This window comes from Taudactylus pleione, unplaced genomic scaffold (assembly GCF_031769625.1).
Source record: "Taudactylus pleione unplaced genomic scaffold, aTauple2 ptg001138l, whole genome shotgun sequence".
Classification (NCBI taxonomy): domain Eukaryota; kingdom Metazoa; phylum Chordata; class Amphibia; order Anura; family Myobatrachidae; genus Taudactylus; species Taudactylus pleione.
The window spans coordinates 65,147-353,504 of record NW_028285539.1 but is presented as its reverse complement, the minus strand read 5'-3'; the positions used below and the strand labels follow the sequence as shown (position 1 = coordinate 353,504).

The 288,358-nt window shown below is 44.5% G+C and overlaps 2 protein-coding genes and 1 long non-coding RNA gene across 5 annotated transcripts; 2 read left to right on the top strand and 1 right to left on the bottom strand.

Annotated features, from left to right (window-relative positions):
- Positions 1-19,972: 19,972 nt before the first annotated feature.
- LOC148453500 (uncharacterized) lies at positions 19,973-39,273 on the top strand. The gene is made up of 4 exons (XR_015874936.1): positions 19,973-20,271; positions 32,350-32,576; positions 35,644-35,728; positions 35,807-39,273. It is a non-coding gene; the product is annotated as an uncharacterized LOC148453500 (long non-coding RNA).
- A 60,739-nt stretch (positions 39,274-100,012) lies between these two features.
- NUSAP1 (nucleolar and spindle associated protein 1) lies at positions 100,013-228,772 on the top strand. Of its 2 annotated transcripts, none has more exons than XM_088462044.1 (11): positions 100,013-100,228; positions 130,202-130,270; positions 137,400-137,606; positions 145,998-146,121; positions 160,900-160,995; positions 161,082-161,194; positions 161,530-161,702; positions 185,079-185,230; positions 200,715-200,825; positions 202,708-202,810; positions 228,384-228,772. In XM_088462044.1, the coding sequence occupies exons 1-11, from the start codon at positions 100,136-100,138 to the stop codon at positions 228,469-228,471; spliced, it is 1,329 nt and encodes a 442-aa protein (XP_088318170.1). In that variant the 5' UTR covers positions 100,013-100,135; the 3' UTR covers positions 228,472-228,772. The 2 variants fall into 2 exon arrangements, with proteins under 2 accessions (XP_088318170.1, XP_088318171.1); XM_088462045.1 differs by having other exon boundaries at positions 100,014-100,228; positions 161,082-161,167.
- Positions 228,773-236,193: 7,421 nt separating this feature from the next.
- LOC148453498 (complex I intermediate-associated protein 30, mitochondrial-like) lies at positions 236,194-280,111 on the bottom strand. 2 transcript variants are annotated; one of them, XM_088462046.1, is made up of 5 exons: positions 280,034-280,111; positions 276,958-277,573; positions 264,314-264,499; positions 251,113-251,187; positions 236,194-237,453 (listed from the first exon to the last, which is right to left on the bottom strand). In XM_088462046.1, the coding sequence occupies exons 2-5, from the start codon at positions 277,465-277,467 to the stop codon at positions 237,316-237,318; spliced, it is 909 nt and encodes a 302-aa protein (XP_088318172.1). In that variant the 5' UTR covers positions 277,468-277,573; positions 280,034-280,111; the 3' UTR covers positions 236,194-237,315. The 2 variants fall into 2 exon arrangements, with proteins under 2 accessions (XP_088318172.1, XP_088318173.1); XM_088462047.1 differs by lacking the exon at positions 280,034-280,111 and adding an exon at positions 279,870-279,928.
- Positions 280,112-288,358: the final 8,247 nt, after the last annotated feature.

Genomic DNA, 288,358 nt, shown 5'->3' with positions numbered 1-288,358 from the left:
GCCGACCTCCCTTCCTGCCGGAACATCAGGATCCTCCACCTCTGGCACAACATCAGCCAATCCTCCAAATGTGCCTAGCCCTGTGCCTAGTCCAGAGGCCACAACATCTGCCTCTGGACAGGCCAGCCCGATGGCATCCCGGACCCGGTCTGGCGCCCACCCTCCCCCATCCAAACGGGCGAAAAAACGGTGACAGCAATGGCGACTTTTCCCACACTCCTTCTGTGCTTGGCTCATATTCCTTTCTGGTCAAAATTTCCCTCTCCTTTCTTGTGAAATGTTTTTAAGTTATTTTTGTACGTTTATGTTATCAGTTATTGATTATTTATTTTTGAGAAAAAGTATCTTTGGCATAAAAAAAAAAAAAAAAAAATTATGCCAATTGGTTTGTGTTTAAACAATAAATTTATGTTAAAAATCTGACATTGTATTGTGACATTATTGTACAAATGGGTTACATTTAATCCTGGCCATAAAGGCAAAAAAGGACACAAAAAACCATTTCATTTGTATAAAAAAAAGGCCTCTTGAAGGAACGTTTAAAAATTCACATAACGATGCAAATTCCACATTAAAAAAAAAAAGGGAGCTAATTAAAACATGATGACATTATTGTCACAATAGGCCAGAAACAACAAATTGAGGTAAAAAAAAAACACAAAAAATGTACGCCAATTGATTGTGTAATCCTGACATTAGCAGGTATGATTTCCACCTGCGTACGGTTTTGTGCTATCCCAATAAACTGCTTTCCAAACACATACCAAGCCGGTTTTCAATACAACACTAATTGTTTTTGTGACCACCCGCGATTAATCGCTGCAACATCATGGAGTCCCGGGACGGAGGAGAAGGCCATCGCCAATGTGGCCGAGTAATCCAGACCCTAAACTGTGCGAGCATTTTGAAGGGAAAGAGGATGTTCCAGTGACGTATGTGACGGTCCGAACACATTTGACGTTCGCATCTGCTAATGTATGTACGCCCCAAATACGCCTCGCCACGCCTGCGTTTTTCCATCTCCACCCCTGTCAACACCCAAAAACGCCCTGTTCTGTCAATCACATTTGACATGCCACTTCCTGTACGCTTTTTTAGGAACGAGAGAAAAAAAGCTCGCAATCTGCCGTACGCACATGCGCAGTGTAACACCGACGCATGCGCGGTTAGTCAACATCGGAACGCAACGAGCGTACTGCTGTTTGCGAGTGGCTCTGAATGAGGGCCCAAGTTTTATACATTACAAATGCTGTGAAATAAAGACTATTTTGGTATCTAAGGTTTAATACGTGATAAGTAAGCCGTGTTTGGTATTGTACTGATCTGCATTTTCTCAACAGCTTTCCAGTACCATCGGTGAAAAGATCGCAACATGCATTTGCAACTTATGGACCGTAGAGACTTAAAGCACCAGAATGTACATTGTAAAACCAACAGCCAAGATTTGCATGAGGCGGAGAACCGGAGGCAGCAAGCTGTTAGAGGCTGTTCTGTGTCCATTTGAATCAACCTGTTAAATGCCCTGTAACACCACGATGGAGAACCAATGGGATCAGCAACAAACTTCTCTATTGTGTTGTCTGTTTCTGTAAGGGTATAAAGGTGTGTGCTGTGACCCCAGTCTGGAGTCTTTTTGCTGATTGCTGATTGATGGAGGTTTCTTGCTCATGCCGGTATCTGGTCCAGAGCGCGTGCGTAATGTATAACTGTATCTTTGGTCTGTATAATTCTTTGCACTAAATTGTACTTAGATCACAGCCTGTAACTGACTGTACTTTACTTGAACAACACTTTGTGCTTTGGAAACACATGTTCAAGGTCTAAAGTCTTTATTTTACTGTATGACTGCGCACGCAAATAGCGTCAATTTTAGAGGTTTATAGGCAGGGTTTAGAAGGTATAGGTAGGTGTGTATAGAGGTTGAAATCCAGTATCCTTATGGATTTCATAGATATACCGATCACGATTTAACATCCAGAATTTCACCGATCCTGCAACGGATCGCGGAACATCGATGGCCACCGGTCAGCATTTCCGACCGGCGGATCAGTGCTTCCGATCCCATCGCTACATCGCGACGATCCGTCGCAGATGTTTGATGACCTTTACAACTGAAAGTAATGTCAGGCATGGGGCTTGAACACACTTACAAATAAGATTCTGTGGTGGGGTATAAGATTTATTATTTTTTTTTTTTATTTATTACCAGTTATTTATATAGCGCACACATATTCCACAGCGCTTTATAGGAAATATTTGGCCATTCACATCAGTTCTTGCCCCAATGGAGCGTACAATCTATGTTCCCTATCACACTGGGGTTAATTTTTTGTGGGGAGCCAAATAACCTACCAGTATATTTTTGGATTGTGGGACAAAACCGGAGTACCTGAAGGAAACCCACGCAAGCACAGGGAGAATATACAAACTCCACACAGTTAGGGCCGTAGTGGGAATCGAACCTACGACCTCAGTGCTGTGAGGCAGTAACGCTAACCATTACACCGTCTGTGCTGCCCTGATATATTTATTACAAAATTGATAAAATAAACATAAAATTTATAAAATAAACATAAGAGACATAATTAATACACATAAAAGCTGCACAGCCTAAAAACGCCAGCTTGAAAGCATTTACTTATAAAGTTTGATTCCCTTGTGTATGAAAAGTAACTTAAAGTTGTAGCATAGTAGCAGATGTAATTAAGAATTAACCACAGCTGTGGGATAATCCAGTACAAAGTTAGTTGTTACTTTCTTTTGTTGAATATTTAAACAAGCAAATCATGAACAACAAGAGATCATGAAAAATAAAAGTCAATTGTGTTTGACATTAAAAAAATATAAAAAAAATATATATAAAAAAAGCCTGCATTTGTTTGTTTAAGCAGGGCTACTGTGAGTAATGGTAATTACCTCCGATGTGTCCAGCTGCTAATTAGCCCAGAACTTAGGTGCCGAATACCAGTTCTTCAGTATGTCCGGCTATTAATTAGCCTAGGTTTTAGGTGCCATATATCTGTGTTGTGCACCCCAACGACTAAGGCAGCTGGCACACCCAAAGCACCGATGCCGAGAAGCGCCGTTCTTTGTCAGGGGTCTCATTCGGCTTTAGATAAGATCCTCTCCTCACGGTCACAAGCTGGGGCTTGAACAGAAACTACTGTAAATCCAGTCAGGCGTAGGGTTTTTACCATTGGCCACATGTAATTTATTACTGCAGGTCAGAGACAAAGTCAAGACTGTATAATTTAAAAACTGCTTCAGGTTTGCCAGAAACGGGCTGTAATTTAAATGGCCGCCTAATGGGAGAGTGCAGAGAAATTTTGTGAGTAGAGCCCGCCAAAAGAGTAGGGGAGGAGATAAACAAGAGATGGCTCACGCCTATGCCCATCCCCAAGGACTTACAATTATGTCTCTAGTGGTCCAGAGGGTGAGCGGAGAGAACCGGGTTCCCACTGCGCAATCCCCTCCAGTGGCCTCCCTCACTGGAGAGGGATAGCCGCTGTGTTCAAGCTCCTAGGAGTGCGGGGAGCCTCTTACCTGCCCCTGTTGCTCCACCCGCGACTGTAGCCCCCATTGGACCTGGCTGGTGTCACTGACCCAGTTGCCAGTGCACCAGCCACCTGGAGCAGGGTGATGGAGCAGCCGGCATGAGCTCTGCCCCTGCAGCGGCTTCGCCGGCTGCCCAACTGAAAGTAAAAATAAAGTAAATTAAAGTAAAAGTAAAAAACCTTAACCAGCTGCAGAGGTAGCTGAAAAAAATGTGCCCAGCTTCGTTGGGCACCAAAAAGAACTGGCTGCAGAATGCTGAGGGTGAGGTATAGGGAAGGAAGAGGCTGTGCTGCTTCTGGCACCTCCAGCTCCACCTATATCCATGGTTCCTGTGTCCCCATGGAAGGAAGAGAATTGGGGGGGGAATGGCCTGAAGTCCAATAAGTAGCACTAGGCTGAATCATCTGGGTCAGCTGACACTATAGGTACAGACAGTGTGGGGTCCCCCTGCAATAATGGTAACCAGTTTTTGACTGGTCAGCCCAGCGCTGAAATCCCTAGGGAAGTGACACCCCCCTACCAAGGACAACCAACCCTGGACTCTTCTCCGCACTCCCAAGGCATCTAGGTGTGTAGATAATAGCAGAAATAAAGTTAAAATAATATTGTACAGGTGCACTACAGGTCTCAGCAACCCTAACTGGCATGATGCCACTTGTCAAACCGCAAGTACCGGGATGCCTGGACATCAAAGGCCCACTGGCTCCTATACTCCACATGTAAGCAAAATATTAAACAAAAGACAGAACGCAATTTTTTTAATATTTTTAGTGAAGTAAACACATCCAGACACAACATGCACTTTGTTACTCACAATATGAAGGAGTTCACATGCTCTTTGTTCCCTGTAACTTGATTCTTTGCAAAACAAAAAACACCATTACTGCTCCTCCAGGAGCCCTGTTGAGAGTTCACTCAAGGACACTCTATGAATGGAGTCGCCCTGACTTGCCAGAGTGTGGGTACTGTCGCAAACTGACCACTCTTTCCGTGAAATGGGCGTTTCTGGGACGTAACTGGGCAGCGACCACATAGACACATGGTACTGTTCCATCAAGTGGGAGAGCTTGGGCGTATCACAGGTGTGTAAGCCAACTTCAGTAGTGTGTGGATACTTTTGCAGCCAGCGTTGAGTAAACTGGGAAAAGAAAGGCGGTAAGAAACAAAATATAAAACATAAGGAATGCAATTTTGCATTTCACCATGAAGCTTTCTCATGGGTTGACAAAGCCTTCGGTTAAGAATCAGCTTGATAAGGTCAGAGGGAGGCCACACAGTGTGAAGTTAGAGAGGAGCTTACGATTATTTCCTATACAGCCTACACCTAGTAATGTTCACAGAACTCACATCTGATCTGACTTACTGGGGCAGTGGCTTAACTATAAATTTTGCTCCCCTATGCCAAAAAAGTTTCAGGCGCCCCCCCCCACCCCACCCCCGCCCAAAGATCAAACACACCCAAAGCCTACTTTTAAGGTGTGGTTACATGATACAGCAATGTGCCTTACACATTATGACACACTAAGTATTGCCACTTATAACACAGTGTGCCACACCGGAATGCCCCTTACAACACATTATGCCACACCGGAGTGCCCCTTACAACACATTATGCCACACAGCACTGCCCCTTACACATCCCACACAATATGTGCCACATATAACACATAATGACATACAGTAAAGTGCTTATAACACATTTATGCCATGCTGTAATGCCCCTATTTCACATTATGCCACACTGTAATGCCACATACAACACATTATGCCACACAGTAATGCCCCTTACACATTATGCCACACAGTAATGCCCCTAATAGCACATTGTGCACACAGTAATGCCAAATACACGTTATGCCAAACAGTAATGCCCATTACATCCCACCCTGAAAGATCTACTTCACCAACCCTCCTTTCTGCTCCTGCCAGTCCGTCACCTCAGCTCAAGACAGGTTGCACAGTTTTTATGTCCGTGTAGAACCAGATTATTGGGAACATAGTTTATAACCTGTAAACTGTGTATCAAATTAGTGCCCCTTATACAGTGCCCCCTGTAGTTGTGCCCCAAAATGCAATGCCCCCTATACTAGTGCCCCTTATGCAATGCCCCCTGTAGTAGTGCCCCTTATGCAATGCCCCCTGTAGTAGTGCCCATTATGCAATGTCCCCTGTAGTAGTGCCGCCTGCCCATTATGCAATGCCCCATGTAGTAGTGCCCCTTATGCAATGTCCCCTGTAGTAGTGCCCATTATGCAATGCCCCCTGTAGTAGTGCCCCTTATGCAATGCCCCCTGTAGTAGTGCCCCTTATGCAATGCCACCTATAGTTGTGCCCATTATGCAGGGCCCCCTGTAGTAGTGCCCATTATGCAGGGCCCCCTGTAGTAGTGCCCATTAAAGTAGTGCCCCCTGTAGTAGTGCCCATTATGCAGGGCCCCCTGTAGTTAGCCGCCTGTAGTTAGCCCCCTGTAGTTATCCGCCTGTAGTTAGCCACCTGTAGTTAGCCCCCTGTAGTTAGCCGCCTGTAATTAGCCCCCTGTAGTTAGCCGCCTGTAGTTAGCCGCCTGTAGTTGCTCCCCCCCTCCGCGCGCACACAAACACACTCACACAAAAGAAAAAAACACAAACACTTACCTTTATCCCCACTCCAGTGCTGCTGCCGTCCATACCCCGGCGTCCGCTCCTCGGCACTATGGGAGTGACATCATTACGTCACTCCCATAGTGCTCTGCGGGACCCGGAAGACGGAGCTCACTCCTGAGCTCCGTCCCCGGCGTCCACTCCTCGGCACTATGGGAGTGACGTCATTACGTCACTCCCATAGTGCCCTGCGGGACCCAGAAGATGGAGGGAGCTCTGTCCTCTGGCTGCCGCCTGGGGTTTGAATAGGAGCCGGGCGCCCGCTGGTAACACACTCAGCGGGTGCCCGGCAGATGGAGGTGCAGGGGGTGCGACCGCACCCCCTGCACCCTCCGTAGTTACTACTACTGCCCCCGTCGCCCCCAAGCTACCCAGCGCCTCCAAGCCACCGCAGGGGCTGCGGGGGCAGTAGTTACGCCACTGTACAGGGGGTATATTTACTAAAGTGAGAGTTTTTAAAAATGGAGATGTTGCCCATAGCAACCAATCAGATTCTACTTAACATTTAACTAGCACCTTCTAGAAGATAATAGCTAGAATCTGATTGGTTGCTATGGGCACATCTTTATTTCTAAAAACTCTCACAAATTTACAAATTTACCCCACAGGGAGGACAGCGATTGCAGTAAACGCTGTCCTTGTCAGTCACATCCCGGTCATATTGTAGAAGTCTTTCACAGGTGACAGACTTCTCCTGTGGAAGCAGAACCTGCGCATGCGCTCAGCATCAGCTTCCGGAGCCAGCTGGAGACTGCAGGAGAGAGATCGGAAGATCTCCCTCCTGCCCCTGGAGCTGTCATAGGCTTAAAGCCGTTTACACCATCCGAAGATGATGTAAACTATCAAAGCCAAACTCCAAACACAATGTTGTGTGGCACCGGCCAGCTGAGTGAGCTCAGCTTATGCAGATTAGCCAGCTTGCGAAACCAGAAATCCTGCGTCCACGGACACAGACCATGACCTCGTCCCTCCTAGAAAACGGGGGTAACAAGCTCTCGTTTCCAGGAACTCAGGGCCTGATTCAGAGTCGCTCATAAGCGTCCGCTCGTTCGCTCCGAGCGATGTTCGTACATCTGCACATGCATATGGGTCGTAATGCGCATGCACCAACCAGTCATTGTGGTCGGAAATTGTGCGCTCGCAAAATAGCGAGTGCCTGCTAATTTGAGTGACAGGATGAGGCGTTTGTGGGTGGTAACAGGGGAAGGTGCTTTAAAACGGGGAGTGGAGATCCGAACGCAGGCGTGCCAAACGGTCAAAACGGGTGTTTTAAGGGTGTGCATAATTAACAAAGCAGCGTCATCGGCCACTTCACTTGGTTGTCTCTTTGCCTGAACTGTTCACATGATTGCGGTAGGAAAATCCAACCACAAGCACTGCGAGCAGTTCAGACGCCTTTCGATGTACTCGATTAATCTAATAAATAGCGGAGATGACGTATGATGCGAAAGGCCAGGGGGCGTCTTTACAAAATAGCGAGCGCATGTTTCGTTCACTCGCTGAGACAGAGGCATCAACAGACCGCAATGAGCGAGCGCTCAATTTAAATAGCCGGCCCCTTTTTCTAAACGACCGTTCGCAAATAGCGTCCGGCTCTGAATCAGGCCCACAGTACGTCCATGTCCTGCACATGCCTCTGCCCATCAATCAGGCAGAGGCATAGGAGGGCCTGCGTGTAATCTCGCAGGACCCATTCTGCACATGCAATGAATGGGTCCTGGGTATGTGCAGTTTCCCAGTAATTGGGAATCTGCGTGAGGATACCAGTCTGCGTCCTCTGCAGAATCAGTCCCCTTAGGAGCACGTAACCTCTGAACAATATCCTATTTAGACCTTTCGCTACTGTCCTATAGACAGTCAGTAAGTTACTGTATCTATGCTATATGAATGGGACAGGTGTTTTAAAGATTGCAGGTGAGTGAGAGATGTATTTTGAAGTTTTTGTACCTGTCTCACATCAGTTAACCCATTTTCCGGCACTTTGCACTTTTTTACCCCAAAAATTAAATGTCATTATTGGCCAAATTAAGCTAATTAAAAAACTATTTTTGCATAATTTGTTCTGAATCAAGTCCTGACATTATTACCTTGAAATAGGAATATTCCACAACTTTTCACCTGCTCAGGAGGTGGTGAAAACTTAGTCGCGAAAACGACATGTTAAGGATTCTGCCTTTGAACCTCTTTATACCCCTGCCTATACCTTCTAATATCCTTCCTTTAAACCTCTAAGGATGACGCTAATTTGCATACGCAGTCATCCAATAAATAAAGACTCCAGACCTAGAACATGTGGTTCCAAAGCACAAAGTATTATTCAAGTAAAGTACAGCAGTTACACGCTATGATCCTCATATAATCTTAGCGCAAAGAGATTATACAGACCCAAGCACAATTATACATACGCAGCGCTCTCTGGTCCAGATGTTAGGCAACAGCAAGAAACCCCTTGTCAATCAGCTTTCAGCACAAAGACTAGGAACCCAGGGTCAGAGCATATTTATACCCCCCAGAAATAAACAACACAATAGAGAAGTTTGTTGCTAATACATTGGTCCTAAAGAAGAGGGCATATGTTACAAGGCATTTAACAGGTTGATTCAAATAGACACAACCCAGCCTCTAACAACTGGGGGTCTCTGGTTTCCTGCCTCATGCAATCATCCTAACAGTTGTTCATATAATGTACATTTTGTTGCTTGAAGTCTCTGCGGTCCATGAGTTGAGAATGCATGATGCGATCTCCACACCGATGGTACCGGAATACTGTTGATAGAGTACGCATCAGTACAATACCAATCGCGGCTTACTTATCATGTATAAAACCTTAGTTACCAAATAATCTTTATTTCACAGCATTTATGCTAAATGAACAAACTTAATCTTATACTTTAAAACTTATTAAACCTTTTATGTGAATATGTAATGTGTAAGTATGCGGGGTGTGATGTAAAGACGCTAGTTAACTTGGGGCAGATGCGTGCGCATGAAGCTAATAAACAGCGTTTTCATACAGGATCTTATGCATTTGCTAATATGTGACTAGTTAACAGTCCAATTGTGCGTATTAATGTGTGTATGAGAAATGGTGCACTTAAATCTCACTTAAACTAAGTGAACAGTCCTTTGTTCTCCCAGGTTCTTGTGTAAATGCAAATTAGCACAGCTACAAGACCCAAACCTCAGATAACACTCTTGGCTTTGAAGGTATTTTATTGTAGGAAGCCTGCTAATGTAAGGTGCTACAAACGACCCTCTTGCTGTATTCGAGCAGGGCCACCTGGAGTGAGAGCAGACGTTATGTCCATGAAGCTTGTCTTCACAGACTAGTTGTCACGTGGCCATTTGCTCTGTTTAGCTAATGCAATCCAATTTTGACATACTGTACAGCCATTTCTGAAATATATCCTTTAGGGGAATTATAATAATATACACCCAAACTACGTAAAGTCATGAAATGGGCTTTTGGTGAATCGCCGTAACTTATGGCGATGGTCACAGATGCAATCGCATGATGCTAATAGTAATATCACCACATGTACTAAAGTGTGAGTTTATCTAAAATGGTGCTTAGGCGGCCATTCGCAAAATGGCGTCTTGCGATCTCATTTCCAAGATGGCGTCTTGCGGCCAGTCGCAAGATGGTGTCGCTGCGATTCAATTTTAAACTGATCTTGTCTCAGCCAATAATCCAGCTTCGACAAAGTCTAAAATCGCAACCGTGAAAACTGTGGCTAACAGAATAGCTCGATAAGTATAAATTTGCACCAAAACCAGCTTACCATTGGTAGATTGTGTCCTCATACAACTAGCTTCCTTGTACGTTAAACAGCCCTTCTAATCGCGCCATGCCGTGACTCGGTAGCGCCAAGCAACTTTTTACCTTCAAATGCGTCTTATTCACACAGTGATGCATGAATAGCTAGCACAAGCAGCTTCTGCTGATTAAAATGATATGCAGCATGCATATGGTCTCTGTGCGTCGGGTGTATCTGCTTGTAAAATGCTACGTTACAGCCGCTTACACTGTAACATAGCATTTCACACGCAGGATACACCCGCAGAAGCACAGAGAACATAGGCATGCTGCATATCATTTTAATTAGCAGAAGCTGCTTGTGCTAGCTATTCGCATCACTGTGTCAATAAGATGCATTTGAAGGTAAAAAGTTGCACGAAAGACAATCAGCGCTACAGAGGCACATGGAGCTCCCGCATGTGGCGTGACTTGTAGTCATGGAGGAGAGATGTATATGGACACATCTGTAGTACACGTATGCTAGAAACATATGTGTGGAGATGTAGTCAGCATACGGTGTAAATACTGGCGCCGGAATCAGCGTCGGGATCCTGGCTCCAGAATCCCGACAGCCGGCATCCCGAAGGTAAGTCGGGGGGGTTAGACACTAGGGGAAGGGTTAGGCACTAAAGGAAGAGGGCTAGTTTTAGTGTGCGCAGAGGTGAAGGTAAGTTTAGGCACTAGGATGGGAGGTTAAGTTCAGGCACCGGGGAGGGAGGACAAGTGGTAAGGGTTAGGTGTAGGGAACTTACCTTCCAGTTTTGGGATTGTGACTGTCGGTATTCTGACAGCCGGGATCCCATACCCAACCTGTGTCGAGAATCAGAGGAATATTACTAGGTAATGCACACTGCCAGGCTATTGGATAACAGAAATTCATATTGGCAAATGGCAGTTCTGGAATTAGACACACACTACAGGCTGTTAACAATTCATATTACGCAGGATATCTGACTACCCGCTGGGGCTAGTTACTTGGGCTCAGAAAAACTGGCGTTTCCAAACTGGTTTTCCACATCACTTAGTAATCTCCATATGTGTGAATATATTGGAGTTATGTGCTGCAGTCTCTTGGTAGAGCAGACCGCACACTGACAGGGTATCCGGATGGAAAAGCAACAGTAATTAGATGAACAGTAAATAGGTCGACATGGTCTAAAGTAACAAAGGTCGACTGAGAAATTGTCGACAGGGTTAAAAGGTCGACGTGTTCAAATGGTCGACACAAAAAATGGTTGACATGATTTTTATTTATTTTTTATGGTTTTTCAAAAATGTTAAGGTTAGGCACTTGGAGGGGGTTAGGCTGCCAGAAGGGATGGTTAGCTAATAGGGGAAGGGTTGCGGTTAAGCTGGGTACACACTTAACACTGTGTGTACCCAGCGATACGACGCTCAACATATCGGGCAGCTGGTACACATTACTCTATCCAGCGCCCGACCACCCGATATATTTTGCACTATAGATGCGTCAGCATTTCAACCTGGCACCAGATATGTCTCTGCATATTAGACTGACAAAAAGACTTGGATATACATATTAAACTTGGCATCAGAAATGGCTCTTCATATTCAAGTATCAGTTACAGTCAGGTGCATAAATATTGGGACATTGACAGAATTTTCATATTTTGGCCTCTATTCACCACCACAATGGCTTTGAAATGAAACAAACAAGATGTGCTTTAACTGCAGACGTTCAGATTTAATTTGAGGGTAATTACATCCAAATCAGGTGAACGGTGTAGGAATTACAACGGTTTCTATATGTGCCTCCCACTTTTTAAGGGGTCAAAAGTAATGGGACAAACTAAACAATGCTAAATCTAACTTTCACTTTTTAATACTTTGTTGCAAATCCTTTGCAGGCAATTACAGCCTGAAGTCTGGAACGCACAGACATCACCAGATGCTGGGTTTCATCCCTGGTGATGCTCTGCAAGGCCTCTACTGCAAATGTCTTCAGTTCCTGCTTCTTCTTGGGGCATTTTCCCTTCAGTTTTGTCTTCATCAAGTGAAATGCATGCTCAATCGGATTCAGGTCAGGGGATTGACTTGGCCATTGCATAACATTCCACTTTTTAGCCTTAAAAAACTCTTTGGTTGCTTTTGCAGTATGCTTCGGGTCATTGCCCATCTGCACTGTGAAGCGCCGTCCAATGAGTTCTGAAGCATTTGACTGAATATGAGCATATAATATTGCCTGAAACACTTCAGAATTCATTCTGCTGCTTTTGTCAGCAGTCACATCATCAATACAAGGGAACCAGGGCCTGATTCAGACCCGCTCGCGAGCGCTCGCAAGCGGGTCGATGGTGCCCTAGTGCGCATGCGCACGACGGAGGGAGCTCCAATGGACAGTCTGAAGCTGCAACTCAAAAATAGTAAAAAAATAAAAAATAAATTAAAACTAAAAAGTAAGCTTAGGGGCTGTCCAGCAGCCCCCCTGTGTTAGGGTGACCCGACTCCAGCCAGGCACCAACTAAAACTGAGGTTCCTGTGGCTGGGTATATAGAAGGATGGACCCAGTGCATCCTGGGAGCAGCAAAGCTTTAACTGCGTGGTGCCCGTGGATCAAGATCCAGCTATACCCCAAGGTCAACCCTGTGGACCCCCCATGGAACCTGAAGTAGAAATTGTCGATATCATCCGGCAGTTTATGAAGGATTCTTACAGCTTGCTGGAGAAACAAGTCCTCCTGTGCAGTGTGCTGCTGCTGTCTTCCCTGTTTTTTTTGGGGTGGTACAGATGAAGATGATGGTCCTGGTAGAATGGGTGTGGCCACTGTGGTCAAATTATCCCCTTCGCTGTCTCAGAGCAAACTTTGGTCTGGCATTGAGGACATAACAGGCTCTTGGGTGGGAGTCTATATAAGAAAAAAAAAAGAAAAACAATATTATAGTCATGTTTTAACACATTTTTTACTATTTTTCCTGTTTCCTAACACTGTGGAGGAGTATCGCTGAAGCGTTTGACCAATGTTGAAATTTTCCTAACTGCGGAGGAGCCATCGATCGAAAACACATCCGCATCAACCCACCTGCCAACACCGGATCATGTTACAACTATAAAGGCTTCTTCAGCATCGTTCTCATGGCAGTGGTAAATGCCAACTACGAATTTTTGTTTGTGGATGTCGGCAAGAATGGCCGTGCTTCAGATGGTGGGTACTTCAAACAGACGGCTTTCTACCAGAGACTCACCAACAAAACCCTCAACTTGCCGTCACTGGATGAGACAAAGCACGGCCTAAAGTACGTTTTCGTTGCAGACGAGGCTTTTGCATTACTTTAACATATCATAAAGCCATTTACACAGAAGGTCCTCACCAGAGAGAAGAGGATCTACAATTATCGTCTATCATGGGCACGGCGCTTTGTGGAAAATGTGTTTGGAATACTCAGCCACCGGTTCCGCATTTTCCACACCACCATAAACCTACGCGTGGAGAAGATAGACTGGGTCGTGATGGCGTGCTGTGTGCTGCATAACTTTCTGCAAAGGAAAACTACACAGCGAGGACCAATCACAGCTAGACCAAAAGATGTAGGACCTCCGGAGGACATTGCCCAGTTTACATCTTTGTCTGCACCATCGACAGCACGTGCCAAAGAAGTGAGGGATGAGTTTATGTCCTATTTCAATGGACCAGGTGCGGTGCCATGGCAGGAGGACTGTCTGTGAGATAAATGACTATATTGGACAATTGGGATCGAACTACAAAAACAATAAAAGGTTTTGGTTTATGAACTGTGTCTCTACTTACCAAAACTTCCTCAGATGGTCCACTCACTTCTGCCGCCTCCTCTTCTCCCTCCCGCTCGGCCATCAGGACAACTGACTGGCGTTGCGGCTCCTGTTCACTAATGAAGCTGATCAGGTGATAGTACCAGAGTGTTGGTTGGTACAAGTCGTAGGTGCCTGCTCTAGACCTTTTTGAATCGTCCACTTTTTTCTTTTCTTTTATGTAGACGGTACGCAGGTTCTGGATTTTGTGTCTGACTGTTTTTAGGTCAGCATCCGCAATGAACTTTTGGGTGTAGTGGAACAACACCCCAAAAGCTGCCAATTTCTGCAATTTGTTGTGGTATTTTCGACAGGATATCCGGCATAGACACTCCTTTCATTGGAGGATCTCTAGGAATCCCGTAACAAACTCCTGTTCACTATCGATAGACATAGCTAGGAAGAAAAAAAACAAACACATTTTATTAATCTAGAAATGTGAATTGTTTTGTAAATTTTGAATGTATATTTCTACAGTTTTCCAGATTTTTTTGGTAAGTAATGTAATATGTTTGTTTTCTGTTTTTTAATGTTTTTTGTCGTATTTTAATATGTTTTTTTACAGGAATGTAATGTGTTTCTAAAAGTATTTTAATATGTTTTTTTCTGGTTTTTAATGTTTTTTAATATGTTTTTTTACAGGAATGTAATGTGTTTTTAAAAATATTGTAATATGTTTTTTATTTTATTGGTGCAATGTATTTATGTTGTTGATATACATTTGTTTATAGTGGTATATTTAACCATCACAAGAACAAATTTAATATATGTATTGATATTGTTGTAATGTTTTATTTTTTGTTGTTGAACTAAATATGTTTTGGCCATTTTCTTAAATTTTTAGTTTGCTGATTTTGAAGGTATTTTTAGGTTGACATTGGTGGCCAGTGATTGGCTAGGTGGGTGGCAAACATTGGTGGGCAGTGGGAGGTTGATGCATGACCCAGCCACCGCCCACATCATTCCAGCGGGCAGTGGCTGGGTCATGCATTTATAGGTGGGTGGCACACATTGGTTGGTAGGTGGGTGGCACACATTGGTGGGCAGTGGGGTTGCATTTAATACAGTACCAGTGCTTACCAAAGTGCTGAAATCCAGACTTCTTGTGCAGGCTCCTGATTGTGCTTCCTTCTTCTTGCAATCACGATGCTGCACAAGATGGCGGATGGGCGTGTGCAGGCTCCTGTCTGTCAAATTCTGGGATGTACGATGAATTGTACGATTAATCGTGACTACAAAAGAACTCACGATCGGCACATCTGAAGATGCGAGATACGACGAGCGGGGACGCACGTCGGCATCGTGATCAAGAGTGGATGCTCACGATTTGTCCATATTATACACGATTCGTCAAAATTGCCCAAATTGATTAAAAAATCGCTGTGTGTGTGGCAAGCTTGAGGGCGATTTGATTTAGGTGCAGGTTCAACATCCTCTATAACTAGTATGGACATGACCGCCAGCACCAAGGCAGGGGTAATAAAACTTGATGTATGGTGCATACCATGGGCAGAACTATGGGAGACAATGGAGGCGCCTGCCGCCGGGCTCCAGCACTGAAGGGGGGCACCTCCTCCATTGCCCATTTAGGGCTGTAACTGTGTACCCAGAGTGTACAGTCACGGCCGCCCAATACATGGCTCCCATTCCCGGCACCTGAGAAGCCACCATACACTAGTGGAGAGCTCTGTGTCAGACCATCAGGTGCCGCCTCCGTCTATCTATATTTTATCCCTCCTACTCATTGGTGTTGCAGCTTCTTATGTCAGTGTGACATGTACGGCGCCCCCATCACCCATAACTTCCCGTCCCACTCCTCCCTGGTGACAGCCCAAGGCTCAGACCCGTGCAGCAGTGTCCTGAGTGGCTGGCCCGAGGATAAGGGCGGCAGCAGATCTTCCAGCAGTTGGAGGTCAACAAGGATGTATCGAACGGAGCAATAGAGATTGGGAGGTAGTGGCCTTGGGCACCAATGACTGAGTCTGGGGGGCAGATCTTTGGTGGAGCAACTTCCCGGCATGTGATGCAGTCGGCAGTAGACTGGGCAGTTTGTGATTTGTAGTCCCACCGCAGTGGCAGTCTTACAGTATTTTCACTTATACTCGGTCCTCAAAGCTACCACATCAGGTGGCTTTCCCCTCCATCAGGGGTATCAGGAGGGCTCCCCACTCCACATCAGGTGGTTTTCTCCTCCATCAGGGGTATCAGGAGGGCTCCCCACTCCACATCAGGTGGTTTTACCCTCCATCAGGGGGGCTCCCCACTCCACATCAGGTGGTTTTCCCCTCCATCAGGGGTATCAGGGAGGCTCCCCACTCCACATCAGGTGGCTATCACCAGGAGGACTCTGAGCCTCATGCTAACTGCACCATACAGGTCACTATATTATCTGTGACTAATGCATACAGATGTGCCCACATACATCTATCCTCCGTGCGACACATAACGCATGAGCGCAGGGTGACTCGGTAGCGTTTGTGCTAATTTTTCACTTCAAATGCGTCTTACAGTGATGTGAATAGGACGCACGAGCAGATTCTGCCAAGGGGGGCACCAAATTATAACTTACCTCCGGGCGTCTGGGATGAACTTACGCCACTGGTGCATACACAAGGTCAGATATGTCAGATGAACGATCTGAACGATTTACCAACGATTTGAACAATTGAACGGTTTTTGCCTGTATTTAAATCAATGGAATCATCCAAATCTGACTGCAAACACATCAGATGTCAGATATCGTTATCTGACAAACGGGAACGCGCATCGTTCATCTGACAAACATGTCAGATTTTCCTTCAGATATGAACGATTTTTAAAATCGTTATTGTACAGATCTGAAGGAAAATCTGACCATGTGTATGCACCATTAGGCTCTCCTTCGTGTGAAAGGGATAGGAGTCCGATACATCATCCAGTGCACCCTTGGCTGGATGTGTTAGACAGTAGTGCAGACAGGGAAGTAAGCACAGGGCATTTATTACGCCATCTTGTGTTTCTTAGAAATGACATCCACCCAGGGTGGCTGTTGTGTTAACCCCTGCAAGGGAAATGACAGACCGTTGTGGTACCTGAGGGAATTTTAAAAACCCCGGTAGGGAGCGATAGACTGTGTTACAGGGGTAAAAAGCAAGAACTGCAAGATACCGAGAGGGAAGGGTAGCATGTTGTAGCAACCCCAAGTGGGTTACAACTACAGAGGCCTCCAGGCGATCCGCAATGGAGGCCAGGTCTTGAGAAACAAACCGCCCAAGGGGGATCCTGTAAGGGGTGTCAAGGGTGATTTGAGTCAAATCCTCCATACTCACACCTGCAGCACATGACTTGCAGGGTAGCAAAAAAGGGTGCATTATCGTGCTCTATTTCCTGGTCAGACATATCAACCATCGTGGAAATATCAAGCAGCGCTATACTGGTCCTGACTGACTCTAAGATTAGCTGCAGGGACCCATTATCAGCGTATGCAACACACAGTTCCATCTAAGATATGGCAACGTGCAGAACACAACAGTATGTGACAAACCTCACAGATATTGACAAGTATATAATATGTGAGGACTCAGAACCACCCTAGGTACACCCGTATCAGGGCAGATTATAAAGAAAAGGGATAGATATACATTGACAGGTGAGAGAATAAAGCACAGACAGTCAGCGCTAGCATAAGTCACATACAATGCAGAAATATATATACATAAACATTACATACAATATACTGCAAATGGCACTACATTCAACTGCCCAGATTCAGTGTCTGGGAAGGCTATAGCGCTGTGTACACTGACCTAAATGATGAGGTACGCAGGGGGACTGGACTCACTGTCATCCTAGGAGATCTGCGCTGCACCATAGAGGAAATGGCCGCCTGGAGACAACAGAGGAAGCGTGGCCCACGGAGGAAGCAGCTCAGGAACGCCAGACCACACGCAGGAAAAGAGCTGAGGGAGGAGCCGCTTGACAGGGAAGACTGCCTCCCCTGGTTAGCAATTAACCCCCGGGACGCCTGTTCCCGCTGCCGGCATTACTCCCTGGTGGTCTAGCGGTCACGTGGAGTATACCTCCGCAGAAGAGGAGCCCGCCGCCGCTGCTAGCGCCTCCGGTCTGTCCCCAGAGACCGGAGGCAGGAGACTGCATGCACTCGCGGGTCAACACAAGCGGCGACCTGCGACTTACCTGATCCCCAGCGATCAGGCTGCAGCCTTGGGATACCTCCAGAGCCCGACTAGTACAGACTCTGGGGTCCCGCCGTGATCCCCAGATCTGTAATTGCGTCGCGGTGTCAGCGGGGTGTAGGAGCGGCAGCTTGGACATCCAATGGACAGTCTGCTGCTGCTGCTCAGAAGAGTTAAAAAATAAAATTACAACTCTTAAAATAAAAAGTAGCTTAGGGGCTGCTAATCAGGCCCCCCTGCGCTAACGGTGACCCGACTCCGGCCAGGCACCAACTTAAACTGAGGTACCCCTAGCATGGGGGCAGGGTTATAGGGAGAGTGGACCCAGTGCATCCTGGGGGCTGAAAGCTTTAACTGCGTGGTGCCCGGATTTGGTTCCCAACCTATACCCCAAGGATAATGTCTAAATGCCCTTCACGGAGAGGACCCTGACGTCATCAGCCAGTGTCGAGCGTCATTCTCTGCCATCCAAGTGGGCATAGAGGGGGAATATAACCATGTGGCGAGCGTAGTGAGCCACCGTGCCCGAAATGTGGCGAGCGCATCGAGCCAATGAGGGGACACCAAACTTGTTTAAGTGGGGACAAAGGTCTTCTATAGCTGGCTGTCATGGGCAGGAACTGCACTTCCGCCCTCACCCACGTCACTTCCGGGTCCCTAGCGCGAAGGGGAAATAAGCTCAAGGTAAAGACTAGTTCCACTTCAGTTATTGTATGTGGAAGTGACGTGCACTGAGGGCGGAAGTGTAGTTTCCTGACCACACAGTGCACCAAAAACAGAAAGTTAACCCCTCGCAGGCTCGCTTCGGGCACGTTGGCTCGCTAAACTCGCTACATGGTTATATTCCCCCGCTATGCACACTTGAATTGTAGGGAATGACGTGGGACACTGCTGATGACGTCATGATCTACGGAAGGGGATCTAGCTGTTACCATAAGGGGGCTCAACCATACCCCAAGGTCAACCCCCTATGGACCCTGAAGAAGAAACAGGAACTATGGTATACACTACAAGGTAACATGCTGAACAACAATAGGTTATATCATATGCTGCAGTGGCAAACGCAGGATTTCTAGAGGGGGGTTTCCAAATGCTTGATTTTAAAGTGAGTGTGGCCAGTCCATGAAGAGGACATAATTAGTACTTATCCAACTTTAATATGCGTCATACAATGTGTATTGTGTCATAATTCCAGCATATACAGGATCACAATAAGTCATTAGATGCGGCAGTAGGGCCATCCTGCCTGAGCTGAATGTTTTTATTTTAGATGTGGGCACCATTCCAGAGCATTGGAACAAGTCCGGGATCCTGGAGGAGCAGCAGAAGAACCTAGCACTTCCCTGGACATATATGTACATACTGGTCTCTATAGCAGTGCATCTCTAACAGTGCATGTTTTCCAGATCTCCTAGTTGGTGCACAGGTTATTTATTACTGGCTGATACATGTTAAAGAAGAACCTGTAGCACTATTAAAATTCTATTATATTACTATTTCTACTGTGGTCATGGTATGTGCTGGGGAGGGGGGGTTTCCAGGCAGACGGAAAACCCCCCTGCGTTTGCCTATGTGCTGTGCAGTCATTTAAATATGAATAACCATTTTACCACTATAATCTCATCTATTTTAATGGGAAGATGAAGTGTAGGCTAACATTGCTAAATTATAGGGTAGGAACAGCTGGACCTTTTCATTTATCAGAAGTGTTGTACCTCTACTCTACAGCTACTATAGTTTAATTGCCCCCTGAGCCCAACGTAGGAGCCAGGCAGCTACTTCACAACCAGCAGCAATACAATACACAGACTCTGAGGTGTAATAACCCCTGTACATCATCGCCGCCCCCATACACAACCAGCTTTGGCCAATCTGGCAGATCAATGAAACACCGGTAGTGCACCACTCTCTATGGGGAAACACGGGAGAGGCACATAGTGATGCGTACCGCAAGGCCTACGTTATTTCCGTAATGGCGTACGCAAGACCTACGTTATTTCCGTAATGGCCCGCATGACGCAACAGCGATACTTCCGCTGCATGGTAGTGCCGCAGAGAGTGGCACTGGCAAAGCTCTGCGGCTGCGGAGGTCAGGAGCGCTGCACACAGAACTTGGAGCAGTACGCCTTCCCGGGAGATGGGGAGGCGGCCTTGTAACGGGGAGATACCACGGTGTCTGTGCATCAGCAGCCGTGCTCGTACGTGGTCGCGCCTGGATCGGTGCTGTCGCGGTGCACTGCACGGTAGACGCCGGCTGTAGAGTGTGATAAGGAGTCTGAAGCCCGGCCTGGATGGTGTCCCAAGACCTAATACGGAGCAGGTTAGTCTCCGAGCTCTCCCGCATTGCGGTCACCGCATTCTCTACTATGTCCTGTGTGTGTGCTCCGTACTAAAATCCCGCAGTGTCTGGCCCCACAGAGTGTGTTTGCCAGGCTGAGTCCAGGGGTCACACAATGTGAAAGGGGGTGACAGATCTGCCCCTGGCTGAGTGACACCTTCACCCTTTCCACACTGCCCCCTTGCCGAGTGACACCTTCACTCTCTCTGGCTGAGTGACGCCTTCACCCTCTCCACTTTGCCACCTGGCTGAGTATCACCTCCACCCTCTCTACGCTGCCCCCCAGGGGCGTATCTACCCATTGGCCAGGATGGCACTCGCCAGGGGCGCCAACCAAAGGGAGGGAGGGGGGCCGTCGCCGCCCGACAGTGCCACCAGTAGCCAAGGGGTGGACGACTCCATCAGCCCCACAAGTGTAGGGCAGACCGCAGTGAGAGCGGTCTGCCCTACACAGTTTACAAACAGACAGCCGCCAGCGGCAGCTGTGTGTTTGTAATAGCAGCAAGCTAATGAGAGTCATACAGACACTCTCATTAGCTGCTGCCTCGTCCGCGGAGGGAGCCGGCTGGAGCTCACTCATGAGCTCCATGTTCCGGCTCCCCCACAGCCATACGTCATGAGGTCTCTCCCATGCAGGAGAAGAGTGGGCCGGGACTAGGACAGCGGCGGTCGCGTCAGGAGCGGGGACCAGGTAAGTTGAATTTTTTTGTTCTTTGTGTGCGTGTGTGTTTGTAAGCGTGGCACTACAGGGGGGGGGGAGCACTGAAATAGGGGGTGTACGCTACTGGGGCACTTTATGGGGGGGTGCCCGCTACTGTCTTGGGGTGGCCACTACTGGGGGCAATTTATGGGGGGTGGCCACTAGTGGGGGCAATTTATGGGGGGTGGCTACTACTGGGAGCACTGTATAGGGGTGGCCACTACTGGGAGCACTGTATAGGGGGTCTTCAACTGGGGGCACTGTATAGGGGACTACTACTGGGGGCACTGTTTAGGGGGGCTACTACTGGGGCAATGTATAGGGGGGACTACGACTGGGTACTATTACTGGTGGCACTGTATAGGGGGGACTACTACTGGGTACTATTACTGGGGGCACTGTATAGGGGACTACTACTGGGGTCTACTACTGTTGGCACTGTATAGGGGGGACTACTACTGGGGGCAATGCAGCATAGGGGGGATTACTACTGGGGGAAATGCAGCATAGGGGGGATTACTACTGGGGGCAATGCAGCATAGGGGGGATTACTACTGCGGGCACTGTTTAGGGGGGGCTACTACTGGGGGCAATGCAGCATAGGGGGGATTACTACTGGGGGCACTGCATAAGGGAGGTAGGGGGGCGCCAGTACATTACATTGCCAGGCGCACTTGGATCCCTAGATACACCCCTGCTGCCCCCTAACTGAGTGACACCTTCACCCTCTCCACTTTGCCCCCTTTGGCTGAGTGGTGCTTCACCCTCCACATAGCTCAGGCTAGTGTGAATACAGTCTAAATAATCTACAAGCTATTGATTTGATTATCAAATAAACTAGCAACTATGATGTAGGGATAGAGACGGAGGTGATTTAAAAAATGTACGATATTAAAATGATAAAATATGTGAAAGTGGTGTTGGGAATAGTTAAGAAAGGTAAAATAAAATTAAAAAAATACAAACTATGACTAGAAAGTTTTTTAAGTGGATAGTATTTAAAATGCCAGTTACTGCTTTTAGCTAAGAGTGGCCAGACGTTTGAAAGGAGAATAACCTTCAGTGTCATAGATGGAATCATGAGATATTCACAAGGGAATCGGTATGAAATACCAATGGACGGGATGCCGGCTGTCAGTACACTGACTGCGGCATCCCGTTGATCCAAATCCTGACAAGGGAGCCGATGGTTAATGTTCTCCTGTCCTATTTACCCCCTAGCCCTCCTCTCCTGCACCCTTATACAAACCCTCCCTACTCCGCACCCTAACCCTCCCGGTAAGTGTCTACCCATAACCCCTCCCCCATGATGGTGCCTGAACCTAACTCTAACCTTCCCCCTCCCACAGCCGAACCCGAAGTCCCCACGGGCTGCCTAAAACTAACTCTCCTCCATTTTCCCCCACGCGGCTGATACCTTTCCCCAGTCTCCTTACGATGCTGATGCCGTGATCTTTTACGGGATCACGGCATCAGCATCCCGAGTCATGACGGGATCTCGGCGCCGGTGTTTTTGTGTGCCCATGCTTTATTGCACATGTTGCACCTATCCTAAATATAGTTTAGCCATGTAAGTTGCTAAACCCGTCTAGAGCCCTGGTTAGTGCGCCCAAACTCCCAACTGGTCGCACATTTCTGCTCGCCACCTCAGGAGGGTGAGATGAGATTGGGTGATGGGGGGATATACTACAATGGAGCACTGCTCTAAACTAGTAGTAGCTGCACACTTAAAATAAAATAAAAAATAATAATTAGAATATTTTTTATTTTATTTTATTGAGGCATTACAGTTCAACATAGTATCATTGCAGTATTTTAAGGAATACAGGTAACGTACAAATTACATAATTGTGTATTGGACTGACAAAGAAAAATGTTCAAACATCCAGTAAACAAATTAGTTGTTATCACACTTACATTTGCTTTCATTTGGAAAACTCTACATACAGTATGGATATAGAATTATTTCTGGTATATTTGGTTGCATGATACTTAACATGGTTCTATGAGCTTTGGAGGGAGACTCCAAACAAATCTTAACTAATCGTTTCCTTGCAGTGCCAATTTTGTGAGGTACCAAGTAGTATTTTTAAGACTATAGCCCCGTACACAATGGACGATTTATATGAACGATAATGATATAGTTTAACGATATATCGTTTAAATCGTCCAGTGTGTATGAACTTAACGACGAACAAAGCGCGCTGCTGCAGGTCGTTAATGCTATCCCCAGTCGTCTGTACATGCAGCTCAATCTGGGGATATCGTTAACAATGCCATGCTGCCGAATGCAGCATGGCATCAAAGTGCAGTAATTTGATTTATGCCTTTCAAACTGGCATTTGTTGACCTCATTGTATCAATGTAGTAGCACTACCTCCTACCCTATGTAAGAGGTAATGGATTGCCGATTTAGTTAGAGCAGTACCTACCTCATGTCTTGTCTGCTGCTGCAGAGGAGTGGGAGAGAGTATTGTGCACATATTTAGTTAAGTACATTACATGGCCAGAAGTATGTAGACCAGGTTCGGCTCTAGGGGTGTTCGACCTGAGAGGTCGCACAGGGGCGCCACCCACAGAAGGCGCACCCCTCCCCAACATCCCGATTTCAGCGGGACATTACTGTCCTGCCATTCCACCCATGGGCCGAAGTGGCCTGCGGGTGGTTAAGTCGGGAGGTTGTGGACCCCCCACTGCCGCAGCTGTGCGCCGGTGCCGGACCCCGTAGACTTTGAATGGATGCTGTGCGCTTCCATTCAGTGACGGGAGAGGGCTGGGGGAAGCCCAGCTAGTGAGGCGCCCCCCCCCCCCCCCCCAGTCTGACGTTATTTGGAAGCAGACACGCCTCCTAATAACGGCAGGTATGGGGCGTGGCCTATGGTAATTAGGCCACGCCCCCATTTCCAAGGTAGGCCGCGCCGGAGTGGGCCGGCACAGGGTGCTCCGTCCCCTGGAGCCGGCCCTGATGTGGACATGCCTCCTAATTAGGGTGTTTGCCCATTTCAGCCACACACACTGCGAACAGGTGCATACAGCCATGCACTCTCCATAGTACTACATGAACAATACAATGAATCAAACTAAAGAGCTTAGTGACTTTAAAAGAGATGCTGTCAGGGGACGCCACCTTCCAACAAGTCAGTTTATCATATATTTGCCCAACTAGAGCTGTCCTGGTCACAGGTATGTACAGGTATTGTGCAGTCCAAATTTCTAGGAGCAACAATTACTCTGCTGTGTAGCTGTAGGTCCCCCAAGCTGACAGACAGGAGTGCAGATGTGCGCAGAGTGTAATCTATCATCTTTCCTCATTTGGTGCGTTGGTTGGTCCATACCAACATCCCTGTGGAGATTCATGGATTAGAATCTCCACAGCTGCCTCAGATCACTATGAGCAATACCAAATGTCACTTGGCACACAGCGCCATCTGACTGGAGCAGTGAAAATGTTCCCTGGAGTGACTAATCATGCTTCACCATCCAGCCCTGTGGAGCACGAATCCATGTTTTGCGCAAGCCAGGAGGATGCTTCCTGCCCACATATGTACTGACTGTTTGAAAGCTTGCTGCAAGAGGTATAATAGTGTATGGCTGTAGTTCATCATTAGGTCAGCATATAGTGACTTTCTAGAGAAATGCATGCTTCTAACTGTGGCTACAGTTTGGTCATGCTCCTCTCCTGTTTAAGCATGATTGTGCCCGTACACAAAGCAAGATCCATCAAGACATGGTTTGGTGTGGAAGAACTTGACCGGTCTGCACAGAGCCCTGACCTCAACCCCATCATTGTTTGGGATAAATTGCATTGTAGACTGACCTTATTGCACAACATCCGTGCCAAAACTCACTAATGGAGCCCATACACCAATTGCCTGATTCCCATATTTCTTATCCTTTGATCAGCAAAATCCAACATGTTGGAAATCCTAATTCGTCAGTCTCGATCATTTATTTTTTACACAACCTTCTGCAAATTGGCCTCATTGATTGTTGATGTATGGGCCCCTTACTGCCCTTGTAGCTGAAAGAGTATAAATCCACACAATCATGTTCCTAAAAACAGTGGAAGTCTTCCCAAAACAGCGGATTAACTTTGTATTAATTCCCATGGTTTGCAAAATGAGATTTTCAACAAGCACGTATTTGTGTAATGTTTGGGTGTCCACATACTTTTAGCCATTCAGTGTATAAAAACCAGTTATTTCATATATATTATTCAGCTCTGGAATACACAGCCCTTTCATACATAAGGTGATGTGAAATACTGGATTTACTTGCTGTATGATTAGAAACCTGCTATAGATAAGTACACGTACTTGTGGAAGCCTCCTGTGTTGCTCAAGGCCTGGCAGATCAGTGTGGCTTCCAATGAAGATAATTTGGCTATTACTTGAGGTGCATACACACACAACGATTTAGTTAATGAACGATTTTAGTAAACGATTTTCTCCCTTGAAAAAATGAACTAAAATCGTTTACTAAAGTTGTTCATTTACTATGTTCATTTAAATGTAATGAACAATTTTTTGGAACTACAAACGATTTTTGCATATTCCCTTACTGAAAATCGTTGAGTTGACAAGTCTGACTGAAGTACAAACGTGAACGCGCATGAACGAAAATCGTTCATCGTTTGACTCAGAAAGTTAACGATTTTTACAAACGATTATCGTTAAACGATATCGTTTAACGATAATCGTTCAAAAAATCATGTGTGTATGCAGCTTTACTGATCTAACCCCTTCCAGTACGTAATTCTTATCACAGTTTTACAGCTAACCATCTACATTTTTGTAATCCCAATAACTTGTCAAATTTACTCTGCAAAAGCCTTGTTTTATAGGTGCTTCCTGCTACTGCTCACTCCTAAGTGACTCCAGGTTATCAATAGTTGATGAAGAGTGGGAGGAGAGTATTTACTAAGCAGAATCTTACAAATTAAAAGGGCATTATATTTAATAGCAAAACATTCTGTGTATTGTGATTAAAGTCATCGCCCTTTTAAATTTTTGGCTTACGCTGGGTACACACTGATGGATATATCGTCTGGTCTATTGAATGGGCAATATATCTATAGTGCATCACTGGGTGTGTACAGCTGATAGGTGTTTGAACTACGTAGTTCACAGACATATCCGATCTGCTGTGGAGCACAGCGGATTGCCGATATATCTGAAGGACATATCTGTAATCTGCTGGTCTATACAGGTGACCCGCAGATAGCCCGTGCACATGCTGCAGACTCGGCGGTGATTGACAACTCAACTGGATGGCAATTTTAAATGCCCACCCAGTTGAGCTGTCAAGCCTGGCACATCGGGCAGACGATTGGTAAGTGTGAATTTGCACTGGACGGTAGTGCCGACTGCAAGTTTTCCCTTGCACCTCTATAGGGTTAGAAGATAAACTTGCGATACTGGCGGGCACAATATGCCCCCTCCCCTTAACACTTTAAAGAAAATGTTCCTGAAATATAACCTAAATTTATCTATTAAAATGTGTAATCTATTAATCTCTTAGGGTGGGGACACACCTGAACGACTTGTAATTGGACCGATTTTACATCCAATTTTCCTAGAGGCCAGAACATATGATATTGAGCGTACACATTGTCCAATATCGCATACGACCGAACGATATATTGTATCGTTTGATTGTATACGATTTATCGCTGCTCCCGTACACACTTCAACGATCACTGGCAACATTTGAAATTAGCAGTACATACTAAACGATTGGCCCCTAATCACGTGATATCTTCTGGTTGGTCGTGCAGCATAGCCGACTGGAAGATGTCGCAAACGACCCGCGGGAGCGCACAATAATGCGTACACACTAGCCCATATGCAACATTTGTTGTGCAGATATCGGCCAAGTGTGTAGCCGGCCTTACTGTTCTCTGGATTGCCAAATTCATCAATAATAGTGTAACTTCACATTCCTTGTTACTAATGGAGTAATTGCACATCTAATTTGTCATTGTCCCTAATGTATTTTTAGTTATTTTTAATCGGTTTACTAATTGAAACCATTTGCTCAGGTGTCTCATTTTATTCCTTTGCAATCATTAATGGTTTGTATCGTACAAAAATTAAAACCAACTATTGTAGTGTTTGGTTCAACTGATTGCCATTTAATATGCCTTTCCAGGAGCGTGGAATTTCCTCTGCTTTATAATAATATATTTTATACAGCAGATTATATTATACGTTTCTCCTCCTCATTTTAGAAATAGGCGCTTCAGTCTATTACATGCTCTTCCTCATTAGCATGCTGATGCTCCATAAAACAGATTACCGAGGCAGGTGCATCTGTCCATCATAATTTATCTCCAAATCCCATACACCTGAGGGAATTCCTTCACCAATCACCACTCTTTTTTTTTCTTTCTAAACGTCATGTGTAATACGTTTAGAAGGGGAGTGATTGGTGGAGGAACTTCATTTCATGCATGGTTATTACTGTGTGAGCAGTGCTTGCTGTCTCCTGCATGTCTGACAGCTCAGACATAGACCGACCACAGTAGGCCGCAATCTGATGTCTGCATGATAAGAAGGTAACTGGCATGCAGGGATTCCTGACCAGGAGGATGGAAAATGCATTAAAATGCACTTATTTACAGTAGCTAGCTCCAGACTCATTTGCATTTCTTCATGTGACCATCCCCACCTTCCATAGATCTTCCTTGCAAAACTCACAACTCAAATATATTTATTTACATTATTTAATTCCTTACTTGATTTTAATACGACAGATTAGATATACATTTACAATGCATACTGACAGATATGTTATTGGACTAATTGCAATAAAAATTACGTGACTCCAAACGTTTCGGCAGTTGTTGAATAAACTTCATCAACAATCATGCCATTGATTTACACACTGGTAACTGGTTAGCTCAGTGGTCCTCAAGGCACCCTAACAGTCCAGGTTTTAAAGCTATTCTTGATTGAGCACAGGAGTCTTTATTAGTACCTCAGTTAATTTGATTTAATCATCTGTGCTTAAGCATGGATATCTGTAAAACCTGGCTTTTTAGGGTGCCTTGAGCACTGAGTTTGGGAACCACTGGGTTAGCTGTTAACCTATACCTGCATACAATGCTTTCCTGTTATGTGCCAAACCATGATAGTTTGGGCTTAGAACCCATTTGTACATTGGTAGCTAGAGGTGCTTTGATTGTCCGAAAAGTAGAAATATAATCAAGTAATCAAATTCAGGTATTATAGTAACTATTTTAACTTATGACATGAAACGGACTACTGCATTAGTAGAGTACAAACACGTCTTCCTCTCCCTGGGTGCTAAGTAAAGCTGCATACACACACAACGATTTTTCGAACGATTATCGTTAAACGATATTGTTTACCGATAATCGTTTGAAAAATCGTTCACTTTCTGAGTCAAATGATGAACAATTATCGTTCATGCGCGTTCACGTTTGTAGTTGTCAGACTTGTCAACTCAACGATTTTCAGTAACGGACTATGCAAAAATCGTTTGTAGTTCTAAAAAATCGTTCATTACATTTAAATGAAGATAGTAAATGAACAACTTTAGTAAACGATTTTAGTTAATGTTTTCAAGGGAGAAAATCGTTTACTAAAATCGTTCATTAACTAAATCGTTGTGTGTGTATGCAGCTTTAGAGGTAGGCTGACACTCCATCTCCCTGGCATGTGCCTAACTTTTCCCCACTGCTATTATTAGGTGTGGATAAAGAGAGATTCTGTTTTTCCTCATCTTTAGACATCCTTGACTCTGGGCTATTCCCTCAATCAAAACCCTAAAATCTTTTCTATCCTTTTCAAACTACATCACAGTATCAACAAATGGGTTAATACATTTAGCCAGCTGAGAAAAAACACTTTGTTGTCTTCTTGCCGCTCAGCTGAGTGCGGGTGTAGTGAGTGGTGTTCTGTCTTCAAATGGATCGGCATTGCCATTCTCAATGCGTTCAGATGGTCACTGCAATGTACTTTGTGAGTGCAGGTAGGGATAGGGGTGGCTCCCTAGGATGCCAGTTGCTATTTCTAGGTAGCAAACATTTGGAGATTCAACCTTCTTCCTCTCTGATCCTGAAGGTCACCAATGCCTCTGTGCTGACAGCCAGGAAGGGGTGTGCATGCTGAAACTGTACTTTGCTGAGAAATTCAGCACCAAGGGGGTTCCCTGAACCTTGGAGGCTGAGCTCATCCACAAAAAGCCAAAGGGATGATAAGGATACAGAAGTTAAAACCGTATTTATTACAGAGCATTGAAGTGATGCTGAAAGTCATTCATCGTCATTGTGAAAGCTCTCTGGAGGGAATTTCTTTCTTATCGGGAAGTACAGTATGCCTATAGTAGCAGTCGCCAAAAGAGTTCTACGGTTGCAGACCCACAGTGACAGAAGTGTTAAACAACACTTAAATGTATTGGAGATTTGGGGGTTATATGGACACCATGATTTAATTGAGAAAAAAAAAGTAAAAAACACTGGATTCCCGATGCAGTAATTACTGTGTTATTGTACTTGGATAGGCTCCCAATCCTGCCATTTCTGCCTTTTGGTGGCTTGTTTACATGCTTTGTTCACCTGCTACCTGCCTTGTTTTTTATATTGCTTCCTCTATCCTAAATATGAGTATAGTTACAAACTAAAGAAAACAAGAAATCGTTGGATATCCTTTGCTGCACCTCAGGAAGCGGCGTCATTGGCAAACTAACTGCCTTTTCTTTCCTGTGGGGTGCAGGACTTATACAGACACATGGATACTCGCCACTCAATTTCAATGAGTTTGTGACTTCTATCAAACAAAGACTAAAGGTGCATACACACACAGAGATTTTTGTAACGATTATCGTTAACGATATCGTTTATCGTTCAATCGTTGAAAAAAATTGTTCACTTTCTGAGTTAAAACGAACGGCTATTGTTCATTTACGTTCACGTTTGTAGTTCAGTCAGACTGACCAACTCAACGATTTTCATTAAGTTAATATGCAAAAATCGTTTGTAGTTCAAAAAAATCGTTCATTACACTTTAAAAAATCTGACAGATAATCTGACATACAATCATTGTGTGTGTGTGTATGCAGCTTTAATGATAGAATTCCACTCTATACTCAGAGGGAATATTTTGGTTGGACTGGAGGCATTACAGAGCAGTTTATAGACTCTGGGAAACGGGCACAGGCTTTTATTCTAAGATTTTCTTGGTATAAAAAGTATTCTTTCTGTGAATTCTGAACAATTCTCGATCCAAGGAATTTGTCAGTTAATTTATGTAAGACCTAAAAAGTGTTACAGTAAGTAAAATCCCAGTTGCAATGGAAATACTGTAGATTGTACATCTGCGAGCAGGGCCCTCTTAACTCTCTGTGTGTTATTACCCAGTCTTGTTTTATTACTGTTCTATTACTATTTTGTTCTCAATTGTGAAGCTACATGGATTATGCTGGCACTATATAAGTAACTGTTAATAAATAAGATTACTAATCATGGGTTCTAGCAGAGCCGTAACTAGACTTTTTGGTGGGCTGTGCCAGAAAGAGCATTGGCGCCCCCATTTTTTAAATAGGGACATAATGTACCCAAACAAGGGGAATGGCCTCATGGGGAAGGACCAGGGTAGAGATAGGGGAGGCCAGGAGATGCTGGGGATGAAATAAGAGGAAGCTGCAAGTGAGAATGATAATAAACAGAAAATTGACAGGTTCAAACAGCACCTCCTGACCTGCGGTGCCCTGGCATCGGCCGCACTACCCTAGTTATGGCCCTGGGTTCCAGTTTACATGTATTAACATGCCAGTGAATATGTGGCCACCTTTGAACATTGAAAGGTGGGCAATCGGAGTGCTTCAGCTGGAAAAGTGCTAGTGTTCATATTTGGTTGCATAGTGGTAAACTCTAAAGCTGGCACACATCTAAAGATTATCTGTCCAACCAGCCAACTAGTTGATTGGTTGGAATGAAAATCTGGTAAGGAATACAAACAGCAATTTGCTCCCAAATGCTGAAAAATGGACCAAACTGTTGTTTGAACAATAGTTTAGATCAAACATTTAACAAACTTGTCTGAACGACCATTTTCATCTGTTTTCTGGCATTTAGGAGCAAATTGCTGATCATCAGTTACTCCCATACGTTACCAGATTTTCATTCCAACCAATCAACAAGTTGGCTGGTTGGATGTAAGTTGGTCTAGTGTGTGGCCAGCTTTACAGTTAATATTCGTCCATTATATCAGACCCTGCCCAACGGAGCTTGCAGTGTAAATTCCCTACTACATGAATATAAGGGCACATTTATGTCTGCAGCCAACTGACCAGTATATTTTTGGACTCTGGGAGGAAACCATAATACCTGATGGGGACCCAAACAAAAACAGGGGATGGGAACATACAAACTCCACACAGTGCCCTGGTGCGAATTTAGCCTAGTTCTGTGAGGCACCGATGTCATCCACTGTGCTACCCTGTGCTCAAATTGCTCCATGCCTAATGCTAACACATTGACACCACGGAGCAATTTCAGTGCTATTAATTCTTGCGCATTTCAAAACACCATTTGACACAGCCCCAGCATTGTTTAATGTCCATATGGCATATCGCCTCCCTGCCATTTGTCTGCAGGAACAGCTCTCTCCTGTCTCTCTCCTGTTTACATTGCTTTATGTAAACTGGATCAGCAAATGATAAAGAAGTGTTTATTTATTTTTTTTATATATATAGAACATACCATTTTGTAATCCGTTTTGTGTGATTGCTGTAAATAGATATAGTTTGTATTGTCGCACAGCTTCCAAGCCGATAGGCAAATCGAATCACGGCAGATTGTTTATTATCCATGTTAGCGTTCTGCAAGCAAAACCTTATTTTCAGACTGTTTTGGAACAGAAATGTTTTACTGTCATTTACATTTCGCATCCAGCTCTTTTTCTGCTCTGGGGATTTGTTAAGGAATGTGCTGGCAATAGATGTAATGAGGAGGCTTAAATGATTAAAAACCATATTATTTAGGGCAGTGTGGACATCTTTGCTGTACTGAGAGAGATATTTTCTTCTTGGTGCGCCCTTATTCGCGGCACACACTGGCCTAGAAGTAGAATACCTTTTTAGATTCTATTTACATTTTTTTGTAATAATATTTAGCCAATGGATCGATTAAGCATACATTATCTTACAGGTTGTTGTTGTTTTTGCTATGTTTAATGCTTAATTCAATTTAAATCGTGTACAATTATTGTAAAAGCATTCCTGGTCTATTTGTTTTTTTGCTTTTTTTTTTTTTGTTCCCGGATGCTTTAGTGTACAAACATATTGCTGATCAAGGTGCTCACAGTAGGCTAGACTGAATCTGTGTTTTCCTTCAGGCACCAATTAATAAGGAGCTTCCCCACCCACCCTATATAAGGAGCAGAGCAGCACAGGACGAAGTGTACAGCAAGGACCGCAGAGCTCCGCATGCATGGTGGACCTGACGGTGATTGATCCTGCAGAGGCTTGCTGCAGCATTCTGAAGGTCAAGGCAAGATCAGACAACTCTTAAGACCACACAGCTCTCCAGTGATTATTTTATGCTTGGATCAGTAACATAATGGTAAAGGCTTTTGTAGAAATGTTTAACTGTCACATCAAAATGCTTTTACATTAATTTTGTTTTAACTTTGCTTAAACCGTATATGGGAATTGTGTGATGTCTGATACTTCCCCTTTCTAACATTGGTTTTCCTCTGGCTGGTGCATTTTGCTACATATTGTATACATCCTTATGATGAGCCAGCTGCAGATATTGTATGGGTTCATCCTCATGTAACGGTTGGCGTACTTGGTTCACCACTTACTACCCACCTGGGATATAACCTAGTAAAAATTATATTTATATTAATTTTTTCTTAACGGTTTATTTATGTTGCATATAATGCTGCAAATGAGTTTACTCTACAAACTGTAAAAAGGGGTTTAAATGAATAAAGTTGTTAAACATACTAGGTTGAAAGAGGTGCAGATGTATTTATCTTTGTCAGTAACTTGGGGTTGAGTTTAATAGCTACATCTGAATTAGTGTCTAACTGATGCTGCAAATGGCACCTCCTTCTATAGTTTATACAGGTTGAGTCTCCCATATCCAAAAAGCTTGGGACCAGGGGTATTTTGTATAACGGAATATTCTGTATTTTGGAATAATTGCATATCATAATGAAATATCTTGTGAATGGGACCCAAATATACACACACAATTCATTTATGTGTTATATACACCTTCTACACACAGCCTGCAGGTCATTTTATACCATATTTTCAATAATTTTGTGGTTCAAGCAAAGTTTGTGTACAGAAATTAAATTAATTTATGTTTCATATACACCTTATACACACAGCCTGAAGGTAATTTTACTTTTTAATAATTTGTGCCTTAGACAAAGTTTGTGTACATTGAACCATAAAAAAAAATCAAAGGTTTCATTATCTCAGTCATGCCAAAATTATTCCGTATTTCGGAATATTTCGGAATATTTGGATATGGGATGCTCAACCTGTAATAAATTGAAAAAACATCCACAAAGATGGACTATTCTGTAACACAATACAGAAGTATTTTAGATCTTGAGGCCTCTGCCTGAAAAATTCAAACTGCTATGGGCTTGGCCATATGTGTCTGGAAGTGGCTCCTTACTGGGATGTGGGATAAGGCGTGGTGTCGTGAGGGTTTATCCTAATTTCCACAACCTCTTTCATAGCATAACATATAAAGCCTAGGCCTTCCAGTGAGCAAGGAGTCAAAGAGAAGTTTGTCATGTTAATCACTTTTGCTGGGAAAGGACTTGTACTAGGAGTACTGCAGGACTGTAAAGAAACAAACTTGTATTTCAATGATGATTGCAGAGCACAGAATGCAATGGGTATGTAATAATATTGCTTGTAGAGAAGGAGACCAGCTTCTTTATGTAATTATAGCTCTGTATAAGAGAATGGGTAAAGGTGTGATCACTTTCCATTAGGGCTGCATCTCACCAAGTAAGCTGGCCACTTACAATAGAAATCATCACTTTTCTAAGTCCTTTGCAACCACACGTGGATCAGGAGGTTGGAATTCAGTTTGCTATAACATCGGTTTATGTAGCCAACAGAGTGTGGGGACCTATCCATGGCTAAACCTAATGTTGTGCTATGTAATCACGGTGGGGCACTTGTAAAAATGCATAGAGATGTATTTTTGAGAGGGACATGTCCAAACTAAACTGCAGTGTAAAATAAACCTGTCCAGCATTGCTGTAGGATTCATGCAAAAAAAACCAAACCAGTATTTATTTTGCATGCAAAATAGTAATTTAGTCTCTCCCCCCTTCCCCCCACTTCCCTTGCATTGCAGCTGGCACAACGTTCCTGGCTGTTTTTTGTTTTGCTTCCAACTCAGGATCAGTAGTGTCACTTTTGCTATGTTTTGTTGTCTAGAAGGAACATTCTCCATCCTCTTGCTCATATGCCCTCTTTATGGATGATTTTGTATTAATAATGGAGTCATTTTGTTTTGTGTTGTGTGTTTCAGTAAACTATTTTGATATGCCAAATGCATAACTTCATAGATCAATTCTGTGATCTTTTAAATAGCGCCAATGTGTGAAAACTCTTTTTCTTGTACTTGAGGTTTTTTTCAGGCCTATTAATTTAGCACATTTTATTGTGTGTTCTGTGGATGTGACCGAAGAAGACAGCTTGTTCTCCTAGGAGGTTAGATTTAGCTGAATGTATTGCTCTTAGCCACAAGTGACATGACGAGCAGCCTTTACGATGTTCATTGGTAGAGTTTACTTTGAAATGATTGTATGTGTGTGTGTGTATAAATATATATATGTACATAGGCTTTGCGTAGGCATCGTTACTTTGTGCTATGTACAGTGTCATATATTACCTTTAGAAGAGGCTGTGTGTTGTCCTTTTGTTGTGATCTGTAGTCTGTTTGTCCACACTCTGTGGAATTTGACTTGCACAGAAAGTGTAGCTGGCTGTATTGTAGGGTGTTTTCAGAATTTAGAAAGGATGAGTAAGAGAAAAAACAACCTATGGTCCTTTGTACAGAGGAGTCTATTAGACTATAATGAAGCAGTGCTGCTCCCAGGTAATCCATCATCCCAGCACAAAGCTGTCGGCTCCTGCCCACTGCAGAGGATCATGCTGGAAATGCAGATATTTCGGCTTTTGAAGGACCGGCTCCTTTGTGTTTGAGATACAAAAGGAGTGTAAGACAGATGAACTCGGCCATGCCTATTGACTAACACTGATGCTAATTTAATTCAAATAATTTGCAATACAGGTCTGTGCATACGTTTGGCACAATAAAATTGTAACATCCCCTCCCGTTCCAGTATTTTATGAAATGGCAAAGTTGTGTTTTTTTTTAAATAGTACATGTTTTTCTGCATACACCATATCGGTGACTCAGCTGTACTGCGATATAAACGATCTATACAGAGATACATTTCCAGACTGCTGTACAATGCTTTAAAAAATAAGATTAGAATTTACAATACAATCTGTTTGGCTAGGAACCTGTTATCTTTTGTAGATGCCCTGCCGCAGACCTTTGTACCTTCGCTACATTTATACGCCTGTAGATGAACAGGCAACATTTAACCTTTTTTAACACTTAACCTCTTTTTTCATAGGTCTGTGTGGTGGAAGAAGACTCTTTAAAGAACAAGATACACTCCTCAATGAGTAATTATCATTCCTAAACATGGCTTCCATTAGGTATGTCTTAGACACATCCGGACACGTGTTCAGTTGCTGTGGAATGACCTTGTCTAACAATCCATCTGTTTCATGCAGAGTCTTCGCATTGCTGATTGTCCAGGCATCATCTCTTGCAAGCAAGACTAACCATGGTCGACTTGAGGATCAAACATCGAAAATGACAGTCCCTTAAACGTTGAGCCAGTAGATGTGCTGCTGATAGTTTTAGATCTTTTTGAGTTATCCTCTTACTAGCAGCTCAATGCCAGTCCTTTATTGAGAGACCTCTACGGCAAAATAGATTATCTGTAATGAAAGTGAATCTATTTACGCCAGTTGTGTGCCATGTCTGTTATGAAAGGAGAGAATTATGAAAGGAACAGCTGTATCCGAGACCTTGTATTACCCGTATCTCTGGAGGCGATCTAGCACATCTGATCAAAGCTTTTGGAGTACTGTAGTATTGTACAATTTTATTACAATGCTGTTATATATACTGTAAGTAGGTTTTTCTCATGTACACTCGCAAATTTTAGTTTTAGAATTCGTGAAAGAGCATCATTACAACCTTGAGGTAGAGAAAAGTACTTGGATTCATTAATTGTATTGAAAAATACAATAATAATCTGTTTCACATGACATCTGGAAGCTAGATTCACACCTGTACAATCATCAGGCCATTCTTTCGATCCTGACCACTTCATGCAATACTTTAGCGTGTGTACGCACCTTCGATCATGTTTTATCGGAAGAATACAGGTCACACCTGAAGTTCGGGTTTTATGTGCAGTTTGAATTTCATCAGATTTGATGGTACCATATCGGACAAAAAGTGAAGCGTGTTCGCACTGACGACCATTCTGTCCGATGCTTCTGCCATGTTCCACCAGCAGCAGTGCCACTGTTGTGTCTTCACAGCAGATATTTTAGACAGATGAGTTTCCCGGATCTCCAGTTAGATTGTAAAGATGTGCACATATGAATCTGCACCTTGAACGGGACTTCCGACACGTAAATGTAATCAAAAGTAAAATCACATTAAAAGTATGATTGTACAAGTGTGTACCTAGCTTTACTAAGCAGAGAGCAAGTTATTGAAACAAACTTGGATCATATTTGTTTACAGTATCCACTTTTTGATATGGATCTGATAACAAGGGGCCTATCGATAAAAAAACAAGAGGGGAATTCAATTAGCTGCAATAAAACGTTAAATTAACATGTTAACTTAACGCACTTATCGCCTGTTTGCACACTCCCATTTAACGCCCAATTCAATTCGAAAAGTCATCTTCCGGCATTTGGGCGATTAATTCTTGCAAGTGTTACACGCGTTTAGTAAAAGTAAAATGGGGAAATCAGCCTGTACCCCAAAAGAGTGCAAACTAATATAGAATAACAGTGTATAAGTCTGTTAGTGGGCCAAAACAAATGATTTGGGGCTCTTAAAGTGTGTCAAAATGTCTGTTATAAGCATTTTTCAATAAGTGAAAAAATCCTAGAAAGAGAGTGTTTTTCTGCAAATTAAATGCTGTAGTATAGTGAGGGGTAAATAAAAATGTCTGTCAGTTATTTTTGGGTCATTTTAAGCCACTGTTATAAACATTGAAGGTGGCAGTTACAGGTGTTTTTAACACCTGTCCCATCCATAAATCTTCCCCATATACCTGTCCCACATCTTTTAACCCATTATTCTGCACTTTGCAGAATTTCACCCCAAAAATAACATGCCACTATTGGCCAAATTAAGCTAATTAAAAATGTCTAAGTGCCTAATGAATCATTAGTGTGGGTGTCCCAAGTCCCAACATTTTTACCTTTAAAATAGGGATTTCCCCTAACTATTCACCTGCTCCAGCAGGTCACGATAAAGACAGGCAGGTCACGATAAAGACCCGTTAACCCCTATGCAGAATTAGTGCATGTTGACTGAGCGGCTAATTGAATAGGGCAAAAAAAAAAATTCACTCTTACACGCGAAAACGGCTTATCGCAGCTAATTGAATCCCTCCCTGACCCCCCACCCGCAATCTTCATTTTAGATGTCTGTCAAAAATAAGATTGCGCAGGCTTTTCATTAATAAATTAATATCTTAATTTTATGATATATAATTTTTTATTTCTATAGATTCCAATGAAAAGAATATGCTTAAACCCATCTCTATTCTGAAAGAAAATGAACAAAAAATGTTTCATTTCTTTTTGTAGAAAAATTATCTAAATTTAATATTGTCTTCTAGGAGCAGACAAGCCCATAGTGTCTGTGGCAGTTTGTGCCAGATAACCTAAGTCAGACCGTGGTTTGCATGCGTCGCAGGTTTCAGGCATCGGTTCGCAATAAATTTGTGCTTCACTGCTCAGGTTTTGCTCAAGTTTTTGGGTATTTTATTTTTCTGAATGATACCTTATTGGTGTAGTTCCTTTCAGGAACTATGAAAACCTAGCCCCACTATTTATTATCCCTTTTTTTTCTTCTCCTCTCTCGTCAGCAACAAACGTGAGAGCTGTTAACAGGTGGAGATCATATTTTTCTGCCGATGTTTGTGAGATCTGAGCTGGGACTCCGCCATTTAGAACTCTTACACTCCAAATGCCTAGGCTGTAAGAATTTGAGCAGTTAAAACATGTAGTCTGTCTTCTTTCTGGATAAGTTTTTTAAATATCCAAGTTAATGGGTCCCTCCGTGTCCAGACAAAGTGTGCATTTTATATGGTTTCTATAGGTCTTGCTGCAGAATGCTGTTAATTCCCACATTTGGTTTAAATATGTTGTTTAAACCATTAGTTTCCTGGCATTTTCGAAACTCAGAAGATTATGTAGAACGCAGTGATTGGGAAACAGGAGGTCATGGACTTCTTCAGGCCCTCAAAAGCTGCCCTCCTGAGCCTCTGTCTAGAGTCTTGATGTCTGGAAGCGAATTCCACAGTCCGTGCAGTGGGTTACACCATGGTGTTGGTGATGAGCACTCCCCAGCTGGACAACTCAGCCATAAGTTAACCTACTGCTTGGGCTGTGTGACACTATGTCGTCTTATGTCATCATGTGAGCAATGCTTTCCTGTAAAGGTTACATCCCTTATGTTGATTATGGTTGCCACAGTCCTACCTTCTTAAATGGATTTGTTTGCACAACTGGAAAAAAAATAATTTTAAATATGAAAACCTCTGCTTGCTTACTGGTGTGTTACACGGTTAAAGTTCTCCAGAGTAATAGCAGCTGATATGACACCAGTTCATGAACCAACCAAAGCAAAAACCTTCACAAAGAGTGCCAAAGCACACACCACAAGCTTAGCAATGTGTGTCTACTTCACTTTAAACAAAGCCTAATGGGGTGGTTCAGTGCATCATCACATGATGTGTGGTGCATGCACCACCTGTACATACATGTCCAACATCAGGTATTCTCCTGCGCACCCATATGGGGGGGGGCAAAATGTGTGATGTTGGATCTACTTTGTGCCTGCATTATCGGTATTTGTGGCTGTTCCGACGGCACATTACGTGAATCGCCCCCTAAGACACAATGGGGCTGATGCAGAGATGAACACACACTTAGGGCCACAGAGGATGGATAGGGGAGTGACAGGGCAGTCTTACATAGGTAGTGTCCATGCGAATGTGGCCCATAAGGTGTTGCATGTCAGCATATATAGGTCTGCACTTACAGCAGGGGTATGTACCCTGATGAGCTGAGGACTAGTAGTAACCCAGACACTTATGCTGCCCATCTCACAGCGTCCATAGCTCCAGATGTCTCCACCTCTGCCAGTGTGTGACCGTACTCTTCCTCATCACTTAGGTGTGGTCTGCATCAGCCCCAATATGTGAACTTTGTTTACTGTTACAGAGGGAATTTAATTAATCTTATTAGTTAAATGTGTAATATAGCTAATATTAAACCTGAGACATTAATAATAGTGTCAATGTTAGATAGTAATCACATTATTAATCCTTTGTTTTTGTTCTTTTCTTAACCTTTCTATTGATCCGTTTTGATAATGGGAAAAGTGCAATATGGGCGTATGTAATGTATATTTTACTACTTGTGGACAAAATGATGTTGTCTGAGAACAACAAAATCACCAATGTCTTCCATTTTGAGATGTGTATAGTTCCATAAAGCATTAGTGCTATGTAGCTAATTGTAGTGCCACTTTAGGGCCAGTGCATGCAATATAACTATCTTTTACTGTGTAAGAGTGACTAAGAAGTTAATCTGTATAGACTAAAACTGTTCCTTCACAAGGGTGCAGTAATCCTTCATGCTTTACACTGTGGTCAGTATAAATTTCCATCTGGTTACATAGGTAAAGAAGACTCCTATCTGGATCTATAATGCAACATGAACATTAATCCTAACCTTTACCATCTGTAAAATGGTTTTGCGTCCAGTAGTTAAATCTACCGTGGTACTCACCCATTGCGTAGGGACATTCCTTTATTGTCACAGCGCAAATTGGATATTTAACAGGAAGTTAGGACTTGATGTAGGAAGTGTTTAACCATTGATTTAAAGTTGGAAGCTCCCCGTTTGTTATTAAATACATGCATATATAACTGTATATGACAATCTCTGCATGCAACCGTAATATCAGTGCAAGAAGTTGGCCAGTAAAATGGAGATGATTCCCATAGTTGGTCTGTCTTTATCTCTGGTTATATTTGGACAATGTTTTTGTGGTAGCACCAATAAAACAAGAAATGTAGAATGCATGATCATTAATTAGTCAAAGAGCCAAATACTGCTGTTTTAAAGTAGATAGGACTAAAGTATGACAAAAATGAAAAGCTATATAAATTCTAGTAACCAGCGAGCACAAGGATTCTGCAGCTTGTGAAGGAACGTAACCTTGCATCCTTTTTATAAGGAACCCGTTCAGAAATGTGCACTATATATTGGGGGGTTTCTCTTTGCAGCAAGTGCATGCTTATACTGTAAATTAATCTGTATATATTAAGGAGTAAAGAGTGCTTAACAGACTATAGGAGACAGTTTAACAACACAGAGCAGTTGTTGAACTTGCGGATCTGCTGTTGGCTGGCAGGGATTCTCGTGAGTTATAATTGTGCAGCATCACGATGGGCCTGATGTGAAATTTGTCTAGCTGCATCCTCCAGGTATTTGTCATTATAATCTACTCCAATGGAGGAAGCAATAAGAGCTGAGCTTGGCTTTCTGTAGCATACGATATAAGATAAACATGAAATACCTCTGAAACTGGAATGCAAAATAGCACAGTGTTACTGTTGATGCAAACAAAGCCATACAATGCGTTAGATGTTTTGTAGCAATAACTATTTTGCATGATGCAGTATAGACTGTGTACAGTAGCGATCTGACACTGGTGTAGGGGGTCTTTTTTTTGGGGGGGGGGGGGGGGGTGGTATGTTTGTTTGTTTGTTTTTTTCAGAGCTCATGTGAAAGTTTTCTCAACAAAGTTTATTTTGTATCCTAAATAAGTTGACCTTGCTATAAATGTAATTCATTTTGGCAAAGGACAGGAGTAAATGCTCCTGTGTTTTAGCCTCTCCTACTCACATAGGATTATTTTTTTATGTAACTATCTTTTACTGATCTAAATGATGTATAATGTATATATGTGTTGTCAGCTTTTCCTGTTAGAAGAGGCAAGTTGGGCATGATCACAAGCTTGAAATTAGAATTTTAAATATATTTTTTCTTAAAATCTGGGGGTAAACAGATCTATTCAAGAGTTTGGTATAATGAGGAGCTACAGTAATAATACCCAACTGGCTGTACTAAGTCTGGCAACATCCAAGTGGGGTCACTGCACCTTGAGCTGCTGTTTTGGTCAATCTCAGGGCTCTGTGAACCTATTCTAGGTGCTGGCTACACTGTCACTTTCTGCGCCCACATATACCAGCCTAACTGTATCCGCTTTTATCTCGCAAATTGCAGGCAGAGAGCGTGCTGGGTTCCTGTCACTCGCTGTATGAAGGCTGCCTCAGTCAGAGCATATTTGTGCTTGTGTGACAAGAACCTGGCATTAACACTGCCTGCAATGTGCTACAATATGGCAGGTTCCTGCGGCTGACGTGCCAGTATGACATTACCCCTAATGCTATCTGATGCAGCACGGCCACCCATGTTCTTTTTAAAGTGCTAGTGTCTCTGTTCGTTAAGAAGCATCATCTCATTGTAATAGGACTATTAAATAGGAAATCCTATATACACACATTGTTTCAAACTTGCATGAGTATGTGTGTGTATGGACATCCATTTAAAACCTATCCCCCCAAATATCTTAACTTTTATTTATGACTAGAGGGGTAGATGTTTCAAGCTTTGGAGATAGATATTGTGGAAAAGTTGCCAAAAGCAACCAATCAGCTTCTGTCATTTCAAAAACCGCTATATAAATGACCTTTAGAAGCTGGTTACTTTAGGTAACTTATTGTGCTTTTTATCTTACAATACATGTAATTTTCCCCCCATGGTTAATGTAATCCCAATTTTGCTTTTTTTAAAGAAAAACAAACTAATTTTGTTTCTATTACAAGACAGCCCATCCTATAGTGGGCCAATGACTGTGACATATTTGTTGGCTATAAAATCATCACCTTGATTCAGTTTGGGGATTTCATGTGATCAGATATATTGTTTCATTTAATTTCCAGACTTTTTAGTTTCTTTTTCTTTTTAAGACCAGTCAGTAATAATCATGAAATAATAGTGAATATATATATATATTTGCTTGTCTGGTGATTCCAGCACTAATTACTGTTTGCGGCTATAAAAACCTACATCCTTACCTGAGGGCAGTACATAGACCTTTGTCTGCATGGGACTCCCCAAATCTGTGGTAGAAGGTTGTACTTGCTATCACATTATAATGAGATGGGGGAAGAGGTATTGGTCACCGGCAGATGGCATGTTCATTGCTGCAATAGCTGGGCATGTAACTATAATAATGGACATCAAACTATAATTATTAGTGTTTCTTTAAAAAGGCAAGGACCTTTACGCCTGTATACCCATGTTTCTACAGACACATTGTTGCAGAAAAAACTTAGTATTTACCTCTGTAATGTACAACTGTGCTTTTGCAATTGCAGCATTATCTAATTAAGAAAACATTTTGATTATTGGTTTGTTGCCGCACATCCTTTATTTGCATGTTTATCTCGTGGTAAAGGCATATGTCATGGCTACAATCGCAGATCTTACCCAAATTAATACAAACCATGAACCATAGGCATAATAAGTGTCATAAAACAATAAATATTATATAGATCTGTACTGTAAAATATTTGTTTTGCACAGTACAGGTGATGGAGCCAGTATCCTTCCTGACTGGGGCTTGAGGTTTTAACGTAATTTGTCTCTAACATCTACTAAATCAGTGGTTCTAAACTTCATTCTTCAAGTATCCCCAACAGGTCATGTTTTCAGGATTTCTGTCGAAATAGGTGGGATAATTACTGACCCAGCAAAATAGATACCCATCTGTGCATTATTAAAGATTGCTAGAAAACATGACCTGATGTGGGGGTACTTGAGGACTAGAGTTGAGAACCACTGCCCTAGATGATCCCTATGTGTCTCACACTTCCTCCTGATAATTCCAATCCCTCATTATTAAGCTGTTTAGCGGAGCTTCCCATAGACGCTGGGAAGAGACTCTGACCATGTTTTGTGTGTAGTATACAGTTGTTACCAGCTGCAATAGGTTATCTCTTTCTGGATTACAGATTCCCGCATAGAAAACCCCATGTTTGTATGAAAAAATGATCATAGTGGCAGGTTTCATTTACCTCCGGGAGCATTATAATTGTGACCTATGTTCAGAGAGCTCCAAAAATACACCTTTTCTTTTCGGGCAGGGCCTGAACCTTAAGCACTATGCTATATCAATGTGTTCATTTTAAAATGGAAAGTTCACTATTTGGATACATGAATATTTTATTATTTATGGCATATGTTCTCCTGTTCCCTCTGGGTTGTATACCTAGCTTGCTTTACATTAGCCTTTCATGCTGATTATTACTAAAGCTGTAACATTGATTGCCAAGGATTGACATTGTCATGGAAGTGGGTGAGTGGAGGTCTTGGACTTTACACCACTTTAGTGATTCTTCTATTCTATTGATGGACTAATGCAGTTTTAGTTCTGTATAATGTTGGTTAATTAGAGCAGTCAGTTACAAGTAGTTTCAGATATTGTTTTAATTCATCATTAATTTTCCATCTGTGTGTACATTTTATATTTCTACCATTATGTACAATAGCCTTCCTTTTAATCCTTTATTCTTTGTCAAGGGATCCTGACTATGTGGCTGCCACATCGGGGTGAGCTGCTGAACAGGAGGAAAACAAGGTATGTCAGCGGTTCCCAAACTGGGTGCCTCGGAGTACTTGCAAGGGAGCCTCAAGTTGGTAGTCCAGAACCAAATCAAAATATTTATTGTCATTGTGATCGTAAAAAAAACAGTGCTGGTGGCCATCAATCATAAAAATGTGGACAAACAGAGCACAACCCTTTCCACCACCACATAACTGAGCCTAAGAATAACAGGTAAACATAATTTCCGTATTTGAATAATTTTTGCTAAATTTCTCAATAAGAAACTTTTGGCCTTGGGGTGCCATGACAAAAATGCTGATACTCTAGGGCAGTGTTGGCTAACCTTGACTCTCCAGCTGTTGTGGAACTATATATCCCAGCATGCCCTGCCACAGTTTTAGCATGCCCTAATAGCAAAACTGTAGCAGTGCATGCTGGGTTATGTAGTTCCATAACAGCTGGAGTGTCAAGGTTAGCCAACACTGCTCTAGGGCGCCATGATTCAAGAAAGTTTGGGAACCACTGAGCTATGTTATACCTGCAATCTAGCTGGCGGTTGTTCCTATTAACACTCCCCAACCTCAACTACCTTCTAACACAGTATTTCACCAAAGATCTGTTTTATGCAACTAAACACAAGCAGTTATGGAAATATTTAGATCTAGAAGCATGTTCAAGTCACATTTGACCACGAATGTATTTGATGGAAAGTAATGTAAATTCATCACATTCTAGATTTATGTAAGTGCTTAAATATTATGGGAGGAAACATGTAAATAAACGAACAAATGTGTATGTATTGTAGCATTTCTAAACTATAGGTTGCATATATTCCAATACAAAATAAGTAGGGCTTCTGGGTGTTTGAGCAGCCGCCAACCGGGCTGAATGAGATCCAGTTATCGGTAGTACGGGCTGAATGAGATCCAGTTATCGGTAGTACGGGCTGAATGAGATCCAGTTATCGGTAGTACGGGCTGAATGAGATCCAGTTATCGGTAGTACGGGCTGAATGAGATCCAGTTATCGGTAGTACGGGCTGAATGAGATCCAGTTATCGGTAGTACGGGCTGAATGACATCCAGTTATCGGTAGTACGGGCTGAATGACATCCAGTTATCGGTAGTACGGGCTGAATGACATCCAGTTATCGGTAGTAGGTATGCAAGGAGGTCTGAAGGCTGCTATGTCCATTTTCCTTTAGCCCAAAGTGTATATTTTCCTCAGGAGTTCAGATTGAAATTCTCCCTAAATCATTGTTTCATTGAGTATCCTAAACTATTGGATGAATTACTGTGTTTGTATGTGGAGCCCGTACCTTTATCTCGTTGGTGAGTTTATCACTTTGAGAGCTAGAATCAGCTCCTTAACACACAGGCCGTAAACTGAGCCTGGTGATCCAAAGCCTGGGTGGTGATGAGCTTTTAGTGTAGGATCGTCTTGACATCAGTACCTAGTGTCCCTTTAGTAGTCCTTTACCTTGTCCCATGCCATCTTGCAAAAGGCCGTACATATCTGCATACAGGCATGTGGGATGCCAGAAATGTTAGTTCATACCACACAGCACCTGCATTGTGAATTTATTACTTTAGTGGGCAAGAGTCCATGCATACACCTCTACTATTCCTATATTTTATGCCCATCACTATTTTCTTTTCACTTCATGAATTTATATGTCCTTCCCCCAAATTTGTGTTTTATTGAATTTGTAAATAGATATTTGCGAAATTACAGTGAAACTTACCTGGTGCATGACTGTGTCCCTGGCTTATTCATCTTCTGCACTTGTCTATATTTATTCATTTAACCTTTTATTGGCAAAAATACTCTGCAAACCGCATGCAGCTTGACTTGACCTACCAAGCCATATAATCTCCACACCTTGCAGATACGTAAGAACAAGGAAAACTTAGTCTATTAATGGGAGCTTTTTATTTTTGCAACCTGTTTTTATTGAGAGTAATAGAAAAAAGTGTGCATAGAAATAAATACACGTATCCAATATAGACATAATGATCAGTAGCGTAACAAACAAATGGCGTGAATACACATACAGTAATACAAAGCCAAATAATTTACATTAGTCCAACAAACAATTTTGTATTGCCAATGTACAGTGCTGGGTAATATAAAAATAAATAAAAAAACAAACACAATAAAATAAGCAGAAAGTAAAGAATAGAAAAGAGAGAAAAAGTAATGTTCTCCCACCCTATTCTCCTCATTTTTGGCCTATCTTTTATACAGCAGAACTAGGAGACGTGCATCCGTTTGTATGTCATGTCACGGTTTAAAGGAACATTAACTTTAATTCTTCTTTGTGCCGTGCAGGAATGCAATTCTGAGTCTATGGTCTGTCCCTTTATCTATTTCTGCCTAAAAACATTTCTGGGGAGGGTAAGTTTGTTTCTGAAGAGCAAGCAACCACTAGTGGTCTTCAGAGGCTCTCCCTGTCCCTTGGCCTTCCCCTCTAAAGCAGTGTCTGATACTAAAGTACCTCATGCTGCAGTAAGGCAGGCTCGGGAATATTTAGTGCACACATGCGGTTTATAGCAGTACATGAAAGCCCTTCTTTATAATACATATTTATTGATATTTGATATGACCTCTGATCTGCAAATTTGCCTGTCACACTGTTGGAGCAGGGAACATGCATCAGGCAAACCTGTGAATTGGGATTTCTGCATTGTTGTGTTTTCCTTAGCTCTATACTGAAACACACTGTATGGGGGTTATGTTTCATAGGTTCTTAGTTTACGGAACCAGCATTTTTTTCTCAGCTAAATTTAAAGCAGCAATTGCTTGTAAGGCTAAGCTGGCCGTACACAGTAACTAATTACTGCTTTCCATTTAGCTGTGAACTCGCTGAAAACACATTGGTTCCATAAACTCTGGACCTATTACATAGCCCCAGGTGTGTTTTCCAGAACCAGCACCTCTGGGAAACGCCATGCACATGTGGATGTTTAGTCGTTTACTAATTAATATATCTGTTGTCTTGATTGAAAATCTTCTGAAGACAGATATGCACTATTGTTCAATAAAACTTTTTAAATAAGTTATTATCATAATTAAGAAAACAACAATAAAAAATATCTTTAAGATCTGAAAGTGTGTCTAGTATGATCCCATAGTGGGTTCAGCTTGAATCAGATAATTTTTGTCCTGTGAAGTGTTTTTTTTTTTAATTGAGATCTGGTCCATTATACACACATTCCAGTACCAGGCTGCACTTTTCTGTGTAGTGACGGACCAGAGCATTGGTGGGCACACAGCTGATCTGGTCCATTATACACACATTCCAGTACTAGGCTGCACTTTTCTGTGTAGTGGCGGACCAGAGCATTGGTGGGCACACAGCTGATCTGGTCCATTATACACACATTCCAGCACTAGGCTGCACTTTTCTGTGTAGTGGCGGACCAGAGCTTTGGTGGGCACACAGCTATGGCTAAATGCCAGAATATATGTACTCTTCATTTGTAGCTGAGCTATACTTTCACTTTAAGGAGGAATGGTATCAAAACTTCTAAAGAGTGGAAAAATAGACAGGTAGAGACCAATCGGCAATCTCCTACCATTTTATAGAATGTACTTGATAAATACTAGGTAGAAGCTGATTGGGTTACTAACTAGCATTTTCACGTATCCACTTTTCCACTCTTTAGAAGATTTTATACATTTCCCCCTTAATCCTGTTATGGTTGTCATTTTGGAACTCCTCTGGAAAAGCTGACATTGTTCTTGCTCAGAGACCTCTGTTCTGCTCATCCACTCAGACTTTTACAATTGGTCCTTTCACAATTGAAAATGTCAAAACACTAGTTTGTGAACCTAGATAATTAAGTGTCCGGGGTGAGCGTATCCTGAACTGTAGCAGTCCTGTCCAAGGGGCCCTTGGGGTTCCATTACTCTGGTCTAAGAGGGGCTGAGCATTTTGTATTAGGATTCCCCTTTTGAATGGGATTTAGAGTAAAGCAGGGTAAATCACTTTGGTTTAAGCAGTTTCTCTGACGCTATAAGCCTTGTAAGGTTGTGTAGCAGCTGACGAAACAGAAACCTTTACCTCTCTATATTTGTTGTAGTTAAATAGAAAGTGTGTATTACAAAGCTTATGCAGGTTTAGGATATGTTCACGTATCTGTTTGCTGTAGATGAGTGAGTGCTCTAGGTAATGTGCTTACTGCGGACATACTACATGAATGGAAGATTAGAATAGGTAGATGAGAGTTGATCCCTATGGCGGCCTCTTCTGCATTGTAGCATGCTTTAAATGTCACAGCGTTATAAACTCTATGTGGGCTCCTGTAAATATGAACAAGTCCCTAAGTCAGAGGTTCCCAAACTTTTTGAATCACAGAGCCCTAGACTGTCAGCATTGTTTACACAGCACCTCTAAGCCAAAACGTTTGTTGAGAAATTCTGAATTATTTTTGGTAAAGTGAAGTATATTGTGCTGACCTGTCATCCTTAGGCTCAGTTATGTGATGGGTAACAGGTTTGAGCTTCTGTTTGTCCACATATTTACATTACATTGACCATAAATAATTTGATTTGGTGCTGGACCACAACCTGAGGCACCCCAGGGTGCCACGGTGCACAGTTTGGGAGCCACTACCCTAAGCCTAAAGTGTTTCTGCAGAAACTAACTGTATTGTGTGAAGATTACTCGCTAGCTATCTGTGAGGGTACAGACACAAGAGTTGTTTTTTTTCTATGGCGTTGCGGACATAACTTCAGCATAGAGATCCTATGAGCTTTATGCCATGCTTTCTAGAAATCAGCAGTGTTGGTTGGATGTTGCCACAAGAACATTTTGTTACAGCAATACCCAAGCCTTGTAGTCGCTGCTGCCATGTGGACAGCTTAGGCTGAGTGTCACAAAGACCAATGCTATTTCCCCAGACTCCCCTTTGGAAAGTACTGGTATAGGGCTTAATTATCCGGAATTTGCGTGCGCAGGACCCATTCTGTGAGTGTGCAGAATGGGTATTGATCAATCGCACGCAACCCTTGAATGCCTTTGCCTGATTGACAAGCAGAGGCATTTAAGGGGGAGCGGGGGCAGTCGGCATTTCCCCGTTTCCTGGAAGTGGCCAGCCCAGAGACTGTGTGGACGTACGCAGTCTCCTGGGCTCGCAAGCTGGGCAGCCTGAGTAAGCTGAGGCTTACTCAGCTGTCTGGCCGTCCACCATCACCACCATTGACCATCGATGGTCGCAATGGTGATCCCAGCTGCACCTCCTGCTGCATTTGCATTATTTCAAGGATCGCAATTGCAAAGCTGCCTGCATGCAGCTTTGCAATTGTGATACTGGCTGATTTAGGCCCATAGTCCTGTGGTTCCCAAACTTTCATAAATCACAGCGCCCTGTAGTATCAGCATTTTTTCCATGGCACCCTTCGGCCAAAAGCTGCTTCTTTAGAAATTCAGCAAAAATTATGAAATTAAGTAAATTGCACTTGTCCTCCTTGGGGTCAGTTATGCGGTGGAGGGTTGTGTTTCAGTTTGTGCATATACTTTGATAGGCAAAACCAGTGCTGGCGGCTGCCAATCACATGGGAACCATTGGTATAGTCTGGGTCCCTCGTGTGTTTTGCAGTTTCTGTATGTTGTTATTACTGTGCAGTACTGACACAGCATAAAATACATCTCTGCAGACTATGGGGGAGATTCTGTTAGCTGCAAGGTGGCTGAAAATAGCTTAACGTGAGTTAAATACCCGCCACTGCAACTTTTTACTATTACAAATCCACATTATGGTAACATAGATCTCAGTGGGAGTTTTATTTAGGGGTCCAGGATGATTTCCCATCTCTTTCATGTACATCATGTAGGTCGTACGCTGCAGAAATAACGCACAACTTCCACATTTACCGCCTCTAACTGAATTGCTAGGGAAGCTGGCGCATTCTTCATGAACATATCCTGTAAAATGTGCGTAATCTCAATTCGCGAGCTCAGGGCACGGAGCCCACAGCTAATTGAATCTCCCCCTTAGGCTTTAAAGTGTCCAGAGGGGGATCTGAGTGTTGCTCAGGAAGCTAAGGTTTTATTTGTGAGTATGCATTGTATTCATTTCCACTAGCAGCAATAATTGTAAATATAAGGGCATCTCACTATCCAGCCCTGTGCTGTGCAGAACTTGTATTACACGGCATTGTGACACAACATAAGCATTACTACACCATGTATGTAACAATATATATAGAAATAGTCTAATTCCTCAATCACCATTACCTATAAATATTAATTGCTGTATTCTGCACATTGGCCACTGTACAATGGGAAGACCCCTTATTTGCATGCTTTGTAATGGTTGTCAGAGCCTCGAGTAAGTCACGGCTACACGCCGCACATAAGTTATCTCCGAACTCGGAGATCTTGGGGCTCCGTACAAAGATCCACGAGTCAGAGGTGAGGATAGGCCGCGAGGGGGGGCGAGTTACGGTGCCGTTGGTTACGTCTCCATGCCGTTACAATGGCAACTCGCGGCTAACTGAATGGACCTCTTAGATATATGAAACCTATAGATGACAGGTGGAGATGTTATCCTAGCATTCATTAAACTTCTAGCTATCATTTTATGGAATGTACTACATAAATGATAGCTAGAATCTTATTGGTTAGTAGGTTAGAACACATGTTGTGGGTCTCTGCCCCTGCATCTCCGTATAGTTTGTTTCCACTAGTAACTGCTCAATAAGCCGTGAGTAGGGAGAGGTGCCATTGCAGTGGTGTTGAAACAAAGGAACGGCACCTCATTTCACTCCCCGATCTAGCTTTAGACTTGCAGATTTTTGTATGCAGCCCTTTGCAAACAAAGATCAGCGAGTCCAGAGCTACTGTAAGTACTAGTCTAATTGAATCGACTCCTTATATTGTTTTTATTATGGTTTTGGTTTGGAGTTGGCACATCAGCCATTTTAATGTGGACATGTATATATCCAAGTATTTTGCTATTCATTGTTAGACCAGCAGTTATTCTGCATCAATGCATTTAGAAATGTGTACATATAAAACGATCAAGACGTTTATGTACAGTGTATATATAATTGTTTATTTTAACAAAAAAACAGGCTTATCCTTAGATATGTGAATAAAATGCTTAAGGTCTTAGTATAGAAAGTTTCAGCGAGTGAAGTTCCAAACCATGTCTGATTCTACCTGGCCCCAATATATAAAAGAAAACATCACCTACTTGTGTCTGTGCCTGTAACATTTACTCAGTGGCTATAAAGTATGTGGTTCCTCAAGCCTGATTATATGGTGGCCCCAAAGTTCTTTAGTGGCCCCAGCTGCTCTGAAGGCTTTTAATGTATGAGTTTTTGGAATTCGACTTTCAGGAGACGACAATAGAGATATAACAGGACATTAGCACTACTCTAAGCGTAGTGACGTACAGTACATAGCCTAAGACAGAAAGTAGCAACAGGTATATTTTGTGTTTCTTGCTATCCTAGCAACTTATTTATATGTAAAATGAACAATTTTCAGTCTCATAATCCACAGTATATATTCAGTCTTATACTAGTACACTTCTTACCAAAAGTATTTTTTGCACTACTTTTTCAGAGCAATAGTGGAAATTCTGTGTATGCCTACATGTATAAATGTTAATCTTTCAGTAAAGGCTTTGCTTACACAATATGTCAATTGAAATGAAACCCTGCTTATATAATAAGTATATTGAAACCTCAATAAGCAGAGTCTCTGTACATACGGGTGATCATAACCCAGTAGTCTATCGCCATCTAGTGATTACAAATGATATGCCACAATATAGCAACTTGATTAAAATCGTATCTAGTTTTTATTTTCAACTGCACTATTTCTTTAATATCACACACAATAGTAACCGAGTAATGAGTTCCCTTTTAAAATGTAGCAGGACACCTATAGTTTGCATGTAATAACTAGACCTTGCCTGCATAATCTAACATAGGCAGGTATTATAAGGGGAGGTGTCTATTGCAGGCTGCCCTATGTCACCTGCATGGTTAGGTATGAGAGTGGATGCTTTTCTGATATAGCATAACGAAATACAAATAATTCAAGTTTTCAGTAGTTCACTTTTAAACATACATTTGTAAATATTTTATAATTTACAATAATGACTCTTTGCTGTATTATTCCTTCCATTATTACTTATGTATGTTCCAAGAAAAATACAGAAAAATGGGCAGCTTGCTTAATATCTATTATATCTATGCATATTTGGTGACCTAGGAGATGTTAATGGGTATAAAGTTTGAAATACCACTACTGTAATGATTGTATATTCCTATGTTCTACTTGGCTGTGAAAGTTGTACATTTGTGTATCCTTTTAAAGCAATAAACAGACTGAAAATGCAAGACATGATCAAGAATTTTATTTTGCATCTATATACTTTAAGGTTTTGTTTTTCATGTTTTTGTTTTGCAAAGTAAATGCTTATTGATAAAAAAACAAAACGTGCAACCTAAAGCAAATCCCCAGCAGTTTGATGACCTTGTTTTAGTTTCTATTGTTTGCTTTTTTTTTTAAGTTTCTATTGTAGACCTCCTGTGATCATTGCATTGCATTTTTCTCAAACCTCAAATAAACACCTTACAGCTCTGGGAATATATGTGCTTCTGTTCATTTAACTTTATGGCATCAAAATGACAAGACTTTATGGGGCATATCCAATTGGGTGCAGGATTTTGGCCACCAAAAATTTCACTGGTTTTGTGACCGATTTTGAATTACAGCGGGTAAGCGTGCTCCAGATGCCCGCGGTACTCAATTAAAAAATGGTTGCAAAATTTTGTGGGGGGGGAGATGTGGCCACCTACACTCACCTGTGTTCCATGAAAAAATAAAAATGATGCACTGGATAGGATAGGAAAAAACCAAGAGCTGCATCATTTTTTAAAATTATTCCTGCAATTGCACATGCCCCTATATACGCAAAGTTTGCTTTGAATCTACACCTGGGCTATTGATAAGCCAGTGACGTCAGTACTAGCAGGAATCATTCCATTCAGTTCAATTAATAAAGTTTAGTACTTAAAAATCAATGTGCTTGATGTGTTCAGCAGGACTCTGTATATGAAGAGATTCATGCTGAAGACATGGAAAATGCTTATACTCTTTTTCAGAAGTTTGGCTCATGTTACCGTGAATGTGCATTTCCACATAGTGATGAATGGATATTACAGGCCTTGAATCAAAAGATGATGGTATCATAGGGGTTTATTTACTAAGCAAGCCGCCATTTCAGTGCTTCTCATTGCTAAAAGCCACCACTTCTCATTGCATTTAAGCCTGAAATTTAAAAGGACAATGCTTTTAATACCAAAACACCATTTGATTTGCTATTAAAAGCATTGCTCTTTTAAATTTCAGTCTTAGTTGCAATGAAAAGCAGCGGCTTTATACCAGACCACATAGTAAATAAGCCTTTAGTGTATCAGGCCTATAACCAACAATCTAACACTTATTAGTCACATTGTGCACTAGTAGAGGGGAAGTCTATATACGGTAGGAGTGTTGTATTCTATACAGCATGTGAAGAGAAGCCAGAAGGACTTAGTGTAGACTATAGTATGTGACAAATTACTTTGTGTTGGGGCAAATTGCAGGATTACATTTTGCGTAATGTTTTACAAAACAAGAAAGTGGAAGGTGTGAGGATACTAGCCTTATATACCCACTCAGCGCTATCTGCACAGCCTGGGGGCACACTTATGTATTGTACTGCTGAGTGCACCAGGTACCTCCTAGGAGTTTGGGATCATTTAGGAATACTAATGGCAAAGTACAGAAGATACATATTATACATATAGTCTTGTCAATATCAGAATGCTGACATGGTAGAAATGTTGATAGTGAACATGTCGATATGGTTATGTTGACATTGTAAATGTTACATAACAAGGTTAGGCTGCAGTTAGGTCTCACTCTAGAAAAACGCAATGTCAACGTGCACAGTGTCGATATTATGCATTTTGACATAACATACCTTACCCATTAACACAGACACAGGGTGTGCATTCAAGCCAGGAATACGGTGGTAAAGATAACACCATCCACATGACTAGATAATACAAGAGGTTAAGTATAATTTCCTACATACAGTCTCTCTCAAAAACACTGGCACCGAAACTATTTTTACAATAATACATTAGACACACTGTAATTAAAATAATAGGAATAAATTGATGTCTACTGAACATGCCTGGCAACATTTAAGAAAAGTGTAAATTGTAGCATAAAACACACCTAGAACAAATTCATTTTTAGCCTAAGCTATTTGGCAATGTATTATTATCCTTTATAAGGTGTCACAAGGGGTCCACAGCTGCTTACAGAGTACAGAAACTGTATGAACAAGACAACAAAGAAGTGACTTACATTACACTTACCGGGTTCGGTGGCGTTGGTCTCCCTGAGCTATGTCTCTACTGTGGTTGGGTCTCCAGCAGCACTAGGCGCTGTGACATGCAGGTGGCCAGTCCTTCCTCCCGCTGTGTATGTGCAGGCCAGCGCAGTTTCCATAGGAGCTCGTGCACCTGCCTGTTTAAAATTTAAAGAAGTGCACGCTAAAGGTGACTCTACATTCAGCGCCAAATTTAAACCTCCTTATAAAAGGGAGACTCTGAGCACAAACAAGTGCCAGAGTATTAGGTCTCATGCCGATCTCCAGCGCACTTGGTTTCTGGCTTTGCTTTAATCCTGTTCCTGACCCAACAATTCCACTTAACAGTTTGCCTGTTACTGTGCAGTTATTGTTCACATCTCCAGGTTCTTGTTCAGCTACCTATCAAGTGCTTACCATCTCTGTACTAGGGAACCCAGACAGAAGGTCGTGACCTGCATGTTGGATGCTGTGAAGTCCAAAATTCCTTGCGGGGGTCCCTGGAGAAAACACTCGGCATGTTAGACTCCATGCGTCTCTCCTAGGAATTAGTCAATCCACTAATATGGTTCAGCATCCACACCATCTATCCTTGCGTATGTGACCGTATACTCTGGCCAAAACGACATGGATGCCGCTGGTAAACCTTCACAGAGGAGCTTCTGGACCATCTCCTCACCAGAGTGATATTGTCCCCACTACGAATCCCTAACCCTGCAAATTTTTATGGGGACTCCAAAAGTTGGGGGTTACTAAATCAGTGCTCAATTCAGATTGAGGTACAGGCTTCCAGTTTCTCTTCTGAGAGAACCAAAGTAGCTTATGTAATTTCTTTATTATCTGGTCAGGCCTTGGCATGAGCCTTTCCCTTGTGGGAAAGAAATGATCCGTTAGTACATAATTGGACAAGCTTCCTGGAAGTTTTCAAAAAGGTCTTCAATGAACCTGAACAAGCAACATCTGCTGCATCAGTTATTCTGCATCTGAAACAAGGGACTAGTTGGACATTATGTTGTGCAATTCAGAACGCTTGATTCTGAACTTGAAATAATGAAGCCCTGGTAACTGCCTTCGGACAGGAGTTGTCGGAGTGAATTAAGGATGAATTGGCATCCAGAGAATTGCTATTTTTGGATTAGTTAATTTTTCTATGCGGCAAGGTGGATCTCCATCATAGAGAAAGCGCTCCGCAAAGAGAGCAGTCAATACTCCTTTAATTTCAAGTTGGCTTCTCGTTTCTTAGCTCCTGTTGAAATTCCAGAGGAATCCTTGTAGCTCGAGAAATCACATCTTCCAGCTGAGGAAAGGGAGAGGAGGCTGAAGAACAGGCTGTGTCCTATGTTGTGGGGATTCAGGTCACCTCCCCATTAACTGTTCCAAGCGTCTGGGAAATGTGAAGGCCTAACTAAAAGGGCAGATTAGATGGGCCAAGTGGTTCTTATCTGCTGTCAAATTCCATGTTTCTATGATCATAGAGTGGTCAGATTAGGTAAGATTCAACACACCCTGAAGGGAGAAAATTTATCTACGTTCACCACTGAAGTGTTCTGACTATTAAAAAAAAAAAAAAAAAAATCCAATAAATCGCTTGAGGCCTTTCTTAATTCAGGTTCAAATGGTAACTTCATTATGGCTGAGAAAGTTCAGGAATATGGGGTTCCGTGGGTGCTTCTGTGGATTATTCTCTGTGTAATTGAGGTGGATGGATGTAAGATTCATACATCTATTATTCGTTACCAGAGCCTAACCATGCAAATTGGTGATCTCCAGGGCCGGATTAAGGTCTGTGGGGGCCCCTGGGCAACAAACTTGACCGTGGGCCCTATCAGTGATCCAAATATATATATATACACACACACACACACACACATATATATACACACACACACATACATACATATACACACACCCACAACACATACACAGTGGGTGTATAATATATATATATATATATATATTTCATTTAATATTGTGCCTGCCCAACCCTGCAACCAGTAGCACCACCGCACATATAAAAAAAACATTATTTTACTCACCTTCCAGGCTCCACGCCGGGGCAATCACACAGCAGCAGACCCGGGCAGCAGCTGCAGGTCCTGTATTTTCACATCCGCGGTCTTCAGATGCAGCTGGCGTGGGGCTGCGCAGCGCGACCTTTGACGTCATGCCTGCAGTGCCGCACAGCCTCACCGCGCAGCCTGCCCGCTTTCCGAAGCAGCGCTGCGCTCTGATCCAAAGTGGTCAGTGATCGCTGCCCGCCTGCAGTCACCGGTGACTGCCGAGGAGGACATGGGCGGAGACAGCTAAATGCTGTACTCCGCCGGTCTTAGGATTGGAAGGGCAGTAGTGGCAGGGGACAGGGTTTGGGGGCCCCCTATGTGTGGGGGCCCCTGGACGACCGCCCCTGTCGCCCTGCCTTTAATCCAGCCCTGGTGATCTCCATACAGAACAGATTTCCTTTATGTACTTCCTACTGCTGAGAGTGCGATCATTCTGGGCCTTCCATAGTTACCCCTGCATGCTCCCACTTTGGTTTGGAACAAGCCTCAAATTTTGTCTTGGGGTCCTCACTGTCACCAAAAATGTCTACCCAAAATCAGTTCTGAGTAAAGCTGTCTTCAGTTCTTGCACAAGATACTTCTCTGCCAATTCAATACTTGGCCTTTCCCAATGTATTTAGTAAAAAGGCTGCAGAGTCCCTACCTGTCCATCAGGGATAGAACTGTCCCATCGATCTATTGTCTGGAAAAACACCTCCTCGTGGAAGAGTATTCCCTCTGTTAGTCACTACCAGAGACCCAGGCAGTTACTGAGTACATAAGTCCACGTTCTAGGTTCTTTTTTTATCAGAGAGTCCAAGTCTCCAGCAGGAATCGGGCTCTATTTCAACATTGAAATCGGGGGCTGAATAACAAATGATAATGATCCGCGCTGGGTATCTATGTAGAAATTGTATGATATCTAACATATATTATAGAGCCATATTATGAGGTCACACATATTTAATATCCAAAATTACTAAACCGTTAAATACACAGTGTTATCCGTAATCTAAAACTTATAGAATAAACATAGTATGAAAGGGAAGAAGGGTAGAAGAAAACATAAATGATACATATGTGAACAGTAAAATAAAAAGACTTAGAAGGCCTTCTAATATAAAAAAATTGTAGCAAATTGAAAGCTAAAAAAGAAATCAAAGATGTTGCAATACGTAGCAGTCAATTCTAATTGATACTTTTATACAGAAAAGTTCTTCAATGTGATCCCCACAATGAAGGATTCACTGTAGAAATATAGCAGTCAGCACATAGTCATAGAGTGTAGCCTGGGTAATCCTGAAAACATGCAGTGTATGCCAAAAAATGGATTATGCAAGCAGGACTTACTTGAATAGTTAATAGGGAAATTCCCAACAGTCAGTACCAAGGACTTGGTTATCCAATAGGAGTATGCTAGCATGCATATATATATATATTAGTCCCTCTTACGGTATAAACCGCTTGGTAAATGTGCCTGCTTCTAATGAAAATAAGGCAAGTGTGCATCACCTGGCGTTAGCCGTGTGCCTACTCACGTTACTGCCGTCTTGAAATGTCTGGACCCTACGTCCGAGCATCCTCAGACTCTGCAATAGAGGACCTCCTGATGAATGGTTGCTAGTTCCCGGCCGGGTGAAAGCCAATGGGAGAGTTAATGCCGCTTAGTTCTTGCCGTGATAAGATAAATTGATGTTGGATCCTTAACGTGTTTCGTCACAACCCAGGTGACTTTTTCAAAAGGTGTGATCCGACAGTGTCCAGGGAGCTTATTTAAGCTCAGGCCAGATTTAATCACAGGTGAAGTTGATAGACTAATCGTCATTAAAGGTAATCTTAATCAGCCACACTCTCTCTGTTGGACTGCTTTCAATAATATAAATAAAAAAGAACACTCTCTCATCAACTAGAGTATATTTCCTGCTTGATAGAGGAGACAAAGAAATCTGTATGTTAATAAAAAATATATGACTAAATATGAAAAAAAGAACAGGAGGAAATAAAAACAACCATATTATCATATAAATCTAAGAGCATAAATATATTCTAATCTGTTTTAACAATAACAAAAAATAAAGAAAACTTTAGGTTTATGTAGACATTATTTCATATGTATGTGAAGTGATATATACCTAGGCATAATATTATACACATGTACAATAGGCTCATGTTTATCAATGCACAGTGGTATAAATACAATTGAAAAAAAGATGATCATAATATGCATAAAGCATTGGATCATATAAAGTGCAAAGAAAATTGCACTATACAACCAATGTTTAGTATTTATATAACAAATAAAGGGGAATAATAAAATAATCATTCTGTTTAAGATGGTCTCCCATCCAAACATTGGCCAGGCCTGACCCTGCATAGCTTCCAGAGTAGGACAGGGTTAAACAAGTCTAGTGTGATGTGGTTGTGAATGTTAAACAGAACTATGCATATAGCCATAGGGATGCAAACTGCATACCTTCACATTGTATCTATTCATTAACTTTTATAGGACCATTGTTCAATTGGAACATAGATAACGATGGCATACGTGTGTATGTATATATATATATATATATATATATATATATATATATATACAGTCAGGTCCATAAATATTGGGACATTGACAGAATTTTCAGATTTTGGCCTCTATTCACCACCACAATGGTTTTGAAATGAAACAAACAAGATGTGCTTTAACTGCAGACTTTCAGATTTAATTTGAGGGTAATTACATCCAAATCGGGTGAACGGTGTAGGAATTACAACAGTTTCAATATGTGCCTCCCACTTTTTAAGGGGCCAAAAGTAATGGGACTATCAACTCAAAAGCTATTTCATGGACAGCTGTGGGCTATTCCCTCGTTATTTCATTATCAGTTAAGCAGGTAAAAGGTCTGGAGTTGATTCTAGATGTGACATTTGCATTTGGAATCAGTTGCTGTCAACTCTCAATATGAGATCCAAAGAGCTGTCACTATCAGTGAAGCAAGCCATCATTAGGCTGAAAAATCAAAACAAACCCATCAGAGAGATAGCAAAAACATTAGGTGTGGCCAAATCAACTATTTGGAACATTCTTAAAAAGAAAGAACGCACCGGAGAGCTCAGCAACACCAAAAGACCCGGAAGACCACGGAAAACAACTGTGGTGGATGACAAAATAATTATTTCCCTGGTGAAGAAAAACCCCTTCACAACAGTTGGCCAAATCAAGAACACTCTCCAGGAGGTAGATGTATATGTGTCAAAGTCAACAATCAAGAGAAGACTTCACAAGAGTGAATATAGAGGGTTCACCACAAGATGCAAACCATTGGTGAGCCACAAAAACAGGAACACCAGATTAGAGTTTGCCAAACAACATCTAAAAAAGCCATTACAGTTCTGGAACAACATCCTATTGACAGATGAGACGAAGATCAACTTGTACCAGAGTGATGGGAAGAGAAGAGAAGGAAAGGAACTGCTCATGATCCAAAACATACCACCTCATCAGTGAAGCATGGTGGTGGTAGTGTCATGGCGTGGGCATGTATGGCTGCCAATGGAACTGGTTCCCTTGTATTTATTGATGATGTGACTGCCGACAAAAGCAGCAGAATGAATTCTGAAGTGTTTTGGGCAATATTATTTGCTCATATTCAGTCAAATGCTTCAGAACTCATTGGACAGCACTTCACAGTGCAGATGGACAATGACCCGAAGCATACTGCAAAAGCAACCAAAGAGTTTTGTAAGGCTAAAAACTGGAATGTTATGCAATGGCCAAGTCAATCCTCTGACCTGAATCTGATTGAGCATGCATTTCACTTGATGAAGACAAAACTGAAGGGAAAATGCCCCAAGAACAAGCAGGAACTGAAGACATTTGCAGTAGAGGCCTGGCAGAGCATCACCAGGGATGAAAGCCAGTGTCTGGTGATGTCTATGCATTCCAGACTTCAGGCTGTAATTGCCTGCAAAGGATTTGCAACAAAATATTAAAAAGTGAAAGTTAGATTTAGGATTGTTTAGTTTGTCCCATTACTTTTGGCCCCTTAAAAAGTGTGAGGCACATATAGAAACCGTTGTAATTCCTACACCGTTCACCTGATTTGGATGTAATTACCCTCAAATTAAATCTGAAAGTCTGCAGTTAAATCATATCTTGTTTGTTTCATTTCAAAGCCATTGTGGTGGTGAATAGAGGACAAAATATGAAAATTCTGTCAATGTCCCAATATTTATGGACCTGACTGTATATATATATATATATATATATGTATTAAACTGGTCCCCACTGATGACCTTTTCATCTCCAACTCCCTGAATCTCCTAGCAATTACTGAAACCTGGATCTCACCCTCTGACACCACTTCTCCTGCTGCTCTATCCACTGGGGGCCTCACATTCTCCCACACCTCCCGGCCTTGGGGTCGCCATGATGGTGGTGTTGGGGTCCTTCTATCCACCAATTATTCCTACCAGCTAATACCCTCTGAACCATCCCTTACATTCCCAACATTTGAGGTTCATGCTATACGCCTCTTCCAACCAGTAAACATCAGAGTAGCTGTCATTTACTGTCCCCCTGGCTCGCCCTCCAAATTCCTTGACAACTTCGCTTCCTCACTTTCTCTGATTTTAATATTCCTATTGACATTCCCACAGAACCCTCTGCAGCTAAACTCCTTACCCTCACCTCATTTGGTCTCGCCCAATGGACCTCATCACCCTCCTATGTGAGTGGGCACTCACTTGATTTGGTCTTTACTCGCCGTTGTGATATTTCTGATTACTCCAATTCCCCCTCTCTGATCATAACCTTCTCTCTTTTAACCTATCTCCTTCCACTCATTTACCTCCTGAGGCCACCATTACTAAGTGGAACATTGAGGCTATTGACACTGTTGCTTTTTCCTCCCTGCTAGACTCTCTTCTCTCCCCTATCCTTTCTCTCTCCTGTCCTGAACTAGCTACTTCCCTGTACAATTCCTCCCTTACTTCTGCTCTTGACTCTGTTGCTCCGGCAACAACTACTCATCCTCGCAGGTCCACACTACAACACTGGCATTCCAAATGCACCAGGTACCTGCAAAAGTGTTCAAGAATTGCCGAGTGTCAGTGGAGAAAATAACGCTCTAAGGCTGACTTCCTCCATTTCAAATTTATTCTCTCATCCTACAGTGCTGCCCTGTCCATCTCCAAACAAACATATTTCAAGAACCTCATCTCCTTCTAATCCTCAAACCCCCGGAGTCTCTTTGTCACTTTTAACTCCCTCCTTTGCCCTTCCCCTCCTCGCCTCCCCTCCTCACTCTCCGCCCTTGACTTTGCCACCTACTTTACATCTAAAATTGACTCCATACGTAAGGGCATCATATCCCATCAGCACTCTGTTTCTGGAGAGGAAGTCATGGCCCTAATAAGGTCCTTCCACCTCCCCTCTTGACCCTATCCCTTCCCGTCTCCTCTGTTACCTGTCTCCTTCTGCCGGTTCCCATCTTGCTCACCTACTTAATCTCTCCCTATCATCTGGCACTGTCCCTTCTGCATTCAAACATGCCCTTGTCTCCCCCATTCTTAAAAAAACCTACCCTTGATCCTAACATACTTTCCAACTACCGACCCATCTCTTTTCTCCCTTTTGCTTCCAAACTACTTGAGTGTATTGTTTACAACTGCCTTACCACCTTTCTTTCTTCCCACTCCCTCCTTGACTCATTTCAATCTGGCTTCCGTTCTCTCCACTCCACTGAAACTGCCCTCACGAAAGTCAGCAATGACCTCCTTGCTGCCAAATCCAAGGGCCACTACTCTCTGCTCATTCTCCTTGACCTCTCTGCTGCATTTGACACTGTAGACGACTCCTGCAAATCCTTCACTCGGTTTACGTGGCACTGCCCTCTCCTGGCTTTCCTCCTACCTCCTTGATCGTTCCTTCTCTGTGTCCTCTCATGACTCCTCTTCCCCCCCACTTCCACTAACAGTAGGAGTTCCCCAAGGTTCTGTTCTTGGACCTCTCCTTTTCTCCCTATACACATCCTCTTTAGGTGAACTCATTAACTCCTTTGATCTCCAATATCATCTCTATGCTGATGATACCCAAATTTACCTTTCCACCCCCTGAGCTCTCCCCCTCACTCCTTACCCGTATCTCCAATTGTCTCTCTGCTGTCTCTTCATGGATGTCCCAGCGCTTTCTTAAACTTAACATGTCTAAGACTGAGCTGATCATCTTCCCACCCTCTTCCACTACCTCACTTCCCACAATTTAATTATCTATTGATGGCACAACTATCTCCTCTAGCCCCAAAGTGAGCTGCCTTGGAGTTATCCTAGACTCCTCCCTCTCATTTAAACCACACATTCAGCACCTCTCGCAGTCCTGCCGTCTCCACCTAAAACTATATCCAGGATTAGACCCTTCCTCACCCAGGATGCCACTAAAACCCTCATCCACTCACTGGTCAACTCCAGATTGGACTACTGCAACCTTCTAGCTGGCCTCCTAGTCTCTCACCTCTCTCCACTACAATCAGTTCTCAATGCTGCTGCTTGGCTCATCTTCCTCTCCAGACGTTCTACATCTGCTTCCCCTCTCCTTCAAGCCCTACACTGGCTCCCCTTCCCCTTCAGATGCCAATTCAAGGTTCTTTCACTCGCCTACAAAGCCCTCACCAAATCCTCTCCCACATACATTTCTGACCTTCTCTCCCCTCACACTCCCGCCTGTCCACTTCGCTCATCTAATGCATGCCACCTCTCTTGCCAACTGATTACTTCCTCCCACTCCTGCATCCAAGATTTTGCCTGTGCTGCTCCCTACCTTTGGAATGCTCTCCCTATCAGACTCTCCACCTCTCTACAAATCTTCAAACGGGCTCTCAAGACCCACTACTTCATCAAGGCCTTCCAGCTCTCATCCTAACCCACCTCATGCTCTTTCCTCACTATCTTCCCCTTCTGTGTCACGCCTGTCTGCCCTCCCCTTTAGTATGTAAGCTCTCATGAGCAGGGACCTCTTCCCTCATGTGCTTCTCTTTACATTTTCTTCTACTCTTTTCTCCCCATTAGGGCACCTAACACGGGACTGCCAACTCCCTGCTGCTTATTGTAAATGTCTAACTGCTATTGCAGCAATGTATATAAATTGTGTCCTTGTCCTGCACTGTAATGTACTGTAAGTTATTTGTTTCTTGTTCACTTGTTAGTTCTTTTTCTACTTCAGGGTCCATAGGGTATCCACAGGATACCTTGGGGGTATAGGTGTGACATCAGTCATCGGGCACCATAGAGTTAAGCTTTCAGCCTCCCAGGATGCACTAGGGTCCCCCTCCTATACCCTGCCCCCGAGCCAAGGCTCCTCAGTTTAGTTTGGTGCCCGGCCGGAGTCGGGTGCACCTGTTGGAGTGGGGGCTAAGAAGAGCCCCTGAAGCTTTTCTGCATGCAGCTGTGGCTGCACATCTGGTTGTACAGCATGGACAGTCAGTCTGAACGTCCATGCTGTCTTCCCTACACCCCCGCCGGTACCAGAACGCCGGTACCGATCCGGGGATGCTGGTGAGCATCTGGGGTCACAGCTAGCGGTGACCCCAGATGTTCCGGACCATGGCCGGATTCAAGGGGGACAGCAAGGTAAGCAGCGGGGTCCCACTGTGGGTCCCCGCTGTTACATGGTCCAGAGTCCCCAGGCAGGGGGCTCCCTGGGGACTGGCTGCTGCGTGGAGCCAGGTAAGAACCTGCGCTTCCACTATCCCCCTGGGACAGCGGACCGCAGCAGAGCGGTAGTGCTGCGGCGTCCCAGGGGTTAAATGCATGCCAGGGGAGCGCGCCTTCCCTGTCTCACAGCCGGCGTCTCCCCCGCTGCACACAGCCCTCTCTGCACACTGCCGACTGGCCCTGTGGCAGCGCTCCTCCCCCAGGCCAGCCTCCTCTCTGCTCCTTGGCGGCCATCTTCCTGAACGCATGGTGAACGCTGCTGGATGCCTGGAAGGAAGTCTCTTGGTCTGGGTCCCCCCGCATACCTCTCCTCCGCTTGTGGTCAGGTCTGTGTATGCAGCGCTGTGTCCTACCAGACCCTGTGTCTGCGTAGTTGAGTGATCAGCGCTGGTTAGTGCAGGAATTGATTTTCTTTGCATTGTATGTGACTGTGCTACCGCGGGCTGCGGAGCTAACTGGCCCACTAAGGTTGTAAGCGCCTGAGCGAAAAAAGCCCAGGGCGGCTCCTGTACTGGTGCTGTAACCGTAATAGGCCGTGCCATCGACAAACACTGCCGGCAGTGTTTGTCGATGGCGCGGCCTATTACGGTTACAGCACCAGTACAGGAGCCGCCCTGGGCTTGTTTCGCTCAGGCGCTTACGACCTTAGTGGGCCAGTTAGCTCCGCAGCCCGTGTTTACACAGATGGGTTTGTCCCAGCAGTCAGTGGTGTCGTCACCCATGCAGGGTTTCCCAAGATAAACAAGATAAATGGTGGTACCCCGCAGTCTCCCTATTTCCCCTCTCCCGGTTTCTCAGGAGCCGGCGTGGGTTAACTCCCTGACGAGTTCGGTACAGCACTTGTCGGATGTGTTGCAGGGGGAGACTGTGATGCGGCCACATAAACGGCCGGTGGCGTCTCTGTCGGCTCCTTATGAGGATGACGAAGGGACGTCTGATGATGGGGAGATTCTGGATCCTTACGATCAGGAACCTCTCCATACTAAGGAAGCAGACGCTAGGTCCAAGGTGTATATTCCTGGACTTATTCGAGCAGTCCGCACAGCCTTGGTGATTGAGGACGAAGTTCCCCCAGCGGCTAAATCCAAGTATGCTTTTTTTAAGGATGTGAAGGGTGACGCCACAGTCTTTCCTCTTTCGGGCCAGTTAATGGACCATTTAGAGGAGGCGTGGAAACAGTCTGGCAAGCGATACCAGCCGCAGAGGCGCCTGGCAGTGGCTTATCCGTTCGCGGATAATTATTTTGCTAAGTGGGAATCCCCTCCACAGGTGGATTCTCATGTGACACGTCTTGTCCGTAGTGCCACATTGCCAATGCCTTCCATGTCCTCCCTTAAGGATGCTACGGACCGCAAGGTGGAGATCTGCCTGAAGTCCGCTTATTCCCTTGCGGGGGGGGGCAGTGCAGCCGGCTATGGCCATTTGCTGGGTTGCCAGAGCGATGGAGCGCTGGGCGGATTCATTGGAGGCGTCCTTTGATTCCGACTGTCCGGCCGAACAAACGGAGTTGATTGGTATTCTCCGTGATTCGGCCACTTATATCAACGAGGCGGCCTTAGACATTAGTACACTGATGTCTCGAATTTCTTCAGCAGCGGTGGCTGCTCGTCGCACCTTGTGGTTGCGATCCTGGAAGGCGGACGCTGACTCCAAAAAGGGTTTGGAGGCGTTACCCTTTAACGGAGAAGTTCTCTTCGGTCCAGATCTGGACAAGATTGTGGCCACGCTGACGGCAGCCAAATTGGCATGTCTCCCGTCGGCCGTGGCTCCTTCTGGTTCAGGACCATCGTCCTTTCGGTCTTATAGGGCCCAGGGCAGGCCCAAACCACAGTCTTTTCCCCGACAGGCTGGTCCCAAAAAATCGGCCAAGCCCTGGAAGCAGGCATGGAGTACCAGACGTCCGGCCCCTAAGCCTGATGACAAGCCTGCGGCCTGACGATCCGGGCCTCCCGTTGGGGGATCCCAAAGTGGGAGGCCGCCTGCTGCAGTTCGCCCGGTGTTGGTCGGTCACCACGACAGACACTTGGGTTCTCGAGGTGGTCTCCCAGGGGTACGCCCTCTCGTTCCGGCACAGACCCCCGGCTAGATTCTTCACCACAAGGCCACGGAGCTGTGGAAAGTCTTGCACACTATGCTCCAGGCTGGAATTATAGTGCCTGTTCCATTCTCCCAGAGGGGCCAGGGTTTCTATTCAACTCTTTTTTTGGTGCAGAAACCCAATGGGTCGTATTGTCCGATTCTCAACCTCAAGGCTCTCAACAAGTCTTTGCGGGTGCTGAAGTTTCGGATGGAGACCCTACGGTCCATCATTCTGGCGCTGGAACCTGGGGACTACATGGTGTCATTGGACATACAGGACGCTTACCTGCATGTCCCTATTCTTTTACGCCATCAACATTTCCTCTGCGGATTGCAGGTTTGCAATCCGCAGCGACCATTTTCAGTTTCGGGCGTTACCTTTTGGCCTGGCGACAGCACCGCGTGTGTTCACCAAGGTGATGGCGGTCATGGCGGCTTCTCTGCGGCTGCAGGGAGTCCGCATGTTGCCGTACTTGGACGACCTGTTATTAGTGGCAGGATCTCCAGAGCTCCTTCTACGCCACTTGGACCTGACCATTGCACTGTTGCAACGGCACGGCTGGTTAATCAACTGGCAGAAGTCCACTCTAATCCCGTCTCGGCGGATTCTGCACCTCGGAGCCTTATTGGACTCGGGACAGCAAAGGGTCTTTGTGATGGAGGAAAAGATCTCTGCTTTACAGTCGAGGGTGCGCAGTTGTCTGCACAGCCGCCGGGTGTCTCTACACTCGGCGATGAGGTTACTGGGCTCCATGGTGTCGGTGTTCGACATGGTGGATTATGCCCAGTTTCACTCCAGACCTCTGCAGCACCTGATCCTGTCCAAGTGGAACAGGCTGCCTCAGTCTCTGAAGTCCCAGACGATAGTGATCACCCCGGAGGTTCGCCTGTCCCTTGCCTGGTGGTTGCAGACGACCCATCTCAGCAAGGGACGTCCGTTCTGGGTACCAAATTGGGTCCTGTTGACAACGGACGCCAGTTTTCGGGGCTGGGGAGCAGTTTTGGGTCCACACTTGTTCCAGGGCAGGTGGACACCGGCAGAAGCAGCACTTCCAATAAATATCTTGGAACTCCGTGCGGTCTTCAATGCTCTCCAGCAGGCACATTGGGTTCTCCAGGGTCGTCCGGTGCAGGTCCAGTCAGACAACGCTACCACCGTGGCCTACATAAACAGGCAAGGAGGAACCCGAAGTCGGGCGGCTCTCGTAGAGGTGTCTCGGATCCTGGTATGGGCGGAGCGCAATCTTCCGGCCATATCAGCGGTCTTCATCCCGGGAATGCTAAATTGGGAGGCGGACTTTCTAAGTCGCCAGGACGTTCATCCGGGGGAATGGTCCCTGCACCCGGACGTTTTTCAACTACTGGTGGACAGGTGGGGTCTTCCAGAGATCGACCTCATGGCGTCCCGGCACAACAAGTTGCCGGTGTACGGGTCTCGCACAAGAGACGTAGAGGCGTCTCTGGTGGATGCTCTGTCCGTCCAGTGGACGTTCCGGTTTGCATACCTGTTTCCTCCGGTTTCCCTTCTTCCACGGGTAATCCGGAAATTCAAACAGGAAGGAGGGACGCTCCTGTTGATAGCTCCCGCGTGGCCCAGATGGCACTGGTTCTCAGACCTGGCTCGGCTGTCTTTGACGGCGTGGCTGTTGAGACAGCCATGTTGAGGTCCAGGGGTTTTTCCAGCTCTGTGGTGCGTACCATGTTGCGAGCTCGGAAACAGTCGTCCGTGAGGATATACCATCGCGTGTGGCATACGTTCTTCCAATGGTGTCGACCGAGAGGTTATGCACCGCGGGAGTTTTGTCTGTCTAAGATACTTGCCTTCCTACAAGTGGGACTAGATCATGGGCTTCGCCTTGCCTCTTTGAAGGTACAGGTTTCGGCCCTGTCTGTCTGGTTTCACCGTAGGATTGCTACAATCCCGGATGTGCGCACCTTTATGCAAGGTGTTCTCCGCATTCAGCCACCCTTTGTTCCACCTGTGGCACCTTGGGATTTGGCTGTGGTCCTGAGGGCTCTTCAGGGACCGCCGTTTGAACCACTGGGCTCAGTGGATCTTAAATGGCTAACAGCTAAGACTGTTTTCCTTCTGGCCATAGCTTCGGCCAGACGTGTTTCTGATTTAGGGGCTCTCTCTTGTAGACCCCCTTTCTTGATTTTTCATGGGAACAGGGCAGTGCTCCGCACTCGGCCTGAATTTCTTCCCAAAGTTGTTTCCCAGTTTCATGTTAACGAGGAAATTGTTGTTCTGGCCTTTAACTCACCTGGTCTTTCAGTGGGTGAGGCCACTTTGGATGTTGTGCGGGCCTTAAGGACTTATGTTGACCGCACTTCTTCGTTTAGGAAGTCGGACGCCTTGTTTGTCCTCTATGGCTTCCGTAAAAAGGGTTGGCCTGCTTCAAAGCAAACTTTGGTAGCCTGGATCCGTATGGCTATTTCTGAAGCTTATCTTCATGAAAGTCTGCCGGTTCCTCCTTCTTTGAAGGCTCATTCCACTAGGTCTGTGGGTCCTTCATGGGCAGCTCGACGTGGTGCCTCTGCAGTCCAGATCTACAAGGCTGCTACGTGGTCCTCTGTCCATACCTTCGTGAAGTATTACAGGTTTGACACCTTCGCCTCTCAGGATGCTTCCTTTGGGCGGCGGATTCTCCTTTCAGCACAGGAGCGTCCCACCCTTAAAGGATACTGCTTTGGGACATCCCCAAGGTATCCTGTGGATACCCTATGGACCCTGAAGTAGAAAATATGAGATATGGTAAGAACTTACCTTTGTTATCTCTATTTCTACGAAGTCCATAGGGTTCCACAGGACTCCCGCCCTGTCGCACCTGTGCTGCAGATGGGCTTTGTTCTGGTCACCGGTTTTTCCGTCTCCCTCTGGTGAGAGTGTGATTCTTGTGTGTATCCAGATCTTCTTTCTCTCTTCCTTCTCCTCCTCCGGCCTATGGCTTGGTAACTAACTGAGGTGCCTTGGCTCGGGGGCGGGGTATAGGAGGGGGACCCTAGTGCATCCTGGGAGGCTGAAAGCTTAACTCTATGGTGCCCAATGACTGACGTCACACCTATACCCCCAAGGTATCCTGTGGAACCCTATGGACTTCGTAGAAATAGAGATAACAAAGGTAAGTTCTTACCATATCTCATATTTTTTTCATCAATAAATTTTTATTGAGTATAATACAAAATATTTATTGGGGTACAGAAAAAAGGGAAACATACATAAAATAAATTATAAGGGGGTGACATAAAGATGCCAACGATGCCATTTCACAGTAGGGGACGAAATAGCCATAGAGTAATCAACCTCCCTCATCTCCATTTCAAAATGGAATTGTGTTTTAGTTATAACTTTGGCAAATGGAGGAGGGGAAGGGGACCCAATGCTGAGCTATAGTGGCTTTAGCAGATATCAGAATGTGGCCTAGGACGTATCGGTCAGATTTGGGAACGGAATTGGATACTGGTGGAGAAGGGCGAGGGAGGGATCTAGAGTTAAAGTGAGACCTAGGACATCTTTAATAAGAGTGAATACTTCTTCCCAGAAGGGGCGTAATGAAAGACAATCCCAGAAGACATGGAAAATAGAGCCTTCAGAGTGACAGAGACACCAACAGAACTTTGAGACTGTGGGCCAGATTTTGTGTAATCTAGAAGGTGTCAAATTTAATCTGTTTAAAAGTTTTACATACATTTCAATGTGATTAGTACATTTAGACATGGAGAAGGTAGAGAGATAAATAGTCTCCCATTGGGAGAGGGTGAAAGTACGTTGAAGATCTGTTTCCCACCGGAGTTGGGCAGGGGATTTAACTGTCAGAGCTATAGGAGAGAGTAGGGAATACCAGAAAGATATAGCCCCACTAGAAGAGGGGTTATTAAATTTACTCAGAATTTGGTGTGGTGGAGTCTGGAATACAGTAGGGCCGGTGTTCATCAAAGCATACCAATGTGTAAATTGGTGATAGTAAAACCAGGCAGGGGTTCCCAATGAATACTTAGTGCAGAGGTCTGATACGAGAGAATAGAGGACGAGGAAAAAAAGTCTGCTAAGGACACAATACCCAAAGTCATCCAGTAGGACATATTAAGACTAGGTAAAACCTTGTTCAACACCTGAAGAGAAATATTTCTGGTGGGCAGGGTAAAATCAAAATGGGCCAGGAGATTATAATCCCAAACTTTTAAAGTATCCAAGATTGTTGTAGGGAATAGGGGGATTTGTGCGCGCAGTCTATGGGGTATCCATAAAAGGTTAGGAAGGGGAAATTGCCGGAGGAGAGCAGGAGAGCATGTTCTATATCTACCCAAGGTTTAACAGAGGGGGGGGGGAAATCCAGTCGCATTTTTGAGAGAGAAGGGCCGCTTCATGATATCTGGTCAGGTCAGGGAGATTAAGGCCTCCCTGAGGTTTAGGACGAACCATACGACTATAAGCCATTCTATGTGCTTTACCCTTCCATACATAAGAAATCATCAAGCGGCGCATCTGTTGCAATAGTTTACCTAGGATAGCATACGGAATAGTACGGAATAGATACATCAATTTTGGTAATAGCATCATTTTGAACGCTGCTATACGGCCCAACCAGGCGATCTCGTGGCTCATCCAGGCAGTAGCTAGAGAAGACAATTGCATCAAAAGGGGAACATAATTTTCAGTAAAAACATCATTAATGGAGGATGGTATATTAATTCCCAGATAGGATAAGGAAGACTTCTTCCAAATAAAAGGGAAACGACTCTTTAATGAACGTAGGGATAAAGGTGGTATATTAATGGGAAAAGCTTCAGATTTTGTGACATTCAATTTATAGTAGGAAGCTGCACTATAATTGTCTAAAATGCTATGGAGCAATGGCAACGAAATCTCCGGGTCGGTGACAAACAACAAAACATCATCTGCAAACAGACATCATTTATGAGAGGTGTCAAAGATAGAGAGCCCTGGAAACTTTTTTGAGCAAGGAGTTCTATGGCCAGCACATATATTAGTGGGGGAAAGGGGGCACCCCTGTCTGGTGCCATTGGAAATTTAGAAGGGTGAAGAGATAAACCCATTACTAAAAACACGAGCAGAGGGATCAGAATAAAGGGCATTAATTGACCGAAGAATATCGCCCCGGAATCCATATCTATATAAAACCTGATGCATATATTCCCAGTGGAGCCGGTCGAACGCCTTCTCAGCGTCAAGAGATAAAAGGAGGCATTGTGATTTATTGAACGACACCCATTCAACCAAATCTAAAACTCCGGGTGTTATCGGGAGCCTGGCGTCCATGAACAAACCCCACCTGATCGGGGTGTATCAGCCGGGGAAGTAATGGGTTTAAGCCGTTAGCTATCAGTTTAGCAAAAATTTTCACATCCGTATTAAGGAGCGCAATGGGTCTATAATTTTTACTCTCAGAGGGATCTTTACCAGGTTTCGGAATGGTGACTATTTGTGCTTCTACCATTTCGGGAGGGAAAGATCCGATATCAGAGGCTTCTGTAAACAAATTTAAAAGAATTGGGGAAAGGGCTTCAGTAAATACAGAATAGAAAGAGTTTGAAAAACCTTCAGGGGCGGGGGCTTTGCCCTTGGGTAATTTCTGAATTACTTCCTGAATTTCCTTCAAAGGCCAAGGGGCATTCATTGAGGTCAGGCCATCCGCATCTAGAGAAGGAAAAGATAAATTATCTAAAAAAGAGGAAATAACATTAGTCGAAGGTTGGGGGATTGAAGGATCCTCACGTAAATTATATAATTTCGCACAATAGTCCGAGAATAGATTATCAATGTCAAGGGGATAAATGCATTTTGAACCAGAGGGGGTTAAAAGACATATAATTCTGTTGCGAGCTTGATGACCACATAGCTTACGTGCTAAAAGACGGGAGGCTTTGTTACTGGCCGTATAAAATTTATGTCAAAGACGAGTAAAAGCCGCCTGCATACGTGACATAAAAAGTTTTTGCAGCTGCGCTCGCACTTCTTGAAGTTATTTACGCAATACTTTGGTGGGGCGAATTTGATTCTGGGACTCTAAAGACCATAGGGTGGATTCCAGACTATTCTGTAGTTCACGAGATCGAGCCTTAAATTGAGCTCCTTTTTGGATGGAGGTACCACGGAGAACTGCTTTCAAGGCACACCAATGTGTGAAAATAGAAGTATCAGTAGGAGAATTAGTCTGTATATATAGTTTAAGAGAATCAGTAAGGGCCAGTAGAGTCTCAGGATCTTTTAATTGGTACTCAGGAAGACGCCAGGGACGCCTAGTAGAAAATTGATGGGCTATATCCCAGATTGATAAAACAGGCGCATGGTCAGACCAAGTAATAGGGAGGATTTTAACCCTTTTAGTAGAGTGTAGAATTCCCTTATCCAAAAGGACAAAATCAATTCTAGAGTAACTATTATGAACTGAGGAAAAAAATGTATAATCTCTCTCATCTGGTAGGTAAGTACGCCAAGCGTCATACAAATCGTACTCCGCCAATAATTTCTTAAAGGCCAATGAAGGGCCCATATAGTGAGGGGAAGAAAAATGGCCCTGGGGAGAGGATCTGTCTAATTTAGGGTCGAGAACTAAATTAAAGTCACCCAGCAAAATAAGTGCTCCTTGGCGAACTTTAGATATTTCCTCAAAAGTATCTCGTAAAAAGGTGACTTGTCGGGAATTGGGGGCATAGAGAGAAACCAAAGTGACAAGAGTCTCCTCAACCTTCCTAATAAGAATGAGGAACCTGCCGTTCCCATCCTCTATTTTTCTATGTAACACAAATGGGGTATTGTCATGAAACAGTATAGCAACCCCATTACATTTGAGAGGGCTATTAGCAGTATAGCATACAGGGTATCTATGGTCCTTAAATATGGGGGGTGCTGAGGATGAGAAATGCGTCTCCTGGAGAGCTACAATATTAGCCTTATGATGATGGAAAGTAGAAAGCCAAGCGTCTCTTTTGTGGGGAGTTAAGTCCCTTGACATTTAGCGAGAGGACTTTAACCATTGGATAATGTAAAACAGTGGAAAATTGAGAATGTCCTAAATGTACGTGTCACACAACAACAAAAAAAAGAAAAAAGGTTACACATAAAAATAGGGAAAAGGGGAAAAAGTAAAAAACAAAGGCAAAAAAGGGAAATAGAAAACCCAAAAGGACCGGTATATCGGGCCACAGCAGTTGCCGTGAAAAAACAGTACTGTAAAATGGTTAACATGTGGGGCGGGCTGTGTCATTCCCCATCTCTGAGACCTATTATAAAACAAATTATAAACATGAAGTAATATATCACATTTACCATCCCTTCTCCAACCTAACAACAAAGAAATAATCTCAATACATACTACGATGAGGAAAACCACTTACATTATATGGAACAATAAACAGAAATTGCAAGGATACAACAGACCTTACCCTGGAAGTGCTTGTATTTAAGAGGTACAGCATGGAGCGTCCACAAAGGAAATCCAGATCTATAGGTATGGAAGAAACAAAGGCCCTGATTCAGACCCACTCGCGAGCGGCTGTCCGCTCGCAAGTGGGTCGATGTTCTGCACTGAGCATGCGCACGACGGAGGGAGCTCCGTTGTGCGCATGCGCCAGACGCGACGAGCGAAGGAAAGTCCTTCGCTCGTTGTGTCTGATCAAAGGGGGCGTGCTGTCGATGTTGATTGACAGCACGCCCCCTTTGGTGGGCGTGCCGGGGGCGTGCCTCCCTGACGGGGGCGTTCCCATGGGAACGCCTCCCGTCAGAAGCTGGCCCACTGACATCACTAGTGATGTCAGTGGGAGTGATTTTGGCTCTGATAGAGCCAAAATCACTCCGGAGCTTGCGGTTGAAAACCTCAACCGCAGGCTCCAGCTCGCAGTTTCGACCATCGCGGCCATCAAAATGCACGCTCGTATAGGCTGTGGGTGGTGACCCACAGCTATACGAGCGTCCAGGAGGACGCTCCATTTTTATGGAGGGCGGCCCTCATTCAGAGCGTGCGCTCTGCTCAGCGTACGGCTCTGAATGAGGGGAAAAGTTCTTATAGAAGGACCTTGATTGTAGTGAATAGCTGAAGAATACTGAGATGGTTCGCAATAGTCCGTTGCTTAACAGATCTAGATGTATCCAATAGAAAACCAGGAGATTTCAAAAAAGTCCAAAAAGGCAGCATAAATCGGCTTCATCCCACTCGAGACCACTCCGATTAGAGAAGAGGAGCTTGTGAAGATGTAGGAATAGAGACAAAAATTTCCTACTCTGCTAACAATTTGGCACCAGCTTCCAGTGAAGAGATAATAAATGTTGAACCATCTTTTCGCACCAAAAGCTTCACTGGAAAACCCCATCTATATTGGATGTCGTTATCCCGAAGTGCTTTCGTGAGAGGTTGGAATGTTCTCCGTGTATTAATGGTGTGGATCGAGAAGTCGGGAAACAACTGGAGATTATTAAGAATTTCCGCGTCTCCCGACTCTCGTGCCGCCCTCAATATTTCTTCTTTGATATGAAAGAAGTGAAGTCGCAGGAGGACACCTCTGGGAGAGCCTGCCGGAGCTGAGCGGGGTTTAGGTAGACGGTGGATGCGATCGTTCAGTAAGTCGCGAACCTCTGCAGATGGCAATAACTTCTGGAAGATGTTCAAAGCAAAGTCCTGGAGTTCTACATTTGATACCGATTCCGGGACGCCTCTGATTTTAACATTGTTCCTCCTGGATCTATCTTCCAAATCCGCCAATTTGTTTTTGACAGCCGCCAACTCCGTGAGTTATGAGGTTAAAAGATCATTGTGCGAGGAAACTAGTTCTTGCAATAGTCTCCAAGTTGTTCGTACGGTCCCCAATACCAGTCACTTCATTGGTGAGTTGTTTAATAGATACTTGGAAGTCAGAGGTAAGGTCCGTCCAGAATGCCTGAAGCATTTGATGGAGAGTGAGGACAGTAAGCGGAGCATCAGCAGAAAGATCAAGATTGACATCAGGGCTAGGAGAAGGGACAACCTTGGTTGTTAGTGGAGATTTCCCAGCAGAGGATGAATTGGTGGTTTTCTGTGCTACAAATTTGATGGGAGGTGCGAGAGTAGACCACTTGCTTCTTTTGTTAGGTATACTGTCTTCTTCGTTTAACAAATATAAACAGATATAAAAAGTCAAGTGGTTTCTGTTGCGGTCAATGCAATATTAAGTAAATATGGGCTGTGGAGGTCTCATAGGGATGAGTGATGGATATCACTGAAAAAACATAGCAGCAATGGATGCTACTACCCTGCTATTAGGGAGATGTTGAGGAGTGAAATATTCATCCACTAGCAGGAGTGTAATGTTGAGATAGATAGGCCATGTATATTTAATTGCAGGGTGTTAGGGACAGAGCAAGCTGCAAGGAGATATCTTGTGGGTATGGGGCCCAAACCCAAAATGGCGCCTGTGGCTTCCCCAGAGGTGTTACAACAAACCTGGTGGTCAGCAGTCCTGGAGAGGGAGAGGTCCGGATCAGCAGGGGCCAGGATCGATGATGACGTGCACAGAATCTGGATGCGCCAAGCGGTACCCGCGGCAGTGACGTCAAGCGGGCCCCCGCCGGAGCTCCAAACTCAAGCTCGCGGCTCCTGGAAGGTGAGTAGGCCGCAGGGCTCCGCAAGTACTGGGACCTCAGGAGGGCTTCACGGGAGGGCGTCAGGCACCACCAGGCGAATTGGGGATGAGGTAGCAACCACGGCGGACAAATCTCATGGGTCCCCGTCCGTGCTCCAATTCGAGGCCGCGGCTTCCAAGTGGGAGGTAGGCCGGAGAGCACCGGAGGCCACTAGAAGCTCAGGGGGTGCAGGTAACTGAGCGGAGGAGAGGCAGACACCTTTAGGGAGTTGATGGAGGGTAACAGGCCCCCAATGTGCAGCAAAATAAGCTCCTTATTTGCATATGTGGCAGGAGCTCCACTAAAGCACGTCCGTGCTAGCAGACAGTCAGGCCACGTCCCCGTTCACTTGTTAGTTCTATGTACTATGTAAGGCACTGTGGAACACATGTGGCGCCATATAATGGATAATATACACACATAAGAATAAGAGCAAAGCACAAGCAGAAAAAAATACATACAATTTCTACATAGATACCCAGCGCGGATCATTATCATTTGTTATTATTTGTACCTTTAAACCTGCACAGGTTTCTTGGATCTGCTGCAGGGTCTCTTGGACCTGACAGGTGCTTAGATTGCTCCTTGGGAAGCGCCTTGGATTTAATTTATCTATCGGGGGCTGAATGTCATCACCATCAAGGACCGATACCCCTTACCCTTACCTTTAATTTCGGAACTCTTTGATCAAATCAAAGGTGTAGAAATCTATATAGAAAATCAGAATTGTTGCAATGGTGCTTCACATTAACAGCAAATGATATCCTAAAAATATTGTTATCCTATTGTATGCCGCTGCAGGGGGTGTGACAAGTGCCATAGCAGTGTGACTGGTAATGTGGGGTCATGACCAGTGTGGTGTGGTTGTGGTTTACATAGGGGTGTGGCCAGTGCAGCGTTCTCTCAGGACGCTCCGGGCAGTGCTGCATTTTCAGGTGCTGGCGGCCTCAGTACCTCTATGCAATGGCATGACGTTTATGAACAGGGCACTCCGGAGCCAGCCCTGCTATGCCTCTTACAGTGCATGTGTAGGCCGACACTCCTGTGCAAAGTAAAGTGCTATGGCGTCTGGTGCCCTCCTAATTACCTCTGCCTGTGGAGGGAACCATGTAGCAGTCGAATGGGCGGCACTCTGGACGGCTTGTATAAAACACATTAAAATCCATTTAAGTTATCAACATTTCAGAACTTGTATTCGTCCTTTCAGTAATCCTGACGAAAGAATTAATACAAGTTCTGAAGCATTGATAACTTAAACTGAGTTTTAGTGTGTTTTATACAAGCATCCAGAGTGCCGCCCATTTGACTGCTATATATATATATATATATATATATGTATGTGGGTGTGTACATACATTCACACCCACATACAAGTACAGGGGCTTGAGGCACACTTAAAGGGACCGAAGCAGGTGTAGTGTGATATGTTGACAGTCATGAAAATGTCAACATTAGGGTTAGGCTACATGGGGGGTTAGGCACTAGGGGAAGGTTAGGGTTAGGCTATGGGGGGGAAGATAGGGTTAGGCACTAGGGGAAGGTTAGGGTTAGGCTACAGGGGGGGAGATAGGGTTAGGCACTAGGGGAAGGTTAGGGTTAGGCTACAGGGGGAGGAAGATAGGGTTAGGTACTAGGGGAAGGTTAGGGTTAGGCTACGGGGGGGAAGATAGGGTTAGGCTACGGGGGGGAAGGGTAGGGTTAGGCACTAGGGGAAGGTTAGGGTTAGGCTACGGGGGGGAGGAAGATAGGGTTAGGCACTAGGGGAAGGTTAGGGTTAGGCTACGGGGGGGGAAGATAGGGTTAGGCACTAGGGGAAGGTTAGGCTACGGGGGGGAGGAAGATAGGGTTAGGCACTAGGGGAAGGTTAGGGTTAGGCTACGGGGGGGGAAGATAGGGTTAGGCACTAGGGGAAGGTTAGGCTACAGGGGGGGGAGATAGGGTTAGGCACTAGGGGAAGGTTAGGGTTAGGCTACGGGGGAAGAAGATAGGGTTAGGCACTAGGGGAAGGTTAGGGTTAGGCTACAGGGGGAGATAGGGTTAGGCACTAGGGGGAGGTTAGGGTTAGGCTACGGGGGGAAGATAGGGTTAGGCACTAGGGGGAGGTTACAGTTAGACTGCGAGGGGAGGAGGTTAGGGTAAGGCACTATAAAGGTAGTGGCTGGCATTAGAGTTAGGGGGGACTACTCACTGGAAGGCAGGAGCAGCAGAGGTCATGACCACTGGGACCCGGAAGCCGTGCTGGAGTCACTGTAGCCATCAGGAGCAGCTCAGTGAGCGCTGGGCCAACAGGGATGTTATGTCGACATTTCATCACTGTCTACATGAATGTCGACATGGACAACTTCAACATTATGCCTGTGTTGACATTCTACTATCCACATGATGAATGTTTACATATCATTCCACACCTGCTTCAGTCCCCTTAAGTGTTTCTGAAGCTCCTGTACCATCCCTATTTTCCACCGTGTGTGTGTGTGTGTGTGTGTGTGTGTGTGTGTGTGTGTGTGTGTGTGTGTGTGTGTGTGTGTGTGTGTGTGTGTGTGTGTGTGTATGTATGTATATATATATATTTATATTGTGACACAGTCATGATAGGGGTCTGTCTCCTGGGGTAGATGGACTCCCTCTTTACACACACAGCAGCTGTAGAAACAGGACACAAGTCTGGGGTTCTCGTACAAACTGGTTGGCGCCAGTCTTTATTGTGCCAAATGAATATAAACATAAACAAAACATAAGTCCTAGCCCGGCAGGGCACTAGCTACACAGCAGATTCCCTCTCTATAATAATGGTAGGGCCTATTGCCCTCACCAACGAAACACAAGCACAGTACTTACAAGGAAAGTAACCAAGTGTCTCGGAACAGGCTAGTCGGTCTGCTCTCCCAGGTGTGAGACACTCAGCCACAAACAAACCCAGCTGCAAGCCCTAATGAGCCTGTTACCAGGCTGAAAAGCCCAAAACCTGGACCCATTCCGGCTTTTCTCTAAAGCCGACATTTTTCCCAAACAGACTTCTCCTGGGGGTTTCAGAACCCATATGACAGGAATCTGGGACATATATAGCAGCCATTCCACACTTCTCCAGTGCTTCTATCACAATATATATATATATATAGACACACGTACGTATATACATACATATACACAACATACTTGCCTACTCTCCCGGGACTGTCGGGAGCCTCCCAAAAATCGGGTGCTGCTCCCGACACCCCGCAAGAGGAGGCAAGTCTCCCGCATTGTCCGCCGCCCCCCGCGACCGCATGTAAAAGTGGGCGGTTTGGGTGACGACACGAGTTGCGCTAAATCGCGTCATCGTAACCCCACCCCCTGCTTTGTAATGCCGGTAATATCGATATTATAAAGCGGGGGGCGGGGCCACAATGACACGAAAGCACGAACACGCCCCCGCTCCGCCCATTACAGCCGCCTCACCCTCCCTGCTGGACCAACCTGGCAGCCCCCTCCCGGAAAGAAAGTCGGTAAGTATCATATACAAACACACACACAAGTACGTGCATATATATATATTAGGGGTGTGCACCGGACACTTTTCGTGTTTTGTGTTTTGGTTTTGGATCTGGATCTTTCTTCGTGTTTTGGATCTGGATTGGTTTTGCCAAAACCACCCTTCCGTGTTTTGGGTTCTGGGTTTTGTGTTTTGGATCTGGATTTTTTCTTAAAAAATAAAAAAAAAACGCTAAAATCACATAAATGGGCCTTTTTTTGTTCCTACGCTATTAATAACCCCAATAACATTAATTTCCACTCATTTCCACTCTATTCTGAACACCTCACACCTCACAATATTGTTTTTAGGCCAAAAGGTTGTACCGAGGAAGCTGGATGACTATGCTAAGCGACACAAGGGGGCGGCACAAACACGTGGCCCATCTAGGAGTGGCACTGCAGTGGCAGACAGGAAGCCAATCAGCGTTATGGTGCCCATTTGCATGTAGCACGAACCCGGGAGATCCGTGCTACATGCATCTGTGTGATTGGCACAGAGCAATGACAGGTCCGTGAGACCCGTCTGTGCTGCTGTGGTAAAAAAAAAAAAAAAAAACCTGTGTAAAAAAAGAAAAAAATGGCGTGCACCCCCCCAAAAAAGAGCAACCAGCCCCGGGCATTAGTAACCCAGTGCTGGGTGTGCTTAAATACAGGGGACAAACGACGTAGGGGTCCCCTGTACTTAAGCACAACCAGCACCGGGCTAGTCAGAACCAGCGCTGGTTGCCAAAATACGGGGGACAAACGACGTAGGGGTCCCCTGTATTCTGCGCAACCAGCTCTGGGCTCTGATCCGGTCCTGGTTCTGGAAATATAGGGGACAAAAAATGAGTAGGGTTCCCCTGTATGTTCCAGAACCAGCACTGGACTTTTTCTAGCGGGGGGCTGATGCCACAGCCAGGGGAGCCCTTTCACCGGGCCCCCCAGCCGCAGCATCAACCCTGACCGCTAGTCAGCCCAGGCCGGGGATCCCTGGAGAGCTGGGGACCCCCCCAATAAAGGGGTCACCCTCTCCAGGGCACCCCAGGCCCAGGCTGATAGCCCGGGGCTATCCCCGCCACCCCTGGTGGCGGTGGGTGGCGGGTTGATTGTGTGGTGTGGTGTAAATAAAGAATATCAAACATTGTCTTTACAAGTAGAACTGCAAGTCCCAGCTAGCCTGCCCCGCATGCTGGTACTTGGAGAACCACAAGTACCAGCATGCAGGGCATTAAGGGCCCACTAGTACCTGTAGTTCACCTGTAAAAAAAATGTTTAAAAAAACACAGGACACACACACCGTGACAGTATAAGTTTATTAAACATACATACACACACACACATGTACACATACTCACCTATGTAACCTGTAGCATCGGTCCACTTGTCCGGTAAAGTATCCCTAGGGGACCTGTGAAAAAAAACATACTCACCATCTCCTATGCGAGGTTCTGTCCTCTTCGTTCCAAAGTAGGCATCCCCGGACTTGGCAAAAAAAAAAAACGAAAACGCGATCCACGAACTTAGTACCGTTCTATAGAACGGTACTTCCCGAATGAGAGCTTAGCGGCGGGGTATCACCATGGAAACCCCGCTGCTAAGCGTTCATTGGCTGAGAGAGGTCATCTCCCGTCTCTCAGCCAATGAACGGCTCCCTCCATTGTAGTCAATGGTGGGAACCGCAGGGTAAACTTTAATAACCTTGCGGCTCCCAGCATTGACTACAATGGAGGGAGCCGTTCATTGGCTGAGAGAGACGGGAGATGGCCTCTCTCAGCCAATGAACGCTTAGCAGCGGGGTTTCCATGGTGATACCCCGCCGCTAAGCTCTCATTCGGGAAGTACCGCTATAGAACGGTACTAAGTTCGTGGATCGCGTTTTCGTTTTTTTTTTTTTGCCAAGTCCGGGGATGCCTACTTTGGAACGAAGAGGACAGAACCTCGCATAGGAGATGGTGAGTATGTTTTTTTTCACAGGTCCCCTATGGATACTTTACCGGACAAGTGGACCGATGCTACAGGGTTACATAGGTGAGTATGTGTACATGTGTGTGTGTGTGTGTGTGTGTGTATGTATGTTTAATAAACTTATACTGTCACGGTGTGTGTGTCCTGTGTTTTTTTTAAACATTTTTTTACAGGTGAACTACAGGTACTAGTGGGCCCTTAATGCCCTGCATGCTGGTACTTGTGGTTCTCCAAGTACCAGCATGCGGGGCAGGCTTGCTGGGACTTGCAGTTCTACTTGTAAAGACAATGTTTGATATTCTTTATTTACACCACACCACACAATCAACCCGCCACCCACCGCCACCAGGGGTGGCGGGGATAGCCCCGGGCTATCAGCATGGGCCTGGGGAGCCCTGGAGAGGGTGACCCCTTTATTGGGGGGGTCCCCAGCTCTCCAGGGATCCCCGGCCTGGGCTGACTAGCGGTCAGGGCTGATGCTGCGGCTGGGGGGCCCGGTGAAAGGGCTCCCCTGGCTGTGGCATCAGCCCCCCGCTAGAAAAAGTCCAGTGCTGGTTCTGGAACATACAGGGGAACCCTACTCATTTTTTTCCCCTGTATTTCCAGAACCAGGACCGGATCAGAGCCCAGAGCTGGTTGCGCAGAATACGGGGGACCCCTACGTCGTTTGTCCCCCGTATTTTGGCAACCAGCTCTGGTTCTGACTAGCCCGGTGCTGGTTGTGTTTAAGTACAGGGGACCCCTATGTCGTTTGTCCCCTGTATTTAAGCACACCCAGCACTGGGTCACTAATGCCCGGGGCTGGTTGCTCTTTTTTTGGGGGGGGGCACGCCATTTTTTTCTCTTTTTACACAGGTTTTTTTTTTTTTATTTACCACAGCAGCACAGACGGGTCTCACGGACCCGTTAGTGCTCTGTGTCAATGACACAGATGCAAGTAGCACGGATCTCCTGGTCCGTGCGTGCATCTGTGTCATTGAAATACACAGCAGCACAGACGGGTCTCACTGACCCATCTGTGCTCTGTGTCACTGTCAATCACACAGATGCATGTAGCACGGATCTCACGAGTCCGTGCTACATGCAAATGAGCACCATAATGCTGATTGGCTGAGAGCCGTGACAGACGGCTCTGTCAGCCAATCAGCACTTTGCCCATTAAAGGCAAAGGCATTTTTTTTAAAATGGCCGCTCGAGGCAAAACCTCGAGATCCGACAGCAGATCTCGAGGTTTTGCCTCGGGAGAGGGATCCGGGGCAGACAGGGAGATCCGAGCTTGGGCTCGGATCGCCCCGGATCCCCGAAGTTCGGGTGGGTTCGGTTCTCAGGGAACCGAACCCGCTCATCCCTAATATATATATATATATATATATATATATACACACACGTGTGTGTGTGTGTATATATACATACATATACACACATACATATATATATACACACACACACACATATATAAACACACGTGTGTGTGGGTATATACATACATATAAACACACACACACATATATATATATATATATATAAAATGCATATGGTCCGGCAGTCCTTGTAATTGGTTAATTAGCTGGTTGCCTGCACACGATCAATCACATGTATCTCTCACAGATGCGGCACACCATGCAAGAAAAAAAAACAATGTAGTCAAGGCTGTAGTGTCAACGTTTCATGTTTAGTGCTACAAGTCGCATAAGAAATAATTGCTTTCCAATCCAATTGTGGTTCCAAAGCACAAAAAGTTATATTATTCAATGAAAAGTATAACGCGCTGTGATCTAGACAATTATCATAAAAAGCAAGTAAATACAAAAGGTACAAGCCGATACATACGCGTCCGCACTGGTCCCAGTATACAGTCGTCTCTCCAGAAGCCTGTGGTCATCCAAGAAGAATGGCTGTATACTATAACCAGTACCCGGGCTATATACCTTATAGAACAAAGAGACTAGTTAACAGATTTCCATTGGGTCTTGCTCCTGGACATTCTGGTATGATGCAGGTAATTGGACAGTTCATACAGCGTCACTAGGGGTATGTCCCAGTTCCTCAGATGTTGCTTTGTGTGGTTTTCCTGCCGAAGAACAGGTCTAAACTAGTCAAAAGACACTACATACAGATATACATTCTAACCACTAATTTCCTATGATTCATAACTTGCAAACGCATGATGCGATCTCCTTGCCGATAGAACCGGAGATCTGCAAATAAACAGTGATTTAGAATGGTACCAAACATGACTTGTCTCCTAGTCTCTATACCTTAAACATCGTATACTTTATTTTTCACAACATAAGTACTAGCTAATAAAACCTCTAATATTAAGCTTAATGCTTGGGAACCTTTTTATAAGAGATTGCATGTGTGCGAGTGAGAATATTGTGTAAAGTCGCTAGTATGCGCTGTGCGTCTATGTGTTTTGTGCTTATCTGTGCTTTGATAAACAGCACAACTGTGCATTGTGCGTCTTGTATATTTTATATGTATTATTTAATGTGCGTATAGGTTTTGATAGGACTTTCAACATTATGCGGTAGCAAAACAGATGCACGACGCTAATAATCAAATATAGCATCGTACACAATGGTATCGTACTGAGGACGCAAAATATTAATTTAAGATTTGGTCTCAGCCAATCATCCGGCTTCGGCAACTTCAACAGACTTTAACTTTTCCTCTTTAGCAGAAAATACACTTGCAACTTCACTTTTGCTATACACTTCAATACTTCTGTTTCTGGCAAACTTTGCCTCTCCCATTAGCCAACAATTCTCCAGCAACTTGTGTAACACTTATTACTCTTCCTTTCAAGGAAAAGTTCACACTTGCAGACAATTTTGTTTTTTAAACAACACTTCACAAAAGACTTCTCTTCACTCACCACCTTGACGAGCATTCCATCATGCAGGTGCAGTGAGCCTCCTTTAGCTTTCTAAGTGAGTCCAATTATGTAGTGCAATAAGCATCTATATTTCCATTTGTACTCCACATTTTCTGTACCTGCTGTAATCCACTTTTGCACAGACTTTTCTTGCGTAGAATCTTTATGCCCGCATTCTCCACCACATGTGACAACTTGGGGTAATTAGCTCGGTAGAGTGGTGTCAGTGGTGCAGTGATTAGGTGTAGAATTAGTCCACACATGGCATTCCAGTAAAATAAATGAAAATGGTGCTTTACTTCCAGCATGGTAATCAGGAAACAGAAAATAACAAACAACCTAGCCCTCTCTTAGGGCACTAGCTCACTTCTTGAACCCTCTCTATCAAAGTGAAGCTAGTCTGCCAATAAAGTCTCTGCCTGCTTCTCTGCAGGTCAATTGCCATCTCCAGCCTGGCTTGGCTTACACAGCTATACAAACACCATCAGTCTTGGTGGCCTTCCCTGTAACCTCCAGGTATACAGTAGGCACTGGTTTCCTCAGCCTGCAGCCCAGCTGCTTCAATGTCACACAGTCAGAGAGGTTTATGGTCCCCCCCTTGCCTCCTGCAAGGTCCAGACACAGGCCTCCTGGCCCCCAATGGCTCACTTAGCTACACTGGGCTCTCTTGCTGCCACAGTCCCACATAGACTGTTTCCAACAACAGCCTGACTGGTCTGCCTTCTCATCAGCCCACACTTGAGCTCTCTCCACAAGGCACCCACAAGTGTATCACAACTCAGTTTTAATAACCTGTGCGGGAGGATCTCTCCAACCCCACACAGAATCTGCTGCTCACCAACACCATCTCTGGTGACACTGCCACAATATATATATATATATAGTGACACAGTTAGGATAGGGGGTCCCTCTCCTGGGAAGAGGACTCCTTCCTTACACACACACACACACACAGCAGCAGGGAAGCAGCACACCAGTCTGGATGCAAGTACAAGCTGGTCGGTGCCAGTCTTTATTGTACAATGACAGAAATATAAAGAAAACAAATGTAAATCCTAGCCCTGTCGGGGCACTAACTTCACAGGTAGTTCCCTCACTACCAGAACCTGGCAGGGCCTAATGCCCTCGCCAGCAACAAAGCACAGCACAGTACTCACAGATAGGTTTTCCAAGTGTCTCTGAGCAAACTCCCTGTCTGCTCTCCCAGGTGAGATAATCAGCCCTCAACACACTAGGCTTATATTGGCCATCCTCAGGTGGGAACCCAATCAAGCCTGTTACCAGGCTAAGAGAACCAAAACCTGGAGTGGCCGTGGGTGGAGCCCTCCCTCTCCTCTCACCCACAACCCCCAGGTCCCAAACCGGCTTTTCAAAAAGCCGAAACTCAAGCCTGCTACACTGCAGACTTTCTCCTGGGGGTTTAAAACACAAAAGACAGGAATCTGGGACAAATGTACCTGCCACAGACCACTTTACCAGTGACCCTATCACATATCCCCCCCCCTTTATTTCGACCTGTGAGGCGGAACTGAAGCCCCCAAACAATGAACGCGTGACAATGCGTCAGCATTGGCCAGCTGGCTTCCTGGCCTGTGTTCCACTGAAAATTTTAAAGTTTGTAACGCCAAGAACCATGTTGTAATTCTCGCATTACTGTCCTTATTTTCAGACATCCACTTCAGAGGGGCATGGTCAGTGATCAATTTGAACTTTCTTCCGACCAAGTAGTACCTGAGAGCCTCTAACGCCCACTTTATGGCCAACGCCTCCTTCTCCACTGTGGCATAGTTTCTCTCATGTATATTCAACTTTCTGCTAAGATAGAAAATAGGGTGTTCCTCACCCTCCTTGTTCTGGGACAGGACCGCTCCTATACCTACTTCTGATGCATCGGTTTGTACTATGAATTCCCTTTCACAATTAGGAGTCATCAGGACTGGTAGGGAACACAACGCTACTTTCAACTCCTGAAAAGCTTTCTCTACCTCAGGACTCCATTCTACCATGACTTTTTGTTTGCCTTTGGTCAGGTCAGTCAGTGGGACTGCCATGGTGGCAAAGTTGGGTATAAACCTCCTGTAGTACCCCGTAATTCCCAAGAAGGCTCTCACCTGCTTCTTATTCAGAGGCCGTGGCCAGTTTTATATGGCATCAACTTTATTGAGCTGAGGCTTTATCAGGCCTCTGCCAATGGTGTATCCCAGATATTTTACTTCCTCCATGCCTAGACAACACTTTTTTGGGTTGGCTGTCAAACCTGCCTTATAGATGGAGTCCAACACTGCTTGTACCCTGGGTAAGTGAGTTTGCCAATCAGGACTATGAACGACCACGTCATCCAGATAAGCAGCCGCATACCGTCTATGGGGCCTTAGAATCCTGTCCATCATTCTTTGGAAGGTAGCAGGTGCCCCATGTAGCCCGAAGGGCAACATTTTGTACTGAAACAAGCCCTCTAGCACTGAAAAAGCTGTCTTTTGTTTGGCGCTCTCGGTTAACGGTACTTGCCAATACCCTTTGGTTAGGTCAAGAGTGGTTAAATACCTTGCCGTCTCTAGTCTCTCAATCAGTTCATCCACTCTTGGCATCGAATTTTGAAACACTGTTCAACTTTCGGAAGTCATTGCAGAAACGCACACTCCCGTCGGGCTTTGGAATCAACACAATGGGACTTGACCATTCACTATGTGATTCTTCAATAACCCCTAACTCTAGCATATTTTTAATTTCTTTCGACACCAATTCTCTTTGTGCTTCTGGTAACCTATAGGGCTTTAGATTAACTTTAACCCCTGGGTCAGTGATGATGTCATGTTTAATGACCGAGGTTTTCCCAGGTACATCAGAGAACAGCACCCTATTTCTAATCAGAAACTCCTTGACCTCTTGTTGTTGAATTGCCGACAGGGTTTTTGCCACTGTCACTTCGGGTACTAAGGGCCCTGGACTTACTGGAGGGTCTCGGACGGCCAACAGTACCGTTCTATCTTTCCAGGGCTTTAACAGATTTATATGGTATATCTGTTCCGGCTTTCTTTTCCCCGGCTGGTAAACTTTGTAATTGACCTGCCCCACTCTTTCTAAGATTTCAAAGGGCCCTTGCCATTTAGCCAAAAGTTTATTTTCCACAGTGGGAACCAATACTAACACTCTGTCCCCAGGAGCAAAGCTGCGTAACCGAGCATTGTGGTTGTATACCCTCTGCTGTGCCTGTTGAGCCTGTTCCAGGTGCTCTCTCACTATCGGCACTACCGCAGCAATTCTCTCCTGCATTTGAGAAACATACTCAATCACCGTTTTGTAAGGACTAGACTGCCACTCCCATGTCTCTTTGGCAATGTCTAGTAACCCCCTTGGGTGTCTCCCATACAACAAGTCGAAGGGTGAAAACCCGGTGGAGGACTGGGGAACTTCTCTTATGGCCAACAATAAATACGGCAATAAGTAGTCCCAATCCCTACCATCCTTGTCGACCACTTTCCTAAGCATGTGTTTTAACGTCTTGTTAAACCTCTCGACCAGCCCATCGGTTTGGGGGTGATAAACCGAAGTTCTTAACTGTTCGATTTTGAACAGGCGGCATAACTCTTTCATGACTTTGGACATAAACGGTGTACCCTGGTCAGTTAGTATCTCCTTAGGTATACCCAGCCTGCTAAAGACATGAACTAGCTCTCTGGCAATGGTCTTGGTTGACGTATTGCGCAACGGGATCGCTTCCGGGTACCTGGTAGCGTAATCCATTATGACCAGAATATACTGGTGTCCCCTGGCAGACTTCATTAAGGGTTCAACCAAATCCATCGCTATTCTTTCAAACGGCACCTCTATGATAGGCAATGGAACTAGTGGATCCTTAAAATGTGGCCTGGGGGCATGATACTGACACTCAGGGCAGGATGCGCAAAAGTCAGATACCTCTTTATGAAGCCCGGGCCAGAAAAACCTCTGTATTATTCGCTCAGTGGTTTTCTCTACCCCTAGATGGCCTGCCTTTATATGACCATGGGCCAGATCCAACACTGTTCTTCTGTAGGCTTTGGGAACTATTAGTTGTTCCACAACATCTTCCCCCTTCTTAGTCACCTGATATAACAAATCCTGACACATTGCCATGTGGGGATAGGACAAAGGACTATCAGGGTCTACGGGTTTACCATCAACTACTTTTACATTCTCCCTGGCTTTTACCAAAGTAGGGTCATTCAATTGCTCCACAGCAAAGACCTCTCTTCTGACCTCTAAATCAGGCAGACGATCACCTGGCCCAACAACACTTCCCACCTCAATGGGAGGCACATCAGTTGGCGGGCCACCGTCTTGTTCCGCATTCTCTAGTTCGCCAACCATAGTAGAAAAAGGGAATAACTGACTCAGAAGAAACTCCCTCCTCCACTACATCGACAACCTTCTCAAATGGATCGGGGTTGTTCACCTCTGGAACAAAACGGCTTTCCCACAACTTCCAGAAGTGAGCAAAGTCTCTCCCCAATATTGCATCGTACACCAGACCATGCACCAAACCCACAGAAACTATAGCAGAGCCACATGGTGTCTCGATGTTCACCTCGGCCGTAACATAATATCGAGTATCCCCATGTATGCAGGTCACACCAACAGTTTTCCCTGTATGCCTCAAGGGATTCACCAGCTCAGCTTTTATAAGTGTCACCAAGCTACCAGAGTCCAACAGTGCCTCTACTCGGTTGCCATCTACAGTGAGTACACACATGTGCTTATCAGTCTCAGCCTGCCGGTCAGCCGTACAGGCTATCTGTGCAAAGAAAGACCCCCTGCGGTAGACATGAGCAGTATCACATTGCATAGGTTCAGTTGTAAGTGCACAATTAGCGGCAATATGGCCGAAGCCACCACATCGGAAACACTGAGTCATATTAATGTCTAGTCGTTTACGGGGCAAGAACCTTCCCGGCCTGGCAGGCCTGTCTCCAGGTTCTACACCCTCAGTCTTAGGTACATTCCACCGCCCAGCACCCTTCTCCCCTGGAACAGTCTTACCAGTGTCTCTGGGAGTTCGCCGGTGCGCCATCGGGGGGGCATACTCATCAGCTCCTCAGCCGCCATGTACCTCTCCACCAGCTCGACCAACTGGTCCGCGGACTTAGGGTCTGCATGGCTCACCCACTTGCGCAGAGTCACAGGTAATGATCGCAGGTACCGGTCCATCACGACCCTTTCCACGATCTGTGGTCCCGTCAGCGTCTCGGGCTGTAGCCAGTTTGAGGACAGATGGACGAGGTCATGCATCTGTGAACGTGGAGGCTTGTCCTTATGGAACTCCCAGCGGTGGACCCGTTGGGCACGAACAAAGGTGGCGACTCCTAAGCGAGTTAGGATCTCCTGTTTTAGTTTTTTATAGTCCTTGGCATCAGCCAGGCATAAGTCGAAATATGCTTTTTGTGGCTCCCCAGACAAAAAAGGTGCCACCAGACTTGCCCACTGCTCCTGGGGCCAACTCTCCCTTTCGGCCGTTCTTTCAAATGCGGAGAGATAGGCCTCCACATCATCGCCCGAAGTCATCTTTTGGAGGAAGTAACTGGCTCGTACGGAGTGAGTGGTGGTGGGAGGACCAGTATTAACATCTCTGGGCCGGGCGACCAGGTGCTGTACCACCTCTCTTATGGCCTGGCTGTTTTCCGCTAAGGCCTGGTGGGTTTCCTCGATGGCGACCTGTTGTTGCCTCTGGGCTGTCTCCAAGGCCAACAGTTGCACCCTGGTGGATTCCTGCTGAGCTGCTGTAGCTTCCTGCTGAAGTTTGTTTGTCTCCTGCTGAGCTGCTGTAGCTTGGAGCAAGGCCTTAATAATTTCCTCCATTTTGTTCTGGGGTGTAGGTTGGAAGCTGAACCTTGCCTCTCTGAGCATTGGCTGACGCCTCCTCTATGGGACTTCAAGGACACAGTGTTATTTCCACACTCACAAATTGGGTGTCTGTCCCTTTAACTTTTAAACGGAAAGTTTTCCTCTCGCTGCAACTTCAGTGTGTGTGGTTGCCCGCATTCTCCACCATATTATGACACAGTTAGGTTAGGGGGTCCCTCTCCTGGGTAGAGGACTCCTTCCTTACACACACACAGCAGCAGGGAAGCAGCATACCAGTCTGGATGCAAGTACAAGCTGGTCGGTGCCAGTCTTTATTGTACAATGACAGAAATATAAAGAAAACATAAATGTAAATCCTAGCCCTGTCGGGGCACTAACTTCACAGGTAGTTCCCTCACTACCAGAACCTGGCAGGGCCTAATGACCTCGCCAGCAACAAAGCACAGCACAGTACTCACAGATAGGTTTTCCAAGTGTCTCTGAGCAAACTCCCTGTCTGCTCTCCCAGGTGAGACAATCAGCCCTCAACACACTAGGCTTATATTGGCCACCCTCAGGTGGGAACCCAATCAAGCCTGTTACCAGGGTAAGAGAACCAAAACCTGGAGTGGCCGTGGGTGGAGCCCTCCCTCTCCTCTCACCCACAACCCCCAGGTCCCAAACCGGCTTTTCAAAAAGCCGAAACTCAAGCCTGCTACACTGCAGACTTTCTCCTGGGGGTTTAAAACACAAAAGACAGGAATCTGGGACAAATGTACCTGCCACAGACCACTTTACCAGTTATCCTATCACAATATATATATATATATATATATATATGTATATGATGTTACACTGTAATATATGTCATGTCAATCTTCATACACAAACATGATATTACACTATCAGGACCTTATTGGTATTATAGTGTATCACATGGTTTACCCAGGCAAGCCTTAAACGTAATACAGATATTTAATTAGCTTGGGTGAAGGCACTGGATTAATGATAAGAGGAAAGGTACACCACTTAGAGATGTTATGGGTGGGTATGTTATAGAATAAAGGAGTTAGTAACCTGGTATCCCCTTAGTGGAAAAAGGGGAGGGTTACACAAATATGATTTGACAAAAGGATAACGACCATCTTCGTCATGCAGTGTATCTAAAATATTGTAATGGGGAGACTTACGAAAAATTATGATCACGCTCCTTTGCTTTGAGGGTAAACAAAGCCAATTTACTTTAATTTATTCAACAATCCCCGGAGCGCATTGGGGTCACTCACCTTCCAATGGGTTTCTTGAACTACTGCAACATCAGGTGTCAACCATTTCAGATGCTGTAGGATGTTTCTATGCTTTATTGGTGTATTTAAACATTCGACCTTCCACATGAAAAACTTAGGGGTCTATTTATATAGATTGATATAGATTGTGAAGTGAGTCATGGTAACTTTGGAGACAGATTGCATCACATTGAAGCAATATATCTTGAAGTTACAGAGTGATTCACTAATACTTACCCATATTGCGGTGTCCAACGAAGTCAGCCTCCTCAGCGAAGCAGCTTGTCAATGTTATACCGCATCTGTGTCCAGCCCCTGGATACTACACATGCGCTGGCGAAGTACAGTGTGAGCCGGGCGTGGGAGAGAAGGGGTAGCGGAGGAAGCAGGCAGTCAGCAGTGACCAGGCACATGCATAGGCCCGGTCACTTCACTTATTTGTTGCACGGAGACAGAGCGAATTGTTTTGCATCAGATGGATTGAGACGGGGAGATATGCCTGAGTGCAGCAGCCATAGGAGGGAGAGGAGTACACTGCCCCCATAGCTAGCATGTAAATACCCGCCCCTCTACCTGCAGCCTGCCAGAGACCACTTCTCTTTGCAGAGACACCTCTGATTCGCCAAATGTCACAGAAGGGGGCAGAGCCAAAACGGAGGAGTGCTGGAAGGAAAGGGAAGCATTCCACTTCCCCGTCCTTAGAGAAATAGATATATGCGATCAACGCTCGCAAAGTAGGTGAAAAAATGGAAAGATGCCACTAGCAGCTGCCTCAGGGAGTGTCCTGACTCCTTTAGGAATATCGCACAAATTTAGATTAAAACAGTTAATCTTAGAGGAAGCGCTCTGCAGTATCTAGCTAATACGTAATAAATCAGTCCCACTAAACATATATAATAATAAGTGGAAGTAGGTATTGTTGCCAAATAGATGTTAAGTAATGTTCTGTCTCTAGTTATATCCACCAATGGAAAATAGTTCAGGTAAGCAATAACTTGAGGCTGAATCTTGTAGTTAATTATATATTGTTGTATCAAGGACCATTAATGAACAAAGTTTAGATCAATAAATAGTTCAGGTAGGCAAAAACTTGAGGCTGAATCTTGATTGTTGATTTTAGGCCATAAAACCTTCAGTAAAGTTAATGAATATTAACCAAGGTAAAGTATATTAGTCCCAACAGAATGGGGGAATAAATCCTATGTATACATAAATCAGCTCGGCAAAAACTTTAGGCAGAGTGTTGTATAATATTAATGCAACCTTTCCTTCATGAGGGATGGAATATTTACCTCCGTCTTAGCTCCTCGTGACCTCAGAAACAGGGAACGCAGTGTCAGGAGAACTTGTGGACACAATTTGGCAGTGATATGGGTAAGTAGAAAAACACACTTACCCTAGACGTGTAGACTGCTGGTCCAGTTCCTCCTTACGTCCTCTCTCTTATGCAGGTCTGGGCACAGGGCACGATGTCAGAGGACTAGTGTCAGTATTCCTCTAAAAAGACTCTGATACTATGTGTATCAATATATTTATTCCACAATTGATTGTTGTGGTGTAGTAAAATCCAGTAAAAATGACAAAAATAGATGCAAGAAAAATAAATAAATAATAAACAAATATAAAGAAGTAACAAGGATAAAGTCTGTGCAGATCAATATATAGTCCCAACGCGTTTCATCCCTATAGGGGACTTTATCAAGGGCATATGGTGGTGACTAGCTTCTGGAATAACTTTAAATAGCCCCCGTTCGCGCGGCAAAGAAGCCGCACTTCCGGGTTGCCGTCTGTAGCGCATGCGCACTCGTTTGTTTTGCGCGCTGTCGTAGTAACGAAGCCTTCCGTCGGAGATCTAGTGTGGCTTGATGTTGGGTGCCATGGAGTCCAGACTACCCGCCGGAAGGTCATTACATGGAACAGGGATCTCCGTTTGTTTTACATCTAAGACGCCCATTTTGTGTGCTAACTGATGGCTGGTATACATTAGAAAGTGTCTTTATTACTGGCGGTGGCCATTTTTTAAGCTCTATTTCTAATGCGGGTTGTGTATAATTGTGCTCCTGTTTCTAAATACATGCTACAATCTGGAGGCAGCCATTTTGGGTGGGATCAATTTGACGACTCTACTGCAGTCATATAACGTTAACAGAACACTCATAGTGGGGCTTAAGCTTAAATAAGAAACATTAAGAAACATTATATATAATCAGCTTAATGTAGAAATAAGGTAACTGATACCAATTTCTACCTACCATTACTGAAATGGCTAAGGTTACATGAAGAATTAAAATTAAAATACCTGTGTGGTGGTAAATTTACATTCTCAGCGGCATAAAGAACTAATAAAATTGAAAAGGATCAAAAGGAATGAATACTTAAAGGTGAAAGGATTAATGATGTGTACAATGAGATTGGAGCTTTAAGGGTCAATATTTAGACCTTCTGGTTGTAATGTCTGTAGATCATAGATCCATCTGCTTTCAACCCTATCTATTTTATCTGATTTACTGCCACCTCTCCAATTGTACTTAATCTTCTCTATAGCTGTAAATTTTAAACCTATCAGGTTACAGTCGTGTACAGTTTTGAAATGTTCCGAGACACTGTGTTTCTCAAAACCTATTATGATATTTCTAATATGCTCGTAAATCCGAACTTTCAAGGCTCTAGTTGTGCGGCCTACATACTGTAGCCCACACAGGCATTCCAATATATAGATAACATCAGTGCTATCACAGGTTATAGTGTTCCTAATTTTATATTCTTTGCTTGTTTGATTAGATACAATGACAGTTGTTGGTTTTGTGCTTCTATATCCCAATTTCTTACAATTGCCACACCTACCACAATGGAAGAACCCCTCCCTTGTTTTAGTTCCCTCTAGTGTCATTTGTGAGGTTTTATTGTGTTGTTTAAAATGATTGTGCACCAATTTTTTCTTATATCAGGAGCCTTGCAAAATACTATATCTGGCTTGTCTTGTAGTATGGTATTAAGGCTATCATCCATCCTGAGGATGTGCCAGTGTTTTTTAAAAATAGTGTCGATCTTCCCCGTCCTTAACATAGAAACAATAAGATTACGTCGTCCACAGACGGCGAATATGTTACAGCAAACGAAACGTAAAATGAAGCTTTCCACTTCTTATAGAAGCGCACTCACCCTACTAAAGTATGGTGATGTGATGCTTACAGAAACTAGAGTGCCACAGGAGAAAGAATATCTTTCTTCACAGGAAGCCTCTCTATGAATAGGCAAAGGCAGTGAAAAGCCTTGTATTTAGCTAAACAAGGCTTTTCACTGCTACATGAATAGACCCGTTAATATGATCATTAGGTATCAACCAGGGGCGGATTGGTCATAGAGTGCCGGGAGCCGGCACTCGGTGCTTGTCCAATAAAGAGAGCTGGGGGCCGGTGCTATGGGGGCGCTGACGCGGCAGCAGGGTAGGGTTGCTACCCATCTCGTGTAATACAGGATAGTGCCATCATTGCATGCAACAAGCTGTACATCGATGACTGTGGGGCCTATTCATCATCAAAGGCCGTATCGCCTCCAATGATGAAGTATTGATCTCGCTGCGAGGGATACTTAAGTATCCAACTCGCAGCGGGAGAAACGTGACACCGGAGCAATTCATCATTGCGGTGAGGCGACAACTGCTCCGATAAGCAGCTGTTCCCTCGGTTAGTATCACAGCTACAGAAGTAGCTGCATTACTTACCTGCTCTCGGTCATCCCCGCTACACATGCATGACCCGAGGTCACGCATGCACACAGCCGCCACGGTGGTAGTGGGGAGGCGGTGGAGGGATCCGCTCGGATCCCTCTTTGCATCCCCGGAACTCCTTCCCATAGGAAGGAGTTGGGATGGACATCGGAAGCCCACCATCATATGATGGCAGTGCTTCCACCATTGAATCTTTCGATGCGATGGTAACTAACCATCGCATGAAAAGAATTTGATGGCAAAAACTATTAATATGAATAGTTATGGGGCAGGGCTTATGGGCGGGTCTTGAAGACAGAGCAAAAAAACAAAAACTGCTAAGGCCAGCCAGGCAGAGCTGAGGAGAGAGAAATACTGTCACTTTGGAAGCAGCTAGATCCCCTTCCGTAGATTGACCCTGACTACATCAGCCAGTGTCCAATGTCATTCCCTACCATCCAAGTGGACATAGAGGGAGAATATAATCATGTGGCGAGCGTAGCAGTACCATCATATTTTACCCCCCCCCCACACACCCACCAGATTTCCTCCCTCATCCAGCTCAGTGGCCCCCCTACCAGGTTACTGCCTCCCTGACTGGAAACCACTTAATCCCCACCCCCATCATTAGGACAGCCTCCTCTGAGAGCAGCATGAGTTACTTGGTAAATAATTATCAACTTTTGCAAAGTTTTCTAAATACACTTTATAACACAGAAAAGGATTGTTTTATTATAGGATGGCTGATTTATAAGGGATGTTTCCCTTCCTTATGTATGAAATATTCAGTGTATTATGATATATTTATTATATGCATTATGTTTAATGCACAACACTGCACAAAATGTATAACAAGCTCCATGCTGTAATTAGAACTTTGTAAAGCAAATATATAATACAGATTCACTCTTTTAAAGATGTCTTTACACTACCCCTTTTATCAGCGCTATATTTAGAGACATGCTACTGTCAGTATTGTGAGTACCTTGCTAAAGTGCAGACTATCCCAATCCAGGGCCTATCATGAACAGGGGTAGTGGCTAGCAGGCATGGCATTGCACACAAGGGCTGCTCCCCCTTTTATGGGCGCGCACAAAGGTCCCTGTCTTCGCTACTAGAAAGTTGGGAGGTATGATCTATGGTGTTCACTGGGATGCTGTTAGTATTAGGGTTAATAGTCTGCTAACCTCACCAACATTTGCTTTTGACCATGCCTACATGGAGCCACTTTTGGTGCAGCTAGTCGGAGCAACTAACCAATGCCCATTTTGCCAAACATGGTTAACAAGAAAACTAAAAACCAAACGATCCTCGACATCCCAGGGTATAGGAGAGTTGTAAACAGGAAACAATATATATCAATGAACCAAGCGGGGAGAGTGGCACCTGCTAGCAACCAATGACGTGCGGTGAGGTAAATGGCTGGGGAGGCACTGGCTAGTATCAGAGCCAGATTTACAGATACATGTATGAACCTGAGGGTTCATGTGGGCATTACAAAGGTGCAGCAGTATATCGTGCTGGAAATTTGGTGAGTTTTGATCAGGGATATGTGGAAAAGGTAGACAGGGGAGGCAGTGCCTCACCTGCAATACACTTTTTACTCAGAGATTTTACTATAAAAATTATTAGAATACAAAGAAGATATTTATAATACTTACATTTTTTTCTTATCATTTTATAGTCAAAACTTTGGGGTATACCTAAGAATTACAGGATAGGCTCTACTAACTTGCCTCACCTCAGTGGAGCAATGAATAGAATTGCCTCTCACCTCCGCTTCACTGAGTAGTTTGTGCTCGTAAAGAAGTTAATGAAAGTAGGTTCACTTGGTATGTAAGAACCAGTAAGTGGAGTCCTTAGTCCTTTTGATAAAGTAACGAGGGCGTGATGAAACGCGTTAAGGATTCTACTTACCGGTTCTTACATACCAAGTAAACCTATTTTCATCTAACTCCATTACGAGCTCGCCCGGGTCCCATACAGCCGCTCACAAAAGGACCGCTCCCTGCCTAGCCCGAGAACGCTCGGACCACTAATATAGAGCTGCAGCTTTCTATTCAAGGAGTGTGAGTAGCAGGCAGTTGCTGTGGTTATCATAATGGACAAATAATATAGATTTATCTGACTACACCACCTTCTTGAGCATTTCGGGACTTAAATATATCATTATATATAAAAGGAGCTCCGTTAATTATTTACATTGGTTCCTGGTGTATTTTTTCAGGAAGACCCTGGTTTCTCTCTCCTCATTGTAGTGCCCCACGTTGCATTTTTCTCAAGTGACTATTGATACAGATTCTCAGGGCTATTTTTTGATACTTTGGGGGCGATTCAATTCAACGCGAATTGAATAGCGCCGGGAGCAAGCTCCCGGAGCTATTCAATTCAGTGCGCTGTGTGGTCGGAGAATTGCCGGTTAACGCACCTATCGCGCCTTAACAAGGGTGTTAAGGCGCGTTAACCGGCATTCTCTGACCAAAGTGCCGGGCGCGTGGCTGTTAGTGCCGCGTTAAGCAGAAAAAGAGCTGCACGCCCGGTACTTTGGTCGGATTTCTCCTCGCATCCCCAGGGGGGTGCGAGAAGAAATCCTTAGTGCGCCCAAACAGCGCGGTGTATTGAACAGCTTCGGGAGTCCCTCCCGTCGCTATTCAATAGCGCGTTAAATTGAATTCCCCCCTTTGTTTTTAATACTGAACTATAGATATATTGTATCCCTCTTAATGGGATCCTATAAACAATAATACACCGGTGTATTTATATTTGGATTATCATAAGGTATTATATTAACAATTCTTGATTCATCTCTACAATAAATTGATGTCTGTTATATATTTTTTTTTAAATAGTACTTATGTTCTCGACCCTGTGTCATTATACATATGCTGCATCTCTAGAGTCTATTTGAGCAGCTCTCATATATTTGTTCTGACTGCTGAGCCCTGCTCTAGTCAATAAAGTATATACGGTAGAAAGTAAACTATATAACCTGAGATGCACAAATTCAGAACTACAGGTCCCAGTTCTTTCAAACAGAACTTACACGACGAAAGCTGGAAAAGGTGATTATAGACTGATAGGGACTCCACAGTGCGGAGCATCCAATTCTGCTAAAGGTGAGTGATTTATCTGGAACTAAAAGGACAGTTCCTCCTGTCCATCTTATTAGTAATCAATTGTATAATTCAGTCTAATACTTCTCACCATAAGTCTGCAGTGAGTTTATTTGCATTATGAGTTTATTTGCAGTATATAATATCAATATGTATCACTTAACCCTATTCTTCATGTCAGCCGTTTAGAGAGGTAAAAATGGATAAACCATCAACAGACAGACTAGGAATCTTTCTTACAAACAATATTTTCAAAACGCCAAGAACACAAATGAATGACCATTGCTATGATCAAAAAATTACTTTGAATAAACAAAGGAGTTGTACAAAAATGATAATATAGGAGAGAAACAAATCAGGACTGTTGTCTGAGTTTTAGTACATCACTGTGATAAAGGTTTGTGTGTCATGTTATTAGTTGTCAAGATGTACATTACTGTGTATTATGTTGCTCTTTATGTAATATTCTCATAAAGCCTGAGACTTATGGCGTCAATACTAGATTTACTAAGCAGCAGGTTTTGAAATCTGCTTATTCTCTACAGTTTTGATTGCAAATTTTAAATCAGGTGTGTTTGACTTTAATATTATCGTTGCTTTAAATTTCAGACTCAAAATATCAGAGTATTCAAATTCACAATTTTTGGTTTCGTTCTCAACACATGGGCGGGGGCGAGTCAATTGTGTGGGCGTCGGTAATTAATGGGCGCCCAGTGTTCCAATACAATTGTTCTGGGGCCCATTAATTATCGCCATCTTCACGCCCTATTAGACCGGGTTTAGCTGTGTAAAACGGCTAAACCTGTCTAAAGTCCTGGTTAGGGCTACCTAACCATGGGTTTATTGCACATGCCGCGCTTGCTGCTATCGCGCTCAGACAGAGCAACAATTGAATTTCTCTGTCGGGTGCATTAAAAAAATAGCCGTCTATTAAATCGCCCCAATGATCTTTATATAGAATCGATCCATAAACACTTATGCTGCAGCAGCGATATACTTACTGGTCACTGTTGTCTTTTTTCACTACTATGCATGCGTCGGCTTGTCTTTTTTTAACTGCACATGCACAATAAGAATCTATCCCCAATGGTGCATGCATCAAATAATATCGATCTTAGAGAAGATCGATATTATTTACAGATCATCTTCAGCATTAAATGCAGACATGGTGCTCAAGCTGATCATTGACAGGGGATGTAATTGATATCTCGACGGTCGTGATGCCGGTGCCAGAATCCCGACGGGGGTCACAATCCGGGCACCACCATCCCGACTGATGACATCCCGACGGTAAGTATTTGTGTGAGGGGGGCAAATTAGGCTGCGAGAGGGGAAGGATAGGGAAAGAGTTAGACAACTTTCCACCAGGTGTCTGGATCGCAATCCAGTCGGGATTCCGGCGTCGGCATCCTAACCTCCGGTCATGTGTGCGTCGGCATCCTGTACGGTGCACTCAGCCGTAATGACAGAACCTCTAACTTCGGTTACCAATAGCAAATTGTCTCCCTCCCTGAGGAGCTGGAAGGTGCTCTGGGGAACAAAAACATGGAAAATGTTTGAGAAGCTTTGCAAGGGTTAAAAGTATTAATTTACGTTATATTGCAAAGTTGATGTAATAAGCTGACTGTATTTTAATTAACTGCACATATACCATACAGGACAAGAGCAGGCAATTTGCATCGATGTATTCTATAATTCCACTGATGCTTGCCAATTGTTCCTCTTCCAACCATGGTCATGATCCAAGTTCCAATGGCTGGACAGGAGCCTGAAACTGGGAAACACTGATCTCCTCTGTAGTCTGTACTGGAGAAGAAAGGGCGTGGCCAGACTGTGAGACAGCACCCGGGGCGGACTGATTGGCTGACGGCGGCGGCACACGTGCCTGTTTTAGCCAACGGGTGAGCCTCGCTGGGTGATTTTGAATTACAGGCGACCGCGCGCAGACGGTTTCTCAAAACAGATTTTCCCGGTAACAAGGAACTGCCAGTGTGTCCGCGCTGTACCGGCCGGGACTGGAGCGCTGCTGTCATGGAGGTGCCGACGCTGCAGGAGCTGGACACGCTGAGGTACTCCGAGCTGCAGAGACTGGCAAAGAGAGCCGGAGTCCGAGCTAATCTGAAGGTGAGACCCGTGAGGTATAGTGACAGCTGCTATACACACAGCTCACACATACATACAGCTCATACATACATACATACAGCCCGCCCAGGGGGTAATGGGAGGACGTCTCCCGCCTCTGTCTAATGTTACATCCTGGTCATACAGGCTGATATTTTTATGTTATTGTGCTTCAGTTAGTTGTGGACAGTAGAAGTCACAGGTGCCATGTCACCATGGGGTTAGACTGGGTAAAACGTTTTGAGTTTTGTGTAAGTAGTCATATTGTCCTCCCCAGTCACCTCCCCTATGGAGTTATAGTGATGTTTTGTATTTATGTGAGGTACACACCTGGCTGACCGTCCTGCCTGGTTTGGTAAGCCTACACACATACCGGCTGCTGGATACCTCTGGCCAGACATCACAACTGGACAGACATGTAAGTTTGCCTGCCCAGCTGTGATGTAATTGCAGGTGGTTCCTGGGCCAGCATAATGGGTTGGTCACCCGAACACACCAGCAGATGTGCAGGATATATTGCGTTTGCTGTGCTGCACGGCCAACACGTTTCCTGAGAACGACGTCATGCACAGAGATATCGTGTGTACACAAACCGATGCAATGTACAATCTATCGGCTGTACGAACTAATATATATATATATATATATTTTTTTTTTTTTTCTGCTTTATGCTGGGTGCACACATGAGTGATGGATTGGCGACCACCTGATGGACCGACCACCCAAAGATTTGGTAAGTGGTATGCACAAACAATATTGTGCATACACACTTACCAGTATGCTGCCCGATATGTCTGGCCACAACGGGGGCAAATCAGTTGTCTTTATCGCACCCTATCTCCTGTCTAAAGTGATGGGAGATTAAAGGTGTGATTTTCAATTGGCACGGTGCGCCCATGCATGTCGCTCCCAAATAGATAAAACATTCATCGTTCTGCTAATGGATAGGCCCCTTTAGCCTGGGGTACTGATTAACAGGTTTTAACAATATTACCATTTTTTGTAAACAATTACCTTGGTCTTCTGCAGCACTTTTCTCCAGTCTTTTGTGCTTGCATTTGGGAGAGTTGTATGTTCTCAATTGGTGATAGCAGCTGAACTCTGTCATATAGATGGCCTCAATCCCCAGTATTCTAATCCTCTTTGGTGTCTATTGTACTTTATGGGGGAGATGCATGATGTATCCTATTGGCAGGATTACCTGCCAGTAGCTAACAGGGAACAGCAGGTGACATTCTCACACAAGTGATGTACTTGCCGAATGAGAGCTTGTGTGTGAATGCGTAGTCATTTGGGACCCACCAGAAGGTAATACGCAGTGCATCAACACTAGGCTGATGCGCTACTGTACTTGTGGGGATCGCCGGAGGGCCTTGATGAGAGGCAAAGTGGGAAATAGTTTAGCGGCACAATATGTTCTGGAATAATACACTCCTCCATGCTCTGTTATTCTGTGGTATTATGTTTACCCTCTCATGTGGGGCTGTGGATACTTTGTGGATTCTATTATAAATACATTTTTATAATACAAATAACAGTAACATGAAGCTAGGTACAGCTGGCCCCCTGCCCAAATGAGTTTACAAACTTTATAAATAGTTTTATAATACAAATAACAGTAACATGAAGCAAGGTACAGCTGACCCCCTGCCCAAATGAGTTTACAATCTAAGATGTGTGGGAAACAGCTACATAATTTAGTGGAATAGCAATTGTAATAGCTGCTATAAGAACTTGTGTTTACTGTAAATCTGGGTACACACTATACAAAGTATGGTACGCTAGATCGTTCTGACGTGGATCGGACTGATATACATGCGCAATAAGTAATGTGCATCCATGGCACTTGCGTCCATCCTGAAGCAAAACATTTGAATATCGCCCTATGTAAAAAATTATGGATAAAGTGGAAAACAAAGCGCTAGACATATAAATAAAAATAATGAGAATCACTCGTCACACCAATATTCATAGAGACTTTTCTGAATGTATCACATATACTTAATGTTCATGTGTCCAGAAATAATGGATATTTATCCATTATGTTCCTTCCGTCCTGATGCAGGGATAACCTTTTCCTTATAGATTCCTCTGTTTCTATTTTTCTTTCAGGTAAGTTTAAACCGGAAAAAGAAGAGATCAAAACAAAAGCTCATGGACCAGTATACACTTTGAGTTTTAGATTCAGTCAAATTCAATTTTCACTCCCAAGTTCTATTATATCCCTTGAGGTGGCGTACCAAAACTCACAAAGATCAATATCGTGTTGTGGCTATAAAGGTATCTTTTCCTCACATTCCTTCACACACTTATAGTATAAATTCAATTAAAATTCACTTCCAAGATATACTATCAGGATAGAAAGCCGTTCCTCGGCTAATTTGATAGTGTGAAAGATACCTTTATGTGCAGTAATGGACATCTATCTGATGTAAGTGAGGTACGTTGATACGTACGGTGACGGTGAAGGCTTTCTATCCTGTTGGGTGAAGAGGTGTGAGGAAAAGATACCTTTATATCCACAACATAATACTGATTTTTGTGAGTTTTGGTACGCCACCTTATGGGATATAGTATATCTTGGAAGTGAATTTTAATTGAATTTATACTATAAGTGTGTGAAGGAATGTGAGGAAAAGATACCTTTATAGCCACAACACGATATTGATCTTTGTGAGTTTTGATACGCCACCTCAAGGGATATAATAGAACTTGGGAGTGAAAATTGAATTTGACTGAATCTAAAACTCAGTGTATATTGGTCCATGAGCTTTTGTTTTGATCTCTTCTTTTTCCGGTTTAAACAGAGGAATCTATAAGGAAAAGGTTATCCCTGCATCAGGACGGAAGGAACATAACGGATAAATATCCATTATTTCTGGACACATGAACATTAAGTATATGTGATACGTTCAGAAAAGTCTCTATGAATATTGGTGTGAGGAGTGATTCTCATTATTTTTATTTATGTCTAGCGCTTTGTTTTCCACTTTATCCATAATTTTTTACATATTGTGTTCTTTAAGGACTAGGTGAGCCTTGCGTGATATTGTGGGGAAGGGCTGCTTGTGGGTGCACTGTAGATTTCCGATTCACATTTGCTTAATTTGAATATCGCCCGTCGGGCACCCATTATTCATGGGCGTGAGAAAACCATTTAATTCTCCCCACAGATGTATGTTTCCAGTTTGTCTATGACTTGTGTGCATGTTACTAGCCTGTGGGTCGAGTAATGGACTCCGATCTACTAGTTAACAGGTAATTAATTTTATAGTCTACACACTACAGATGTGTCCTTTCTTTCTGTTGCTTCAGTCGCGCCAAATAGCCCCCCCTCAATGTGCCTGGTCCCATGTGACTTTGTGCGTTTTTTTTTTTTCTCGCTTAAAATGTCTTATTCGCGTAATTAAACTACTGTCACAACTACATTGCTATGGTATACTGATCAATTTGATTTGCCACAATTGTACACATGCCTTTGAATCTAAGTGAAAATGGCTCTGATGCAGGTGGCTTTACGTCACGCAGTGTTCCCTTGTGCTTCATTTGCGACTTTGTACGTTTGCCATTAAAGTCTTTGTAACGCTAAATGGCTTTTCAATGCTACTGTGGCACAAAATTAAAAAAACACTGTATGCTGCTTTCAGAACGTCAGTCTCGACTGGCATCTCGTGCTATATGGAGCACAGACAACCAGTAAGTGAAGACACATGTACATAGCGCTATACATAAAATATTTATTAATTCACATCAGTCCCTGCCCTAGTGGAACTTGCAATCCATATTCCATATGACATGGGAATCGCACTTTTTTTTTTTTCTGTCAGAAGCCAACGAACTTTAGATTGTGGGAGCAAACGAGTACCAGAAGGAAACCTAAGCAAACACAGGGAGAACACAGAAACTCCACATATTTGGCCCCGGTTGGAATCAAGCTCATGACCCAAGTACTGAGAGGCAACAATGCTAACCACACTGCCACCATGCTAATTGCTAGTCTTCCCCTGTCTGTTCACCCCCTCTGCCACCAAACTTCTTCCAGTCAAGCGCTACAAACAAACATTTTGATTAATATATATATATAGAAAGTTGATATGTGTAAGAGCGGTTTAGGTGAGACCTTCTGTGTTTTTTTTTTTTTTTTATAGTGCCAAGTCCAGTATATCCTTTACACTGCATTGGTTTATGAGGTGGAAGGGTACACTGCCTATAGTAATGAGAGCTGTCATGAGATGAGTAGCACTCTATCCCTGGGGTGATCTGGCAGATGAGTTATCCCAGCCAGACCCCTTAGATGACTATTTTGGTCAGACTGCATCAGTCTTCCTTGTTCATGTTGCCCTTTTAGTTCTTCTAACTTGGCCTTAGGCTCTTCTGGGAATGGGTGCTGTTTCTTGCTCTGCTGCTAATGCTGTCACTGTTCTGCAAGAAAAGACAAGTAATTGACTTGAATGGGTGCCATACCCATTATATTCCACTGAGCAAGTCCAAACAATGTGACCCCCACTAATATTTACTGCGTAATGATGATGATGCACTGCTCTTTACAGTCACTCTGATGCCAGTGCCACTGCTCTGCTGCCCAACTTATTCACACCCAATATCTTCCCCAGAAACCAGTTAAAACAAGTGCCACACCCAACCGCACACACTGATGCTGAGCTTCTCTTTACACTTATTTCAGCTAGTGTTCAGGTGCTAACATGTTGCCAATTTTTAACCATCTCCACTTTATAACTTCCATGAGTCAGTGCCACGCAGGATCTGCTGCTAAAACAATATTGTGGTCTGAACCAGTTCCAATTTATTGGCCACAGCATGCCACTCCCTTCAATGGTAGTGAATGAGTATTCCTGCTGATGTCTGCTTGTAGTTATGTCCACTCTGCCACCTGGCCTGCTGTCACTCAGTTGGTGCTGGCAGGAAGAGCATGCAGGGATAATTATATAACCATGGCGTGTGACTGCCCATGCAGAAAAGTCTGAGCAAATCAAAGGTGAACATGAGCAAGGGCAACGGTAGACAGTTTAAGTGGAAATGCGGCTTTTGGAACAACTGACTGTATTTGGCAATGGAAGGATGATAAATAGTTATGATAGACTTACCTAGATAACTCATTTTCTTTGAGGTCCATAGGGACCACAGGGATACCATATGGAGTGGGATATTATGGTTTGAGACCAGGAACCAAACAGTTAAAGCTTCAGCTCCCAGGATGCCTCGGGGTCGTCCTCCATATGTACCCCGCCTCTAGCCATAGGACCAGTTTAGTTAACATGCCTCAAGGAGGAGAAGGAAGATCAATCGTACATCAGAAATACTCTTTCCCAAAATATGGTAATCTGTTAAAAATACCCAATGCAGCCAGGTGCGTCAGGGTGGGTGCCCTGTGGACCCTATGGACCTTGAAGAAAAGGAGATATCTAGGTAAGTCTACCATAACTCTAATATTCTTCTTGGCCCATAGAGATCCACTTGGATACCATGGGGATGTCCTAAAGCAGTACCCCTAGGGTGGGGGGACGCTCCTGAGCAGAAAGAAGAACTCCTAACCCAAAGGAAGCATCCTGTGAGGCAAAAGTATCAAAGGCATAGAATCGAAGAAATGTGTGGACAGAAGACCACGTGGCTGCCTTGCACAATTGGTCAGCAGAGGCACCACGACTAAATGCCCACGATGGCCCTACAGACCGAGTAGAATATGCTGTCATCGTGCTTGGGACAGGGAGTTCAGCCTGTATGTACGCCAGAGAGAGAGAGTCATCTGCAGCCAACTCGCCAGAGTCTACTTTTTAGCTGGCCATCCTCGTTTGTGAAAAGAGCATCTGATTTTCTGACAGTTTGTGCGCTCCACATAGATACGGAAAGCACAAACTACATCCAGGGAGGCTTCACCTACAGAAAGATCTGGAGCCTGAAAAGCTGGAAATACAGTTTCTTAATTTACATGAAAACGGGACTGTACCTTAGGAAGGTAACCCTCCCTTGTATGAAGTACAGCTTTATCCTGGTGAAAAATAAAAAATGGAGAGCGATAAAATAGCGCTGCCAAATCAGAGACTCTGCGAGCAGAAGAGATAGTGAGAAGAAAGTGTCTTCGCTGTCAACCACTTCAAATCTACAGAGTCCAAATGTTCAAATAAGGGAGTTTGTAGCCCTTTAAGAACCAAAGGCAGATCCTACGGTGCTATCGGTTGGTCAAAAGGAGGCTGAACACTCAGAACTCCTTGGAAAAGCATTCTAACATCTGGTAACGAGGCAATCTTCCTCTGGAACCAGACTGACAGTGCAGAAACCTGCACTCTCAAAGTAGCAGCCGGAGACCCCGATCTAATCCTGGAAATCCTAAACACCTTTAGGATTACACTTTCTGTGGGAACACCATTGACCAAAAGAATACCAAATTCTGTAATGGATGCTGGCAGAAGCAGGCTTCCGTATCCTAAGCATCGTGTGAATTACAGAATTGGAAAAACCTTTTGCTCTTAGGATGGAAGGTTCAAGAGCCACGCCGTTGAAGCCAGACGAGATAAGTCCGGATGTTGACAGGGACCCTGTGGTAGCAGATCTTGCCATAGAGGAAGAGGGTATGGACTGTCTATGAACAAATTCTGGATGTCTGGGTCAAGCCGGAGCCACCAGTATTACTGTTCCGCCTTCCTGCTTGACTTTCCTGAGAACTCTTGGGAGATGGGAGATTGGCGAAAAGAGAGATGGCAACTTAAGTCCCATCTTACTGCCAGTGCGTCCGTGAAGGCTGCTGATTGGTATATGGACCCGTACCTGGGGACTTTGCGGTTGTGACGTGATGCCATGAGATATCACTGGTAGACACCCCATTTGTTCAGCAAGAGCAGAAACACTCCTGGATGGAGAGACCACTCTCCGGCATGTAAGTCCTGGCGACTTAGGAGTCTGCTTCCCAATTGAGTACTCCCGTTATGAATATCGCAGAGATGGCCGTTCTGCCCAAATGAGAACCCTTGTCACTACTTTCATGGCTGCGTAACTTCTTGTGCCTCCCTGATGATTGATGTAGGCCATTGTCGGACTGGATCTGGACCGGCTTGCCCTGGAGCAGGTTCTGTGCCATGACGAGTGCTTTGTACGTTGCTCGCATTTCCAGAATGTTCATTGGCAGATCACTTTCCTGATTTGTCAATCGTCCTTGACAGGTGTGATGACCTGTCACTGCTCCCCATCCGTGAAGACTAGCGTCTGTGGTGAGAAGCACCCGATTTGGAATCCAGAATGGGCGCACTTTGTTCAGATAATCCTTTCTCAGCCACCCCAGAAAGGAAATGGCTATCCTCTGGAGTAAGAAGGATCATCTGGGAATTTATTCAATGATGCTGCCCGTTCCACTTGGAAAGAATCAATTTTTGTAGAGGCCTGGAATGGAACTGGGCATACCCCACCATGTCGAAGGTGGATATCATTGATCCCAGGACCTGCATTGTTGACAGAATGGATACCCTTCGCTTGCGTATTGGCAATGATAGGGCCAGAATCTTATCTTCTGGCAGAAAAACTGTTTGTCAGAGAAACCAGAAGAGCTCCCAGATGTACCATCTGCTGTGTTGGAGAAAGTAACTATTTCTTCCAATTGATAATCCAGACGTGCTTTTGTAAGCAGGCTATGGTCAGATGAAGATGGTTTTATAAAACAACCAGAGTCTCTATTATCAGATAGTCGTCCAGATATGGCAAAATTCAGACTCCCTGACGTCTGAGAGGCCATCATGCTTGCCATTATTTTGGTAAATACCCGGGGAGTCGTAGATAGGCCAAAGGGTAGAGCCTGAAATTGGTGGTGTTGCTGAATGACCGCAAACAGCAAAAATTGCTGGTGGGATGGTATAATAGGAACATGCAGATATGCATCCTGAATGTCCAGGAAAACCATGTAATTCCCCTCCTCAAGTGCCAAAATATTGACCGGAGCGTTTCCATACGAAACTTGGGTACATGGATAAACCTGTTGAGGGGTTTTATATTCCGTATAGGACGATAAGCCCCATTCGGTTTCTGATCCAGAAATAGATTGGAATAATAACCCCTTCCCTGGAACCGGGACGATTACCCCCCCCGCCTGCTGCAGGGAGCGAATGGATTCCTGAACTGCCAAAGCCTTTACCGCAACTGCTGGAGGATATGTAGAAAAAAACTTCTGGAGAGGATGCCTCCTGAAAGTGAGGGCATACCCCTGAGAGACCACTTCTTGGACCCAGGCATCTGTTATTTGATGCTATCAATCTGCAAACTGAAGATGTCTGCTTCCCACCCTGGCGTCCCCCAGGAGGAGGCCCGCCCCATCAGGCAGAGGGTTTGTGGTCCGGTTTAGAAGCTGGATGTCTTGCCGGGCCAGACCTTAGTTTGTCACCTTGATATTTTGCAAAAACCAGACATCTTAGAGGAAGGCTGTTCCCTTGTTTGTCCCTGAGAATTGAAGGACCAAAAAGAAACCTTCCTAGATTTTACAGTCGCCGTAGATAGCAGACCTGCTGACTTTGAAGCTGCCAGAGTAGCTATTATTTTATCCAACTCTGCTCCAAAAAGTAATTTTCCATAGAAAGGTATAACTTCCAGCACCTTCTTTGATCCTGTATCAACTTTCCAGGATCTTAAACAAAGGGCCCTGCATGCCACTATCGAAGCTGCTGATGCTTTAGAAACTAAAATTCCTGCATGTACAGCAGCTCCTCCCAGATAGGAAGCCGCTTCCCGTATATGGGAGATATGCATAATTTGCTCTCTGGTAGCATTTGGTATAGAATTTTCCAATGCTACCATCGGTTCTTCAACTGCTTTGGCTACCCAGGCTCCAGCCATAGCTTGACGAGTAACAGCTTCAGATGATGAAAAAATCATCTTAAGGCATGCTTCTGTTATTACCCAGTTTTGTTCAATTAATGTTTCCAATTGTAAAGCGCAACGGAATATGCTGTGTTATATAAGAAACTGTTAATAAATAAATGCTTCAATCTTCTTTTTTTTTTTTTTGTAAATCTTTTTATTGAACAGCAAAGGCAGTTATACATTGTACAATCCAAAAACTGAGTATAATAAAGTTATCAAATGTACAACTGGTCTGTTTCTTTGAGACAAACAATATACAAAATTACTGTTATTAATTTTCAAATTTTTTTAAACTAGAACAAGTATAAGTTGAATTGAAATAATTTCAGAGTACAGAAAAGAGTACCCGAATTAAGTTTAACATACTAAATGGCCAAAATTTGCATAAACTGCAGCAAAATTAGTATAATACATCATAAAAAGAAAAAGGGGGGGAAAATAAAAGGTCTAATATAACATATAAGCAAAGTCATTCAGACTACACGGCCTATATAATTAGTATAAACAATAGCTTTAATATATTATCATCAACATATCAATATAATTCGTGTTGTCACGTAAATATGTAGAGTAGAGGGAGTGAAATTGAAGATAAAGAGAAACTAAGTTAGAGGGGGGGAAATACGTTGTCAGAAGATATTTCATGAGGAGAAGCACATGTATAATGGTGACAGAAGTTATTTTAGTTAATGTGTCTTAGCATAAACCATTCCGTATGTTCAAAAACTTTCCATATATTCTGGGTTTGGGTTGGTAAACATAGTATATAAGGTTCCCATTTTTTGGATAAAATTTGTACTCCTTTTTCGATATTAAGGATAGCCATACGTCTCTCACCATAAATAACCTCCAGTAGTGCAGTTTTCCATTCATTTAAGGTGGGCGCTGACTTTAGAATCCAATATTTAAGAATGAGTCGTTTGGCCACTGTAACTATGACCCTCAGGGAAGGATTCCATAAATCTAAATCAAGAGGATTCTGATTCCCATATTGAGAAATCTGCGAAAATGAAAGCTGCCACATTTTTGGACAATTTAAGGTGTAATGTGAAATTTAAGTAATATAAAATTTTATTCCAAAATCTGGATTTTTCTGCAATACCAGAGGTTGTGTGAAAGGGAGGCATTAGAACAATTACATTTTACAGTTTCCCTCCTCCAATGGTACAAAATGTTTCCTCTGAGCAGGGGATATGTATGTGGGATTTAAAATTCTTAAATGGATTTCTTGTAATCGTGCCGATTTGAGGCAAGGTAAGACACAGTCCAAGTTCACGATAATTGACTCAAAATCACATATCTCTGGAATTTCTGTATGCCATGCTTCAGCAATTGTTGACCAAGCATGTATAGATACTTCTATCAGATGTTTATAGAGGTGAGCTATTCTGAATTTGGTTGAGCGACACATAGATAAAATACGGGACATGATATCTGTGTTATCTGAAACCCATAGGGGGTTATCTAGTGATTGAATAAAATGGCGCGTCTGTAAAAACATAAATTGTGAACGTGGGATACCAAATTTATCTTGTAATTGTGTAAAAGAAAATACAGTCTAAAGCCACCTGGGTCGAATATGTCCCTGATGGACATGATGCCTTTTTGACTCCATGATTTAAAAAGGGGATGGTCAAGAGATGAGATGAAGCTTGGATTAATCCATAAGGGGATATATGGGGATGAAGAGGAATTTTTCTTTAAATGTATGTTGGCCCTCAGCCATGTAGTGTAGGTGTCCCAAAACAGAATATTAGAATGAAATGACACAGGAATGTTTGTTTTCGGGGAGTGTAGCAAAGTTGCTGGGGCATAGGGGTAAAATAAAGCTTCCTCCAAAGCCGGGTTAGTATAGTAGTCTGTGTGAAGCAGCCAGTCTGTTATGTAACGAAATTAAAGCAGTTTTCGCAAAGGCAGAAATGTTTGGAACACCCAAACCTCCTTTGTTTTTTGGTAAATAGGCTCGAGATCGCGTCATCCTAGGCTTCTGGTACTTCCAAATTAAAAAAAAAATTGCGTATACTTCAATATATCTGTTTTCGTTTATGTAATGGGTAAAGTTTGTAAAAGGTATGCTAGTTTTGGGAATACCACACTCTTCACCACTGTCACTCGTCCGAGGAGAGAAAGTTTAAGGTCTTTCCAATTTTGGAGTTGGGAGTTTAATTTATTTAGCAACGGTGTGAAGTTGATAGTATAGAGAGAAGCGAGTTGTGCCGGTATGAATATACCTAGTTACTTAAGATGGTGTGTAGCAGTTGTAAGAAGAGAAGCTATATGAGGTTAGGGAGGTAGGTGCATTAATGGGAAGCAGTTCAGATTTATTCACGTTGATACGATAACCTGCGAAAGAACCAAACTTGTCAATTATGTCTAAAAGAGCGGGAATTGAGCATAGAGGGTCAGATATGAAGAACATCATATCGCAGGCAAATAGACAGTTTACATTCTTGTCTCTGATACGAATGCCCTTTATCTCCATTTTTTTGTGTTATTGCTAGCAGCTCAAGTGCAATTGCGAACAGGAGCGGAGAGAGCGGGCAGCCCTGTCTTGTCCCTCTCTGTATATAAAAAAGAGGTGATAAATATCTGTTGGTGAGGATCTGGGTAAGGGGGGGGAGGGGGGGAAAGTATATAAGGACATTATAGTTTCAGTGAAGAAGACGGGCACGCCAAAACGGTGTAAAGATCCAAACAGGTGATCCCAGGTCACCAGATCAAACGCTTTTTCTGCATCTAAAGACAACAGAAACCTGGGATCACCCGCTCCGTCCTCCCGCAAGGACTGTAAGATCGAGATAACTTTTCTGATGTTTAACTGAGTTTCTGCCCCATATAAACCCAGTTTGATCGGGGTGTATGATGGATGGGAGGATCAACTTGAGCCGTTCTGCTAAAAAATGTTGTCAACAATTTATAGTCTACATTAAGTAGAGAAATGGGTCTGTACGAGGAGGGAAGAAGAGGATCTCTACCTGGTTTTAAAAGGACTTTCACAGTGGCCGAATTAAAATATTGGGGAATCGATTTGTTGTCCATTATGGAATTGAATAAATTGGTTAAAGTTTCTATGACTTGGGGACGTAACTGTTTGAAGAATTCTCCGCTAAGACCATCTGGGCCAGGGGCTTTGAAAGATTTGAGAGATCGAATAGCTTGGTCAACTTCTTCATGAGTAATTTTGGCATCCATGAGAATACATCGGCCATTTTGATCCACATCAGTGGAACGGATTTCATACTGGATACCTTTTACGTAGTAAAATTGCCACTCCCCGCGTTTTAGAGTTAAATGATGAGGATGCTAGCACCTGATGGTGTAGTGTATTTAATTTGGTATGTTCTGTGGGAGTCAAGTGTGTCTCCTGTAAGTAGGTGACATCGGATTTGTTTATTAAGGTATGTCAATATGCGTCTCCTTCATTGGTATCCATCTAACGTTCCAAGTACAAAATCTAAGGTGGGAAGACATCACATGTTGCAGAAATTAGATAATGTACGTAGTGGAAATTTATAGCGTGAATAGAAACAATCCCCCTATAGTACCAGCAAGTGTTAAATATGGTCATAACAGAGACATTTAGGTCAATGTGAGTGGTAAATAAGTAGTATAAGTTAAGACATTTGCGATTCATATGATATAAAAACACAAACATAGAAATAAAAACAAATATTCATACGATGAAATCGTGCATTGTTATTGAACATAGTAATGAAACTGTAATCAGTGACCACAGCCATCTTGAAAAACAATAACAGTAGCTGTGAGGCAGCATCACAAATAGGGAGTTATAGCCCTATATCAAAGAATATATAAATCTTAAGAATGTAAAGAAAACCTGGTATATGTATCAAATTAGAGATGGGGCATCTTCACAGGATCAATCATTATGGTCCATTGAGGAGGAGTTAGAAGCCTCATTTTCTTCATTAAGGAAAGCCTGGGTGTCAGCAACTTCTGTAAAATCTTTGGGACGTTGAGGCGAGTAAATGCGAAGTGTAGCTGGGAATAAGAGAGCGAAACGCGTTCCGGATTTGATGAGTTGTGAACAAATAGGAGACATGTTTCTGCGAGCTCTGGAAACCTCTGCAGAATAGTCTTGAAATAAGAGGATGCATTGACCATCCCAATGAATGGGGCCTTTTTGTCGAGCGGCCGACCACATGAGATCTTTGTGCCGGAAATGTAAGCATCTAAAAATGACTGCTCTAGGATGTAAAGTGTTATGGTGCATACACACGATCAGATTTTTTCTTCAGATATGGACGATAACGATTTAAAAATCGTTCAGTCGTTCATATCTGAAGGAAAATCGTTCATATCTGACATGCCTGAACGATGGACGATCAACGATGCGCGTTCCCGTTTGTCAGATAACGATATCGGACATCTGATGGGTTTGCAGTCAGACTTGGACGATCCCATTCATTTTAATGCAGTCAAAAATCGTTCAATCGTTCAAATCGTTCAAAACTTTGGTCAAATCGTCCAAATCGTTCAAATCGTTTAATCGTTCAGTCGTTCATCTGACAAATCTGACAAGTCTGACAAATCTGACCGTGTGTACGCTCCATTAGAGTCTCGGAAGGGACCCAGTCTATGTGCTCGTTCAATTTAAACATTATTTAGTTCCGTCGAGATGCCAAGTAGCTCTGGGAGGTCAATTTGAAAGAATTTAGTAAAGTCAGTGCCTTTAATTGTTTCCTTAAGACCCAGGAGTCGCAGGTTGTTGCGTCTGGATCTATTTTCCAGGTCGTCGACTTTGAACAATAATTGTTGCTGAGTAGTTGACATGGTAGAGACTTGTTTTTAATCTGAGAGTTCATGAAAGTTGACACCAATCCTATTCTCATTTTCGCGCACCTGCTGAGAGATGGAGGACATTTTGTGTTATCAGCTAGCGCTCCCATGAATTTGGCTGCTTGACTTTGCAGCAGTGGTTCCACTGTTTCTCTAATAGCTCTGACAACCTCCATATAAGAGAGGGACAGGTACCGATCCTGCTGTATTTTGGGTAGCAATGGGTTCAGGATTGTGCATATGATGTATGTCTTCCACTGTGTCCGTGGGCTGGTCTGCACGTTTATTGTTACCCCTGGCTCGTTGCGTCTTAGGAGTAGGCGGTGGAGCCATGAATTTATCCATGTGATTATATTAGTGAATTTCACCAGGATAATATATTAGTATTATGAAAGATGTTGCTTAGAAATGGCCGTGATCTTGGGTACTGTATGGGAGATTTTACATTTCAATTGGTTTTGAAGAGAATAGCACCATCTGGTGGTAAACACTGATATTGTTACAGTTCCTCAAAAAGGGACAGAGATAAAGTGTGTGTATGTATATATGTGTGTGTATGTGTATATATATATTTTATCATATATTAGGCAGTTTCAAAAGCACATTCAGCTATATGTAATATAATGGATGTGTTAATCATATACAAGCTTTCTGTGTTTTTTATGTGACGTCCCCTTCCTTTTGTTTTGCAATGGCTTGGCTGATGTGATACTGTGCAGTACCTTAGCAACTTGTGGCTGCAAAATGGCTCCGGCGTCTAGCAGGTATATACACCAAGAGGATCCTGCAGGGTACTTGCTCTGAATAATAGGTCTGTGGCTGCAGGCACCCGAACAGCGGCGTCCCCGCGTGTTCCGAAGGCTGCACGCGCCTTGGGTGCATTCTGCAAGCGGGTGTTATAGGTCCCGCAGGTGCTACAGGTAAGGTGGAGGGGACGGGGATCCCGTCCCAATACTCCAGGCTACAGTAGCGTTAGGCCGCGTGAGCCGGTGGTCCGTTTCCGGGCACCGTGACCCCGCTAAACGCCGGGAACACCCGCTCTAGGAGGTTAGATTGACTTGTAGCGGCAGGACAGTCGAGCGGCACTAGTTGAGAAGAGCGGATCTGGTGGAATAGTCGGATCGAGCAGAGCTCTGACTCCATGCTGCCTTCTTCCTCGGTGTCCAAGCCACACCCCAATGCTTAAATCTTTTTATCCGTGGAATTCTTCAGGGAGGATGCCGACTGAATAGGCAATGTAGCATTTCTGATCAATGCATCACATGAGCATCCACAGTAGAAGGTACCTCCTGCTTAGTACATACAGAAGCCGGGAAAGGATACAACGATGTTCTCTTATTCACATAAAACAGTTTGTCAGGGCTACCCCATGCCTCATCCATAAGCTCAGTGAGCTATTCAGATACAGGGATCTCCGTTTTGACCACCTTCCGGTGGTGATTAAACACTGGAGCTGGTTCATCATCCTGAATGTCTAGGACTGATTTAACTGCCAACACTAAAGAAGGAACATCCACAGTAGACGGATGGTTCTCATCCCCCGAACTAGACCCTGAGAGGAACTATGAACATTATCTGAATCCTCTGATGTGTCTGAATCCATATGTTGAGCAGACTGATAAAAAGCTAACTTGCGCTTGGGTGCCTTAGTAACTACCGGTCTGCTATCCGCATTAGATGGTGCCATGCATTGACTAGAATGGCCATCCACATCCTTCCAGGAAAAATGCATAGGAGGTGCAAATGTAGCATGCTGTGGACACCCCATCTGAGGAGGCATAGTGGGAGCAGCCATACGATCCACAAATTGCTTAATTACCTGGGGAAAAGGAGGATACCCAAGAAGGCTCTTGTCCGGGCAGTTGTAAATTGGACTGGTTAGGTGGCTTTTTATAACAGACAACACACAAAACATCCTTAATGTCCTGCGGGGACAAATAAGTCATACATGCTTTACATGAAACCACAGAGGGCTACCCCTCTTGTATCCCTTTATCTTTTGACATGTTCAGTAAAGGCAATACTTGCAATGGTATGTTACAGCCTTCACAAAATCGGAATGGATGTGAAGCACCCAGAGTAAAACCTCCACTCCAAGAGGATGAAGAGAAAAAACAGTGACAGTTATAATTGACAGACAGAAATAAGTGTCAATACAGCAGCTAGCAAACAGTCACATACAATGCATAAGTAATAAAATTACAATCGACACGGGGGGTGTGACCACAGAGAGCATGCTGTAACACGTGCTTGGCTGAGCTCTCCGGACCACTATATCCGAGTCCTATATCCTGATCGCTCCCCCGTGATCCAAAACTGACGTTGGGCCAGCGGAAAGTGTGGTGACGGCAGTGAGCGGCGTTTGCGGGAAGAGGACGGCTGACTTACCCGGCAAAAGGTTGCAGCAGGGAGACAGGGCTGGATCACGTGTACCGCCGGCATCATCTTCCTTGACGGGGCAGTGTCTGTACAGCGGCTCCTGAGTGACGGGAGGAATTATATCTAGGCGGCTAGCGGCAGAGCTGTGACTCACCCTGCAGCATCTTCCTTGACGGTGAGACAAACTCTCCTGTGTGAGGGCTCAGTTCGGCTCTCCATATTGCAGGGCTCTGCGTGCCATAATCACATGGTGACTCATATGTGGCCCCAGTTCACTCTGCATCTTGTCTCCTGGTGGCAGCTACTACTATTATAAATACAGTGCCATTTGTGCCTCATATATAAAATATTACAACATAGGAGGAGGTGTTTCATATACTACAGCACTCTGCCATATTCTACAATAAACAGATAGCTCCTCCCATATATGTCCTCATGATGGGGAAGAATTCAGCTGCTGCAGCCAAACTGGAAAAGTTTTCCAGAATACCTCCTGCCCAATCCACTTCTGCTGCACAGGGAGGCAAATCCCCTCCTACATCCCCTGCAGAATCGGTAACCTCAGTTGAGCCATCTGACGCTGCACTTCAACGTGTTCTTGAGGCGATGACGGCCTGTGAGACTAGGCTGTCAGAGAAGATCGGGAAGGTACAGTCTGATCTCTCAATTATACACCATGACCTACAGTGCGTGAGAGAGTTGGTGAGGTGGAGACTCGCACTTCCACTTTGGAAGACAGAATGACACCTTTAAGCGTCTGTATTGACTCTATGGATTCCCAGCTTGTCTCTATACAGAGGAAAATGTCCGACATGGAGGGACGCCTAAGGCGTAGTAATTTCCGTTTTGTGGAGTTGCCAGAGAAGGAGGAGGGAATCAATCCTGAAGAAAAATTTCTGGAAAAATGGCTGTTTGATACGTTCGGATCTACCTCTTTCTCATCTTATTTTACAATTGAGAGAGCTCATCGGGTGCCATCTGGGGCGCCACCACGTACTCTAATAGTGAAGTTCTTACATTTGCGTGACAGACTCTGGGGCCCATTTATTAAGGTTCGCATTTTGCAATGTGATCAGGGCATGCAGTACCGCCCCTGATCGCATTGCAAAATGCGATCATACCGGCCGAATGTATGATCCGGCACATGCAGGGAGACGGGCTCCGAAAAGAGCCCGTCCCTGCGATGTGGCCGGAGCGCATTCCGGTCTACTGCACATGTGCAGTCCCGAGGACTGCACATGAGCGGCGCCCATTGCCGGCGGAGGGATCTCGAAGATCCCTCCGCCGGCTGAAATGCGGTGAGTGCCCATAGGATACGGCGGCTAACGCTATCTTCAGATAGCGTTAGCTGCTGGTGCCAATATCGGGAATGCTTCGCATTCCCGATATTAATACATTTGGCAGCATCGCATCCCCCATAGAAACCTATGGGGGAAGCGGCTGCCGGCGGCAATGCAGGGATCGCGGCAGGTATCGGAGATACCTGCTGCGGTCCCTCCTTCATACATCTGGGGGATTCCAAGTATTTGAGGTAAACCCCCGAAAACAGGTGTTTTCGGGGAATTTACCTCAAATGCACTTTGATAAATGGGCCCCTATGTTCTTAGACTGGCCCGCACTAGAGGCCCTTTACAGTGGAACGGGACCCGTTTCTCCGTAATTCCAGATTTCGCTATGGAAGTACAAAAAGATAAGGCGTAATTTCTTCAGAATTAAAAGGCGGTTATGTGATCTTAATATTTAATACGCAATGTTATACCCATCCATGCTTCGCGTAATTGCTGATGGAGACCAAATTCTTCACGACTCCGAGGGAAGCGGCACTGTGGCTGGACTGGCTAATGACTGATATCCTGGTATTCTATTTTGAGTTACACCAATTATATGCCGTTAGAAGATTATTGTATAATGCACTCGGCTACAGTGTCTATGGTTCATGCTATAACGGTATAGATATGATGTAGACAATTCGTTATACTTAATAAGGGCCTGTTGCTGTTAACATATATCCACAGATTTATCCACAATTAGGTACTGTGTTTCCATGATTGTACCATTCTGTCCCATATGGGTAAATTGGTATGTTTTTTTTTTTTCTCTGCCAGTTAGACGCCGGTTGACACATACTGTGTTCTCTTTAAGACGTGTTTATGTGTTCAGAGGCTTCCATGTGTTTTGTTCTTTAGTAATTATATTTTTTGCTCAATCTTTTTTTTTTTTTTTTTTTATAAGTAAGGTAATATACTCTATTGGTATTGCCTAGTTTAGTTTAGTAGTGTTGGATAGGGGTGTTCAGGTACAAGGTATGCCTAGGTTGGGTGTGGTATACAGAGTGGGAGGTGTTATAGGGGATGGGCCCATGCTACTTTTATGGGATAGTTTGCTTATTTTTTTTCTTTTCAAATATAGTGGCTTCTCTCTAGTGTGTGTGTGTGTGTGTGTGTGTGTGTGTGTGTGTGTGTGTGTGTGTGGTGTCATATACACGTTCTTCATAGGATTTCATGGATGCTTAGATATTTTCATAACTATTTGAATGACAGCTTCACACAATGTTAATGTTCTTACTTGGAGCGTGAGGGGTTTGAACGATGATAAGGTTAAGAGATCGCTAGTGTTCAGACAGGTTAAAAAATACGCTTCAGATATAATTTGTCTAACGGAGACACATTTGACGGGTGGGAACTTGTTGTCGTTAAAGAAGCCATGGATAGGATGGGCATCACTCCTCATATACTTCAGCGTCACGAGGTGTGTCTATTTTAGTGCTGAAATCTGTGCAGTGTGATGCATGGGGTAGATACGTGTTCTTAAAATGTAAAATTAATTCTATATCCTTATTATTATTATTTATTATTATTATTATTATTATTGGCGGTATATATCCCACCACCGTACTCCCATGATGTTCTCAAAAAGGTCGCCGAATTCTTGGCCGTGTTCCCGGGAACACCTGTTCTATGCGTGGGGGACTTTAATAACATACTAGACCCTCTATTAGATAGAATGTCTGCTCCAGCTACACAAGGGAGGGGAGCAGGTTTCTCGAATATGGTTGGGGGAATGGGCCTAGTTGATGCCTGGAGGATAAGATTGTCTCTGAGAGACAATATTCCTGCTTCTCATACATTCAGCATTTTCCAGGATTGATCTGGCTTTAGCTACACCGGATTTGTAGCCAAGAGTCCACAAGATAACACATGAGACCAGGGGGATTTCTGACCACTCCCCAATAACAATCAGTCTAGACTTAGAGCGTCAGAGGGGCCAACAATTTTGGAAATTTAACCAGTTTTGGCTGTCACACATGGTCTCTGGAGCGGAGTTGGAGGCGGAGTGGAAAGAATTTTTTGAATTAAACAGTGGTACTGCATCTGTTGCAATTATATGGGACGCCTTTAAGTCATTTCTCAGAGGCTCTCTTATTCGAAGAGTTGCTGGTTTGAAGTCTTCCTATAAAACATTTTAAATGGATCTGGAGGCTACATGTAAATCATTGGAGTTTGCCTATATTGCTGACTGATTAGAATTAAATAAAAAAGCATGGTGGGATGCCCAAAAATTGTGGAAGGATTGTTTAATGGTCAAGGCCCAATATAAGTTACTTTTTAATTCACATTTGCAATATGCATCAGGTGATGGACCCAGTTCGTATCTAGCTAACTTGGCCCGAATTGAACAAAAGTCACCTAATACAATGGTAAAACTAGTTGGGTCAGATAACATTGAATATGTGCGCAACCCAGATATTGTGGAGGAATTCGTTAAATACTACCGTGACCTTTAAAAATCTAGGTTGGTCTATACCCAATTGAAGGTGCGTAAATTTCTGTCTACTGTATCACTCCTGACACACTCCCCGGAGGCAAGGGACTCTCTTGACTCCTCATTGACATTAGAGGAAGTAGAGGTGGCCCTAAAATCGTTCCCAAATGGCAAAGCCCCTGGCTTAGATGGGGTCCTCCTGGAGTTAGACAAAAAACATAACAAAACATTTGTACCTCAACTATTGGAGCTATTTAATCAAATTTACGTAAACAATATGCTGCCAAATTCTATGTCTGAGGCACTGATAGTTGTCTTACCTAATTCAGGTAAAGATCCTACCAGGACTGACTCATACAGACCTATATCTCTCCTCACTACAGATGTAAAAATCCTGGCAAAAATATTAGCCTCTAGGATTAACCGGGTCATAACCAAATTGATTCATCCTGATCAGACAGGCTTTTTGCCCGGTAAGTCCACGGCAGTAAATTTACGGCAGTTATTCACACATTTACAGATAAAACGTGGGGACCCACAAACCCCTATTATCGTGTCACTGGATACCGCCAAGGCGTTCGATTCGATTGAATGGGTATGTATTTGGGAGACCATGGAACGTTTTGGTATTGGCCCGGGTTTTATTAAGTGGATAAAGCTTTTATATACGGACCCTGTGGCGAAGTGAAAGATTTATTTCCACATCCTTTCCACTATATAGGGGAGCAAGGAAGGGATGCCCCCTGTCACCCATCCTGTTCGCTATGGCCATTGAGCCCTTGGCTTGCATGATTAGAACTCATGCTGACATATATGGGTTTCAGCTAGGATCAAGGGTAGATAAAATTGCGCTGTATGCGGACGACATACTACTTTTTTATAACACAATTTGATACCTCCTATGCCTAAGGCTCTAGAAGTTATTGATTTATTTGGAAAATATTCTGGTTTATTAATTAATTGGGATAAATCATGCATCCTTCCCTTCAGGGGGACCTGCCCTGACGTTCCTGATATAAATCTTCCTCTAAAATGGGTGAATTCATTTAAATATTTAGGAATATGGATCTCTGCAAATTGTATATCTAAGTCTCATGTCCCAATATGGAGTAAACTACCACTAACTTTAACGGGAAGAGTAAACCTTGTCAAAATGGTTCTCCAACCTAAAATCCTGTACATTCTATATCATTCTCCAGTGTATGTCCCTCAGAAATTTTTTAAACAGATTGATGGCCTTTTATCCTCTCTACTGTGGGCCAACAAGAGAGTCAGGATCAAATTAGGTACTTAAACTAGACCTCGTGACTCTGGTGGCTTGGCATTACCCTTTTTAAAATTTTATTATTTTGCTGCACAATTGACACATGTCCGGGAACGGATTAATAACAAAAATAATTCCTTACCTTCCCTTGTCTTGGCTCACTATAAGACAGGCCTATCTCCACTGCGATAATATACATATAGTTAAAATGCCATTAATTATCAGGCCATCACTATATGGAGACTGGTTTCACGTCTATTACAAGCGGAGGGCATAGATATAGATGGAATTGGTATGGAATCCCGGCTGCCGCATGGCCGGCAGTTCGATTCCCGGCAGCGGCAGCCCGACAGATCAGCAGAGCTCGGCAGCGGAAGCCCGACAGCGCTGGAAATCCCGATCGTCCCTAAGGTAAGTATAAACTAACCTATCCCCCTAACCCTCCTTAGGGGTGCCTAACCCTCCCGGGGGGGTGCCTAACCCTAAGTCCCCCCCCCGGGTGCCCTAAACCTAACCCTCCCCCCACTACAGCTGTCCGCTAGCGGTGCCTGGCATCCCTTCGATTGGGATTCCGGTCTCCCGGCGTCGGGTACATGACAGGCGTCTAGATATAGACGCCCGTCATTTATCCCACGCCAGGATAAAGCAGCCGGGAAGCAGGCTGTCGGTATTAAGGCAGCCGGTTTCCCGACTGCACACCATCCAGATACTCCTCATGCGAATTGTCTCAGGGAGCTCTCTGCTCTTCAGGTTGGCGAGGCCTGGGGCCAGTGGGGTATAGGGTCTATTGGGCAGATATTTCAGGCAGAAACTCTAAAGTCATTTCATCAGTTGCGTCTAGAGTTTGACGTCCCCAACCATTTCTTTTTTAGATACCTTCAGCTTAGACATGCTATCAATGCCCAGTTCTCTGAAGTTCCTCTATTTTTAAAGGAGTCCGCCATTAAAACTTTATTGCAATATGCTTGTTCTGGCCGCTTAATATCTGTGATTTACTCTAAATTATTGAACAAGCATCATAAATCTGAGTTAATATCTTTAAAACAGCAAAGGGTAAATGATGTTGGAGTAATGGAGGAGCATGCCTGGAGAGCAGCTCTTGCTAGCCCTCGCTTTGCCACCATGTCTATTAGATACCAGCAGATACAATACTTTATAATACACAGAGTATATATGACACCCGTCCGACTATTGAGAATAGGGGGCAGGACGGACTCAAAATGTCCTAAATGTAATTCATCTGAGGGGAACTTTTGGCATTTAATATGGTCATGTCCTATGGTAAATTTCTTTTGGCAAGGGTTACTCTGTGTTATCTCTACGGGTATACCTCAAGATATCCTTACCCCTATGACATGCATTTTGGTTGCGATTGATGCAGACACAATCGATAAACATGCCATACGATACACTACTAATCTTTGCACACTTGGCCAAAGTCTGCATAGCAAGGGAGTGGATGGCGACTTCTGGGCCAAACCCGGAAACATGGTTATCTCTGGATGGGGAGGTTGCTGCACATGAAAAGTATGTTTTATACCGCCAGAAACGCAGTGCAGAAATATTATGCTATCTGGGAAAGATGGCTCGATTCCCCACATAGTTGCTCAAGGATAGCTGTGCCTAGCCTGTTTAATGCCTAATTCCAAGGATGTACATTACCAAAGTATTCGAATATTATGTGAAAAGATATCGCGATAAATTTATATGTCAAAATAATCTACTTGTTGCTTACAATTCATGTGAAGGAAGTATACAGTATACAGTATACATGTTACATAGATGATGTGACGTGAGACCACACACATTTGTTTTCTGCTTTATGTACTATTTTTTTTTTTAGTTATGTATTGTTTCATTTATAATGTTTTTCCAATGTAAATTTACTGCGTATTCAAAAATCAATAAATTACTGGATTTATTGTTTATGTAATATATATGTTGTGGATTCAATATATGGTATTATTGTTCGACTTTTAATGTTATGAAGGTGAAGCGTTGTGTGGGCCCTATGTCATGGCTGAATCTCCCTGTAGGCTGGGACGGGGAGGGGCCTTATCATACACCATTAATCTTTGATGGCTATTTCCCCCCTCGAGGTATAGGATGACTTCCTGTTCTTTGGAGCGAGATCCGCTGTCTCTGCCTCAAAGCTCGGGCCTTGATATAGTTTTGTGGAATGTGGGAGGACTTCACTCTCCTATTAAAAGGAAAAGAATTGCCACACATTAAAGCGATATAAGGCACAGATAGTATTTTTGCAGGAAACTCACTGGAAAACTGGAGATGATTCCGTTCTGAGGGATGGATGGATCCAGGAATGTATTTCTTCCCCCTTTCGCATAAAAGCTAGGGGAGTTGCAATACTATTCAGTCGTTCATTACAATACCAAATATTAGACCGATTTTTAGACCCGGAGGGCAGATTTATTCTTTTGGACATACTTATATATGGGGTTAGATATACTTTATTGAATGTTTATGCCCCCAATAATCCTGCTGAATTTTTGTTAGACTTGTCCCAATTTTTAGCTCAGCGAGACACCCCTGGACTGGTGGTGGGGGGTGACTTTAATACGGAGATTGATCCGCTAATTGATAAATCTCCGCCCCCTACCTCTTTGCGCAGCTCTGCCTGGCAGCACTTAACTAGGTTTATGACATCGTGTGACTTGGTTGATCCTTGGCGTATTCATAATCCCACCGATCAGTTTTATACCCACCTCTCTGCGGTTCATCGCTCCCTATCGCGAATTGATTGCATATTAGTCAGAGAATCCTTATTCTCTTATGTACAAAATTCGACTATAGAAGATATCGTAATCTCAGACCATGCCCCTATAAGCATATCTTTGTTACCCCTCCCCCATGCTGACCACACGTCTATGGAAATTCCCTTCCTACTTATCAAACTCAGAAGATTTTAGAAACTACCTCACCTGTAAGTGGAACAACTATTTAGACGACAATATTGGTCACTGGGATACCCCAATTCTGTTTTGGGAAACGTCCAAAGTAGTAATGCGGGGACATCATATTAGCTACCTTGCTAAAAAAACGACGTGAGGAAAGAGCTCGCTATGCTTCCTTGCAGAAGGCTATGGCCTCGGCTTTTCAAGCATATGTGGATGGGCCTAATGAGGACACGTTTTTATTATATAAACAAGCCCGTCGTCTCTTAGAGTCTTATCTTTTGTCCCAATCCAAGTCTAAATTAGATTTTATTAAAAATAAGTACTTTAGGTGGGGAAATAAACCCGGTAAATTACTCGCAAATTTGGCCAGGCCCAAACAAACTTTTATTCATTCTCTTAGGGATCCATCATCAGGATCTTACTTTACACGTCTCACAGATATTACCTCGCATTTTTATTCTTACTATGAACAATTATACAGTCCTGAAAATTTAGATACGGCTAGGCAAGATAGTTTACTAAATAGAGCTTGTCTTCCTGAATTGTCTCGGGATCAGGTGGCTTGTTTGGAGAGGGATATATCGATGGAGGAACTTTTGGAAACCATTTCGGGTCTGGGATCTCATAAAGCTCCGGGTCCTGATGGTTTTAGTGGGGAGTACTATAAGATGCTGCGTCAGGAAATGTCCCCTATTTTGTTGGATTTATATCGTTTAATACATAGAGAATCTCCTTCGTACCCCTCCTTTAACTCTTCCCATACTATTTTTTTGCCTAAACCTGATAAGGACCCCCAGTTGGTGGCCTCCTATCGACCCATATCCTTGCTCAATGTCGATTTCAAAATTCTGGCAAAGATTATGGCTAATAGATTACAATCTATACTCCCTAATTTATTGACGTCGCACCAACTTGGATTTGTAAAAGGTAGACACTCAGTCAAGGGCATTCAGTCAGCAATAGCGGCTACCGTTATTTCTTCGCAAGATATATCTTCCTCCAACTTGTTGCTAAGTCTTGATACACACAAGGCCTTTGACACCGTTCTTTCGCCCCATTTATTTGCAATTTTGTCACGTAGAGCCTTTGGAAAAGATTTTATTAATTTAATACACTACTTTTATAATTCCCCACAGACCAGTTTTCTGATTAATGGCTTACTGGGTGGTGTGATGAGATTGCATAGAGGCACTAGACAGGGGTGCCCAATGTCCCCTCTTCTGTTTAATTTATCATTAAATCCCCTACTTCGTCTTATTCAGCAGGATTCGTCTATTAAGGGCATTAAGATAGGTACTAGCGAACTTAAGGTGACAGCGTTTGCAGATGATGTGCTCCTATATCTATCTCAACCCAAAGACTCTATAACTTATCTATTGTCTTTACTTAGAGAATTTGGAGATATTTCTGGACTTCGGGTAAACTCGGAAAAATCAATAGCTCTATATTTACGGCCGGGGTTTATTCGCCCATGGTGACATACTACGGTACCCTTTACCTGGGCGAGGGGGTGTTTCACATATGTGGGTGTTCAGATAACTAAAAACCCCTCATCTTTATATTATACAAATATATCAAGGGCTATTAAAACTCTGCTTGGGGTCCTGAATGGTTGGGGGCATCTTCGGCTTTCTTACCTGGGACGGGCTAGCTTGCTCAAAATGGTAGTGATTCCTCGTTTGTTATATTTGTTTCAATCATTACCGCTATTATTGTCCCGAGAAGACGTAAAAACCCTTAATACATCATTTGTTAAGTTTATCTGGAATAATAAACGAAGTAGGATTGGTCTGATTCGGCTCCAACAATGCAAGTCTAACGGGGGAATTAATTTCCCAAATATCATTCATTATAACCATTCTGCCTTATTGCGCCATCTACGGGATTAGTTGAATGGCACATCTATATATACTGATCTAACCCTGGAGGATAATTCTTTATCAGAGTACAATCTAATCTCATTTTTAAATCTTCATGACTGCGAGGTTACTTTAGATCAAAAGTCTAACCCTCTTTTATGGACCACGCGTAAGATGTGGTATATATTAAGGCATAAGCAGGGATTAAATGCCCATAAAACTTTGTCTCCCTTGTCTCCCTACATCGAAACCCAGATTTTCAGCATGGTAGTGCTACATTTCCCTTTTCAATGTGGGCTACCCAGGGTATTGGGTCTGTCCGCTGTTTGGTGGATTTTGATCTTAGAGGTCCTCTCACGTTCCATAGGGCAATAGAGAAATTTGAGTTTTTATCTTGTTTTCCCTTTGCTTACTACCAAACACAACATTATATAAAGCAAGTCATTAAATATTTTTCAGAAAAAGATTGGGTCAATAATTTGGACGCCTTACTGTCAACCCCTCCACCTTCATGTAAAGCGATATCCCACCATTACTTATTTTTGAGAGAGAGCTTGGATTATAACATTCTTCAAACTGGTTTGCCCTTTTCCCTCAACTCACACCTGATATTTTATTTAAAAATTTATAAGACTCCTGTCGAATTATCTCTGCTAGCTCTTATCAAGAATTATTTTTAAATGTCTACCACAGAACGTATATTAGCCCACATCGGAGTTTCCTGATGGGATCTTTGACTTCACATGCATGTCGACGTTGTGGAGAAGACAACGTGGATATTTTTCATTGTCTGTGGTCTTACCCTTTGATTAGAATATTTTGGTTGAGAGTTCGCAAATATACTATAGATTTAGTTAATTTTGTGCCATTTGACCCCTTATGGGCAGTATTGGATATTTTTCCCCAAGATCGATGTATCACAAAGGGTTGTCGCAGATTACTGTTGGCGGTTAGCGCAGCAGCTAAAAACACCATTTTACAGGTGTGGAATCAGCCAGGTACACCCCCCTTTTCACTATTTAAAGAGAAGTTCTATTTTATATTCCAAATGGATTGGGTGGAAGCTTTGGACAAAGAATCTAGGGTGGAAACATTTTTTGAAATATGGGAGAGCTATATCTCTACACTCCCAGTAACCACCCAACAACTTCTCATTAAATGTTTTTCTTCTTCTTCATGGTACCTTTTACGTTTGCTTGACAGTGATCCTCCAGTGGTTCCATAGTGTTATCCCACACAACGCACACTTCACTTATATTTACAGTATTCCAAAATATTTTATTTTCAATGTATTGTAATTTATGTATTGTATTGAACATATTCTGATATTTAGATTATATCATATTGAAAAAAAAAAGTATGTTAAACCTGTATCCACTAATCTTGCTTTTCTTGTGACTTAATGTTAACTTGAATCATCTGTTTATATGTCTCTGATTCAATAAAAAAGAATTTGAAAAAAAATAAATTACTGGATTTAAAATAAATAAATAAATTACAATCGACTCAAAATCAACTACACAAACACACAGGAATGGTAGGATTGTAGAGCACTATATACCTTTTTAACCAAGGGAGAAGTATACAGGGAGACCAACCCAAACTGTCCTGAGACCAACAGCTACAGGGTGCACTGAGCGTGCGCGTCAGATAAACACGTGGAGGGTAGGCGGAGCAACCCAGACACATGAAAACCTTTGTAGGGTCGGGGGAGGAACTGCCAGGAGGGAGCACCTACCTCCCCATAGCTGTGTTAACCAGCCGGTTACACTGGCCTCGTGGCAGCAGAAGCATCTGCTGCTGATCCCAGGCGTCATACGATAAGGCCCCGGTGGTCTAGTGAGGACGCGGATAATCCGGGCCCTGACAGTAGCTGCTTCTGGTGCGTCTGACACCAGAAGCAAAGACTTCCACGTGCGATTCCCCGTAAGCGAGGAATCTCCTTACCTAATATCTCCGTGCGTCCATGTTGCAGTCCAGGTTGCAGCATTGCGGCTAGCAAGCTTAGCCGCGACTCGCTACACCAAATGAACAACTGAAGTCCTACAGCCATGGCCAAAGGTTTTGAGAATGACAGAAGTATTGGTTTTTACAAAGTCTGCTGCTTCAGTTTTTATGATGGCAATTTGCATATACTCCAAAATGTCATGACAGTTGACCAGATGAGTAGCAATTGCACAGTCCCTCTTTGCCATGACAATGAACTTAATCCCCAAAACATTTCCACTGCATTTCAGCCCTGCCACAAAAGGACCAGCAGACATGTCAGTGATTCTCTCGTTAACACAGGTGATAGTGTTGATAAGGACAAGGCTGGAGATCACTGTCATGCTGATTGAGTTAGAATAACAGACTGGAAGCTTTAAAAGGAGGGTGGAGCTTGAAATCCTTATATAACAAACGGAAAGACCAAGAAAAGCACTGTTTTCCTTATGCACATCCCCTCTTGTGTGGGGTGAAATGGTATTTCTAGAAGACCTCTATCCACACTAGACTCTGTTTTTCCTCGCCGTTAAAGTAGTACATGGAAGATAAATCATTGTTATTCCTCTATTATCAATGGTTACCTGCAAGGAAACGTGTGCAGTCATCATTGCTTTGCACAAAAAGGGCTTCACAGGCAAGGATATTGCGGCTAGTAAGATTTGCACCTAAATCGACCATTTATCGGATCATCAAGAACTTCAAGGAGAGAGGTTCAATAGTTGTGAAGAAGGCTTCAGGGCAGTCAAGAACGTCCAGCAAACGCCAGGACAGTCTCCTAAAGTTGATTTGCGCTGCGGGATCGGGACACCACCAGTGCAGAGCTTGCTCAGGAATGGCAGTAGGCAGGTGTGAGTGCATCTTCATGCATGGTGAGGCGAAGACTTTTGTAGGATGGCCTGGTGTTAAGAAGGGCAGCAAAGAAGCCACTTCTCTTAAGGAAAAACATCGGGGACGGACTGATATTCTGCAAAAGGTACAGGGTTTGCACTGCTGAGGACTGAGGTAAAGTTATTTTCTCTGTTGAATCCCATTTCAGATCGGTTGGGTCATCTGGAAAAACGCTTGTATGGAGAAGGAAAGGTGAGCGCTACCATCAGTCCTGTGTCATACCAACAGTAAAGCATCCTGAGACCATTCATGTGTGGGGTTGCTTCTCAGCCATGAATAAAAAATGGTACCAAAACATCCTCCAAGAGCAACTTCTCCCAACCATCCAAGAACAGTTTGGTGACGAACAATGCCTTTTCCAGCATGATGGAGCACCTTGCCATAAGGCAAAAATTATAACAAAGTGGCTCGGGGAACAAAACATCGAAATTTTGGGTCCATGGCCAGGAGAATCCTTAGTCCTTGATCCCTTTTGAGAACTTGTGGTCAATCCTCAAGAAACAGGTGGACAAAGAAAAACCCCAAAATTCTGACAAACTCTTAAGCATTGATTATGCAAGAATGGGTGGCCATCAGTCAGTATGTGGACCAAAAGTTGATTGACAGCATGCCAGGGCGAATTGCAGAGGTCTCGAAAATGAAGGATCAGCACTGCAAATATTGACTCTCTGCATAAACTTAATGTAATTGTCAATAAAAGCCTGTGACACTTATGAAATGCTTGTAATTTTACTTCAGTATACCATTAGTAACATCTGACACAAAAATCTAAAAACACTGAAGCAGCAAACTTTGTGAAAACCAACACTTTTGGCCATGGCAGTAGGGGTGGAGTATATATGGAGGAGAACCCAGAGGCATCCTGGGAGCTGAAGCTTTAACTGTTTGGTGCCTGGTCTCTTCCACCCCACCCTGAAGACGTTTTTTTTTTTTTTTTTATCCAGGTGTAATATGGGTGCATATTGGTATTAAATGGTGTACACTTGTACTATATGTGGGTAATGATGGTATAATATGGGAGAAGCTGGTGCAATACGTGGACCATGATATAATGTGGGATGAGACACCTCTCCTCCTATTCCGCTTAAAGATGACCTATCTTGCTGATTAGATAAAATGGGTACTGGAGGCAGTAAAATGGGTACAGTTGTTGTTTGGTTTTTTTTTTTCTTTTTGCTCCCCAACTTTAGGAGATATTTGTGAAACCGCAAGTTAATAACTGTCCAGCATTGTATTTTATTTGTTTTTTCATTTTAATTTATAGGTGTATCGATTACTCAAGGCTTTGAAAAAACATTTCTATCCTGATGCCCATACAGACCTGACGAGCGATGTAAGTAGCCTGGTTTGTGTATGTCTGGCACAAATGTATATATATTCGAAATAGTCCAGAAAAAAAACCTTCAAATTAAAATTTTTTTTTAGTGTGCATCTATTTAAGAGTAGCACAAGATGTTGAATGTTTCTAAACGCATCATTCCAAAGGCTGAGTGATTAATGGTAATTTATGAAACCTGAATCAGTTTTGCAGTCATGTGGTATGTTTAAAAAAAATAAATTTCTGTTATTTCTATATATAAATGCATTAATTTCTCCTGTCTCCTTACGTCCTCACATGTGGTTTCCACCCCAGATTATAAAAACGAAAACTATCGGGGACTATGTACTGCATACGACACTATGAGGGCAATTCAGTTGTTTTTAGCATGGCTCTGGTGTAACGTGTGCCCGACAAAGCAATTAGTTTGGCGCGATTAGCCGCGGGAGCACCCATTTCTGCTCGCACCCACCTGTGGCAAGCAGAAATGTGCTACAAGTTTGTGGTTTGGATGCACTAATTGGGACCTTAGACTAGTTTAGCCGTTTTACACGGCTAAACCTGGTCTAACTGGGCGCGATAAAAAGCAAATTAATATTGCCCCGTTTATGTAGATGTGGGGGGGCACGGAGGGGGGGATAAGGTGCGATCGGGCACGCAAAAATAATGAATTGCTCCCCTGTTTTGCTAACGGCTATGAGGTGAAATAATGTTACTTATTTGGATTTCTCTGATGCTAGCTGCTCCTGGAAGTTTCTCCCTTGGCTATCTATGTGGCCATGTGATTGAGGGTTGGTTGGGATAAAGCTGAATGGGGGAGATGTATGAAGCGGCATCAGCGCACATTATGTGCTCTGATGCCCCTTCTCCCCCATGTATGATTGGGGGGCTGGGTGGTAAATGACAGTGGCGCTATTCCTGGGCTATATATGAATGGTCAGTTCACTTGACTGTTCCGCCCACTGCCACTGTTGCTATCGACAGCTTGGCGATGCCCTATCCCCACAGCAGGGACTGCTGGCTCCAGGGCTGCACGTGGGATCTCGCGATACTTGCGGGAACCCGCGCATGCTTAGCAGAGCCGGCCGGGACTGAGACACCGCATCAGCACTAGGCTGATGCGCTGTGTACTCGGACAGTGATTGCCGGAGGGGGGAGTTATCACTACCCCCACTCCGGCCGTTGATATGTTCTTGCATCTCATCGTTCTTCCTGCTTTGCCTCGGTAAAGAGGCGAAGCAGGAAGCATTAAAGTGGCACGTTAAGTGCTGCTATAATACATCTGCCTCTATGTAAAGAGCTTATATGGTTAAAATAAAGCTTTTATTTGCCAAGTTCTTCATGCACTGACGTAAGCACTGTTAGTTGTGGCTTTGCATTAGCAATGTAGGGCAATTTTACCTCACCAGCTCAGATTTTGTTCAAATTTGGTATATGGAGAGTTTATGTAGTCTAAGAAAAATTCTAAATATTATTTAAATATCATGCCGTTTCCAAAATATGGCAATGTAAAGTTTTCAAAAACGCACAACCAGCATATTTTCAAATCTAGAGAGGTGGGAGTGGTGTCAATTTACCATTTTTTGCCCTCTACTATGATCTACAACACAATAATCTGAATTTGGAAAAAGTTTTTCCTCAGACTGACATTTTTGATAATCATTATCTCAAAGTGCGTTGACACAAAATTTCTGGAAATTGTCTATACTAATGTTAAATGTTTGTCAAAATTTAAAAGTGGGTGGATAATGGATTCATAGTTAAAATTATCTTTTACGCATGCGCCCGACATCCATTCACAGTGACCGCGGTGCTTGAGGGCTGCCCGGCATGTCCGTAAGCGTCGGGCACGCCCCCAAGCGTGACGAAAAGGGGACGTGTCAGTCATGCCACCTTTGCATTGGCCACGCCCACTTTTTGGACACTCGCGCGCAGAAGTGCCCTTGCTCTAGGTTCGGTGCCCTGCCTGCTGCCGGACCTAGAGTGAACACTACCTCCTTTTCCTTGCTACGATAGGTTGGAACCTCTGTCTTTCAGAGGGTTAATATATCCTGAATACAAATTTCCATGTCTGGGTTTACTGTGAGGATAATGTTGACCAAAAGGTTGTATGCGTATGTGAAACAACAAGGGTTGGTACCAGGCGATCCTAAACCACTAGAAATCAAAAAATGTGACACTCTCAATTGCGCACGTGATGCAGCCTAAATCACACTCTCAATAAGCACCATCTAGTACGCTTAACAGAGAAAAACATAAAGAGTACAAAGTGGATAAAGGCGCTTCATACAAAAAATACTTAAATTAGGATGTCGTAAAGGAGCAGGTATCTCTGTATTCAGATATTTTTCCTTTCTTTCTGATTCTTCTTTCAGTTCTCCGTATGTATAGAAAGGAAATAGAAAATGTTGATAGTATAGTATGTCTGATACTTAATTTACACCTTCCAGGTGTGAACACAATAATGTGGATGTATCTCCACCCACCAACCACAGCATGCAGGAGGACACACCTCACTTACACAGCCATAAGTTATCAATTGTCCATAAAGGTATCTTTCACCAAGATATATGCATGCACTGTAGAAAGGTATCGTACCCCACTCTCAATATAGGCATAAATGTTACTTTTCCTTTGCGATGAACACGCCTGTGTGCACCTATATGTAAAAGATACCATTATATACGGAGACCTTATGCCCATATTGTGATAGGTTGTCGTAAGTTTCACTTCCCCCATCTTTATATGCTATTGTGGCATTTAATGCTGACTATAAATCTGCCTCTAAAAGATTATTTGGGCAGTCATCTGAGACTAAAACTGTGTCTCTAATGTTACACCATTATTTACAGTAATCTGCAATGGTTTTATCTTTTGTAAATACTGCATTTGACCATCCAGGCCAGTGGCCGGGAGTACAGCGGAGGTCAAATTCTGAGATTAATTTGAACTGAATAACATTTTTAGCAGCCCCAGATGGATACAATATATTGTGTGACACTAGGACTAGTTATATTGGGAGGTTTGTGACTCTGGGGGCTATCTTCCTATGTTTGTTTTTGTGTTCTGTTCTGATACAAATACACATGGGTTCACTGAGATTAGGGCAATCCTTTTTTTTTTTTTTTTTTTTTTTTATATATATATATATATTCTCAGATCTCCAGCATTTTGTAAATTAACCTCGTAATCCCCATGTTATTAATGTTACCTTCACACTTGTTGTAAACACTTCAATGTTCTAATCTAACTTACTTATTGTAGTTAATATATATGTAATTGGCAATAATTTAAGAAGTCTTTGTACAGGATAAGGAAGAGGTGGACAGAATTATTAACACTGTCCCTGTAATACCACAACCATACAACATTTATACATATTTATGTAGTATAAATAAAACAAAGGCTAATAGCAAAAAATAAAAACTACTTTTGCAACAAAACAAAAGCTCATACTTAAAGTAAAAACAATTTTGATTTGCAAATGTCATTAATTTGTATAGGCAGATCGACTCTCAAAATAAAACTGCTTGTTTAGTATTTGTAATGATCACTGAACCTCTTGTAAATTAGGCATATAAAAGGTTAACTAAGATGAGAACAATTGTCATACCTTTTAAATATTCGAATATCTCATTAACATCACATTTAGATGTATGCATTTTCCACGTTAACTACTTTTTAAGGCTACTAATTCTTGTTTATAGTTTCTTTTTACATGTAAAATCCTAAACAATTTAGTACTCTCCACAATTTAATTGAGGATGTTCACAGTTTCATGAATTTTTCTTAGAGGGATCTATGTATTTTTTTTTTTATCCTTACTTCTGGTATCTTTTCTGGGTTCAGTATATGATACCTTCAGTTTACAAACTCTATTAATTCTAAATCATCGCATGCTTGACAGCCTATATCAGGGCATAGCTATTTATTTTTAGCAGTTACCTTTACTGAACAATTTGGACCTACTGTGCTTACAGATGTTTCTTCAAAATAATCCTTAACGTTCATACAATTAATTTCTTTTTCTTGTGACTTTCTCTAACAAGATCTATTTTAACACTTTCATCCAATTCAAAAGTTTGCCTTCAAGTTTGTTACTCTTTATGCAGGGGCCAAATGACTTGCATATCTGTTGTAAACTAATTGGATCAAGTGTGCCGTTTCCATTCCTTCTTTCACCCTAGGACCTAAAACAAGATGTGTAATATCCATGGGGTCTGACAGTTGGACAGATGTTTGTTGTCCGCATTACCCTATACTGTGGGTTCACCAAAACCCTGTTTTGCGTGTGTGGGTTTTACTAAAACACTGTTCCCTTCTGTGGGTCTCCTTAGTAGTTCTGGGCACACCATGACCGTACCTTTTGGGATATAGATTGATTGGCAAAGTTGTTATAAACAAATCTTAATTCTCCTACTATGGTCTGGAGATTATCTCCATCAATATGGCAACCAACCAACCAACAAACAAAAGGTACTTCTATGTCTATTCACTCTGGAAGTATAAAGATCACAAGATGTATCAAGGGACAATACTTATGCTAATCAGGGAAACAAATTATCAGACTGTTAAACACAATAACACATCTGTATACATTTTAAAGTTTCATGAGACATGTAATTTCATAAAACAAAAACAAGAGTCTGAGCAACTTGGATATCCGTACCTGAATCCCTAGGCAGACACAGGAGTTCCCCAAAACAGTGCAGTCTAACTTGAGCAGAAAACTACTGATCCTGGGGTTAAAGTTAGAATCCACTGAACTGGTCACTCCCAACGTGTCTGCCCTCCGATCAGCGCAGGATATCTTGGTATGGGAACCTCCAAGTTTGATGGATCTGTTAATAAATCTTCTGTGGTTAATCGCTGATTAAAGCTCATTTATTGTATGTCAGACCCTTGTGTTGCATAGAACTCTGGAGAGTTAAATCAACACACAGCCACCAGTCTCGTGTTTGTAGTTTCCTCTGACTATAATTACGTGTCATACAATAATATAAAGCAGTGTTCTCACATTGCAACATATTAGTATTTTCACACTACATCTTAATACAGCAGTCATTGTTAGTATTCATTACATTATTATCTATACACGAGGGAGTGAACTGTTAGGGAGGTTAGAATACACAGTCTATTCATAAGCTATCTTGTTTGACAACATCTGCACATCTCAAGGCTTTCAAACTCAAAGGCTAGCAAAAATCATGTTCTGCATTTAAAGTTGTAAATATCTTAAAAGCACTCCATCTTGTCACAAGATTAGCATTCCCGCTAGGCTGTTTTAGCGGGGCGCGGCGCCCTGCCCTCCTTCTGGAGGGCAAAAAGCACCCTGCCCTCCTTCTGGAGGGCAAAAGGCGCCCTGCCCTCACAGCCTGCGGGTGCCGTTCTCACCCGCGGGACGCAGTGTCCCGCGGGTGGAGAAACATGCGGTGACCCGGTCATCGCCGGAGAATAGACGCCGGGCGCATGCGCCCAGCATCGATTCTCCCTTTCTGCAGTGTTTGGGGGCTGCCCGGCATGTCCGTAAGCGCCGGGCACACCCCCAAGTATGACGAAAAGGGGACGCATCTTATAGACACGCCCCCTTTTCATGACCACTCTCCCTTTTCGGACGCGCGTGCACTAGGTTGCCCTCTCTAGCTCCGGCGCCCTGCCTGCCACCGGAGCTAGAGTGAACACTACAAGATGGAGTCTTATGTGGATTGCTTAATATCAGATTTCTCAATATTCATTTTAATAAGGTTCGCATTTATATATTTTTTTCTATGGATATACCATTGTATACTGCATTTATATTTTAATGTGTTTGACTACTGTGCAATGGATATTATTCAGTAATTTGTTACATCCACAAATGAATGTGCGTATTTCATGTTTTATGATGTCTATCTGTTATGCTTCATTAAAGAAAAGGTTTGTTTAAATAAAAAAATATATATTATATCTCTCTAGAAAGAAAGCAGGCTGCACTCACTCTCATCCAGTGAAAGCTCCACAAAGGGTGCTTTAATAAGTCTATGTTTAGGGGAGCGTATCCCCTTCCTCAGAACAGAGGAGATAATGCTCCCCGAAACGTAGACTTGTAAAGCACCCTGTGTGGCGTTTTCACTGGATGAGAGTCTGAGTGCCGCCTGCTTTCTTTCTGGACCTATTTGGGGAGTGCATACCCTCCAGGAGGGCACCAGAGCAAGTATTCCTGGGTTGAGTGCCGGGGCAAGGTGGGAGGTTATATATGGCAGTGGTAGGGTTTAGCCGCTTAAAGTGGGCGCAATAGCGAAAAGTGCTGTTTGGGCACCCAAACGGGTCACTTGGCCCATTTCAGCTCGTACCTCTCTGATGGTGCACATGCCCATCACATGCACATGCAACAGGAGCAACAATTGAATAGCTTCTGTCGGGCGTGTAGAGGGGGGCGATACTAGGTGTGTACCAGCGGTATGTCTGTGATCTACAACGTTCAGACTTATCGCGGCTGCTTTGCAGAACATTCGGTGGCCGATATATCTGCAGATATGCCGATATATCGTGCTGTGTACGAGCGGTCAGCCAATCTCCTGTACACTTTCTGCCTCTGGTGACTGACATCACAACTGGGCAGGCACATGTAAATGCCCGCCCAGTTGTGACGTCTGGCATGATACGTCGGGCCGACGATTGGTAAGTGTGCTCTGTCCATGGAGGTAAGCCAAGAACTCGGGTGGCTATTAAGGCAATGCTAGTCTGCTACCTCTGGGAAATGAAGCTACTACTTTTTTGAATTGTGTCAAGCATTCAGTTTTCTGAAGTCACACCCAGGGAGATTCTCTGTGCCTGACACCACTATATTAAAGCTACTTGCATTGTGTTTGCAATTGAACATCCTAGTGAGATTAATCGTTGGATAACAATAGAGCTCTCTTCCGTGTGTCAGTGTATGTGTTTTACATTCCATGCTATGTTTTACATAGGTGCCTATCTGACATCAATACCACCACACCTTCTTTCCCTCCATATAAACCAGCTTGCCCTCCACCTCCCCTACCATTCTTTATCTGTTACTGACCTGAATATATACAGTGTTAAAATTAATATTCCACACTGTGAGGAGCACATAAAGTACTGGTGTGTAATTTGTTTATATTTTGTGTATTTTCTCACACAGGACTCAGGTGGCAACAGTACTCTCACTGATGCAGATAAATTACAGAGCAGACCGGAGAATGAGGAACAGATCTCTGTATGTTATGATACTCACCGGAGGGGTAGGGGCAAAACAATCCTACAAAAGGAGTACAGTCCTGAGAGGTCAGATTTTAGCAACGTTGAAAACAACAATGAAATTGAGGTGTCTGAAAAGGAGTCCGTTCAGGTATTAATGTTTTTTTAATTTTAGTGAATTGCGTTGCGATATGTGAATTGTATTGCACAACTGTATTACCGTCTTACAAATCTATGCAGCGCAGATCTCTGGCTTTAAGTAAAGGGAAAATAACAATCCGTCAGGGTGTGACGTTTGAGAATGAAAACCATTCATGTTCATTTAATGTATGTACTTTAAATTGTCTGTGACGTGATGGTGCCCACACAGATTATTTGCCTCAAAGCCTAATTTTGCATCAGAAACTCCAGTAAGGTTTTTACAAACGCTTGGTTCACGATCCGTCGCATTGATCCAGATAAGGCTGTAGAGAGTAATTCATATTCATGCAAATATAACAAAGCCATATGGGGATACAATTAAATTGCTTGTAACTACAAATAAAGTGCTCGAATCACTACGGATCGCTATTCTGCTTATACGCACGCAACTGCGTATCTAATATCAGTGGTGATATTTAAATGTTTGCATTCACATTGCGATCGCAGCCTAACAAAAGGATGCCCACTTCCCCTTGCTCACATCTGTATACATTGACAACATAGCTAAACAATCGGGAACATGGAGTAAATCGGACCCATACGCACAGTTAAGGCAGGTCAGACCTCACTCAAAAATTGGTATTTACTGTGCACGCTATGAGACCTCGGGTGGCGTCTGGTATCGCAGTGGCTAATTTATTCACGCCTGCGGTCGCTCGACCATCCCCTTACACCTCCCCCGTCACCACCCACAAACGGCACTTCCTGTCATGAGTCTGCGTAACCTCTGCAAATGCGGTTCTGAACGCAGCGTCTGGCATGTGCACTTCGTAGCATGCGCAGTGCGAATTGACCGATTGCGTGTTTATACACAACTGCATTCCTTGCTGAATCGGGCCCAAAGTCAGGAGGTGTGTGTTTAACAAGAATAAGTGCCATAGACATGTTTAATTAAATAACTAGGAGCTCTATTGGTTTTCTTTTTGTGTGATAAAATGAATTGAGTAATTATCTTCTCTCAATATTACTAAAGTACATCAAGTGTCACAGTACATGGGGTTCTGCAATGCCGGAGAAGTTTAGCTGGAACCTGTTCTAAAATGGAATCTCTGGCGCTGACTCGGAGCAATTACAGATGTCTACATACATGTATCCTCTGTGTGCTACAAGTCGCGTTACACATAACACGTGAGCGATGTGTGACTCTGTAGCATTGTGTGTCTTTTCATGCAACTTTTCCCCTTTTTAAAATGTCTTATTCACAAAGTGATGCGAATAGGATGCACAAGCAGCTTATGCTGATTAAAATGATGTGTGGCATGCTGATATTCTGTGTGCAACTGAGTATATCTGCATGCCATATGCTACGTTAGTCACAGCCGCTGACACTGTAGCGTAAGAGGCGCTCAACAAATTTGTGCCACAGCATGGCACGACTAGAAAGGTGTTTTTTTAACACACGAGGCTAGATGTATGTAGACACATCTGTATAAAGTGTGGCACTGGGGTAGGTTTTATATAAATTATTGTGGTTTTCTCTTTCATCCACAAGGGGACACTGGAGATGCTTACGCTGGGGTATAGAAGCGTGGATAGCTGGAGCCGGCACTTCAATAATTTAAAAGTGTGAAGCTCCTCTCCCTCTATGCCCCACCAGTCCTCAGTTTTAGAAAATGTGCCTACGGAGCTGGTCACATCCTGCTGTGCTCCAGCAGGACACTTATTTTATTTCTTTTATTTATTTATTCTTTTAATTTTAGTTTTTTTTAATATTTTAAACATCTTTTACATTTGTTTTATTGAGGTATCCCTTCGCCACCTCTCTAAAGGTGGGGTCCGGGCACCTGGCGCCCTGTTACACCTCCAGGGGTTAACAGGAAGGAGTGTGCAGTGCTTACAAGGAAAAGCATCTGACTGCTCCTTAACACCACTCACATACACAACACTTCAACTGCCTTCAGAGACACAGACAAGTGCTGTTGAAACCGGTCAGGGAGCGCAGTGAGTATATCACCTGCGGATCCCCCGTCTCCTGCCCTGCTCTCAGTGCTGGATACAGAGAGCACTATGGAGCATGAGTCATCTTCTCTCCCTCTCCCCGCTGCTGAGCGCGGCTAAGCGGCTCATACTCAGCTGGGCTGGCAACAGCTGTAGCGCTGCCCCTGGATTTACAGCTCCCCTCTCCCCGCTGCTGAGCATGGCAAAGCAACTCCTACTCATCGGGGCTGGTAACAGCTGATAGCGATGCTACTTGATTAGCAACTCCCCTCTCCCCGCGGCTGGCGGCTCCTACAACGGGGCTTGCAGGGGGAGGTGATTACTGCAGGCAGCCATACTAGAAGCCCTGTAGGCTTGAGGAAGGGGGACTGAGTTTAACTGCGCGGGCTCCCTGTCTATTTTACGTGGGAGCGGCTGCGAGAACAGCGTGGCTGCTGTTTGTTAACCTGTTGTTTGCCTGCATCTCTCCATTATAGGTAGGGTGCTGCACATGCGGAAGGCTGATTCTCCTGACTGGCAAGAGGCTGTGAGTAATCACTGGGGTGTAAGTGCAGGGAATCTAATCTGTGGGAGGGGGTACCTCTTCCTCTGTGTCCCAACCAGCCTTCTGTTTTATTTCTAATTCACTTATGTTTCTACTGTGTACCTCTGGTGACTGTGTGTATCCATGTCAAACAGAACAAAAGCGGCTTAAAAGATGTTTGTCTGTTCTAAGTGTAACAACAAACTAAGCCGCATGCCACTGGGTCTTCGTTATGTGATGCTTGTATAGCAATAGATCCTCCTATGGCTACTACTGACTCAGCTGCTCCTCCATGGGCCGCTGACATGGTAGGAGTTATGTCAGACTTGGCATCAGAGTTAGCTGAGGCACGTAAGTCTCAGCCTCCCTGGGTGGCGGGGCTAACCAAGTCTCTAGACTCCCTGGTACAGGTTATGGGTATAGCGGCATCTGCACCCTCCACTTCCTACCAAAGACCGACACAGAAGCGTACTCTGACGACTGTTCTCCAGTCAGAGGAATCGGACGAAGAATTTCTCGCTACGGAGGATACCGAAGAAGGGCAATTGGAGAAAGCTTTACAGGACGATACCCCTCAGGAGTTAGAGTCCACCTCTCCCGGGGTGGAATCTCTAATTTTGGCGGTCAGAAAGACCCTGAATTTACCTGAAGATATAACTCCTCCATCACAGGAGTTTGAATTATTTCATGAACAAGCTAAGAGCTCTGCGATTTTTCCTTTTTCACAGCAACTTCAGCAACACCTCTCGGTGGCCTGGAAACAGCCAGATAAGCGGTTCCAAATTCCGCGCCGGTTTTCGTCTAGCTACCATTTCCATCATCCATGATGGAGAAGTGGGAGACACCTCCTCCAGTAGATACGTCTGTCTCCCGTCTCTCAAAGAAAACAGCGCTCCCAGTACCAAAAGATCCGTCGGATTGTAAGTTGGAGACAACGCTAAGATCTATTTATACTGCAGCGGGTGCTCAACTTAGACCCACACTTGTTACCGCTTGGGTTAACAAGGCTGTGGTTTGCTGGGCCGACCAATATATAACAGGTTTGGACTCAGGTACTTCCAGAGAAGAGTTAAGTCTGCTAGCAGAACACATCCGTGAATCTGCAGTTTACATGGGACAAGCTTCAAAAGATCAGTCAGACTAGCAATCGCATATCTGCTTCGGCGATTTCTGCCCGCAGATCCCTCTGGCTGCGCGCTTGGCAAGCTGATGCAGAATCCAAGCGTGCGGTGGAAGGTCTACCATTCACTGGCAACATGCTGTTCGGACCGGAATTAGACAAATGGATATCCCAGGCCACAGGGGGTAAGTCTTCCTTCCTCTCGTCAACTGCATCGGCTCCCAGAAGATCATACACTGGACCTTTGTTTAATTCCTTTCGTGCGCCACATTCCTTGTGTGGTAGGGCCAGAGGTGCACCCACACAACCAAGAGGTGGCAGAGGTAGAGGTCGCCCCCACACACGGTTGCTTGTAGACAGGAGCCTAAACCAGCCGAGAAAGAGGTGGCATGACAGTCTTCCATCCCACCTAGGACCATCTGCAATGGGAGCCCGCCTGCAAGGATTTCAGCAAATTTGGAACCAGACTTCTACAGAACCATGGATCAGCAGACTAATTACCCTGGGGTACCGAATAGACTTTGAAGCACCCCCTCCACCTCGGATCTTCACTACAAGTCTGCCAATACAGGCAGACAAAGCCAGAGTTCTACAGGAGGCTATCCAGTCTCTAATATCATCATCTGTGCTAGTTCCGGTTCCGGAACTTCAACGAGGTATGGGGTTTTACTCAAACCTGTTTGTAGTACCCAAGCCGCATGGCTTGGTAAGGCCCATCTTAAACCTAAAGTCTCTGAACCTGTATCTGAGAGTGTATTGTTTCAAGATGGAGTCTCTGCAGTCAGTCATAGCGAGCTTGGAACCAGGGGAGTTCCTGATATCCCTGGATATCATGGACGCCTATCTCCATGTTCCCATTTGGGAACCACACCAGGCCTTTCTGCGTTTCGCCATTTTGAAAGATCATTACCAGTTTCGGGCATTACCGTTTGGGTTATCCTTTGCTCTCCGCATCTTCACCAAACTCATATCAGTCATGATCGCTCTCCTTCGGTCATCAGGAGTGAACATAATACCGTATTTGGACGACCTGTTACTCAAGGCTCCATCGGTGTCTCTTCTATCAGATCATGCCTTACTGACATATCACACTCTAATCCAACACGGTTGGATAATCAACTTCAAGAAGTCGAATCTCAATCCGTCCCAGAAACTTCAGTTTTTGTGCATGATATTGGATACGGAATCACAGGATTTTTCTTCCAACAGACAAGGCCAGGGATATCCGGTTGTTAGTTCAGTTGGTCCTCAGAACAAAGAAGGTGTCCATGCTTCTTTGTCTGTCTCTTCGGGAAAATGGTAGCTGCTTTCGAGGCATTACAGTTCGGCCGGTTCCACTCCAGGGTGTTTCAGCCGGACCTCTTGGCACAGGGGTCGGGGTCTCATCTGCTTCTACATCGACAGATCCGAACCCGGTTACCAGAGTAGCTCTTCTTTGGTGGACACAATCCAGCAATCTGTTAGCGGGCAGAAGATTCGGTGTGTGGGACTGGATCATCGTAAATACGGATGCCAGTCTGCGAGGATGGGGTGCAGTAGTCCTCGATTATCACTTTCAGGGTCTAGAACAGAAGTGGCCCATAAATGTGTTGGTACTCAGAGCAATTTACAATGCTCTGATAGAGGCGACAGAGTTTCTAAAGGCTCGTCCGGTAAGAGTTCAGTCCAACAACGCGACGTCCGTCGCTTACATCAACCGTCAAGGAGGGACTCTGAGTCGCATGGCTATGCGAGAAGTAACTCAGATCCTCCGGTGGGCCGAGAATCAGTCAGTAATACTGTCGGCGGTGTTCATCCCGGGTGTGGACAACTGGGAAGCAGATTACCTAAGTCGACAGGATATCCATCCCGGGGAATGGAAGCTTCATCCAGACGTATTCAACGCGCTGATACGTCGTTGGGGATGTCCTCAGGTGGACCTCATGGCGTCAAGTTTGAATCGTCAGCTTCCAGTATACGTGTCAAGAACTCGAGATCCGCAGGCGGAAGCAGTAGACGCTGTGACAAGTCCGTGGATCTACGACTTAGTTTACCTTTTTCCTCCGATTCCACTTCTTCCTCGTCTTCTAAAAAGGATAAAACAAGAGACAGCTTCTGTAATTCTCGTGGTCCAGAACTGGCCTTGGAGAAGTTGGTTCTCGGACCTTCGGTCCCTATTGTCATATGATCCGTGGCCCCTTCCTCTGCGCCCGGATCTTATACAGCAGGGCCCTTTCATACACTCCAACTTGGCACAGCTGCGTTTAACGGGGTGGCTCATGAAACCGATATCCTAAGACGTAGAGGCATCCCAGACGCGGTTATTCCCACCATGCTACGTGCCAGAAAACCACTTTCGGCTGCGCATTATCGCTTCTGGCATGCTTATATATCATTGTGTTCCAGTCGGGGTCTTCCGTCTAGGGCCTTTCGTTTGTCCCGGTTTCTGCTTTTCCTTCAGACGGGTCTGTATTCTGACCTTCGTCTGGGAACCTTAAAGGTGCAGGTTTCTGCACTTTCCATTTTCTTTCAAAGGAAATTGGCCCTCATTCCTGAGGTGCCGACGTTTCTTCAAGGGGTATTGCGCGTGCAACCTCCTTTTGTACATCCAACAGTTCCCTGGGACCTAAACTTAGTGCTTCTGTTTCTTCAGTTGCCCATGTTTGAACCTTTTGGAGGAGGTTGATCTTAAGTACCTGTCTTAGAAGACTGTCCTCCTCCTGGCTCTCGCTTCAGCTCGTAGGGTTTCGGAGTTTGGGGCTCTATCCTATAAGCCACCTCACCTTGTGTTTCATGCGGATAGGGCGGAACTCCGGACGGTAGCCGCCTTTCTTCCTAAGGTTGTGTCGGCGTTCCATATCAAACAGCCTATTGTGGTACCGTCGTTGGTGGAGAACTCTGGTTCTTCTACCTTGGATGTGGTTAGGGCTCTCCGAATCTATGTTGCCAGGACAGGGTCCCTCTGTAAGTCTGAGTCGCTTTTTTGTCCTCTGACGCTGTTCGGAGGGGTTGGCCAGCGTCTAAACAGACTCTGGCACGTTGGATCCGGCTGACTATTCATCAGGCTTATGTGAGTGCCGACCGTCTGCCTCCTTCGTCCATTTCTGTTTATTTCACACGTTCTGTGGGTGCGTCATGGGCGGCCGGTAGAGGAGCCTCCACGTCACAATTGTGCCGTGCGGCCACTTGGTCTTCAGTTCACACGTTTGTCAAGTTTTACAAATTTGATACGTTTGCCTCTTCGGCATCCCGTTTTGGCCGTCTTGTTCTGCAGGCGCCACAGAGCACTCCCGCCCGTGGGGATAACTTTGGGACGTCCCCAGCGTAAACATCTCCAGTGTCCCCTAGTGAATGAAAGAGAAATGGGATTTTGGTACCCACCGGTAAATCCTTTTCTCTGATTCCACAGGGGACACTGGACGCCCACTTCTGCGCTCTTTGCCTGCCCGTTCGGTTTGTTCCGTATGTTGTATGATTCAGTTATTGTGTGTTCTTCTCTCCTTTTTACTCTATTTGTTCTCCATCTCCTCTCGGTCTTCATTTTCTAAACTGAGGGCTGGTGGGGCATAGAAGGGGAGGAGCTTCACACTTCTAAATTATTGAAGTGCCAGCTCCAGCTATCCACGCCTCTATACCCCAGCGTAAGCATCTCCAGTGTCCCCTGTGGAATCAGAAAAGGATTTACCGGTAGGTACCAAAATCCAATTTTTATTGATAAAACAATATATGGTTCCCTGGAGTTCTTTAAAACTCCTGTAACAGGCATTAAAATCTCTAAATATAAAATGACATCTAATACAACAATAGTATTCTGGAGTAGAAAAACTGACTGCTACTAAGAGGGAGATTCAGTTAGCCGCGGTAATTTACTGCGGGCTAATTGATCGGCAGGGGCTATTCAAATAGGCCCTATTATTGGAGATTTATTTTCGGGTTTCATGAGACCCGAAAATAATTCCCCGATAATTATGCTGTTGGGTGATCGCACGGCATTAGCACACCCACTATGTCTTGGCGTGCAATCACTTAGTGTATGCAGACGCCCACCGGCCATTCTTAAGACGCCCACTTGCACACGTCATCTCCTGGAAGTGTTTGAAAACATTGGTACATCGAGCACCATCGGATGCAATCGCAGTGCTTGAGGTTGACTATACCCTGCCGCAAGCACTGCTATCACTTCAGTGTGAAATACAACAAGGTGACATGTACAGTGACGCTGCCTGTTAATTATTCACACCTCTGAAACGGCGTTGAGACGCTTAGGCACACCTGCGTTCGCACCTCCACTCCCCTGTTAATGGCCAGCTCCTGTCACCACCCACAAACTGCTTCTCCTGTCACTCACTCTGCTGGGCTGTCTCTTGTGAACGCTTCCAGATATATCAGACTTTCACGCACTACGATGCATGCGCAGATAGCAAAAATCGTCCAGCTACGAGCGAACGCATCCTAGCGAGCGGGTCTGAACTGGCTCCTTAGACTCTAAGCTGAAATGGGGCTGGCATTGTTTTGATGTACATTGCTGTGTAATTGGTGGTCTATAAATAAACGGATAATACATACATTTTGAGTGTGTCCAGGCAAGGGGCAATATAGTTAGCAGTGATGGCTGCAAAGTGGTGGAGAGACTGTTAGACGGCTGGTACCTGATAGTCTGATTAGAATTCAAGGCAATGGATGATTTCCTCACCAGGAACCCACAACATGTTATGCAATGATTGGTGGGTATAGTTGAGCCATAACATATGAACATTTTGTGTATATTCTCTTTTTTTTAGAATAATAATGCTAAAGATGCAGAGGAAACTATCAAACTCAGTTCTGCAAGGAAGCAAAGGAAACGACAGAGGACAGGAGATGATATTCCTGATGAGACCTCAGAGAGAACTACAAAGAGCAAAAGTACGTTGCTAACAATATATGCAATATACAATCATTTCACTTTAAATGAGCACAACCATAAAACACCATCCAAAGCTGCCAACATACAGTAGAGTTTGGTTTTATATAGATTGATGTAATAAAAATGGTAGAATACAATGTGTTCTAGTTTTGTTTTGAGCAGAGGTTTAGCCAGACTTTTGGATTCTGATCTACTTCTAAAGCTAAAAACCTTTCATACTGTACCAAGCCTGAAAAAGGGGGCATGGCATGCAGAAAGGGGACGTGGCATCGCTGAAATCACACATGGTACCCCAATTCAAATTACGCCACACAGCAGCGCAATCTTTTTAATCCAATAAACTTGACTTTGTTTTAACTATTTTCTGTAGGTTTGAAAAAACAGACATACTATAAGTACTGATTAGCAAATTGGTATGGAATCAAAGAGAAATAAATTTATACCTGGAGATGTGTGGTCTCAATTCTTAATTACACAATTAGCAAATGTGAAGTTCCTTTAGTAACACAGATCAAGTAGAACGTCAGTGGCGTAAATATCTCGTACTTCAAGTGACTTCCTCACATACAAGACTATTTACCACTCTTATCGTAATGCTCTGGATACTGCCAAACAAACACATTTCCAATCTGTGATCTCTGCCCAATCCTCTAACCCCAAGTACATTTTTAATGCATTTAAATCACTTCTTACCCCCCCCCCCTTTCCCACCCAACCCACATACTACTATCAGTACACAAGATATTGCTTCCTATTTCAAGGATACGATTGATAATATCCAAAATGAAATGGTGGGCTCTTCCTCAGCCAATGACCTGCTCAATTCCCTACCTGAACCCGCTGGCACTTTCTCTTCATTTGACCCCATTAATGAAGATAAAGTATCTACACTCTTCTCATCCTCCTACTCTACTACCTCTCCTCTTGAACCTATAACCTCACAAATCAGTAAAGCTATGTCTCCTGTGCTCATCCCACCCTTAACTAAAATCTGTAATCTCTTCTCTACTGGTATCTTTCCATCACTGTTCAAGCATGCAGTGCTCCTATTTAAAAAAAAAAAAAAAATTCTGACCCTAACTCTCTCTCAAATTACCGTCCTATCTCCCAGCTCTTTCCCCTCCAAGCTACTGGAGAGACTTGCCTACAGTCTCCTCACACTTTCTTAACACCGACAACTTATTGGACCCACTTCAGTCAGGCAATCGTTCCCAACACTCTACAGATACAGCAGCATTGACTAAGGTAGTAAATGACCTGGTCACTGCCAAGGCTAAAGGACATTACTCACTTGTAATTCTTCTAGATCTCGCTGCTTCCTTTGTATGAGAAGAGTGGTAAACCGTGTCAAACACTACAATCCCTAGGTCTTCAAGACACAGCCCTTTCTTGGTTCTCATCATATCTTTCTAATCGCTCTTTCACTGTTTGCTTTTCTGATTCTACCTCCACTTCGCTACCTCTATCAGTTGTAGTACTGCAAGGCTCAGTCTTGGGCCTCTGCTTTTCTCAATCTATACCACCTCTCTTAGCAAACTAATCAGCTCTTTTGGTTTTCAGTATTGGCTGTACACGGACAATACTCAAAAATCTACCTATCCTCCCCAGATTTGTCACCATCTGTGCTGGACAGTGTCACTGAATGTGTCTCTACCATTTCATCTTGGATAGCATCTCGCCACCTCAAACTTAATATATCCAAAACAGAATTGATTATATTTCCACTGGCCAATAGTAGTTACCAACCTGATATCTGTATCACTGTTAACTCGACAATCATCCCCACCCCACAAGCTCGCTGCCTAGGGGTCTTCCTTGAACTGTCCTTCGTTCCCCACATTCAATCTGTCTCAAATTCCTGTCACATACATTTAAAAAACATAGCGAAATTTCGACCATATCTTACACAAGACACTGCAAAAACTCTAATCCATGCACTTATTTCCCGCATAACTATTGCAATAGTCTCCTTACTGGTCTTCCCAAAAACAAACACTTGGCGCTACGATCCATTATGAATGCAGCTGTAAGGCTGATCTTTCTCGCCAAACGTCTGCGGATCCACTCAGTCCCTGCATTGGTTACTGGTCTTCTACCGTATTGAATATGAAATACTTACTCACACATAAAGCTATTAATCAAACTACACCAACATACATCTCTTCACTCATCTCCCGACCTTTCCGCTCAGCACAAGATCTGCGCGTTTCATTCCCACACATTACTTGCTCCCATTCACGGTTACAAGACTTTTTTTTGGACTGCACCCATTTGTGGAATGCCCTCCCGCGCACAATAAGACTTTCCGCTAGTCTCCAAACATTCAAGCGTTCTCTGAAAACTCACCTCTTCAGACAAGCTTATCAGATTCCAGAATTGCCTACATTACCTTCATAGCTTCCCTATTTAATTACATCCCTTTTTACAGTCCACGCATAACCTCACATTTTCTTTCTTCAATTTCACATCCTCCTAACCTTAGACCAACATTCCTGTGTGACTGGATCATACAGCTCACCAAGAACCTTTGCAATCTGGCTAGATCAATTTGCAATATGTAGCGCCTATCCTTGTGTATCAACACCTATTTCCCTATAGATTGTAAGCTTCCGAGCAGGGCCCCCTTACCTTTTTATGTCTGTCCCTTACAACCAAGTCTTGTTCCATTAATGTTATTTCAAATTGTAAAGTGCAACGGAATATACTGCGCTATATAAGAAACTTAATAAATAATACAAAGTCATAATCCTTTCGGGGTACAAAAGGTGTGACTTACAAACCAGGTATAGCATAAGAATATTCAATTGGAAGACTATACACAAAAATTACACTGCATATGCAGAGTGTTCTTGGTGGAACGAGATAAGAAGATTCTTGGATACAGAGACGTTAATCAAGCCACACGAACAAATATCCGTTAAAAAGACATTTATTATAAAGTAAAATAAAAAGTTAATTATTAACGCTTAACTTGCTTGTCAGATCTACTCAGATCATAAATGGTTTCCTTCCCAGGAGCCCCTCCAACACTTTCAAGCTGGAATCTTGTACATCGAGCAATTAGCTGCCTCTATACTAACTGATTACAGCTTATATAAGAAAAAAACTCCTACATAAGCATTTTAACACGTATAAAGTTCATGTTTGGGAAAATACAAAAATATTAATAGATAGTAGGGGGCACTGTTGCCTCAATTATGAATATTGGAAATCTCACCAACAACTGTGTTTATGGAGTATGTACTCAGATAAACTGAAGGTAACACAATGTTTACTCAGGATTAAGTATGTCTGGTAATAGTGATATTTGCTTCTGTCTGTCAAAAACACCTTATGCAATGTCTGACCACCTTCTAATGTCTGACTATTATTTGATACCTGATACATTTGTAAAATTACTACACGCAATATGCCTTTCAGCAATCATTTTCTGCACTCCCATTACACAGAGACATATCTATCTTACTCCACCTGTACTATATAGACTAGTTCCAGAGACCCCCTCTTCCTGATGACTGTAAGGTGAATGAAGCCATCTAGCACAGATGGCAGTGTTTTCCTGGCCACATACACCTATTTCTCATGAGCAGCGACAGCCATGTGCCTACGTTTGGGCCATTTGTTGCCATCCAATCCGTTGCTATACACACCTTAGCAAGCATGCATAAATTGATGATGTACCGTTTGGTCTTTTGCATCTTCATCTATTACATCTAAAATGTATGTTAGAGGGGGAGTATGTCTTGAGGTGTGCCAGTGGAAGCAATTATACGGAATATTTTTTTCCAAAAAGTTAACTGTAGGGCAAGACCATAAAAAATGCCCAAAATTTCCTTCAGATGAACTGCACTTTGGGCAATTTACATCTGTCCTACTCCTATTGATACCGTTTAAACAGGATCGATATTGGAGAGAGATTTGATTGCACAGACCAGATTGCCCATACCTCCCATCCCAATATTAAATAACTTTGTCACACAGAAACAGTTTGCGGTTCCAACACACACAAAGGTATTCTATTGTAAAAAGGGTATAATCAGCCTTAGTCTATACAATGCAGCTATATACAGGATAAAGACAAAGATACAATTGCCAATACTTCGCCATGCGGTCTGGATCCTAGACTAACAGCTGTCCATCAGGATTGCTGTGTGTTTCTTTAGGGTCAAGCAGAGAAAGAGGAAGGAAGGGGGTTGGGATTCAGACTGCATAGGAATTTATAGGTGTACAATTTCCTTTGAACATAAGGTGAATACTCAAAGGGGCTCCCTATTGGCCCTTTATTACTGAGTCACAATGGTTGTTGCTATTCATTTGTTAGTAGATGGTTGACGTCACTGGAGGTTGAACTGTGTTAGAAAATCCCTTTGTACTACCCTTGGCATGCAAATCTACAGGGGAGGTGTACAGTGATTTTTACAGTATAGAGTGTAATTCTTGGCAGGTCTTCATAACTCGATAGTGATCCCTTCCATATTCATTCTGTTGGTTTCATATTCCTGTTGAGACAGAGGGAAATCGGTAGATACTACTCATGACCCATTTATCTTATTCCTAAGCCCAGATATCATATAACTGCTATTTAACATGTAACATTCACTGCATACCTTTAAAACACACAAACTTCTATGTTTGGAACATTTATTGTGTAAGTGGGTGAATATTTGTATAAGAGGAAAGAGGTGTTTATGTACTAAATAGCATTGTGCGTATCTCAGTCAGTTTAGGGTTAAATGGGATATAAGTTTATTGTAAGGATAGGCTGCTGTCTGTCGGGATAAGGTTTCCGACAATAATACTTAAAAGCTGGCTATGCGATTGAAACGCAAAACAGTATTTAAACAGTATTGCTGTACTAACTTTATGTGTTTATGTAATGTAAAATGGCGCTTAACCGTTGAGCACAGAAGCATGGCTCGCCATTCACAATATGGCGAGTTGCGGGGGCATGGGATGTGTGTATGTATAGCGAGCATGTGCAATTCGCGTGTGTGCGAATGCGGTGGGAGCGTGTGTTCGCATAAAATGGCCGTGGGCGATCAAATCGTCCAATGGATGTCGTGTTGCGATTCGTGCGCAATTAAGCAATCGCAACCAATTCATACGGTTTCGACACTCCCTATTCAGAGCAACCGTTCAGGCATCGTGTATATACCCTGTGAATTAAAAATAATTGAATATGCTGATATCTAACAGCTGTGGTGGCTAAACGGGGACTTGCTAAGGCTTTTTTCCATACATCTTCCGCAATCGCCCCGACAACAGCTTCCCATTTTATCTTAATAGATATATAGTTAGTAATCAGTATTACGATGCCTGTTCAGCAAATTAGAATACAACACTGAAATCAAATGTCTTGAACCAGCAGATTGTAGTAAGCCTTTAACAGGAGACTTGTAGAATCAGAGGAGCATTTGTAAATTGGGTGTTTATAGCATGTCTGAGTTGGAGATGGCGATAAAAAATGAGTATGTTAAATTCTTGTTGTAGTTGTTGGGAAGACTTTAAAATTCCTGTGTGGTACAATTGTCCGAGAGACACCACTCCCTATGGTCCCCAGACCTCTAACTGTCTTAATTTTGTTTGTATGGGGAGTATCTGGGTCCAGCTCTTCCACCTGCATAGTACGTGAGACTAGCCTCCATAAATGAATAGCCGGTCGATGTTTGTTTGCAATCAGCGTATGCATCGCAGTGTGCGGACCGCCCACAGTGATCGGGAAGCGCAGAGTCTTCACATAGTGATTGACAGGAAGTGACCGTTTGAGAGTGGTGATGAGGTTGGTCAGAGAAACGCAGGCGTGTCTGTGCACTTAAACGCCGTACAGGAGCGTGCATAATTAAGCCCCTGTGATTGTATATGCTGGCAGAAGTCAGGATTGTGACAGGAAGTTTAGCAGTTTTTTGTGGTAGGATCAGGTAACGCAGCTTTGCGATCCATGCTGAATCAGGCCCAATATTCAGTGACTCATAAGTTGAGGAACATTGGATATCCAAACCCCTAAATATTTAAATGAGTCCACCCACTTCAATGGAAGATTTATACGGGAATTTCTGTGACTGGTTCCTCTGAGGGGAAGAATACTGGACACTATTTAACCCAATTAATCAGTAACCCTGAGTACTTGCAAAATGAATCAATTATATTGAGGACCTTTAGGCATAGAAATATTGTATTTTGTAATAAAAATCGCACTATATCCTGATATATTCCTCTTTATCAACCCTAGAACCCAGCTGGAACCCAAATGTCAGGACTGGCTCTAATCGGATATGCTAGACTCTAGAGGCTCTATGGCCATAGCAAATAGTATGGGCGAGAGGGGGACAGCCTTGCCACGTTCCCCTATAGAGTGACAAGGACGATGAAATGCACTGATACACTCACTATCAGCGTTGAATATAGTTAGCTGCACAATCTTATTCACATTAAACCACATAGTAGTGTCCCTTTCTTTTATCATCCATCTGGGGGAGGCGCTAAATATGGGTGGACTCGGACACTAACTAATTGTTAACTGGCTCCCACCCCCTATATAACCCCTCCCTAACCACCATAAGTTCAGTTTTGTTTCTACCTTCAGGTTCCTTAGGGTCCACAGGTGACCTTGGGGGTATAGGTGATGACTTAGACATCGGGCATCATGCAGTTAATTTCTTTCCCCCAGGATGCACTGGTTCCCCTCCATACCTGCCTCCCAGCCAGGGCATCACTGAGTTTAGTGTGGTGCCCCGGCCGGAGAGGTTGGGGAGCACCGGGTTTGTAGGCGGGGTATCAGAAGAGCCCCTGAAGTTTTGGTACTGCTGACTGGAGTAAGCTGGTTTGAGCGGACGGCCCTGACAGTCCAGCGGACGTCAGGACCTCCGCTCCTAGAACCCTTTCCCCCGTACGGGAGCAGCGTCCCGGCATAGCCGTGAGTCTCGGCGGGAGCGGCGTGTCCCTGCTTGCGTGACATGTCTGTTCCTAGGGCTGCAGGGGGGTTGTAAGACTGCGCGCGGTTTCCCAGGACGGGAGCCGCCGTAAGGCAGCCCGTTATCCCCGGGCAGGGGACACACGGCACCCCATACCCTGGCGTCCAATAGGCCACCAGGGACAAGTTATCGCAGGGCTCTGGAGGAGGAAGGGCCCGGCAGTTCTCAGTCCGGTCGGGGGAGGTGGCACGCCTACATAGCAGAAAGGCCACCCCACCCCTCAGCGCGCCTTTGCCGAGGACCATGCCGTAGTGGACTCCTCCTACAGGCACCACCCCCCCAACAAGCGTTTGGTAGCCATTTTCTGACTCCCAGGCAGCAGTGAGTAGCTGGTGTCCTGTGTCCCCCTACATACTTTTGATTCCCGGATCTGGTATTTTAGTTGCAGCCTTCATTGAAGTTTATTTGCAGCACGTTTAACCCCTTCAGTCTTCAGTGACTGTAAGGTTGATTTAAAGTGCCAGGTAGCGCAGAGTTTTTCTCCTGCACTGTTTGACTGTTTGCTAGCATCTGAATGCGTTTGCTTTACTTTCTACTAAAAATAAAGTATATTGCTGTACACTGTTTTTCCGTTTAACTTCTGACTTGCTGTCCAAGTCTGGTTAGGTCACAAACAGTTTCTGTGTATAGTGTTGCTTGTACCCCCATTTACGCAGGTATACCTATATATCCTTTCACCATGTCCAGTGGTGAAGATAATACCTGGGTGTCTACCCCTGCCTTTGCAGTCTTGTGTGCGTTGTGCTGCTGGCATTGGGGAGACTGATGTGCTGCGTGAGGGTTTATGCGGCAGATGTTATATCCCTCTTTGGTCCTTGGGACTGCGTAAGAACCCCCGTGGGCGTGCTTTGCTCAGGCACTGCAGACGCTTATGTTTCGCATGGCTATGCCCCCTGTGCTCCCCCAAGTGGGGTCTTCACAGCAACCACTGGTTCTGGCTCCTATGCCACAGATCCAGTTGACACAGCAGGTGGTTAATGTACCACAAGGGCCTCATGTCAACCTGCCTTTGGGCTCTGACCCTGATTCACTATCTAGGACCCCTAGGGTGCAGGCAAAAAGGCCTTCTGTGTCCCCTCGCATCACTATGTGGATGAGGATGAGAGGTCGTCCGAGGGCGATGGGGTGCTTCCAGAGTCTGACTCGGAACTATCCCCAAAGGATGAGCAGCACAAGTCCAGTGTTTACATACCGGGCCTGGTCCGAGCAGTAAAAGAGGTGTTGGTCATCCCTTGTTTAAGAGTGTTAAAAGTTCTACAGACATTTTCCCTCTGTCAAATCAGCAAGTGGATTAACTGGAGGAGGCCTGGAAGGCTCTGGCGAGGCGGTTCCAGCCGCAAAAGCGCCTTGTCTATGCATACCCCTTTCCTGAGGAGTACTTCAAGAAATGGGTTTCACCTCCTGTAGTGGACTCCCATGTAACACCTTTGTCAGAAGTGCGACCTTACCTATGCCTTCCATTGTGTCCTCAAAGGACTCAACTGACCGGAAGGTGGAAAACATCCTACAGTCCATTTTCTCCTTGTCAGGAGCAGTGGCCAGACAATCTGACTATCTCTTGGGTAGCTAGGGCCGTGGAATCCTGGGCAGATCTATTGGAGGAGCCCCTGTCTCCTGATGCTTTAGAGGACCATGGTGGGCAAGATGCGTGACTCGGCTACCTATATGAATGTGGCGGCTCTGGATGTCAGCTTGTTATCTTCAAGAGTGTCAGCCGCTGCTGTCACAGCACGCAGGTCCTTATGGCTCCATTCCTGGAGGGCGGATGCGGACTCTAAGAAGGAACTGGAAGTTTTGCCTTACAACGGGAAGGAATGTCTCCACAGTCGCTGGAACTCTGTGCATGCAGCAATGCAATTGTTGGGGTCGATGGTGTAAACATTTGACATGGTGGAGTGTGCAATTTCATTCGAGGCCTCTACAGACACTGATCCTTGTCCGATGGGACAGATCACCTCGGAAATTAAAGGCAGAGAATAGTGCTCTCCCCGGAAATCAGGTGGTCTCTGGCTTGGTGGCTGTAAACTCAGCATCTTACCCAGGGATGCCCCTTTTGGACTCTACTGACAACTGATGCCAGTCTGCGGAGTTGGGGCACAGTGTCGGGTCCCCACTCCTTTCAGGGTCGGACGCTAGAGGAAACCATCCTTCCAATCAATATATTGGAACTGAGGGCGGTCTTCCTGGCTCTTTCAAGAGCAAGACACATCCTACAAGGAAATCCTATAGAAGGTGCGGTCAGGCAACGCCACGATGGTGGCGTACATCAACCACCAGGGAGGAACTCTGTCAGGCGCCCATGCGAGTAGTGTCCCGCATCCTGACATGGGCAGAAGGCCATCTGCCGGCCATATCAGCGCTGTTCAGAACCTGAGTCCTCTATTGGGAAGCGGACTTCCTCAGCCGTCACGACGTGCATCCGGGGGAATGGTCTCTTCACCAGGAGGTGTTTCAACTCCTGGTGGACTGATGGGGCCTTCCGGACGTGGACCTAATGGTGTCCCGACACAATTACAAGCTGCCAGTGTACGGCTTGAGGACGAGAGACGCAGGCGCTCTACTAGTAGATGCTCTGTCGGTCAGGTGGACCTTTTCGATTTGCGTACGTTTTTTTTGTTTTGTTTTGTTTTCCTCCGGTGTCCCTTCCGTGCGTACTCAGAAAGTTCAAGCAGGAAGGAGGCAGGCTCCAGCGTGGCCAAGGAGGCACTGGTACTCAGACCTTCAGTCTGTCGGTAGACACTCCGTGGCTTTTACCTCAACATCGGGACCTGTTGTCACAGGGTCCCTGCTTTCACCCGGATCTGGGTCGATTGGCTTTGACGGCATGGCTCTTGAGGCATCTCTCCTAAGGTCGAAGGGCTTCTCTGGTGCGGTAGTTAACACCTTGATGAGTGCACAGAAGCCAGCCTCTGCCAGGATTTACCACAGTGTGTGGCACTCCCTCTAGAGGTGCACCACTGAAAGTAGGTGTGACCCTTGGTCGTTTAGGATTTCCAGGATACTGGCATTCCTCCAGGAAGGCCTGGACCTAGGACTCCGCCTGGCTTCACTAAAGGTACAAGTCTCGGCCCTGTCGGTGTGGTTTCAGAGACTGATTGCTACTCTGCAGGATGTGCGTACCTTTTTACAAGATGTGCTGCGGATTCAGCCACCCTTTGTGCCTCCGGTGGCTCCTTGGGATTTGGCAGTTTGTCATTCAGGCCCCGCCTTTTGAACCACTGTGATCTGTGGATTCGAAATGACTTACGTTTAAGATCATCTTCCTTCTTCCCATTGCTACGGCTAGAAGTGTCAGATTTGGGGTCCCTTTCGTGTTGCTCTACATATCTTGTGTTCACCAGGACAAAGGCAGTGCTTCAAACTCTCCCTGGTTTCCTTCCTAAGTTGATGACAAGTTTCCACATTAATGAGGAAATTGTTGTTCCGCCCTTTCTTGGACCAGGTCTTTCAGCAGGTGAGACCTCTTTGGATGTGGTGTGAGCCCTCCGAATTTATGTGGACCGTTCTGGGTCCTACAGAAAGTCAGACTCCCTCTTTGTCCTTTTTTGGGTTCCATAAAAAGGGTTGGCCTGCCACAAAGCAGACTTTGGCATGATGGCTTTGTCTGACTATTTCGGAGGCTTACTCTAGGGAGGGCCTTCCAGCTCCGCCTTCTGTATCTGCTCACTCTACGAGGTCTGTGTGCCCTTCGTGGGCAGCTCGGCGTGGTGCCTCGGCTGTACAGCTTTGTAAGGCGGCCACCTGGTCTTCAGTCCAGTCCTTTTTGTGAGGTATTATTCATTTGATACCTTCACCTCAGAATGCTTTCTTTGGGCGGAGGGTCCTTATTTCTGTACAGGAGCGTACCCACCCTTAAGGGGAACTGCTTTGAGACATCCCCAAGGTCACCTGTGGACCCTAAGGAACCTGAAGTAGAAAAGAGGAGATATGGTAAGAACTTACCTTTATCTCCCTTTCTACGAGGTCCTTAGGGTCCACAGGGTACCCGCCCTTACGCCCTGCACGGTAGCTAGGGTGTTGTCTGGTCTAGTCTCTCCTTCCTAGCGAGAATGTGATTCTTGTATGTTCCAGACTTCCTTCTCTCTCACAGTACTCTCTTCTGGCCTCTAGCTTGCTACTAAACTGAGTGATGGTATGGAGGGGGACCAGTGCATACTGGGGGAAAGAAATTAACTGCATGGTGCCCGATGCCTACGTCATCCCCTATACCACCAAGGTCACCTGTAGACCTCGTAGAAAGGGAGATAACAGGTCAGTTCTTACCATATCCTCTTTTGCCTGGCGCACTGCTTTTGAGCAGATTTATCCAGGGCTTGGAAGTACTCACGGCCCGATGGAGCAAGCTGGTCTCTCACCTCCCAGGGGTGGTTGCACAACACTGTTTCAAACTTTCAATGAGGGTTACAGAAGCAGCAACATGTGACTGTTGTATGAGAGAGGGATTAGTTCTGGTTCCAAGACACCGCTGACACGTGCCGGCGCACAGCGGTGACATCAGATGCGACCACAATTAGAAGAAGGTTGCAGGCTGATTAGAAGCACTGAGGTGCTGGTGGTGGGTGACGTCATCAAGGACAGCGGGCACTCTGGGACTTATGAGCATGTCACCGCTACATGAGTAGGGTTACCCAAATCTATAATTGGATATGGAAGATATACATTTCTTGGTGTTAACAACACAAGCTCAAACCACAAAAGTTCCAAGTGTCTCGCCTTTTTGTCTTTTTTTGCAGAACGGGCTGGTTAAGGGTCTGAAATTGTCCCCTCTTAAAGGACAGATTTCGGCTTGATCGATCCTGTTCCAGAGGAAGTTTGCTACTGTTAGAGAAGTTCAGACCACCTTGCAGGGGGTTCTTTGCATTCAGCCTCCTTATGTGCCTCCTTGGAATCTGAATTTAGTTTTGGATGCTCTCCAAAAGCCACCATTTGAGCCTTTGGAATCTGTAGAATTGTGTTATCTCACTCTGAAGGTTGTTTTCCTTTTGGCCATTGCATCGACCAGAAGGTTCCAATTAGCGTCTTTCCTGTAAAGCTTTGCTTATTTTTTCATGAGGATAGGGTAGTGTTACGCACGAAGCCTTCTTTTCTACCAAAGGTAGTGTTTGCTTTCCACATGAACCAAGATATTGTCCTGCCAGGATTGTGACTCAGGAGGTCTCTTCCTTAACACTGTTGGATGTGGTATGTGCGTTATGCATTTACTTGGATCGTACAGCGTCCTTGAGGCGTACGGATACCTTGTTGGTGTTGATTGATGCACCAAATAGAGGTTGGCCTGCCTCAAAAAGGTCCATCGCTATATGGGTCACTTCTGCTATTAGACAGGCATATTAGTTCTCGAATATGACTGTTCCGGCCTCAATTCAGGCTCATTTGACTTGTGCTGTTGGAGCTTCTTGGGCTGTACGGAATGGTGCCTCGTTGAGCAACTCTACAAGGTGGCTACCTGGTCATCTGTGCACACTTCCACCACATTTTACAACATCCATACATTCGGCGCAAGTGATGTCAGTATTTAGCAGAAAAGTTTTAGAGCCGTCTGTTCTGACTTTTTCTCTCCGCCCCCGCCCCCATGCCTTAATTGGCTTGCCTTGGTATATTACCCATATGTAGGGCATTCGCCAGATGGATGATAAAGGAAATACGATTTTTACTTGCCATAAAATCTCTACCTTGTAGTCCATCTGGGGGATGCAAGGATCCCTCTCGGTTTTTTTTTTTTTCCCCCATACTGGATACCTGTTGGTTTCTGGTTTTCTGAGTTCTTCCGTGGCTCTCCTCTCTTTGTTAAACATTAGACTGAGCTTACGGTGGTTAGGGAGGGATTATATAGGGGGTGGGAACCAGTTTTCAATTAGTGTCCGACTCCACCCATCACTACACATAACCCATATGTAAGGCATCCCCCAGATGGACTCCAAGGAAGAGATTTTTACGGTAAGTAAAAATCTTATTATTCATGTTACGACAGTGCAGAACTTTCATGATTTCATGTTGGGCACCGCTCCACTCTGTCAGGGCTGCCACTGACTGGATTCAGTAGTCGCGCAGGCTCCTCACCTTGCGGGTAACGTCATGACGTCACCCGTGTTTTGCATCACTAGGAACGCTGGCCTCTGAAGTGATCAGAGGCTTCTTTAGCCTCTGTTGGCTTCAGAGGCCAGCGTTCCCAGTTGGTCGTGATCTACCGGCGGGAGCTCTGAGCTACCCGTAGATCGCGATCGCCGTTTTGGCCAGGTTTGGTGTAGACAATATGCATTCTTAAATGCAGGGTGGAGCGCATTCTAAATAAAGATCATTGTAAACATTGGAATTGTATTTTGAGACCCATTATATTTTCAAAACATGCAGAGTATGTTCCTTGTTTGGGGGGGGGGGGGGGGGGGTTGTCATACTGCTAAATTGCTGATGCATCCACTGGGAGTGACTGAGGCTATGGGGTAAAGATGTGCATGCCTGAGCTTGGCTGCTTTAAGGACATTTTATCATTTGCTTGCAGTGATTGCCATGGAAGAGTTCAACAAATTACAATTCTTTTCTATACATTTTTTACTGTTATCTCAGCGGACATGCGGTGCTAAGAATGAGGAGATGAGCACATTTTTACATCTGAGGTGATTACTGGGAACTTATTCATCTAGGATTCGGCTGTCTAGAGCTGATGCACTTTGCCCACCATGTGAGGCTGAGGCTTGCCCAGGCTCAATTTACTAGTGAAGTCCATATTTTAGCTCACATATTGTAAACCAATCAAGGTTAATGAGCGAGAAGAATCTTAACTTGGTTTTCCAACTCCACTCTTTAGGTATAGAACCTGTCAAATAGGGTGGGAACTACGACAAAAGTTTCCAGAAGAGCTATTTTGGGTCTAGGTTTTGGTCATATTTATTCATGGTTTGGTATGGGTTTACTCAGTTGGATAGAATTTTAGAATCCTATTCAGCTAGACTGGCAAGCACCATAGCTCAGCTGTGGTAAAGTAATGTGAAAATTCTAAGACTGACTTTCCAATTTGGTGGAAGCTGAGGTTTAAGTAAATATGACACAGCGCAATGGCCTGATAGTGGACAGGGGTACATGATCAGTTTTGACTAGGCAGGAGCATGATGTAATATCTGCCCTGTATCTTGTTGGGACTGGCTTCGTTGAGACTGGTTCAGGGGACACCTTTTGTAAGGGGATATATCAACAAAAGGCACCGCAACGTTGGTGAAAGGGAAATGCAGTACTGTACATAACATACTTCTCTGGGGGGGGGGGAGGGTCTAGAACAAGCTTCAAGCACATTCTTGGGCATGGACAGTTTTACTGTGACAAATGGGGGTAACTTTATAAACTACTGAGTCACACGATAGTGAACTAAGAACCATTAATTGCTTGAAAATAACCAAAATACGGAATGTCGTGGTCTTCCCCCAATCCTGAGTAGTGGTTGCATCAATCATTGAAGTAAAATGCTCCTATATGACATAATGATCCGCATCAACACTATTCTCCCCGGGCGACCATCCAACATTGAAGCATTGTTTTAATAAATCTCTGTTATATAAATTGTCGGTAGACCGTAATACATACTATTTTTATGCAGGTGATAGGGAAAGATGTGGGATTTGCCAAGTAAGTTGTGTGTTTTTTTTTTTATATTTATATATATATATATATATATATATATATATATATATATATATATATATATATAAATATATATATATATATAAATATAAACAATTGAATATGGGGTTGTCTGCTGATCACCAGAATTTGTTAAATTTGAGAGAACCATTTTCATCTACACCTTGTTTGCAGGAACCGCTAAAGCCACTGTCACACTGCCACCAGGTGGAAAGATCCCAAGATACATGGGTCAGCTATCCAAGTCTGGATCAAAATCATCAACCCCAAGTAAGTACAGTAAAACTAGGCTTTGTGATTGTGTAAGTAACTAGATTAATGAAATGTTTTTTTATTTCTATTTTTATCCTACACAGACTTTAAAAAGATGCACGAGGCCCACTTCAAGAAGATGGAATCAATTGACGTATACCTGGAAAGAAAACTGAAGCGTTTAGAAGAAGTGAGCATTAAGATTCAAGAAGTAATGGTACAACTAAATGAGGAAAACCTTCCTTTTTACAACTAAATCCCCTTTATTCAGACTTGATTGAAAAATGGGTAAATGTTTCTCATAATTATTTTGTATCCTAAATCCTGCAAGATGTGTTTTAAACCGAGAGTTTGTTCAAGGTTTTGTCTCCCTTTCTGATTTTTTCTTTTTTTTTTCTTTTCTCTAGAAACTCCACTTTTTTCAATGAGGGTGCCCATGAGTTTAGTTAAGCAAGGATGGACTTATATAGTGTAGAGGGGACATTGTCTGGTTCTATACCCTTCCTTCCCCTTAGAAACATATTTATGTGAAATAATTTTTGTTACTTTTAGAAATCCCAGCACAGCAGATCATCCCCTTCATCAAGGAAAAGTCCTCTTCCTCCTACAAAAACACCATCAAGTCAGAGACGTAAAGGATGTTCCAGTGCTGCCAGTAGGAGCATCTTGGTTGAGAAATCTGATTTTAAGCCAACAGCTTTATCGACATCCAAAATGAATGTTCGGTAAGTATACGTTTACACCATTTTTAAGATTAATAGTAACCTAATTTGGGTGTAACAATTAACTATGTAGAAAAAGCATGTGTGTGTGTGTAATGTATATATGTGTGTAATGTATGTGTGTGCAGGGGATGGATACGGGATTCCGGCGGTCAGAATCACGACACGGTGCCTAAAAGGAAGTACCCCTAACCTCAACCCTCCCCATAATCCCAGTACTTGCCATCGGGATCCCGGTTGTCGGAATGTCGGGATCGGTATTTTGATAAGTGTCAGGATTCATTCTGACGCCAGAATCCCAGCGGTTGGGATTCTGACCGCATCTTGTGTGCAGCATGTAAGAGTGAAGTATGTATGTATTTTTATTATACCCGGCCAACGGTATTTTGACTACATCCCATATATATTAGTTAATTTTTTATATATATATATATATATATATATATATATATATATATATATAAATTTTTTTTTTATTATTTTCTTCTTCAGGGTCCACAGGCTCCACATGGAGACCTAAGGGTATAGCTGGATCTGGATCCCGGGCACCACGCAGTTAAAAGCTTTGCTCCCAGGATGCATTGGAACCATCCTCCTCTATACCCCGCCCCCGAGCCACCTCAGTTCTAGTTGGTGCACAGCTGGAGTCGAGTCACTGTTTTGCGCAGGGGGGCTGATTAGTTTTGTTTACTTTTATTCTTCAGAGCGGGCAGCGGTAGACTGTCCATAGGACGTCTGCGCTGCCGCGCCGGCACCGCAACACCAGTACAGATCTGGGGATCTCGGCGGGACCCCGGGATCTGTGCTAGCCAGGCCCCGCGGGACTCCCTTTACTGCTGCCGAATGAATGGGGACAGGGAAGAGCGGATAACCTCCGGTCTCTGGGGACAGACCGGAGGTGCTGGCAGTGGAGGCAGGCCCCCCATACCCTGCGCTTCCACTAGACCACCAGAGACTTGAATGCTGGTGCGGGAGCCAGCGTCCTGGGGGTTAATTGCCGGCCAGGGGAGGCAGCCTTCCATGTTTAGTGGCTACTCAGCACGCCTTTCCGCTAAGGTCTGACATTGCTGAGCTTTTCTCCTCCTACAGCTACGCTCCCACTGAGGTATCTGGCGACCATTTTCTCTGGTGCATCGCAGATCTCTCTGGCAGCGTGTGGACCGGTCCCCCTGTATACCTCTCCCCTGGGGTTGGAGTATACAGCACTATAGCCTTCCCAGACACTGAATCTGGGTGGTTGATTTGTAGTGCCAAGTTGCAGTAGGTAATTTCTAGCTGCATTGTATGTGACTTATGCTAGCGATGACCGTGTCTTTTTTCCGATTCTGGCAGTCTATATCCATCCCTTTCCTTTTCCTACAGCCCTAACAGGTGGATGCGGGGAGTTTTCTTTGATCTCAAATCTATAGACTAAAGTATTTGTGAGGTCTGTCACATACGGTTGTGTGCTGCACGGTGCCATATTATTGGACCAGTCATTAGCATACATTGTAGGTGCCCTGTTTTGCACTTCCTGTGTGTGTGTATATGTGTGTGTGTGTGTGTATGTGTGTGTGTGTGTGTATATATGTGTGTGTATGTGTGTATATATATGTATGTGTATATATATATATATATGTGTATATATATATATATATATGTATGTGTGTATATATATGTATGTATGTGTGTGTATATATATATATATATATATATATATATATATATAATAAAATAAAGCCGGCACTCCACAGGTTAAATGAAATACTGATGCCTGGGTGCCATCTAATGGTCTAAACAGGCCAAAATGTATACATGCAATAAACAGCGGCACTCACAGGACTTGCAAAGAAGACTCCAGACTCCCAAGGTCAAGTTCAACGTTTCAGTCAAACGACTTTTATCAAGAACCATAGAACAATGAAAAGGTACATACCTATATACCAGCATACATCCCATAGTGACATATTCGAGTACCCAGAGCATTGAGATCAGATTTAAAGTCATCTACACCCTTTTTTAGTTCTTGTTGAAAAGTGACTTTAATACAGTCGACGAGAGTGGAAAGGACCGCTTGTATATTAGGATCAATATCCATCTCTGAGGCTGATTGTGGAGAACTTGATTGATCAATAGACCGAGTAGATGCTCTAGGTCTGGTATTGAAGATACTCGGGGTCGATGGTGCTGTCGATTTCTTATTTTTGTGAGACATTGCACTAGAGATTTAACAATATTTTAGAGACAGATTGACAAAGTGAAATTGTAGATAAACTCCGTAATGATGGCTATAGATGGGACACGGATCCACAGCAGAGGTCAAGGGAAAGGGCCCATTGAGGTCAGATTCCAGCCACCGAGTAAGGCCATTACTGATCAGACATCTCCCGGGCTATATTGTGAAATGTAGAATATTGAAAGAAGGTATCTTGGCGCCCTCTAGTAGAGAAAAAGCTATGATGCTACTGTTGAGAAGTCCAGAGAGTATCTTGCAATTAATTCAAAGGGCGAAACCCACCGTGGGTGACAGGCCCTGTTCGCGTATTTCAAGTAGGGGCCTCAGCCAATAAATGTGAATAAGTGGAAAAACTGCAACTATGTTGATAGCTAGATGGATGCAACACCAAAAGTAGTAATCCAGTCACTAAAATGGCCACCGCTTCTTTTCCACTTAGACTGCACCGTTCCACCCCGCAGGCATCCCTGGGGCTAAATAACAACTATGTAAATGTAAAGGGGCTCACCCATAAAGGGAGGGAGGCATCCAATGTCGGTCGGGCCACAGGAGAGCCGCGATCACGCCAGCGTCGGTCGCGACCTCCAGCCACCTCAAAACCCAGTCCCCGGCTTCAGCTGGTGTATACAGGCCCCGATCAAGGAGCGCAGGTGCAGCCCCGGCTCCACTGCCTGGACAGGCGTCGGATGAGAGCTGGGTCAACAGGGTCTGGAGCGCTAATGGCAGGGGCTGAGGGCACTCACCGGAGGAGATAGGAGCTCAACCTGTGCAGGAGCCGGAGAGAGCCACAGTCAGTCCGCCGGGGCAAGCTGGATCCCAGACAGCTCATCTGCGGTGAGTGATATTGGGGATGGGGGTAGTAGGCCTCCCCGGCAGCGGAGGAGATCAAGCCTGCTTGCTGGATAACTGCTTCACTAAGTTTTTCATTGCTTGATAAATAAACCCCTGGGTCCGGTGCATGGCTCCAGTAAATAGGCACGAGGGTGAGGCAGTCAAAGAGGAGATTATCGCCAATTTTAGCTCCGATGCCCCACGCCAATTTTCGTGCCCAAAGTCAGGCGGTCATACAGGCCATCATAATATATACGGCCAAATTCCGGTGGAATTGCGACCTCAGAGGAGATATAAGTATCGATCTAGTCCCCACTACTAGGGCAGTGTACTGAATAGGGTAATAATCAGAAAAGCCCTGATTGTAGTGGATTAGGTTGGATTTCTAGGTCCCCTTTCAAGAGGAGAGATAAAACGTGGCCATGCTAGATGCCCCGCCCACCCACATCCCATATATATTTATTTATTATGTCTGGAAGGCATCCTTAAAATAAAAGTGCAGAGTTGGGCGCTGGCTGTGAGTCGAACACAATCTAAGAATGTGCCTGCGCTAGAGGCGCGACTTTATATACTTTGCTAGCAAGTATGGAGCCAGAACCTGCCCTTAAGATGCTGAAGGACATCCATTCTCGATGAGCTCCAACCAAGGTGTTGGTAATAGGTGTTTATTTTTTCCTCCCCCATTTTTGTTTTCTTACTGAGTATGTAGAGGGGGAAAAAAAACTATTGAAGTTACTGTATTTGAGGAGCTTGTGATAAGATTTTCATTAAGATTATAAACCATTATTTATGGCAAGCATAAAAAATCATTCTAAAGCACATAGGGGGCATATCAATGTTTTTTCCCGGCAGCTGGTAGTGCCATGCGCCCTATGGAGCAACTCAGTTGTTGCTCCATTAGGGCATGAACAGCCACTGGTGCCGGCATTTCTGCTCGCCCCCTCCTGAGGAGATATGTGCAATAAATCCTGGTTTTGGGTGCCCTAACCTGGACTTTAGACCAGATTTAGCAGCATAAAATTGTTAAACCCTTCTAATTACTCGCACCCAAAACAACTGAATTGCTACATTGGGTGTCCATTAATTATTGCGACATAAAAAACAATTGTCCCCATAGAGTATGGAAATATTTTATATATTGGTGCAATTTCCAAGTTGATAAAAGCATTGAATGCTAGTAGTCAAATACTGGACTTTCTTCAGAAAGGTTTACAGTACCTCTTAGTACATTGAAGGTACAAGTATCAGCACTAGTGTATTTTTTGGTACAATGTTCTTTTCGGATGATCTAAGCGATTCTTTCAAGTAGCCAAAAGAATGTCCCTCCATAAAATATTTTGTAACACCTTTGGGATCTCAACTTTTTTATTTTTTGTAACTACTTCAGAAGTGTTCTTGACATGACAATCACTCAGTGATCATATTGGTAGCAACCACATCGTCTAGAAAAGTAGGAGAACTTCAGGCATTATGATACAAGGAACCATTGTGCCACAAACATATCCTGCATTCTTGCCTAGAGAAGTCTCCTAGGGGTTTTACTGAGGGATGGACAAGGTACTTTATTCTTTATTGCCTAACAAATGGGTGCTTCTTGTTCTCCAATGAATCTAAGCAGAGTTCCTGAAACTGTACGCTATACTATGCTATAATATATTTTTTCTGTGAGCCTTTATTGCTTAACATTAACAATCGGCTTACGATAACAAAATAGGTTAGCAGGCAGCGCTCACCTGATGTCTAATTCTTCTATATAGTGAATATAATAAGCAGACCCTATTTTCAAATGCTCAACACTGGTTGTAGATTTAATTGAACATTTATTAAATTAGTTACACGTGTAATGTGCATAAAATGTGTATCCACACTCACTTTCTGAGACTAATGACTTACAGGGGAACACAAGGACAAGGTGTCCAGTACAAATGGGAGGGTGAGGTAAAAGTATAAGAGGGTGCGTTTAGGGCATGTAAGATCAATTAAGTCCTGGCAAAGTGAGTCTAGAGTAGAGTCTATGGTGATGTCATCCAGAGTGCAAATTGGGGTGTCCCTGTCACAATCTGTTTGAAACCCCAGAATCGGACCCCATCACTTACCTCTCTGGAGGTTGTTAGAGCATGCTGGGGACTTCCGGCGTGTCCATCTCCTATCTGCTGCCACGGCTGGATCTGATGTTCTGTTTCACAACCAGTTACTAGTGGGTGCGGTGACGGGGTCTGGGGCTGCTCCCTGCACCTTCAGTGACCGCGTCCAGCACCCCTCTAGGGACAGCTGCGCTGCTGACTACCCGGCTTCCCACGTGGATCATCTCCCGCGTCAGTAGCTGGGTGCAGCCATATTGGATATCAAGTGACTACAGCAAACGGTATACAATCTGCTGTCACCTGATTCCCAATCCCAGGCTAGTCAGGAATATCTAAGGAAGCTTTCGGCACTGAGTCAGCTGCCAGTGCAACGTTGTCCTCAGCCCTCCTGTGTGATATCATTTGAGTTCCTGCGGTTATTCTTGCATTATGCACTCTGTGCACTTGCCATCACGCTGCACCCCTGGCTCCATCCTGGACTCCCGGTGCTATCCAGAATATTCACTAGTCAGCTGCAAGCACAGGGAATACCAAACAGAGGGCGTCCTACATGTTTGGTGCAGCTAAGCCTAAACTCCCTTGCAGGGGTTCTGGTGACATGTTAGACTCCGTACCTCTGTTAGGGTCTCAGCCAATTTCCCAAACACTGGTCAGACTTTTCCAAATTCATATCATATTCCATGAGTCGCACCTAGATAAGACCCATCCTGTTTTCTCACTCTTACTCTAGAATCCATTCCAGCCAGCAGCTTGAGTGTTTCCACAAACAAACACAAGCGTGACTGTCCCTACTCCAGACAGTTATTTGCAGTACGGATTAAGACTTCTAGCTTTCATCCTAGGGTGAACAGCGGGCAGGACGCTGTCTGCGAGAAAGGGTACTTCCATGCATGCTTCTAAAAAGAGGGTTTGGCCACTCCAGGAGGGGGCGTGGCTTTGACCTGTCCCTTGTTTGTCACTCTAGGGCGCATTCCCAGCACTTACGGAGATGCTGGGCTGCCCCCCAAGCTCTTCCTTCACTGTGCATAGATGCTGTATGCATGCGCACGGCATCTATTCACTGGCCGTGATCACTAAACCGCAACTTTTCCCACGTGCTGGACACTGCAGCCATCGGGGGAGACTACGGAGGGCAGGCTGTTTCAGAGGGGTGCCGCATTGTCATTTTAAAATTTGGCAGGACGTGGCGCCCTGCTGAAACAGCCTAGCAGGAGCACTAGACTTACACCCCAGGTCCTGCAGTAGCTAGGGTGGCTCGCTTATTATAACAGCTCTGCTTATGTCAGTGGGTCCAGTCAGTATCCTCTTGTCCCGGGACTCGGCTGGTTAATACTGAGGCAGCAGAATTCTCTGCTGCTAAGTGCATTACCGCACCTTTAGAGGGAGGGGATTATTGGCATGGCTGACCATAGTGGCAGTGTGTACTCCACTGTTTACTGTAGCGGATCAGACATCACCTGGACCCTTAGGCATCCCCCACATGCATGTCAGTGTTAACTTGGCGCTTGCCTGATCGTGCAGCAACAAAGGCTGCAGATGGGTCTTCGGTCTCAGTAGGCAGGGATCCTTTAAAAAGGCTGCTAATGACTGCCGAAACGTGTTGAACCCACAGCTCAGCCTGGAGACCATTACATAGGATACAGGGACCTGTCGCTCTCTAGAATCTTGCACAGTGCTATGAAGTAGTTCGGACAGTGTTCAAAATCGCCACCAAAGAAAGATCTGCAGCACCATTATGTTGGCTGTGGCATTGTATACAATGCCAGTTGCGGCCGACCAAAGATCGGATCAGTCGGGTATGTTGGACGATTTTTCATGTCTGACTCTGATCATTGCTGATCGGTCGTGGCCATACACTATGTAATTGTCTGCTAGATCTACCAGTAATCTCCATCCGGCCATTAATTGCATAGTGTATGCCCGGATTAACTAACAGAGAGAAGCCTTACAATGGGGGAGGGGAAGTTTAGGCCCGTTGTATGAGCATTTAAGGCGGTGTATAGTAGGAATCATATGAATTAAAAGTGAGCATAGAAAAATTATGTGAATGCAGATGTGGAATGGGTTGGGTAAAGAAGATGGTGAGCAAAAGGGGGAATGATTAGGTGTACAAAAGAAAGGGTTGAACAAACCATAGAGAAGCAAGTAGAAGGTAGAATGAAATAGGGGTAGTTGCAAAATTTCAGGCTAAAAGACTTGGAACTCAAAAATACATTCAATCAACTCAAAAAGTGGAGGGGGAGAACACGGAGAGATAGACTTGTTCGAATTGAGAATCAAAAATTCTGTCTAATGGTTACCAAATGCTACAAAGGACATTAGAGTTAATAAAATATGTTCCATAATGTAGTATTTCAGATAGAAAAAGTTTAGTAGTTCTTCAGCTGTGTGCTCCTATGTCAATAACACAATCACAGCCTATTGTGGCTAATTTCACATAGCTTTAACTCAAATTTCAGAAAATGAATATGCGGTTTACATCCAGTCTTCAGATAAATTATATGAAACTGGAAGGATTTGTTCATTTATTCAGAAAAGCACTGTAGTATACAACTGTTAGGTCACAGAGCTGTGCCTTTTTTAAGACACTTATAAAATACCTATTTGAAGTCTGTTGCATATGCAAATTTCGAGCTCCAGCTCACTCCTTTGGTCATACCTGGCAAAATGAGACTGGGGTATGACTAGAAGCATGGCTTCTGCCAGCATTTGCAAAAAGTGTAAATTTCCAATATGCCATGCAGCCACATTATGGGCCTTAAAGAGCTGGTAAAGAGTACACAAGTGGATTGGATACTGCAACATCCAAATGGGAAGGGTTTTTTTTTGTTTTGTTTTTAATGACAACACTTGAAAATATATTTTGCAAGTTTCCCCTTCCCCAATTGAGTATGAAGAGTTCTTTATGACAAATGAGTGTTCTCTGCAGTATTAAATATATAATTCTTTTATATTTTTTTAAAACATGTTTTTATTGAACACCATAAATGTTAGAGTACAAAGAGTAATAATAGATACACTGTCCACATAAAGTATAGGTGTATATAAGATACAGTAAAAGTTGTACTCTGAACTCTTATAAACAATCAAAAAATAAATCAACAATGAAAGCAAAATAAATAAAAGGCAGGGGAAATAGGAGGAGGTGGGGTGGGAGTGGGGGGTAAACTTAATCCTCCTAGGGGGTGGCCTTAAAACCATTAAGACAACAGTTAGCAACTAGACCTGATTAGACTCATCCTCCAACAACATTCTGGTCTCATACTAACCCATGTGTTGAAAGCAAGTTTTAACCTGCAGCTGCGTTGAGGATAGCAAAGTATCTACATAGCTTTTTTTCTTTTTTTTTTTTAATCGTTTATTAGAATTAGTAGAGAGAAATAACAAAACAGATCGGTGTTATAATTGATACATTATCCTATAACAATGTATAATGTCATATATAGAAAATACACCGATGACATCATAATAGAAAAAATTTCTTCCAGTAATTTGTAATTGAAAAAATGTAGTCTTTAATATTCGTAGGAACATTGGTAAGCTGTGGTAAGACGTATAAGTTCAGTCAAAGAGTATTTGGAGTGAAGGAAAAGTATAGAAATTAATAAGTAAGAAGGGGGAGTTTGTAAGCGAGCCGGGACTGCACGATGTTAAATGATAAATGAAAACATCGGGAGCAGAAACTGGGGATGCGATTCATGAAAGACCTGGGAGAGGAATGGCTTGAGAAGAGTACCAGGGAGACCAAATTGAATGAAATTTACGCACTGAGTTGTTCAATAGACTGGTAGTATATTCCATTTTAGATACAAACCCAATTCAATTTAAAAGTTCTGATTCAGTTGGAGTACTACTTTCTTTCCAGTTACGTGCCAATTGGCATTTGGCTGCACAGGAGATGTGGAGAATTAATTTGTTAGTGTCTTTGGAAATCTGATCAACTGGGACACAGAGTAGAATGTTAGCGGGGGAAAGAGAGAAAGGTAGGCTAACAACCGATGATATGAGTGAGCGAACCATATTCCAAAATGGGATTATCTTTGGGCATGACCACCAAATATGAAAAAATGTGCCAACATGACCACACTGCCTCCAACACAGGTTAGAGGTGTTGGGATACATATGATGTAGGCGTTCTGGGACCAAATACCACCTGGTGAGAACTTTATATGAGTTTTCTTTGATTGCCACACTAATGGAGCATTTAGAAATGGTGAGATGTATTGTTTCCCAGGTGTCATCGCCTAGTGGGTATCCTAAATCTGCTTCCTATGCGAGTTTGTGTGTCGAGGGCAGAGGGGATTCCGGTGTCAATATAGAATGGTAAAGGAAAGATATAGTACCCTTGTTAGTAGAACGGTGAATGCAGTATCTTTCTATAGAAGGATTGCGAGGTGAGGTAGTAGAAAGTAAAGAGGTGATAAAGTGGCGAATTTGCAGGTATTGGTAATATGAGTTGGGGATGCCGTGTTTTTCCTGAATATCATGAAACGATTGAGGGGCGAATTGACCTATAATGTGACGTAGGCGGGTAACACCCGCTCTGGACCAGGTAGATGCCATAGTAGGTGAGAGGCCTGGTGGGAAGGAAGGGTTGTTCCATATGGGGGTGAGAGGAGACGGGTAGGTGGAAAGAGTTTTTTATTGAGATTATCCCATATGAAGAGTGTCAGGGCTACCGTTGGTATGGAGAGGGCGGTACGTGGTCTGTATTTGCAAGGTATCCAAGGCAAATGTGAGAGTGAATCAAAACCCACTAAATCATTCTCGAGGTCAACCCATCGTTTAGTAAAACTAGGAGCATGCCAGGCTACCATCTGACTCAATTGAGATGCTTTATAGTAGCGTAGTAGAAGAGGTAAACCTAGACCTCCATCTGAGGAACGTCTGGTTAAAATATCCCCGCGTATACGGGGTCTTTTATAGTTCCATATGAAGATTGAAGTTGGTTGAGTGTTTGGGTTGGTATTGCCACAGGTAAAGTCTGAAACAAATAGAGCAATTTTGGTAGAACATTCATCTTTATTGCGTTAATACGCCCGATCCATGAAATAAAATAAGTTTTCCATTGTAGAATATCCTGTTCAATTGTTTTAAATAAGGGAGGGTAGTTCGCTTTATATAGGCGATCATATGTTTTAGTAATGTTAATCCCAAGATATTGCAAAGAGTCTGTTCTCCAATGGAAATTAAAATTCAATTGCAGTAATCGCTTCAGTTCACCCGGGAGATGAATAGGGAGAGCTTCAGATTTAGTTTGATTGACTTTGTAGCCCGACAGATCTCCATATAGGGACAGTTCACAAAATAAGTTTGGTAGAGAAGTAAGTGGTTTAGTCAAAGTAAGAAGAATTTCATCAGCAAATAAAGAGTGTATTTTGAGTTTTCAATAGTTATACCTGAAATGTCAGGGTTAGCTCGTATTCTCCTAGCCAGTGGTTCTATAATCAATGCAAAAATAAGGGGCGATAACGGACAGCCTTGGTGGGTACCATTGGTTATAGAAAAAGGATCCGAAAGTATCCCCCCAGCGAGAACAGATGCGGTTGGGTTAAAGTAAAGGGATTTAATAGCTTGTAGAAATTTACCTCCGAGACCAAAAGTAGTAAGTGTATGCATCATAAATGACCAGGAAACCCTATCAAAGGCTTTCTCCGCGTCCAGAGCAAGCACAAGAGAAGGAAGTTGGTGGTTATTTATATAGTGAATAATGTCCACTGTTCGTCTGGTATTATCAAGTGCCTGCCTGGACGGGACAAAGCCCACCTGGTCCGGATGGATAAGGTTGGGTAGAAAGGGATTAAGCCTGTTCGCCAGGATCTTTGCGAAGATTTTTAAATCTGCATTAAGTAATGAAATAGGTCTATAATTTGAGGTGAGAAGCGGATCCTTACCTGGTTTGGGAATTACAGTAATGGCAGCTCTGGTGAAAGAGGGGTGAAAAGTTTCACCATTTAAAATCTGGTTGAACATCTCAGTAAGATGTGGGATTAAAGAAGCTTGGAACATTTTGTAGTAGGATATTGGGAATCCATCCGGGCCAGGTGCTTTAGATGGCTTTTGTGTTTTCAGGGCATTACAAGTTTCCTCCTCTGTAATAGGGTGTCCAAGTGTTTCTGACATTCGTGGGTCAACACAGGGGAGATCACATGAGGATAAGTAATCTACAGTTTGACGGTCAAGATTGGGATCTGGACTGGCTGACTCTGAGAGATTGTATAGGTGGCTATAATAAGTTTTAAAAATGGTGTTTATGGCAACTGGGTCATATTGAGATTCCCCGTTGACATCTCTAAGGGCTTGAATGGCAGATTTAGCTTTCCGGGTTTTTAATCTATTAGCTAATAGGACATCCGCCTTATTACTTTTCTCATAGAAACGCTGATTTAGCCAGCGGAGGGATTTCTCAGTCTTTTCCGCCAGAAGGGCGTTAAGTGAGAAGGATGGTTTTTGTGGGAAGTTTCTAACTTCTGAACTTCAGTCAAATGAGCAAGTTGACGTTTTTTAGTCTTATTCCTATAGGAGGCATAGCTAATTATACGTCCGCGTATAACCGATTTGTGGGCTTCCCAAACTAAAGGTGAGCAGGGGGAATTTAATTTATTAGTAGAAAAATAATCAGCCAGTGCAGATCCAATAGTTTCTTGAAATTGAGGTATCTTCAGAAGCGTTTCATTTAAGCGCCAGGGATGTTTAGACATAGGTGTTTCTAGGAGATTGAAAACGATTGTAAGAACAGAATGGTCAGACCATGTATTGGGTAGGATAGAGGAATCAATTAAGTGTTCTGAAAGTTGGGTGCAACAAAGAAACAAATCAATTCTAGAATAGGTTTGATGAGGGAGAGAAAAAAAAGTATAGTCGCGAGAGGAGGGGTTAAATGCACTTCAAGCGTCAAAGTCCTGATTCTCGTAGATGTTTATTAAGAGACTTACTAAGTTTATGTGCTTGGGGACGGTTTGGTGAATGCGATTTATCTAGGTCTGGATTAAGAACAGCATTAAAGTCCCCACCTACAATGAGACAACCCTTCCTTCGTTTATTTAGAGTTGAGAAAAATGAATTGAAAAAGGAGATTTGGTTTGTGTTAGGGGTGTATATATTAGCTATCGTCAACTCTAAGTGTCCCAGTTTGCCATTAATAATAATGTACCTGCCGTCTGTGTCGGTAAAAACAGAGTCTTGAACAAAAGGTAGTTTATTGTTGATTAGTATAGCTACTCCGTTATGTTTCGTCGGGCTGGAGGAGTAGAACACATTTGAGAATTGTTTAGATTGGAGGGACGGGTGAGAGGAGGCACGAAAGTGGGTTTCCTGTAGGAATACAATGCCAGCTTTAAGGCCACGAATGGAGCGAAATAGTAATGATCGCTTTTGAGGCGTATTGAGACCCTTGACATTCATGGAAGCGAAGGTCAAAGGCATTTTAATGGAGTTTATTTCCCTTTCTCTCCTCATCCCTCTTCTCCCTCCCTACCCCTCCCCCTAAGAAGAAAGAAAAACAAAAAACACAAGACGAGGTATAGGGGGAGAGTGAATAGACGTTGGGTCCCGACTCGCTTAAAGGGTAGGAGAAGAGAGAGAAAGAAAGAAGAGGAGAAAAAAAAAAGAGGGGGGATAAGGGAGAAAACTGGTTATGAAATCCCCGAGTCCAGCGGAGGATGACACACTCAGAAATTAGGACGTAAGAGTCCCAAGAGGTTTAAGGAACTAAGTCTCTATAACCTCTAGGAAGGATAGAAATGAAAATAAAGAAGAGCACGGACAAGAAAAAATACTAGTGTATAAAATGTGCAAAGGCTAAATGTAAAGGAGTCCTAACAAAATTGAATTTAGATAGCACCCTCTGGGTGTGTTCTAAAGATAATGAATATATGGTAAGGCCTATTTTGTATTAGAAAAATATATAATTAATATATAGAATCCAATAACAAGAACAGCAAGAGCCAGAAGATGAGACATTGGCTATAGATGGGAGCTAGTGTAATCTTGAAAAACCTATAGAACATCCTTTAGAATACTTGATAATGACTGATGTATAACCTGTGGATAAACATCAACATACACATAGGAAAACAACAACATTACGGTATATACATTTTGTGATAGTAACAATCTTTATCGACAGAAAAGGATATGGATCTTCTTGGGTGTTGATATGAGTGGGAAACATAAATCCAAGATGATAATAAGTATGACTGAGTAGGATTTATGGGAAACAACAAAACCTATTGGACGGGTGTGTTCATTTTTGATGAAGAAAAAGTTCAGGTGCTATCGTTAGTTGAGTGAGGGGGGGGTTCTGGATTCTTCAAGGTGAGTCAGCAAGTCCTTGCCCTCTCTGGGATCACGAATGATAATAGTTTTGCCATGTAAATCGATAATAAGTTTGAAGGGGAATCCCCAGCTGTATCGAATTCCACGGTCACATAGAGCCCTTGTTAACTCTGAGTTCTCTTCATTTAATAATTGTGGTAGGTGCAAGGTCCTGATAAAACTGAAGTCTGGTATTCTCGTATAGGATGTGAGGTTTGCCTCGAGTTGGGGCCTGGATGGATTCTTTGTCTTTGAAACTGAGAAATCGTATAATAACATCTCTCGGGGGGTCACCTTCCCGAGGTTTGGGTCTGAGTGCTCTATGCGCCCGTTCCAAAGGTATATGGCGAGAGCCTAGATCTGGGAGAATAAAAGAGAACATCTTATGTAGGTAGGGCTCCAGAGAGTCTAAGGTTATTGATTCTGGCACATTACGAATACGGAGGTTATTTCTCCTTTCACGATTTTCAAGATCTTCATTTTTCGTGCGGAGATCAGAAAGTTCTTGAGCTATATGGTCCAGGTCTTTGTGGGTCTCAGTCTGAGCTTTATGAAGAATATCCTGGCGTGTCTCCAATTTAGACGTTCTAGAGGCCAGGGAGGAGATATCCGATTTAATAGATGAAACTGCCTTGTCAAGTTTTGTCTCTAAGGATTCTTTAAAGTCAGTAATTAGTGATCTTAGGGCTAGGATATCATCCTTGGTGGAGAGGGCAGGGGAAGAGGATCCATCTTCATCTTGAAGCGGTAGTGAGGGAGATGTAGAATGCTGCGGTTGTGACATTTTGTCGTTTTTCGTGAAATGTTGAGCAATATCGCCACTTGGTTTCTTGGCTCTTGTATTGGATTTATTCATGGCGGGAAAGGTAATTCACCGTCTGAGAGATGTCAGAGAGATAGTGAGGGTGGAAAGGCCAGTGAATAGACTCCCAGAGGGTGTGAAATCTAATATTTAGGGAGCCATGAGCTCCCTAAATATTTAGGGAGCCATGTTAAGATATCAATTGCAGCTGCTAGAGAATGACGTAGTTGTATATATAAAGAAATTTCAACGAATAGCCACAAGAGGGAGCTAGAACCTCAGTAATGATAGCTAGTAATTTGGATATAGCAGTAAGTTGAGACACTTTTTCTCTCTCAACTCCCTTATTTCTTTACATAGGTTTTAGTGAGGTCTCACTAGTCGTTCTCAGATTTTGTTTGTATGGTATGTCCAACAATATAGTAGAAGAACAGTGCTGTTAGTAAATTAGGAGCTAGAGCGACTCTCTGGCTTCACTCAGGGTTTTCATTCACTTTATATATGAGCTTTTGCCTCTTTCCTCTATTGCTTGAAACCCAGCAGTGTATATGTGAATGTGGCTGGTATATATCACATACCAGCTAAGTGTATCTGCTGCAGAACTGATGGTGTGAGTTGGGCACAAGGGGGGTCAGCAATGTAGCTTGCCAGGGTAGTAAGCTAGTAGCGTGTGCCGTTTGATGCTGTTACTAAGGGGTATGATGAGGTGGGATGAGGTAATTATATCTCAAGTCCATCCAGTGTGCGCATAGGGTCTCTCACCTCATGAGTGGGTTGATCAACGGTGCAGTCCCCTCTTCTACAGAAGAGTCAAGAGCCAGCTGGGTCAAGGAAGCCTGAGCAGGCAGATTAAGATCATCAGGGAGACCAGTGTGTTACACGTCGCGGGTCTTAAGATGGCGGCCACCCGCGATTCGCGGCTCCGGCCGCGGGTGTCTCCAAGGGTCCTCAGCCAGCGAACCTTCAGAGGAGGTAAGAGTGTGGGGCGCCGGCCGGTGGTGCGCGCGCCAGCGATGACCCGCGAGACACAAAAATCTAGGCCGGTGCTTCTGGAGGCGGTGTAGGCCTCCATGACTCCGGGGCTATCAATCCCTCCTGGAGTATAGTTAAGGTGTCGGGAGGTCAGTGGGAGACCATACAGAAGGATAAGACCCCTGAATAACGCTGGAGTCAGCAGAAACAGGCCTTTATAGGGGAAAAACTGAGGAGCTGCAGGGAAGCACGTTCACTCTGTTCAGCAGCCAGGCCACGCCCCCTATCTACATAGCTTTTAAATACATTTAGAAACAGAATTGTAGCAGTTTTATGTTTTGATCGTTTGCAACCAATTGCATGCAGTCATTATCAACTTTAAACTCGCATCTTAGCACACACAACTCTGACTCCTTCAGAAGGCTACGTTTCTATGTTGGTGGCAATTTGTGAATACTCGCTCCACGCGTTTACTGTACTTTGGCTGCCATTGCACGCCCATTTCCCACGACTACATGCTCTTTCCAGCCCAGTACTCAGCCCCCTAATTTTGCATGGTCTCATGCCACATTTGAGGCTAAAGAAAGAGGCAGATTGGGAAAAAATTGCATATAGTGTCAGACTGACTGAATACGGCCCCTTGTTACTAAGTTTTAGCACCACCACACTTACATTACATTATCTAGTAACTAACTTTGGTTACTTGTTACCTACTATAATTGTCCATAGAGACTGATACTCCTGCAGTGGATTTTGTTATCTTGCTTGTCTGAATAATCACAGTTTATTGTAGAAGTGTGAGAGTATGGGATAAGGAAGCTTGGTGTACATGGAAATGTCTTATGATAAGACATATCTTAAGGTGCCCATCCACTAGACTATTATGTTGAGCGATTGAACGGTAACAATCATTCATAAATCGTTTGCAAAAATGTCTAAAACTACTAGCGATGCGCGTGGCCGCTGGTCATTTAGAGATCTATCATCGTGCAAACATGGTGGTCAACGTGACGATAAGGTCAGGTTGAGCATGTTTGCAGATGATTGAGCTTGCACTGAACGACTGCTCGTCCAGTGCAGGCACATCACAAACTGACAAACGACTGCACGATTACAATGTCGTAATCGTGCAGTCGTTTTCATGTCTGCTAGTGGATGGGCACCTTAACACTCTGAGAATCTTTACATGCTTAAATGTTACTTTTCAATATAATAACTGTGTATTAGTATCTCTTCAGGTAAGGGTTTGTATATTTATTCATCTTGTATTGAAAGGAACTAATTTAGACACCTTCTTACAGTGGGCTATCTTTGAAGATTGTCCATGTAACCAATTTCTTGGAATATGTTGCTGCTAATGCTGAGACTCCTTTTTATATAAATAATTTCTGATTGGAGAAAGGAAGGCACCAATGATTATTCCAGCTTTAGTCATATGATTGTCACGTGTTGCTCAAGTCTCTATTTCCATACCCCTACATGAATATGCTCAGAGTAATCGCACATGCTTTTTTTTTTTTTTTTACCAATTATATTTTTATTAGATACCGTAAATAAATTGAAATATTATAATAATCTCAACAATAACATATACAAAAAAATAAAATAAAATAATATTTAAAAACACAATAAAATAAAAGGAGGGGGACAAAAGAAAAAGAGTAAATAGCTAAATTTTTGATACTACACACTCAGAAAATACATACAAATATCACATTTTCAAAACGGTATTGTATAACCCAGTTCTATATCGACAAAACAATACACTTTTGGAACTCAAGAGACAATATTATTGGAAGGAGAAGGAGAATGTAGTATTCCAATATCAGTTGGGCCAGGTCTCAAGGGATTTCCTCCCAGACTATCCCTATATTCTTTCCATTTAAACCACAGCATATGGGGCGAAGAGACCGCAGTAGAATAGTTACTGTCCGCTGTCTCAAAATCACAATGGCAATTTACTTTATTTATTATATGACCTAAGCTGGGCACACAGTCTGTTCTCCACAATTGAGCAATAGCAGCTTTTGCAGAAATCAGAATGTGCCCCAATATATATCTATCTCCCTTTGATAAGTTCCCCGGGAAAAAATGAAACCGAGCAATAACCGGGTCCAGTGGTATCCCCACTCCCGCAATGTCCCCAATCAAGGTGAACACTTCGACCCAAATAGGTCTCAGTAGAGGGCATGACCAAAATACATGGAAGATACTGCCCACTTCTCCACACTTTCTCCAGCAAAATTTAGAAATGGATGGCCAAATCTTATGTTGTTTCTCAGGGGTGAAATATGATCTATGGAGCAATTTTAAGAACATTTCTGAGTGATTCATACAACGGGACATCTTATAGCAGGTTCGAAAAACCATTTCCCAATCTTCCTTTTCCAATGTTCTTGACCAATCCTTCTCCCATTTTTGTAATGATGTGAATTTGTTTGGTCTATTCTCCGTTATTAGCTGTTGATACCACCATGTAATGCCACCTTTTTGAGTAGAGGACTGGAATTGTTTTAGTATATACCCAGGTAAGGAACTGTGTTGGAGATTGAGGGAGGGTAGGCTCTGAACCCAATGCCGCATCTGCAAGTATTTAAAAAAATCCTGTTTCGGGAGACTGAACTTACTCTGAAGCTCAGAAAAGGAGATAACTTTTCCACCCGACATCATATCCCCCAATGAATTAATTCCTGCAGCATTCCAAGACTCCACCTGTAGGTTTCCAATTAGTCTAGCTATACAAGATAATGAGAGAGCAGTTGTCGGTAAGGAAACATCTTCACGCTTAATAACGAATCTATTCCATGCCTGTATTGTGGCACCAACTGAACCAGAGTGCCTGGAACTTGGGGGCTCTGCGGCGACCGGAAGCCATAACAAATCTGGGAGAGCTAGGGGTTTAACGGCCTCCGATTCCCACGCAACCCAAGGTTTAATGTTATCCTCCATAAACCAATCTCTCGCCTGATTTATCAAACAAGCATACTGGTATTTCTCTATATCTGGGAATGCAACTCCTCCTTCAAGTTTAGGTAAAGAGAGAGTTGCTCTTGCTATTTTCGGCCTACCCCCTTTCCAGATGTATCGGCCTATGGCTTTGTTAAATTTATTGCAGATAGGTTTAGGAAGAACTCTGGGAATAGTACGAAACAGATACAGCAGTTTTGGCAGTAGCACCATTTTAAAGGCAGCTATTCTGCCCAGCCAGGATACTTCATGTAGCATCCAGTCTTTCAAGGCCACTTCAAAATTGGCCAGTAGAGGGGCATAATTGCATTCAATTATATCTTTGGTTCTAGTCAGGCGCACTCCTAAATATTTCAGGGAACATGATACCCATGAATAGTTAAAGGATGATTTTAAAAATTCTAATGTGTCCGTGGGGATATTTATTGGGAGGGCTTCGGATTTATTAGAATTAAGCTTATATAATGAGACCCTTGAATAAGCATCCAGCAGATGGTGTAGAGCAGGGAGGGAGTCTCGGGGATTATACAGACTAATCAAAACATCATCCGCAAATAGACAAATTTTGTGGCTAGTATTCCCCAGCTTAGGGCCCTGAATTTCATGTGACCCTCTGATTTTTTCAGCCAGAGGCTCAATTGCTAGCGCGAAAATTAATGGGGAGAGAGGACACCCCTGACGGGTGCCATTAGAGATGCTAAAATTAGAGGAAAGGCAACCGTTTACATATACCCTAGCTGAGGGGACCGTGTACAATGCCAGAATGGAATCTACAATTAATCCCTGAAACCCAAATTTCGTAAAAACCTCCCGGAGGTAGCCCCAGTGTAGTCTGTCGAAGGCCTTTTCCGCGTCTAATGATAAGAGTAGTAGTTGTTTTTGAGCCTTCTCACAATGTTCTATAATATTAAAGGCTCGTCTGGTGTTATCAGGTGATTGGCGACCCATAACAAAACCCACCTGGTCTGCATTAATTAAAGATGGTAGCAGTGGGTTGAGTCTTAAAGCTATTAATTTGGCGAAGAGCTTAATATCAGCATTTAGTAGAGCAATGGGCCTATAATTCTGAACCTCAGTGGTGGGTTTGCCTGGTTTATGAATGGCTATAATCTGGGCTTCTAGCATTTCTTTGGGAAATATTCCTGACTTGGTAGCTTCATTAAACACTAGTAAAAGTACCGGCGCCAAATCCGCCTTGTAAACCTTATAAAAATTAGAGGGATATCCATCAGGACCAGGGGCTTTATCTAAGGGCATGAGATCTATAGCTTTCTCAACCTCTTCTATGGTCCACGGAGCATTAAGAGTTTCACATGTGGCCGAGTCTAGGACAGGGAGATCTACATCCCTGAGGAACTCTTTAATTCCCTCTAAGCTTGGTTGAGGAGTTAAAGGATCCTCCCGTAGATTATATAATTTAGCATAATACTCAGCAAAGGAGTTTGCTATTTTAAACGGATCGATCACCCTACCCCCTTTCGATTTATTAATCGAATATATCTTTTCTCTAGCCCGCTTTCCTCTTAACTTACGGGCAAGTAATCTCGATACACGGTTTCCAAATACATAAAACTTCTGATTCAAACGGGCAAGGTTCCTATGCACCTCCTGTAGTAAAAAGACATTAAGTTGCTTGCGTGCCCCAGCTAACTCTTTATATATGGTTTTATTTGCTGGGTCCGCTTTATGAGCTGTTTCTAGTGAGTTAACAACCTCTTCTAAGTTTGCCCATTTTAATCTATATTCTCGTTTAAACTTGGCGGCAATTTGTATTGCAGAGCCCCGAACAACAGCCTTCAAGGTGCACCAAAAATTAAAGACAGAGGTCTCATCTGGTTTGTTATTGATTAAGTATTCCGATAAGGACTTCTGAATATGTTGTTGAGCCTCTGGCTGAGCAAACATATGTTTACCTAATCTCCACGGGCCAGGGATATGTTGTCTATGTGCAATGTCCCATGAAAAGAAAATAGGGGAATGATCAGACCATGCCATAGGCATAATATCTATTTTTTTAATAGAAGATAGCGTAAATTTATCAGCTAGTACTAAGTCTATTCTTGAGTACGAGCCATGAACATGTGAGAAAAATGAGAAATCTCTATCTGCTGGATGTTTAATTCTCCAAATGTCATATAGCTCATATTCTGCAAGGAGCTGTCGGAATCCTCTAGAACACTCGGTAGACTGCCGATTCCTGGGCAAACTTTTACTGGACCTATCTAACAAGGGGTCGGGCACAAGGTTAAAGTCTCCCATAATAATAATGGCACCTTTACTGTATTTCTGGAGAAAAGCACAAAATTTCCTACAAAAATTCAATTGACGTGTATTGGGGGCATATAGGGACGCTATGGTAACCTCCTTACCCTCTAATTGACCCACCAGCACTAAATATCTCCCTCCCGGGTCAGAATATTGTTTGTTCAGTACAAATGAACAATGTTTTGAGATAAGGATTGCTACTCCAGCTTTCTTAGATGGACCGCTAGCCATATAGCAAAGGGGAAATCTATCATTATTAAACGCTGGTGGAGAGGAGACGCAGAAATGTGTCTCCTGAACTGCTACAATTTGAGCCTTTAATTTATGGAAATGATTTAAAGCGAGCCTTCTCTTATGCGGTGAATTAAGCCCTTTGGCATTAATTGATATCAGATTAACCATAATAAAGTATTATGAGATAGTTGAAAACCAGTGGGAATTTGTAACCCCTGAGCTGTGTATAGCGACAATTTGAATCAGTACATCTTGGCCTACTACAATCAAATAATAAAAAAACAAAAGGGGGAAGAAAAAATAAATGAATAAATAAAAAACAGAAAAATAAAAACACAATGATAAAAATTAAATAACAACAAAAAGATAAACTAACTGAAATGCCCTCACTTGAGGTCAGAGACGGTTGCCTAACCATGGCAACACGATTGGGGTACATGGGAAATTAAACACATGTCATACACCACCTTAAACAACATTAGGAATACAAGGTCATAACTATAACCCAGATCAGCGGAACTTCTAGACCTGAGATAAGATAACTTGAATTTCTCCCCAGCCTACAAAGGAACCCATTTAGACACTATGACCAACATAATAACAAAGAATCTAACTCAATATTACAGTCTTACGGTTCTTGAGACTAATCAACTCTACCATATAGGCATGGGGAAAAAACAAAAAACAAAGTTATTCGAAATCATTACGATTCAGCAGTCGACCAGTCCTTCTGAATATGGCGAAGAGGAGAGCATCTAGAAGAGGACACTTCTACCTTCATCTCTGAAAGAAATTTCTCACCCTCTTCAATAGAGGAAATGGTGGTCAAGGAGCCATTGCGTGAGATGAGGAGTTTAGTAGGAAAGCCCCATCTGTAAAGAATATCAGCTTTTCGAAGGGCAGAAGTGATAGGTTGAAGTGAACGTCTCTTTAGTAGAGTAGCCTGCGATAGATCTCCATATAATTGCAACTGGCCCATAACAGCGGCCGTTTCCTCCGATGGACGAGAAGCTTTCAACAGAGCCTCTTTAATATGGAAGAAGTGCATACACATGAGGACATCTCTTGATGCGTTCTCTGGTGCCCTTTTGGCTTTGGGGAGCCTATGAATACGGTCGATCAAAAGATCAGTAGATTTCGCAGAAGGAAGAAGCTTTTGAAACGGAGACATTGTGTAATCGTGGAGGCTGCTATTGGATATATTCTCAGGAACGCCTCGTAGCTTTAGATTATTTCGGCGTGAACGGTCCTCCAAGTCACACACTTTATCTTTGAGTGATGCTATTTCATTCTGCATTGCTTCATGCATTGTGATGAGATCGTTATGTGACCCCACCACTTCACCCATTTTCGTCTCCAAATCATCCGTACGACCTCCAAGATCATCTATGGAGTGTTGACAAGACTGAAGAGTAGCCCGAAATTCAGCTGCAACTTCATTTTTAAATTGTGAGAGGAGTTTTTTCATTGTACCCACTGTAAGAACTTCTCCATCCTCTGAAGTATCCTGAGAGGGGCCCGGAGGTGTCGCCCCTTCGCTTTGTGCAGGTTGAGATATAGCGGACCCCTTTCGTGCTGCAGACTCATCAACAGCCTTTGATTTAGGAGATTGAGATGAGGCTTTGAAGAAAGAAATTTGAGAGACAGGTTTCTCGACTCTCGGCTTCTTAGGCGCCATGTATGATATTAAGATTGTTGCAGAATAGAAATATGAATTAGCACAGACACACCAACATGTAATGACTTCAATATGCTGAACTGATCTCAGGTCTTACTATAGGCGGTATTGAACATGTGTTAAAGTGAAGTAGCGACTACATCTCACTGAGTTCAGAATATACTTGCAGAGTAATTACTGATAGATTTGCTCAAATAAAATAAAATTGGCTGTGCTTAAGCAGAAGAGTCAGCCTGAATACTTTCCAAAATGGCCACCGGACCTTTATAGAGATCTCATTTCAGGCCTGGCTGTGCTGGGGAAAATCTGCCCCTGACTCTTGGATGTCAGGACTGGGGGAAAGGCAGGAGGGGAGCAATCTCAAGCCAGTTTATATCAGGCAGCCTAAGCCACCTACTCACACCAGCAGGACAGCGCAGATGACAGATGCAGGCTGAGTGCAGGACGCCCAGCTACAAATACAGCCGACTCCTGGGGCCTGTTAATCCTCCTTCTAGAGGGTAAGGTGAGCACCAGCAGTCCCTCAAAGAGATCTCCGGATAATGCGGGGCAGGAGAAAGAGGCTACCTTAAGTCGCGAGTTGCGCGTTACCGCGGGGCGCTCCGGCGGGTCCCACTCCAAATCCAGTCCCCGGCTTCACAGGTCTGACAGGCCTCAGTGAGTCGCTATGCGCCGGTGGTCGGCTGACACTTTCCCCGGACTTCTGACACAGCCGCAGGTGTCCCAGCAGACTCCCGAGAGGCCCCGCAAAGCGCTTCAGACCTTTGGGGTCCGGGAGAGGGTCTCATTAACCCCTTTTGTAGGGGATTCAGCAGGAGCCCACAGGGATTGTGTCCACTCGCGTCTGCAGTCAGGCCACGCCCCCATCGCACATGCTTTTTAAAGCTTACACCTATGTTTGTAGTAGTATTTTACCTTATTGCAAAATTAAATTGTGTATATAGTAATCTAAAAAATTCTGGAGAATGAGGAGTGATTACAGAATGACAATTTCTCACATTTATTTAAATTCCAGGTTTTCTGAAGGAACAAAAGATAATGAACACAAACGCTCTTTGATAAAGACACCTGCTCCAAAGTCCTCTCCCTTTGTGCCGTTTTCACCTAACAATGAACCAATTAGCAGGAAACTTGTCCAAGAGCCTGATGCAGAAGCCAATCAACCAGGTATGTGACGTGTTCCTTGTCCTGCTAGTAGTTCTTTATTAATGTTATTGTGTTTGTATTGATCAGGGTCTTGTGTTAAACCGAAAATAACTTTTATACTGCTCTCTGAACCAGACTGAACCATCATTTAATTTACTTTTATTTTTAGATTTTTGGGACATTAATAGAAATCTGTCTGTTTTCAGTGTTCTCCTATCTGCCCTGGCATTTGGCAAGCTGTATGCCTACTATTAACTGAACAACACGACCGCATGGAAAGCATAATTTTCCACCCCTTAAGCAGGACTACATTACCCTTTTTCCCAGTAGCCTGGTTCTTTCTCGTTCTGTTGCTGCACATAGTCCTGCTGAAGAGTTTGAGGTCTGAAATGCAGACTGCTTTACTTTACTGATGACTTTAAACCACAAACCAGTGGTGGAGAAATGTGTGTTAAATCTTAATACAGATAAAACTTTTGTTCTATTCACGTAGATAAGCTTTGATTCTTGTGTTGTATTAATACCACCTATTTTGGATAAGTGTTCAACTTATTAATTGAGAAAAATAGGTGTGTTTAATTTTCCATTAGAAATGTGAATGGATATACAGTACTTGGAACTAAGGATGACGAATCGGCAGTTATCAAATATATACCTATGTGCAGGGACGGACTGGGGCTACTGATCAGCCCTGACAGTCCCCCCCTGCGTGCGCCCGCAAAAAGGAGCATGGCCTTGCCATAAAATGGGCTTGGTTACGTCTAACGGGGTCTTGGCCTCGCGGTAGCCCCTGTCTTTCAGTATCCGAGCAGAGCGACAGGAGGCAAAGCTGCTCAGCCATGGTTTAACATCGGACTGGCCTATTTTGCCATCGGCCCTTCTAGCATTTGCCAGAATTGCATGATGGGCAGTCCGGCCCTGCCTTCGTCTTTCCCTTTCACTATGGAACTATGAGTTTTTGGCCTAATTGGCTACTTGGAAGCAGAACCTGTGCAGTGCCTGATTCAACTTTTACTACAGCTATACATTTGTGGCTGCTTTATGTCGTCGGCTATACTATCTTGGATGCATGGATTACTTATTGTCATAAGGACACAGCAGACTATGGTTGTCCCTTTTGGATTTCTTTTTCCATTTAATATATTATATACTGACAATTTACAGTGCATCTGAATTAATTCCTTTTTATATTGTATCTTTTTGTGTATAGCACACCTATTGGCAGCTCTGACAGCAGATCAGTAGGTACACAGCATTAGTTGTGTTCTTGTTTTTCATCTTTGTAACCTGAGATTTGCAGTGCCCAACGTCCAAACTACAGCCATGGCCAAAAGTTTTGAGAATGACACAAGTATTGGTTTTCACAGTTTGCTGCTTCAGTGTTTTTTTAGACCTTTTTGTCATATGTTACTATGGTATACTGAAGTAAAATTACAAGCATTTGATAAGTGTCAAAGGCTTTTATTGACAGTTAAATGAAGTTTATGCAGAGTCAATATTTGCAGTGTTGACCCTTATTTTCAACACCTGCAATTCACCCAGGCATGCTGTCAATCAACTTCTGGGCCACATACTGACTGAGGGCCGCCCATTCTTGCCTAATCAATGCTTAGAGTATGTCAGAATTTGTGGGTTTTTGTTTGTCCACCCGTCTCTTGAGGATTGACCACAAATTCTCAGTGGGATTAAGGTCTGTGGAGTTTCCTGACCATGGACCCAACAATTCAATGTTTGGTCCCCCGAGCCACTTGGTTATCACTTTTGCCTTATGGCAAGGTGCTCCATCATACTGGAAAAGGAATTGTTCATCACCAAACTGTTCTTGGATGGCTGGAAGAATTTGCTCTTGGAGGATGTTTTGGTACCATTATTTGTTCATGGCTGTGACTGAGAAGCAACCCCACACATGAATGGTCTCAGGATGCTTTACTGTTGGCATGACACAGGACTGATGGTAGCGCTCACCTTTCCTTCTCTGGACAAATGTTTTTCCAGAAGCCCCAAACAATCTGAAAGGGGATTCATCAGAGAAAATAACTTTACCCCAGTCCTCAGCAGTGCAATCCCTGTACCTTTTGCAGAATATCTGTCTATCCCTGATGTATTCCATGGAGAGAAGCAGCTTCTTTGCTGCCCTTCTTGACACTACAGCAGGGCTTGACAAATTTTTAGAAAATCTAGGAGCCAGGATGTAAGTGTAGGAGCCAGACCACCGTCCCCCAAAAAATATTATGTGAGTGAGGAGCACAGCTCTGTGTGTTATGCAACTGTTATACACCCTATACTAGTCCACAAAATGGTCACAGTTGAATGGATATAGTAAAATGGAGTCCCCCTCACTACTCTGCACAGCTCCCCTGCTCCACCCTCCGGTAATAACAGACCACATTTCACATAAAACAATGGTGCTAGAAAGTACAACAAAACCCCCCTCCCCTCATGGTCACACCACTATCCCTCCAGAGCCCCTCCACAATACCTGGCAACGCATAGACCCTATTATCGGAGAGCTCTATGCAGCCGAAGATAGCTGACAGACAGCTGGGACTTACAGGAGGATCAGCGTAGACTGGGATGGACTGCATGGGTCAGAGCAGGCCAGGATGGAGAGGAGGAGTAAGAGCAGGCCAGGACGGACACTGGCACAGCAGTCACCGTAGGCGACACTCAGCACATGCGCTCCTGTGTCCCTGAAATGAATGCCACAATACTATAGGCAAGAATCTCTGCCGAGGCTGATGTGGATCTGCCTCCTCCCTCACTGCAAAATCTGGTAGCCATGGTGACCTGGCCCCTGGGATTTGTCGAGCCCTGCACTACAGCCATCCTCCAAAAGTCTTCGTCCTATGAATTGCCAACACTAAAGCATCCTGAGACCATTCATGTGTGGGGTTGCTTCTCAGCCAAGGGAGTGGACTCACTCACAATTTTGCCTAAGAACACAACCATGAATAAAGAATGGTACCAAAACATCCTCCAAGAGCAACTTCTCCCAATCATCCATGAACAGTTTGGTGACGAACAATGCCTTTTCCAGCATGATGGAGCACCTTGCCATAAGGCAAAAGTGATAACTAAGTGGCTTGGGGAACAAAACATCGAAATTTTGGGTCCATGGCCAGGAAACTCCCCAGACCTTAATCCCATTGAGAACTTGTGGTCAATCCTCAAGAGGCGGGTGAACAAAAAAAAAACCACAAATTCTGACAAACTCCAAGCATTGATTAGGCAAGAATGGGTGGCCATCAGTCAGTATGGGGCCCAGTTGACTGACAGCATTCCAGGGCGAATTGCAGAGGTTTTGGATAAAGAAGGAACAACACTACAAATATTTTCTCTTTGCATAAACTTAATGTAATTGTCAATAAAAGCCTTTGACACTTATGAAATTCTTGTAATTTTACTTCGGTATACCATAGTACAATCTGACAAATAGGTCTAAAAACACTGAAGAAGCAAACTGTGAAAACCAATACTTGTGTCATTCTCAAAACTTTTGGCCATGGCTGTACAACTCCCCCAACCTCCACACCTAGTTACTGCCGCCACCTATTATATTTGTCCATAAAGCTCAAAGACCACTCCGATACACAAATGTCGCATTTCTTTTCAATCAGCAGAAGCTGCTTGTGCATCCTATTCTCATCGCTTTGTGAATAAGACTCATTTGAAGGTAAAAAGTCTCACAAAAGGATGCTCAGCGTTACTGAGTCAAGCCATTGCGCGACTAGAAGGGCTGTTTAACGCGCAAGGAAGTAACATGTATGTGTGGACACATCTGTAGGTCGATGCCAATTGCACTTTCGTACAAAAGCTGCAATTGTTTGCTTTACTGGCACTGCAGTAGTAAAACTACTATAATTTTAGTAGGCTGCTGTTATTGGGCTGAGCATGGGTAGAAGTAGCTGTAGAGAGTTAAAAACACCATATAGTGGTACAAACAGCCATGGGCACGTAACTACAGGCAGACGCATCAACTGGAATAGGAGAATCACATCAAATGTAATAAACATCATGAATATTGAAACATTCATATTTCCCTCACAAGGTGCATACCCAGGATGCTTGGTATTTTCAAAGATGGGCTAGCAGTGTAAAGAAGGCTAGGATGTTTTAAGACTTTTGGAGTTGAGATAGTTAGGCATACTTTCTTTTATAACTACCCATGGTGCCAAGTGTTAGTCTGCGACCATGTTAAAATTATATACACTACCGTTCAAAAGTTTGGGGTCAACCAGACAATTTTGTGTTTTACATGAAAACTGACTTTTATTTATCAAATGAGTTGCAAAATGAATAGAACATATAGTCAAGACATTGGCAAGGTTAGAAATGTTTTTTATTTGAAATAATAATTTTGTCCTTCAAACTTTGCGTTCGCTCCTTTTGCAGCAATTACAGCATTGCAGACCTTTGGCATTTTAGCTGTTAATTTGGTGAAGTAATTTGAAGAAATTTCACCCCACGCTTCGTGAAGCTTCTCCCACAAGTTGGATTGGCTTGATGGGCACTTCTTGAGTACCATATGGTCAAGCTGCTCCCACAACAGCTCAATGGGGTTGAGATCTGGTGACTGCGCTGGCCACTCCATTAAAGACAGAATATCAGCTGCCTGCTTCTTCCCAAAATAGTTCTTGCATAATTTGGAGGTGTGCTTTGGGTCATTGTCCTGTTGGAGGAGGAAATTGGCTAAAGTCAAGCACTGTCCACAGGGAATGGCACTGCGTTGCAAAATGGATTGATAGCCTTCCTTATTCAAAATCCCTTTTACCTTGTACAAATCTCCAACTTTACCAGCACCAAGGCAGCCCCAGACCATCACATTACCTTCACCATGCTTGACAGATAGCGTCAGGCAGTCTTCCAGCATCTTTTCACTTGTTCTGCCTCACAAATGTTCTTCTGTGTGATCCAAACACCTCAAACTTCGAGTCGTCTCTCCATAACACTTTTTTCCAATCTTCCTCTGTCCAATGTCTGTTCTTTTGCCCATATTAATCTTTCTACTTCAGGGTCCATAGGGTATCCACAGGATACCTTGGGGTATAGGTGTGACGTCAGTCATCGGGCACCAAAGAGTTAAGCTTTCAGCCTCCCAGGAAGCACTAGGTCCCCCTCCTATACCCCGCCCCCGAGCCAAGGCATCCCAGTTTCGTTTGGTGCCCGGCCGGAGTCGGAGGCACCTGCTAGAGGGGGGCTTAGAAGAGCCCCTGAAGCTTTTTCTTCATGCAGCTGTGGCTGCACATCTGGATGAACAGCATGGACAGTCAGTCCTGACGTCCATGCTGTCTTCCCTACACCCCGCCTGTACCAGAACGCCGGTACTGATCCGGGGATGCTGGTGGACATCTGGGGTCACAGCTAGCGGTGACCCCAGATGTTCCGGACCATGGCCGGATTCAAGGGGGACAGAGGTAAGCAGCGGGGTCCCGCGGGGGGTCCCCGCTGATCACATGGTCCTAAGTCCCCAGGCAGGGGGCTCCCTGGGGACTGGCTGCAGCGTGGAGCCAGGCGACCAACCTGCGCTTCCACTACCCCCTGGGACAGCGGACCGCAGCAGAGCGGTAGCGCTGCGGCGTCCCAGGGGTTAAATGCATGCCAGGGGAGCGCGCCTTCCCTGTCTCACAGCCGGTATCTCCCCCGCTGCACACAGCCCTCTCTGCACTGTGCTGACTGGCCCTGTGTCAGCGCTCCTCCCCCAGGCCAGCCTTCTCTCTGCTCCTCGGCGGCCATCTTTTCTGAAGCATGGTGAATGCTGCTGGAAGCCTGCATTGGAAGCATCGTGGTCTGGGTCCCCCCGCATACCTCTCCTCCGCTGTGGTCAGGTCTGTGTATGCAGCGCTGTGTCCTACCAGGCCCTGTGTCTGTGTAGTTGAGTGATCAGCGCTGTTAGTGCAGGAATTGTTATTTCTCTGCATTGTATGTGACTGTGCTAGCGCTGCTGCCTGTAACTTTTTTTCTAAACTGTCAGCTTTATACTGTCCCTTTTTTTTCTGCTAAGCCCTTGCGGTGCGGTGCTGCAGGGTGATCTCTCGCCTCTTAAATATATAATTGGTGAGAGGGGTCACATACGTGGTGCCATCATGTCTGAAAGTGATTTTCCCCTCCGGCTACAGTGTACTACGTGTAAAGTACCGTTAGCGGAGGGGGGCGGTAGAGCGGAGGGCCTCTGCCGGCAGTGTTTGTCTATGGCGCGGCCTCTTACGGTTACGGCACCGGTACAGGAGCCGCCCTGGGCTTGTTTCGCTCAAGCGCTTACAGCCTTAGTGGGCCAGTTAGCTCCGCAGCCCGCGTTTACACCGATGGGTTTGTCCCAGCAGTCAGTGGTGTCGTCACCCATGCAGGGTTTCCCACGACAATTGGTGGTACCCCACAGTCTCCCTATTTCCCCGCTCCCGGTTTCTCGGGAGCCAGCGTGGGTTAACTCCCTGACGAGTTCTGTACAGCACTTGTCGGATGTGTTGCAAGGGGAGTCTGTGATGCGGCCGCATAAACGGCCGGTGGCGTCTTTGTCGGCTCCTTATGAGGATGACGAGGGGACGTCTGATGATGGGGAGATTCTGGATCCTTACGATAAGGAACCTCTCCATGCGAAGGACGCTGATGCGAAGTCCAAAGTATATATTGCTGGACTTATTTGGGCGGTCCGCACAGCCTTGGTGATTGAGGACGAAGTTCCCCCAGCGGCTAAATCTAAGTATGCCTTTTTCAAAGATGTGAAGGGCGATGCCACAGTCTTTCCTCTTTCGGGTCAGTTGGTGGATCATTTAGAGGAGGCGTGGAAACAGCCTGGCAAAAGATACCAGCCGCAGAGACGCCTGGCGGTGGCTTATCCGTCCGCGGATAATTATTTTGCAAAGTGGGAATCCCCTCCACAGGTGGATTCTCACGTGACCCGTCTTGTCCGTAGTGCCACATTGCCGATGCCATCCATGTCCTCCCTTAAGGATGCTACGGACCGCAAGGTGGAGATCTGCCTGAAGTCCGCTTATTCCCTTGGGGGGGGGGCAGCACGGCCGGCTATGGCCATTTGCTGGGTTGCCAGAGCGATGGAGCGCTGGGCGGATTCATTAGAGGCTTCTTTTGATTCCGACTGTCCGGCCAAACAGGCGGAGTTGATTGGCAATCTCCGTGATTCGGCCATCTACATCAACGAGGCGGCCCTAGACATTAGTACTCTGGTGTCTAGGATTTCTGCGGTAGCTGCTCGTCGCACCTTGTGGTTGCGATCCTGGAAGGCGGACGCAGATTCCAAGAAGGGTCTGGAGGCGTTGCCGTTTACCGGAGAAGTTCTCTTCGGTCCGGATCTGGATAAGATTGTGGCCACACTGGCGGTAGCCAAATCGGCTTGTCTCCCGTCGGCCGCTGCTACTTCTGGTTCTGGACCATCGTCCTTTCGGTCATCTAGGGCCCAGGGCAGGCCCAAACCACAGTCGTTTCCTCGACAGGCTGGCCCTAAGAAATCGGTCAAGCCCCGGAAGCAGGCATGGAGTACCAGACGTCCGGCCCCCAAGCCAGATGACAAGCCTGCGGCCTGACGGTCCGGGCCTCCCTTTGGGGGATCCCAGGGTGGGAGGCCGCCTGCTGCAGTTCGCCCAGTGTTGGTCGACCACTACGACAGACACTTGGGTTCTGGAGGTGGTCTCCCACGGGTACGCCCTCTCCTTCCGGCACAGACCCCCGGCTCGCTTCTTCACCACGGATCTACCATCAGACCGGAACAAGGCTACGGAGCTGCGGAAGGTATTGCACACTTTGCTCCAGGCTGGAGTTATAGTGCCTGTTCCATTCTCCCAGAGGGGCCAGGGTTTCTATTCAAATCTTTTTTTGGTACAGAAACCCAATGGGTCGTATCGTCCGATTCTCAACCTCAAAGCACTCAACAGGTCTTGGCGGGTACCAAAGTTTCGGATGGAGACCCTACGGTCCATCATTCTGGTGCTGGAACCTGGGGACTACATGGTGTCATTGGACATACAGGACGCTTACCTGCATGTACCTATTCTTTTGCGCCATCAACAGTTCCTCAGGTTTGCAATCCGCAGCGACCACTTCCAGTTTCGGGCGTTACCTTTTGGCCTGGCGACAGCACCACGGGTTTTCACCAAGGTGATGGCGGTCATGGCGGCTTCTCTGCGGCTGCAGGGAGTCCGCATGTTGCCGTACTTGGACGACCTGTTATTGGTGGCAGGATCTCCAGAGCTCCTGTTACGCCACTTGGACCTGACCATTGCACTGCTGCAACAGCACGGCTGGCTAATCAACTGGCAGAAGTCCACTCTAATCCCGTCTCGGAGGATTCTGCATCTTGGAGCCTTATTGGACTCGGGACAGCAAAGGATCTTCGTGACGGAGGACAAGATCTCTGCTTTACAGTCAAGGGTGCGCAGTTGTCTGCACAGCCGCCGGGTGTCCCTACACTCGGCGATGAGGTTACTGGGCTCCATGGTGTCGGTGTTCGACATGGTGGAATACGCCCAGTTTCACTCCAGACCTCTGCAGCACCTGATCCTGTCCAGGTGGAACGGGCTGCCTCAGTCTCTGAAGTCCCAGACGATTGTGCTCACCCCGGAGGTTCGCCAGTCCCTTGCTTGGTGGTTACAGACGACCCACCTCAACAAGGGACGTCCGTTCTGGGTTCCAAATTGGGTCCTGTTGACAACGGACGCTAGTCTTCGGGGCTGGGGAGCGGTTTCGGGTCCACACTTGTTCCAGGGCAGGTGGACGCCGACAGAAGCGGAGCTTCCCATAAATATCTTGGAAATCCGTGCGGTCTTCAATGCTCTCCAGCAGGCACATCGGTCGGACAACGCTACCACCGTGGCCTACATAAACAGGCAAGGAGGAACCCGCAGTCGGGCGGCTCTCGTAGAGGTCTCTCGGATCCTGGTTTGGGCGGAGCGCAATCTTCCGGCCATATCAGCGGTCTTCATCCCGGGAGTGCTAAATTGGGAGGCGGACTTTCTAAGTCGCCAGGACGTAAATCCGGGGGAATGGTCCCTGCAGCTGGATGTTTTTCAACTGCTGGTGGACAGGTGGGGTCTTCCAGAGATCGACCTCATGGCGTCCCGGCACAACAACAAGTTGCCGGTGTAGGGGTCTCGCACAAGAGACGAAGGGGCGTCTCTGGTGGATGCTCTGTCCGTCCGGTGGACGTTCCGGTTCGCATACCTGTTCCCTCCGGTCTCCTTTCTTCCACGGGTAATCCGGAAATTCAAACAGGAAGGAGGGACGCTCCTGTTGATAGCTCCCGCGTGGCCCAGGCGCCACTAGTTCTCAGACCTTCAGGGTCTGTCCGTGGACAGTCCACTGCGGTTGCCGCTACGACCGGACCTTCTGTCTCAGGGTCCTTGTCTTCACCCGGACCTGACTTGGCTGTCTTTGACAGCGTGGCTGTTGAGACGGCCATGCTGAGGACCCGGGGGTTTTCCAGCTCTGTGGTGCGTACCATGTTGCGAGCTCGGAAACCGTCTTCCGCGAGGATATACCATCGCGTGTGGCATACGTTCTTTCAGTGGTGTCGACCGAGAGGTTATGCACCGCGCGAGAGTTTCGTCTGTCTCGGATTCTCGCCTTCCTACAAGCGAGATCATGGGCTTCGCCTTGCTTCTTTGAAGGTACTGCTTTCGGCCCTATCTGTTTGGTTTCACCGTAGGATTGCTACAATCCCGGATGTGCGCACCTTTATGCAAGGTGTTGTCCGCATTCAGCCGCCCTTTGTTCCACCTGTGGCGCCTTGGGATTTGGCTGTGGTCCTGAGGGCTCTCCAAGGACCGCCGTTTGAACCACTGGGCTCAGTGGATCTTAAATGGCTAACAGCTAAGACTGTTTTCCTTCTGGCTATTGCTTCGGCCAGATGTGTTTCTGAGTTAGGGGCTCTTTCTTGTAGACCCCCTTTCTTGGTTTTTCATGGGAACAGGGCAGTGCTCCGCACTCGGCCCGAGTTTCTTCCCAAAGTTGTTTCCCAGTTTCATGTTAACGAGGAAATCGTTGTTCCGGCCTTTAACTCACCGGGTCTTTCCGTGGGTGAGGCCTCTTTGGATGTTGTGCGGGCCTTAAGGACTTATGTTGACCGCACTTCTTCGTTTCGGAAGTCGGACGCTTTGTTTGTCCTCTATGGCTTCCGTAAAAAGGGTTGGCCTGCTTCAAAGCAAACTTTGGCAGCCTGGATCCGTATGGCTATTTCTGAAGCTTATCTTCATGAAGGCCTGCCGGTTCCTCCTTCTGTGAAGGCTCATTCCACTAGGTCTGTGGGTCCTTCGTGGGCAGCTCGACGTGGTGCCTCTGCAGTCCAGATCTGCAAGGCTGCTACGTGGTCCTCTGTCCATACCTTCGTGAGGTATTACAGGTTTGACACCTTCGCCTCTCAGGATGCTTCCTTCGGACGGCGGATTCTCCTTTCTGCACAGGAGCGTCCCCACCCTTAAAGGATACTGCTTTGGGACATCCCCAAGGTATCCCGTGGATACCCTATGGACCCTGAAGTAGAAAATATGAGATATGGTAAGACTTACCCTTGTTATCTCTATTTCTACGAAGTCCATAGGGTTCCACAGGACTCCCGCCCTGTCGCACCTGTGCTGCAGATGGGCTTTTCTCTGGTCACCGGTTTTCCGTCTCCCTCTGGTTAGAATGTGATTCTTGTATGTGTCCAGATCTTTGTTCTCTCTCTTCCTTCTCCTTCGGCCTATGGCTTGGTAACTAACTGAGATGCCTTGGCTCGGGGGCGGGGTATAGGAGGGGGACCCTAGTGCATCCTGGGAGGCTGAAAGCTTAACTCTTTGGTGCCCGATGACTGACGTCACACCTATACCCCAAGGTATCCTGTGGAACCCTATGGACTTCGTAGAAATAGAGATAACAAGGGTAAGTTCTTACCATATCTCATATTTTTCCTTTTATTGGCCAGTCTCAGATATGGCTTTTTCTTTGCCACTCTGCCTAGAAGGCCAGCATCTCGGAGTCTCCTCTTCACTGTAGACATTGACACTAGTGTTTTGCGGGTACCATTTAATGAAGCTGCCTGTTGAGGACTTGTGAGGCGTGTCTTTCTCAAACTAGAGACTGTAATGTACTTGTATTCTTGCACCGGGTCTTCCACTTCTCTTTCTACTCTGTTTAGAGCCTGTTAGTGTTGTTCTCTGAAGGGAGTAGTACACACCGTTGTAGGAAATGTTCAGTTTCTTGGCAATTTCTCGCATGGAATAGCCTTCATTTCTAAATTGAATATTCTTTATTGAATTTTTGAACTTACACCTAACATCAAATACAAAAATGCAGAATGTTTAAATTAAGGCAGATGTGAAAACACACATAACATATAGTGGGGAGAAACATAGCATTATACACAAGAATAGAATATGATACATAAATATCAGGACATGTTGAGTACTCTTTAACCTAACATTTTAAACAAAAATAACTTGAAAGCACCATTCAAGCCAGTGAGTCCAGAGATAAGAGTAGTACAGTATGTAGTCCTTGTTACTCCCCCTTAAATAATATACCCCAGCACTACCAATCTTAATATAAGGATCACATAACAAAGCAACAGGGAATATCATAATAGAAAGCATCCACATCTATCCAAATATCAAAAACATACATATAGCCTTCATTTCTAAGAACAATAGACTGTCGCGTTTCACTTGAAAGTTTTCTTTTTCTGGCCATTTTGAGAGTATAATTGAACCCAGAAATGTGATGCTCCAGATACTCAACTAGCTCAAAGGAAGGCCAGTTTTATAGCTTCTCTAACAAGCAAACCAGTTTTCAGCTGTGCTAACATAATTGCACAAGGGTTTTCTAATCATACATTAGTCACTGACGCGCTTAGCAAACATAAAGTACCATTAGAACACTGGAGTGATGGTTGCTGGAAATGGGCCTCTATACATCTACAGTATGTAGATATTCCTTTAAAAACCAGATATTTGCAGCTAGTATAGTCATTTACCACATTAACAATGTATAGAGTGTATTTCTGATTAATGATATCTTCATTGAAAAAAACAGTGCTTTTCTTTCAAAAATAAGGACATTTCTAAATGACCCCAAACTTTTGAACGGTAGTGTATATGCCAATAATTCGGGATATTTGAAACAACTCAAAAGTTAGCACATTCAGTAAAATTGACGGTCACAGACTAACATGGTTGTGGACTAACGTGATGTAGTATTACATAACTTTATGAATTTTATGACCGCTTTTATGAATCCAGCATAACCTATAATAAGAGTTCACATGTTTATGAAGATTTAAGGTGTTCTTGCAGAGTTATGTAGGCACAAACCAGCGGATGACTCAAACTATGAACAGCCCAGTTACTTAACCGATGGTATTGGTTTATTGAAGTATAGAAGGTACAGCTGTACTCTGTTACATGCAAACTGTTATTTGAGCGGAGCAAGGTTCTATACAGCTCACCTGCCAGTGAGCGTATCCTGTAAGTGGGTAGAGATGCAGGGATGCTTGGACAGCTTTATATGTAGTTATTAACCTGGTCTCTCATAGGAGCTAAGTAGGAGACTTCTATCTCCCACCATGTTCAGACAAGATGGCCCCTGCACATGTACAGTAGTGATGACGGCAGCCATCTTGGGAGAACTCCCTGGAGAACAAAGTTTGCAGAGTAGCACACTCCTTTCAACTTTATCTAGTGACAGGCTAGATAAAATGCCTTGGTATATATAACGCAGCTCCTCCTCTTCCCTGTGTGTTTTCCTTTCTTTGGTATAGACTATAGATCGAAAGGAAAGGGATTCTGCACAGAAACGGAAATTCATAAATCTCTTAATCTGATGACCAACATCTAGGTATTTTTATCCTCATGAGTTTCAAATTAACTCAAGTTGGTGGTGCTCCCAAGAGTCGAATATAGACCCTTATTGAAGAAAAAGCTGAAAAACGTACTTTCTGGAGTACTCTTAGCATGTATTATATAATATGTATTAAAACGTAACTTTTCCTAATATTTGTTTAAAATGTTTCTCTAACATTCATGAATCACAATAAAATACATACACAATTTATAGTGTGACTCCTTCCTTTGGTGGGTTATATATTAATGAATTTGGTTTGAATATTATATTCTTATAATTCTTCACTCCTGGTTTTATTTATGGAGAAAATTATATAGGAATGAAATCAAGTATATGTGGTACCTCAAGATAAGTTCAAAGGGCAACTTAATCACAGCCCTCTGCTTATAGGATTGGTTTTATATTGTATCGAATGTAGGCACTAGTTCCTCATGCTGCTCTTATTTGGTTCTAGTTAAATTCACTGGGTCACAATATCATTATTCAACTTTATTCAGTAGTTCAAGCGTACATCGGTAATAATACCATATTGGTATAGAGAACAATTGCTAATGAATTCAGATGTACAGTAACATTTGTACTATTAAGGATCAATCAAAGCTATATTCTCATGAAGAGAATGTACCTCCAAGCATTGTATTACAACATGTAATGTATCCCCTATCTTGCAGGTTTAACATACAGCAGATATACAATATCCAACCATACAGTGACATATCTAAGTGATAAGTTGTTTATGTATAAATCGCTCCTTCCCAGATGTCTGACTTGTATAAAGTCAGTTTAACAGTTTTGCACTTTTCAGTATAACATTTCAAATGCCCCTTCATATATTCTCACTCGTGCAGAGTATGTATAGTGTCCAGTAGTTCACTAATATACCTGTACAGTAATATAATCATTCCTTCCAAATGTCTGATCCATGTATTGTACCGTCAGTGGAGCACTAAATACATTCAATCATTGTATATTAGATACCTTATATCTCATTAATCCAAATCTAGGAGATGTGTACTTCTAAGAGTAGTGAACAAATGAGTGAGAGTACAGTCAAACCCTGTTGGAAGGTAGAGAAGTGACTGAATCTGCTGTTGCTGAAACCACAACCAGTGTTCCCCCTGTTGGATAAGATCCAGCGCAGGAGGGACACCTGTATCGTCCAGCAATTAGTTCAATATGGAAATTAAAGGAACATCGATATATTCTACATTGTTATGCTGGTGACATGGCGGTATCCTTCAGACTGTCAATAAATCCAACTGCAAATTCTATTGTGATTTAAATAAGCAGATAAAAAAAAAATCTTCAGTAAAAGATGTTAGTGTAAATCAGAGCTTGACAAATCACGGGGTCAGGTTACCATGGCCACTAGATTTTTCTGCCTGGAGACTAGATTTTGCAGGGAGGAAGGAAGCCGTTCCCCAGCGGAGATTCGTCGGCCTGCCAACTAGTTCTATTACAGCGGCCATTTCCTGCACAGAAGTGCGTGTGCTGAGTGTCCCCTGCGCTGACTAGAGTTTCAATAAGAGGGTCTATGCATGGCCGGCGGGGGCTTTGTCTGCCCAGGGTTTTTTGGCTGTGGAGGGAAGGTTTGCCTGCGGGGTTCCCCCTTAGTTGTGTGGCCATGAGGGCTGGTTGCCCGGGGGGTGGGGGGGGGGGGTTGGGGATAGGTACAGAAACTCTGCTGTTGCTATTCATTGCTATGAAGCTCTGGGTGGACTCGCTTGGTTCTGGTTGTCTTAGATCAGATTTTCCACAGTAGTAGTGGTGGAAGAATAGCAATAGTAGGAACTGATACTCCAGCACTCTCCAGATATTTACTAGCTCCAATTCAACCTACTTAGTACTCCTGTGTCCACTTTGGGCTCAAAATCTGCCGTTTGTGTGATGCGAATTGGGGCACAGAAGTAACTGATACACAAAGTGGGCCACAGTAGACAGGGTGTCGATTGATGTTCATAATATATTGAACCTAATTATTGTGTTTTGTTTTTCATTTTATGCTGGTCTAAACAAATAAATATATATATAAAAAAATATTTAAACTTGATCCTTAAATTGTTCATTCATTTCTGCCTCAATGGTAAACTTTATTATTCTTGTAATCCAAGTATCATCTTTATCTACTTTAAATTCAGTGTCCTGTTTGTTTACTTCTGGCTCCAACTAGCGGTTATTTTTGAACCAGTACCTAATTCTATTAACTTTCCTGAACATGTAGCAGATACTTCTACTTCCTGTTTGTCCTTTATGAAATGTACCAAATGTCTGAGTGCATAGATGAGCAATCTGTATAACGTTGGCTAGTATAATACCCCAGTGACAAACTTGCTGTGAAATCCATAAAGGCTCAATGTAATCGCCAAAAACTGTAAAGCCACCACAATTTAATTGAACTAAATTTATGGTGTACCTGTAATATTTTGACCTTTCTAGATCGATATATCTTCATATTTTGGACTTGGGATGGAGATGGCATTCAAGGAACTATTCAACACACAGAGCATGACAGTGTATAAAATGAAATGGTATGTAAATAAACAAGGTGTTTGAAGGGCTCTGTTCAAAAGTTCTATGTGCACCACCTCCATCCCAGGTATAGTATCAACATTTTTCAGAGTAAAGGAACAGGGTCAGTGTTGTGTTTTTTATATATATTTTTCATTGGCTTCTTTCTTTTTAGTTACTACTTCCATAAAATTTACTACTCAGACTACTCCAAACACCAACAAAAAATTGAAGTTTGACCTTCAGGCGAGTTTGACCCGTCCACTTGGATACCAGCCACACAAAGGTGAGCATCCTTTTATTATGATAGACCAATAGTAAATATGTAGTTGTGATCCTATCTGAAGCTGGATGTAGTCTAATGGGGAAAAATGGGGAAAATAGTGTTTGATAATGTATCCACTTTAATTGCATTTTCCATATGAATCTTATCATTGTAAATGTGTGTAGACCTACTCCAGTAGCTGCATGTGTTTGAGGTGATCTAGAAAGCCTAAACATTAATCTACCTATGTACCCTTAGTGATCAAGCTTTGATCCTTAGATATTTGTATTGGAACATGGCCTTTATACTAATACAGAATGGCTGTAATATAGCTTTATTTCTTCTAATCAACATGATGGTGGGAGCAGAGTGTGCAGCTCTAAAGTCTGGCTCTTGTGCTTCTCTGCACACATCCTATAGAAGTCATGTGCCTCTGGCTGATTGTACCACTAAATCCAAGCAGATATGTCAAACTCATCTGAGGATCAAACTTCAATTTAGAGAGTTAAAGGAGCACTATATGGTCATTAATGCTCCAGCGATTAATTCTATGCTTCATTTATTCTGTTATTTCCAGAAAAAACTAATTCTGCATATAAAACCTATTTATGGCCTTGTTCACTAAGCCATGTCTCTGATAAAGGTACAATAGATTACCGACAGTGCATAAACAGTCCAAAATGGCAGAAGCACTGACTACATTTCTGCACCATTAACAATGGGCTGGTTACAGGACTGAGTCAGACCTATATGTGAATATTTTTACATCCTCCATCTCCTATTTGTGTACAATTTTTTGTATTAATTGTGCCATGAATGGTGAATAAAGTATATTTAAACTCTGGTGTAAAGAGGTTAACTGTCACCCTGGGACCAGGCTATTAAAGTGTACCTGAACACACTAATGGCAGGATGTACTAAGGGTAAAATATGGTCAAAACTCAGAAAACTGCCACTATCAGAGGTTTGTCGCATTCCCCAAAGTTTTTGGAGCTTGTACCAGATAGACAATGCCATCTATAGAAGCCAATGGTCCCTTTTCTAAAACCCCTGAGAGTGATCCCCTTGGCTTGCACATGTGAGGCCTATGACTGCACATCCACAGTAGGATACCCGGGTCATAAAAATGTATCTGGCTAAAACTCCTGGTTTCTTAAAAAGGGAATTTCTATCCCTCTATAATGTCTGCGACCAAACAAATATTTGCTAGATGGCTTATCTCAGGATTACTGCAAGCATATATTGGAGAATTTTTTTCTTGTTCCCGAAATGCGTGCACATTTCACTAGTTCTTTAAGTGTCTCTTGGATGGCGTGTGGCACGGTGTCTCGATGGAGAAGCTCTGCTGGGCATCCAACTTGTCCACATGATCAGTGTTACAGGTTCATTGGTTTTGCGTCCAAAGAAAATTTTTCATTCAGCAGCATCAAACATTACCTGCCATAGGGTCCCTATGGTTCAAATGTCCCCACAATATATGCAAAATCAATGGGGATTTTTGTACTTCTGTGGGAATGGGTATGAGGTCCCAGCGGCTGAATAGCCACTAGCGTTGTTTGCTGTTGGAGTACTATGGTTTCTTTTTGTCCCTAACTGCTGAGTTGGCTAATTGCTGGACTCCTATTTCTGCTGCAGCTCCTTTTTCTGTATGCATTTTGGTGTCCTTAAAAATGTTAACGATACTACATTGGGTAAATATTCACTATCAGAGTCTGTCTTCTGCCCTCACCTAAATAATGCCTATAGCACCTGGAAGACAAAGGGAGGAGAGTACATACTAGACCATATTCTGGAGAATGTATATTGAGACTTACTCAAAAGTAACTATTTGCTTTGTTATTCTTACAGAATTGTAATTGAATTTTGTGACTATATTCTATAATGCTGCTTTCATACTTCAAAGGTAAACTTAAACCTTGGGGAGAGACTAAAGAAAATAAAGCTGCCTTAAAGGACAATGTGTCTGTGCTGAAGAATACTTATAAGCAGCCCACACTTCCAACCAGGTGAGTTAAGTATTTGATCTTTAAAAAAAAAAAAAAAAAAAAGTACAGCCGCATCTTGAATAATGAAAATCCAGGTGATTAATGGATATCAAAGTCTGCAGTAACTGGGAGGCTGAATCTCCAGAAGTGAAGGTTTATAAAGGCTAAAATGATGTAAAGCATGTGTGCCAATCTTCCATTTTAGTATTTAGACTGTTACTGGCATTCTATGGTTTTTAAACTGAAAAATGTTTTATACGTTCATTGGCATATAACATGCAGATAATGTCTTCTAGAAATGTACGGTATTTAATGAATAAAAACCTTTTCCTCTTGTCTGAAATAAGTATGAGGTATTCAGTGCATTTGCCCTGTTGGCTCTTTTATGCTTAAGGAACAGGACAAGGACATGTGTCAGTATTGCTGTCGGTTATCGGACACACATCGTGCGAGTGGCTCTGAATCAGGCCCACTGTCATCCACATATAAGTGTTTTCATATTCTGTAAACAAAATTTCGTTTTTTTAGAAATAGATGTGAGAGATACTACAGTAGGTGGTGGAGTGTGTATGGATGGGACACTCGTCAGTAGAGATGTTGGTACAAACCAATAATTATTGTCCTTAAATCTAACTTGTAACAATGTTTCTACTTCAGGGTCCACAGGGTTGATCTTGGGGTATAGCTGGTTCTGGATCCACGGGCACCACGCAGTTAAAGCTTTGCTGCTCCCAGGATGCACTGGGTCCATCCTCCTATATACCCCAGCCACAGGCACCTCGGTTTTAGTTGGTGCCTGGCTGGAGTCGGGTCACCCTAGCGCAGGGGGGCTGCTGGGCAGCCCCTAAGCTTGAACTTAATTTAATAAATTTAACACTATTTCTGAGTGGCTGCTTCAGACTGTCCATTGGACGTCTAAGCTGCCGCTCCTCCAACCCCGCTGGCGCCGCGATGAGAGTACTGATCTGGGGATCGCGGCGGGACCGACCCCAGAGCCTACACTAGCACAGGCTCTGGGCTCTCCCTGGACTGCTGCCGGACGTGCCAGGGATAAGGTAAGCCGCGGGTCGCTGCTTGCGGTGACCCGCTGGTATGCAGCCTTCTCACATGCAGTCCTTTGCCTCCAGTCTCTGGGGATAGACCGGAGGCGCTAGTAAGTGGCGGCCGGCTCCACCATTCAGGCATACCCCGCCAGACCACTGGACCACCAGGGACCAACTGCCGGTAAACAGGAACCGGCGTCCCGGGGGTTAATCACTAGCCATGAGAGAGAGCCTTCCCTGTTTCCTCAGCTCAGCGCGCCTTTTCTCATGTGTACTGGCGACGCTGAGCTGCTTCCTCCTGCGGCCACTCCTCTGAGGTCTCCGGCAGCCATCTTTGTAAGGGTGGGCAGCGCAGATCTCTCCGGTGCTGTAAGGTCGATCCCCCTGTGTACCTCTCCCCTTCAAAAGGTTAGTGTACACAGCCTTATAGCCCTCCCAGACACTGAATCTGGGAGGTTGATTGTAGTGACACAGTTGCAGGCTGTTTTTACTTTCTGCATTGTATGTGACTTTTTGCTAGTGCTGACTGTATCTGCTGTATTTCTACTGTACTGTCAGTCTATACCTATTCCTTTCCTTCTCCTCCAGCCCTAGCAGGTGTGTGTGTGTGTAACGGGACTTTCAAGGATCTCGCATATACAAATTCACGTATTTCTGAGGTCGGTCACATACTGTTGTGTGCTACACGTTGCCATATTAGTGGACTTGTGTGCTGCACACTTGTGAGCGCCCGCTTCCCGGATTGTTTTGCTATATATCTTTGGGTATATATCGTTATATCTATTGTTGAGCATGTCTGATGAGGAAGTTGAGCACTCGGCGGCTCCCAATTTGCTCACTTGTAGACTCTGTGCTGCAGTGGGGAGTATGGAGGATTTAGCGCAGGTGGTGTGTGTGCCAGGTGCCGTCAGTTACCGGGTCCCTCTAATCCCGCAACTTTGGGACAGGATCCACCTTGGGTGATGTTTTCCCCAAGTGCTGGTTTCCATTGCGGACCATCTGGCAGTTCCGACCTCCCTCCCCCATAGGGGGTTACCACAACCCGCCATCCCTTCTTCTCCGAGTGTACTGCATTTGTTGCAGTCTCCCCCTAGGCCTCAGACAGTTCATCCATATGCGGGGTTCCCTAGGTATGTATGTATGTGCAGTCTCCTCCTATGACGCAGCAGTCTCATCCCTTTTCAAGGTCTCCCGCCAGCTAATCCCCCGTGGGTCGATGTGTTCTCCAATTCTGTACAGAGTTTGGCGGCCTCCTATTTGGCTTTTCAATCCATGTTGCGTAGTGACAAGCCTCACAAGGCACTGTTCTGTCATCCAAGTCTGCCCTGTCCTTCCGGTACAGACCCCCTCAGCTTTTCTTCTGCATGAGCCTTTTCCTAGACAAGACCAAGGCATTGTTGATCCAGGAAGCCATAGTCCTTGTTGAAAGCAGGGGTAGTTGTTCCCGTTCTGCCATCTCAACGTGGGACAGGTTACTACTCTTCTCTATTTCTGGTTCCGAAACCCAATTGGTCTCATCGGCCCATTCTCAACCTGAAATCATTGAACAAGTACTTCAAAGTGCCTACGTTCAGGATGGAAACTTTGCGTTCAATCATTCTAGCTATGGAACCAGGGGATTATATGGTGTCCCTGGATATCCAGGACGCCTACCTCCATGTTCCTATAGCCCCTTCACACCAGCAGTATCTGAGGTTTGCTATACAACATCTTCACTACCAGTTCCAGGCTCTACCCTTTGGTCTTTCCATGGCTCCGAGGGTGTTAACAAAAGTGATGGCTGTTAGTGTTCACTCTAGCTCCGGCGGCAGGCAGGGCGCCGGAGCTAGAGAGGGCAACTTTGTGCGCGCGCGCGTCCGAAAAGGGGGCATGACCATGAAAAGGGGGCGTGTCTATAAGACTCGTCCCCTTGACATTGTACTTGGGGGCGTGCCCGGCACTTACGGACACACCGGGCAGCCCCCAAGCGCTGCAGACAGGAAGAATAGATGCCGGGTGCATGCGCCCGGCGTCTACTCTCCTGCGGTGATCGGGTCACCGCACATTTCTCCACCCGCGGGACACTGCGACCCGCGGGTGAAGACGGCACCCGCAGGCTGTTAGGGCAGGGCGCTTTTTGCCCTCCTTCTGGAGAGCAGGGTGCTTTTTGCCCTCCAGAAGGAGGGCAGGGCGCCTCGCCCCGCTAAAACAGCGTAGCGGGAACGCTAGCTGTCATGGCGGCACATCTGCGCAGCCAAGGTACACTGCTTTTGCTTTATCTAGACGACCTCCTATTGCTGGGCGGTTCTCCGGAGGTCCTTTTACAACATCTGCACCTGGCGATCGCTTGTCTCCAAGCGCACGGGTGGCTAGTAAACCGGAAGAAGTCCTCTCTCATTCAATAACAGATGATGTTTCATTTGGGAGCCCTTCTAGACTCCCGTCAGCAACGGATCTTCCTGACTCCGGAAAAGGTTGCCTCTCTACAACTGCGAGTGAGCAGTTGTCTAAAGAGTTCCCAGGTGTCAGTGCACTTGGCAATGAGAGTTCTAGGGTCCATGGTGTCGACATTCTACATGGTGGAGTATGCCCAATTCCATTCCAGGCCCCTTCAGGGCTGATTCTATTCAATGGAAGAGGTTGCCTCACCGAATCAGGACGCAAATGCTTGTATTGACTCTGGAGGTGTGCCTATCATTGACCTGGTGGCTTCAGACAACTCATCTCACCAAGGGCTGCCCCTTTTGGATCCTGGACTGGGTCCTTCTCATGACTGATGCCAGTCTTCGGGGTTGGGTGGCGGTGTCGGGTCCACTTTCACTTCAGGGATGTTGGACAGCGGAAGAAGCGGTGCTTCCCATCAATATTCTCGAACTTCGGGCCGTGTACTGGGCCTTCCAGTTGTCCGGTCACGCTCTTCGGGTTTCTAGGATTTTGGCGTTTCTTCAGTCTGGTTTGGACTTGGGTTTACGCCTCGCTTCATTGAAAGCTCATGTGTCCGCACTTTCTGTATGGTTCCAGCGTAGAATCGCTACTCTGCCTGATGTCCGTACTTTTTTCCAAGGTGTCCTCCGGATTCAACCTCCCTTTGTTCCACCAGTGGCTCCTTGGGATTTGGCGATGGTCCTTCGGGCCTTGCAGGTTCTTCCGTTTGAGCCTCTGGAGTCGATGGAGCTCATATGGATGACACTTAAGACTGTTTATTTTTTTGTCTCTTGACAATTGCTACAGCCAGAAGGGTGTCAGAACTAGGCGCAGTCTCTTGCCGTTCGCCTTTTCTGATTTTTCACCAGGACAGGGCAGTTCTTCGCACCTGTCCGGTTTTTCTTCCTAAGGTTGTCTCCAAGTTCCAGATTAATCAAGAAATTGTGGTGCCGGCATTTCAGTCACCTAATCTCTCGGCTGGTGAGGCTTCCTTAGATGTTGTCTTTGCTCTCAAGGTTTATATTGATCGCACTAGTTCCGTTCGTAGATCTGATTCTTTGTCCTCTTTGGTTTTCACAAGAGGGGTTGGCCTGCCATCATGCAAACTTTGGCCCATTTGCTTCGTTTAGTTATTTGTGAGGCTTATTACCAGGCGGGGTTACCTGTCCCAGCCGCTGTTAAGGCTCATTCCACTTGGTCTGTGGGTTCCTTGTGGGTTGCTGGCCGTGGCGCCTCAGCTGTTCACCACTTGGTCTTCCATACAGACTTTTCTACGATTCTATAAGTTTGACACGTTCGCCTCTCAGGATGCATCCTTCGGGCACAGGATTCTCCTTTCAGCACAGGAGCGTTCCCACCCTTAGTTGAACTGCTTTGGGACATCCCCAAGGTCAACCCTATGGACCCCCTATGGAACCTGAAGTAGAAAACAAGAGATATGGTAAGAACTTACCTTTTATCTCTGTTTCTACGAGGTCCATAGGGCACCCGTCCTGACGCACCTGGCTTCAAATGGGCTAAGTGGCTGGTCACCGGTTTTCCGTCTCCCTTTCCGTGAGTATGGTTCTTGTGTGTTCCAGTCTTCCTTCGCTCTGTTTTTGTCTCCTCTGGCTTTGGCTACTTACCAACTGAGGTGCCTGTGGCTCGGGCACGGTATATAGGAGGATGGACCCAGTGCATCCTGGGAGCAGCAAAGCTTTAACTGCGTGGTGCCCGTGGATCCAAATCCAGCTATACCCCAAGGCCAACCCTGTGGACCTCGTAGAAACAGGTAAAAGTAAGTTCTTACCATATCTCTTGTTTTATATTAACACTGGGAATCTCTAATGCTTATGTGACCGGATGACCTGACCTCCCAGGCGATCACAGATTATTTTTGGTGCAATTGGATCTTGGAATATTAGAAATCACTTTTTACCGTCAGTGATGGCCTTTTACTGACTCCACCCACTGAACAGTGGGTGTGTAACTGACTGCCACCACCAAGCTTCTATCACCCGCACTTGGGAACTGCTACTTCTGGGTATGTGTGGAGACACTGCTGTAACACTTCCAGGATAATGTCAGCTAATTTCCTCTGGCCCCTCACCATGGACCAGTTTCTGCAGAGTAGCTGGCAGAGGGCTTTAGCTTGGATACACTGGGCTCAATCCAAAACAACAGAGAACGGAGAAGCGTTTTGCGCTATTCTGTTTGTCACAAGATACAAGTAGATGCGTCATCTTAATGAAAAGATGTTTATTGCTCAATGTCTTGAAAAAGACACTTCCCATTGCAAATGGTGGTAGGGGGTATCACAGCATACAGAAGTAAAATCCTTAATATTCAGAAGGATACACACTCACTGTTTTTTATCCTATTCCTACACACAATACCACAGCCCACCCTGTGTCCCTTAAGCAATTCAACTTTCTCACAAAATCTAAAATGCATCTTAAATTTTAAAGAAGGTGAACAGCTTCCTTTTCTCCTTTCATACATATACCACCCAAACCAGTTTTTCCAAACACAATCTGATTAAGCATACATTACTGTATCCTAACCCCTTAAAAATACATGACTACGCTGTGGAGTGCATGGCTGTAAACAAAGTTGGTCAATTTCATAGACTTTGTTAGGTCAGTATAATTATCCAATTTCCTAGAAGATGGCAATTCCTTATACATTCCTGTACATGCATAGTTCCTACGTTTAAACATCCGTTTCCCAAAAATGGCGATTGTACAACTGCGCACAGCGCATTAAGATATTACATGTTAAGATACATTAAAACATTTTTACCTGCAATCTGCTGAGCTTTTGCGTCAATGGCCCCTCAAATCTGGCTGCAGATGTGCACATTATATTTTTAAACATATACACACGCACACATTAATTCACTTTTTAAATACGCTAGCCCCAGCTCCCAACTCCAGAATTTGCCTTTGCAATGTCCTAGCGTCACTGTCAGTCAATTAATTGGTTATGATCGTTGTGCAATTATTATCTGACTATCTAATCGTCTATGGTCTGACTGTGTTTCCACGACACTACTTTGCATTGCGCAATCCGATGTGCTAAACTGCGTATTAACAACACACATACACTGATGCACATAACGCACACATATAAATGTATATATACTTGTATACACGGACGCTCATATGCGTATGCACATACTCACACACGGACGCTCATTTGTATATAGTTGCTATTTCAACACGCCCATATGCGGACACATATGTGCAAGATGGTTTCCACACATTATAGTTAATAACCAGTGTTATTAAAAGTATTTTTAGTTAATAATTATGATGTAATATGTACTTAAACGAGATCTAAGGTTTAGAATATAGTGGACATGTCACGTTTGGTATCATACTAATCCCTGTTTAATTGCAGACATCTGTATCTATCGGCAAGGAAGTCGCATCATGCTTCCACTAGTTATGGATGATAGGCAGTTATTGGATAGAAATGTGATAACATGCATGTAGTGTTGTAGCCAGTATTAACCAGTTCGGCGGGAAGCTACACAAAGAGACGGTTGGAGAACTGAGCCATGCCCCTGATGACACCGTATGAATCGACCAATGACCAGATTATCCAGAAGCAAGAACCAATGGAAACTTGTCAACTAGTCCCTTTGTTAACGTAGAACTCTGTAAGGTATATAAGCTGCGTCCCGATCCCAGTGTTCAGACATCCTCTTTGGTGATCACAGACTTCTGGATTGATGACTGTATGCTGAGACCAGTGTGCATGCGTATGTATCGGCTTGTACTATTATTATTGCTTTTTACTCTAATTGTTAAATCTTTCATCGTGTTGCTTTTTCTTTACATAAATAATTTTTTGTGCTATTTAACCACACGATTGGACTGGAAAGCAATTCTTTCTTAAGCGACTTGCAGTGCTAAATAGCGACTAGCGACCATTAGGAATAAATAGATGGGGCTCGGCCTTGAGACACGCTACCGGAAATTACTCAAAGCGACGACCGGATTTCGATCCCTCAACAAAGGGTGGACGCGTCACATATGGGTAAGAACGCACTGTGTTTTAAACCTGTTTTGTACTCCGTGTTGTAAAATCGAATATCCGTTCTTTGGGTGATCTAAGGAGCGCTGATTAGAATCCAGGGACAAGAGAGAAGTCAGTTTCTTTTAGTGTCACACTGCGCTGCAATAGGCGATTCGCAAATAGCGTATGCATCTTCCCTGTATTACTGCCGTATGTTTAAACAATCGTAATAGTCTTGTATCACTTGTTAAAATCCTCTGAATAGGTACAGCCACTAGGGAAAGCATTTTTCTGCGCAGAAAACAAAGGTATATGAATGTGAACGTATGCTTATGTGATAAAGGAAAAAAACGGAAAAGGTTTTTTTTGATTGTTGAACTGTTGGTAATAGACAGGGCCAGCTAAGGTGTCCAAGAGGCGGATAGGGCAAGCTGAAGCAGTATACATAGCAGGAATAACTGAGCGAGGAAAACGAAGGATTTTTTTCTCGGCCGAACCCCCAATAGTAATCTCAAAGTCCATTGATAAGTTGTAGTGTCTCTGGGCAATGTGATCGGAACGCACGGTAGTGGAAACCGTGATTGTGACTTGGGGGTCGTGGGAGGAAATCACTGGCAAGGCTAAGTGGTGTAATACTTAGATTCTACCAGTGGAAAGTAACTCAAAGTAGGAACCAGTAGACGAAGCTTGGTATAATTCGTCTGGAAAGCAGGAGTATAGTATAGGCTAGATTCTGTTCCCTCATTTGTGCAAAACTGAGAAAACGCTTAGCGGTCGTTTGTGCACAGTGGGTAGAAGTGCGTGGATGCAGCTTGTTGTAATTCGTCCACCGGTCGAAATCTTTAGCGAAAGTAGCAAAGCGTTGTCCCAGATGGGTGCTAAGCAGTCGCTAGGGATGGCGGTTAAGATGCTGTTTATGAATTGGCCGACTGGGTCGGCAAGGTACATAATGAATGTGAAGTATGGTGAGTACACTACTGCATACTGTGACATATGGGTCAAGATGACCAAAGAATGTGTGAAACCCTTTCCCAAAGTTGGCAGTTTCGATTCGGAGGTACTAAATACAGTTAGAGATAACATATGTTTAGTTTAATCTTTGAAGAAAAGAGTAAAGTATAATGATTGTTTAAAGTAATGGCAGCACGAGGGTAAAATATGGCACAGTGTTGTATGTGCATCGCAAAGCAGCGTACTCACACCGCTAGGCAGCGTACACATGCCGCAAAGTAGTGTGTTCACGCTGCAAAATAGTAGCACGTTGCAAATAGCGTACTCATGCCGCAAAGCAAGATGGTCACCCGGTAGCGTACCCACGCTGCTAGGTGGCGTCGCTGTGCATAAAGGAGACAGCATAAGCGCACCTCGGCCGACATATGCGACCGCAGGTGAAAGTACAGCCGATACCAAAAATAAAATAAAAAATCGTAATAAGTAACTTGTATCCTGATTTAAGTCCCCTCAAGGAAAATGTTTTGGTAGAAGATGAACCTACTGTAATTTCAGCCATTACACATGCTGTTAAATATAATAGATGTTCCACAGAGAGGAAAGGCAGCGATCCAACCAGCAGGGCCAGCTGCTGAAATTAGTGAGACTAGTGGAGACCGTACTAGGAGAGGTAATCCTGAACAAAGTGATGTGGTAGGTGCACATCCTGTCCGTACAATTGCAGTTCCCAATGGGAAACCGGATAAAGATGTTGTAGTTCCCATAAGGAATGTACAAATGTATTGTCCATGGACGAGAGCAGAATTACATTCAATTAGTTCAGGTTTTCCAGACCCTAGGAAAGAGTTAGCCAAATGCCAGAAATTTATTAAAGATTTAGGTAATGCTCATGAGCCAACCAATAAGGATTGGCAAGTGGTGTTAAGGGCCTGTCTCCCCTCCAATATTGAGGTGCAGAAGTTGATTAAGTATTGTATTTTGGAGGAGGATGAATCCTTGACGGATGAGGATAACCAGGCAAATATAAAATGTATAATAACGCAATTGGCTATATATTTCCCAGTTAACTGGAGTAAAATCTTTACTATTAAACAAACAAAAGGGTAGTGAATCTGCATCAGATTGTTTTGTCCGAGCGCTGCTAGCAATAACCCGGTACACTGGGATAGAAGATATAAAGGATGATGTACATCACAGGGAAGTAGCTGTTACGGTACTTATGGATGGTCTCAAGGATAATCTAAAAACTAGAGTGCACACCTCTCTACCTAACTGGAGAGGAATTACGGTAGATGCACTTAGAGAGTCAGCCATAGAACATGACAAGAACATTGGCAGGAGGAAAGAGGCACTGAGTGAGAAGTTAATGGTAGTGAGCATTCAGGCTCAGGCTCTAGAGGGATCACATACACAGCCACAGTCTTGCAACACATTCCAGCAACGGGCTAATACAGTAAGGTGTTTTAATTGTAAAAAAGGACACACAGCGGTTACAGGTTGAGTCTCCCATATCTAAAATGCTTGGGACCAGGGGTATTTTAGATAATGGCATATTCCGTATTTTGGAATAATTGCATACCATAATGAAATATCTTGGGAATAGGACCCCAATATACACACAGAATGCATTTGTGTTATATACACCTTATACACACAGCCTGAAGGTAATTTTATACAATATTTTTAATAATTTGTGCCTTAGACACGGTTTGTGTACATTGAACCATCAAAAATCAAAGGTTTAATTATCTGTCATGCCAAAAAATTTCTGTATTTCGGAATATTTGGATATGGGAGACAACCTGTACTGTAAATTGAGAAATCGGGGGTCACCTAAGAAGGGAACACCCAGGTACACTCAGAGAGAACACTCACAAGATTCAGGGAATTTCCAACGGTCACCCGCTCACATAGTGACAGCAACGCTCTGCTGGAGGATGATAGTCAGTGCTAGGGGTCAGGTCATACCTGTAGTCTACAGCCAGTCAGGTTAACTGAGAATACTAGGGAAGAAACTACAATGACAGTTGATATATCTGGTATTAAACACCCTTTTCTTGTAGATACAGGGGTGACCAGATCTGTGATAAATTCTAATTTAATTTACAGGTTACCAATAAAACCATAGCAGCAATGGGAGTAACGGGGAGGGTACAGCATTACCCTCTAACCAGATCTGCAGAGGTTACTATCAGGCCGCTGCACACCAAGCATTCCTTTCTCCTGGCAGCGGCGGCTCCTACTAACCTGCTGGAAAAGGATTTGCTGTGTAAAATGGGATGTGTCATATACTGTACCCCTGATGGTATGTATATTCCTAGATATGCCGGAAAAGGTTGTGAATGAGGTACAGGATATATTGGATACACCACAAAGGTTAATGTTGCACTCTGCCGTGTTAGAACAAAATCCATCTCAGTTAAAAGAAATGTTAATGCAAATACTGGGTTCCCTCTGGACCAAAGATGGACAGGGCACTGGATTGATGGGAAATGTAGACCCTGTAATGGTTAACTTGAAGAGTGGTAGGCAGGCTCCAAAAATCCCTCAGTACCCATTAAAGCCAGAGGTGGAGTTAGGGGTTTATCCCATAATTGAGAGGTTACTGCAACAGGGGATTTTAATTCGTACAGCTAGTCCAGCCAATAGTCCCATTTTTCCAGTGAAGAAGACTGGGGGGAGAGGCTATAGATTAGTACAGGATCTTAGGGGGGTTAACAAAGTTGTTGAAAGCCAATTCCCCATAGTGCGCAATTCAGCTGTCATCCTCATGCAAATTCCACCGTCTGCAACCCACTTCACTGTCATTGATCTACGTTCTGCTTTCTTCTCATTTCCTCTTCACCCTGACTGTCAATATCTGTTTGCATTTTCCTACAGACGGGTACAATATACATGGACATGATTGCCCCAGGGTTTCATAGATAGCCCCAGTATTTTCTCTCAGGCTTTACATGACTGTCTGCAATCTTTTCAACTAAGCAATGGGTCTGTCCTCATTCAATATGTAGATGATTTGTTGTTGTGCTCTGATTTGTTTGTCATGTTTAAATGATACAAAACTATTGTTGCTCCATCTCTCACAAACAGGGCACAAGGTTGTAAAGGACAAATTACAGCCATGCCAGACTAGGGTCAAATACTTGGGACACTGTCTAACCCAGGGGCTACGACACTTGACAACTGACAGAATACGGGCCATACAGATCATGACACTGCCCCAAAACCAACAGCAAATCCGTACCTTCTTGGGCATGTGTGGATACTGCAGGACGTGGATCTCAGGTTTTTCTATTTTGGCCTTACCATTTCAGTAATTTAGTTTCGTCCTCAAAATTCGACTGTGTGTCAGACACAGGACACAGCGCAGACTTTCCTTAACCTTAAGGATAGTCTGACAAGAGCACCTGCCCTGGGAATACCAGATTATGAAAAACTTTGAGTTATTTGTACGGAAGCTGATAGCTGTGCAGCAGGTGTCCGCACACAGAAACATGGTGATGCTAGCAGACCTGTAGCATACTACAGTGCACAATTGGACACTGTAGCAAGATCAGTCCCAACGTGTTTAACAAGTGTAGCTGCAACTTCTCTTCTGGTAAATAAGAGCGAGGATGTAGTATTAGGGCATGATACAACTGTCCATACAACTCATGCGGTATCTGCTTTGTTGAATTTTGCCCAAACCAGACCTGTCTCTTCAGCAAGGTTCATGAAATGGGAACTAGCTCTAATGGCACCTGCAAATATTACCATTAAAAGGTGCAATACGTTAAATCCAGCACGTACTTACCATATGTGCCTCGGGATGCACAAAGGGTGGAGGAAGGTGAGTCTCTGGTTGAAGGTGAGTTTTGCAGGTATACTGACACACATGATTGTATGGAGTATTTGAATCAGACTTTTACTGCAAAAGCAGACATACGTGATACACCATTAGAAAATGTAGATTTGATGTTTTACATGGATGGGAGTTGTCACAGGCAGACGGACACAGTAGAATTATGTACAGGTTATGCTCTAGTAAATGACTAGGATGTTGTAGAAGCTGAACCACTTGGTCCACCTCACTCACCTGTTGACTGAATAGGTGGCATGAAGGAGAGTGTGTGAACTGACTAGGTAAATCAGCTAATATATACACGGACTCTAGGTACGCCTTCGGGGTAGTATATGATTTTGGGGCTCTTTGGCGTCTTAGGAATTTTATGACCGCAGCAGGCACACCAGTCGCACACACTCATGACATAAAAGGACTTCTCAAAGCAATTCATCTGCCAAAGGCAGTAGCTGTCATCAAATGGAAAGCCCACACATGTGAGGAAGACCCGGTGTCAATGGGCAATAACAGAGCAGATGAAGCTGCCAAATGGGCAGCAGGGTTGCGCATAAACTTAACTGATAAAGTAATGGTCTTCCAGACAATAAACATGCAGAAATTAATTGAGATGCAAAATTTGTGTTCCCTACAGGAAACTGCAGTCTGTCGATTGAAGGTATGTGTTCAGGAGTCCTCCGGACTCTGGGGAGATGGACAAGGTAGGCCCGTTGTTCCCAAGGCATACTACCCAAGCCTGGCTGAGGCAGCGCATTGTCTGACTCACGTGGGAAAAGAAGGTATGTGCAAGTTGGTCAGAGCATATTGGTGTGCACCCGGCTTTTCTTCTCAGGCTGGAAAGATAGCAATGTCCTGTCTGACTTGATTTTAGGAAAAATGTCGGGAAGACAATCCCCACCGAGCCATCCCACATCCCTCCGACGGACTGTATTTTTCAGGTAATAAAATTTGACTTCATTCAATTACCACCTTGCAGGAATCTCAAGTATGTATTAGTTTGTACTGATGTATTTCTACTTCAGGGTCCATAGGGTATCCACAGGATACCTTGGGGTATAGGTGTGACGTCAGTCGCAGGGCACCAAAGAGTTAAGCTTTCAGCCTCCCAGGATGCACTAGGTCCCCCTCCTATACCCCGCCCCCGGGCCAAGGCACCTCAGTTTAGTTTGGTGCCCGGCCGGCGTCGGGTGCACCTGTCTGAGTGGGGGCTATAAGAGCCCCTGAAGCTTTCTTCAGTGCAGCTGTGGCTGCACATCTGGATGTACAGCATGGACAGTCAGTCCTGACGTCCATGCTGTCTTCCCTACACCCCCGCTGGTACCAGAACGCCGGTACCGATCCGGGGATGCTGGTGAGCATCTGGGGTCACAGCTAGCGGTGACCCCAGATGTTCCGGACCATGGCCGGATCCAAGGGGGACAAAGGTAAGCAGCGGGGTCCCGCGGTGGGTCCCCGCTGGTCACATGGTCCTAAGTCCCCAGGCAGGGGGCTCCCTGGGGACTGGCTGCAGCGTGGAGCCAGGTACTGAACCTGCGCTTTCCACTACCCCCTGGGACAGCGGACCGCAGCAGAGCGGTAGCGCTGCGGCGTCCCAGGGGTTAAATGCATGCCAGGGGAGCGCGCCTTCCCTGTCTCACAGCCGGCGCCTCCCCCGCTGCACACAGCCCTCTCTGCACTGTGCTGACTGGCCCTGTGTCAGCGCTCCTCCCCCAGGCCAGCTTCTCTCTGCTCCTCGGCGGCCATCTTCTCTGCAACGCATGGTGAACGCTGCTGGAAGTCTGGAAGGAAGCATCGTGGTCTGGGTCCCCCCGCATGCCTCTCCTCCGCTGTGGCTCAGGTCTGTGTATGCAGCGCTGTGTCCTACCAGGCCCTGTGTCTGCGTAGTTGAGTGATCAACGCTGTTAGTGCAGGAATTGTTATTTCTCTGCATTGTATGTGACTGTGCTAGCGCTGCCTGTAACTTTTCTTATCTAAACTGTCAGCTTTATTACTGTCCCTGTTCTTTCTGCTAAAGCCCTTGCGGTGCGGTGCTGCAGGGTGGTCTCTCGCCTATTTAATACTTAATTGGTGAGAGAGGTCACATACGTGGTGCCATCATGTCTGAAAGTGATTTTCCCGCTCCGGCTACAGTGTACCACGTGCAAAGTACCGTTAGCGGAGGGGGAGGGTAGCGCGGAGGGCCTTTGCCGGCAGTGTTTGTCCATGGCGCGGCCTATTACGGTTACAGCACCGGTACAGGAGCCGCCCTGGGCTTGTTTCGCTCAGGCGTTAACAGCTTTAGTGGGCCAGTTAGCTCCGCAGCCCGCGTTTACTCCGATGGGTTTGTCCCAGCAGTCTGTGGTGTCGTCACCCATGCAGGGGTTCCCACGACAATTGGTGGTACCCCACAGTCTCCCTATTTCCCCGCTCCCGGGTTCTCAGGAGCCAGCGTGGGTTAACTCCCTGACGAGTTCTGTACAGCACTTATCGGATGTGTTGCAAGGGGAGTCTGTGATGCGGCCTCATAAAAGGCCGGTGGCGTCTCTGTCCGCTCCTTATGAGGATGACGAAGGGACGTCTGATGATGGGGAGATTCTGGATCCTTACGATCAGGAACCTCTCCATACTAAGGACGCTGATGCTAAGTCCAAAGTATATATTCCTGGACTTATTCGGGCGGTCCGCACAGCCTTGGTGATTGAGGACGAAGTTCCCCCAGCGGCTAAATCTAAGTATGCCTTTTTCAAAGATGTGAAGGGCGATGCCACAGTCTTTCCTCTTTCGGGTCAGTTGGTGGACCATTTAGAGGAGGCGTGGAAACAACCTGGCAAAAGATACCAGCCGCAGAGACGCCTGGCGGTGGCTTATCCGTTCGCGGATAATTATTTTGCTAAGTGGGAATCCCCTCCACAGGTGGATTCTCACGTGACCCGTCTTGTCCGTAGTGCCACATTGCCGATGCCATCCATGTCCTCCCTTAAGGATGCTACGGACCGCAAGGTAGAAATCTGCCTGAAGTCCGCTTATTCCCTTGCAGGGGAGGCAGCACGGCCGGCTATGGCCATTTGCTGGGTTGCCAGAGCGATGGAGCGCTGGGCGGATTCATTAGAGGCTTCTTTTGAATCCGACTGTCCGGCCGAACAGGCGGAGTTGATTGGCAATCTCCGTGATTCGGCCACCTACATCAACGAGGCGGCTCTAGACATTAGTACTCTGGTGTCTAGAATTTCTTCTGCAGCGGTAGCTGCTCGTCGCACCTTGTGGCTGCGATCGTGGAAGGCGGACGCAGATTCCAAGAAAGGTCTGGAAGCGTTGCCGTTTACCGGAGAAGTTCTCTTCGGTCCGGATCTGGATAAGATTGTGGCCACGCTGGCGGCAGCCAAATCTGCTTGTCTTCCGTCGGCCGCTGCTCCTTCTGGTTCTGGACCATCGTCCTTTCGGTCATCTAGGGCCCAGGGCAGGCCCAAACCACAGTCGTTTCCTAAACAGGCTGGCCCTAAGAAATCGGTCAAGCCCCGGAAACAGGCATGGAGTACCAGACGTCCGGCCCCCAAGCCAGATGACAAGCCTGCGGCCTGACGGTCCGGGTCTCCCCTTGGGGGATCCCAGGGTGGGAGGCCGCCTGCTGCAGTTCTCCCGGTGTTGGTCGTTCACTACGACAGACACTTGGGTTCTGGAGGTGGTCTCCCACGGGTACGCCCTCTCCTTCCGGCACAGACCCCCGGCTCGATTCTTCACCACGGGTCTACCATCAGACCGGAACAAGGCTACGGAGCTGCGGAAGGTATTGCACACTATGCTCCAGGCTGGAGTTATAGTGTCTGTTCCATTCTCCCAGAGGGGCCAGGGTTTCTAATCAAATCTATTTTTGGTACAGAAACCCAATGGGTCATATCGTCCGATTCTCAACCTCAAAGCACTCAACAAGTCTTTGCGGGTCCCGAAGTTTCGGATGGAGACCCTACGGTCCATCATTCTGGCGCTGGAACCTGGGGACTACATGGTGTCATTGGACATACAGGACGCTTACCTGCATGTCCCTATTCTTTTGTGCCATCAAGAGTTCCTTCGGTTTGCAATCCGCAGCGACCACTTCCAGTTTCGGGCGTTACCTTTTGGCCTGGCGACAGCACCACGTGTTTTCACCAAGGTGATGGCGGTCATGGCGGCTTCTCTGCGGCTGCAGGGAGTCCGCATGTTGCCGTACTTGGACGACCTGTTATTGGTGGCAGGATCTCCAGAGCTCCTGTTACACCACTTGGACCTGACCATTGCACTGCTGCAACGGCACGGCTGGCTAATCAACTGGCAGAAGTCCACTCTAATCCCGTCTCGGAGGATTCTGCATCTTGGAGCCTTATTGGTCTCGGGACAGCAAAGGATCTTCGTGACGGAGGACAAGATCTCTGCTTTACAGTCAAGGGTGCGCAGTTGTCTGCACAGCCGCCGGGTGTCCTTACACTCGGCGATGAGGTTACTGGGCTCCATGGTGTCGGTGTTCGACATGGTGGAATACGCCCAGTTTCACTCCAGACCTCTGCAGCACCTGTCCAAGTGGAACGGGCTGCCTCAGTCTCTGAAGTTCCAGACGATTGTGCTCACCCCGGAGGTTCGCCTGTCCCTTGCGTGGTGGTTAAAGACCACCCACCTCAACAAGGGACGTCCGTTCTGGGTTCCAAATTGGGTCCTGTTGACAACGGACGCCAGTCTTCGGGGCTGGGGAGCAGTTTCGGGTCCACACTTGTTCCAGGGCAGGTGGACGCCGACAGAAGCGGAGCTTCCAATAAATATCTTGGAACTCCGTGCGGTCTTCAATGCTCTCCTGCAGGCACAGCGGTTTCTCCAGGGTCACCCGGTGCAGGTCCAGTCGGACAACGCTACCACCGTGGCCTACATAAACAGGCAAGGAGGAACTCGCAGTCGGGCGGCTCTCGTAGAGGTCTCTCGGATCCTGGTTTGGGCGGAGCGCACTCTTCCGGCCATATCAGCGGTCTTCATCCCGGGAGTGCTAAATTGGGAGGCGGACTTTCTAAGTCGCCAGGATGTTCATTCAGGGGAATGGTCCCTGCACCCGGACGTTTTTCAACTACTGGTGGACAGGTGGGGTCTTCCAGAAATCGACCTCATGGCGTCCCGGCACAACAACAAGTTGCCGGTGTACGGGTCTCGCACAAGAGACGAAGGGGCGTCTCTGGTGGATGCTCTGTCCGTCCGGTGGACGTTCAGGTTCGCATACCTGTTCCCTCCGGTCTCCCTTCTTCCACAGGTAATCCGGAAATTCAAACAGGAAGGAGGGACGCTCCTGTTGATAGCTCCCGCGTGGCCCAGACGGCACTGGTTCTCAGACCTTCAGGGTCTGTCCGTGGACAGTCCTCTGCGGTTGCCGCTACGACCGGACCTTCTGTCTCAGGGTCCTTGTCTTCACCCGGACCTGACTCTGCTGTCTTTGACGGCGTGGCTGTTGAGACGGCCATGCTGAGGTCCCGGGGGTTTTCCAGCTCTGTGGTGCGTACCATGTTATGAGCTCGGAAACCGTCTTCCGCGAGGATATACCATCGCGTGTGGCATACGTTCTTCCAGTGGTGTCGACCGAGAGGTTATGCACCGCGGGAGTTTTGTCTGTCTCGGATTCTCGCCTTCCTGCAAGCGGGACTAGATCATGGGCTTCGCCTTGCTTCTTTGAAGGTACAGGTTTCGGCCCTATCTGTCTGGTTTCACCGTAGGATTGGTACAATCCCGGATGTGCGCACCTTTATGCAAGGTGTTCTCCGTATTCAGCCGCCCTTTGTTCCACCTGTGGCGCCTTGGGATTTGGCTGTGGTCCTGAGGGCTCTCCAAGGACCGCCGTTTGAACCACTGGGCTCAGTGGATATTAAATGGCTAACAGCTAAGACTGTTTTCCTTCTGGCCATTGCTTCGGCCAGATGTGTTTCTGAGTTAGGGGCTCTTTCTTGTACACCCCCTTTCTTGGTTTTTCATGGGAACAGGGCAGTGCTCCGCACTCGGCCCGAGTTTCTTCCCAAAGTTGTTTCCCAGTTTCATGCTAACGAGGAAATTGTTGTTCCGGCCTTTAACTCACCGGGTCTTTCCGTGGGTGAGGCCTCTTTGGATGTTGTGCGGGCCTTAAGGACTTATGTTGACCGCACTTCTTCGTTTAGGAAGTCGGACGCTTTGTTTGTCCTCTATGGCTTCCGTAAAAAGGGTTGGCCTGCTTCAAAGCAAACTTTGGCAGCCTGGATCCGTATGGCTATTTCTGAAGCTTATCTTCATGAAGGCCTACCGGTCCCTCCTTCTCTGAAGGCTCATTCCACTAGGTCTGTGGGTCCTTCGTGGGCAGCTCGACGTGGTGCCTCGGCAGTTCAGATCTGCAAGGCTGCTACGTGGTCTTCTGTCCATACCTTCGTGAGGTATTGCAGGTTTGACACCTTCGCCTCTCAGGATGCTTCCTTCGGGTGGCGGATTCTCCTTTCTGCACAGGAGCGTCCCCACCCTTAAAGGATACTGCTTTGGGACATCCCCAAGGTATCCTGTGGATACCCTATGGACCCTGAAGTAGAAAATATGAGATATGGTAAGAACTTACCCTTGTTATCTCTATTTCTACGAAGTCCATAGGGTTCCACAGGACTCCCGCCCTGTCGCACTTGTGCTGCAGATGGGCTTTTCTCTGGTCACCGGTTTTCCGTCTCCCTCTGGTGAGAATGTGATTCTTGTATGTGTCCAGATCTTTGTTCTCTCTCTTCCTTCTCCTCCTCCGGCCTATGGCTTGGTAACTAACTGAGGTGCCTTGGCCCGGGGGCGGGGTATAGGAGGGGGACCTAGTGCATCCTGGGAGGCTGAAAGCTTAACTCTTTGGTGCCCTGCGACTGACGTCACACCTATACCCCAAGGTATCCTGTGGAACCCTATGGACTTCGTAGAAATAGAGATAACAAGGGTAAGTTCTTACCATATCTCATATTTTTCTAACTGGGTATAGGCATATCCAGCTGCCACTAGTACTGCTGTTTTTACTGCTAAAAAGATTGTTCAGGAATTTATATGCAGATACGGTAACCCTAGAATCATAGAAAGTGATAGGGGTACTCATTTCACTGGTGATGTTTTCCAGAATATGTGTAAGCTAATGGGTATCAATAGTAGACTTCACACCCCCTACCGACCGCAAGCCAGTGCCAAGGTGGAGAGGGTGTACGGTACTATTAAGAATAAACTGAGTAAGATCATGGCTGAAACTGGATTAGGATGGCCAGAAGCTTTACCGCTAGTCCTCCATAGCATTAGAACCACTCCTAGATCTCCTCTTAATCTGTCCCCCATTGAGATACTGTTTGGAAGGCAACCTCATTTGATTATAATTCCACAGGATGATTTGAAGTGTAATAATGAGGTTACTGTGAAATATCTTATAAAAATGAGTTGACCGTTGAAACAACAGCAACAGAAATTGAAAATGTCACCTGCTATGCCAGAAACTTTCATGATGTTGAACCTGGAGAATGTTATGATCCGAAATTTCTTACGCTCAGGTTGTTTGACAGACCGATGGGAAGGTCCGTATCAGGTGTTGATGACAAGTACCACATTGTTGAAGGTAGCAGAAAGGGATACCTGGGTCCATTCCACTCACTGCAGAAAGGTCAACCACCCGAAGGCGTAGTCGAGACAGATAACGTGGACCTGTCGATTGCGAGCCTGTTTCGGCAGAGTTAGAAACTGCAGTGAAACACCTGAGCTAGAGGCGTGTGCAGACCACTATTCCAGCAATGGAGTGGCGGGCTGTGTTTGTGTCTTTACATCTTTCCAGGGTTCTCATCATCCTTTATTTATTTCGGGATTTCCTGTTTCTGTGACGGAGGACAGATGTTGGAGAGGGAGGTCGAGAGAGTGGAGTTGGAGGAGAGAGCGATAATATAATCAGGGCGGTATACGGTCAAACTCAGTTTAGGAATTGTTGAGAGATCTGTAGCCATGTAACTCGGAGACAGTGTGAGGGGTTATTGTCTGATGAATATTGTATTTGCGAGTACTGTGGGTCCCTAGTTGATGATAAATGCATCCAGCGATGCCAGTCCAATCTGTATTTGGGCGAGCATCCTGTAGAGGATTACCATTCCTTTGTGGGTAAGGTCTTGAACCAGACTGAATGTTGGATGTGTTCCCAAGTACCTCAAGGACAAAGTAAATCTGGATTAGTGCCAAACCCATTAAAGTTAGCAGAGGTACTTGAATTAAATGGAGGAAGACCGGGGGACAAGAAATGTAATATAACTAAACCCCCTAGTCTTAAGCTCCACCAGTACCAGGTAGATGGATCCCTGGTATGCTTAAATATCTCAAATTTCAGACAACCAGGACATTGGGAGGTGACCTGGAACAGTCAGACAATGACTTGTTCACACCGAGCAGATAATGAGCCTATTGATTCTGAACTTGTACGCAGAATTATGTCAAGCGAGAGATACTTTTGGTATAGGTACACACGTAGATATGATACAGTAATGGTTGGCAGAGTATCACTAGGGTACTGTGCAAATATTATACAAACAAAAACGTGTACCAGTCAAATGGCGGAACTGGGAGCAGGATTCTTTGTAATAATGTGTTCACTGATGATTGTGCATTCTCCGAGTTCTGAAGGTTTGTTATCTTGGAAGGGTATTACCAGAAATCATGACCCTTACACATGATGAAATGATTGGTATCCATAAAACCGCACCACCTCCATACATACACACACAGTATGAACATTGTGACAAATGAAATATGATCCCTGGTGAAGAACATATAGCCACATAGTTGATTAGTTAAACAACTTGCTTCCAAATTTTGGTAGCATTAGATCCCACCAGGATCACTCGGGAACTTTAACTTTTAGATATATCCAAGACCTGGCTAAATTAATAGACAACATCACAGAGATGTATGATTACACTTTCAAGTATACGGGTAAGGAGCTACAGGCTTATAAAAAGGAATTGGTACAACATAGGCTAGTGTTAAACTACCTGACAGCTATTACTGGTGGATATTATGTGACTTTGGCCACCCAATTTGGTGTCAAGTGTTGCATATACATCACCAATATTACTGATGACCCCAAAGAGGTAATACACCGGAAAATGGATGAAATCCTACAACTGAAGTGGAAATTTCGGAAGGACCATAATACATACTTGTATGAGACTGAGGTAAAGGTAGAGAAATGGTTAAACCCTGTCAAATGGTTCGACAGTCTGGTACCAGTGGGTAAAGGAGATGGTTGCTAGTGTAGGTAAGCTTCTTATTCTTATACTTGTTGTCATCTTAGTAATTGGTTGATGTGTCAGATGTGTTCTTACTGTGGTAAAATGTGGAAAATGTAACACCAAGGTAAATCATGAAAATGCGATCATGATGGTAGTGAGTGGTGGTATAGGTACTAAGGTTAATGAAGAACTGCATTACAATCCTGAAATTGAATGTGCCATCAAGATAAATAACATGTGAATAGGCTTTGTCATGTATGATAAAATATTGTAAAAATGTTCTGTTAATGTATATATACTTATATACACGGACGCACATACTCACACACGGACGCTCATTTCTATATAGTTGCTATTTCAACACACAGACGCACATATGCGGATGCATATGTGCAAGATGGTTTCCACAACCAGAGTTATTAAAGGTATTTTTATCTAATAATTAAGATGTAATATGTACTTAGACGAGATCTAAGGTTTAGAATATAGTGGACATGTCACGTTTGGTATCATACTAATCCCTGTTTAATTGCAGACATCCTTATCTATCGGCAAGGAAGTCACATCATGCGTTCGCTAGTTATGGATGATAGGGAGTTATTGGATAGAAATGTTATAACATGCATGCATGTAGTGTTGTAGCCAGTATTAACCAGTTGTTCAGCAGGAAGCTACACAAAGAGACCGTTGGAGAACTGAGCCATGCCCCTGATGACACCGTATGAACCGACCAATGACCAGATCACCCAGAAGCAAGAACCAATGGAAACTTGTCAAGTAGTCCCTTTGTTAACGTAGAACTCTGTAAGGTATATAAGCTGCGTCCCGATCCCAGTGTTCAGACATCCTCTTTGATGATCAGACTTCTGGATTGATGACTGTATGCTGGGACCAGTGCGCATGCGTATGTATCGGCTTGTACTATTGTTATTGCTTTTTACTCTAATTGCTAAATCTTTCATCGTGTTACTTTTTCTTTACATAAATAACTTTTTGTGCTTTGGAACCATACGATTGGATTGGAAAGCAATTCTTTCTTAAGCGACTTGCAGCGTTAAATAGCGACTATTAGGAATCAATATCAGGCAGAGGACAGCCTTACACTGCAGCCTGGGACTAAAGCTGGGTTCACACTTAACGTTGTGTGAACCCAGCGATGCGACAGACTACTGCACTGCCGACAGGCCGACATATCGGGTGGCCTGTACACATTACACGATCCGGTGCCCGATATATTTAATACAGCCGCATTATGCTCCATGGGGCCGTCAGTCGAATTGTCTGGTCGTCAGATCGGCCCTACACACAGCTCAAACGGGAGCGCACTTGGTCGTTAGTAGTGCGTACATACTGGCTGATGTGTCGGCCGGATCGGAAGATAAATCGTTTACATATCAGCTATTGTGTACCCAGCTTAACACTCCCAGCTGCAGTGTTGTGCCTTGCCACTAGCTAATACATTTACATTCTCCAGACGCAGCACACAGTCACAGCTGCGGGAGTGAGCTTGGCGTTACGGCTTACGCTTGAGCAAAACATTATTAAATATACATTTACATGGCGCCTAGCACTGATAGTTGATATGAAAATGGATACACTAAGGATTAACCTCCTTGGTGCTGTGGCTGCCATACTGGCCACAGCTTCTTAACCAGATTCCTGTGTCAATAGGATATTGAAAAATGTCCTACCTAGGTAGGTTGTACCTCATGCAGTATTGTAGATGCGTTGACATACATTCAGCACATGCTGGGAATTAAATAATTCATATTAGTTGGGCATCTTATCCTTATGTATAATACATTTAAACTTCTATAAAATATTAAAGTTCAAGCATGGTTCTATTACCTGTGCAGAATGTAGTCTCCAGTTCCTTTTGTAGTCGAAGTTGAGAGCTGTACCACATATGACCAATGTCCGAGCTGACACACAACTTTTTTATTTTTTTTTTTCTCTGTAGGATTTTTGTACTTAACATGAGTTAATTGGGGACACTGCAGCCATTGGGTATAAAGGCTTTTCCCCGTAAAATTCTACCATCCGCGTGGCATCAAGTAGCAGGGTGGGGGCCTTCGCTAAAATAAAATGCTGAAATCCTGACCTTTTTATTCAATTATAGTAGAGATTAATATTTACTCAGGACCCCACACTGCTCACGTTTTGCATGTCACCCAGCAGGTGCACAGGTGTGTTCATTACTTACAATTTAAAAGATCCACAGGTGGAGCTAATTATTTCCTTTGTGATGCTATGAGGAGACTTGGAAAATATAAAATGTTTGGGGTCCTGATGACTGATGCCGCACATCCACTAGCAGACCAAAAAACGACTGCACGATTACGACATTGTAATGGTGCAGTCGTTTCAGTCTGTGCTGTGCCTACACTGAACGATCAGTCGCTCAGTGTAGGCACATCAATCATCCCCTAACATGCTCAACCTGACATTATCGTCAGGTTGACCAGCATGTTCGGGCGATGATTGAAGTTGGAAACTACCAGCGGGAGTGTGAATCACTGGTCCTTTCCGACATTAATGTGCCCGATACATGAGCGATTTAACGATATCGTTATCGCTCATAGAAATCGGCAAGTGGATGTGTGCCCTGAGTTTGAGAACCTGTGCACTTGTGAAATCTGCATCATATTTCAGAGGTTCCCAAACGTGGTCCTCAAGGCACCCCAACAGGTCAGGTTTTAGAGAGATCCATGGCTGAGCGCTAAATAAGTCACCTGTAATCATCAATGGATATATCTAAAACCTGAACTGTTGGGGTGCCTTGAGGATCGCGTTCGGGAACCTCTGGATTATTTAGTATGCTCTGCTTCATGCAATACCTTTTAAACAGGTTTTAATTTGTTTTAGATTAGAAAATCCTCTTAAGAGTAGCCCACATGCTGCTCACTTGTTTTTTGGACACACATGAATTTAAGAGCTGACCAGATACTGCCCCACATGGTGGCTCAGAAGGCCCAGTCACAAACAATTTGCTGGCTGGACGCAGATATCCAGCACTGCAAATAGACTCTCCAACTTGCTGGCTGCACAGAAAGTTCAATAACAAACTTGCAGTCACTGAACCGCAGAGAGTGAATGCAGGCAGTCCACTTTAACTGTTCACTGGTATCTGCTTTGCTCTTCAGTGTGTTACGGCAAGTAACTAGCGCTGTGCTGACGTTTCTAAATGTCAGTATACCGCCCAAATGTTAAAACATGAGGAGAACACTGGGTATAGAGGGGTGGGGTGAAGGAGTTAGGTACTTTGTTCACTAATTCAAAAAAGCTCCTTACCCTCGATTAACTCTAATCAGTGAAATGGCTATTCACTATCTAAACCACAGGAAAGGGAACAATAACACAAGAATAAGGAAAACTGTTCCAAAATGGAAACCATCTCAATTGAAATAAGTATACCCATGGATGTAACACAAGTACAAAAATCGTTTTCATCCGTTTGTACGAAAATGTGTATGTACACATAGTGACCCTCACACACTAATAACTGAAGTATCCATCTGGTAATGGTTTGTTTAGGCGCTCGCCATCTACTCTACTGAGCGTACATCTGCCTTCCTAATAGCACCTCCTTAATGATAGGATAACAATTTCTTGATTTAGGAATATCTTTGAGATATAGACTATCATTTTGTTATCTTAGTAGAAGTGTACTGATTTGCGTAGATGGTAGTCGCTGGGCTTTTTTTGTAGAAAAGCTTTAGCTGTTTGGCTATAAGAGAACCTTTCCACCATAGTAGAGCGTTAGTTTGTGAGCTGGAGAAATCGTCACGCCCATGCAGCCAGTAGTTTCACTGCAAATCTGTTTATCACTGAGGAAGGAGCAGGTCCTTGGCGGGTTGATGGGATGCATTCTCATGCACATTGGCTCAGCCCAGAAAATCACTCTGTCCACTGTGTACAAGGGACAGGAGCTCTTTCAGTTTAATGCCAACCCAGAGAGACCTTCACTTAATGTTTTGACTTGTATTTACCATCAGTTATGCATATGTTGTGAGCTGCATAAGGGCACTTGTATGTAGAAAAATGTATATTAATTTGATAAATGTCCAACTAGATGATAATCCTAGCTGTTCCTCCTAGTCCTTAAGCATTATTTTTTTGCTCTTCCACAGAGACAATCGGCGTAAACAGCATGAAAAAGGAAGAAAGAGCAAGAGAGATAAGGCCGTTGGGACACGTAGAGGCATCGCCTTCCCTTAGAGATGAAAATGTTTCATTTTTGTAAATCCTTTTTCATGCAGCCAAATACCTAAACTTTTGTAGTAATTATCATGGTTGTCTTGTTCATATTTTTATGTTAGCCATTTTTCAATGTCCTTGGAACTATATAAAGAAACGTAGGTATCCTAAAACCTCTGCACGCTCTCTTCCCTCCCCCCTTCCCCTTTTGTGGCAGCTAATGGTAAGAATTACACGCCTCTGCATACAAGCAAACCATTTGGCTACAACCTAGAATGGCTTTTCATAGTGGAAAAATAAACACTTCTGAATAATCATAAAATTGTGAAGTTTTTTTCTAAAAATGTTATGAGTAGTTTTATTACTGCAAATGCTATTTGGTTTGTATTTGCATGAACCTACCAGGCTGTTTTTAGGTTGGCAAAGGAATTGCGTTGTACAGTGCTGACATGTCAAGGTTTATTATTGGAGATGGAAACAATGTTCGCAGTGGCTAATCTAGTTCTAGGCAAAGTTATAGTTATAATTACTATCTGTTTAGTTCCTGAGAGCTAACTAGGTTAAAGCACAAGACTCCGAGGATAGGAAAATGGTAATATAAATTGCACGGACACAAGTTGTACTTGAGTAGCGGAAGAGTATCCAGATTTCTTACTGAATTTCTGAACCATACCCTTTGCCCTCTTAGGGCCGTATTCAATTAGTGCGAAAAGCCGTTTTCGGCTATGTTTCGCAAGTGACATCATTTCATGTGAAAAGTTTCCACCGTATTTAATTCCGCAGACTTTTCGCCTGTGTGGAAACTTAATGCAATGGAACAGTCGAAAAAGTTAAATAGGTGTCGAAAAAAAAATGCAGAATTGGGGTTTTGGGGTGCAAACTTCGGAAAAAAACGCCCTGCACTCTTGGAACAGTGGGCCTGATTCAGAGCCGCTCGTAAGCTGCCACTCGTTCGCTCTGAGCGATGTTTGCACATATGCGAATGGGTCGTCATGCGCAAAACAGCGAGGGGCTGCTAATTTGATAGAATGTACAGTTTGTGGGTGGTAACAGGGGAAGGTGCTTGAAAACGGGGGAGTGGAGATCGAACGCAGGCGTGCCTGTCAAAAGGGCGTTTAATGGGAGTGCATAGTTATTAAAGGAGCGTCATTGACCACGTCACTTGGTTGTCTTTTAGCCTGAACTGCTAGCAGTGATAGCGGTTAGTAAAACCTACCACAAGCAATGCGAGCAGTTCTGATGCCTTTCGATGTCCCCCATTAATCAAATTAATACCGGAGATGACGTGTGATGCGAAGGGGCGTCTTTACAAAATAGCGAGCGCATTTATCGCTCGCTCAGACATAGAGGCGTCAACAAACCGCAAAGAGCGGGCGCTCAATTTAAATAGAAGGCCCCTTTTTTGGAACAACCGTTCGCAAATAGCGTCCGGCTCTGAATCAGGCCCAGTCTCCCAAAGGTAATCTGCGTCAAAAGTGTAAAAAATCCTTTAGATCACCCCAAAAAAGTACATTCATTTTGGGGGTGGAAAAGTACAAAGTTGGGAGACAAATATAAAAACTAGTGAAATAGACTCCAGGGGGGCCCCTAAGTATGCCCCAGGTGTTTTTAAGTTTGCAGATGGTTGCAGCAGGTGGATTTTCTACATTTTTTTTAAAACTTCACTTTAGCAACTTTAAAATATGCTAGCACCCATTTTCGTGTACCCCAAATTTGCTGGGACGACTGCCAAAAAGTGCTATTCTTCACCACTTCTGCAAAGATGCCAATTAGCAGCTATTGAGATCATTTAAGTACCACAAATAGGTTCAGCAGGCCTATTTGGGGGTATTTATAGTGATCCCCAATGTCAGTGCATCTTTTGGGGGTGTCGGGCTGATTCCCCAAATCTGACAGCACTTTTCGCCTGTTTGCGTTTCGCCAGGTCCCATTTTCACCGATTTTCTAATTGTATTCGGGGACAAGCAGGGGGACGTGTGCAATACTTTTTTGCATGGAAAAACCAGCGATGATGGTAAAGTCCAGCATGCGAAAAGTATGGGACTTTCTACCTCAGGTTCCTTAGGGATCCACAGGAATACCTTGGGGTATAGGGATTGGCTCCAGCCATAGGCACCACATATTTAAAGATCTCCATCCCAGGATGCACTGGGCTACCGCTCCGACACCCCCGCCGGCGCTGACCACCGGTAATGATCTGGGGAACTCGGTGGGCTCTTGGGGGTTCTAGCTAGCGGAACCACCGGGGGCCGCGGACTGTGGCCGGATGTACGGGGGGCTGCACAAGGTAAGCAGCGGGCATCTGCGGTAGGTGCCTGCTGTCTCAAAGTCCGGTGTCCCCAGGGCTGGGGGCTCCCTGGGGACGGCAGTATAGTAGAGCCAGGCGGATGCCTGCGCTCACCACTAGACCACCAGAGATACAGGGCTGGAGCGTTGCGGAACTCGCTCCAGCATCCCCGGGGGGTTAATGGCCTGTCAGGGGAGGATGCCTTCCCTGTAGCGCAAAGGAGGCTCTTCCCCATCACTGTTCTCCGGCGCCTTATGTTGAGGTTTTGGCGGGCTGTGACAGTGATCCTCCCCAGGCCTGCCTCCCTTCATCCTCCGGCGGCCATTTTATGAGCAGTACGCTGGTGCATGGTGCGGAGCCTGGGTGCCCCTTACATACCTCTCCTCCAGTATAAGGTCAGCATATGTAGCGCTATCACTGCCTGGCTGTAGGTCTGTGTATGTGAGAATTTCTGCATTGTATGTGACTTTATGCTAGCGCTGTGTGCCTGATTATTTCTCCTGTCAGCCATTTTAGCTATCCCTATTTCTTCCTCCTTGACCAGCCCTCTCAGTGCCAGTACTGTCAGGGTGGGAATCTGCCTAACAGTTTAAGTGTTATTACTGTGACAGAGTGTCACATACCACTATGTCCAGTGAGGACTCTGTTAGGGTCCTATTTTCCTGCTCCAGATGTAAAGCAGATGTGGGGGAGGGGCCGGTACTTCAGGATGGGTTATGTGCTGCATGCTTGGCCATTCCTGGTCCCTCTGCTGTATCCAGTACCTCTCAGGAACCACCTTGGGCTTGTTTTGCGCAAGCCTTGACTGTCCTTGTAAATAGGTTGGCAGTCCCTCCTGTGTTTCCACAATTGGGGTTCGCACAGCAGGCGGTAGTCCCGCCTCCAGTTCTAGGGGTTCTGGGGCCGATAGTAATGACGCAGTGCCCCCCGCAACAGGTCCTTACTCCGGCAGACCCAGGTTTGTCTAATTCTGGGGTGCGGAACACTCAGCAGGATCAGTCTAGACCTGCAAAAAGACCATTATTGTCCTATCCATCCACACAGGATGATGAGGGCAAAATTCTAGATCTGTCGGACACTGACACTCCTCAAGCAGGGCCAGAGGCTAAGTCTAATATTTACATTCCAGGTCTCCTACGGGCAGTCTGTGCGGCCATGGTAATTACTGACGACAACCTACCTGCAGTGCCTACTTATGCTTATTTTAAGGAGGTTAGAGCAGCTGTAGCAGTTTTTCCTCTATCTGGTCAGCTAGTTGATCACATGGAGGAGGCGTGGAAATCTACGGGAAAAAGATTTCAACCTCACAAGCGCCTGGCCCGTGCATATCCCTATGCGGAAGATTATTTCACTAAATGGGAGTCTCCTCCTCAGGTGGATTCTCATGTGACGCGCTTAGTAAAGAGTGCAACTTTGCCTATGCCGTCTGTCTTCTCTGACGGATGCTACAGACCGTAAGCTGGAGGTGTGCCTTAAGTCTATCTATTCCCTCGCGGGAGGAGCATCTAGACCAGCTATGGCTGTCTGCTGGGTGGCCCAGGCTATGGAAAGATGGGCGGATGCTTTGGAAGAATCATTTGCTTCTGAGGGTACCAGCAAACAGGTGGTATTAGTGGGTAACCTTCGGGTTTCCGCTATGTACATTAACGAAGCAGCTTTGGATTTGAGCCTGCTTACTTCTAGGATTTCCGCGGCAGCTGTGGCCACTCGACGCTCCTTGTGGTTACGTTCTTGGAGGGTGGACGCTGAATCCAAGAAAGGCTTGGAATGCTTACCCTACAATGGGCAGGTCCTGTTTGAGCCAGCTTTGGACAAGATAGTAGACACGCTGGCGGCTGCCAAATCTGCATGTCTACCTTCAGCCCCGACTCCATCTGGGTCTAAAAATACGTCTTTTCGGTCCTATCGCCCTCCGGGAAAACCTACGGTCCAGTCCTTTCCGAGACCTTCAGGCCCCAAGAAGACCGCTAGGACCAAGAAACAAGCTTGGAGTACCAGATGTCCAGCCGCCAAGCTGGACGACAAACCCTCAGCCTGATGGGCTGGGCCTCCCCTTGGGGGACCCAAAGGTGGGAGGCCGACTTCTGCGATACGCCCAGTGTTGGTTCCAAACCACCACAGACACTTGGATAAGGGAGGTGGTATCTCAGGGATATGCCCTCTCCTTCCGCAGAAGGCCTCCTCATCAGTTCTTTGTAGCAGGCCATCCTTCAGATCCAACGAAGGCTCTAGCGATCCAACAGGCGGTGCGCTCTATGCTTCAGATGGGAGTAATAGAACCTGTTCCGTTATCCCTGTGGGGAACCGGATATTACTCCAACATTTTTCTGGTTCAAAAGCCAAATGGATCATTCCGACCTATCCTCAACTTCAAATCACTGAACAGCTTTTTAAGGGTCCCTTGGTTCCGAATGGCCTCTCCTCGGGTGTTCACAAAAGTAATGGCGGTCATGGCGGCACACCTGCGGTTGCAGGGGGTTCGCCTGTTACCTTACTTGGACGACCTTCTGTTGTTGGCAGGGTCGCCACAGGTCCTTTGCAGCCATCTACAACTGACGATATCAGTATTGCAGGCTCGCGGCTGGATAGTGAACTGGAAGAAGTCCTCTAATTCCTTCTCAGAGAATGGTCCATCTCGGGGCATTGTTGGACTCAACAACAGAGGATCTTCTTGACAGCCCTGTTGCAGTCCAAGATATGCAATGTTCTAAGGAATCGCCGAGTGTCTCTTCTCTCAGCAATGAAGTTACTGGTTCCATGGTGTCAACGTTCGACAAGGTGGAGCATGCCCAGTTCCATTCCAAGCTTCTGCAGATGTTGATCCACTCCAGATGGGACAGAAATCCCCCGTCTAATAAATACGCAGATGATCATGCTCATTCCGGAAGTGTGCCTGTCTTTGACTTGGTGGTTACAAAAGTCCCATCTCAGCAGGGGACGTCCGTTTTGGATTTCGAATTGGGTCCTTCTAACTACGGATGCCTGCCTGCCTTCGTGGTTGGGGCGCTGTGACAGGCCCACACGTCTTCCAGGGCCGGTGGACATCAGAGGAATCGGACCTTCTGATCAATATATTGGAAATTCGAGCAGTATTCAAGGCGCTGCAGCATGCAAGACCGTTCCTGCTGGGGAAACCTGTGCAGGTTCAGTCAGACAATGCCACCACGGTGGCTTACCTAAATCGTCAGAGAGGAACTCGAAGCCAAGCGGCTCTAAGGGAGGTGTCCCGCATCCTGACTTGGGCAGAAGGCAATCTTCCGGCCGTCTTCATTCTGGGTGTGCTCAACTGGGAAGCAGACTTCCTCAGCCGCCACGATGTACACCCGGGGGAATGTTCTCTTCACCAGGAGGTGTTCCAACTCCTGGTGGACAAGTGGGGTCTTCCCGAAATAGACCTCATGGCCTCCAGACACAACCGCAAGCTGTGGGCGTACGGATCCCGAACAAGAGACGCAGGAGCTCTCCTGGTGGACGCTCTGTCAGCACGATGGAACTTCCACTTCGTGTACCTGTTTCCTCCGTTCTCCCTGCTGCCTCAAGTAATTCGAAAGTTCAGGCAGGAAGGAGGAAAGATCCTGCTGGTGGCCCAGACGGAGTTGGTACTCGGATCTTCAGTGTCTGTCCATCGACACTCCTTTTTGATGTTACCTCAGAGGCCGGACCTGTTGTCTCAGGTCCAGGTAGAGACAAGGACCCTGAGTCGGCTATCTTTGACGGCGTGGCTCTTTAGACTTCCCTCTTGAGGTCCAAGGGTTTCTCTAGAGCGGTGGTGAATACCATGCTACGAGCTCGGAAGCCGGCTTCAGCTAGAATTTACCACAGAGTGTGGCATACCTATTTTGAGTGTTGTCGCCTTAAAGCGTATGAGCCTCACGAGTTTCGGGTTTCAAGAGTGTTGGTTTTCCTACAGGCGGGCTTGGATTTAGGTCTACGCCTCGCCTCACTGAAGGTACATGTTTCTGCCATGTCTGTTTTGGTTTCAACATAGGATTGCGACGCAGCCTGATATCCGTACCTTTTATGCAGGGTGTCCTTCGCATCCAGCCTCCCTATGTCCATCCGGTAGCTCCATGGGATCTGGCTGTGGTCAGGGTCCTCCATTTGAACCTTTGGGTTCCGTGGATTTGAAATGGCTTACGGCAAAGACAGTGTTCCTTTTGGCTATTGCTTCAGCCAGAAGGGTGTCTGATTTGGGGGCTTTTTCTGTCTGCCCCCATTTCTAATTTTTCATTCGGATAGGGCGCTACTTCGTACCTGTTCCGACTTCCTTCCTAAAGTAGTGTCTAATTTCCACATTAATGAGGAAATTGTGGTCCCAGCCTTTAATTCATCTGATCTCTCGGTTGGTGAGGCTTCTTTGGATGTGGTACGGGCACTGCAAATTTATGTGGACCGTACCAGTTCTTTTTAAGAATATCGGACTCTTTGTTTGTCCTATATCTATTTCATAAGAGGGGTTGGCCTGCCAATAAACAGACTTTGGCACGCTGGATTTTCTTGGCAATCTCTGAGGCATACACTCATGAGGGGCTTCCAGTGCCACCCTGTGAAAGCTCATTCTACAAGATCCGTGGGACCTTTGTGGGCAGCTTGACGTGGTGCCTCAGCTGTTCAGCTTTGTAAGACGGCCACATCGTCCTCTGTCCATACTTTTGTGAAGCATTATGCCTTTGACACATAGCTTCTCAGGATGCTTCCTTCGGGCGGCGAGTTCTCCTCTTGGCACAGGAGTGTCCCCTCACTTGAAGGATACTGCTTTGGGACATCCCCAAGGTATCCCTGTGGATCCCTAAGGACCCTCTGGTAGAAATCAGGAGATATGGTAACAACTTACCTTTATTATCTCTGTTTCTACAAAGTCCTTAGGTTCCACAGGGCGCCCGCCCTGACGCCCTGTGCTTCTGTAGGGTGTTCTGGTCACCAGTTTGTCTCCTTTTTCTATCAGAATGTAAATCTTGTGTGTTCCAGACTTTCTTCTTCCTCTCTCCCAGTCTATGGCTTGATACTAAAACTGAGGTGTCTTGGCCTGGGGGTGGGGTATAGGAGAGGGCCCGGTGCATCCTGGGATGGAGATCTTTAACTATGCGGTGCCCATGGCTGGAGCCAAGCCCTATACCCCAAGGTATCCCTGTGGACCCTAAGGACTTCGTAGAAACAGATAACAAAGGTAAGTTCTTACTATATCTCCTGTTTTTCGCATCTAATTGAATATGCCTCTTAGTTGCTTACTGTAAAGGTGCTATCTGTCTGAGCACTTTCGTTTATATATTGCTTATGCTTTAATCCTGTTTGGTTATAACAGCATGGGCTGGGTCCAAAATATACTTAAAAAATAAACTAGTGTGTATTAGAAAAATATGTAGCTTCTCTTAAAATGTGTAGATTATTTAACATAGTATTAGATATTCAGTACAATTAACTATATAAGGTAGTATTTTGCACTTTATTTGGTTGTGTATAACCTATTGTCCAAATCCATTTATTTATGCATTTTAGCTTTGTAATGTCATCCAACAGAGCTGCTTTTTCTTTGTCCTGGGATCAACACAAAGCTCTTCTATAACATTCAGAACAGCATCAGACTAGAGAGATGAATGGCAACAGCCTATTTATGTTACAGCAAGAGACTAGAAAGAGATTTTAGTAAAAGTTGCAAAAGAAAATATACAAGCTAATACAGTATACTAATTATCTGAAACTAGAAAACACATTTTAAAATAATTACTATATGCCTACATAAGAATGTTCAATGGAAATCACTAATAAGTAACATTGTTAAATGTTGTTTATCATTTACTGAATTGATTGCTCTCTCCTAAATGATACTACTGTCCATATTTTCTCCTTCCCCTTGGCAATGCTAATGCAACTAATCTATTATATGAGGACTTCTATCTATAGTTTTACATTCGCTGGCACATTGAAGTACATCTCATTATAGAAAATAATTCTGTTTAGTGCCTGCAATATGTTTTAATTTTACTTGCTTACTTTAAGTTAAATATACAAGTAAGCGTGGGTGCACAATGTGCCTTTAGAGTTGGGCGTAACTCCTAGGTACTTATGCCCTGATCTAAAGTTACGTGCTGATTATTAGTATGTGTCTTACTACCCTGCACCCATCCACCCACAAAAACATTGAACCCAGCTCTTCTAGCTTTTGCTGATTACAGCTAGTGCGGGAGACAGACATCGTTAGGGCCCTATGCAACCAGCACCAGGCCCCTTGGAACAGAAAGACCTAAATTCCCTGTGGAAAGTGTGTTGACCAAAAACAAAAAACTTTCCATATTCCTCCTTAGAACCGATTCTGCTGGAACAAAAAAAAACATACCAGCTTTAACATGCCCCTCATCAAGCTGAGGATAAAGTAGGCCAGGCTAGAATAGCAGAACAGCTATTATAAACTCAAATTATTTATTACAGAAAAAGATTTCAATGAAGTTTCATCTGCAATGTTCTAATTTATCTTTATTCGGTCTTGCAACATTTGGCAGGTGGCAAAGATGTAATCCCACAAAAGTGTTGCCTTTGAAAGGGAGTGAACCTATTTATACTCTGAACACAGATGAAACATTTTATATAGGTGTGGTCTTGTTTGATTCATAAGCAAACTCCTCTGCATGTGATTTATCTATACATAACCCAATGAAGTCAATTTCAAGTTGAAACGGTCCATCTGCTCGGTCAGCTAGTGTAAATCCAAGGGTGGTTATCTTGGAGAGGAAAAAAAGAAAAAATTAAAATTGTACAAACAAGAAAATGTAAAATGTACATGACTGTTGCAGATACACTAGTGTACTTTGCTGTAGTGGGAGCTGGTATGTGCATGCACTACAAACACAATATGATCCAGTTCTATTTGCAGCTCAGAAGCGCTGTTATGCATCAATTAATTAAGTGCTGTTTTGGAGGTGGTTTCAAATGCATTTCACCACTAGTATATGGTGTCCCTTGTGATTGCTATTACAAGAGCACACTTGTCATGGGCTACCTGATGCCCAAATAGTTGTCTATTGACTGCAAGGCGTTAATGTGAGTGCACACCAAATTGCTAGGGGATACAAGTTGCAACTATGGTTGTCGTCACTTTCTCCAACCAGACAATGGAAAGAAACTATTCTGGCACCAAAACTGGCCAAGCTGATTAATACTGAGTTTCCTACTCCTTCTCCATGATTTAAAATTGCTTACTTTGTGTTGTCTCCTTCCCATAAATAGCCTAATTAACCCCAAAAAGTGCCACTGTACACTTTGCAACATATGGAAACCACTACTTTCCTTTGTTGTTGCCAAGCTGACAAGGTTAAAATGCTGCACACTGCATTAGTAATGTCAACATTCTGCCCCTATTCTGATGGTTGACCTTTTGATCCCAAGGAAAACAAAAACCGTAGAAATTTTAATATTAATAAAATTTGTTAAATTCATTATTTGAGGAATGAAAACCTTCAGATAAATGCCTGTTCAATAGCAACAGATTAAACCCTATGGGCGGAATAGATGTGAATAACTACACTGTACAGTGCTGTGCATCTTGTGGTACTATATAAATTAACTATTAATCTGAGATCTCAAATATAAGACAAAATTCAACATGGAGTACAAAAGTTCTATTTAAACGTCTGCATATTCCAATAAAAAAGTACATCAGAAGATCGACATGTTAGCAATGTTTGACCAGCACAGTCTCCCTTTATTATGGTCACCATCCCGAAGGACATTTTTACAAGTATTTTTAGTAATAGCAAATTTAAGTAAAATTTTGTGGCCTTATCTGGTCTATATACTCATATCATTTTCTGTAATACTAAACTTGTCTCCTGAAATGCCAGGGTTTCCAGCTCAGGTAATTGCCACAGGGCTAGGGAGATGTCCACGGGCAACGCATATTAGAAAGTCTGGGCCACTTTTATAAGGAATTATATTACCAAATGGTAAGTAATATAGCAGCAATAAGTCTATAGATGTTATTAAGGATGGACATGACAAGGGGAGAGCAGTCACTACACACAATGCAAATTTTAGCTCGTGGAGCATTATTTCATAAAATGTTGGAAGAGAACAAGTAAGAAATATACAGGCAGCAAATAAGAGATCTGTCTTTTGTTAACCCTTAATACGTTGGGTTGATCCTGAGGTCAGATGCAGCCACATCTGCCTCTTATGCCGCAGGCAATTTTCACAAAACAGAAGCCCATTTGCAGAGTCTTGTGAAAGTCTATTTCCGTCTCTGCGTGTTTAGATGCCACCATCGGAACTTTCACCAGCCCAATGACAGGAGCAGTTTCTCTGAGTGTGGCCTCCTGTTCGAGTGGTTCAGCACCTTTTGGACACAGCCACTGTCAGCGACACGCCCGCATCTGCTTAGTGCCTCCCAAATATATCCGCTAAACTTCATAGCCCATACGTCTGATTCTGTACTGCGCCCGAGCGCTAACAGTCGGGACGCATGTGCTGTGCAACTTAAAATATAGGCCAACTACATGCGGCATTGGCACTGCTTCCAACTCAGAATCGGGCGCATTGGGCTTTAAATCTGCTCCTAGAGATGCTTACAAGCTCACCCTTTACAGGTGGTCTCGATAAAGTTCCTCAAACTAGTAGTCTTGGCAGCAATTACATTAGCAAGGAAAGGATTAGTGCTTCTAGCATTGGGTCATATTTGCAAATAACAGGCAGGATTAGTCCTGAGAACTGGATTTTCCCCACGGTGGTCTCCCAGTTCCACATAAATCAAGAAACTGCACCGCTTAGTATTTCCAAAATCTAAGGTCCCAGAGCAATATAATTTCCTTTGTCTAAATTTAATTAGGCTGTAAGAATCTATTTGGCAAAAAGCATGGAATTTAGCAAACCAAAACCTTTATTATGGTGGATGGCAGGCCAATAACAAAAGCATTTATTGATAGATTGATAAAGTATCCAGAAATGTATAAGAGTAAAAAAAAAAAAATACACTGGACGGTATTAGAAGTTATTCCAGTAGAGCAATCCTGGGAACAGACTGCTATAGGAGACCTACATTACAGGTGGTCTCTATAAAGATCCTCAAACTAGAAGGATAGGGAGGGGCTCTAAACTGCACACCCTAATAGTGATGAAAGGTGCCATCATGCTGAGATTTCAAAGTAACATACACAAAAACCAGAGTTGCAGAAGCACTATGCGATCATTACTGTTCACATTTAAATTTATTTATATAATTCCAGAGGTAGTTAGCATATCAATGGCCAATGATACGGGCCTGCCCACCAGTGTCAAGGTCGCCTCATTGAGCAGGTCCCTAACACTCTGGGGTTCACCTCTGGGACGCAGGGCATACCAAGAGACAGCTCAGCCAAAGACCTCCCCAGGGTATCACACGGAAAAAAGGGTGACAGTGAAGTGTCACGAGGTTCCTGAATTCCTCCTCCCCTGGTCTGAAATTCTCTCCGTCTGTAGAACCAAATATTTTTGATCTATTTGTAGATCTGAATAGATTTATTCGTAACCTCTGCAGAGACCAGATTCTGCTCAAAAAAAGCGATGACTCGGGACAGTCAAGATACCCACTCTATTCTCCTTGATTCAACCGATGATCCCATTATAGACATTTTACAAAGCCTACAGGAAGAGTCTAATTCTACTGAAGGAAATTAGGTACTCCAAAGAATATTTAATATTGATAAGAGGTCTGAATCTCAAATCTGAGTTTTTTTCCCATCAGTTTTAAGAGCAACAATAATGAAATATTTCATAAGACTACATTAAAGAGTTTCAGAACTGTATGTACATCGAATGAAAAATCTAAAGGGAGTAATCTAACCAAACAGATAAGGAAGGCCCTTAAGGAATTAACCAAAGATTCCTCCCTTATAATAAAAGAGGCGGATAAGGGAGGAGGTCTAGTATTACATGATAAATCTGACTACACCAGAGAGGCTCTTAGACAACTTGGAGATAACAACTTTTATTGTGTAATTCCATTCAGAATTAGAAGGGCTATTGGTACAAGCATTGGAGGATGGGGTTATATCGAAAGAAGAGCTCAGATTTATTCTACCTCCCTTTCCTACTGTTTGGTTTACTATCACCTTCCCAAGATACACAAGTCCCTCACCCCCAGGATGTCCCATTATTTCTGGTGTTAACTCTTACTTCATTTTTTTTTCTGCATATGTGGATGCATATCTTCAACCATGTGTCTCTCGGTTAAGAACACATATACATGATACTAGGCATATTTTACAATTGATCCAGGGAAGTTAGGTGGCAACCATCATACGCCTTCCTAACCCTGGATGTTCAGAGCTTGTACACAAATATCCCCAATCAGTTGGGAGTAGAGGTAATAAGAAATACCTTGATTCGTGATGCTGCTCTGACCGAGCGACATATACTATTCCTGTATTAGTTTCATTTTAACTCACAATTATTTAATTTTTTCGAACACCTTTTATCTTCAGAATATGGGAACGGCCATGGGGACTAGGTTTGTGCTGAGTTACGCCAACATCTACATGGGTCAAGTTGAGCTCGTGTGGGGTGGTGGACACTGCGATCACCTGGTCCTCTATGGCCGTTACATAGACTATCTGTTTATTATTTAGGATGGGGATCTTGACACTGCTATGGATTTTGAAAAGTTTCTCAGCACTAACACATCAAATGAGTGAGTAAAAACTAAATTATAAGAGGAAAATTTACTTTTTATATTACCCTTGAGTTCTCTAATAATCAGATTGTGACTTCAAATCATATGAAAGATGTGGGCAGAAATGCCTACCTTCACTTTCATAGTGCTCATTAATACACCATGAAAAAAAAAAATATACCTGAGGGACAACTATTACGTCTTAGACGGAATTGTTCCACGAAAGAGAGCTTTATTGAAAAGCTATGATCATGATAGAATCGTTTAGAGTAAGAGGATACCCAAAATATATCCTAGATAGGGCCCTGAATGAGGTTATAGACACCGATAGAGATTCTCACTTAATATCTAAAACTAAATTAAATCAAACATGTGAAACAGGACAATTGGCTTTTATCTCTAAATTCAACAATCAATTGACTGAAATCAAAAGAATCTTTAGATTTAATTATCATATTTTAAAATGTGATCCAATTCTGAGAAATATTCTTCCAACAAATCCTAACTTTATATTCAGAAAAAATCGATCATTAAAAACCATCCTTGGTCCTAGTTTAATGAAATGTGATCCAAATCCTGAGGAAGCAAAAAAGTTGACTTGGCTAAATACAAAACAATCAGGTTTTTATAAATGTGGCAATTGAAGATGTACCACATGTAAATATACCCATAATAAAACCATTACAATTCCTTCTGCGGTAGGGAACAGAACATTACAGATTTCTAGCTTTATTCATTGTAATACAAGCTGGGTGGTTTATTTACTTCAATGTGGTTGTTGTCTTAATTATGTAGGACGAACGGCAAGGCCACTTAAGGTGCGATTTTTAGAACACCGCAGAAATATTTTGAATAGGGTTCATAATCATAGAATACCGAAACATTTTATGGAACATCCATAAAAGTGATCCAAGCTCTCGGCGGGTCACAGGTCTGGAGTTCATTACCCCCACGGTGAGAGGAGAGGGAGACAGATTCAGGAGGCTGTGCCAAAAAGAGATCTACTGGACATTCCAGTTAAATTTGTTGTTTCCCAGTGGACTCAACAAAGCACTGGAACTAAATGCCATCAGATAGTTGCAGATCAATGTACCCAATTGCAGTATTATAGGATTTACTGACAATATAGGGGCCACTTAGTCATCTCTGGGACCAGGGGTAATAGAGAGTGATCAATGGGTCTATTGAAGATTTCTGTCTGTATTTTCCATCCTAAATAACAAGAGATATGGTAAGAACTTACCTTTGTTATCTCTGTTTCTACGAAGTCCATAGGGTCCACAGGGTTGACCTTGGGTATAGCTGGATCTGGATCCATGGGCACCACGCAGTTAAAGCTTTGCTGCTCCCAGGATGCACTTGGGTCCGTCCTCTATACCCCGGCCACAGGCACCTCAGTTGGTAAGCAGCTAAGGCCGGAGGAGGAGACTAAACAGAGAGAAGGAAGACTGGAACACACAAGAAACCATACTCACAGAAATGGGAGACGGAAAACCGGGGACCAGCCACACAGCCCATTTGAAGCCAGGTGCGTCAGGGCGGGCGCCCTGTGGACCCTATGGACTTCGTAGAAACAGAGATAACAAAGGTAAGTTCTTACCATATCTCTTGTTTTCTACTTCAGGGTCCATAGAGGGTCCACAGGGTTGACCTTGGGGATGTCCCAAAGCAGTTCAACTAAGGGCGGGGACGCTCCTGTGCTGAAAGGAGTACCCGGCGCCCGAAGGATGCATCCTGAGAGGCGAAGGTGTCAAACGCATAGAACCTCAAAAACGTTTGAATTGAAGACCAAGTGGCCGCCTTACACAGCTGAACAGCGGAGGCGCCACGTCTAGCAGCCCAAGAGGGACCTACAGAACGAGTGGAATGAGCCTTAACAGAGGCTGGCACAGGTAAACCCTCCTGTGCATAAGCCTCATAAATAACGGAACGAAGCCAACGGGCTAACGTTTGCTTGTTGGCAGGCCAACCCCTCTTGTGAAAACCGAAGAGGACAAACAAAGAATCCGACTTCCTAACCGAAGCAGTCCGATCCACATAGATTCTAAGTGCCCGGACTACATCTAAGGAAGCCTCACCAGCTGAAAGATCAGGCGACTGAAAAGCTGGCACAACAAGTTCCTGATTAATGTGGAACTTCGAGACCACTTTGGGCACTCAGGACGAGTGCGGAGCACCGCTCTGTCCTGATGAAAAATCAGAAAAGGAGGGTGACAGGAAAGCGCCCCCAACTCTTCACACCCTCCTGGCAGAAGCAATTGCTAGGAGAAAAACGGTCTTGAATGTCACTTGAGGTCCACCGCCTCAAGAGGCTCAAAACGATGACCCTGCAAGACCCGTAGCACCACCACCAAGTCCCAAGGAGCCACAGGAGGCACGAAGGGAGGCTGTATCCTGAGAACACCCTGGAAAAAGGTGTGAACATCCGGTAGTGTAGCAATCCGTCGCTGAAACCACACGGACAATGCAGACACATGAACCTTCAGAGAGGCCAGGCGTAAGCCGAGGTCCAAACCTGATTGAAGGAACTCCAAGATTCTGGAAACCCGGAACACCTGAGGATCATAGTTTCTGGATTCACACCACTGAAAGTAAGTGCGCCACACCCTGTGGTAAATCCGTGCGGAGGCAGGCTTGCGTGCCCTAAGCATGGTACCAATGACTGAACTGGAGAAACCCCTAGACCTCAAGACGGCTGTCTCAAGAGCCACGCCGTCAAAGACAGCCGACCCAGATTCGGGTAAAGGCAGGGCCCTTGAGACAACAGGTCCCGACGCTGAGGAAGAAGGTACGGAGCGTCGATGGAGAGACACCTCAGATCGGAGTACCAAGGACGTCTGGGCCACGCCGGAGCAACCAGCACGAGTGTGCCGCCGTCCTGCTTGAATTTCCGCAGAACCCGAGGAAGTAAGGATATCGGAGGAAACAGATACGCCAGGTGAAACGTCCATTTCACCGACAGCGCGTCTACCAGACTGGCGCCTGCGTCTCTTGTCCTTGACCCGTAAACGGGCAACTTGTGATTGTGACGGGAGGCCATCAAGTCCAGCTCCGGCAGCCCCCACCTGTCCACGAGTAGCTGAAACACCTCTGGGTGAAGCGACCATTCCCCGGGATGCACGTCGTGACGGCTGAGGAAGTCCGCCTCCCAATTGAGGACTCCGGGAATGAAGACTGCCGAGATCGCTGGAATGTGACACTCCGCCCAAGCAAGGATGCGAGACACCTCCGACATTGCTGCCCGACTTCGAGTTCCTCCTTGGTGGTTGATATACGCCACCGTGGTGGCGTTGTCGGTATGCACCTGAACCGGCCGTCCGTAAAGAGCGGGACCGGACGACTGCAGGGCCCGATAAACCGCCCGCAGTTCCAGAATGTTGATGGGAAGAAGAGCTTCTTCCGCAGACCAACGACCCTGAAGTGACAACGAGCCGGTCACTGCCCCCCAACCCCGAAGACTGGCATCCGTCGTGAGCAGGACCCAGTCCGGGATCCAAAAGGGACGCCCCTCGATCAGATGAGCTGTCTGAAGCCACCAAGCCAAAGACAGCCGAACCTCCGGGGACAACACCAGCAACTGAGAGCGGATCCGGTGAGGTAACCCGTTCCACTCCGATAGAATCAGCCCCTGCAGAGGCCGGGAATGGAACTGGGCAAATTCCACCATGTCGAATGTTGACACCATGGAGCCCAAAACCCTCATAGCCGAATGGACCGACAGGCGGCAACTGCTCAGGCAACTGTGTATCCTCAGCTGCAGGGAGGAGACCTTCTCCGGGGTCAGGAAGATCCTTTGCTGCCGAGAATCCAGCAGGGCTCCCAAATGAACCATCCGCTGAGATGGAATCAGGGAGGACTTTTTCCAATTTATCAACCACCCGTGCGCTTGCAGGCAAGCGACCGTCAAGTGGAGATGATGAAGCAGTACCTCCGGGGAACTCGCCAGCAACAGGAGGTCGTCCAGATACGGTAGTAGCCGTACATTCTGGTTCCGAAGATGTGCGGCCATGACCGCCATAATCTTCGTGAACACCCTCGGAGAGACCAAAGGGTAGCGCCCGGAACTGGTAATGGTGTTGAAGGATAGCGAATCTCAGATACCGCTGGTGCGAAGGTGCTATCGGAACATGGAGGTAGGCGTCCTGGATATCCAGGGACACCATGTAATCCCCGGTTCCATCGCCAGAATGATGGAACGTAACGATTCCATCCTGAACTTGGGAACTCTGAGGAATTTGTTCAGAGACTTCAAGTTGAGGATAGGGCGATGAGAACCATTGGGTTTCCGCACCAGAAACAGAGAAGAATAGAACCCCGTCCCTCGTTGTAATTGAGGAACGGGAACAATGACCCCTGCTGTCAGCAAGGACTCTATAGCTTCCTGAATCTGTAAAGACTTCGTCGTATCCTGAGAAGGACTCGTGCAGAAAAACTGGTGGGGCGGTCTGTGCCGAAAAGACAGGGCGTACCCCTGGGAGACCACTTCTCGAACCCAGGCATCCGTGGTGGTACTGTGCCAGCACTGGGCAAATAGAAGAAGTCGGCCTCCCACTCTGGGGTCCCCCAGAGGGAGGCCCGTCCCATCAGGCAGAAGGTTTATCTTCCTGCTTGGAAGAAGGGCGCCTGGCAGTCCAGGGCTGCTTCTTGGGCTTAGAAGCGGCCTTGGTCGTCGACTGCCTCGGGAAGGACTGACCTTTTGCCTTGCCCTGAACCCGAAAGGACCGAAAAGCAGAGCTCCGTACCTTGGTAGGAGCAGAAGCCGAAGGGAGGAAGGCTGATTTAGACTTAGCCAGAGTGTCCACAATTTTGTCCAAGTCTGGACCAAAAAGCAACTCCCCATTAAAAGGAAAGGCCTCCAGTCCCTTTTTGGAGTCAGCGTCAGCTCTCCAAGACCTCAGCCACAAAGACCGACGCGCCGACACAGCTGCAGCCGACACCCGAGAGGTTAGCAGGCTTGCGTCTAACGATGCCTCCCCAATGTAGGAAGCCGCATCCCTCATTTGACCTATCAACGCTCTCTGGATCTCCGGAGCATCTTCCGGAAAGGTATCCTCCAAAGCATTGGCCCAGCTCTCGATGGCCTTAGCCACCCAAGAGATGGCCATGGACGGACGGGCCACCGCCCCCGAGAGAGAGTAAATAGACTTCAAACAAGTCTCCACCTTCCTGTCCGTGGGATCCTTCAGGGAGGAGATCGACGGCAAAGGCAGCGTAGCGCTTTTAATTAAGCGGGTAACGTGGGAATCCACCACTGGAGGAGTTTCCCACTTCCTGCAATGAGCCTCCGGAAACGGATAGTTCGAAGCCAACCGCTTCTGCGGTTGGAACCTCTTGCTGGGCAACTGCCAGGCCCCTGCCATATGATCCGTCAATTGATCGGACAGGGGAAAAACCGTCGAAGCTACCTTGGCCTTTTTAAAATTAGGGTATTTTGACCTGGGGGCGGGCACATCCTCCTCAATGTGAAGGATGGCCCGCACCGCCCTAACCAATGCCGGCACATTAATGGAAGACTTAGCCTCCATCTCCTGGGCCCCGGCATCCGAGTCAGAGTCTTCATGGATCTCCCCGTCATCCGAAGACACGTCCGTGTCCGTGAACTGAGCCGCCGGTGAAGCCGGAACGGAACGCTTGGACGCCCGTGGGGGCAAATCACTGTGCAACATATGCTGAAAAGCCGAGGACGAAGCCGCCAGACTCTGAACAGAGCTGGAGAGGACGTCCACCCAAGGCAGGGGTACTGCGTGAGGATACCCCTGAAAAGGTACCATCGACTGCTGCGGCACGGGGGTTTGCACGTATACCGGCAAACCCGCATAAGGACCCACAGTCTGAGACCCGGGAGGAGACTGCACCAGACGAGTCACACCCGGGGAACGGGGCATGGTAGGCTGGGGCAACGCCCTAGAAGGGGCCGCAGTCGGGACCGCAAGTCGGTCCGCGATTGACGCCAGCACTTGCGTAAACATTGCCCACGGAGGATCCTGCGCCACCGGGGGTTTAGAGGGTCCAGGTACCAACTGGCACCGCCCGCACAGACCGTCCTCAGACAATTCTGCCCCGTCAACCCCCGTCGGCAGGAAAACAACACAGGAGCCTCGGAGCGCTCATTCCCCTCATCAGACATGACACAAACTTTTTTGCAAAAAAAATATCTCACCGAAACGAGGAAAGGCGTATAACACCCACGCACTCCCAAGTATGCAACCCAAACAGCCCACAAACTGGTACTGAGGAGCACACCGCAGTATGTGACGGACCTCACAAATACGTAGATTTATATAAGTGAGGTACACAGAAAGAACACCCCTCCCCCACGCACCTGCGGGCCGTAGGAGAAGGAAAGGGATAGGTAAAAAGCTGACAGTAAGTAGAAAATAAGCACAGACAGCAGCACTAGCAAAAGTCACATACCATGCAGAGAAGTTATACTCACTGCACCTTCCGCTACAATCAACCTCCCAGATTCAGTGTCTGGGAGGGCTATAGCGCTGCGAACACTGTCCTTTGCAGGGGGAGAGGTACGCAGGGGGACTGGTCCACTGGAAGCCTGCCTGGGAGCTCTGCGATGCTGCCTGAGGAAGATGGCCGCCGGAGAGCTCTGAGGAGGAGTGGCCAGGAGATTACAGCCCAGCGACGCCAGCACACATGAGAGAAGGCGCGCTGGGCTGAGGGGAGGAGCGCTGAAGCAGGGAAGGCTGCCTCCCCTGCTAGTGCTAAACCCCCGGGGAAGCCGGTTCCCCGCCGTTACTTACACCCCGGGGACCAGCGGACACGCGGGGTATGCCTGAAGAGGGGGAGCTCGCCGCCGCTACTAGCGCCGCCGGTCTGTCCCCAGAGACCGGCGGCATGAAGACTGCATTATCCCCGCGTGCAGCGCTGACAGCGCTGCACGCGACTTACCTGGCCCCTTCAGTCCGGCAGCAGTCCTTGGGTGGTCCCGGAGCCACGCTAGCACTGACTCCGGGGTCCCGCTGCGATCCCCAGATCAGTACCGGCGTCGCAGCGCCAGCGGGGCTGTTGGAGCGGCAGCATAGACGTCCAGATGGACAGTCTGATGCTGCCGCTCTGAAGACAGTAAAAATAAAATAATAAAATCTTTTTTTTTTTTTTTTTAAATAAAGAATAAAGCTTAGGGGCTGCTTATGCAGCCCCACTGCGCAGGGTGACCCGGCTCCGGCCGGGCACCAACTAAAACTGAGGTGCCTGTGGCCGGGGCGGGGTATAGAGGAGGACGGACCCAAGTGCATCCTGGGAGCAGCAAAGCTTTAACTGCGTGGTGCCCATGGATCCAGATCCAGCTATACCCAAGGTCAACCCTGTGGACCCTGAAGTAGAAAATAGAATTACAATGGTTTTTGTAGGACAACATTTTATTAGCATCAACTTATAAGTCTTTCTATATAAATGTACTCATAGTTTTAGGAGCAACAGATAAAATTGAAATCCATATCTATTGATATTGGTGAAGAATAATAGGTATCCTAGACTTATATTGATGCATCCAATTTTAATTGTTTTTGTATTTATTTCATAAATTTTTTTGGTGTATTGTTATATGTGGGATACTATTCGATTTGTGTTTCTGATCAATCTTGCAGGTGGGTGGATAATTAGTTATAAAGATATTTTTAATTGTAATAAATCCTGGCCTTTCATTTGCAGGCTAAAAATGGGGGTACCCATAGTGATCCCCCATGTTTTTACAGCTTTAGGGGGTCCTACAATTTTTTTTTTAAGGAAAATTTTGTAATTTAACGCAAATCCCACTTCGCAGGCTCCCGTTTTCCTAGGTTTCATATTACGGGGATAAGCAGGCGCGCGCCCGATACTTTATCCCAGGTAAAAGCTCTGATATGAAACGTAAACTTCGACAGTGAAGTTTACGTTTCATATTGAATACCCCTCTTAAGTGTTTATAACATCTACATACCATAATATATGGGTTATTAGGTTTGCCTCCAATTATAGTATATATATTTTAATTGTTTGATTAAAATGTAACCAAACTATATGTATATTGTGTTTTTTATATATGAGATTGATGTGATTAGATACAGCTGGATCCAATTGAGTACAAATGTTTGGCACTATTTAAGAGCTCTATTTGGAACACTATGGTCACCTTGAAAAGCTGCCAATAGGCAGTGAAACACATTGGTGTTACACCCCAAACCAGGCACTCTGCACTTTATCCAGAAGCACCTTTTCTTCTATTGGTACATTATTGGATTTTGCCCAGTATCCTGTCACCGTCAACAGCGCTATACCAGGGAAATCTTCTGCGGTTGGGACCTTTACAGCAAAGACCATCATTAATTAAGGATACCGCTGGACTATTTTTCAAGCCAGTAAAGTTGAATACTCAAACTGGAGCATTCTTTTTGGAACTGACTTCTGTGTGGTGCCTATGAACATTGATTGTGTCTGCCCAGGGTGTATATGCTCATTCACATGTGAGCTTTTTATTTCAGACATGCATGTCCACAATTGAATTTATGTGCCTTTATACATTTTGTACATTCAATACTGAAGGAAGACTTGTTTTATTAATTGTTGTAATAAATTGTGACAATTATAAATTTCATGCAGCGCTGCTCTAGCTATTTTATTATTCTATTGAAGAGACTGACTCTCTCTCATACAGCAGCTTCTTGGAGAAACAACTCTTGACAGCGCCGCGTTCTTTAAGTATAATTTATCCTAGGAAATATTGAATTAGTATTGTAACGTTATCAGATGTGTAGGCGGCAGGAAGGCGCTTTGCGCAATTATAGGCGAAAAAGGGAGATGGAGGGAGAGAATTTTGTGGTTTAGTTACAAAGTGTGAGAGTGGATGGACATGAGACATAGGGTAGAGAGGACCCTGCCTATAAAGTTTATTTTCTTTCCTTAGGTCATCTCAATGACCATGTAGAGAACCTGTCCCACTGGGTCCAGCTCCTGAATGGGTATGGTTTAATAGATCAACAGTCAATGGGTCAACAGGGAGAAATGGTCAACTGACAAATGGTCAACATGGTTAATAGGTCGACAGGTCCATAGAGTCCCTGTCGACAATCTGGTGTCTTGACTGTCGATCTTCCATCCGGATACCTCCTGAATTTGTTGTATAGTGTTGGTTGTTTTCTATTAGCCTCCAAACCTTGTTATAGTCTATTTCATCCCTTCTTAATGGTTCTGCTCATGTCAGAGCACGAAGGGATGAATGTGGACTTCACTTTTAAAAATACACTGTTGGATCCCTATGAAATAAAAAATATACAGTATAGCTGGGTACACATTTAACTATGAGTACTCAGCCGACTTATTGAGTGACGGGACCCGGTGGGGGTCCCAGCATTGGCAAGTTCATGCACTCTTGCCGATGTCGGGAGTGGCGGCCAATGCTGCATTCGGCAGCGTGGCCCTCGCTGACTATGTCTGCCATTGGACCTTCATGCATGACATTAAGGGTACACACTAGAAGATGTTGCCGACATGTCGTCAGATTCGGCTGGATCGGACGACATATCGTTTAATGTGTACCGGCCATAAAACTTTTCCGAATATAACTGCAATAGTACTGTGGTGTAAATGTCTACCTAAAGTACATACATCAAGGCTGTTGCCAAGGGTATAAAGGTATTAAACGAGAACGCATAGTTCATGAGCCATTATGAGTTTGTATGAACAATATTTTGCAGACTGAATGCTGGGCAAGATGAGCTTTATCTGTCATACTATATGTATTACACACCTTATCTGGCCACAGTGGAAATTGCCTGTCTTGAACTCTTCCACGGCTGGTCATAAAGAACTTGGACAAAGGAATCTTTCAAAGAAATTAGAAGACGAGTATTATTAATGTTATAGGAATACATTTATATTACACACAAGCTTCTTTGAGAAAAAAAATTTCAGTTGCAAACTGATATATGTTACAAATCAAATCATGATGAATCAGAAATATTTCAACCCTCCTGTGAATGCAAAGTGCATTGTTAAATTATAATTGTACAAATACACATGAATCATCCATGTAAAAATTATAAAGCAAAATGTTTCTAGAATGTTTGTGAACCCTTTAAAATTTTCAGAATTTCTGCATAAATGTGACCTCGAATTTATTCAGATCTTGAAACAATAGAGAGAGGACCCAAAATATAATTTGTCATTCACTTATTGATCAAAATGATCATCTATGGAATGACAACCGGATGCAAGTTGGGATGGCCTTGCTCTATTTAAAAAACATAAATTGCGTCTTCATTACTAAAGGTCTGGTCTTCCCGACAGAGCTGCCGATGCTCATCCGGCTGGTGAAAGCCGATACCTTTAGAAATTGCTTTGTAACTTTTTCCAATCTACTGTCAATCGCACAATGAGAGAAAATGTAACACCATGGGACAGATTCAATTAGCCGCAGGATTTACCCCGCAGCTAATTGCCACTCTGGACCTATTCAGTTAGCGGGGATTCCCCACTGTCGGACTTTTACCTCACACCTCATGTAGGTGCGATGTAAAATCCGTATCAAAATGATCTCGCGCGCGAGGGAAAAACACATTGATTACGCGCGAGTCCCGATTTTACGGCGCAGGAAAAAGGCTATTTAATTTAATAGCTTTTCCTCGCGCCGCGGGAATTTAGGCCGGTAATTAGTCGCGGAGTAAATCCCGTGGCTAACTGAATCTGCCCCCATGTTTACCCCCCTAGGAGTGGTTGTAGAAGAACCTCGGGAATGAGAGGACGTATCCATGGGGGACAAATTCTCTTACCCAGGCATCTGAAGTGATTTGATGCCAAAAGTGGACGAATTTAATAAGTCTGCCTCCCACCCAGGGAGAGGCCACCCCCATCAGGCTGTAGGAATGTCTTCAGATTTGGCAGGGGAACGTCTAGTATCCCAGGTCTGTTTTGTCCTAGGCTTGGAGGCCTTAGTTGATGCCTTGGAAAAGACTCACATTTAGCTTTTCCTTGAGGGCAAAAGGATAACGTCCGTGGCTTTGCATTATATGCAGAAGGCAGGAATGCCGTCTTGTGGAAGCTGCCAAGGTAGTCACAATTTTATTCCAATTCCGGGCCAAACAGAATATCTCCAGAATAAGGCAGTGATTCCAGAGCCTTCTTAGAATCTGAATCTGCTTTCCAGGAACAGAGCCACTACCGAAGAGGCAGAAACCCTGGAGGCTAGAAGAGCCATATCCATAGCTGCTTCACCTAAGTAGGAGGCTGCATCCCTAATGTAAGATATGTAGGACAGCTGTTCCCTTGAAGCATCAGGGGGAAAGGTCTTCTCAATGGCTTTTGCTACCCAGGCAGTAACCTTAGCAGGACGAGTAATCGCTCCTGTAAGATAGGATAGCTGCTTGTTATACATCTATATATTATCTGTAGTTTCCTTCAAGGAGGTTGCAGTATGGATGGGTAAGGCAGCATTCTTGACCAGACGAGTTACATGAGAATCAACTGCTGGGGGAACTTCCCATTTAGTGCAATCAGCAGCAGGGAGAGGGTAAAAGGAACTTAAGTGTTTTGGTACCTGACACCTTTTACTGGGCATATTCCATTCCTCGCTCATGTGATCAGATAGCTGGTCAGAGTGAGGGAACTCTGGTAAAACTACATTTGTCGTTTAAACAGTGGCTGTTTTGTCTTAAGAGCAGGTTCCGTCTCTTTACAGCTCTCACCAGTGCCATTATATATTTAATTTAGAGGATGGCTCAAGGAGTCAGAGTGAGAGAGGTCTGTGTCTTCTGCCTCCCCAGTGCATACATCAGAATCAGTTAACTGGGTAGACCGGGAAGATAACACAGTATACTTAGTAGGTTTACTAGGGAGAGGCTTCTCTTTTTGCAACATTTGCTGAAAAACTGTAAGAGGTATTCGCCAAACTCTGTACTGATGTAGAAAGTACGTCTACCCATGGGGAGACAAAGAATTTGCAGGAAGACCAGTTGTGGCCATCCCATAGGAGGAGCTACCCGCAGGGACCGCTAGGTGGTCTACAATATTTGCCAGCACCTGTGAAAAGGTAGCCCAGGGTGGGTACTGAGGGGCCCGGGGCCGTATAGCAATTTGTACAAAGACCATCCTGAATGGGGTCCTCTGGAGGTAAGACCGCTGAGCAGGACTTACATGACACCAGAGTAGGAGCAGCAGCATCAGCCTGCTTGTTATTCGTTCCTCTCGCATCCAGTCACAGGAATAATAAAATATACAATCTGACACAGTGCAGTGAGCAACCCAGATGCATGTGAAATATGGCACAGTGTAGTGAGCAACCGCGCAATATAGTATGTGACAGCCCTCCCAAATCTATGGGAGATGTGAGGGACAAAGAACCCCCTATACCTTAGTATACCAGGGCTAAAGAAGAATAAAGGGAAAGGTATAAGTTTGACAGGATAGATCAGCGCTAGCACAAGTCACATACAAAACGCAGAAAAACATTGTATATATCTGCAATGGGCACTAAATCAACCACACAGAACGCAGTGGCTGGTAGGATATAGCGCTGTATAACCTGGCCCTTGGGAGAGGTATACAGGGAGACTGGACCCAGAGTTCCCGGAGATCTGCTTTCCGAAAATGGCTGCCACACATCTCTGCGGGGGCGAAGTGTGAGGGAGGTGCAGCTCAGGGCACTGCAGGACCGCAGTGGTATGGCGCCCGGGGCTGCAGGGAGAGCGCCTTATTCCCCTTGCTGACGTTAACCATCAGGTCCCCTGGCCTGTAAAATATGCCTCTGCGCCAGTATTATATATGCCCCGATGGATTCGTGGGCGAACCAGTGTCCACATCAGCGCCTCCGGTCCGCCTCCTGAGCCCGGAGGCAAGACTGCACAAAGACGCAGGTCCTCGAAAGCGTGGTTCCGCCTTACCTGTCTTCTAGATTCAGTGCTGCAGACTGGGGCCCAGGGAGCCTGCTAGCTAGTCCCCCTCAGTGCCCCGCCGGGAGTACCTAGCAGAGGGCTGGTGTCGCGGCACCGCGGAGGGATGATGGAGCAGCAGTGCAGACGTCCAAGGGACTGTCTTGTGCTGCTGCTCAGTGGTAAAAAAATACTACAATAAAAATAAATCATAAAAATAAGTTTGGGCTGCGTAAAGCAGCCACACTGATAAAAATGGTGATCCAGCTCCTGCTGGACACCAACGAAACTGAGTTGCCCTCAGGCTGTGGGAGGGATATAGGGGAAGGACCCTATACCCCGCCCACAGCCTGGGATTAAAAAGCTTTGCTGTTGGTGTCTGGTCCTCCAGGTCCCACCTACACCCCATTGTTTCCCCTGTGGAGCCCTATGGACCCTGAAGAAGAAATATGAATTGTACCAGCCTATTCTTACATTAATATTATGGTTTCCATCTGTGAAGTGAAACTCAAAAGAAGGGGAGACTTGCCAGAAGACAATGACCCTAAAAGACAAGTACTGTAGGTCTATGAAAAATGGTTACAGGAGGAGACCTCCTGCTTTGGAATGGGCAGAATAAAGTCCAAACTTACAGACATATTGTGGCAAACTATGAGGTGGAGTGTTCATACACGAAAACCCACCAACATCCACAAATTGAAGAAGTTCTGCCAGGATGAACGGGCCATCATTTCTCCAAGCCAATGTTTAGGATTCATCAACAATTACCATAAATGCCTAAGTCATTGCAGCTCAAGGGGGTCACACCAATTACTGAATCCTTCAAATACTTTTCTGATCAATAAATCAATGAAAAAATATATTCTATTTAAGAGGTATAGGATGTATTGTTTTTCCTTTTTTTTTAATCTATTTTATTACTTAGTTCATGGGTCAGCAAACCATGGATTACATGAAAGGCTTTTTTTTTGTGGCATCCAGGATTCTAAGAGGAGTGGCAGCATCAGCTAGACATGATTAAGGAATGACTATGCATGGCCCATGCAGCTGTGTCATTTGCTAAAACTGTATTGATCTTATAGATGTAACTCCTGGAGTCCTCAGACTCAGCGAATGATGTGGGGATCTGGGAAAGGAGAGTCTCCTACGCCTGGCATAGTTTTCCAAAGAGCTGGAGGGACTGCCAGGACCTTGCCGCTTATCTGCTGAAGCTCCCTCGGGGTTGAGAAACTGCGGAGGTAGCACTAGAAACTGAGCGAGAAATTAGCACATCCTGCAGCGGACCAGGACATAAAGCTCACTCCAAGGCGTTTATCTGTACAGACGACTGCACCAAGCCCACTTACTGCACCTGGTGAAGGACAGTGTGTCCCACTATCCGCCCGTTTACATATTACCAATAACCACACCTGTGCCACAAATTCACACAGAAGTCACATGTCCCTACAACTAGCACCCCAAGCACTCATGTACTCCTACTACCATTACTGTGTCCCTACTACTGCTACCCCAGTCATCATGTGTCCCTATTACTGCTACCGCAATCCAGTCATCATGTGTCCCTACTACTACTACCCCAGTCATCATGTGTCCCTACTACTGCTACCCCAATCCAGTCATCATGTGTCCTTACTACTGCTACCTCCACCCAGCTATGTTATGTCCAAAGTATTAACCCCACCCAGCTGTCATCTCTGTCCCTACTTCTCCTATTACTATCCTCAGCTGTTATGTATCCCTTCTACTGCCCCATCTATACTCCATTCTAATAATTAAAAATATATAAGATGGGACGTCTGTTTCAGACGGATCTTTTGCACCCAGCATGGGGTGGATGTAAATGCAGATATTAATGATGACAGCTGAAACTCTGGATGGAAATATGACCATGTGGGCAGTGTGACCAAATGCATGATGATACTTGTGTTTGTGTCAGGTAGGAAATCTGCCTATTCCGCCACTTTACAGGTGACCAGGAGAGTAATGTAGTTGAATGTAAATACATAATAGTGTATGGGGCAGATACCCTCATTGCCCATATACTGTACACTCCCTTGTATTATAGTGGATCTATGATACACACATTGACCAATGATCTAGCCCCTCTCCTCACTCTTTTGTATGGTACATAGCTCGTATGGAAAAGATCACTTGCATGACAGAGATGATATATTCCATTAGATATGGGTCCCCTGGCTACATACTATATGTAACTCTTTCCCCGCCCTTCTGGGCTGTTGCATATCCCTCTTATCCTACCTATAACTTTCCCTTTGTGCCCCTGAGACTCACCACTTATGGTCTCCGTGTTTCTGAGCCCACAGATCTTCACCCTTCATGCTAGGCCTGTCGACCTCCCCTCCATCTCCTGTCTTTATTTAGCTCTTTATGTACAGAGTTTACACCCACTTTGTATTTGTTTGTCTCATTCCTCTTTTATATTTTGTTTACTAAATAAAAATGTTATTAAAAAAAAAAAGCTCTGGTCACTTGGTGCTCATGCGGAGAGCCGATGCTTTTCATCCCTCATACAGAAGGTTTACCCTTTTTCGGCATACATCTTTGCAAAATAAAGTTTATTATATTCATCATGTGGACAATGCTGAAATGTTGACATGATAGAATGTTGACAAACCATTTATGGTGGTCTAGTGGTGACTTACCCTCTCTCTGCGGCAGCAGCATCTTCACCCAGGGCAGGATTTACCATTGGGCAACCTAGGCGCACGCCTAGGGCCTGTCGGGTCCTAAGGGGCCTGTGGCCGGGCCCCAAGCCCCACCCTGCCCAGGAATTAACCTGCTGCTCTGTGCACTGGCCGAAGAGAGATCACATCACAAAGGCAGCAGCAGCATGGTCGGAGGCGGAGTTACAGTCTTTCAGCTGGGAGCCAGGGGAACCAGAAACAACACTGCAGCGCGTCCCCTCCGATCAACACTGTGGTGTAAAGTGTGAGGCTGCTGCTGTTACAGTAAGTTCTCCTCTGCCCCCTACCCCCCACGTTGAAGTCAGCCCACACTCCAAACTCTCTCCCCGCAGCCTGCATTGCATCCTTGCCCCCTCCACAGCATGAGATGACCTAGTCAGCTGATTCTAATGAATCCCTCCCCTAGCCCATGCAGTTACAGTGAGTGCTGCAAATCCCCTCCATTGCAGCACCTCTCACCTCCACCCACAGTGTAGTCAGTCTCCTCTGACAACCCCCTCCCGACAGTGTGCGTTGCGCTTCCTCTCCCCCAACTAATTCCACAACTCCATGTTAGGTCAGTGGGTTGGACGGGACTTCTGCTGCCTATGAAATGAGATGGCAGTCTGAATAAGTTACACTAAAATAAAAAAAATTATCTTACTGTTAAATAATGCTCTCTCTACATGTATGTATGTATGTTATATATACACATATACACACACACACACACACACACACACATATGTACATATTACACACGCACACATATATACATACATTTTATATATATATCAAACCAATAGACCGGCACTCTGCTCCAGTAGAATTGCATGCTGCGGTGCCTTCTGACAATATGAAATAATGTAGCACATAACAGCGGTACTCGGAGACTTCGAAAACAAACTATTTTTACTATGAGCACTTCTTAACATTCACTGTTCTCCCCTTGACAAAAGGGCTTGTGCGCCCCGAAACATTGGTCACCTTGAAATCTATATATATATATATATATATACGCAATTGTAGGCTTATGCACTGTCCTTATATATTCATCCTGGGTGTGCTCTTTCATGGAAGTATCCACAATTAATACTTCTGCAAACAAGTCCACAAAGTGAAGGCACTACTCCTTGTTTCAATATTCTTATCACAAAATGTGTTTTATTCACCACCCAGTAAACACAACACCATTACTGGAGCATATTGTCCAAACCTTGTAAAATGCATGTAAAGCGGTTCATATAACAGTCAAAATACTTATGCAATCAATGTCTGTCGACTTCGGTCCACTTTAGGGCCGTTCTAGACTCACAAAGACTTGTCAACAATCCAGCGTGGTATACTGCTAAGGCGCAACAAACCCCCATATTAGCAGGACTTTTAAACTTTATCCTTGATCTAATCATCACACCTGTGTTTCCGGCTGGCGTGCGTTCCAGCCGTCTGCGCATGCGCATGTTTAATTCAGTCTCCCATGTCCGCTCCGTGCTCCCGCGAGACAACAAACCTCCAACCCACCTCGACGTCACACACTTCCATGTGACCATCAAAGCATACGGAGAGCTTGCCTGCGTCACTGCGTTACCATGGCAACGCAATATGTTAACTCATGCACTAGCATCACTGCGTTATTATAGCGACCCAATTTGTTAACCCATGCATTCGCGCACTTATTCATTTTATTAAATAAGGGAAATATGTTTATCAATCCATACGTACTTATATCGCTAATCCTTACTATTGGGGGGTTGTGCGCCCTACCTATAGTCCAAACTCTAGACAATATAATGTGAACTATATCACCTTATACATTTAATGCTATCACTAAATATATTAAAAAACATCTATTAAACATTAAAAAGATATATTCGTGCAAACCTATTAACCACTTTCTTTATATTACCTTAATTATACAAATAATTTATGCTTGAATCCTACAGACCCATGTTCACTTTAGGAACCATTATTAATTACTACATATATCAATGTGTTATAATCACATATCTCCACATTGGATCTGGATTAACAAGAAAAACAGACAGAGTATTTTTATAAGAAGCAACGGTAGTTAATGTTCTCATTCAATCCCCTAGGAGCAATCGTATTCAGATTAAAAATCCACCGTGCTTCTTTTTGCAACAAATATTTTTCACGGTCACCACCCCTTTCTAACACTGGGACATGATCAATTAACATGCTTTTCAACATCGATACATGATGTCCCTTTTGCATGAAATTACGAGCTACAGGTTTATCGCTTCTACCATCATTGATGGCCTGCCTAATTGACATTCGATGATTTGCCATGCGTTCACGGAATGTTCTTACAGTCTTTCCCACGTAATAAAGGCCACAAGGGCACATCAAGATGTAGATAACAAAGGTGGATGTACATGTTAGCCAATGTTTGATCCCAATTCTAATTCCTGTATGTGGATGCGCAAAATCCTTGCCAGGGATCATACTGCTGCAAGTCGTGCAGCCTAGGCAACGAAAACATCCCAATTTCTTCCTTTGTAGCCATGTGCCTTCCATTTTCTTGTGGAAATTTTTTGTTGGTTGCATAAGTAGCTGTTTGAGATTTGGACCTCTCTTGAATAGTAGCATTCAAGCATGTTAATTGATCATGTCCCAGTGTTAGAAAGGGGTGGTGACCGTGAAAAATATTTGTTGCAAAAAGAAGCACGGTGGATTTTTAATCTGAATACGATTGCTCCTAGGGGATTGAATGAGAACATTAACTACCGTTGCTTCTTATAAAAATACTCTGTCTGTTTTTCTTGTTAATCCAGATCCAATGTGGAGATATGTGATTATAACACATTGATATATGTAGTAATTAATAATGGTTCCTAAAGTGAACATGGGTCTGTAGGATTCAAGCATAAATTATTTGTATAATTAAGGTAATATAAAGAAAGTGGTTAATAGGTTTGCACGAATATATCTTTTTAATGTTTAATAGATGTTTTTTAATATATTTAGTGATAGCATTAAATGTATAAGGTGATATAGTTCACATTATATTGTCTAGAGTTTGGACTATAGGTAGGGCGCACAACCCCCCAATAGTAAGGATTAGCGATATAAGTACGTATGGATTGATAAACATATTTCCCTTATTTAATAAAATGAATAAGTGCGCGAATGCATGGGTTAACAAATTGGGTCGCTATAATAACGCAGTGATGCTAGTGCATGAGTTAACATATTGCGTTGCCATGGTAACGCAGTGACGCAGGCAAGCTCTCCGTATGCTTTGATGGTCACATGGAAGTGTGTGACGTCGAGGTGGGTTGGAGGTTTGTTGTCTCGCGGGAGCACGGAGCGGACATGGGAGACTGAATTAAACATGCGCATGCGCAGACGGCTGGAACGCACGCCAGCCGGAAACACAGGTGTGATGATTAGATCAAGGATAAAGTTTAAAAGTCCTGCTAATATGGGGGTTTGTTGCGCCTTAGCAGTATACCACGCTGGATTGTTGACAAGTCTTTGTGAGTCTAGAACGGCCCTAAAGTGGACCGAAGTCGACAGACATTGATTGCATAAGTATTTTGACTGTTATATGAACCGCTTTACATGCATTTTACAAGGTTTGGACAATATGCTCCAGTAATGGTGTTGTGTTTACTGGGTGGTGAATAAAACACATTTTGTGATAAGAATATTGAAACAAGGAGTAGTGCCTTCACTTTGTGGACTTATGTATATATATATATATATGTGTATTTGTTTGCAGAGTCACTAGCTATTGTGTAGGTGTTTATTTTCATTTTTATTTTCCCACCTTCTCCCGTCTCCCTCTGTTTGTCCCCCTTTCCTCCCGTCTCCCTCTGTTTGTCCCCCTTTCCTCCCGTCTCCCTCTGTTTGTCCCCCTTTCCTCCCGTCTCCCTCTGTTTGTCCCCCTTTCCTCCCGTCTCCCTCTGTTTGTCCCCCTTTCCTCCCGTCTCCCTCTGTTTGTCCCCCTTTCCTCCCGTCGTTTGTCCCCCTTTCCTCCCGTCTCCCTCTGTTTGTCCCCCTTTCCTCCCGTCTCCCTCTTTGTCCCCCTTTCCTCCCGTCTCCCTCTGTAAGTCCCCCTTTCCTCCCGTCTCCCTCTGTATGTCCCCCTTTCCTCCCGTCTCCCTCTGTTTGTCCCCCTTTCCACCCGTCTCCCTCTGTTTGTCCCCCTTTCCACCCGTCTCCCTCTGTTTGTCCCCCTTTCCACCCGTCTCCCTCTGTTTGTCCCCCTTTCCTCCCGTCTCCCTCTGTATGTCCCCCTTTCCTCCCGTCTCCCCCTGTATGTCCCCATTTCCTCCCGTCTCCCTCTGTATGTCCCCCTTTCCTCCCGTCTCCCTCTGTATGTCCCCCTTTCCTCCCGTCTCCCTCTGTATGTCCCCCTTTCCTCCCGTCTCCCTCTGTATGTCCCCCTTTCCTCCCGTCTCCCTCTGTTCTTCCCCTTTTCCTACAGTCTCCCTCTGTTCTTCCCCTTTTCCTACAGTCTCCCTCTGTATGTCCCCCTTTCCTCTCGTCTCCCTGTTTGTCCCCCTTTCCTCCCGTCTCCCTCTGTATATCCCCCTTTCCTCCCGTCTCCCTCTGTTCTTCCCTTTCCTCCCGTCTCCCTCTGTTCTTCCCTTTCCTCCCGTCTCCCTCTGTTCTTCCCTTTCCTCCCGTATCCCTCTGTTCTTCCCTTTCCTCCCGTCTCCCTCTGTTCTTCCCTTTCCTCCCGTCTCCCTCTGTTCTTCCCTTTCCTCCCGTCTCCCTCTGTTCTTCCCTTTCCTCCCGTCTCCCTCTGTTCTTCCCTTTCCTCCCGTCTCCCTCTGTTCTTCCCTTTCCTCCCGTCTCCCTCTGTTCATCCCTTTCCTCCCGTCTCCCTCTGTTCATCCCTTTCCTCCCGTCTCCCTCTGTTCTTTCCTTTCCTCTCGTCTCCCTCTGTTCTTCCCCTTTTCCTACTGTCCACCTCTGTTCGTTCTTCCCCCTTTCCTCCTGTCTCACCTATCATGTGTATAATATATATATACATATATACACACACACCTTATATATACACATACATACACACTTCGTTCAGACAGTACATAGGTGTATAAACACACACACACACATATATATATATATATATATATATATGTGATCTAGTGACACTAATAACTGTTCATATATTGCAGTAGGTGCCACTGGTGCAAGATACACACTATATATATATATATATATATATACACATATATACACACACACACACACACACACACACAGTGTATATATATATGTGTGTGTGTGTGTGTGTGTGTGTGTGTGTGTGTATATACACACACATTTATATACATATATATTATGACGTCTCTATATAATATGATTTGTGTAGCTTGATCCAGGGACACCAACATTAATATATGCACAGGATTGATTGAGGTAGGGGGGGCCCCAAACCGGTATCTTGCTTAGGGCCCCATGAGATCTAAATCCGGCTTTGTCTCCAGCAGTGTCTTCCGGGTCCCAGCGGACACGGGTGGGGCAGTTTCGCAACAGACCACTGATGGAGCGGTACTTCGGGTAAATATTCTTACCCTATCCCTGAGCCTAACCCTCCCTCTATTGCCTAACCCTCACACTCACCCTTCCTAAGTCTAGCCCTATCCCCCCTAGTGCCTAACCCTAACACACCCACCCCTCCTATGTCTTACCCTATCCCCAACACCCACTTTATCCCTCCTTGTGCCTAACCCCAACAACACCCACCTCTCCTGAATCTAACCCTATCCCCCATAGTGCCTAACCCCAACACCCACCTCTCCTGAATCTAACCCTATCCCCCATAGTGCCTAACCCCAACACCCACCTCTCCTGAATCTAACCCTATCCCCCATAGTGCCCAACCCCAACACCCACCTCTCCTGAATCTAACCCTATCCCCCATAGTGCCTAACCCCAACACCCACCTCTCCTGAATCTAACCCTATCCCCCATAGTGCCTAACCCCAACACCCACCTCTCCTGAATCTAACCCTATCCCCCCATAGTGCCTAACCCCAACACCCACCTCTCCTGAATCTAACCCTATCCCCCATAGTGCCTAACCCCAACACCCACCTCTCTTAAATCTAACCCTATCCCCCATAGTGCCTAACCCCCAACACCCACCTCTCCTGAATCTAACCCTATCCCCCATAGTGCCTAACCCAAACACCCACCTCTCCTGAATCTAACCCTATCCCCCCCCATAGTGCCTAACCCCAACACCCACCTCTCCTAAATCTAACCCTATCCCCCATAGTGCCTAACCCCAACACCCACCTCTCCTAAATCTAACCCTATCTCCCATGTCTAACCCCAACACTCACCTCTCCTGAATCTAACCCTATCCCCCATAGTGCCTAACCCCAACACCCACCTTTCCTAAATCTAACCCTATCCCTCCTTAGTGCCTAAACCCAACACCCACCTTTCCTAAGTCTAACCCTATCCACCCCTTAGTGCCTAACCAACACCCACCTTTCCTAAGTCTAACCCTATCCCCCCTTAGTGCCTAACCCCAACACCCACCTTTCCTAAGTCTAACCCTATCACCTCTAGTGCCTAACACCAACACCCCACCCCTCCTAAGTTTAACCCTATCACCCCCCAATGCCTAACCCCAACACCCACCCCTCCTAAGTCTAACCCTATCCCTCCTAGTGCCTAAGCCTAATCCTCCCATCCTGCAGCCTAACCCTAATGTCGGAATTCTGAGATTTTTGGATTTCATGTTAACATTCCAGGTGTCCACATTGTGAACATGTCGACATTCTGAGGATGTTGACATGTTGCCTGTTGACATCATAGCTGTCAACATTAAGATTGCTGACATTGTAAATGTCAACCTTATGACTGTATTTCGCACTGCAGGTGGGAGAGATGTTACATGTGCAGAGAGATTTAGATTTGGGAGGGGCATGTCCTAACTCAGATCTAAACTGGAGTGTAAAAATAAAGCTGCATTTGTGGGCTACATGCAGAAGTGGCCAGTATGTACCCTGCATGCAAAATAAATTGCAACATAATAATATGTCCAGGGGCAAAGTTAATGGCTTTCTTTTGCTTTGCTCCCAACTCAGAACTAGCCCCTTTGTGCCTGCCATGCCAATGTATAAAGCAAAATTGCTACAGCAGAGCAGGATATGCTGTAAATGTCATGACCTGAGCTATCTCACATTCCCAGCAGTCATAGCTGCTAAAGTTAATTAAAAAAATTACTCATGTGTTGCTCACTGTGCACTGCCATATTTCTTTTAAAAGTGTCTCATAGTATCTTTAATCAGTGTATTTTCTGTACTGGTCGGGTAAAGAGAATGTATACTACAGTAGACCTTACCTGCTTTATTTGTTTACATCACAACTTTGCAAAAGAGACAAATATAGAGCAGTTCTTACACAATGTTACCTTAATATCCTGCCAGTATGGACCTCCACGAGTATATACAAAATAATTGTACATGTCGTCCCATGACAGAGAAAAGTACATCTCAGACTGGATGTTCACCATCCAAGGTCGCCCGTCCCCACGAATCCTCAGGTGCAGCGTGTTGAAGTTTGACCAGTCATAATGCAGCTTACGATTGAATGCTCCCTATAATAAATGAACATTGTTTATTTAGTCTAGTTAAGAGAACATTAGTCAAGTGAAAGAAATTGAGTAGTGACATTAGATATAGGAAAAAATAGATTTATTTTCACTAAATACATACCAGCCACACTTCAGCTACAGCATACATAGGACAGAGACAATTAAAAGGGTCTATTATATACTTCTCATTATCAACATTTGTACTTTATTATTGATATATTAAGGGGTCTATGGAGAGAGAGAGAGAGAGAGAGAGAGAGAGAGAGAGAGAGAGAGAGAGAGAGAGAGAGAGAGAGAGAGAGAGAGAGAGAGAGAGAGAGAGAGAGAGAGAGAGAAATAAAGTACCAACCAATCAGCTCCTATCACTTTGCAGGCTGGGTTTGAAAAATGACAGTTTTTACCAACCGATTGGTTGGTAGTTTATCTCTCTCCAAAGCTTAGTACATAGGGGCCGTTTATCAACGAGTTTTATCATACGCAACGAGATTTAAAACTTGTTGCGTATGATAATGGTGCTCCAGCCAATCAGCTCCCAACTGTCATCTGTTTGAAAAATGACAGTTGGGAGCTGATTAGCTTGAGCACCATTTATCATACACGAGTTTTAAAACTCATTGTGTATGATAAAACTCATTGATAAATAGGCCCTATCGGCTCCCTAAATCACTACCATATCGTATTATTATTTGTACAGACCTGACATACCCAACTGCAGAAAAGAGGTTTCTTATAATGACCTATCGGAAATAAGACAGAATCTGCACAGTATCTCTCCTCTTTATTAAATTATAACCTTTATTAGTCACCTTTAAACAGTGATCTATGCAGTCATTTCAGTATCACTACCTTACTGCTGTTATGGCTAGCTTGTCCATGTATAGACACTGTATATACATCTTTTTTTCCTTCATCAATATGATGTGTCCTTAGCTTAGAATCAGTTTGACTATAGTCTCGTAAAAGCACTCTCCCTTGTAAAATGGCTATACTGGATGTTTTTGAATATATGCACATGAATAATAATAATTATCATCATTATCACTTATTTACAGCATATTCTGTTGCTCTTTATAATTGTGAACAAAACAGTATTAAAACAAGACTGGGTAATTACAGGCAGACATAAAAGTAAGAAGGTCCTGCTCACAAACTTACCATCTATAGGAAAACAGGCATTGATACACAAGGATAAATGCTACATATTGCATAGTGGTCCAGTTAGATTATTATTTTGCTTGGGGAGGGCATGCCAGAGTGGGTGCAGGCCGAAAAAAGTCCTGTAACTGTGAATGCGAGCAGGCAATGTGCGTGGATGAGAGACACAGAGCAGAGAGGTCGGGTTGGGAGATAGTTTGAGATAGGAACAGACATATATGTTGGTGTAGTTTGGTGAATAGCCTTATGTAAAAATAGAAGTATTTTATATTTAATTTGGGGAAATACAGGTAACCAATGGAGGTGCTGACAGAGAGGAGCCGCAGAAGATTAACAGTCTGCAAAGATGATCAGCCTCGCAGCTGCATTCAATGGTTTGTGGGGGTGAAAGTCTGTTTCGGAGACCAGTAAGAAGACTATTGCAATAATCAATGCAGGCGATAATGAGTGCATGAATGAAAGTTTTTGCAGTGTCTTGTGTAAGATATGGGCAAGTTCTGGATATGGTTTTTTAGTTGCCTTTAACAGGTTTTGAAAACAGATTGAATGTGGGGAACAAAGAATCACACCTAGCCAGCGAGCTTGAGGGGTAGGGTTGAATGTTGTGTTGTCAACAGTACTAGAGATATCAGGTAGGTAACTACTATTGGGCGGTGGAAATATTAATAATTCTGTTTTGGAAAGATTAAGTTTGAGATGTCGAGATGGAATGGCTGAAAAGCCATTCAGTAACACAGGCCAACAGAGGTGGTGGGAAATCTGGAGAGGATAGACAGATTTGAATATCACCCGCATACAGATAATACTGAAAGAGCTGATAAGTTTTCCAAGAGACATGGTATAGATTGAGAAAACCAGAGGACCTAAGACTGAACATTGTGATACTCCAACTGATAGAGGAAGCGAAGAGGAGGTGGATTCAGAGAGACAAACACTGTGTCCTGAATACCTTGGGATTGTAGTGTTTGTATCAGAAGAGAATGATCAGCAGTGTCACATGCAGAAGAGAGATCCAGAAGAATAACAATTGAGTAATGTGTGAGGCGGATGTAGGCAAGTCTCGCAAGGAGCTCAGAGGGGCATTGGTGCTGGGATGGTAATTTGAGAGAGAGAGCTAAGGTCAAAATTGTGTTGTTTTTTTCAGAACAGAACTAATCACTGCAAGGAGAGAGAAAGAGAGAGATAGAGAGAGAGAGAGAGAGAGAGAGAGAGAGAGAGAGAGAGAACAAATTGTAGTCAAGGTTAGGATGAGCACAGAAGACAGCTCTGCTGATTTGTAAAGGTATAGGATCAAGAAGAGAGGTAGTAGAGTAGGAGGATGAAAGAAAGTAGACACTTCATCTTCGTTTGAGGGATCTAATGAAGAGAAGCTGCCAGAAGGTTCAGGGAAGAACTTGAGCAGATTGCTGGCTGAGAGCATATTTTATTTCAGATGTTATTAATCTAGTCCTTGAAATAGAAAGTGAGAGCTTGGACACTGATAGTAGCAGGTGGATTGGGTGTGGGAGGGGTGAGAATCAATTTAAATGTAGTAAAAAGTTGCTTGTGGTTAGAAGATTGAGCAGAGATGAGACATTGCATATATAGTTGTTTGGCAGTGTCCAGAGCCTTTCTATGGGAGTGGTAGATAGTATTATATATAAGGGAAGTCACTCAGAGTACGATATTTACACCACTGACGTTCTACTTTAGAACCACTTTGAGGGCTATGTCTAGAGTTTGATTAAGGTGTGGTACAGCAATCTCAGGAAAAGTTAATGTAGAAATTGGTGAGAGCAGCTGTTGCAGAGAGGTATAAAGATAATAAAAATGTATATATTTATTATTTCTGTGGGATTGAGGAGGGTTTGTAGACTTAAGTAACAGTGAGCTTGAAGTCATGAGGAGAGTGCGTAGGTGATATGGTTGTGATCTAAAAAAAGGGAAAGGCTTAATGTTCATATCTACAGATTCAAAGATATTTGCAGAAGATATTAAGATCATTGACTGATATAGAAAAACATAAGTTAGATAATATGACTGGACCTCGACCTATAGAGGCTTTTTCATCCTCTAACATGTATACATTTATAAGGCCCATGATTAACTTCAACAAAATTACAGGTGGATAAGTGAAATGGACAGAAAATTTCCCTAACATAGAGCTATTAACAATGGTAAGATCTATCAAGTGTATGAATAAAATTTTAATATCAACTTCCTATGCAGAGATGAACTACAAGATCTTACATAGAGCTTATTGTACACCTAGAATTAAGGCCTTCATTCAGAGCCGTACGCTCTGAGCAGAGCGCACGCTCTGAATGAGGGCCGCCCTCCATAATTATGGAGCATCCTCCTGGACGCTCGTATAGCTGTGGGTCACCACCCACAGCCTATACGAGCGTGCAGTTTGATGGCCGCGATGGTCTTGACCATCGCCACTGCGAGCCGGAGCCTGCGGTTGAGTTTTTCAACCACAAGGCCCGGAGTGATTTTGGCTCTATCAGAGCCAAAATCACTCCCACTGACATCACTAGTGATGTCAGTCGGCCGGCTTCTGACGGTAGGCGTTCCCTTGGGAATGCCCCCGTCAGGGAGGCACGCCCCCCGGCACACCCACCAAAGGAGGCGTGCTGTCAATCAACATCGACAGCACGCCCCCTTTGATCAGACACAACGAGCGAAGGAAAGTCCTTCGCTCATCGCGTCTGGCGCATGCGCACGACGGAGCTCCCGCCGTCGTGCGCATGCGCAGTGCACAACATCGACCCACTTGCGAGCGGACAGCCGCTTGCGAGTGGGTCTGAATCAGGCCCTAAATGTCTAATAGGGCAGTCTGAGAATTCTAATTGTTATAAATGTGGTTCCGCAGATGCAGATATATATCATTGTATATGGGATTGCCAACACATCAGATAATTTTGGGAACAAGCATATGAGTAGGATTATGGAAAATGTTAAGAGATAAGAGACAATTAAGAAATGTGATAAGAAATGTTGTTATATGTATGTAAAAACAAAATGTATACACATATGTATGTATATTATATATGAATATGTATGTTAATGGAGCTAGAAAAAAAACTATCAATGTATATTATAATGTAATGTGTATTTTGCAGAATGCAAAAATAAAAAAAGAGGAAAAGGAGTGTTAATCATATTTTTTGGAATTGCCCAGCTATACGGCCTCTCTGGTTGGAGGTAGAAGATCTGATTTTGGAGGTTATTGGGTTGTGACTGTCTTTGTCATCTTCCACTGCCCTCTTACATATATTTCAGGATGAAGTCCCAGTATATCATAGATATTTTATCAGTCATGTTCTTATTGCCACCAGGGCAGCCATTGCTCAGTTCTGGAAGCAGGACAAACCTCCTCCCCTTTCTTTAGTTAAGTCCAAAATAAATTACAGTTTTCTGATGAAAACTTAAAATTGCCCCTACTCCCCTTCTGCTAACCTGCCGATGATAAAGTGGTTCAGCTGGCATGAGTACACCTCGGTGGGTCCAGCCCTTTCTGCTAATGCACATTGTGTCTGATTTTGGCCATTAAAGAGTTAAAGATGTAGAATGTTCCCTACTGCCTGTGTCTGTCATACACTGATTCTGATGATATTTTGTATTTAATATGTTGTCTTGATCTTTTTGTAAGCTATTTGCCTGTTCCCCACCCCCCCTGTACTTTTTTCCCTTTTTTATTTCTGTACCCCCCCCCCCCTCTTTTTGTTTACAAGAACGAAAAAAATGCACAAAAAATTGTTTAAAAAAATAAAAATAAAAAAAAAGGAGTGTTAATGGCTTTAATAACTGAGCAAAGTCTAGTGAATACAAGATCAAGGAAATGGCCATCCCAATTAGTATATGAGTCAGCCCACGAGGCTGAGAGTGGAGGTTAGAGAGTAGTTTGGAGACACATATATATTGTGGACTATCAATATTAAAATTCACCAATGATGATGATGGGGAGATCAGGATAAGAAATCAGGAAGCCAGGCAGAAAAATGTTCAAGAAATTGCTGGTGCTGTCCAGGTGGACGATAGATAATAGCAACATGCAGAGAAAATGGGCTGAAAATCCTGTTAGAATGTACTGCAGAAGTAGTAAATGTGAGCAACAGAACCTGTGATACAACTGTGAATGTGCAATATTGGGACAGTAATATTCCAACCCCATCTCCTTTGCTGTTCCCAGGCCAGGAGGTGTGGGTGAAGCAGAGACCATGTGAAAGTGTCTGATCATGTTTCTGGTATTGGCAGAAGGTTTAGATTGTTTGAGATAAAGAGGTCATGGATGGATGGATGTTAATTTGTTACAAACTGAGCGTGCATTCCATAAGGCAAATGCAATTAATTTAGAGCAGTGGTTCTCAAACTCTGTCCTCACAGGTCCCGTTTTCCAGGTCACCGAGCAGGTGCACAGGTGTATTCATAACTCCCTGACCAAAATCCACAGGTGGCGATCATTATTTCAGTTGTGATTCTGTGAGGAGACGTGGAAAACATGCACTGTTTGGGGTCCTATTATTTAGAGGGTGATGGGAGACATGTGATGTTAATGAGGTTAGCTGGATTTCTATACTGTTGTAAATCAGATGTATGTGGGTGGGACTTGGATGTGGTTATATATCACCAGCAATTTGAAGCAGAATAAGGATAGAAAGATAAATATATTTATACGATGTGTGTGAATGTATTTTGTGACGGACAGGTTAAGGAGGCTACTATCACAGTATACAGACAATAAAAAAGGTAATGAGTATTAAAGAGAGGGGAGTGGATTATTAAGGAGGCATTTTGTACAGAAGGGAGAGATGCAGAGTGTCCCGAATGTTGGGTTCTCATGATCTGTCTCAGGACCATTGGGCATAACTACAACACAGTTGAAGCGAGGAGACTTTGGGGAGAGGGGGGGGGGGGAAGGGGGAGACAGATACTTGCAATATGGAGCGAGTATTGACAGCCAGAGAACACTAGTGGTTTTGAAAGGAATCCTTTGACCAGGAGCTGTGCCAGCATACGGAACTGGTATTTGCCAATGTGAAAACCTTGAACCGTTTGTGGCCAATTCAATCCTGCGACCTGACCCTAAGCCCACAGAGTTGGAACCCACTACTGGGAACTCGGGAAACCCTCCTGCGGAAACTCAGAACAGTATAGTACTGGGCCTGGAATCGGTAACTCAGAGTAGAAATCATCAATGACGAGCTACAGTACAAACTGTCAGCTGACCACTGCTGCACAGCACTGGAACCTCATCCTGACCCCAGCCCAGGAACCCAGACTAAGGGGGAGATTTAATAAAGCTTGGAGAGAGATAAAATTGGAGAAAAGTAGCACCAACCAATCAGCTCCAAACTGTCACTTTACAGGCTGTGTTTGAAAAATGACAGTTGGGAGCTGATTGGTTGGTGCTATTTTTCTCCAATTTTATCTCTCTCCAAGCTTTAAGTTCCCCCTAACTCAGCAACTGAAAACCAGGAATGGGAAATTCAGAACTTTCATCTGTAATAACTGACAAAACCTGGAACCCACACACTAATCCACAGCACTGGAACTGGTCCTGCGAGACAAAGACCCAGCACTAGCCACAAGACCCCCAGAACAGGGAAACCTGTCATTAACCAGCCTTATAGTGCGTAACTGGCGAACTCCACGGACAGGCGATTATTCAAGCAGTAGGGGCAGAAACCCCACAGCAGATGAAAGACCCTAGGACCGCTGGTGCAATTACTGAAGCATCGGGGACAGGTTGTGAAGACAGAAACCCAGGTACTTGCAGAAACTAGACACACAGAACCCAGAATGGTGCACAGTACTAGGAGATCGCAGTAGGGTAAATAGGAACAGAACAGTGCAGAATGCAACTGGAGCTCTGAACAATCCGCAAGAAGGAAACACAATGTTCTGACAATGGGTTGAACTCCAGAGCTGGTTAAACAGGGTATTGTGTCTATAGGTGGAGCAGATCAGGACTGCTCTGCACTGGGAGATCAGCCAGTCACCTGACAGAACCCAATATGGCCATTGCTGGCAGGCCGTTTACACTTTAATGCTACGGTGACTAAATGATGCATGGAGTGCGGTGATATGGCACCGCCCAACACAGTAAAACCCCTTTCACACTGTAAATGGCAGGTCGCACCCGGGATTTGTACATGCGTCCATCCCAAGTGCGACCCGCCGAGACCCCTTTCAGACCGGCAGCCCGATCTGGAAATAATGCCGGGTCGATGACGTTACCGTCATCACTGCTGAGCTGGCGCTTGGAGATGAGAACATCTCCAAGTGCCGGCTCTCCCTATGCCGTGAACGGGACCAGGGTTGCCTTCACATTGCACCGCGAGCCGGGTTGAACTCGTGTTCAACCCTGCTCATTACCCAAGTAGAAATGCCAGGTCGCTCGACCCAGGTTATTTCAACTGGGCCCTTTCACACTGCACAGTAACCCGGGTTTCTGCGCGTTCATGTGCAATAACCCAGGTTATTTGCTGGCACTGTGTGTGGGGCCAATGTGTGACACAGGGAGAGTGAAGGAGGTTATAGATTTACAGTGACAATAATAAAAGCAATTTGTGATACACTGAAATGTATAAATAAAAGGCAAGATCTTAAGGAAAAGAACATAAAGCAATGCAAAAAAATGTAAGCTGAAATTACCTATGTATGATAAGGATATAAGGTGATACAGTGTGAGACAGTAGCAGGTAAAGATCATTTTTACCTGTCCCAAGATATTGTTCACGTTTAGTTTAATTGCTTATTAAAACTGTTAAGTTATACACTTTGTGATTAAACACTTTGAGCCGTATTCAAATTGAGCCGAGCCGCGATACTTTTTCGCGTCCCGGACTTTTCGCCTACTTCACGTGTTTTGTAGGCGGAAAAGTATTGCGCGCGTTCCCGCTTTACCCCATATTCAATTTGAAAGTATGCAAAAACGGGACCCGGCGAAACTTGAACAGGCGGAAAGTACTGTCAGTTGTGGGGAAATCAGCCTGACACCCCCAAAATATGCTCTGACATGGGGATTCCCTATTGTATCCCCCGATTTGGCTTGCTGAAGGTATTTGGTGCTTTTAAACGGCCTGAATAGCTGCTAAATAGCGTTTTTCTATACGTCATGAAGAATAGTATTCAGGAGTATTTTTTGCAGAAAATAACTTACCCCAGCAAATTTGGGGTACTTGAAAATGGGGGCTAGCATATTTAAAAGTTGCTAAAGTGAAGTTGAAAAAAACTTGAAAAATCCACCTGCAGCAAGCACCTCCAATCAAAAAAACACATGGGGCATACTTGGGGATCCCCCCCAGAGTCAAGTTCACAAGTTTTTAACTATGTCCCCCAACATTTTTTTTTCACCCCAAAATGAAAGTGATTTTTTTTTGGGTGTTCTTAAGTGTTTTTTTAAAAAATAGTTTGACACAGTTTACCTTTGGGGGAGTGTCTGAAGGCTGCAGGGGGGTTCCCGCAACGGGGCACCCCAAAACCCCAATTCTGCACTTTTTTCCGCCTGCTATTCACAGGCGAAACTTTTTCGCATATTACATTGCATTGACGTGACTTGACTTGACTTGACTTTCCACCTAGGCGGAAAGTGTTTCAAATTGAACACGGCGTAAAAGCAAAACAGGCGAAAATTACGTCATCGGCGAAAATGTATCGTGGATCCGGACTTTTCGCCTCAAATTGAATACGGGCCTTTGTGTAATAATACAGACAACTGACCCCTAGTGGTATATTTACTAAAGTGCAGGTTTTTAGAAGTGGAGATGTTGCCCATAGTAACCAATCAGATTCTAGCCATTATCTTCTAGAACAGGGGTCTTCAACCTTTGGCCCTCCAGCTGCAGGGGAACTACACATCCCAGCATGCCATGCCACCGTTTTGATATAACAGCATGCTAAAACTGTGGCAGGGCATCCTGGAAACTGTAGTTCCACAGCAGCTGGAGGGCCAAAGGTAGAAGACCCATGTTCTAGAAGGTGGTAGATAAATGTTAAGTAGAATCTGATTAGTTGCTATGGGCAACATCTCCACTTCTAAAAACCTGCACTTTAGTAAATATACCCCCTAGACTGAGTGTTAGGATATACTATGTCTGCTTACAGGTGCATACACACGGTCAGATTTGTCAGATGAACGACTGAACGATTTGCAAACGATTGAACGATTTCTGACTGCATTAAAATGAATGGAAATCGTCCAATACTGACTGCAAACACATCAGATGTCAGATATCGTTATCTGACAAACGGGAACGCGCATCGTTCAGACATGTCAGATTTTCCTTCAGATAGGAACGATTGAACCATTTTTTAAAATCGTTATCGTTCAGATCTGAAGAAAAATCTGACCGTGTGTATGCACCATAGGGCACAGGTCCCATCCGAGTCAATTGGTCAGCTGATATATATACATATGTATACACACACACACATATATACATACAGTGCATCCGGAAAGTATTCACAGCGCGTCACTTTTTCCACATTTTGTTATGTTACAGCCTTATTTCAAAATGGAATAAATTCATTTTTGCCCTCAAAAATTCTACACACAATACCCCATAATGCAGTGGTTCCCAAACTGTGTGCCTGGGGTGCCTCGGGACACTTGCAGGGGTGCCTCAGGTTGGTGGTCTAGCACAAAACCAAATTATTTATGGGCAATGTAATTTAAATATATGGACAAACAGAAGCGTAAACCTGTCCACCACCACATAACTGAACCTAAAAGGTGACAGGTAAGCACAATTTACTTTACTAAATTTTTTTCTGAATTTTTCAATAACAAACATTTGGCTTACGGGTGCCGTGAAAACAATGCTGATACTCTAGGGCGCCGCGAGTCCAAAAAGTTTGGGAACCACTGCCATAATGACAACGTGTAAAAAGTTTTTTTGAGATTTGTGCAAATTTAATTTACAAAAAAAAAAAAAAAACACTAATAAATCACATGTACATAAGTATTCACGGCATTTGCCATGAAGCTCAAAATTGAGCTCAGGTGCATCCTGTTTCCACTGATCATCCTTGAGATGTTCCTACAGCTTAATTGGAGTCCACCTGTGGTAAATTTAGTTGATTTGACATGATTTTGAAAGGCACACACCTGTCTATATAAGGTCCCACACTTGACAGTGCATGTCAGAGCACAAACCAAGCATGAAGTCCAAGGAATTATCTGTAGACCTCCGAGACAGGATTGTCTCGAGGCACAAATCTGGGGAAAGGTACAGAAAAATATCTGTTGCTTTGGAGGTCCCAATGAGCAGTGGCCTCCATCATCCGTAAATGGAAGAAGTTCGGAACCACCAGGACTCTTCCTAGAGTTGGCTGTCCATCTAAACTGAGCGATCAGGGGAGAAGGGCCCTAGTCAGGGAGGTGACCAAAACCCGATGGTCACTCTGTCAGAGCTACAGCATTCCGCTGTGGGGAGATGAGACCCTACCAGAAGGACAACCATCTCTACAGCAATCCACCGGTCAGGCCTGTATGGTAGAGTGGCCAGACGGAAGCCACTCCTTAGTAAAAAGCACATGGCAGCCTGCCTGGAGTTTGCCAAAATGCACCTGAAGGACTCTCAAATCATGAGAGACAAAGATTGAACTCTTTGGCGTGAATGCCAGGCGTTATGTTTGGAGGAAACCAGGCACCGCTCATCACCAGGCCAATACCATCCCTACAGTGAAGCATGGTGGTGGCATCATCATGCTGTGGGGTTGTTTTTCAGCGGCAGGAACTGGGAGACTAGTTAGGATAGAGGGAAAGATGAATGCAGCAATGTACAGAGACATCCTTGATTAAAACCTGCTCCAGAGCGCTCTTGACCTCAGACTGGGGTGACGGTTAATCTTTCAGCAGGACAACGACCCTAAGCACACAGCCAAGATATCAAAGTAGTGGCTTCAGGATAACTCTGTTAATGTCCTTGAGTGGCCCAGCCAGAGCCCAGACTTGAATCCGATTGAACATCTCTGGAGAGATCTGAAAATGGCTGTGCACCGACGCTTCCCATCCAACCTGATGGAGCTTGAAAGGTGCTGCAAAGAGGAATGGGTGAAACTGCCCAAAGATAGGTGTGCCAAGCTTGTGGCATCATATTCAAAAAGACTTGAGGCTGTAATTGCTGCCAAAAGTGCATCAACAGAGTATTGAGCAAAGGTTGTGAATACTTATGTACATGTGATTTTAGTTTTTTTTTTTTATTATTAAATTTGCAAAAATCTCAAAAAAAACTTTACACGTTGTCATTATGGGGTATTGTGTGTAGAATTTTGAGGAGAAAAATTAATTTATTCCATTTTGGAATAGGCTGTAACATAACAAAGTGTGGAAAAAGTTATGCGCTGTGAATACTTTCCGGATGCACTGTATACACATACATACTATAAAAAAAATAAAAATAAAATGTAAGCCCCCCCTCACTCTATAAATAGAAAGTCTAAGCACTGCTGTTGAATAAAGAAACTGGGATCTCTGTTTTTAATACAATTATTATCCAATAAGTCCCAGTGAGGTCGGCCCATCTATTCTTGCTACACCCAAATATTCCATTTATACCTATTGTAGCCTACAGTCTACATTACACATTTAGCAATATTTGGTAAATATGTCCTATGGCTCTTTTTTATATAGTTTGATATTTGTGATTGAATACTTCTACAACATTGTCAGTCATCATATGCAGCAAGACATGAAAATGGACACTTTAGTTTTTACTTTTTCTGCTACTTGCAATGGTATGTAGTCAGAAAGCAGACGGTCGAAATGCCGACCGCCGGCTTTCCGACTGTCATGTCCCGACAAAGGACTAATGATAGGCGTCGAAACCCGGAAGCCTATCATTATCCCTACGTCGGGCAATATGTTCCATTTTGCTTTGTAAGTGTATTGAATTTTGTTCAATTGTACTTTTATTATTTTTCAAAATGGCCTACTTCCTAGGGGGGGGGGGGGGGGATTCATTTCATGGAAAACCTCATCACAAGCACATTCAGGACACCAGGACTTATGTTAAATAAGGGAGGAGATTTATTCAACCTTCTAAAGAGAAGTGGAGGCGATGCCGATGACACCCAATCAAAAACTAGCTACCATTTTATAGACTTTACAAGATAGATGATAGCTACAATCTGATTGGTTGCTATTGGCAATACAACCACTTCTCCTCTATAGAATGTTTAAATCTCCCTCCAGTTTATATGCTGTGTTATTTAGTGCATATTCTTCCTTTTATGGACACGAAATACAAAGAAATAGCAGGGAGAGAGAAACTCCAGATTGTTAGAAGATATCATATGTTATTTTAGATTATACACACCATAGGAGGCATTGATCTCAAAGTACAATATCCGCTGAAATTTGTTTCTCCATCACGAGGCACTTCAGAATTAAGCATTCCATAAAAAAGAGCTGTCTGGCTGTTTCCCAGTTTCAGGAAGGCCTTGCTCTTGCCGCCTATCTCCATGTCTGATGACACCACCCACTTCTGTAAATCGTCAGAGTTTCTAAACTCCCACATTACACTTGTCTGTTCCAAAAGGTCTTGTCGCAGAGTCTTTCCACCTGGTCCTCTGAGATGATCAGACGCCTCTTTTATCAGCAGAAGGAAGTGTCTCTTTATGTTTTCAACTCCGTCTTTAAAGTTAAAATTAATTTTCTTCCAAAAAGGGGTATTATTCGAAGTAACACCAGGCCTTTTATAACTTCTGCCGTGTAGCCGTAAAATGGGATGGTACAAAAAGGGATACACCAAAGGACAAAAGGCTGTGCTCCATTGGTATGTCTTATTCAAGTGGAGTCTATGGATCACATGAAGCTTTAAAGCCATGTTGTCACCATTAAGCACATTGAATTGCGATCATTTGTTGGAGAACTTGAATATTTAGCCAGTCCCAAAACACTATAAAAAATCCATTGAATCTTCATGCATTTTCCTGTACATAGAATTAGAAGAACAATAAATGAGATTAGTGCCTTAATTCATAACGGTAATCATGTTATACTAATCTTCATTCTAGCACCCTTCACCTTCATTCTAGCACCCTTCACAACCCGTGCAGTTCCTCTATCCTGCTTGGGGTGTCTCTCTCTGCTCTGGCAGAGTGCTAGAATGAACATTATTATATCATGTTGATAACGATAGCTTTAAGGGCTAGGGCTATCTACGTGAGTGGCCCAAGCATGGTCAAAATAGTATCTACACGAATATAAATGCGACATATTACACAGGTTTTGCAAACTTCACTAAAACAGAAGTCTACTCATGCCCAAATAGTATACACATTGGTTTTTTGCTTAAAAAAAAAATAACATTTTTTTTTTTTTATTTGTTGTTGCTATGGTTCTCCCTCCATCAATGGAACACAGACAACCCAATGGGCAAAGGGCTTGTTTCTTGGGATGAGTGGAGTCACACAGAATCCGCCGTTCTAACAGATGGGAGAGGAACTTGATTTATTTATAAAAGCGGAGATTTCCATTAACAACTATGTCAACAGTCATGGTCCAGGGTGGATACTTCCAATGTCTCAACGACTGTCCAGCATGGGAGTTCTTTTATTACAATGCTTCCACCATTAACCACTTCAGACATTTTACAATATAGAATATCTGTACCCTATTAGGAAATGTAAATTTCTCCCATAAATGTCCGCTATAATTTTGCTAATATTGATGGGCTATTGAGTAGATTGTTCTTGCATAAAGGATTACTAATGCTGGGCATACACTATACAATTATCTGTCAGATATCTGTCTGGTTGGAATGAAAACCTGGTAATGTATGGGAGCCAATGACAGTCGTCCATTTGCTCACAAAGACTGGAAAACAGACAAATAGTTGTTCAGACAAATTGGTTAAATCACACGAATGTAACCAATTTTTGTCTGTTTTCCACTGTTTAAGACCATATGATCGACTGTCATTTGCTCCCATACATTATCTGACAGATAATTGTATAGTGTATGCCCAGCATTACAAATGATCCCAATGGTGTATCTCATAAAATAGTCTCTAAGCGGGTGATTCAATTCAGCACGATGCTGAATAGTCCCCTAGAAGGAGAGAATGACGATTACTGCACCTAGTGCTGGGTGTTTAGTCGAACTAACCAGCATTCTTTGACGTAATGCCGGCCGGGAGGCTGTTAGTGCCGTGCTAAGCCGAAGAATAATGGTTAGGTCTAGACTATACAGGGCTGATGGCCCTGTGACATCACACCCACGTGACTCGGCCTGAAAGGGGGAGGGGCGGGGATGGTAACGGGGGACCAAAAGTGGCCGCTCGCCACAGATATTTATTCCCCCTCTATGCCCTGGTGGATGGTAACGCAGGAGCTGTCCAGCCTCCTGCAGTGGTCACGAGGTGTCTACGTCACAGAGGTCCTTTCTCCAACTTGGAAATAGCAGCAACCGAAAAATAATATCGCGGTCAGCACTTTAGTCGAATTTCTGCTCACACCCTCAGGAGGGTGCAAGAAGGAATCCTGTAGTTGGGCTAACAGCACAGTGAATTTAATAGTTTCGGGAGCTAATTCCCAGGGCTATTCAACATCGTGCTGAATTGAATCTCCCTCTAAATAATTTAATAATTACACAAACATGTCTTCCCTCATCAGACATCACCTGCGGCCCGCCCTGCTTTATCTGCAAATGCATTTGTTATAGCATGTAAACATCGGTTTTAAAAGGCCTGTTGATATGTTATTCCAGATTAGGGGTCTCACTATCACTAAATGTATTGTCATAACTTGTTACCGAAATTAAGAGTAACAATACCCATTTTTCTCTTAAACACCAGATGCCATTTCACTCAATTCAAACCCTGAAGATTACAAGATCTCTTTTTAAAGCCTTCTGATCAGATGTGGAGATAACTGACATTTATAGGTATATTTTACATTGCTTTGTAAATAATTTTTTTTGTCCTAATCAGTACTTTAGTAAATCAGTAACATAAAAAAGGATTAAGAAAAGCACACAAGGATTCAAAACAACTCCAAGAAAAATAGTTAACGAAGGAAATAAAATGTGCAAGTTTTGCAAATAATAAAAAAAAAAAACTTGTTAAAACACTTCCTAAAATACATATGTCAGCACTGAGCTTGTTGTTGGGTAATATGACTGTATAAATATTACATTTTATTAGAAAGGTGTATGTTTTGTGAGCATGTGACTGAAGAACTGAGTTTATTTTAACACATCACTCCCATTCAGAAGCATATTACTCACTTTGCTCAGTAATCATCCTTATAAGGAGGTTCAGCACTGCAATCTTGCTGGTAATCATTGTAAACAGATGATACAGAGTTATTCTGTGACAGCCTATCGTGTATTTCGTGCATAAAATATAAACAATTAAACTCCTCAAATCAACAGTGGAAGATTAGACTCACATGTAATGACAGCCGTTCAATGCAGCAAATGCCCCTAACGTCCTCCTAGGAACACGCCGGAAAGTAGGTCGCCGCCTACACACGTCATCACTCTGCGACATACTGGGCTTCCTCTAATACCGCCCGCTGTTGGGGAAATTACACTTTAGTAACGAAATTTGTTTACATCACAATTAATAATAATAGCTTACTTTGAACAGGAAGCACCTAAAATACAGTATATGTTTCACAGCAGTGTGACTCACGTCTTCCGTTACAGAACAGATATATTAGATTCATATCGACATTTGGAAGAAGCCATCTACCATTGGGAATACCAGGATGGTACCGGGATGGTACCGCGGGAGCTACACTAGGGATGATGTCTCTGCCCTCACTGTAATTTATATTATACACACTCAGAGTAAATAGCTGCTTCAAGAACAACTAAAATAACCATATTGGTAGAACCACAGTAATGTGAAAAATGCTAGAGAGAATTGTGTGTGACATACACATTCTTGCGCGTCACAATCAGCGACTGCGACTTTTTATGCAGTTACCATGATTCCAGCGCCCATATTTGGATGGATATTCTGCGCATCCATAGGGATGCAGCCGGTGAGCGTCTTCATATAGCCCCAGTAGGTATGTACTACTGGTATAAAAAGAAAATCACCATAGTGTGATATCTTTAATAATAAAACTAAGGCTAGTGAGGTAAAGTAGCACAAGTGATTACAGTGCTTAAGCAGAAGTCAGTTCTGTGTACCAAATATTTAAAGTGTATCTGTTGTACTTATAAATGGTTCTATTTCTAAAAGGTTTAATTTTGGCCAGTGTTACTTGTCATATAGCTTAGTGGTGTTAATTATCGAGAATTTCAAGAACTCACCCCACCTGCGGAATGATAAGAAAAACGGGTTAGTAGCGCCAACCTAGCTACGAGATATGACGACCACAAAATAATGTGATTGTGGTCTCTACTGTCTGCCTGGGTAGAAACAACTGCACTCAGGGCCTGATTCAGACCCGGTCACAAGCGCTGTGCGCTCGCAACCAGGTCGATGGTGGGCCAGTGCGCACATGCAGCGTGCATGAGCCCCGGAGCGAACGCAAAAAGCACTTGCTCCGGGCCTCACTACAAAAGGGGCAGCTGTCGATGTTGATCAACAGCTCGACTCCTTTTGTAGGCGTGGCTAGGGGGTGGCTTCACAAACGGAGCCGTTCCCAAGCGAACGCCTGCCGTTTGTGGGCGGCATCACTGACATCAGTGAGAGAGCTTCCGGCTCTGATAGAGACGAAAGCTCTCTGGGGCTTGCGGCCACGAGACCCTACCACAATGGTCTTGTCGCAAGTCCGATGGTCGCGAATGGTGTTGACCATCGTGACCAACATCATGGCCGCTCGCATAAGCCGTGGATGGTAACCCACAGCTATGCGAGCGGCCAAGAGGCCGCAACTTAAAAACCAAGCGCCCGCGCTGATTCAGAGCGAGCAACTTTTTGCGAGCGCTTCTGAATCAGGCCCTCAGTTCGGTCATAGTCAGCCAGTTACACTCTGGTTTTGCAGTGTAACAGCTGTCTTGTGCTCCTGGCGCAACTTACTGGCCCCATGCGTTGCAGTAATTTCATTCAATTCAGATTTATAAAACCTTTTTCATGGGTTAAGAATTTACAGTAAATTCATTCTTGAAAGTTGATGCAACAATTCCTAAGTGTCCCAAATTCTGTTGATTACTTGACCACAAACTAGGGGTGAGCGGGTTCGGATTTCTGAAATCCGAACCCCCCCGATCCGAGTCAGGCTCGACTTTTCCCGCCTGACTCGGATCTGAAATCGAGGCAAAACGTCATCATCCCGCCTTCCGGGTCTCGCAGGTTTTGGATCCTATATAAGGTACCCGCGTCGGCGCCATTTTCTCACTCGGCTGTGGACAGTGAAGAGGGAGGGTGGGAGTTAGGGCTGGCTGGGCTGTGTAGTGTAGTGTTGTAGTGTTGTGCTGTGCTGCTGTTGTCCATAGGGGCTGTGTCCACTACTTCAAAGTCCATAGGGGCTGGCTGGACTGTGTTGTGCAGTCAGTTGTCCATAGGGGCTGTGTCCACTCCAAAGTCCTGTGCAGTGTCCCAGTCCTAAAGGGGTGCTGTAGTGTTGTCCAGGGGGTGCTCTGTCCGTCAGGGGTGCTCCCCTCAAGTGCAAAAAAAAATAAATATTTTTTCTGTGTTTGTGAATTGTATGCATTGTGGCTGCACGTGCATCAACAAAGGAGCAGCGCCAAGCGTGCACCTGTGTCCCATAAGTAAAAGGCCGGCTGGCTTGTCCGTTAAAGGGTGCTGTAACCCCCAAAGGGCACTCCGAACAAAATAAAAATATATATTTTTTTATGTTTGTGAATTGTGTGCGCAGTAGCCGCACGTGCATCAACAAAGTAGTGGCAAGCGTGCGCCTGTGTCCCATAAATAAAGGGCCAGCTGGATTGACCGCTAAAGGGTGCTGTAACCCCCAAAGGGCACTCCAAACAAAATAAAAAAATAGATTTTTTTGTGTTTGTGAATTGTGTGCGCAGTAGCCGCACGTGCATCAACAAAGTAGTGCCAAGCGTGCGCCTGTGTCCCATAAATAAAGGGCCGGCTGGATTGACCGCTAAAGGGTGCTGTAACCCCCAAAGGGCACTCCAAACAAAATTAAAAAAAATATTTTTTTTGTGTTTGTGAATTGTGTGCGCAGTAGCCGCACGTGCATCAACACAGTAGTGCCAAGCGTGCGTCTGTGTCCCATAAATAAAGGGCCGGCTGGATTGACCGCTAAAGGGTGCTGTAACCCCCAAAGGGCACTCCAAACAAAATAAAAAAAAATATTTTTTTTGTTTGTGAATTGTGTGCGCAGTAGCCGCACGTGCATCAACACAGTAGTGCCAAGTGTGCGTCTGTGTCCAATAAATAAAGGGCCGGCTGGATTGACCGCTAAAGGGTGCTGTAACCCCCAAAGGACACTCCAAACAAAATAAAAAAATATATTTTTTTGTGTTTGTGAATTGTGTGCGCAGTAGCCGCACGTGCATCAACAAAGTAGTGCCAAGCGTGTGCCTGTGTCCCATAAATAAAGGGCTGGCTGGATTGACCGCTAAAGGGTGCTGTAACCCCCAAAGGGCACTCCAAACAAAATAAAAAAATAGATTTTTTTGTGTTTGTGAATTGCGTGCGCAGTAGCTGCATGTGTATCAACAAAGTAGTGCCAAGCGTGCGCCTGTGTCCCATAAAAAAAGGGCCAGCTGGATTGACCGCTAAAGGGTGCTGTAACCCCCAAAGGGCACTCCAAACAAAATAAAAAAAAATATTTTTTTGTGAATTGTGTGCGCAGTAGCCGCACGTGCATCAAGAAAGTAGTGCCAAGCGTGCGCCTGTGTCCCATAAATAAAGGGCCGGCTGGATTGACCGCTAAAGGGTGCTGTAACCCCCAAAGGGCACTCCAAACAAAATAAAAAATATTTTTTTGTGTTTGTGAATTGTGTGCGCAGTAGCCGCACGTGCATCAACAAAGTAGTGCCAAGCGTGCGCCTGTGTTCCATATATAAAGGGCCGGCTGGATTGACCGCTAAAGGGTGCTGTAACCCCTAAAGGGCACTCCAAACAAAATAAAAATTTTTTTTCTGTGTTTGTGAATTGTGTGCACTATGGCTGCACGTGCATCAACAAAGCAGCAGCGCCAAGCGTGCGCCTGTGTCCCATAAGTAAAAGGCCGGCTGGCTTGTCCTTTAAAGGGTGCTGTAACCCCCAAAGGGCACTCCAAACAAAATAAAAATATATATTTTTTTGTGTTTGTGAATTGTGTGCGCAGTAGCCGCACGTACATCAACAAAGTAGTGCCAAGCATGCGCCTGTGTCACATAAATAAAGGGCCAGCTGGATTGACCGCTAAAGGGTGCTGTAACCCCCAAAGGGCACTCCAAACAAAATAAAAAAATATATATTTTTGTGTTTGTGAATTGTGTGCGCAGTAGCCGCACGTGCATCAACAAAGTAGTGCCAAGCGTGCGCCTGTGTTCCATAAATAAAGGGCCGGCTGGATTGACCGCTAAAGGGTGCTGTAACCCCTAAAGGGCACTCCAAATAAAATAAAATAAAAATTTCTGTGTTTGTGAATTGTGTGCACTATGGCTGCACGTGCATCAACAAAGCAGCAGCGCCAAGCGTGCGCCTGTGTCCCATAAGTAAAAGGCCGGCTGGCTTGTCCTTTAAAGGGTGCTGTAACCCCCAAAGGGCACTCCAAACAAAATAAAAATATATATTTTTTTGTGTTTGTGAATTGTGTGCGCAGTAGCCGCACGTGCATCAACAAAGTAGTGCCAAGCATGTGCCTGTGTCCCATAAATAAAGGGCCAGCTGGATTGACCGCTAAAGGGTGCTGTAACCCCCAAAGGGCACTCCAAACAAAATAAAAAAATATATTTTTTTGTGTTTGTGAATTGTGTGCGCAGTAGCCGCACCTGCATCAACAAAGTAGTGCCAAGCGTGCGCCTGTGTCCCATAAATAAAGGGCCGGCTGGATTGACCGCTAAAGGGTGCTGTAAACCCCACGGGCACTCCAAACAAAATAAAAAAAAAAATTCTGTGTTTGTGAATTGTGTGCGCAGTAGCCGCACGTGCGTCAACAAAGGAGCAGCGCCAAGCATGCGCCTGTGTCCCATAAGTAAAAGGCCGGTTGGCTTGTCCGTTAAAGGGTGCTGTAACCCCCAAAGGGCACTCCAAACCAAAATAAAAAATATATTTTTTGTGTTTGTGAATTGTGTGCGCAGTAGCCGCACGTGCATCAACAAAGTAGTGCCAAGTGTGCGCCTGTGTCCCATAAATAAAGGGCCGGCTGGATTGAATTCTAAAGGGTGCTGTAACCCCCAAAGGGAACTCCAAACAAAATTAAAAAACTTTTTCTGTGTTTGTGAATTGTGTGCACTGTGGCTGCAGGTGCATCAACAAAGGAGCAGCGCCAAGCGTGCGCCTGTGTCCCATTAGTAAAGGGCCGTCTGGCTCATTTCTTTAAGGGTGGTGTAACCCACAAAGTGCACTAGTCTCCAACAAAAATAAAAAAATATTTTCTGTGTTTGTGTGCGCCTTAGCCGCACGTATATATCAATATAACATAAATGGAGGACCAAACTTTCTCCGATAAAAATAAAATAGGGAAAGATCAAGAACCACTTCCTCCTAGTGCTGAAGCTGCTGCCACTAGTCATGACATAGACGATAACATGCCATCAACGTCGTCTGCCAAGGCCAATGCCCAATGTCATAGTAGAGGGCACATACAATCCCAAATGACAAAGTTCAGGAAAATGACCTTGAAAAAAACATTTAAATCATCTGAAGAGAAACGTAAACTTGCCAATATGCCATTTACGACATGGAGTGGCAAGGAATGGCTAAGGTCTTTCCCTATGTTCATGACTAGTGGTTCAGCTTCACATGACGATGGAAGCCCTCCTCCCACTAAAAAAATCAAACGAGTTAAGCTGGCAAAAGCACAGCGAAGAACTGTGTGTTCTAAGAAGATATCACAAATCCCCAAAGAGAGTCCAAGTGTGGTGGTGGTTGCGATGCCTGACCTTCCCAGCACTGGACGGGAAGAGGTGGCTCTTTCCACCATTTGCACGCCCCCTGCAAGTGCTGAAAGGAGCACCCACAGTCCACTTGCTGATATGCAAATTAAAGATGTCACTGTTGAAGTACAACAGGATGAGGATACTGGTGTAGCTGGCGCTGAGGAGGAAGTTGGCGAGGAGGATTCTGATGGTGATGTGGTTTGTTTAAATCAGGCTCCGGGGGAGACAGTTGTTGTCCGTGGGATGAAAAAGCCCATCACGGTCAGAAGACCAAACATTCCACCTCTTTGGTCTGGCAATATTTCTATCCAAATCCGGACAACAACTGTCTTGCCATATGTAAAGGTGAAATAAGTAAGGATAGGGACGTTAACCACCTAGGAACATCCTCCCTTATACGGCACCTGCAGCGCGTTCATAAAAAGTTACTGTCAAGTTCAGAAACTTTGGCTAAGACCATAAGCAGTCCAGGGACACCTAAATCCCGTTGTCCTGTTGTATCCAAGCGCCTGCAAACCACACCGTCAACTCCCTCCTCGTCAATTTCCTCCTTAGTCAGGATCGGAAGTAGTCCTGCAGGCCATGTCACTGGCATGACTGACTCTCCTATCCGGGATTCCTCAGGAGGATCCTGCATTGCTATGCCTCCTGCTGTCGCTGCTGCTGTTGCTGCTGCTGGGAGTCGTTCATCATCCCAGAGAAGAAGTAGGAACACCACTACTTTTACTAAACAATTGACCCTCCAACAGTCCTTAGCGAGGAGGATGAAGTACGACAGCAGTCATCCTGAAGCAAAACGTATAACTGAGGCCTTGACTGCTATGTTGGTGTTAGACGTGCGTCCGGTATCCGCCATTAGTGCAGTGGGATTTAGACAATTGATGGAGGTAGTGTGTCCCCGGTTCCAAATCCCGTCTAGATTCCACTTCACTAGGCAGGCGATACCGAGACTGTACAGAAACGTCAGAAAAAGTGTCCTCAGTGTCCTGAAATATGCCGTTGTACCCAATGTCCACTTAACCACGGACATGTGGACAAGTGAAACAGGGCAGACTAAGGACTATATGACTGTGACAGCCCACTGGGTAGATGTATCATCTTACGCAGCAACAGCAGCAACGTCACCAGTAGCAGCATCTCAGAAACGCCAGCTCGTTCCAAGGTAGGCTACGCTGTGTATCACCGGTTTCAGTAAGAGGCACACCGCCGACAACCTCTTAGAGAAACTGAGGGAAATCATCGCCCAGTGGCTTACCCCACTTAGACTCTCCTGGGGATTTGTGATATCTGACAACGCCACCAATATTGTGCGGGCATTACATCTGGGCAAATTCCAGCATGTCCCATGTTTTGCTCACACAATAAACTTGGTGGTGCAGAATTTTCTGAAAAGCGACAGGGACGTGCAGGAGACGCTTTGGGTGGCCCGTGTTGAATCGTGCAACTGAACCTTTAGTACATTCCTGCCTATAAACCTCTAAGATTCACCTGCCTAGAACCTCTAAGACAAAACCTGCCTATACCTCCTAAAACCATAAGGTGTCGCTAATTAGCGCTGTGTTTTAATTATACCATTAATAAGACTCTAAGACAGTGGAATAGCGGTCCAACGCGCTAAAGATTATTATTCAGGTAAAAGTACAGATGTTACCACGCTATGATCTAACAATGAGCGCAAACTAAATTGTACAAACATTAGGTCATAAGGTACAGTCAATACATACGCGTGCGCTCTGGGACCAGATACCAGCATCAGTAATGAAACCTTCGTCGAAACAGCATAACAGGACCACCGCAGACTGACATCTCGTTTCAGAGCACCCACATATATACCCATACTGGGATAAGCAATACAATAGAATACGTTGGCAGGTTCTCATTGGTTCCTCTTCTTGCTTCTTCCGTTACGGTACAATTCATAGGTCAGTGCAAAGACTCAAACCAGCCTCTAACAGCCTGATTGTGTACACTTTCCCGCTGCATAATAAATCTAGTCTAAACTATGGCATACAACATTTCAAGGAGTTATTCTCTCTATCATTCATATTTCATAGCCGCATGTTCTGATTTCCTCACCGATGCCACCGGAACGCTGTGGGAAAAGAGTAGATCAGTACGGCACCAATCACGGTCCATTTGCCATTTACTAAACCATAGTTACAGAAAACATTCATTTCTTCATATGCTGACATTGCGATTAAACCAAATAATAATCATTCCTTTCGTGCTGCGGGACCATTGCTTTTAAATGTGTATGCGGGGAGAAATGACATTAAATTGTGTTGTGCGTTTTAAGGGTCTGTGGGGCACTTAGCGACCAGCACTAAGTTGGAAAGGCTTCTGTGTGTGTGTGTGAGCATGCCAGTATGGGTTTGGGAAAGATCACTAAAAAGCTGGCTGTGCGTCTAAATAGCTATTTTGCGTTGTCCTATGTTTAACATGAAGTGCAGGGAAAACACCACTAATTTGCTACTTTTTGCTACATCGTGTATGTGTTAATGTGAATGTAGGGGAAAACTTTGCTACTTTGCTACTGCTCAAATATGTTTGTGGTGATTTTAATGTGTTGCAAAGTTATTTTATGTCTGCTAAACACCGTCGGTAGGTGTTTGGGGAAGATTGTGAAAAAGCTGTTCGTGCTACTTTTTAGCAACTTTGCTACTTTTCAAATATAAGTCTGTGATGATTTGAATGTGTTGGAAAGTTATTTTATGTCTGCTAAACACCGTCGGTAGGTGTTTGGGGAAGAT

Excerpts from the sequence above, each read along its gene's own strand:
- NUSAP1 (XM_088462044.1), top strand. The coding sequence starts at position 100,136 with ATGGAGGTGCCGACGCTGCAGGAGCTGGACACGCTGAGGTACTCCGAG. Across the intron at positions 137,607-145,997 it reads CTGAAAAGGAGTCCGTTCAG|AATAATAATGCTAAAGATGC; the intron begins GTATTAATGTTT and ends TCTTTTTTTTAG. Across the intron at positions 202,811-228,383 it reads CAGCCCACACTTCCAACCAG|AGACAATCGGCGTAAACAGC; the intron begins GTGAGTTAAGTA and ends GCTCTTCCACAG.
- LOC148453498 (XM_088462046.1), bottom strand. The coding sequence starts at position 277,467 with ATGGCTTTAAAGCTTCATGTGATCCATAGACTCCACTTGAATAAGACA. Across the intron at positions 264,500-276,957 it reads TGAGATCAATGCCTCCTATG|GGAGCATTCAATCGTAAGCT; the intron begins GTGTGTATAATC and ends CATTTATTATAG. Across the intron at positions 237,454-251,112 it reads TTCCACTGTGGCCAGATAAG|ATAACCACCCTTGGATTTAC; the intron begins GTGTGTAATACA and ends TTCCTCTCCAAG.